This window comes from Antechinus flavipes, chromosome 1 (genome assembly GCF_016432865.1).
Source record: "Antechinus flavipes isolate AdamAnt ecotype Samford, QLD, Australia chromosome 1, AdamAnt_v2, whole genome shotgun sequence".
NCBI classification, from domain to species: Eukaryota; Metazoa; Chordata; class Mammalia; order Dasyuromorphia; family Dasyuridae; genus Antechinus; species Antechinus flavipes.
In genome coordinates this window covers 118,299,268-118,525,590 of record NC_067398.1, presented here as the reverse complement: position 1 = coordinate 118,525,590, position 226,323 = coordinate 118,299,268, and the positions used below count along the sequence as shown (strand labels likewise).

The following is a 226,323-nucleotide window of genomic DNA, read 5'->3' as shown; positions in this document are numbered from 1 at the left end:
AGGTCAGATTTGAACTCAGGTCCTCCTGACTTCAGGGCTGGAACCGTTCACTTTTATAAGACTTTTCCCTCTTTGCCTCTCCTCCCTCTTGCTGAGACAGCAAAAAAAAAAAAAGGAAAAAATCTGATATAAGTTATACATGTACAATCAAATTAAACATATTTATACATTAGTCACGTTGTAAAAGAAGAATCAGAACAAAAGGGAAAAGGCATGAGAGAAAAAAAAAAAACATTTAAACAGTGAAAGTAGTATGCTTCAGTCTGCATTCAAACTCCAGTTCTTTCTCTGGATATAGCACTTTCCATCATGAGTCTTGGAATGGTCTTAGATCATTGTATTATTGAGAAGAGCTAAGTCTATCAAAGCTAATCATCAATGTTTCTGTTACTGTGTACAATGTTCTCTTGGTTCTGCTCATTTCACTCAGCACCAGTTCATTTAAATTTTTCCGGGTTTTTATGAAATCCTCCTGCTCATCATTTCTTATAACATTATAGTATTCCATTACATCCATATACCACAATTTTTTCATCCTTTCCCCAATTGATGGGCAGCCCCTCAATTTCCAATTCTTTGCCATCACAAAAAAAGGTGCTATATTTTTGGACATGTAGGTTTTCCTCTTTTATTTCTTTGGGATACAGACCTAATAGTGATATTGTTGGGTCAAAGAATATACAGAGTTTTATAGCACTTTGAGTATAATCCTCATTTGCTCCAGGAGTGATTTTTGTATAACTGATTATGTAACCCTTTAAATAAAACTTAATTCCAATAACTTGAGTTAAATTAGGGTCTTCACAGAACCATGCAAAAGTTTTTCAAGAGTCCATTTCCTTGACTTTTTTCAACTCAACAATGAATATAAAATCTAAATCTTAGTATCTTACAGGTCATTTGGACAGTGTTTAATGGTTAGGTGTTATGGAAGGCAGCTATCCAGGCAGGGCTGAATCCTTTTCTCCAACTCTATTTTTCCTTAAACTTCAAAAATCCAAGTAATCTGCACATATTAGAAATAGTGTCGGGTTTGTTATTTAGAGGTGATGCTTTTCCAGGAAAGGACGGGAATTTTAAAAATGTCTGTAGTGTTTGGAAGAATGGGGAAAGAAATTATCTTTTGTTACGTGGTTTATGGTTATGCAGATTTTGTGATATAGCAAAAGGATTGAGAAGTGAGGTGTGGTGGTAAGAGGAAAGATAAATCATCTCAGTTCCCCAAGAACCAGAGTGCTAGGTCATTGATATAAGGATGTTGGCAGTAAGATGAAAAGTGCTTATCTGTGCCAGCTAGTGCTAAAAAGATTTGCATCTATAATAGATGCTTCAGATTGCCTGGATTTAAAAATGCATTGGGGTGGGGCAGAGTTATTCCATTGTGGACATGGTCCTGGCTCTTTTTGTTGTTCAGTTCTGACTTTTCATTACCCCATTTGGAGTTTTCTTGGCAGACACTGAACTGGTTTGCCATTTCCTTCTTCAACTCATTTTACAGATGAAGAAACTGAGGCAGAATCAAGTGACTTGCCCAGGGTCGCACAACTAAAAGTATCTGAGGTCAGGTTTGAATTCAGGAAGATGGATGCAAGTGGACTACAAGTTTGAGATGAATAGTGCACTGAGGCATCTTCGCCCCGGTGGGTAGGTAGACAATGACACGAGTAAGACATTCCACACACCCCTTCTTTTGTTTCGAATTTGTGAGACAAAGTGTCAGATGTAAGCAATCAAGAAAGGCAATCAAATCACATACCATTAACATTATCATTTCCCCAGAGCTCATTTGTCTTCCAAACTTTCCCCCTTACTATTTTAAGGAATTTTTTAGTCACTCAGATTCACAACTTTGGTGGCACCCTTGATTCTCTACATGCCCCAAATATCCAATCATCAGTTGGCAGATCTTGCCCAGAGCATCTCTTTTCCCTCATTCTACTCATGAAGCCATCCCTACATTTCAGGCCTTTTTATCACTTCAATTGGAATTCTGCAATGGCCTCCCAAATGGCCCCTGATTCCTCTCTTTTCTCTAAACTAACCTCTCTTGGGCACTCAGCATTTTCATATTTGTGTGAATAGTGTAGATATCTGAATGACTTTAGTAATACTTCAGCTCAAAACTCCTGAGCTCAAATGATCCAATAGCCCCAACTTCCCTAGTAGCAGAGACTATAGGTGGGAGCCGCTATACTGGCTGATAAGTATTTTTGATTTGATTACTCTTTCTAATGAATATAGCTAAAATATGAGTTTTTCCCTGAAACATTATAAATAGCTAAACACAATATTTCTTCTCCCCAAACTACCTAAGTGGAGAATAAGGAAATTAAAAACTGGACAGAAGTGAAAACAATGGAACCAAAGTTTATTTTCTCCATAAACTCCTGTAAATTACAAAGACAAAAATGCTAGACTATAGTGTATAACTTTTCAATATTTAACCAGAATACTTGTAATAAATACGCATAATGAAACAAAGTTAAAAGACTAAAATTGTCAGGAAACCTATAAAATGTCTCAAGTTTTAGATTCTGCAGCATTTGTGTGCTGAATTTTTCTCTGTGTGTGTGTGTGTGTGTGGTGTTTTCTTAAGTGCTAACCCTCCCCCCTAACCCCCCCCCCAAAAAAAAAAAAAAGTCCTTTCACATTTCTTTGGGGCCTTTTCAAAATTATCAAATTATCATTAAACAACTTAACACCAAGACCTATTATTTGATGGGAAGTTTTAAAGCCATTTTGCTTTACCATTGTTTAGAGAGCATATACTCTAGACAGCAGAGTCCGATAAGCCTTGAGCTACTTTCTACTCAGTCAAAGCAGACACAGGTTTCTGGGAACATCTTAAGAGACTGATTTTTATTTATATTTGTATACCCCATTAAGAATAAAGCCCTAAGTGAAGTTACAAGCAAGTTTTAAATTCTAAGTATGGCATGGGAATAGGAAAGTATTTCTTCCCTACATCTTTGCTATGCACTATGATTTTACCAATTTTTAATGACTGGGCATTAGTCATGCTCCCAATGTCTGGAAAAGTAAGCACAGTTATGATATCCTGACAGTCAGCCAAAAGAACAAGGCCCTGTTCACCAGGAATGCTTGATAGCTACAAGAGCACACAGACACATGACCAAACCTCCTACTATCTGCTGGTGTTTTGTGATGAGCTGAGATACTTCTAGTACATATTGCTACAGCTGAAAACTTTTACCCAAAGACATTTTAAGTCTAAAGCATAGTTATCTAAAATATTTTGTTAACATAGTGTAATGCAAATTTTATGAAATAAATGGCTTAGGTACCAAAAATCTGTAATAGCCAATAAAAATATAATGGAAAAAAAAAAAACCATCTTTACAAAAGTGAGGTTAGGAACTATGAAGAATTTCTTTTGGTTGTAAACGCATTGTTTACTGTAATCCCTTGTTGAAAAGCATGTACTTGGATTTCCTGAGCTTCATGGACAACAGCAGTAGACAAGCTTGCATAGGTTGTTTGCAATGTGTTGTTTAAAGGATTTTTTTTTTGTTTTGTTTTTTTGAAATCTTAAAGTCAACTCATTCATGTTTTTAACCTATATATTTTAGTTAATCCTATTCATCCAATTGCTGGTTTAAATAGCATAGTTCTAAGAATGAAAGGCAGATTGGGAATTGGGTATGCACTCCATCCAGAAGACATGATGAGGGGTTTTGTATTGTACCTTGTAACCAATCCTAGGGTTAATTTGATTAGAAATTAAATCATGTTAAGGGTTAATTCCAGCCTGAAATCTTGGGTGCTTCTAACTAAAAGTTGGTGTGGATGGGCAGCCATGGGAAAAAGGAATTCCAACAGCATTCACCACATTATTTGCAACAACTAGAACTGACCAGCAAAAAATTCTGTGGGAAATTTGCAGGTCTCACCGTCCAACAGACCACTTCAGTCAAGTCCCTTAGCCTCACAGATCCAAACCAAGTGTGGCATTAGCCACCACCAAGATCTGGAATTAACAGTTTCAGCTCATCACAAGGCTGGTAACTTTAGGTCTTAAAAGTCAACAAACAATTCTGAAGAATGGAAGGTCTTCTCTTGGGGACAATCTTCAGAAGTCCTTGTGTAAGGAAGAAGCTGAGAGGGCAGCTATGTGAACTCACAGTGCATACAACAAACTAGAAAAATGGCAGTGGCTGCCAACCCTAACTCCTGTTTTAAGGCAAATATGGCAAATATGAGGGGTTGGCGCTGAGTCCCAGAGAATCTATCTCACTTCTTTTGTGACTGGTTTTTACACATGGTGAGAATTTGCTTCAGTACTTTTTGGACATCTTCATCCATCTGGCCCTAGGAAATTTAGATAAAAATACAATTAAAATAATAGACAATACATCTGAACAGACAGACCATAATATCTCAGTTACTTATAATGAATAATGATAATAATAATTATAATGATAATCATGAGATACTTTAGCCAGAACTCTTATCCCCTTTAGTAAGGAAAGGATCAGCTTTACTGTACAGGTCTGGATATTTCTCTTTCAAGGGAAACTAAAGCAGAAGTCAAGTGACTTTTCTCTCAGAGATTCAATGAACTCTAGCCAATGTTCTTAAGTCTAATTACTACATTGAATGGCTAGGAAGCCATTAGTCAATGATGATGACAACAAGGATAGAGCTCAGTAGAAAAAATTTAACACCACCAACGGAAACACTGAAAACCACATGGTCTGTTGGTGATGTATCAACAGTACCATCTGAATATACTAAAGAGCTAAGTATTACAATACTTCCAGGGAATTCTACCTCTCAATTTCCTACTTAGCCTTTGTTCAAAAGAGTCAAGAGAGAAAGACACAAATTTCCTCAAATAGACAAAAGTAAATGAAAAGGGACCTTCAATATTTTAAGTTAAAGAAGCCCTCACTTTTGCCCTCCTGAATGTCTGTGCTCATATTTTCCTTGGTGTTTGTCAAGTCTGCTTCTTTACATAATTTACCTATGGGAACAACTTTTTTAAAAATTTATTTTTTTGGTAAAGGGAGGAAGAGAAGTATCTCTGTAGATTGTGACTGTACCTGTACAGCATACAGAAGATGCATTCTGTAAACTGAGACAATCTCCTGATGTTGTTTCTTGGATTCCTGGAATTTAAGAAGATTAAAATGAAAAAGAGCTCTCAATCATTAAGAAAACCTAAGGAGAAAAAGTGGGTCACAGTGACGTCAGCCCATGGGGTTCCCCTCAGATAAAGGATGCCAGGCTAATGTCTGAGGCTTTTGGATAGTGTCTTTTGAAGAACTCTGGCAAAAAAAGGTCTCTACAAGGCTGTAGGATCATCGCATGTTATAGTTCCAGACACATAGTTAATTTTAGGTAAGCTTTACCATTTAATATTCTTATACTCAGAAAATTATGGGCTTGGGAGGGGTGAGGCCTGCCAGTGCTGTAACAACCCATCTATGACTCAGTAGATAAGTCCGAGTGAACTGCCTGAGACAAAAAGAGGGGCTACACGCCTAGCTCGGTAGCTTCTGTATCTTCTTCTTAGTATTATATTAACCATAACAATAACTGATGCTTACATATCACTTTATAGTTTATATATGCATGTATATGTATGTACATGTGCAGAAGCATGCGCACACACACGCGCGTGCTAGGTGGTACAGTAGACTGAGGGCTGGGCCTGGACTCAGAAGACCTGAATTGAAATCTAGTTTCAAAGCAGCTACACCCAAAGAAAGAACACTGGGAAATGAATATAAACTGCTTGCATTCTTGTTTTTCTTCCCGGGTTACTTATACCTTCTGAATCCAATTCTCCCTGTGCAACAAGAGAACTGTTTAGTTCTGCACACATATATTGTATCTAGGATATACTGTAACCTATTTAACGTATAAAGGACTGCTTGCCATCTGGGGGAAGGGGTGGAGGCAGGGAGGGAAAAAATCTGAACAGAAGTGAATGCAAGGGATAATGCTGTAAAAAATTACCCTGGCATGGACTCTGTCAATAAAAAGTTATTAAAAAAAAAAAAAAGAAAAAAAAAGAAATCTAGTTTCAGATATTTACTACCTTAGTAAATCTGGAATAGTCACTTAACACCTATTTGCCTCAGTTCCTCCTCTGTAAAATGGGGATACACTGGAGAAGAAAATGGCAAACCCCTCCAGTATCTTTACCAAGAAAACCCCATGGATAATGTCCATGGGTTCATGTAGAATCAGACATAACTAAACAACAACAAATTGTGTGTGTGTGTATGTTGTAATAGGATTTTTATGAGGAGAAAGACACAGAACTATAAGCAACAGCAAGCATCCTTTCTCCCTAATTATTACTACATGGTTTGTATTTTTGCTCTGAGGACAGGGCAATCAAAACGGGAGAGCATCCACATTGACTTTTGCATCTAGCACAATGAATTACTCAGACCCTGAGGGTTCAAACTCTACATTTACTAAAAATGTTTTTAAACATGCCCCAGGTAAACAGTGGTTAAAAAATAATTCAGGAAGATAAAAGCTAACAGCAAGGAGATGTCCTGGGGTTTCAGGAATTCCCTGCTAAGGTCTATAAGGTCCAATTTTTTTTTTTATTCCACTAGTCCACAGCTAAGTCCCAGATCAAACCCTTAGGAACAAAGCTATCCCAGACTGTCCCAAGTGTGAACTAAAGCTTCTTTGTTCAAAACATTATTGGTTAATGTTATAGGAGTATGGAGGTGGGAGGGATTAACTCATGCCTCCCCAGTCCTATCAGCACTGTCCACAATATCAAGACACCAAAAGGATAGATGTATCCAATCTCAGGGACATTAAGGACCAATGTCAATTCTGTGCTGAAGACATCACTGTTTTCTGAAACCAGAAAAAAATTGGGGAGACAAAGTAATCCTCATTTTCATTACGTAACTATAATTTAGATGCTTGCTAACCAAGAGCTAGATTTGTGGGGGAAGAGAAGATATTTTACATGGTGGATCCAGTAGAGCATCCAGGAATAAGGTGAAATCTATAATAATAATAAGAACATTCTTATGCAACTTATATTAGTTAGTATAGGAAATTTCTGGGAAATTCCTCACACTTATGAAATCACAGATATATCTCCTCCTCCTATATAACTGTTAGGGAGGTTTTTTAATTTAAAAAACCTGAAATACAATCTTAAAACACAACTTAGCCAGAGAAAGCCAATGACTTCATGATGGGGGAGGGCAGGGGAGAACAAGGAGAGGGGATAAATAAGAGAAGTATGGAGGCAAGGGAATTAGCATTTAAATAATGCTAATAATTCTGGTTCAGGTAGGTACTCAGTGCTTTATAAATACTTGCTAAGTAAGTGATGTTATCAGCTTCATCTTACAGTTGGGCTAGTACTATCTGAAAATGGATTTGAACTCAGATCTTCCTGATTTCAGGCCTAGTTTCTATCCACTATTGGAAGAAAGAGAAAAAGAGAAAGAGACAAAAAGAGAAAGAAAGAGGAGAGGTAGAGGAAGGGAGGTGGGAGTGGGGGGAGGGAATAAGATAGGGAAAAGGGACAGAGTGTGTGTGTATACTTTCTCCCAATCCTCCCAATTCATTTTGTTTCACCTTTTTATCTTCACCTCCAAATAAAGCAAATCATTCAGGTTACTCCCCTCAGTAGATAATTTTTTAGGTTCCTTCAGCTGAAGTGACGTGTACTATTTCACTCAACCTGTCAAAAGAAATAAATTCAAACTTACCGTCAGTTGATTCTGTAACTGCTTCACTTGCTGCTGTAGAGCCTCCAGCTGCTGACTTTGCCTCTTGGATGCACTGGTAGAGTAGGAAAGCTGAGAAAGGCTGTTCAAAGCTTCCTTTAATTTGATGACTTCTTTGGACATCTCATTTATCTAGTGAAATGAGAGATACATGTAGATGCTTGTACAACAAAATGTCAAAGGCATGCCTCTTAACAGCTTTTACTATTTCTTCTACAATGTTACTATACAAGATCACTGAAAGAGCAAAACAAACTTATATCCAATTTAAAGCATTTGAATTAAATACTTAAAACTCTGGCATAGCTTTCCTATGTACTATAAAATCAGCCAGCAACATCTGGAACACCAATATGCTTAAAGAAAAAAGCCATCATGCCCAAAGTTAACCAGTTGCCAGGTGGGGTAAGTCTTAGAAGTCCTAACTTTTCTGGATAGGTTACTCTAAAACAAGTGATCCCCTTTAGATTTTTTCAATTCTCAGGTAATTTATTGTATTTCAGAGAGCACTACTACCAAGTTCATATTCTTAAAAAATACAAAAACAAACAAACAAAAAACCCCAGACCACTAAAACCTCAGAAACACCATGATGTTTCTGCCAATGACATTAGAAGCATGTGACAGAGTGGTAGATTATTCGGAAAACCTAAGCAGATTCAGACAATTAACAATTGTTCAGGAAAAGGCTACTTTTGGTGTTCTTTGTCTCTTAGGGGCAACTCTGGCTACTCAGTGAAAACATTCCTTCTTTTTCCTCTGCAATCTTCCTTTGAAAATGAAGTCCAGGGAGTATTTCCATTGGCTTTGGTTATCAAGTCTGGTTATTGATTATTTAGAAACTCTTAAGCTTTTTGGTCTTGGACCAATTTGCTCTCTTAAAAATTACTGAGGCCTTCCAAAGAGGCCCTTTTGTTTATCTTATTAATATTTAATATAGTAAGTATAGTAATTAAAATGTCTTACTATTATTATGAAAATACCCTGGAAGGATATCCAGACACACTTTTGAGAATATCTCCTTTAAAGAATAGAACTAATGTTGAGGATTATTCAATTTTTCAGTGAGAAAAAAACAGAATTTTTATTCAAGAACAAGGTTTGAAATTGATAGTTTACCTTTAGTAGTAGACATTGACTTAGGTTTCTGCATGATTATTTTTATAGATGTATGAATTCCAAGCATTGAGCAATGAAAATGCTTTATGAACTTTTATTTTAAACATTATATGCTTTTAATGAATGAATCAAAGTATATTCTATTAAGCTGCTCTGAAGACAAGTGAATTCACAAAGAAAATAAAAGTCATGGAAGTTAGTGATAAAGAACACTTTTATGTACTGTGATATCCTTATGCCAAGTAGCCTAAGGATGACTGAGTGAAGAGCTTTTTGGGGGAGATGGGGGCTGGGGGGGTAGGCTAAGAAGCTTCCAGGAAATTCCTAAAGGATAGCATTACAGGAAAAAAAAAAGTTTCACCAACCTTCTTATCTTTGTCCTCTTCTAATTTTGAAGAGCTCTCAGAATATCTTCTCATTTCTGTAAGTTCTTCTTGAGCTTGCTGGCACTTTTGATGAAGTTCATTTACCTCCTGTTCCTTAGTTTTCAGGAGATTTTGAATACTGTCCTTTTCTCTTCTTATCTGTGAGACTTCATTTCTCACCTGTGCCAACTCTAAGGATGCCTTCTCTCGCTCCTTCACTGAATCTTTCAATTTAGATGTCAATGCATTCACTTCACTTTCCAAAGACGACTGGAGCTTTTCATAGGAGGCTCTAGGTACCATAGCATCATTCATTGCTGCTTTTTCTTCCAAAAGATGTTTCTCAAGATTGACCACTTCAGTTTCCTTGCCTGCAAGCTGCTCTTTGAGACTGTTTATTTTCTCCTCCATTTCTTTTGCAGTGCTCCGGAGAGTGGTTATCACTTGCAAATGTTCTGTGATGGACACGGAATTTTGCTTCTGAGTATCAACTAGCTGCTTGAGCTGTGTTACTTCATTCAATACCTTTGAATACTGGGATTTCATTTCAGATAGCTCATCTTCAGCTTTCACCCTGGACACATTTGTCACCTGAATAAGCTTCTCATGCTCATCTTTATGGATATATTCAGAAGTGACATCCTCCAGTGACTTCCTCTTCCTGTAGTCCTCAAGCTCAGCCTGGGCTTCCTTGTATAATTGGGAGAGCTCAGTTACCTGCTTATTGAGTTCATCGATCATTCTGTTCATTGCTTCTTTCATGTCTCCAGCATCATCACTGGATTCTTGTGGTGTCTGACTTTTCAACGTCTCTTGTAATTTTTTTATTTCTTCTTGAGCGTCTTTATATTTCTCAATTAAAAAGGCTTTCTCTTGGTTCATATTCTCAATCACAGAGCAATATGAGTTTCTTATTTTTTCATACTCTTCCATAGATGGCTTAACAGCCAGACTTTTCTCCTTTTCTTCAAGTTTCCCTTCTAACTCTCTCACTCTCTCTTTATTTCTTTCACTTTCTTCTAATGCCTTCTGTAGATCTTGCTTGAGTTTTTCAATAGCTTCATCTGTGGACCTCAGCTCTTGGAGATTAGAGAAACTGTTATCTTTATTTTCTGGAGCAACAAGGCCCAATTTCATTTGCTTCTGCACATTCAAGACCTCTTTCATAGCCTCTTCATACTTGCTCTGGGTTTCCTTAAGCTTTTGGCTGAGATCAGAGCCATTTTCTGAAATCTCAGAGCTGTTTAGACAAATTGATTCTGAAACTCGAGATTGGAGCTGGGCTTGTAACTCCCTCCTTTCCGCTTCCGAGCTATCCAGTTTCATCTGCATATCCTGTAAAATTTCCTGTAGCTGTTGAATTTTTATGTCACTGCTGCTAGTAGCTTTACTTAAAGTATGGGTTAAAACAAAGGCAGAGGTTTCACTTGATTTATCTTCTAATGGGACCAAGTCAGTCTGGGTAGAATGGTAAGAGTCAGTACTTAAGTCTGCCTCAACCTCCTTGGATGTTCTGGTCTGTTAAATAAATTAAAAAAAAAAAAAAAGAAGAAAAAGAAGAAGAATTAAACATTTCCAGTGTGATAAGGAGTTGACCAATTGGGAAAAATCATCTATACTTGAGTGGAACGTAGTTTCCATTTCCTAGGCCCTGCATCCTTAGAGAGAAATGTCATTCAGGACATGGGAGACATCTCCCTGGATATTGTTCTGTTACCCAGACTAAAACTGCTGAGATTCCTCTGGAATATCTTGAAAATACCACAAAATATGAGTTCTCTTTGAAGCGGTCAAAGCCCTTTTTCCAGGGAAGAATGTGGAAGGATTCTCCTTTTTTTTTGCACCTGGGAGAATATTATAACTAATGATAATAAGAGCTAACATTCATATAGTGCTTATGCCAGGCACTGTGCTAAGTGCTTTTTAATTGTTTTCTCATTTGATCTTCACAACCCTGGGAGCTAGGAGCTACTGTCTTCATTTTTACAAATGAGGAAACTGAGACAAACAAAGCTTGAGTGACTAGGTTAGAGTCATACATCTAGTCAGTGTCTCAGGCTGGATTTGAACTCAGGTCTTAACTCCAGGTCACTTCCATGTGCCCATCTTGCATCTAATTCCATTGGTTTTGTGGAGTCATTTTTCAGTTGTGTCTAATTCTCAATGACCCCATTTGGGTTTTTCTTGGCAAAGGATACTGGTATATGTACCATTTTCTTCTTCCGCTCACAACTGAGGCAAATTGGGTTAAGTAATTTCCCTAGGGTTAAACAGTAAGTGTCAAAGGTCAGATTTGATCTTTGAAGATCTGACTCTAGGCCCAGAACTATCTAGCTGCCCATACATAGTTGTTGTCAAATCTGTTGAATTACCAAATGAATTTCTAAATAAATGACTGGTGTTTGTAATTTGCAAAACTATTAACTGCATTTGCAAAAAAAAAAAAAAGAGAATGCTCCCTCCTCAAATCAAGTAACCTCACATTATAAAATATATAGAAAATTCCCAGCCTACTTACCTTCAACCTGTCTTGTAATTCTTTATTATGCAAGGTAAGAGAAGCGACTTTTGCTTGCAAGAGTGTGAGAAGATCTTGCTGGTCCACTTCAGAACTCACATCCAATAAACTATCAGCACCTTTAAAAAAAAAAAAAAAAAAAAAAAAGAGTTCATTTTCATTCCTCTCGAACTCAGTAGGTCTAAAACAGAACTCACTGTTGCTTCTGTTGTTTAATCGTGTCCAACTCTGTGACACCATTTGAGGTTTTTGGCAACAATACTATAGTGTCATTTCCTGCTCCAGCTGATTTTACAGATGAGAAATCTGAGCCAAACAGGGATAAGTGACTTGCCCAGGGCCTCACAGTTAGTGTCTGAGGCTGGATGTGAACTTAGGAAGAGGAGTGTTCCTGACTGCAGTCTGGGTACTCTTATCCTATGTGCCACCTAACTGCCCTGAAATGAACTCTGAATCTGATTCAAAAGATAGCTTTTCCTCCTAATTTTCCTATAATAGAGTGGTAACACACCATTCTCCCAAACTCAAAATCCCCCAGCTACCACTTTGGTTCTTCTTTCTACTTCCTTTGCATTTTTTTACATCTGCTCTTTTCCTGGCTCAATTTCCTATTGCTACACTCCAATAAAGTATAACAATAACTTGATTGCTGGATCAAAAGACTGAAGTGATCTTAAGTCATTTAAACCCTTCCTTAGACAAAGAAGGAAAGTAAAAATCCGAAGGGTTAGAAGTACTTTGTCCATAGTAACACAAATAGGAAGTAGCAAAGCCAGGAATCCTACACCCCTCAGTTGCACTATACCACTATAGATAGTATCTTTCCCTCCAATTCATCTGTCACACTCCTAGGATTCTTAAAGCACTCATTCAACCATATGTTTCCTTGCTCAAAAGCTGTCAGTGTCTCCCTACTGCTTACAGGAAAAAGGTTAAAGCTCCCATAAAAAGATACCAAACACTCTGACATTAGCACTGGAAGCATACACAATTAAAAGTTGATTTTATCTCTATCACGGCATCAGATCACATTTTACAAACTTCATTTAAGTCTTACAGGGTGTAAGATAAAAATTCTTCATGGGCAAATTTTCTTTTGCAGTGAAAGGGCTTTCTCTATTAGCAATCTTGCCACCTGGCAACTTCCAACTTCAGTGAAGGGTATGTTGTCACATCAAGTTTCTGATTTCTACTGACAATGTCATGGCACTTTGAAAGGGTCTAGGGGGTGAATATAATTTTAAATGAGGTAATTTTTGCCAAAGAAATACTGCTGTATTTTAAACCTAGTATCTAAATCTAATACTTAAAAGTCAGTAATATCATTCTTCTTTAGGAAATGGAAAGCTTAACATTGCTACTTTTTTTTTTGTTTTGTTTTGTTTTGTTGAGGCAGTAGGGGTTAAGTGACTTGCCCAGGGTCACACAGCCAGGAAGTATTAAGTGTCTGAGGTAACATTTGAACTCAAGTCCTCCTGACTTCAGGGCTGGTGCTCTATCCACTGCACCATCGCCCCCATTGCTACAATTTAAAGTGCCATAGGCCAACACAAGACACATAATAATCTGTCTCTCTAAAAGTGTCCCCACGAGGCTGCTTTAGAATCTATCATACACGAAGCACTATTGGAACAAAAAAGGGATCAGGGCTAGCTTCTGGAACAAGGATAACCATCCCTCTTCCATTCCTCCCCCCTGCTGTCAGCAAGCCCAGCCTCTATACCTTCTTACCTGCAGTACTATCACTCAGTCGGTCTTTGTTATCCCGTAGAGAGCTAACCTCTTCCTGCTGAAATATAAAGTGACTTGATTAACTTTTGGAACTTTCATTTAAAAACAAAACAAACAAAAAAAGACATGGCTATATATCATTGTGAAGTCAGGTAAAATTATAAAATGAGAATTTTTTTTTTGAAAGAACAACAGATTTCAAAATGGTAATCTCTGAAAATTCCCATTTATAATTAAAATCGGTAGAAAAAGAATATTCTTTAAAATGTATCCTTATTAAAAAAACCAAAATCCAAAAAATTTTGCTGAACAAATATAACATTATTAATGCTTAAAACCTGCTGTAACTTTCATAATAACTTAAAACAACAACAACAGACTTGGTCTTCCTAAATTGCCCAAGACAGAATTACAGGGGGCACTTAGGGTCTGATCCTACTCTGATCAGCATGGGAGCTCTGACCCACTGTTTCTGATTTGGGCACATGTATTCCTTCTGGGGCAACCTGGTGGTGGACCCTCTACCCCTGAAGGCTACCCATCCAGCCTAGCGCACTCCAGAAGCTCAGAATTCCCAAGCATGGGATAGTTACCAGCCTAGGAATGCAGATCTGAACTCCCATGCCTAACCTAATAGCTTTTTAAATGAGCTATATATATCCCAAGATCAGAAATGACAAGTCTCTTACGAGTCTTGTAAAGAGTGTAGTCTGGAATACTGAATAGCTAATTCACTTGCCTACTATCACACAGCTATCTATTAATTCATTTGCCAAGTTTGTTTGTTTGTTTTTTAATTGAAGAATACTGTGTTTTTTAGTCTTTTCATTCTCCGAGAATGGGAGCTGGAAATCAATTTTAGAAATCAGCCAGTATGATTCATTTTACAAATAAGGACTAGAAAGGTTAATGACTTGCCCAAAGTCACATGAGTAATAAGTAACAGAGCTGGGATTCAAACATGGGCCTTTGGATCCCAAATTAAATTCTCTTTTCGTTGCTCTACACTACTTCCTACCTCCAATCTTCTCTGAATAGGTTATAATATTGATATTAACAATTTCTTACTAACCTTTATTTAAAATATTACAATAAGGGCAGCTAGGTGGTGCAGTGAAGAGAGCACCAGCCCTGAAGTCAGGAGGACCTGAGTTCAAATCTGATCTCAGACACTTAACACTTCCTAGCTATGTGACCCTGGGCAAGTCACTTAATTCCCCTCCCCCCCCCCAAAAAAAAATAAAATAAAATTACAATAAAGACTACATAAAAAAACTAAATGTAATCATGAATAGTAAGATTATCTCATTTTGAATGTTTTGATTTTTAAAATGTTTATATGCTCTGATATGGGAGTCCTAAATGATTTCCTTTCCTTCATCCTTGAAAATTTCAAAGGGAGGGCCCTTTGAAAATAAATAAAATACTTCACTTGGATGAGTAGCAGATAAAGACCTAGACAGAATTTTTCACAAGTTAAAAGCTTAAGCAGTCAGATTTTTTGCAGAGGAAGAAGGTGCAAGAATGAGGAAACTTCTTGTTTTTAAAACAGTCTCACTTCTAATACTTTCCCCACCCCCAGGAAATGAATTCTTTTACTTTCCTCTTTCCCAAATCGCTTGACTGGTGACAGAATTCCTCTCTGGAATGTGTGATTTCTTTTTGACTCATTGCCACATTAGAAGAGACAAAGATACTGAATTACAGTAGTGTGACTTTTTCCCCCCTGATTTAAGGGTCTAGAACTTCTTGGGCATGTGAATATAATAGCCAGGCACTGTCATCTAAAGTTTCTTAACAAAAAGATGGACCTAAAATGAAACATCTTGCTGGAAAAGCCCCAAGATAAGGGGAAGCAGATATTGTTTTATTTTCATCACTGAAGGTTTTATTCTCCCTCCTAAGTTAGTTGTTAAGCAAAGACATGTTTAATTGAAATATTTGTATGATTATTTGGTTTTTCTATTAAGTTATATGACTTCTGAACATAGAGACTTACTCTTGTGATATATCTATTCATTTTCAATCTCTCTCTTCCCCTACTCCACCCCCCTCCAAAAAATAGAATACCTTGAAAGATTGCTCAGGGAAAAAAACTGGTTCTTTTCCTGACAATGGAGTTGAAGTTATTGAACGTGGCGTAGACAGGTCACTCAGCTGAAAAAACAAAAAATGAAATCACTAATAGAGAATGTTTCTTCAAATTGTTTTTTACTTGTGTGCCACTTGATAATTCATTGCTAAGTGACCTAATATTCCAGATGAGTAGCAGTCAAATCAAGTTTTAAAAGGAAGAGTTTATCTATTTTCAACTTAGTTCAAACCCAAATTCAAACAATCCATAAACCATAAGAAGCTTTACTGGAATTGGAGAAAATGATGGATAAGTAAACTAAAATGCTTTAAAACAAACTCCATGGAAGATATTTAATTTTCTTATTATTATATCTTTGGATAGATTTCTTCTTTGTGCAAGATCTGCATAAAATCTTTACTGCTAGGATGCTTTGTTTTATTTGCTATTCCACAAATTTCTGGACTCTTGCCTACACACACACATACACACAGAATGAGACATTGGGGACTTAGAGAATACACATTAATTTTATATTTCCTCAATTTCAACCAATTAGTATGGTACATTTTTGGGGGATGATCTAATAAAACTTTTTTCCCCTTATCAGTACCACTGTTCTAGTCCTATTTGTGCAGATAATTAAGAACTGATCATAAACTGAAAATAAATCACCTTCTAATAAGTTTCACCCATAACTATTTAGCTATATCCCTCCTTTCAGAACCTGGTACATTTCTCCCAGTTTTGTGATAAAACAAAACAAACTTGTTTTCATGACTGGTAATGACATCCTTTTACTGTACTATGCAAAGTAATATTAAGAAACAGATAATGCTAAAGTTCAAATATATCATTCAATTGCTGTACTATCACTTCTTTCTTTTAGTACTAAAGTTAAAAAAATGTTGATTTTGCTATATTATTTCTTTTTATTTTATTTTATTTTACCTGGGAAGGACTGATAGGTGGTGGTGGAGCTCTGCGTTTTTTTGGAGTTCCACTTCTTTCTGAGCTTATTTTAGAGACTTGATCATGCTGGAAGTTTCACAGGCCAGAGAAGGGAGGCGGGTTAGTCTGGTTAGTAAAGTTTGAGCAAGTAGTTTTTCAAAATAAACAAAAATCTCAGTAGCACATGCAGTTGTTCTCTCTCTATATATATGTATATGTAATTTTATGTAAATACCTGGGTCTGAAACATATGAACAAAAAAATATAGTATTTAGGCATGCTAAGTTTCCTTTTGGCATCCCATGCTTCAATGGGAGAGGGGGAGAAGCATAAAAATATCAAACAAGGTGATGAAAGACTGGGAGAAAGAATCATTTATTGTAGTTATTGACTCAGCAAATATGTATAACATGCCCATTGTGTAAAGAGCAGTGCAGATATATGACAGTATATAGTGCTTATAATTTCCTCCCTTTTAACATGATTCTTTTCTCCTTTCCTTGGAATACCTGGAATCTTTTTCCAACAAGTTAAAAAAAAAATCCATTTTTTGGCATTGTAGCCATTAAAAAAAAAAAAAAATCTCATGAACAGGATATTATTCTTCCCCTTTTCCCCCAAAATTAACTTTTGTAAACATAGAACTCAGCATTTAATAAAGTATTCTGTAATTCTGGGAAATACAAATGATACTCAATGAGAAATAGATATCTATAAGTAACAGCCAAGTGCATGCTTCCTTACAGATAAGGCAAACAAACAGTTAAAAAGTTTTCAGCAGAAAACCCAAACAAGCAGATGAAACAGACTACAAAGGGGTCTAAAACTAGTTCATAATTTATAAAGTACATACTTTTTTTTCTCTTTTTAAAATTAAGTAAACTTAAATCTTCCAAAATTGTATAGTTCTGTAGTACATATAAAGTTTACAGTACTAAGTTTTATTCCATGACTATGATTTAAGGATTATTCTACAGCTAAGTCCCAGGGTTGGGTTTTCCTAAGTTAATTTTTAATGAAGCTTCTAAGTTTAAAGTTACATGCTCTTCAAATTTTTTTTTGAAGTACCGGCTCCAAACATTACATACATTCTATATTTCAACAGAAAAAATAAAAAAAAGGCTGGGTTTGGAATAAGAAGTGTTAACATATCAACTCTCATTTACTATGCATGCCAACCTGGGTAAGTCATCTCACCACTGTGCCTTGATTTCATTTCTTTATCTATAAAATGAGGGGATTGGACTAAATGGCCTCTTAGGTTGTATACAGCTCTAAATGTGTTTCTATGAAATATATATTACACCACCTCCCTCAAAACATTAGATTAAGACCCAAAGAATGACATTCCAATCCTGTCAAAATTTTTTTTAAGTCTGTATTACTGTAGCAACAGAGCACAAACTTGTTTCAAGTCAAACATTTTTAAAGTTCCTACTATTGAAAAAAGGCAACATTGCCACCCCCACCCTCTATACCACCAGCTCCAATAAATACCTGCTTTGGTTTTGTCGGAGTCTTTACATCTGTAGAGAAAGGGGGGAAATGAACTTTTTAAATCTTAAAAGATGGAAATCCATTTGGGGGGAGGAGGGAAATAGACTAGGTAAAAATACTAATACTTCAGGTTTTATCAAGATACTTTTAAGTAGAAAAAGTCTAACATTTAAATTATTTTATCCTTTGGGGAAAATATAGTGGGAAACCTTAAAACAACACTGGTTATTTTCTTTCACATACCAGTGTCCTGAGAGATTTTTGATAATAGAAGGCTTTGAATTCCTGTATTTTCTGAGAGTTTGGAATAATGTAAGGCATTGTGTCCAAGAGAATCCACAAGGTTTAAGTCTGCACCCTTTTTAATTAAGGCTTCCACCATGTTAGAGTTGCCAGTTTCACAAGCCAGAATAAGAGCAGTTCTGGAGAAAAAAAAGGAGATACTAGATTAGTCCCAAGAAAATAGGAACAAATGCTCTCTGGGGAAATCGCTTCCTTCTCTCTCTCTCCCCCCCCCCCCCTTAAAAAACAGAGAGAACATGGGGCAAGGAAAAAGAATAAATAAAGAGCTATTGGTTGGGGGGGAAGAAAGGGATAAAGAAAGAGGGAGGGAGAGAGAGAGAGAGAGACAGAGAAGACAGACAGAGACAGAGAGAGAGAGAAAGAAAGAGAAAGAGAAAGAGAGCCAAAGGAAGGAGAGCACGGCTGCTGAAGAGACTGATTTAGTCTGCTCCTCCTTCTCTCCCTCCCCCCAATCTCTTGTAATTTATGCTGATGGCACAGTACAAATATGAAATTAAATGTGCACACAATACATTTAAAAATAACGACTACGTTGTGATAACAAAGTATATAATTCTACCTATGTTCCAGACTTCTCACTATGATATATTTCTTAATTCAAATGTAACTCTTGTACTAAAATTTTAAAATGCTTTTTACCAATTAAAAAAAAAGCCCACAGAGAGCTAAGTAAAGGTCCATGCTGCCAAAGCCATACGGTTAACAAGACAATTCTGTGATACCTTCCATTTTTGTCTCTGGAATTGACATCTGCTCCGTGATCCAAGAGATAGCGGCACACCTCAGTATGGCCATTTTGTACTGCAAGAAGCAGAGGTATATTCCCATCCTAGGAGACACATTCAGAGCGAGGTCAGCCAGAATCACAAAGTGCCCTGTTCCCTCCAGGACAATTCTTGTCTAGAATTGGTGGTTTCACATTTGGTTCACTATGATATGGTTTGTCACTGGGGAATTGCTGTGAACTTTTGCAACATAATCACTTACTGTGTGGTTTGAAAATCAAGCTCTCCCAGATACTTAAGCCTTGGAGAAGAAATCCCCCTAAGTCCAGGTAGGTAAAGCAGGCATTTCTAATTAACCAGAGAGAGAGGCTTGGGGCGGAGGGGAAAGTGGTGGGGTGGTTTAGAAACCATTAGGCCTCAGGGCCATTACCCATTACCATCAGTTGGGGGAAAAGACCTTTCTTCAGGGAAGGGTAGTAGTGAGAAAGAAGACAGTTTGCTCTCACATTCTCAAGTTCTCCCAACATGTGTGAGATGTATTTCAATAATCAGCTCCTTATAAGTGTTAGCGACCCTCTGCCAAAGGAGCTACAAAAAGCAAAATTAATCTCTCTCACATGACTGGGTCCCCTCTAAGCAATTTCGATCAATCAATCCCAATGTGTCGACCCTCAATTTGTCTTGTTAATTCCTTGTCTTTATGATTATCATCTCAAGAATCTATGGTCTGAGATAATTTGCCTACAAAATAAGTAAGGCAAATAAATAGTGATCAGGAGAGAAACAATAAATTTTTTCTTCAAAATCCATGATGTTTCTAGACATTCAATCTAACTTTGGAAGGTCCTCTAATTTCTCATGAATTTTTTTTTTTTTTACTGGTAAAATAAAATTGCATCTGTACATGTGGTGAGCTTTTTCTTCTCAAAACGCAGCCAGGTGATAAAAATTCAGATCTTTTATTATCTCCAATATAGCCCGGTTAGCTTAGAGGCCTATCTCTCTGCTTGGTTCCAAGAGCTCTCTCCGAATGTCGCCAAATCCAAAGGTCTGGTCCTTCAGCCTCTGCCTCTGCTTTCTTCAGCCTCCAGCCAGCTCCACTCTTCATGTCATTCCGGTGAAATCTGACCGAGAGCCTCTGTCTGTTTCTTTTATCCAAGAGGGAGGAATTGTGGGATACGAGAGAGAGGGATTATGGGTTTTCTCCCATAGTGCTCTCTGGCCCAAAGAGCTTCAAGGGAGGTGTGAACTCATTGAACTCCAATGAGTAAAGGTGTGAACACAAGCCTTGTATTAATTAGTTCTACTTAGTACCTTATTTCAGGTTCTGCCCAAAACATCTTCTTGTAAGATTAGATCAACTCTAATTAGTTAGCAGTTTGTAAGGATTCCAACATATACATACACCAAAAAAACCTTATATACATACACTATGTAGGGCCAATGATAAACCACTTAGCCTAATTACTTCAGAATTCAGCCTAGATAAGTTAGAAGTTTATCACCAGAAGGTTGGCCCCCAGGAGATAATTCCTTTTTGCTTAAGAAAATCACTAGTCTACACTAAATGATGAAGAGGTTGCCATATGCATGAATGCGGGGAGTACCCGGTATACATGGAAATCATGGAAGTAAAGCGTAATGGAGAGAGTTTTGGACTTCTCAACTGAAAAAGTGTCCAACTGTGGGATGCTGTTATGTTATAATAAATAACAATAAATATAATTTATAATATAATAATAAATATAAAAATAAATAAACATAATAAATAAGAAACACTGGGAGAGTTATATGAACTGATACAGACTGAAGCAAACAAAGCCAGGAAAACTATGTACACAAGGACGTCAATCTAAGGAGAACTGTTCTCTCTGTAAAATAACAAAATAATCTAAATGCTGCTTAATTATGTCATTATGTCCAAGCCTTTCCTAATAAGGCGTGAAAGAGGGAGGGGAAGGAAAAGGACTATGGGTGCGGAATTCTGCATAACTGTCAAATATGATTGATGTGTTGATAAATTTTGCTGAATTTTATCTGGGTAGGGTAGAGGTGAAGAGAAATGAGAAATGAAACAGACAAACAAAGGCTATCAATAAAAACATGATTTTTCTTTTTTAAAGAAAGAACATTTGAGGGGCAGTGGATAAAGCACTAGGTTTGAGTTGAAATCTGAACCTGGACACTTGACTGTACTAGTTGTGTGACCTGGGCAATTCACTTCACTCCATCTGCCTCATCACTGTGGCTCCCGGCCCTCCTACCCATCAAAGTAAGAATATTTAATCAGTCAGAATTCCCATTCTGGTACTTAACACTTGTGTGACTTTGGTTCAAGTTACTTAACTTTTCTGAGCCTCAATTTCCTTATGATGAAATCCTTATACTAGTTGATTTCCAAAGTCACTACTATCTCTAAATCTATGATCCTACAATATCCCTTTAAGTAATGAAGTATACACTCAAAATGTCAAATGTTCTAACATCCCTGAGAAAATACTATATTACACTAGAGATTTATATAAAGTTCTTTCTAGCATATACTATATAGACATTTAGAAATTAGTCCACTTAGAAATTAAGTGCATTTCCACAAGGTTAGAAGAGTAAGATTGTATTATTTCAGTTTTTCTGAAGATCTAAGGGAGTAGTTTAACAAAACCCAGTGGCTCCATTAAATGTATTGTGGTCACAATGGCCCTTAGGAGCCACCAAGGTAACCCATAATGCTTTGCAAATTAATTTCCTTCTTTACCTCTAGTGACTTCCTGCTTGAATGGTACTCACCAAATCCTTGAGGTTAATAGGGCTTTTGTGCTCACAGAGAATCTGAGCCGCTTGAAGGCATCCATGTGCCGCTGAAGGAAAAATACAAAACCCCCAACAAATCACATGACTTTCTTTCTTCCCCCAAATCTTATTTCATTAAAAAGCAACATGTAATAGAATGCAAAATCACCAACTTGGATGCTTCTGTAATTGTACAAAAATGAACTGTCATAAGTTTTATTACTCAGTTTCTTAAGAAAATAGATTGTTTTGTGTTTGTCTTTTGAGTTCATGACCTCTACTACAGTGCCCAGTGTACAAAAGACACCCACTCAATCAACATATATTTATAGTGTGTTCATTTTTATACAATTACAATAAAAATCAAAAACTGATGGGAAAATAAAGGTTTAACTAAAAAAAATTTATCTTGGGTTTTCTATCATCGCTGCTTAAAACTCCAAAATCTCTGAAAAGAAAAACTTTCCTCTCCAGGCTGTACTCTGGACTATGTTCTACCTCCTTCCCCTCCTCTACTCCCTCCTTTGTCTCTTTTTGTTGTTTTCTCCTATTAGAAACTAAACTCTGTGAGGCGCCATCTTTCAAACTGTAACATATCCCAATATAGTGTATTCCCAGACTGGCACATACTTAGCTTTAAGTGCTTGTTCACTGACCCAACTACATAAAAGCCTTAACAGTCACTTATTTGGGCAGTAGTCATTTCTCTGTATTGAATACTATAATTACATGGTAGTTGTCTTTCAGAATGGCTCTCTGGCTTCATAAATGTTCCATCTAAAATCTTACCTCCTAAAGGAAGCCTTCCCCAACCCTTCTGATTCCAATGCTTTCCCTCTATATTTTACTTAAATTGTTTTTAAATGTTTACATGTCAATAAACTTGCAATAACAATAATAAACTTGAGGGCACTCAAGTGCCTATCTTTTGCCTCTTTTGTATCCCTAGCTCTTAGCACAGTGTCTGGCAAATAGTAGGCACTTAATAAATGTTTACTAAATGGAACTGAATAAAAATGAGAACTTTCTGCTGGAGGGCTATAAAGAAGTGTACCTTCAGTATCAAAAGTTAAATGAGGGGAGGGAATAGGAAAAATAAGCTTGAATCTCTTTCAAGAGATCAGAGAGAAGAAGAAAAAAGTTACAAGATAACTATTATATATCTTAAAGGAATAACAATTTGTACATAATAGAGATCTGTTCATGTGGAATCTTTTTCCATTTTATGTTATAGAAATAATTTTTTATTACTTAAGTTCAGAATAATGTAAATAAAACTTAAAAGAGTGATAAAGGTATAGTAAAAGAAGGGAAAGGTCACCTGCATAGTGTAAAGCTGTTTTTCCAGAATTGTCAGTGTTCTCTGCTGGACATTTAAACTGAAAGAGAAAAAACAATCACTATATTCTGAATAATTTATTTTACTTCAACGTGGCCCCAGTCAATAAAGCCTTCAAAAATAGGGTTCCCAATATGAGACATGAGGTCTTCACAATGACTCTAAAATGAAAATAAAATTATAATAGTCTTTTGGAAGTTGGGGGTAACATGAAGAGGGAGCATCAGGAATGAGGAGGGTCTTTTAGCACTGGAAAAATATGAAGATATACTTACAATTTACTACATTTGGGTTTAACTTTATTAAAATATAACTCTAAACTTCAGAACTTTAACAACATCGGAGAAAAAATTCTATGCACATGCATTTCTATGAATTACACTAGAAACTTGACTCTGGTGAAGCAGCATGGTATAGGTCTAAGAAGCACTGGAGTCAGAAGAATTAGATTCAAATTCTATTGCTTAAGGATCTCTGTGACCTTGGACAAGCCACTTAACTTCCTTTGGTCTCAGTTTGCTCATCTGTAAAATTAAGGGGTTGAATTTGATATTTCTAAGGTCTCTTCTAGCTCAGGATCTATAACCCTATGTGGTTCTGGCCCATCAGAATCTCTAGTTTATTAATATCATTTTTAGCTTAAAGACAAAGCCAAAGCCATAAGGTAATTAAGTGGACAGAGACAAGAATTTTAGGACTGGAGGTAACTAAGCAGAACTGAAGTAGGATAGCTAATGAAGAACTATCTAAATTCTGAAGCAGGGGTGGCTGAGGTCTGTGAACCTTTTAAAATTTTTTTGATTAACTGTAATCTAAAAATACATATACCACATGCTCTACATTGGGAATGAAGTGAAAAATAAAAGTTTTTGCTCTCAAGGAGTTTACATTCTCTTAAATTGCACCTGGCTTCAAATAGCAACAGTGTGGAAACTTCTATTTTGACTGCATTCAGAACACCCCCCCCCCACACACACACACAAAAATCAAAGATATAAATCTGCTGTTCTTGAACTTAGCTTCAAAGACCTACTAAATTTAAGTATTCCTGGAACCAAGAGGGCAGTTTGCTTCATGTAATGCACAACGAGAAGCTGTATAACCACCAGATCCTGACAAGTTTAAGAATGTGACCATACTTTTGCATGAGAAATACAAAACTAAATTATTCCAAGATACCTCATCCCAAATGGTGTCTGCGAAGTGAGACAACAAATGAGCAATCACTCCAAATAAATATTTTATTGGTTTTCATGGAGCCAAAATCTTTCTTGTATTGGCAGAAATGTCTAGGATGCAATATGACCAACAACAGCTGGATGTCACTATCTGTATTGCCATTTGGTCTCATTAAAGACCAAGTTTTAAACTCAGTCCTTAGCTTTCAGGTAACACTATTAAAACCAGAGCTATATTATCTTTTTTTCCCTCCCCCCTAAAAAAAGAACATTATATTCTTAGTCATAAACAAAACTGAAAACACTAGAAGCTATTCCTATAATATTTAAAAAATTAATATTTGACAGTTAAAGAGTTAAGGACAGGGAGCTACAAAAGTAATTTACAAACTGTTCTGGCTATTTTGGATAGAGACTATTTCTGAATTTGTTCTTTCCTTAGGATAAGGAGGGAGAGGGGGAAGGACTAAGCAAAGAGAGTTGTGGAACTAATCTAGGTCCCAGGAAGGTGCACCAGATTTGGATTGGGGCTTATTCTTGCTCATAAAGTTGCTATGGGGATAGCATTCCAAGCTGGGTTTTTTCCCAGAGGATACCATTCCCATGGTGAAGCTTCTCAGGAAACACACTATTATTTATTTTTCACTAAAAAGGATTATAGAAAAAAGGTAACATAGTTACCTACAATGTGTCTTCAAGGAAAAAATAAGATGTCAAAAAAAAAAAAGAAAGAAAGAAAGAAAGAAAAGAAAAGAAAAGAAAAAGACAAGACACAAGGAAGACTTAATGTTTTACCACTTTACCTGAAGAAGCTTCTTAATGCACTCAGGGTGACTGTTCTTGGCTGCCAGGTGTAAAGCACTGTGTCCTGAATAAATAAAAAAACAAAACACAAAACATTGCACACACCTTTCCAATCCCTAGCTTATTTCCCAATGAAGAAATCTATGAGGAAATGAGATTTTCAGCAACAAAGGCAGAATTGTTCATCTTCAGATAAAGGACATAGTTACCTCTTAGTAACCTGGAGTGATAAGGGAAAAAGAAAAGTATGTAGTGGGGAGAAGTCGATGAGTATGGGAGGGAAATGGAATATAGATCATCCTGACTGTTCATTAGGAGTCACTTACAAGCACTGGTTTAGGAACACGCCATGAATTAGTAACCTGCTGTTGAAAAGCTTTGCTTGTATACTTTCTGTCTTACTAATGACGCACCACTAGAATACTGCTGGGACCCAGGGCTGCACAGAAATATCCTGGTCCAAAGTCAGCTTCAGACACTGATTGGCTGTGTGACCCTGAGAAAGTCACTCCATCTGCCTCAATTCCCTCAGTGGAGATAATAATAGCAACTCTTAATAGGTGGGTGCAAGAACCAAACGAGGGCTCTGAAATCACCTTGGAAGCCTTAAAGCATTCTACAAATGCCATTTATTGTTGTTTTAAAATCTATGTCAACTCAAATGACTGAGCATACCTGGTCTCAAAATAGAAGGCAGTACCCGACTAAGAAATTACAAGCAACAATCTCTGCCTTACCGCTTCAGTCAGAGACTCCCAAGCCTGCTAAAAACGAACAAACTTGAAAGCTACAACACATGGAAACAACCCCTGAAAAACAGGGATATCTTGGGGACAGAGGAAGAAGGAAAGAGGAGGGGAGGGAAGACAGGGGGAAGAGGAACAGGGAGAGAGGAAGGAGAGAGGGGGGAAGGGGAAGAAGGAGAAGGAAGGAGGGAGGTAGGAAGGGAAAGAGACAGTGGCAGAGACACAGAGACAGAGAGAAAAAGAGGGGCAGAGGGAGAGAGAGAGACAGAGAGAGACAGAGAAGCAGAGACAGAGAGGCAGAGCGAGAGACAGACAGACAGACAGAGAGGCAGAACGAGTGAGAGACAGAGAGAGAGAGAGAGAGAGAGAGAGAGACAGAGGAGTGTGACAGAGACAGAGTGACTAATAGAAGGTTCAGGTTAGAGGTCATTTATCTATTAACTTCCACCAAATCTTTCCTCTACTGTATCTGAAAAATTTCCAGAGTTTCTTACTTTGTAATTCTGCAAATTTGTATTTGCCTCTTGGATTACAAGAATCTGGCCTTTGGGGGAAAAATCTTTTTTTGAACCAAAGTGTTGGTAACCTACCCAGGGTCAAAAAGCTAATCATCGTCTGAGGATGGATTTGGACTCATTTCTTCCTGATTCCTGGGCTACTTGCTTTATCCACTGCACCATCTAGCTGCCCCTACCCCTACCCCCATTAAGATAAAACTGCTTTATTGTTTGAAGTTAGTACTAGTTCAAAAATATAAATCAACAAAATGATAAATAGTTGTCACAGCTTGTTCCCTGGAAAGCTTAATGAAGTTGTATCAATTTATTTCTATATAAGTAAATTTGAGTCATTTTTGTTTCTTAGGAAATTTAAGATTTAAGAGCCTATTAGTCATTTCCAAGTTAGTAGGAATGAGTTTGTTCATAAGATTTTCTTCCCAACATCAAGATGACACATTGAGGCAATGAAATTTTCTGCTGTGGGAGGGAACAGAGACAATTTTGGAACAAGGTACCCTCTGGGGGAAAAAGCTAGTTTCTACAAAATGCTGATAAAAGGGGTTTAAATAGAACATGAGGAAGAACAGGATGCCTGGGGACTTCAAGATCAGGGCATTTGAAATTCACTTTTTTTTTTTTATTTTTGGCTTGCAAGGGCAAAAGTCTCCGTCTCTTCCTATCTAACAAATACTACATAACTCCCTGCTCTCAGGGCATAGAACTCCAAGATGTTGTGGATTGGCCAAAGAACCTGGTCACCACCCATAATACTGTTTCTATGAGAAACTGTGTTCTAAATCCCTTACAAAGTCTGATTTAAAAATCTGGGAAGAAAGGAATGAAAGAAAAGAAAGGAAGGAGAGAGAAAAGGAAGGGAGAGAAAAATGAAGGAAGAGACAGAGACAGAGAAAGAAGAGATGGAAGACAGAAAGGAAGAAAGAGAAAGATAGAACTTGTAAAGTTGGCATCTGCTGAGAGGGTATATGAAATGGATTAGCTTTTCTCTGAGTTAAGGACAAAAGCTTTTCCAAAAACTACAACCATCTTCTGCCTCTTTTAAAAACAAAAACAAAAACAAAAGCAAACTTCTTCAAACACATAAGTATAAGGTAGAAAAAAGAAAAGTTAACATAAAATAAAATTGAAAAGGCTTTCTTATAAAACAAGATTCACTTATCACCATGTCTAGATAGCAATGTTATATGTCTCTGAGCTTGGAAACCATCTTCCACTTTTCAGTGACAGAATATCTTTTCCCTTATAGACAAGACAAATGCCACCCCTGCCTCTAGTTTTCCCCATTTAGTTAAAACTAGAGTTAAAATCAGAACCACATTCCATTCCCTGTACGGCATTATTCTGGAAAAGGATGTCTCTTAGTCCTAATGTACCCAGATCTTTCAGAATATAAAATTCTGCAAAGGGAATATACTGTTTTATTGATGAACTCTCCTGATAAGACAATGAATGCATGTGTCTGACTCCTAGACAACTGCAGACTGCCCCATGAGGAAGTAATTTTATTAGAAACAACCCACTTTAATTGCATTCTAGCAGAAGTTCCTCCAATACTGGAGAATCACCAAGTCTATTTATGACTGTAGGATTTGCCTGTTACTACATGCCAGAATCACAATCTGAGAAGCAGAAAGGACCCTAAAAAGAAGGAAGGCGTTCTAATCCTTTAATTCCAGGCACAGATTTATTAAAATCACAATTATATAAGATCCTGAAGGAAACTGAGGTAGAATTAATTCTTATGGAGAGAAAGCAAAGGTAGGAAAAGAGAAGCCGTTTCATTTTTAGGAGTAAATAGGTCATTTAAAAATCAGCCCACAAATATATGATTAGTAAAATCATTAAAAAAAAAAAAAAAGAAGAAGAAAGAAAAGAAAAGCAGGCAGAAATACTATTTATTCTATGAGGGAGGAAAAGTATGAAGTAAATCCAGCTAGGTGGTACAGTGGATAGAATGCTGGGCCTGAAGTCAGGAAGATCCAAGTTAAAATCCAGTCTTGAACACGTACTAGTTGTATGACCCTGGGCAAGTCACTAAACCTTGTTTGTCTGAAGTTTCCTCATTTGTAAAATGAACTGGAAAAGGAAATGGCAAATGATTCAAGTATCTTTGCCAAGAAAATTCCAAATGGGATCATGAAAATTACTGAACACACATGAAGCAAATTCAAAGTAATATAATATAGGGTTAGGTTGAAGACCAATGTAATAACTGCATCTGACTGCAAGGATGCTGGCCAACAAGTAGATATTTAACAAGTGCTCCTCCCTGTTCAGAGGAAATTAGGTAAAAATGAAGATTAACTGTAGCAATAGGGACAACTTCACAGGTTGGCCATTTACTACACGGACCAGAAGCAATTAAACTATAAAGAAAAAAGCTCTCAAGAATATCTACCCTAAGGGTACTAAATAATACATTATTAAATAATGTCCAGATTAGAAAGGAAATTCAGAAGACAATAACAGAATAGTTTAAAAACATAAATGTACTTTAAACTTTATGGGATATTTCAAAAAAAGCACTTAGAAGATCTGCAGGGAGAGAAATTTCACAGTCTTCTCTGGATACTTTTATTCTCATATTTCTTTCTTTTTTGTTTGTTGATATTTTTTTATTTTATTTCCATGTATGAGTTATGGGGAGGCAGGAAACAGAGGAGGGGAGGGGAGACGGATGTGGACAGACAGAGAGGCAGAGAAAGACAGACAGAAGCAGAGGCAGAGACAGACAGAAGCAGAGGTGGAGACAGTGTGAGCTAAGGTCAACTCAGAAGAGCTCTACTCCACAATCTATCTTCTGGGTCTCATTCTATGCATCATTTTCAAATGAAATCATAGAAATCATTCTTATGAAATCAACTAGAAGCTGAGAGGTGCAGAGCATACGTGAAAACTCCAAAAATATTCCAAAGATTTAGTGTCATAGGCTGAATGAAATAAATTCCCTACTAAATAAATAACATCTTAGCAGAGAAAAATGTAAAGCTGGGTAGCTGGATTTTAAAAGTATAAATGGAAGGCATGAGAAACAGTTCATTTGAAAAAGTTCTTAGCATTTTAGTGAATTGTTCTCTTAATATAACATGACTTTAATCTTGTAGTTCAAAAAGTTAATATGGTCTTAGGAAATATTAATGGAGTCAGTGAATAAGCATTATTAAGCACCTATTATGTGTTGGGCACTCTGCCAAGTAATGGGAAGTCAAAGAAAGGCAGTCCCTACCTTCAGAAAGATTACAATTTAATGGGGGTAAAATCCCACACAACTAGGGGGAAATGATGAAGCACTTAAATAGTGCCTGCTATATGCCTAGCTCTGTGGAAGGACTTGGCAAATGTTATTTTATGTTTGTAACAATTAGCTATATTCAGGATAAAATGGACATGGATGAGAGTGCTCTACTCTGCTCAAGCCATTTTTAGTGAGTCCAGGAGAAGTTGAGTAGGAAGGCAGGCTAGAAACTATGCCCTGTAGTAAAGATCTGCTGTAACAAAGATTAATCTGGGGAAGCTATCACTTGAGGGTAGGGTGAGGATTATAACTATCATTAAATATTTGAAAGGGATGTCGTGTGCAAGAAGAACCAGACTTGTTTCCCTTTGTCCCAGAAGACAGAACCAAGAGCAAGATGCAGAAATTGCCAAGAGACAAACACTTCCCTCTCTGACAGAACACTGTTAGAGAATGAACTAAGCTGGAAACTAAGCTGCCTCAGGAAGAGCTGAGCTCCCCATCTTGGTGGGTTTTCAAATGGAAGTTGAGTGATTACTTGCTGGGAATGTTGCAGAGGGCTGCAGGTGAAGGCATGGATTTGATTAGCCTACCTCAGATCCTTTTTTTTTTTTTTTTGGACAATTAAGGTTAGAATTACCCATCACATGGAAATTCTGGAAACTCGGTGCATGATGTTCACAGTAGACTCTGGCCAATCCAGCTCAAGAGATTAAAATTTTGAAAAGCACAGACATATAATCAGTCTATGCTGTGTTAGCACAGGATTCTGCCAGTTAAGCAACACGCAGTGAATACCAGAGACAGAATACTGGGCTCAGCTGGAGTATGGATCTCATCCACTATGGCAATTAGATTTTGCTAATATTAAAAACAAGACTACTTCCTTCCTTTTATTTGTATATACAATCACAAGTTGACTACTTATCTAGCAATCTATTTACATTACAGTAAACATTTGATAATTCTGCAGATAGGCTATGGAAAATAGAAATAGTATTATATATGAAATAGGGAACTTTTAAGAATGCTTTTTAAAACTAAAAATAAATTTACCCACTCTCTTTTTATTTCTCCAATAAAAACTTTCAAAGCCTAATAACTTCAGTTTAATAACTAGATACAAAATGAAAACAGATATAACTAAGAATATAGTTGCTATGGAAAGAGAAAAAAAGTGCTAAAAGAATCTAGGCAACTAAAAAACAACTATTTCATTTCATTGGAACTTAATGATGGAGATAATGTACCTGCAGTATCTTGCGCTGTCACATCCGCTCCGTGTGTAACCATGGCCCTGAGGCACTCCACCTGTCCTCTTGATGCAGCCAGGTGGAAACTAAAGAAGAAAGCACCAAGATCTTGGTTAGTTACAGGTTTCACTGGAAAAAAAAATCCCATCCCCCACAAGACATGCTCTTCTTCCCAACCTCCCCTGCACTACTGACAAGATGAATACAACATGGTTTCTGCCCTTAGGAAGCAACAATGATGATGGTGGTGATAATGACAATGGTGGCTCGCTGCTACTATTACTAGCTTACATTTATACAGCACTTCAAAAGTCTGGGCAGCATTGCTGCAAATACTGACTTTTAGCCTTTCCATAACCCTGGGAGATAGATGCTATTATTATCTCCATTTTCAGATGAAGAACTGAGACAAATGTTAAGTGTTTGCCATCCAGCCACTAAGCATCTGAGGTTTTCTATCTCCAGCCTACCATTCTATTCTTTTTGCTATCTAGCTGCTTCTAAATGTATAATTCTAATGTGAGTTAATTTTTATTTTTTCAGTCCATAAAGCTTTTTTTTTTTTTTTTTTTGGGCTGAGGAAATTGGGGCTGAGTGACTTGCCCAAGGTCACACAGCTAGGAAGTATTAAGTGTCTGAAGCCACATTTGAACTCGGGTCCTCCTGACTTCAGAGCTGGTGCTCTGTCCACTGCACCACCTAGCTGCCCCAGCCCATAAAGCTTTATTAAATGGTAGGCATTCTGTTATAATAGCTAGGTGAGGAACACTGAGTCTGGAATCAGGAAGACCAGAGTTCAAATCTAGCTTCAGATACTTTCCAGCTAGGTGATCCTAGCTGGATTTTTAAAGATAATAAAATTAAAGTAGTAAAAATTTCTGGCCTGCCCATGGGCTAAATTTTGATCTCCCAAATTAAAGTCTAGCCGTACTTGCTAAGTCATGCTGCTACCTAATTCTTTTGCCCTTCATATTTAGAGGAGGACAGTGGCAGGATGCTCCAGGACCAAATCCACAGTTATCTCAGCTGTCCTGCCAATTCCCAGTTCAACACTGTGGCAAAGACTTCAAGGGTTAAAGGAAGGACTAGGAGGAAAAACGGCTAGCTCTTTACTTCTAACCTGCCTTTCAGTCTGATTTTTCTTGCACTCATCCTCAGTGACAGAGAAAAGGCTCTAAGGGGTTCAAAGACATTTCCTAGCCAACGTTCTCTCAAATTACCATCATAAAGATCATAAGCACCACAAGCACCATAAGCAGATGATTAATATTCTGAATACATGAGGCATAATTCCTTTTACTTTATAAGAATACAAACCAAATTTCTTACTTTAAACTGGCTATTAAAAGGATGCCATCATGGATCCAAAACAATCATCTTGGCAAACAAAAAATGCAGTTGTATTTGGGGCAGACTGAAATAAAAAGGTCTAAGAACAATTCCAAGGCTATTCCAGACTATCAGTAGCAGGGTGTAGGTGGAAAGAAGTCTGGGAAAAACTCTGAAAGAATATTGGTTCAGATTTTTTTGGATCCAATTACTGCTCGTGTCTTCAAAGGTTTACAATAAAGTGCCTCAGAAATGGCTTTCCAGAAAAGCACATGGTTTCTTGGGACCTGCAAGAATTAGTATATTACTATAATCACTGCAAAACTAATTTATAGCTAGGGCACATTTCCTTAAAGGAGAGGAGAGAGAAAATAGTATGAAAGTACCAAGTTATCATTCTCTAGCCTGAAGGATAGGGATGGCTCCCTGAAAGCAAAGCAGTATTCTGATGTCCCTTTCTCCAATAAATCATTAATTTTATAAAATGTAACAAAAAGAAAATATATATATAAAACTATTTTACAAAAGTTTTTATAAATAAGCTTCAGAATTTATTAAGGCTGCCAAGGTTCTGTGGTTCACAAAGGGTTTTCTATAAATTTAGTGTTCAGGAAAATCTAATGAAATAAGTAAAAGCTTATTTCCATTCCTTAAGTTGTAATTTTTCTCTCTGGGTTAAAAAAAAAACAAAAACTTAAAGATTGGAAACAGAGCTAATCCATTATATTGTTTTATGTAAGTTTTATATACAGAGTAAATCTTGTCCTTTCCCCAAATTACAAAGCGTGTGTGTGTGTGTGTGTGTGTGTGTGTGTATAAAAATCAAAGGTAACATCCACTTAATTACTTAAGTCAAATCCAATCTCCAGTCAAAATAACTGTCATTTCTCAAGTCTCAAAATTTAGTAGAATCAGTTAGAATAATGGCCTCCCAACTTTTTCCCACCCAGTTATACATTCATTCATAACAAATAAATAGATTTCAGCATGGGATAACAGGTTTATTTAGTTGTTCTTAAATCAAACATATACTATTATCCTATTATACTATAAAATTTATTCAGCAACAGAAATTTCACTTATTTATTTGCTTATTTAGAGGCAATTGGGGTTAAGTGAGTTGCCCAGGGTCATACAGCTAAGAAGTATTAAGTGTCGGAAGCTAGATTTGAACTCAGATCCTCCCAACTTCAAGATCAGCACCACCTAGCTGCCTCCAGTAACAAATTTTAAAAGGATGAGATTAAAATGAAATTATATTTGGGTCTAGAGTCAACTGAGATTCACTGTTATCTAACTGAGACCTGTTTAAAGATCTTAGTGTAAAAAGGCCAAGGTGTCCCCACTGCATGGGGGGCCATTTTCAGTTGTCTTGACCCATATCTTGCCACTAGACCCAGAAGGCTCTGGAGGAGTAAGTGAGCCTGTGATTACATAGTCCACTCTCACTTAAATGCAATTCACTTGTATGTCATGGCATCTCCTTTCTGATGTCATGGTTCTCTTTGAAAAAAGGATTAAAAAGCCAACTTGAGTAAGAGAATCACATGTCAGGTATAAACTTTAAATACTCTTTTGCAGTTTTGTCTTTGAATCCTTAAGCAGAGACCCCTACACTTAAATGCTAGATAAATGCTTTTTGACTGATTTAAGGGGAGAAATCATTTTTTTGCATCTTTGAAGAGGATTATGATTGGAGAGGAAAGAAATCTGAAGTATAAAGTCCATTCAGGTATCTACTGCAATAATCTATGATGAAGAAGGGACCAAAGGAGACTATATGAAAAGAGATGGGAGAGACATTGAGCAGATAGCAAGATTTAGCAACTAACTATATGTACAGTGTGAATGAACAGGAGAGAGTTGAGGATCCTGAAACTGAGAACCTTGATAACTGCAAGAATGATGGTGCCTTAGGCAGAAATGGGCAGTATGGAAGAGGAATGAATTAAGGGGAAAACATAATGAGATTTCAACTGCATTAAAACTTTTTTATCCTGTCTTTCTCACTCTGTCTCTAAGGAAAGGAGCTCAGAGACCACTGAGATGAGGAATTAATTTTCCCAATAACACATAAGTAGTTGCTGATTCTGGTGCCCATATTGATATTAGATGATAATTATCCCGAGGCACTGATTCCTGGTGCAGAAGAGGAGACCATGGGAGCTTGCTGCAGTGTCACAGAAAGTTAGCTTCTAGAAGAACGAGGGAATATTGAGTAATAATGGAAGAAGAGGGTATAGGGCTGTGCTAGAGAGAAGCCCCATAATGGACTATAGTAGGATGGAGACATATGTCCCATTTTCTTGCCTTCTAACTTGATGAATACACACTTACTGGGGTAATGTCATGGCCCTAACTCCAAACAGGTTCTTTTTTTTTTTTTTTTTTTTTGGACAGACATATAGATAAGAAGAACCAAGTATGTGGCTAGATCTATGTTGTTGTCCTTCGTTTTCAGAGGATCAGTGACATCACAGGTAATGTCTTGAGTAAGAACTGGATTTAAGTGAGCCAGAGGCGAGAAAAGTTGTTAGCCTCATTCTCTCTTGCAGAGTCATCAGTGTATAGTGGCAAGACAAAAGTCAAGATGGCCTAGGATGGAGTAGATGACCTCGGTATCTTTGATGCACCTTTAAAAAATTTTTTACTTATTTTTATTTTAAATTTCTTCAACATTAATCCTTGCAAAACCTTGTGTTCCAATTTACCCCATCCCCACCCCTCCCCTAGATGGCAAGTAGTCCAATATATGTTAAACATGTTAAATCCAATATATGTATATTTATCCAATTATCATGTTGCACAAGAAAATCAAATCAAACCAGAAAAAAATGAGAGAAAAAAATGCAAGCAAACAACAAAAAGAGTGATAATGCTATGTTGTGGTCCACCCTCAGTTCCCACTGTCCTCTCTCTGGGTGCAGATGGCTCTCCTCATCACAAGGTCATTTGAACTGGGCTGAATCACTCTGATACACCTTGATGGCTACTGGAACAGATTGTTCTCATCCACCCATTCCACCTGAGGAAAGTCTACACAGTTGGGGTGGACATCCTCCTAAATCACCAACAGTGACTGTCAGGGAGGCTCAGCGTGGTTCATCTGCCAAGAAGATTTACAGCTTCTCGGAGCTGTAGGTAAGAGTGGAGTGAACTAGATGGACACCAAAGGCGGATGAGAGCTCCAAAAGGGGCTCAGAAAGCCCTCACACCAGAGGTGCTAGTTCTCCTGAACATCCCATGTATCTATGTAAATCTATAATCACTTGTGGGGGAAAAAAAAAAGCCCAATATTCATGTGAAGGGAAACACTTTACACACCAACATATGAGCACACACATAAAGAGGCATGAATGTGTGTATAGTACCATCTGCAATGTTTATTTCACAGGAATGGTTTCTAGGACACATCTCACAACTGGCAGGAAGTTACAAACATATTTCTTTCCTTAACCAGTTGCTCCAAAACAGAAGAGTGGATCCACTGCCAAGGTAGACAAAATTTTATGAGACATTAAAAAGCATCCTTTTAACCAACTCAGATTATAATGTTTAAGGGATTTGTTTTGCTTCCACTAAAGAAAAAGAATAGGTAAACTTGCAAACACTTTTCTTTATCCTTTATCTCCTTTCTTTCCACGAGCAGAAGAGGTAGAAAATTTAGGGGATAAACACTGGCCTATTTTTTACAGTTCTAAAACACATCTAAAAGTCTAAGCTTTCATTTAAAATCTAAATTTGTAAAATAAGTATTACCAAGGAAAACAGATTATCCTGTGAAAGGAGATACTGGACAATCAAAGTCTTTAACATAAACAGTATTTTTATCCATTAGCATACCCAATTTGCATAGAACCTGATACATTTCACTACTGACCTCCCCACTGGAAGTAAGTTCAGTATTTATAATTTCAAATGTGTCTATACCCCAAAAGAACACAGATTTCACTCCTTGAGAGATGAAGATCACAGACCCTCATATGTGAATAGGCAGTTTTATGAGTTTTGGTGGGCTGAAGCAACTTAAAAGAATTCTCCAAGATACATTGTACTGAAGATTGAGTCAGGATCAGTTTATTGAGATAGAATTGGTTAAAAAAATACAAGCTTAGAGTTTTAGGAACTATTAGCCACATTTTTCTAGTGGAATACAATTAAGTAAACTGAGTGTCCAGGTTACAAACTAGCAAGTGTCTGACTCAGGATTTGACCCAAAGAGTTTGGTACTCCTTTCATTTTGCATTAGACATGCATATGCTGTTAGTTAAGAAAAGACACTCCCCATGCTTAGCCCCTTTCACGTTCAGTTTTGTAGGTAAAATATAAAAGTGCCTACTTCAAACTGAGGAAACTGATTGATCTTTGACTAGTTTTCACTCAGACTGATTTTTGGGAGCTATTCTTTTGGACGAAATTTTAGTGCTCAAGGAAAGATTCTAATATATACCTAGTTCTGCAGAACCTAGAGAAATATACCTGTTCTCAGATTGTTTAAAGTTTAATTTAGGAATTCAAATTAACATATGTGAAGAAATTATGTGTAAAGGACACATACACATCTAGATTTATGTCAACATCTTTCCTTTCTATTAACAGAGCCTCATTCAGGCAAGAAGTAGAAAGAAATGAGTTTCTTACCATTTCCAACATAGCTCCATTCATCATTACTCTGCATCATTTTGGTATTAATATGGACAAGATGCATTTGTGTCATTCTTAACTTATTGATTTTTTCATTAGATTGTCATTATTCATGTTTTGATTAAACACTGCAAAAAAGTAGGAACTATGTCTTATTTTTCAGTTATCAATATTAATGTATAGCCAGTAGGATTCTCAATAAATAATGAAAAAGTATTTATTGAGCATTTAGTATCCACTATTATTCCTGAAGCACTATTCCTGAGTACCAGTTACAAAGAAAAGTAAAATCAATCCTTGTCTTTCAGAAGCTCAAATTCTAATCAGTTGTTAGCTAAGAAGTGGAATAAGAGACATTATTAAGAAAGGACTATATGAAGAAAATATATTTCATATGTTTCATTTGGATTGACATTTTCAATTATCAGAAACCTGAGAGCTATCATTAATACCAATGATTTGTAAAATTAAACATGATTTCAAATAGCAACCTAAAAGAGGTTAAAGGTAGAAATGTGATGTCACACAAGAAAAAACTTCAAGATTCTGGGAAAACCATTTACTAGAGTAAAATCAGAAATGATTGTGTCAATCAATTATCAGTAAAGAAAGGAAAAAATGTCAATAAAAGATGAATGGATTTCCAAGAAATCAAAAGACAAAGTTGAACTCTCATTCTAAGGAGACCTGTGCTTTGATATATAATATAAGTTTAAATCATGGCTCTGCTATATAGCCTGTGTAATACTGGGCAAATAACTTTACCTCCCTGGTCTCAGTTTTGTCATATTATTTTAAGACAGGTGATTTGTATTAGATGATTTCTAAAATTCCTCCATGCTCTAAGTTTATGATCCAGAAAGTTATTTCAAATCAGTTATTTTCAGAGCTTATAGTTGAGCTCTTAACATTTTGACAGCTTCATTAGAATGATAACACTCAAGCATGGTTTGGCAAAAGCAATGACATTATAACTGACCTTCAAACTGAACCAGAACAGTACCAATTTTTCATGATATGCTTACGTGAAAATCTGGCTGTGTGTGTTATGGAGAACCGCAATTAGGCAGTAAGAAAAGATGGATGGGCAAATGACAGAAAGTAGGGTTTCCTTATATTGTGCTAGCCAGTCTTCCTATCCACAAAAAATATTATTAATCAATAAAGAGGTGCATTTTAAAAAATTTTCAATAGTAATTTTCCCAAATATTTCCAAATGTAAAGATAGTTTTCAACATTCACTAAATTTTTCTCCCTCCTTCTTTTACCTCTTCCCTTCCCAAGACAGCAAGCAATCTGATATTAAAAATGTGCAATCCTTTTAAACATATTTCCATATTTGTCATGTTGTGCTGGAAAAATCAGGTCAAAAGAAAAAAAAAAGGGGGGGGGAGGAAACATTTTGCTCCACATTCACAGTAAAGAGGTGCAATTTTAATCCCATAAAGACCAGAGGTAGTTGTTACTGTTTGTCCTTCCTTGTCTAAGAGGACCACAACATCAAGGAGGTGATGCCATAACATGCAGGTGAATTGGATTTAAATGAGGGAAAACTGTGGAAGGTTACCTGCCTCATTTTCTCCTCCAGAGCCATCTGGGTCCAGTGGCCAAGACAGATCAAGACAACTAGAGATGGTTCTGGATGAAGAGGGGAAACCTGGGGTCTTTTTAAACTAAGATCGTCAACAGGTCACAATTTGACTGAGTGTGCACCCATTCAGTGATTAAGGCTAGGTGGTAATTGAGGCAAAGAATCTCCTCTTTCACTAGTTGAAAAACAATCCACCAAAAACTAAATAAATGAATCTGGGAGGGGGAGTTTCTGGCCAAAGCAAAAATGACTGACTTACATTCAATCTGAAGACCCAAACAACGACCAACTGAGGCTTCACCTAGGACCTATTGTTGGCCAATGAGAATCAGATTGGTCTTGATTTAAGGCCTGGTTTTTAATTAAGAAATCTAGCCAGTAAACCTCAAGATCTTGGGAGGATTCAGAAGTAAAAGAGAAAAAAAAAAAATGAGGTGCAATTTAAATTCCATTAAAGACCACAAAAATGCAAGTGAAAGCTACTCTGTGGCCCAACTTCATACTTAATGAATTTTAAAAATATATCTAAAATTGACTAAAATCAACATTAACTGGTTATAAAAAATCAGAGACACTAATACACTGCTAATAGAATTTTAAGTTGGGAACCTCTTTGGAGATCATTCTGGTATTACATAACAAAAATAATCACTTTTTTTATTCAGTAATTTCTGGGAATATATATAAAGAATACTGAATTTTTTATATAACAACTATTCAAAGATAGATTAATATAGTTGTCTTTTGTGTGTATAGTTAGCTATTGTTATTGAGACCTGGCATGACCCCATTTAGGATTTTCTTGGCAAAGATACCAGAACGGTCTGCCACTTCCTTCTCTAGGTCATTTAACAGGTAAGGAAATTGAGGCAAAGGGGATTAAATGACTTACCATGTAACTTGGAAATTCAGAACTGACAGTGAACAGGTCAAGGTCAGAGGCAGAAATCTGCCAATTATCTGCAGAATGCTTGATAATTGAAAGAGTAGCTAAGAATTGACATCTTTTAGGGAGAAATTCCTAACTTGGGAATCAATTAATTAATTGTAAATTATTTTATAAAGTCTTTGATGGTCTTCATTTGTCAGTAGACCAATAATTCAGTGAAAATAACATCTCTTTCAATGACAGAAAGGTTCCTGGGGCAGCTAAGGGGTGAAATGATTACCAGGGTACCGAATATGCAGCTAACCAGCTGGGGAAAACACCTTGAACTCCCCAATACCTTTGGTTTCATAGATGATTTTCAAAGCAAAAGCCCCGTCAGAGTCAATTTCATAGAAATATTTCAAGAAAAAAAAAAAAAAGCCAGTCTGTTTTGGATTTAATTGTTAAACAGAGTATTTAGCTTTATACTTATAAAAACTCAGCTGGAACTCTTCAAGAGAACCAACACAGTTAAAAAGCCCAAACAGAACAGCTTGCAGATTTACATAAAACTACTTTGATCCCTTTTGCCCCTTTAATGATATTTGGAATTTCCATGCTGTGACCCAGTCCCTTAAGCAGTTCCCAAGGTTTTCTCTTGGTGATTTCCCAAAAAAATATATCATTCTATTGATCCTACTGGGCCAAAACAAGAGAAAAAGGACCAGACTGAGCATGAGGGGGGCAGTGGCAGGTGGGGTTTTAGCAATGTCTCCTTTTCTTCCCCCCACCCTTTTTATTTAACAGTAGTTAGAAGCTTCTGGAAAATTGCAAGCACTCCTGACTTTCTGTAAGTACTTCTAGAGTTCTCAAATCAGGGAATGTAATTCAAGTGTCAAACAAACATAGCCTGCAGAAGAGATTTCATTTCCTACAAACCACTTCCCTACAAGCTGTGCAAACTTTCCCTAAACAAACACCTCAACACAATGTGGGATTGCTCCAGTCCTAGAGTCATAAAGGGATTTGAACTTTCACTATGCAAGAGCCTAAAGAATTATGATCTAAGCAATTTCCTTTTATTTTTCATACAGTAACTCATTCTGGTTTCCTGATTCCTGATATTCAAACAGACACTCAGAGAGGGGAATTTAAAAAAAAAAAAAAAAACTTCCTTTTTCTAAACGCTCAGTCTCTCAAAGAACATTTTCATTCATATCAAATCCTACCAGAGTAGCTCATCTACTTCCTCTTTATAGGTAAACACTGATGTAGAACTAGACACAACCTCAGAAATCCATTCAGTTCAATTCCTTCACTGTACAGTCGAGGAAACTGAGGCAGGTTTTGACACCCCCACCCCCAAGTCCTCTGATGCCAGAACCAAATGCAGTTAAAACAGAACAAACAGGAAAAACCATGAGAAAAAAAAAACAAAAAACAGAAAAAGAAAAAAAAAATGAAACCAAGCATACTTTTCATGAGTAATACCATGCTGTCTACCTTAAGACAGCAGTAGAGACTAGGCTGGAAGAGACGTCGGAGGTCACTCAGCAAAACTGACTCTACAATATACTTTGCAGATTTACAAAGCAATTTTCTTGGGCTAAGTATGGAAGGATCATATAAATGTGAATTGAAGCTACCACCTATCTAAAAGAAGCAGGTTGGTGAAGCTGAAATGCGGATTCCTGGGACCTGCCTTTGAATTCTGGGTCTGCCACTTATCACTCCTAAATTTTGGGCCAGTCAATCTCTTGGGATCTTCAGTCATTTTATCTATAAAATAATGAAGTTGAATTATATGTGTTTAAAGGTCTCTTTTGGCTCTACATCTATAATTCCACTCATCCTGGTAGCACCTAAATACCAGGGTATCAAGTGAGAAACAGTTATTGCTGTTTAGTCGTGTCAGTCTAATCTGGCGCTTTCTGACTCCCTTTGGAATTTTCTTGGCAAAGATTATTAGAGTGCTTTGCCATTTCCTTTTCGAGAGCCTTTTACAGATAAAGAAACTGAGGTAAACAGGTTATCCAGCGTCACACAGCTAGTATCTGATGAGTCTTGACTCCCAATTCAGTGCTCCATCCATTGTGCCATTCAGCTGCCCTATGTGACTGCATAGATATTTATATCCACATATTCCTATCTCTTTAGCTAAAGGTGTTTTTCATGTTCTATTTTTTAAGATAGACATTGGCCCGAATAAGATTTTGAAAAGGATCCAACTTCCCATTCAAATTCTGATCTAATTATCTAAAGATGTTAAGTCTAATAGCTTCTAGCTATCAAAGGCCTTAGAAAACTAAATTCTATTCTACACTTTGGTATATGGCTCTGTAGACAAATTACCGAACAGAGCTGGCTCAGAAACAAATCCCCTGGAGGGACCAAAGTGCTGCCCTGGATGGTACATGACAAGCTGCTGTCAATGTTTTTCCAAAGCAGCAGTAGCAGCAACTTTAATCTCTTCACCTATTGGAAACCAATCTGGTGGAAAACTGGGAGACAGAAACATTTGTTAGCTTTCCAATTTGAACCACTGCTGCTAAGAGAACCTGACATTTATAATAAATGATGGCTTTTTTTTTTTTTAAAGGAGAATTAGAGGTCTTAAAAGCACCAGCAAAGGGATTAATTCAAAGTTATTCATGTTGATAGAGTGATAGGGTCAGCATCTCCTTGTTCAATAACTGGCTCTGGGAACTTAGTGGATTAACAGAAGCAGAGACAGAGAGGCCTTAAAAATCATCTAGTCTTATAAACCAATAAATCTAGCACTGACACTTTTCCTTTTCCTTAGGTGTATAAATATGGCCAAAATTACTTATTAATCAGACACAAACCAGAGAGCAACCACTTTACAATCTTTACAATCACTGCTGCTCAGATTTGTCCTTGGAGTTTGAAACATGGATCCCTTTACATCCTTTAGTTAGAAGGTCTGAAAACTCTGATCCTATACTGAATTCTGACCCATAACAAAATGCTTGAGACACAAAAGGGTTTTTGATAAATACTATCCACCTCAAATAGGTAAGTAGTCTGAAAAATTCTTTCTAATAACAGACTGCAAGCTCTCCAAATTTGTCCACTCAATCTGCTGGAGGTACTTCTTCAATTCCCCCTACTGTGTCATCCAACCAAGGATATATTCCCCTCCTCCTTACATTAAACCTAAAAGTTCCCTGAAAGGCAATCGGGCAAAGAGGCCTGAGCTCTGGACTTGGAGACCCAAGAGCCTAGCTTTGAATTCCTCAGACACTTATTAGCTAGTTATGTAACTGCACAAATCACCCCCATTCCCTGGTCCTGAGCTTCTTCATCTTTAAAATGAGAATAACTATAGGTATATTTCACAGGCTAGCTAAGAAGATCAAATCAGATAGTTAACATACAGAAAGTTCTTCCTAAAACCTCAAAGCCTTGGATTAATGTGAATAATTATTATTAGTAGAATCAGAAGTGGTTACATTTAATGGTACCACTAGATTGAAAAAGGTTACTACAGATGAACTCTAGGAAATAACAGAGGTTTGTAACTTCTTATGTGTCATAGATCCCTTCATAGAGGAGTGTTTTGATATGAATACATTAAAATCTAGAGGATTACAAAGGAAATAATTTATACTGAGATAATTATTAAAAATATGTATATCTGTCCATCTGTTTATTTATTTACCTACTTGTCTGCCTAAGTTCACAGACAATGAGTTCAGCAGAACCAACTGATATTTTAGCTTAGTGGAATCCTTTTTTTCGAAGTAGAAAGGGTTCCTGTTTTTCCCCTATGGCTACCCTCAAACCTTACTCAAGTGAACCTGTAGAGATGTTTCCTTCCTACTTGGTATACTTTAATTTTGCTCTACCTGATCACCTGCCATTGTTAAATGGTGGTGGATGCCCTGAACGATTTTGATTGGGAAAAACACTAAGAAAAAATGAGAATGGCATTGGTGTTGAAATATTTATTCAAGTGGAAAAAGCTATACAAATTTTTATTTTATTTTATTTTATTTTATTTTTTTTATGCTGAGGCAATGGCCACAGACACTTAACATTTACTAGCTGTGTGATCCTGGACAAGTTAATATCTTGCAAAAAAAAAAAAAACAAACAAACAAAAAAAAAAAACTAATATTAGAGGTGTGACCCATGTTGAGGAGAGTAGCCAATAAATATTCAGAGCAATGGAAACTAGAATTTAATTAATTATACTATCTCATGATTCTGTAATCTTATTCTCAGTTATCCAAAGAATGTATTTCCACTCATAAATTTTGAAAGACCAAATAAAAAAGGTGCCACAGAACTGGGAAAGGACAAATGCTGTTTATTTTTTATTTTTTAAAGGGAAAAAGGTAGAGTCAGTAAACTATAGCTTAGGGAAGGTTCCATTTCTGGCAAAATTTTAGAACACAGTATTTTAAAAGATATTCTGTGAACATTCTGAAAGGGAATCAGATATCATTAAGTGTCAGAAGTGCTTAATCTAGAAAGGGTCAAGCCAGATTACTTTCCTCTTTAACAGAAAAATTAGATCAGGTCAGGAAGAAGCTGCGGACACTGCCTAATTAGATTTCTGATAAGTAATAGACAAGAGTCTCTTATGCCAGCCTTCTGAAGAGAATGGTTAAGTTGTGCACTGATCACATTGTTAAGAAGTAGGCGACTGGACCATTAATGGGTCAATGCCAACTTGGAGGGAGACCTTCAATGGAATGTCCCAGAAATTTTGTGCTTCATCTTAGGCTCCTTAACATTTTAACCAGTTACTTGAATAATGGCATATTAGGCAAGTTTGTCATACTGCAGATAACAAAACAGGAAGAGAAAGTTTACATGCTAAAAACAAGAATCAAAGTTCAACATGATCTAGACAACTATCCAAAATGACAGCTCTGGGAAGTAGTGAACTCATCCCTTAATGAAGATCTTCAAACATAATAAGGTAGATGATCATTTGTCAGAGATTTTTGAGGGAGATTTCTCAATCAGGTGTGAGTTGGATTAGATGGTCTCTGAATTTCCAACTCATAGCATTCTAAGACTCTGTGAGTGGGTGGAAGTTCCTTTTTTATATCAGAGCTATATAATCTTCATCAAAACTAAAAATGAATCAAATGTAAATTGCAGGAAAGTTGCAGAGGATCCCTAGTTTCTGGATGGCTAAATGAAAAGAACATTGGAATTAAGAGTCTGAGAATCTGGGCTCCCTGCATTCAAATCCTGACACTTTTATTTATCTGGTTTAGCTTGGGAAGTTACTGGTTTCATTTGTAAAATGAAGGAGTTCTCTAGGGTTCTTTTCATTTATGATCTATGATCCTATGAGAGAAATCTAACAATTCAAGACATGGAATCAGTGACCAAAAAAGTGGTTCATGAATTAACTTGAATACCACAGAGAAACCCTTAGCTAGCACTAAATGAACTCTAAGGGACCATCCAACTCTAATATTCTATATTTCTAGACTATTACTACAATCAAATCAAATAAATTGATGAGTTTTACTTACTATACTTTCTACTGATCTTGACATATAGTAGAAAAATTAAAAGTTGGGAAAAAAGGAAAAAGGGCTGTGGGCAGGGCCTGAGGGGGGAAAAATACTTTCAGTAAACAGCTACATACGAAAATACATTTTGAAGCATGAGTGAGACTCCGTTTCCATGACCTGATTCGTCTCTGCTGGAGAGGTACTGAAAGAGAAAGGTACTGCTATCCTTTAGTAAACTCTCAGCATTAAGAGAATCTAGATTTACAAAAACCTCCAGTCACAATGATTTCTCATTTCTCCATCTTGATTATGATAAACAAAAAACCAAAAAACATTAGCTGGAAAAGAAATTCCTATGTTATTTACCTTTATCAAACTATAAAGTTGGGGAAGATTTATTAAATGTCACCTAGGCAGACTAATTTACACGAAGTTTAGTACAATTGTAATCTCAAATGAATCTATGAGTTAATCCAGGAGTTCCCTCCATTGCTATAGATTGCAAGCCATCCATACCTGTCTAGCCCATGGGACTCTTGACCATGTTGACTACAAAGCTGACCACAGCGAAACTGTAAGGAGCATTTCCCAAATGCTGGAGACCTTTCATTTCTTCCAATTGAATAAGCACATAGCAGGGCACTGACTTGTCCACCTGTCACTCCACTTTACCACACGACCAATTTATTTTTTATTTGATTCCTTGAAAACATTCTTTAACTCTTCTCCTAATAGTGTGAGAGATTTCCAGTTCTGTATTCTAAGGGCCTTTCAGGAGAGTCTAAATTAAGCTGTTAAGATAGCAATATGGCCCCCTCCTCAGATGACCAGGCTCAAGAGTCATAGGACAACTATTCCCTTGTAAAATTTGGTGACATCCGTATCAAGAACTAGTCATTACAGGTAATGGGAATTTATTAATATACCCATTACTTGGGTATATTGACACACCCTCCCTATCAATTTCATTCTAATATGTATACCCATCTATCAATTTCACTTTAAAAGAGTACCTTTGTAGCCAATAAAATGTTTCCTTGGTTCACATCATCATGCTCACAAAGTACAAGAGAGTGTTGGTTGGTCCTCCCTGCTTCAATCTCTCCTCATTCCAATGAGTTCATCATTCATCTGACCACGTCATCCTTACCCAATAAAATCCTGTGACTTCCTATTACCTCTAGAATCTATATAAAATGCTCTATTTGGATTTTAGAGATTTTCACAATCTAGTTTTTCCAGATTTCCTATGCTTTACTCCTTTTCATGAATTCTATGATCCAGCCAGTTTAACACCAGTCTCCTTGACATTCTCACACACCTCCACCTCCCAATTTTGATTCTTTATCCCCACATTCCCCATGCCCAGTTCTCCTTCTGCAACCTTTTCCTAGTCCCTACTCTCACTCTATCTTCTGTCTGTGATTACTGCTGATTTCCACTTTATATATTTTGGATATTTTCATTAGATAAGAATTCCATGAGAAATGGGGATCATATTTTTGCCTCTTTGCACCCCCAAATCTTAGCATAGCATACATCACATAGTAAGCACTTAATAAAGATTTGTTGACAGATTTCAGAATTCCTCATGGGTTACAAAAATTTCAATATGCTCACACTCACTATGCTTTTCCATTTCTTATCTTTCGCATAAAAGTCATTATTTCTTTGGAACAGCAATATTCCATATATTTCTGCCATGTAGGAACACTAGGAGAATGTTAATATTGTAAAATATGTGCCTTTGCTTAACTGAAAACCAAGATCATTAAAAGAGCTGTGCCATGCCCGCAAAAGCATTCATCCAGTTCTCTTCCCTCCTGCTGTACATCAACACCAGTAATGGTTTGCTGGGAAAGTGAAGGAGGAAAAAAGATGAAGCATTAATAGTGATTATTTTTCAGGACTAGAGAATAATATGGTTTCACTTCAGTGATTTTGAAGAGTTCTGATTTCTCTATGTACAAAGAGAACAACTCTTTCTAAGTATGACTGGTTCATGAGTAGTTACAATCTGTTGGCCAGTTTCTGGCAATGAGCCTCTCTGAACTTATCTAGGTGGGTCCTTGAAGGACAGAGTCTTTACTAGACTTGATTTCAAAATCATTTTGGGTTGGCTTATACTCTCATATACTTTCATATAAGATGATGAGATCATAAGTCTAGAGTGAGAGGGACCATTTAGTCCAACTCATTTTACAGCTGAGGAAACCGAAGTTGAAGGAAGTTAAGTAACTTGTTTGAGATTATACATATATCCTCATCAAAGGTAGGATTTGAATCCATGTCCTCTGACTCCAAAGCCACTCTTCTTCCTCACTATCTTTTCAAGAACCCCAGTCACCTCCACATCATGCTGAAGAGTGAGGATTAAAGAAAAAAATCCCTTTTCTTTTCTGCAGCTTCATCAAAGACCAGACAAAAATCCTCAGCATCATGGGCAATGTTATATTGGAGTCTTTCTCTAATAGGAAGAAAGTAGTTCTTGTAAATTAAATTGAGGGAGTGGACTGGAAGAAAAAAGGGAAAAAAAAAAAACAGAATTTCCACTTCTAAGAAGAAAGTTATATATGAAAATATGTGTTGCATGACTGTATAAGTATCATCTATAACCTATATCAAATTGGTTGCTTTTTCATTGGAGGGAAGGAGAAGGAAGGAGGGAAAGAATTTGGAACTGAAAAATTTGAAAAAATGAAATGTTAAAAATTGTTTTTGCATGTAATTGGGGAAAAAAATAAGACGTTACATTTAAAAAAGAAGAAAGTTGTAAGACATCTGAATATATAAGGAGATTTTGATATAATTTATTTATATAATCCAAATGCAACCGTGATAACTACTTATCATCTACTACTCACAATACAGTCTCTGCTGACATTCTAATAAGGGAATGAAACCAACAAAGACAACTATAATATACGATATAAAGTGATAAGTATACCAGAGCATTAAAAAAAGTGTTTTGTGAGTATTCCAAGTCAGATAAGAATTGGAGAACTAATTAGCATCTAAGTTAGGGCTGAAATAAGCAAAAAGGAAGAGAGGACATTCCAGAGAACAGTGTGAGCCCACATTAAGAACTATTATGGAAATAAGTTTATAAAGAGTTTAGGGGAGCCATTATTACAAAAAAGGACTCAAGTCAGTGACATTCACGTGATTTTCATCCCCCTCACTTCTGGAACAAAAAAAATTACTATGGACTACTTATTCTAGCCATTCATTTTTACCAACATACACAAAGACATATAGTCAGGCAAAAATAATCACCCAATGATATTCTTATTGAAAGGCAGAATTCTATCTGAAGGGGGGAGAGAGAAAGTCTCAAGGTAAGAGAAGAGCTGGTTCAAATTCACTAATGTATATTAACTGTGTGATTCTGGGCAAACCCCTTAGTCTTTCAAAGTCTCCCACAAATCCTCTAAGATGGTAAATGGCAAAGTACCGATCTGTATTGTAAAGGCATTCTCCCCGCCCCCACCAGGAGTTCCCAATACCCCTGCAACCACAGGTCCAGTCCAAACAAACATAAACCAGAATAGCCCTTTAGGGACCATAGATCTTGTCAGTCCAAATGCTTATAATACTTCCTCAGTATTTAGCACATACTATAGGCACTTAGTAAGTGTTTACTGACTGACTTAATAACTGTCCCCTGTTTTCCTCCTTACTCTTTACAGCCTTTCATCAAAGTAGAGTCTTTGCTCTGACATCATTTGGGTGCTACCTAAATGGATGAAGTATTTGGTGTATTAAAACAGGAAAAGCCTTCTTCAAAAGTCCAGTTCTATGCACTATAAACTGTTTACCTAAACAAATGTCAAAACCAGAGATCTCTCAGTTGACAGAAAGTTAAATACAGAAAGTCCATGTACCACAGAAACGACTACGCTGGCGTGTCAACATTTGGTAATGGTAGTCAATGATCCATCTTGGCAGTCCAGGGTCCTGCTCCCCTTATTATGTGCACATATTGGCCACTTCCTCAGCACAGTCCAAGACCACTCCAGGATCAGGTTAAAGTTAATTTGAGGATCTGCATTTGGGTTGGAATGCAGCAGCTATGTAAAATGATCTTTTCAGACAGCTGGCTGGACAGAGGTTTACCTCTATGGCACCCTAAGGAACTTACTGGAGACCTAAATAAGACCACAGTGCACAGAACATAATACGCTGACATAATTATCTGCTCAAGCAGCATTAGTATGCCAGAGGCCATAGTTTCCCTGAGATTTCACAAGGTTACACACTCTAGAAGACAAATGCCCGCCAGTCTTACTAATGCCTATAGACAGACAACCCTTCCCTCTATTTCTTTGACAACCATCTCCCCCTACAACAAATGAAAATCTTTGTCTTCAAATTCCTCCAAAATTTCCTTCAGTAATACAAACTTCTAGTGTTGAAAATATATACCTGGGGTTTAAAAACAGTTAAAAAATAAAATTAATCTACAAACCTCTCTCATCAATAGTTTTGCTACTGGATGAAATCCTTCAGTTAAAGCAACCCATAAAATGTGGAAGGATCTTGATCAGCATCTTTGAAGGGAGTGCCCCCACGAACAAAAAACATGGATCTTTCAAAGTATCAAATCAACCTCTGAACCAACAAAACCTTTTCCAACACCCGCCCAGTCTCTACTTCCTGCTATGCATTCTACCACTTTGTTATGTTACCTCTAATCACAGGGCACAAATGACTATTCTGTAGCGAAATATATTTCATCTCTGATTTTTTTGTGCAGCAAGATAACTGTATTTTGGATTTAATGTATTTTTTTTTTTATATGTTTAACATATAATGGATTACATGCCATCTAGGGGAGGGAATGGAGAGAAAAATTGAACACAAAGTTTTTCAAGGGTCAATGCTGAAAAAACTATCCTTACAGATAGTAACCTTAATAAAAATAACTTTAATAAATAAATTAATTAAAAATGTAAAAAAAAAGTATCCTTCATCAACTTACCACTTGCATGAAAAAAATTTAAGTGGTAATAGGAATATCTGGGCAACAAATAATAAACCTGATGAAATCTTGTATTCTACAACTTTTCAGTCAATTGTATGATAATGAAATGTGATTTATTTTGGAATATCATTTGCAAAAGCCTTCTAGAACTCTGAGGATATCTATATGTGATTGCTGCAAAAATTTTATATACAGATAAAAGTATTTGTAGTTGGCATTCTCAGTTTCCTTAAAAATATATTAATATGTAACATTAATAATGTTAATAATCTTTCCTACACATATCTTCTCCCCTAGAAAATACTTGTAAAATGATCCCTCATTGCCCTCAATACTATTTCACTCCCAGCTTGTCTTCTACATAGACTTGCTCTAATCCAGCTGCTTTTTCTATTTTTGCCTTCTTTAATGACATTTCTACTTCTTCTATAGAACATCTAAGAATATAATGTTAGGGTTCAAGTAGCTCTAGTATTCTTGATATTGAAAAATATGTTCAAGTCTTTTCAAAATTTTTTTTTCCTGTTTTGAGCCTTTTTTCCACTTTTAATTCTTAAGTGCTCTTAAGATGACTGCTTAATCACTACTTACATTGTTCCAAAATTTTTTATAATAAGTTTTTACAAATAAGTTTAAATTCTAAACCAATGCTGCCACCTCTTTCAACTTGGCAAATAAGTTGTGCCTTAACACCTTTTTGGAGGCATCTTGGCGATTCTTTGGATCTCCTTGTTATGGCTATCAATTTATATCAGTTACATTTTTGCATGAAATTATTATAGTTTGTAACTATATCCTTTCTTCCATCTATTATTAAATTTCATTATGAATGACTTTTTGAAGCTGTGGAATGATTATAATAGATGATCATTTTTGAGAAATGACAAACAAGATGATTTCAGAAAGACAAATGAACTGATGCATAGTAAAGTGAACAGAACAAGATCATATGTAGTAACAGCAATGTTGTTCAATAAAAAAGTATGAGTTGGCTATTCCCAGTAATACAATGTCCCAAAACAATCCCAAAGGACTAATAACAAAGCATACAATTCTCATCAGAGGGAAAACTGATATCATTTGAACAGACTTAAAGCATTATATTTTTCACATTCTTTCCTTCTTTTTTTTTCTTTTATTGGAGCCTTTCTATATGAAATGACTAATATGGAAATGTTTTACATAGTTGCACATGTGTAACCTATATCATCTCAAGAGGAGAGGAAGGAAGAAAGTAGAGATAGAATCTGGAACTCCAAACTTCAAATAAAAATGTTAATACCAAAAAAAAAAAAAAAAGACCGGCTTGTTTGAAGAAGTCAGTGTTGAATTGTTTTAACTATAGGCCATAGCTCTGTCTCATGTTAATTTATTCTTTCTTCTAGTTTAAGAATTTTTTTTTTTTGTTCCAATAAAGGTCATGGACTGAGCTGTACACAAATAATTGGAATCAGGAATGACTTCCACATAATTTATGTGCTATTTCTTATTTTTAAAATATAACCAATTTCAGTTTTAATGAAATTATTAGAAATAACCATTCCTATCATCTACCAATTCTTCCATTAGCTGAGACCATATTCAAAGCTTATCCAGCATGGGAGAACCTGAATGTGCTTTTCAAGAATTCATGGTCAGTTCCATACTACTCTGAGCATTTCAGTAATACTTTATAAACTTTATTTAATCCAGTATTTAATTTTATATAAAATGTCAGCCTGAAACATATCAAAGTACTTGGTTTTCAGGACAACAGATACAGTTAAGACTTTTTCAAAAATTTATTAGTTCTATCATTTATAGAAAAGTCCACTATTTGGCTATAACACTTCCAAGTATCCTCCACCCTCTACAAGTGAAATCATTTTGCAAAAATGCTTTTTACCCAGAGATCTAAGGCAAAAGTCCTACAGAAAGGATTCATAAGTTCAAAGACCTAGGGTTTATTTCCGCTTCATGAAGTCACTTAAAATATTTAATAATTAAGTGATGAGGGAAAGCAAACTGATGTAATAAAGCAAAAGTTTTTCACCTCTTAAGATCTGGAGCCCTTTTGGCCATCTGGTGAGACCTATGGACCCCTTCTTAGAATAACATTTCTAAATCCATAAAATAAAACAAACAGGATTGCAAAGGAAACAAAGCATACAGAAATATAGTTATCAAAATTTAAAAGAAAAAAGTTCATAGATCCCGGGCTAAGAACCCTTGTATATAGTCATGCTTTCAAACAGCAGAAAGGGCAACCATCCCATATACCATTTAAGTACATGCATGTTTTGGGTGTGCTGTGAAATATTATTCACATATTGCCATTTCAAACATTGGAGCTGGACCTGCTATGTTACTTAGTCTGCCTGTTCCTAAGACAAACACACACAACTTTAATTAAGTTCAAAACGAAATGTGGAGGAAAATTCTATTGAAGTAATTATAACCCTCTAGGGTAAGAGGTTTCAAGGTTCTGATATCCTCCCACTTCCTCCCATCCACCATGGAAACAACACAGATGCAGCAGAGTGTGGCCAAGTGGAACGGCTACAGCCTTGAGGAAGCCCCTTCCTACACCAAGGCCTCCATCCTATTGCATCCCCACCACACCTCCTTCTCAGTCTGAGGAAAACAAAACTGCTCGTCTCCAGAAGACAGTTACTCCAAGAACTTCTCCAAAGAAATGGCAAAGAGAAGTCCCCATCTGGTTACTGACCCTGGGTGAGCAGAAACGGAGGTCCCTGGTGAATGTCTGGGGAGGCAGCTGGAATCGCCACCACATTCCTGCAGTTTCTGGGCCAATGGGTGGCAGTGGATCTAAGAATTTCTTCCCTGAAGTTCTATAGTAAATTTGGGGACTAAAATGCCAGGATGCACATCTGAAAAGCGGGGGCCTTGGAGAAACGCCCACTTCCCAAGTTAAACTAAGTCCTTAGTAACATACACATGAGAATTGGAGAATTAATAAGTATTGGAATGTCTCCTCTCCTTCCCTTCAATATAAGGAAGTATCCATAAATAAAAGGCTGGCTGAGAGCCAGAAAAAGCTAGGTTCAAATCTTTACCTTCCTGTATACTGGCAAATCACTCAAATGCCTAATGATTTAGGAAACTTTCTTGGATTATGAGCTAGAGAGAAGACTGATCTATGTTAATAGAGAAGACTGTCTTACCAGAAGCTCTCTCTTTAGGAGTGATGTTCTCAAAATCTCTGGTGTTCTCTCTAGCACACTCACCATACCTGGAGTGCTCTTCCTCCTCCAGTGGCCTACAGGCACCCCAAGCTTCCAAAAAGCTCCTTCCTTTATTGGAAACCTACTCCAACCCCATTCAATTTTAATGGCTTCTCATTGTTAATTACTTCCTGTTTAGCCAATTATAAGTCTACCTTTATTTGCATGCAGTCCACCCCATTAGATTACAAGCGTGAATAAGGGAGGGACTACTTTTTGCCTACTTTTGTATTTCCAAGGTTAAGCACATCTGGCACATAGTAGGAACTTAATATAAGTTGACTGATTGATGGAATCAAAGGTCCAGAGTTTATTTATCCCTAACCTTATCGCCCCCCAGATATGAACTAAATAAGAGGTTCTTCTAAAAGAAGCTCAAATTTCTGCTATGAGGCTAGTGTTTGCCAGTTTCTACGAGGGATATAAAAGTAGAGCATACGTGGTGCAGCAACTTTTCTTAAGGACTTCAGTTGTGTTGGGGAGTCAGGATTATAGGAGCCCAGGTTTGGTTTGGAGGGGGCGGTGAAGGTCCAGTCCCTTCATTTTACAGAAAATGAATCCAAGATCCAGAGAGAGTAAATAATCTGCCCCAGGTCTTACAGGTCCACAGACTTTAAATTGATGCATATCTCTTTTGATAGAATGCAAATTCCTGAGAGCAGGGACTCTCTTTTTTGTCTTCACATTCTCAGGTCCCAGGCACTACAAGAATAGTAATTTAACAAATGTTAACTGATCTTTACATTGGTAAGATTTGGATTTATAAAGAAGAAGTTAAGAAAGCATTTCAGGAAAGAACAGCATAATTAAAGACTCTGGTACTTATGTCAGGGACCTACACAGGTATGTTTTATAGCTGGCTGGGAAGGATGGCCTGAGGTAAATTATTTAACTACAAGAGATAACCAAAGTGCTCAGTATTATGGAGCTCTAGAAAGTGAAAACAATAGAACCTTTGCAGGCCCTAAGTAGTTTGCTTTGGATAAACTGAAGGGAGAGGTGAGGAAGTGGCCTGGGGCCATAGAGACACTCCCTGAGACTACAGTCCCAAGGGCAAGACTCAACACCAGTATGTCGGCCTCTGAACCACGAATTCTTTGGCCAAGACCACCCAGGAAACAAAGAGAGATGCCAAACAAACCTCAGTTCTACGCAGTTCTCTGCTCCTTCAAATATGGCGGCATAATGATAGAAAAGGAAGCAGAGGGTGTTAAGAGTCAAATAGTATTTCAACTTTCCTTAAATTTAATTTTACTTCCTGCTTCCAAAGCGAGATTCCTGGGAGTGGAAATATAGCTAGAGGAATTAAATGTGTATCAATCTAGACATCCTTGCATATTTTTAACCCCTCCCCAGGAGGGGGTGTAGTCCGAGTAGTGGTAGAAAGCAAAACATTTTATTCACGTTAGAAATGTGATGCTATCTTAACACGGCTAACTTCTGGGCTCAAACATTGGCTCCACTATCAGGGATAGGCTGCTTTGATTGGTTATGGTTTCAGAAACGCTGCTAGCAAGTTTCCAGTTCAAGTAATTTGGTATTAAACCAATTCAGTCTGCATTTTTAATAAGTGGACCCACATGAAAAATACAAGGTAGAAGCAAAAATCTCTAAAGGTTAAGAATCAAAATCTTCTACAAATGTGAGACTTGAGACTTAACATAGGAATATTAAAATTAGACTAAGCACAAATAGAGAAGTGTAGATTTTCAAATACTTGTCTCAGTAACTAACGACCCAAATGACTTGGGATCAAAGAATTAACAAGAAATTGTTAGTAACAAAGAATTTTTAGTTAACTTCTGCTTTTTATGATATGGACAGGGCAGAGTTATCTCATTCTGTACTCTTCAAAAATGAGCCTTTTTGATAACTTGAGGATACTGGATTTGAATAATAGGATAGGGACAAGAACTTTATAATGGTACCCTGGGAGAAAAATCCAGAGGTTAGAGACCAGAAGTCTGGCACTGTTACTAATTTAAGCTTAGGAAAGTTTACATTAATTCTCAGCGTCCTCAGTTTCTTAATCTGTAAACTAAGAGAGCTGGACCAGATAATCTCCAAGGATTCCGGTCTTCACTGGATCTAAATTACCTGTTATCCTGGTTAGAAAACTGGAAACAAGGTCCATTCATCATCTACTGAAATGCCTCGTTTCATCTTCAGTGAACAAGATGCCCCTCTCAGGATAAGCTCCTCACCAGGAGGTTAACACAAGCCTTGATGGACACCACTTCCCTCAATCTCCTTCTTCTCCCCTAGGACTGAAGGGCTGGAGAATGGAATCCCGAATCCCTCTTAATGCCTTCCTTTATAGAGGGGCAGAATCTGGACTTTTCAACCTGCTCCATTCATTATCTGTTTCTTTGCCTGGTTTCTAGATGCTCCTGTACTGAACTCCTTCAGGGCAAGACTTCTCTCTCTCTTTCTTTCGTATCTCCTTTGCTCAATACAATGCCTGGCACATATTACATGTTTAAAATGCTTACTGGATTCTTTTCACTGAATAACAGATAAAAGATTTGAGAAGAACAAAATTCCATGAAGGAAAAAGAGGTTCAGATTTGAAAGATATGGCTTTTCCTGGAGGGCAAGAAACTAGAAAAACAGTATTCCTTCTCTTCCTTCATTATTTTGCTCTAATAACTTCCCACATTAACAATATTATCTAGTGAAAAAAATGTTAAGATTTAGAACTCAAAAATGCAAGTGTTGATGCTGATTTTATGATTAACTCAATATTTACTGAGTGCCTGAGCACAAAATTCTATCAAACAATAAATCAGCTTTCAAGCACTTAAACCCATATTATGGGCCAGGCATTTGTGCTTGATACTAGGGAGGTAAAAACAAATAGGAAACAGTCCCTGACCTTAAAGAGCTTACATTCTATCAGAAAGAACAATAAATATCTATTAAATGTTTACAAGGTAATAGGTGGTAACACTCAAAGCTAGAGATAATCAGGGACGTCCTGTATCATGTGGCATCTGAGCTGGTTGGAAGGAAACTATGGATTCTTAAGAGGCAAAGGGCATGCTGGGGGATGAGGGCTAGCCTGTACAAAAGCAAGATGAGGGAAGAATTATCCTGTGCAAAAAACAGCAAGTAATCCACTCGGCTAAACTGTGTAGTGCATGAAAATGTGGAGAATAAAAGTACTGGAGCCAGGTTGGGAAGGATCTTAAATACGAATCCTAAAGGTAAAAAGAAAGTCACTGAAATTTATTGGTCAGGAGAGTTAACATGGTCATATCAGTACTTCAGGAAAAGTACTACAAATGATGTCTCTCCAAGACAAGTCACAACCTTTACTACTCAGTTTCCTTATCAGCAAAATGGGAATTAGAAGAACTGTGATTGTGTCAGAGTAGGAGTTCTCACATAGGAACTTTTACCAATAGAATATCATCACCTTCCCTACAACTGTAGAGTCTCAGGGCAGACATTCTTAACCTGGGGCCCTGGAATTGTCTTTTTTTTTTTTTTGCTGAGGCAATTGAGATTACGTGACTTGCCCAGGGTCACACAGCTAGAAAGTGTTCAGTGTCTGAGGCCAGTTTTGAAGTCAGGTCCTCTTGACTTCAGGGCTGATGCTCTGTCCACTGCGCTACCTGGCTACCCCTAGAATTGGGTTTTTAAAAAAATATTCGAGTAACTGCTTTTCAGTACAATTGGTTTCCTCTGTAATCCTATGTATTTTATGAATTGAAAAACATTAAGAAGGGTTCCATAGTTGTTAGATGCTCAAAGAACATGAAACAAAAAAGATTAATGTCTGTCTTTGGATCACTGGAAAATTAAATGACTTGCCTACAATCAATAATCAGTATGTGACAGAGGCAAAATGGAGATTAAAACATTTGAAAATCCAAGTACATGCATGTGCACTCACAGACACAGACACACAGATTTTATTCAGTAGGCATTCTCCAAGTTAGAGAAACAAGAGGAACATTCCAAACTCCTCCATACAATTACTGATTTGTTTTGAGAAACAATAAAATACAGTGGAAAGACTCTTAGAATTATGATAGCAGACTGACCTCACTAACAAGCTATGTGACCACAGGCAAATCAGTTATACTCCCAGAACCCTAATTTCTCTACAGGTAAAATGAAGAAAATCACTAAATTTGTACTTCAAAAGAAAGTCTCTATCAGCCTTAATCTCCTCTATTAAGCTTAAATCATTACCACCATCACCAAATCTTCATCATTCCTCTACATAACAGGTAGTTAAAGAATAATTAAGTGCTCTCACAATGTCCAAATCTGTGAGATTGTCTTACTATACTGCTGGTCTAAAATCGTATTTCATCTCTGAATCTGTGGAGATGATTATGAACATACCTTCCTTTTCTCTGAGGTGTGCACTGTCACCTTATGCAACGAATCGCAAAATCACTTTGGGGGAAATCTGGCAAGATAATCAGGAAAATGGTGCGGGAACCAAAGCCCTCAGACCTATTTTATACTGCTAAATACTCTCAGGAGAGGCTTGGTGTAGTCACTGTTGCTTGGGGCAGACCTGACATCTAAATGTGAATAGCTGTTAAAAGGACTATTAAAGTCTTAGTCCAAGACCAGGGCTACTCTTCTACCTGAAGGACTAGCTTCCAACCAACAGAATTCTCAACTAAGCAAAGGTTAGAGGAGTGACCCCAAAAATGGCATAAAGGGAATGCGGAAAGTGTGAGGGTCAAAAGCAGAGGTCACAGACCCTTGCCTTTCCTTTCCTCCCTTTCTTGCTCCTCTAGGACTTGGTTTTTCCCTCTGTCCCAGGCTGATACTACAGAGCTTAGGACACAGATGTGGGTCCAGTGCTTCCATGGAGCCCACAGTTATTGGTCACCATAGTTAACTCATAGTAACCGATGAGATGCAATAGAGTGTAGTGAACAGGGAGCTGACTTTGGGAATCTGGAAGACCTGGATTCAAGTACTGCATTTGACACATACTGACTATATACCCTGATCTAAGGCACTAAGTGTCAGAGCAGGGATTGATGACTGGAGTTAGCAGAAAGCAATTTTTTCTTTGAAGTTCCCTACAAATAAACCCACAGCTGCTGTCAAAAATAACACACACAAAAAAACACTTAATCCATATTATCAATTTATGTTCTACTCCTGAATTTCCCCCAACTACTTTTCCCAGGATTTAGAGTTGAGAAGGATCTTAGAAATTGTCTTGTTCAATTCATTCACTTTACAGGTTGAGAAATTAAACAGAACAAACTCTCTAAGGACATAGCAAAGCAGATGATCTCATCCTCTGGTGTAAAACTATTTGTTTTCCTTGCATAAGACACTTGTAGCTTTGGCTGCTACCTCAAAGTTGCTATCAAATAGTTTTTTTTTTTTTTAAACAGATTCTAAAATTTGGTCACTAGTTTTTTTCTGACCTTTAAGAAGGAATGTTTTCTCATTCCCATAACCAACTCTGCCAGAATGGTACACATTCCCCTAGGAATGACCCCTTCTCTTGGTTGATTTACCATTTCTCTATCCCACCTCCTATGAAAGGTTATCACTTCTCTATCCTAAGTTATAGCATTATGCTGCTGATTGGTTGAATGCTCTAAGCCGACCTGAAAAATTTCAAGAACCATATCTATACCTTAGGAAGCAGAAGCAGAAGCAGAAAGTAAGTTGTCTTTCTTAGTGTGCTTAAAACTCTTGGCCATTTAAATTATTTGGTTCCCAGTCAGATCCAGCTCGTCAGTAAGATTCAACCTGAGCTCTTCAGGAACTCAAGCTGAGAAATTCTCTTACAAAGATGGGGAATCTGAGGCTCAGGGAGAAGGTCAAGACTGATGAGGTATGGATCGTGGCAGGAAAATGGGTTGGTCTCCTAGTTCTCCATAACACCAAGTTAGGGTGGGTTCGCAGGGAGAAACGCTACACAAAAGGCTGTGATAAGAAAAGGCTTTTATTAAAGAGAGAGATACCAAAATGTTCTCTTGGGGGACAATGTCAAAGAATTGCCAAAAGACATTTTCTCAGGGCTTACTCTTATACAGAAACAAAACAATTCGGGTTTTACATCCGAAAGGAACATACTAGAGATTGGGTATGGGAAAGGAGTCTTTCTCAGGGAATGTAGGTTTTGCATCCAAAAGGTGTATAATGTGGGAACAGAGTCTTTCCCAGGGAATGTAGGTTTTGCATCCAAAAGGTGCATAATGTGTGGGAACAGAGTCTTTCTCAGGGAATGCAAATACTCTTCTGGGTGAGGTTGCATTATCCTCATCAAAGACTTGTCCTTTGATTTTAAATCCATGTCTATTTTCATTATACCAAGTTGCCTCCTCAGTTTGCATCTTCCTATTCTTTATTTTGACAACCAGAAGAAAGCTTTTCAAACTTTTCAACTTTATTATTAGCAAGGAGGGACAGCTATAGAATCTTCAAGACATATTTTTAGTGAGGAATTAGATTATAGTCACCCTGCTCATGATTCCCCAACAAATACATCATAACCAAATCTTGGTAGTCAAGTCATTAAACTCTACTGTTAACAGCAATAAGCTAATCATCTGTCTAAAACACTGTTCTTATGAAATTATTATCCCCTGGAATGTTATTTCTCCTAATATTGTATCTTTGTAAAACCAATTACCATTAGGGAAGGAATGCTTCTATGCAGCAGGGCTTGTTAAACTTTTTGTACCCTTTTCACCAGAGAAATTTTACATGACCCTGGGTATACAGGTATATAAAACAGGTATACAAATCAAACATTTACTAATAATAAATTATAATTTTGCAATCTCTACATTCAGTTACATGATCCCTTATGGGGTCATGACCCACAATATAAGAAGCTTTGATATAGAAGATGTTCCCAAAGTCTCATTGTGGCATTAAGCTTAAAAAAAATTAATTCAAACTGTACTGACTTTTATACAACTGACAATGAAAAGGCAATAAAATCTATGAGTTATGCAGAATAAATAATAACAGTATTAACATTAGTTACAAATATCAGAGAAGCAGGGTGACATTCTGGAAGGAACAGACTTTGTTTAGAGACATGAATTAAAATGCAGGTTCTGTCAAGACCTCTTAAAGCCACAATTTTCTTATCTCTAAAATGGAGATGATAATCCTTGCATTCCCTGCTGCAGACGCCATTCTAAGAAAATCCCTCAGGAAATCTTAAAACACAAAGTAGAATGAGCTAGTGTTATTGAGACTGTGGTGAGCATAATTAAAGCCCATTCCTTGCCTTTTACATATATAATGTGTATCATTCAGGTCAAAGGAACAATATTTTTCCCTTACCTAAGAGTCAGCTCTTATACCATCTGATTACACTTGAGAAGAAATCATTGCTACAAGATGATGGAGAGATGGGGGTACCAGGTGGAGCAGTGAACAAAATACTGGACTTGGAGTCAGGGAAAATCTGATTTTTAAATCCTGACTCAGACACTTTACTAACCTAACCGTATGATCCTGGGCAAGTCACTTATCCTTTTTTTTTTTTTTTTTGCCTGTTTCTTCATCTATAAAATAGGACTAATAATGGAAATTACCTACCTCAAGGTCATTGTGAAAATCAAATGAGATAACATGCAAAGTGCTTTCCAAACTTTAAAGCACTCCATAAATGATAGCTTTTATTTTTGTTGTTTTTCAAAATAATAATTTGGAAGCAGAACAGAAAGGAATGCGATTTAGCAATAAGAATCCCACACAAACTTATGGGAAGTTCACAAAGATACTTGAAACCATTTGTAAAATAAATGTCACATGGAATCCTAACAAACTTCCCAGGATCCTCGCATTCCAGGGCGTGAAAATCTTAACTAACCAGGGCAAAGAGCAACAAAATACTCACGCGGATTTGCCCTCGCTGTCATGCTTGGTGGCACAGGCACCCTTCTTGCCCAGCAGGGAGGCCACCTTCTCCACATCTCCATTCTCCACGGCCTGCAACAGCCGATCATCATTCTTATTCCACTCGTTTGTCTGGAAAGCAAGGAAAAGAGAATGGAATGAACCAATAAGCAAGACCACTGGAACAGGCAAGACCACTGGGCACCCTGATTTGGATAAGTTCTTCCTGCCTCTTCCCATCAGCTCCCCAAAGCCCAGATAAAAATACATCAACTTTAAAAATACCTTCCCTTTTCCCATTCAGAAAAAGAGAGCTGTGTCCTAAACAAATAGCACACATGTGACTTGAACAGTCACCACAAACTCTACATTAAAGCCACTTCTTTAAACTTGAGCCCGCTCTCCAGATGCCAGTTTACATATTAGCTTAACTCTAGCCAATCTTTAGGGCTGCCCCTAGAGGATGAGTCTTTGTCCTCGAGTCCAAAGTTCGCCCTGTGTGACCATACTACAGAAGCAATTCTATCTAACCTCCCTAAGCTTCTGAGGTTTCAGAGACACAGCCTCTTCTGCTTCCATCCAGTCACTTTCTGGCCTTTGTTTACCAGCCCACTGGTTGATTCTAGGAGGCTGAGCCCACAGAGTCCTCCTGCAGGCAGATGCAACTCAGAGCAGCCCCCCAACTACCCCTAATCAAAGGCAAAGCAATTCTTTCCTCCCAAGTCACGACTACATATTCCCACGTAAGAGACAGTATTTACTCCCTCCCCTTCCCCCAATTTCAAGTATTAGAGTCACTTCTCAAGGGCCAACTCACCAGAGACAATCCCAGTAAACGCTGAAGGTACGGCATGGTTGGCAATCTACACATTCAGGTTTCTGAACCTGCAGCAAATAACCAGACGTGGGAGGGACTTCAGCCCAACCACCAATAGGATAAGAGAGGGTGGATCAGCGCTTGATTTATATGGGGTTCCCACTTGTCTTTGTTTTCGGACACAGCAGCTGATAATGAAAGCATGGAAAGTAGCTGCAGCTGCCCAAAATAGGCCAGTCCCCAAAGAGGCAAGGTCTCCAGATGTCCAAGAACTTGGCTGAGAAGAGACATCCTAAATGAAACCTTTCCAGTTTGGGGGGAGTTACTGGCTTCTGCTACATTTGGAAAATGCCAGGTTTTTCTAGGTCTGCACAATGAAATCACAAGCAGTAAATTTCTATCCTTCTAGACACTATTCATGTGCCTCAAACCTGCTGTCACAGCAAAGAGTTCTGGTCAATAAAAGTCTCGTTTGTTTTCATCTAAAGGTTATCATTTACATGCAGTGTTAGGCTGCATTCCCAGATAACTTATCCAGATATATAATAAATGGATGAAAAAAGTTAATACTCATATTTTGTGTCAGGCAGTGAGATAAAGACTGAGGATTCCAATAAAAAAACAGGACAGTTCCTGCCTTCAAGGAGCTTGTGGGGGAAACAAAACAAAAAGGAAACTTGGTGGGTAAGGAAGGGAGTTATGGTTTGGATGGAGAATGGAACAAAAGGTGTGTCGATTGATATGGCCTTTCTTGAAGTAATGGCGGTGTTGACCAAAAGCCATTTCTCTCAATAGCGAAAGGTTAAAGGCTATGAGCAATAACCTCACAAGAGGATCTAGACTCAGAGCCCAAGCAGATTTAATAGATTTTTTTGACCTTAGAAAGTCTAATAAATGAGACTTTCCATATATTAACTCCCTTGGCATAATTTTAATAGATGAAAAAAAGAAATTGGTTATCAGGTGACCTTGTACAAGGTCAAACAAAATCTCCCGATTTGGTCTAGTGTTCCGATTCTGCTCCTGATATTCACTATAATTAAACTTTACTCCCTTTTCCTACTTACTGAATGAAATTCTTACCCAATCTTTAAAGCCCAAATGCCACCTCCTCCATAAAGTCATTCCTGATGGTAAAAATGTTGCATCTTTGCTTTGAATGAATGTACTAATGTGCATCATATTTATATTTATCAGTGCCACTTTCCCCCAACTGCAAACACCATGAGAGCAAGAAACTACCACATGTTATATAAACTTGGTATTCCTCCCTATCAACCCTTCAACTCCCAGCCACCTAGTACAGTACAGCACATAGTAGGTCTATATTAAAGTCCTTTGGATGTGAAAGTTATTTAGGAGTATTTCCTCATCTAAGACAACCAAGCTGAATTAGTTTGGAAAGAGCAAAAGAAAAATAAGAAGAAAAAACATGGGTTCCTTATACCCATTTAGGAATAGCCTCTGGAGCGATTCTTCTTTGCACCAGACTTCAATCACTGGAAGCTGAATGCCTCCAACTTATGCTGAGGATAACAGCATTTTCAGGCTATCACCAGTCAAAACCATTACAAGTCTCTCTCGAAAGTTCTTGAGCCCGCCAACTCTAAGTCATGCAAGGTGAACATACCAGTTGCTTACTATACATAGCTGCAGCCTTGGTTTCCCTGTGAATACTACTTTTCTAGGGTGTGGAAGCTTTGGGCTGGGCCAGGCCTTTTATTTCTTCAAGTGGAAGGTACACAGAGTTTAGGAGCTTCCAGGATGAATTCCTTTTCAGAAAAGCCACTGACTACTCAGGTTAAGGGTACCTATCCTATTCATACAGAACTCCATTTATCTGCAAATAGGACAGCAGCAGCATCTCATCTCTCCTAAATGATCAATAGTCTTCCTCCTGGCCAGCAGCACAGCAAACATTACAGCCTGCAGCACCAGAAGGTATTCATGGAAAAAGAAAAGCTCGCATTCCCTCTGGTTATAGATGAGTAGCAATAACATGTTGCTGTACTTGACCTAGACTAAATTTCACAGTAAATGTCCTATAAACAAAAATTTCTATCAAGGCGTTTTAAACCAGTTCCTACTGACTCTGGCTCATAGGTAAAATTATATAGTGTCTTTTAGGATCTTCCTGACTAAAAACAACTAGTATGAGGAAACCAAAATGGCAGATGAGCTACAGAAAACATGAGTTACTTATACTCATTTAGGAAATAGCTTTTGGTGTCATATTTTCATTCAATAAGCATTTATTTTACCTATATCCATTTAGGAAGCAGCCTGCAGAGATTCTACAAATTTTTATTCAACAAGAATTTATTTTAATACTAATGATGTTGCTGGCCCATAGGTAGATACAGTGGATAGAAAATGAAATTGTTCCTGTTCTCAAGATAACTTGTATTACATTTGGGGGCAGTGGTGAAGAGAGACAATGTATGTACACATATAAATACTAAATATATACAAAGTAATTGGGGGGTGGGGGGAGGGAATGAAATACTAGCAACCAGAGAAATCAGGAAAGTCCTTGTGTATTATTAAGGCCAGTACAATAAAAATCTGTGATAAAGAGCAATCAAGGTACAGAATTCCAAATACGATCATTTTATTAGCAAGGCTAGCAACTGCTAATAAAAGAGATCCAAGACTAAGTGGGATGGAGGGTCTTGGTAATAAGTCTAATGTAGGAAACCTGATTGTGAATAGCTAGCTTTCCAAGATGTGGTAGTTACCCAGACAGACACTGTTAGGTCTAAGGGTAAGCTGATGCTTACATAGCACTATTCTCTGGTCATGGGCCAGGGAGTTGTTTATACTAATAATAAGCTTTGGAATTTACAATTGGTCATTTCCTATTCCTTTAAAAACTACAGTTGTGAGGGTCCCATCTTCCTCATTCCCTGATGCAGACCATTGAGATTTACTGCCTCTTTCATTCTTATCAGTCAATATACTTTACTAAGTATGTCAGGCATGAAGTCAAGGAATGCAAATATGAAAAAAAGCCAGTCCCTACCTTCTAGCTTCTTACATTTTAATGGAGGAAGTCAACACAAAAGGAAATTGAAAGCAGGAAGAAAAGGAAAGGGAAAGGGAACCAGGGGCAAGATAGAGAGAAGCTTGGAGGAGTGTTGCTAAATGGGAAAGGAAGATCACTGAACTTGAGAATCAGACCAGAAATCTGGTCATCTGGTGAAGTGGTCCTTCCTTAGCCAAAATCAGTCATAAATACCTAAAGGGATTTTCATACCAACTTATTTTGTCCATTCTTCTACCATTAGGTAGACACTATATAATTTTACCTATGAGCCAGAGTCTACCATTACCATTCTACTAATACTGTCTAGTTCAGAACAGTATTTAAATTAAATAAGATCTCTACAAAACATTTTAAAATAACCACTTTCCTGTCTAAAGACCATGCACCTTCCTAATATTCTCACTTGCTATTCAGGAAGGCAAATTCTCTGTCCCCATGGGTTCAATAAATGCAAACGATAAACATTTCTGAACTTCTCCTATGTACCCTATGCTAGGCTCTATGCTAGGTACTGAAGATTCAAACACAAAAAAATGAAAAAAATCTCTTGAATTCTACTGGAAACAAATCTGAGGCAATGATTTGGACTCAAAGGACCCAGGTTACAATTCTGACTTTGCCACTTATTAATTCAACAATTTTATTTGTGCTATTTCCAATTCCTAGAGGCTTACTTCTTTCTTCCTTATCTATCCACTGAAAACCTACCCACACATCCTTCAAGACCCAGTACAAAGTACTGGAGTAGTAACCTGCTCCTCAATGTCTTATCTGATTCTCTCAGCACACATTAAAATCTCTATTCTCACAAACACTATGACATTAGTCACCTATCTATACCATATAACCCATCATTTATTTGTTTGTGCAGTCCCATTCTGCTCTCCAATTCTTTCACATGAGTTCATTCTGTGTCTTAAGCTAGTCTATTGGCAATACAGGGGCAGGGATTTCTTTGATCATGAGAGTGATCTTGGATACCTCTCTCCCCGCACTACAAAATAAAGTTGTTAAATTAAGATTCTTCTAACTTTCACATTCAAAATGGTCATGGAAGCCTGCAATAGAAGACTAAAAATTTAGAGCTAGGTGGTCTTCTCTCATTCAAATCCCTCATTCTATAGATGACAAACTAAAACTTAAGAAACTGATTTTTCCCAAGGTCATAGAGAGACAAAGTTAGGATTAAAACTCATGTCCTCTAATTCTAAATTCAGTGTTCTTTTGAACAATTTGCTTTTTGAATAAATAAGTACTTAATGAACATGTTCCTTTCTGGCATTAAGATCAAAGAAGGTACTGAATTGCTGTTCAGTTGCTAAATAGCTATATATAAATGTTTGTTAGCTATAGTGCTGGTGCCCAAGTGGTATAGTGGATGGAGCACTGGGCTTGAAGTCAGGAAGTTGTGAATTCAAATCTAGCCTCAGACACTAGCTGTGTGATCCTGGGTAAATCACTCAACCCTGTTTACCTCAGTTTCCTAATCTGTAAAATAAGTTGGAGAAGGAAATAGCAAAACAGTCCAATATCTTTCCCAAGAAAACCCCAAATGGGGTCAAAATAATTGGCTATGACTGAAATGAACAAGCAACAACAGTACGATAGTGCTAGAAGGAATGTTCTTTGCCCACAAAAAAAATTTACAATCCAACCTGTATTTAGGTTCACATGGAAGACAGGCAAGTATCTTTTCTATCTACTCTCACTGACAAGAGTGGTCAAAAGGAAAGGAACTTGGAACTGATATTCAAGAAACCTGAATCCTAACATTAGGTTTACCATCCACAGTGTTTCTACTCTGAGTCTCATTTTCCTCAGATGTTTAAAAAAAAAAAAAAGAAAGAAAAGAAAAAAGGAAATTGGACTGGATAATCTCTCAGACCTCTTCTAACCCTCAAGATTTTAGGACTTTAATTTTCAGTGACTGGGAATTCCTTAAACATAGCTACAGTAGTTACTCTTGCAAGCTAACAATCTATGATTGGAAATTCATTATCCTTTAAGAAGAAAGTAATACCAGAACCCAAAATTCAAATTACTCATTTTCCCCTCCACTACCTGGTAAAAAAAAACAAACAAACAAAAACAAACAAACAAAAGCCTTACAAGCATTTAAAGGGTCTCAACAGAAATAAACCTTAAAACAATTACTTTACTACCATGACCCCCTTTTTCAGGGAACTGGTTAAGAGCATTCAATTTCAGCTCAATACGTAAAATTGCACTTGCAAATTTAGGAGGCCATATGCTATGTCCCAAAACTGTGTGTAATGCCTTAGCTATGAAGAGGAAAGTAACATGTGAACCTCATGGGCCTTTTCCTGAAATATGACCCTGAAGCATTCTGAACAAGAGACCAAAAGTGAGGCTTTCCATAGCTCCTCCCAGGCTAACATTGTTGTAGTCTTCTAGCTGTTAACTGTTACCACCTAGCATCCTTCCTTGATGCTAGTTACCCCAGTATAATTTTAACCACAATCCTTCTTGGTCTCTGTAGCTTTCTTCCTTAGGCTTCATTTTATTCTGAATTTTAGCACTTCCTATTGTTATTCTTGCCATGTTGTAATCATTTCTCTTACCTGTCCTGATATCCATTATCAGGATATGACAGACACTTGCCATCTTAATGGTCTCTTGTACTGAAAGCCTTCTCAAGAGATTTATCTTCCCAATGTCTGGAATAACAGACCAAAAAAAAAACCTTTATAATGATCCCTGGGACACTGAGACACTATGCAGGCAACCTTTCCAACAGGCAGAGCAATAATTACCTTCTGTGACTAAGTTTGGTCACTTGGGCACAGAAAAACAAGCTTTTTCTTTCCTCTTCTTGGAAACAAACTTGTTAACATGTCTGTGTTTTAAAACTATAAACCTAATCTATCAGACTGCAGAAAATATATTGTTAAGGGAAAGTACTATTTTAGACTTCCTTTTCCTTATGAAAGCTTTCATCTTTAATTGAAGTGGCCCAGTTCTGCTGATTCCAACTCAAAGAACAGCTAAGGTACTACTTGTTGGAATACAGGAGCTGTTGGAATACACGGGAACTACCTGACAGTGGCTGCTGGAGATCCAACCCAGACCTGCAGAATGGATCTCCTCGTGTGAGAGTATGATACAAGGAGACTGAGAGGCAGTTGCCTTCTCTGACCTCTCTCCTCTTCCCTTTACCTGAAATTTATCTCATTCTCAATCCGCAACACCTATGTCAGCAAAGGCTGCCTTGCAACTCCTTCAGACGCTATGATCCACAGCTGTAGAGGCTCTCAGACAGCAAGGTTATCCCTTAACAACTACTAAAGCATCTTAACTCTTGAGAAAGAGTCTTTCCCTTTCCCAAGATACTGTTACTTCCTACATAATAATCAGTACTGGACCCATGGAGTCCAAAATAATAAGGGAGAATGTTTGAATTTAAAGAAAAAACATAAAAGTGACTTTCTGAACCAGAAAGAATGACATATCAAAATTCATACTTTTGGGGCATCTACATACAAAAAAGAGAGGACTCAATTCCTGCCCTCAAAGAGTTTACAATGCACTTGGAAAGTACTGTACTAGAAAAGACAGCCAACAATACAAAGCGGCACATGTCAGAACTAAATGAAAATAGGGACATGCTATATAAGAGAGTCCGGAGAAGAAAAAGATTCAGATATGGGATAAAAATGGATAAATAAAAAGATCTATACCAGGGGCCTGAGATAGTTAAGAATCCTCACTTTTTAGGGTGTGTGTGTCATGGACCTATTTGACAGGATAGTGAAACATATAGACTCCTAAGAATGTTTATTGCTTACATTCAAATTCGAAGGGAATACTAAATTCCAGCAAGATACCAGGGAAAATAAATATATAAGGATATATATATATATATTTATCTCTTCAAGTTCATGTAGTCTGTCTCCCTCTTTAGATTGAAAGTTCCCTGAAATCAGAGATGATGACATTTTTGTCTTTGTCTCCCCAGTGCCTAGCAGCGTCCAGCACCCAAGAAGCATTTAATTTATGCTTGCTGATTATTATAATAGTCCAAACAAAACTGGTGTGGTGGTATAAGCTTAGAGTCTGTAATCCATCTTGCCTGATGGATCATTTGAGCTCAGGAGTTCTAAGATGTAGTGATCTAAGCCCATTGTATGTTTCTGCAAAAGTCCAAAACCTATATAGTGAATTCTCCCTGCCTCATTTAATTAGTGGGGATTCTTCCAGGCTGCCTAAGGAAGGATGAACTGGTGCAGGTTGGAAAAATAGAGCCAGTCAAAGTTCCCATGCTGATCAGAACAGACTCCATGAATAGAACCACTTCACCTCCAACCTAGGTGACAAAACAACAAACCAACACAATGAAATATTCCAGGCAAAAGGTAATGAAGACCTCAGCTAGAGAAGATGACTGATATGACAGAAAGAAGGTGTAAGTGTCTGTGGAGGTGGAACTGGCAGAATTTGGCCATGGACTAGAAGACGACGAAGGAATGGGAAGGGTCAAAGGCGATTTGAGGTTATAAACTAGGATGACTAGGAAACTGTTGGTGGTATCATTACAAACAGGAGCAGTGGGTTTAGGGAAGAGTTTCATTTAAGGTTTGTTTACAATAAGATTTAGTTACTACTTAAGACTTATTCTTGATAATTTCCTCTAAAGTGACAGTCTCATATTCCACCCACACATTATTACAAACAGATTACCCAAACATGCCATGTTATAACATCCTAGTTATTCACTCCACATAATGCCCTCCTTGTTCACAGAAAAACTAGATTGATGTTTCTGATGTGTAAATAAACCTTCACACCAGCTTCCCTTCCCCTCAATATTCCAGACCATGCCTGCCTGATAGAATTCAGTTTGATCTAGTTAAACCCTCTCTTCTGCATTATGTCCATGGGACAGGAACACACGGAACCCGATCCAGATACCAAAACTCAGTTGTTCTTTTCTATCTTCTTGCTTTGAAAGACACTGTTAATTAAGTAATGAAATTACATCTTTATTAAGGAAATCAACTCTGTGTTCCCAAAAGCACTTTATCTTAAGTCCACACTAATGCACAAGGGCATTTGACAGGAGGTAGTTCTTAGTGCTATATAAATATAAGACAGAGAACAATCCTCTTAGAAAAGGCCACCAGGAAAAACAAACCAAACCAAAAAAAACTACCTTCCTCCAACACAGCAAGCCAGACAGAGAGGGGCGCTCTGAAATTTGGAGTCAGAGGAGGTGGAGGAGTGGACTACAGAGTCTGGAGTCATCTGAAAGATTTATCTTCAAGAATTCAAATCTGGCCTCAGATATACTAGCAGTGTGATCCTGGGCAAGTCACCTAACCTTATTGGTTTCAAATTTCCTCATCTGTCAAATGATATGGAGAAGGAAGGGGAAACCACTCCAGTATCTCTGCCAAGAAAACCCCAAATGGGGTCATGAAAAGTTAGACATGACTGAAAATACAACTGAACAGCAATAACAATAATACACTTTTTAAAAGGAATTCAGCATTTGCATTTTCTGAATAACCCATTAATCTAGTACATCTGAAGTTGGACTTAAGTTAAGGAAAGTGAGCTACCAATCTGAAAGAAATCTACGTAGAGTATAAAGTGAAGTACACTTGTGACCTAAGCATGTTTATGTCTGAAACATGGATTTATTGGCCAAGTTCTCATCACATACAGATAGAACATTCCGAGACATGTCATTTTATAATTCAAGCACATGTCAAAAGTATTCTAGGCATGCATTTGAGCATAACATCCAATCCCGATTCCTACATTTTTCTCAGACTCAAAGTGGTATAATATAGATTTCATATGGAGTAGGTGGCTGGGTACAGTTAAAAATAACTATTTCTTACACAAGTTCTGCCTAAATAGAAAATAAAGCCAACTAAATGTTCAGAGAGTGTGGCAGGATTTCAAGCACAGAGGCCTTGAGGGAATAAAGCAGCCTCGGCAACATGTTGGAACTTTAGGGTTGGAGGCTGGCCCCTTAGAAATCAACTAATCCAACCCTTTTAGTTTTATAGGGAATGAAAATGAAGCTCAACATGGAAGCGTGACTTGGCTAGACTCATACAAACAGTAAATGACATGCTTTAACTGGGCCTGGTATTCAAGTCTTCCAAATGCAAATCTAATGATCTTTCCAAAATCCAGTGCCTTTAAAGCATAGAATCTGTTTAAGATTTGTTACACATTTCCTATCTTTTGATGTGGACTCCATTGGCTCAGGAGGTGAGGGCTCAGTGTTAATGAGCAAGGATTCCTTTCCTTGATAGAATAAGAAACTTCCCCCAAATGCAGACTCTGCTATAGATTTCCCACACCTAGCCCGCAGCGGCTTCTCTAGGTACAGATGAAAGCCTAGAAGGAAGAGGGGTCATAGATCAGCAAAAGCTGCCATGGTGGTTGGAAGAGTTGACAGACTGTATGTTTATCAGTAACATCTTCTGCATGGATGCAGGTCTCATTTCCCATTCATTAACATAAAATTCAGTGTCAAGTTTGTAGTTTGAAGACCAAATTATCATTTCTGCTTTAAGAAACTACTTAATCGGTGGTGCAATGGACAGAACATCAGCCCTCAAGTCAGGAGGACCTGAGTTCAAATCTGATCTCAGAAGCTGAACATTTCCTGGCTGTGTGACCCTGGGCAAGTCACTTAACCCCAAATGCCTCAAGGAAAAAAACAAATAAACTACTTGCTGCATGTTTAACATATATCTCATTGCTTGCCGTCTTAGGGCATGGGGTGAGAGAAAGAAAAATTTGGAACACAAGGTTTTGCAAAGGTGAATGCTGAAAACCATCTTTGCATGTATTTGGAAAAATAAAATGCTGTTTAAAAAAAAAAAAACAGAAACCATTTGTTGCATGATTTTCCTTTGCCATTCAATGAAGACAAAATCCTTGGCACTAAAATTGACCAACTACTCCATCACCACCACTACCACCACTGCCCATCATCCTACTAAAACAGGAAAAATGCCAACTTTGTGACCTTTCATATCTTCAAAACACACCCAAATTAATGTGCAACATTACTTTGGCTTGATTATGGATATTGGTTACAAGGGTTTTGTTTCTGTTTCCAATGACAGGGAAGAAAATAAATATTTGTTAACTGAGAAAAGGGCAGCTAGGTGATGTAGGTATCCAGAAAACTCTTCCTGCAAATCCAGTTAGAGACACTCACTAGCTGTGTTTCTCTGGACAAATCCCTTAACTGTTTGCCTCACTGAAGAGGTGGGTACCCTATAAAAAAGGAATGCTTGAAATCAATACTTATCTTTTTTATATCAAAACATAAATCCTTTCCCTGATGCCCCATTGGCTGGAGGTCACAACCTATCAGGAGTGAGTAATCCCTACCTTGAGTATGAATCTTCACTCCTGATTACATTATTATTTCTCCTTTGGCACTTACCTTATTTGAATATAGTTCTTCTCCTGATTCCCTACTGGCTGAGTACTGTCCTCTCTGAAGAGTCTAACTTCCATGAGTCTAAGTTTCCTCACTAAGGCTCCCTTCCAAAATCCCACCTCAAATTATGTATATATATTTCCCCTTTAATTATATTTTACAATGTGTTTCTTATTCTAAATCCTCACCTCTGATTACATCTACACGTCTGAGTCTCCATCCTTAATTACATTTTCCTTTAATTAGTTTTCCTTGTTCCACCTCCATTTGTTAGGTTTTAATTTTATTTTTCTAATTTAAGTTTCATTTCTCTAATTCAATTTTTGTAATTGTGGAAACTAAACCCTCATCCAATTCTCACAAGATCACTCCAATGTCTTTCCCAAGAAAACTGAACAACAAATTTAAAAAATATAAAATTTAAAAATTTATATTCTATTCTTAATAGCTGACTGCTAATGCCTCAAACTCACCATGTCTAGAAATGAAATCATATTTTTCCCCATTTACTTGTTTCCTACCAAATTAGCTCCCTTCCCCTGATTTTTCTACACATAGTACCTACCATCTTTTCTGCTATCCAGGTTTAAAATATAAGCTGATATTCCAAAAATACAGATCTGGCTATGTCAGTTTCTCAATCCCAATTTTCAATGGTTCTCACTCTATTGCTTCTAGGATAAAAATATGAACCCTTTAGAATAGCATTTAATGCTCTCAATAATCTGTCACAAACTAGCTTTCCGTTCTTTTTTCATATTGTTCCCCTTCTATGCTCTTCATTCTTGTTAAACTGACCAGTCAGTTTTTACCCATAAAATGATATACTATCTCCTATTTTCAAGCCTTCTGTCAAGTGATCTCCCATATGTAGAATGCCATTATTCTTCATTTCCACCACTTAGAATCCCTACTTCCTTTAAAATACAGTTTGAGTACTACATACTACACCTACCTGCTTCTAAGTAATCTTGATATATTTCATGTTTATTTGTGTAGTCGACATAAGCCCCAAACAGAATTTAAGTTTCTTGAGGGCAATTTTATTTTCTTCATATCTTCAGGTTAAGATAAACTGCAATGTACCTGTCTTTCTATAACTTGTGCTGGCTATTTTGTGTAATGATTATTTAACAAGGACCCTGAAAATTCTTGCAATATTGAACTGAGCTGAATGTGGGGATGAGGGCTAGGGAGTTAACCTGTTAGCATTCTTCCACAGTCTTTCTCACATCCATGCTACTCCTTCACACCCTTCCAGTGCTGCTTGTCCTGGTACTTGTTTTACCACTTAACTTGGATCCTAACTGGTCTTTCTGTTTCCCGTCTCTCCTGTTTCAAGTCTTCCATACATTACCTCAAGTGGTCTTTCAAAAAGCACAGATAAATCTGTCATATCAATCTTCAAAAACTTTCAAATGGAAGTCAGGTGCCTACTAACTAAATTTAAAATCCATAAGCCTAGTCAGTATTTAAAGCTTTCCACATACTGTCTCCAAACTTTGGCTTCCATCATTCCCCTATGAACCAGTCAAACTGGACTACTTGCCTAACCCAGACTTACAATGTATTTTACTATATCTGCTCCTGAGCTCATGAGATTTTAACCGGAATACAACTTTTCCCAAGGAACTCTTTTAAATATGAACTCAAATGCCATCTTTCCATGAAGTTCCTGATTACCAACCAACCAACTGCAGCCAGAATGTCAGACTCAGAGACAGAATTACCCGAAGCTGGAATCCTACTTCAGGTACTTACTAAGTATGTAAACCTAGGAAAATAACATAATCTCTCTTAGATTCGATTTTCCCATCTACAAAATGGAAATAATGACAGTCCCTAACTCACAGAGTTATTTAAAAGGAGCAAATGAGATAGAATATGTAAAATGCTTTGCAAATCTTAAAGTATTATACAAACGGCAGCTCATCATCATCATCATCTTCGCCAATAGTATTTTATTTTTCCAAACACACACATAAAGATATTTTCAACATTCATTTTAATAAGATTTTGTATTCTAAATTTTTCTCCTTCCCTCTTATCTCCCTTCCCAATACAGCAATTTGATATAGATTATATGTGTGATTCTTTTAAAACATATTTCCATATTTATCAAGTTGTGCAAGAAAAATCAGATCAAAAAGGAAAAAAACCATAAGAAAGAAAAAGCAAACAAACAAAACAGATGAAAATACTATGCTTTGATCTACATTTAACCTCCACAGTTGTCTCTCTGGATGCAGACGGCATTTTCCATCCCAAATCTATTGAAGTTGTCTTGAATCCCTCATTATTGAAAAGTGCCAAGTCCATCACAGTTGATCATCACATAATTTTGCTTTTACTGTGTACAATATTCTCTTGGTTCTGCTCACTTCACTCAGCCTCAGCTCATGTAAGTCTTTGCAGGTTTTTCTAAAATCAGCCTCCTGATTATTTCTTATTGAATAATAATATTCTACTATATTCATATACCGCAACTTATTCATCAGCTTATTCAATCATTCCCTGACTAATGGGCACCCACTCAATTTTCACTTCTTTGCTACTATAAAAAGAGCTGCTACAAACAGTTTTGCACACATGAATACTTTTTGCTCTTTTATGATCTCTTTGGGCTACAGAGCCAGTAGGGAGATTGCTGGATCAAAGGGTATGCACAATTTTATAGCCCATTGGGCATAGTTCCAAACTGCGCTCCAGAATGCTCTCCACTTACAATACATTAGTATCCCAGTTTTCCCACATCCCCTCCAACATTTATCATTATTTTTTCCTATCATCTTAGTCAATTTGAGAGGTGTCAAGTGGTACCTCAGAACTGTCTTAATTTGTATCATAATCTATCATGTTTTATATCATAACTTTTTACTTCTTTGAACTCTCAACCTTTTCTCTTGTCAATTATCAATGTCAAATTCAACCTTGGAAAACAGTTATTTATGAATGTCTCATTTCGCCAAATAAATTTTAAGTTTCTTGAGGGCAGACACTACATATTTTTAAATTTCTGCATTTCCTCTAAATACAGTACTTTGAAATTAGCTTAGGAAATAGTGAATGATCAGTCAAGTTTGACTTTATTGTTGACTAAATGAATACTGTTAAAAAAAAAAAAAATAAAACCTACAAGAAGACTTAAACAGAGAACCAGGATCCATACGTTTAAAAACTTAAGTTCTGGGATTAAAATTATAGTAATATCTTTAATATGCAGCCGATCACATCTGCCCTATGCAAATTACCTTTATTCTATGCTTCTCCCTTCCAAAAACTTCATATCAAAAGACAGAAACATATTAAAATCATCTTTTCCATGATCATCAATAATTCTTAGAAGCCAGTTAAAAACAGCTAGAAACTGGATCACTTCTTTTAGTTTGATGAGATCTCACTGAATAATGTTTCCTAATGAGTTTTAAGGAACTCTGTCAAAAAATTTAAAAATTACAATGTACAATTTGGCGGGCAGGCCAGAGTTATTGCTAAATGATGTAAATCGGGATATGATAGTCACATGAAAATTTCTTTAAAATACTAAAGGCACCCACACATTTGGCTCATATGAACTATGAAGGGTTGGCACTTAACTAATAAATTTTTCCAATCTTATGGCTCTATGCCTATTTCTTTCAAGCTTTTGCCATTTGTTCAGTCCTAATTGTAACCTACCACACATTTGTAAAAACAAGCAAACAAAAATCAAAAAACAAGGCAAAGGATAATGTTCATTCTCCCTAGCCTAGAATTTAAGACTATCAGAATACTGTGCCCGTGAGCTTAGAAAGTTTCAGAACAGGGGGCAGTTAGGTGGTGCAGTGGATAGAGCATCAGTCCTGAAGTCAGAAGGACCTGAGTTCAAATCTGATCTCAGACACTTAACACTGCCTAGCTGTGTGACCCTGAGCAAGTCACTTATCCCAACTGCCTCAGGAAAAAGAAAAAGGAAAAGAAAAAAGAAAAAAGAAAGTTTCATACTCTATGAAAATGCATTGTTCAACCAGACTATCTCCACTGACTGGGTAACTTGGTAATTGACTTTCTTTCCCCCTTTTTCATAACCTATTTTATATTCCACCTCCTCTATTGAGACCCTCTAACCATTTATTTCCATCTCTCTTCTAAATACACAACTGTCACTGTCCATAAATGTTTACTGACAAGTCATTGAATTTCTGATTTGGTACTTATCCATTTATTGCCCTGTTGATAAAGTTACAAAGGAGACTTTGTCTCCTGTAACAAAGTTAGAAAAAATTAACTCTTAATGTGATTATATCATTTCCCCAGCTAGATTTTAAGTTTTTTGGGAGCAGGAACCACATCTTATATTTATTTCTATGACTCATAATAACAAGCACAGTGACATGCATATAACACATACTCAAAATTGAAGTCTCCTGACTTTTTGAGTGGAGCTTTTAGCATTTCAGCTCATCATTCCTATGTAGAAGATATTTAAGTTATGTCAGACTTCTAGTATTATGTGATAAACATGACAAGTACCTCTTGTATGATTTTTTAAAAATCATTTTGGGCAAACTATTTTGGGCAAGAAAAATCATTTATCTATTTATAACATAATTCTTGTAATTCTCAGAATGGGCATATTTGTTATGGCCTTTCTACCCTCCAATAATAACAGAACCAAAAAAAACTCCAACATCCACCCAAGGGAAAAAAAATTCTTTCTTCCAAGAAATTATTTTTGTCTGATGTCTAAAGGCACAAAACAATATTTTTAAGAGCATAAGACGAGAGACTATGTGTTTCATTATCAGTTTGATCTTTCCAAGCCATCAGATGCACACATGTCCCAACATCTGTAGCACAGACTGACCTCTGGCTCTAGAATACTTGTCAGTCCATGGAAGATATATAGCAACCTAACAAAACCCAAGAGGGCTTAACTCTGCAATTGAGAATTTCTTAATGAGAGTCATGGAGAAGCCAAAATGCAAGGCAAACGTCTAGATAGCCTGATATGGAAAACTGTTGGAAAAGTCATTGACATTTCCATATGTAAAACCTCATTCATTACCCTTTTAGAGCACACTTGGGATTTCTACAAATGTTCTGTTTTAGAGTTTTATGATGCAGGCAGACACTGAAGTGAACAAACAACCACCAGAAGAGGGAAAAAAAAGTCTAATTAAATGGTACTTGCATTGCAATATGCAGCCTTGAACAAACTAGTTTTGACTCTCATCTAACAGAATGGTTAGAATCTGTTTCCTTAATATACATTAAGGTTTATGATTCCATTTGTTGAAAAAGTAATTACTATTTTAAAGGTGCTGTTTTATCTGAACAAAATCCTGTAACTCCATTTTCCCATATAACCAATGACTATGAAGAAACATCCATTTAAGTTCAACAAAGAGAAAGGTTCTTAGTTCCTTTGACAAATTTAAGAGAGAGTAAATTCTGATCTTGAATTCCAATTTAAACTTAATATCGAACTTCCAGGGGTGAGACACGATGTGAAAGTCAACCTATAATAACAACATGATAGGGCACTTGACAGTGCCATTACTGGAAGATATGAATTCACATCCTACCCAGAATAATTCATTTAACTTCTCTGTTTCTGTTTTTTTTAATCTGTAAAATGAGTTGGCTATCTTGATGGTCTCTCTAAGTAAGGTCCTTTATAGCTCTCATCTATTCCCCTATAATATCCATTTCTTATTTCACTTCCATACAATATTAACTGCTCCAATAATCTCTACTTTTTGATTTTGCTCTCCCAAATCTTTCCTAAATGCTCTCCAGAGCATTCAGAGACTTTTTAACTAAACCCTTCAGTCTAGTATTAAAAGTCTTTCATGAATTAGCCTCACCTACATTTTCTCAATCTCAGTCCTAATTATTTTCCAATTCATTCCTTTTATATAGTTTATGAGCAACTGAATCTATCTGGCATCAAGAAAATTCATAAAAATCCTTAAGCATTTCATTTCCTAGTCTGTCTCTCACAATAAAATGAGATAATACCTACCCTATATCATTAGCATATATTCAGACTGGTTTTGTTCAATGCATAATATGATTTCAAATTCCATTTCTGAGGTTTTCAACTTGCAAATCTCATCTCCTTAGACCTCAGTTTCTTCAGTTAGCTGGTGCCATAGTGCATGGAGTACTGGGTCTGGAATCAGGAAGACTCATCTTCCTGAATGCAAATCTGGCCTCAGACATTTATTGGTTGTGTGACCATGAAATCACTTAACCCTGTGTGCCTCATATATCAAATAATGGCATTTCAATATCTCTGCCAAGAAAACCCTAAATGAGATCATGAAGAGTCAGATATAAGTAAAATGATTGATCAACAACAAAAATAAGGTGGTAACAAAAAATCCCCAACTTTTGGGGATACGAATTCACTATTTAACAAAAACTGCTGGGAAAGTTGGAAAATAGTATGGCAGAAACTAGGCATGGACCCACACTGAACACCATATACCAAGATAAAAGCAAAATGGGTTCATGATTTAGGCATAAAAAATGAGATTATAAATAAATTAGAAGAACATAGAATAGTTTACCTCTCAGACTTGTGAAGGAGGAAGGAATTTGTGACCAAGGAAAAACTACAGATCATTATTGATCACAAAATAGAAAATTTTGATTATATCAAGTTTAAAAGCTTTTGACAAACAAAACTAATGCAGACAAGATTAGAAGGGAAGCAATAAATTGGGAAGGCATTTTTACAGTTAAAGTTTCTGATAATGGTTTCATTTCCAAAATATAGAGAATTGACTCCAATTTATAAGAAATCAAGCCATTCTCCAATTGATAAATGATCAAAGGATATGAACAGACAATTCTCAAATGAAGAAATGGAAACTATTTCTACTCATATGAAAATGTGCTCCAAATCATTATTGATCAAAGAAACGCAAATTAAAATAACTTTGAGATACCACTACACACCTGTCAGATTGGCTAAGATGACAGGAAAAGAAAATGATGAATGCTGGAGGAGATGGCGGAAAACTGGGACACTGATACATTGCTGGTGGAGTTGTGAATGGATCCAACCATTCTGGAGAGCAATCTGGAATTATGCCCAAAAAGTTATCAATATGTGCATGCCCTTTGATCCAGCAATGTTTCTATTGGGCTTGTATCTCAAAGAGATCTTAAAGAAGGGAAAGGGACCTGTATGTGCAAAAAATGTTTGTGGCAGCTCTTTTTGTAGTGGCCAGAAATTGGAAAATGAATGGATACCCATCAATTGGAGAATGGCTAAATAAGTTATAGTGTATGAATGTTATGGAATATTATTGTTCTGTAAGAAATCACTAGCAGGATGAATACAGAGAGGCCTGGAGAGACTTACATGAACTGATGCTAAGTGAAATGAGCAGAACCAGGAGATCATTATGTACGGCAACACCACCACTATGTGAGGATCAATTCTGATGGAAGTGGCTATCTTTGGCAATGAGAGGATCCAATTCACTTCCAATTAATCAGTGATGAACAGAACCAGCTACACCTAGCATAAGAACACTGGGAAATGAGTGTGGACCACAACACAGCATTTGCACTCTTTCTGTTGTTTTTTGCTTGCATTTTTGTTTTTCTTCCCAGGTTATTTTTACCTTCTTTCTATATCCGATTTTTCTTGTGCAACAAGATAATTATATAAATATGCACACATATATTGTATTTAAGATATACTTTAACATGTTAGTATGGACTACCTGCCATTTAGGGGAGAGGGTGGAGGAAAGGAGGGGAAAAGTTGGAACAGAAAGTTTTGCAAGGGTCAATGTTCAAAAATTACCCTTGCATATGTTGTCAATAAAAAGCTATAATAATTTTAAAAAATTAAGGTGGTGAGACTATAAAGGCTTCTGAGGTTCCTCACAGATCTAAATCTACTATGATTCCCCAGATAACAGTGAACTAGATCAAGATATACAATTTATTTATAAGATTAAAAAATCTATGTTACTAAAGACTTTCAAGAAACCAAAGACAACTTGGAAACTTGTGACGAGCACTGGTGATTAGAATTCATGTCCTACTATCCAACTTTTACACAAGCAGATTCTTTAGATATTGAAGGTATAAAAGTTCTTGACAGCTGATTGCCTACACATTGAAAGAGTCTGAAAGACTGCAAAAAAAAGACAATGATTCAGATGTACTTAAGGATCATAACAAGTCTACAAAGCATTGTAAACAACTCACTGGCGCCCACAGGAGAGATGTGCTCCAGATCATAAAGGATTTAAAATACATCAGTAAGGATGTCGTGATACTTCCTGTTACTCTCTTATCTTTTATGTTGTAGTTTCAGTCATCAAAATATAGCTATTTCTTAAGTACTTCTTTTAATTAGGTAAAATTTTAAATACACCTGATATTATGCAGCCACTAGGTGGCAATAGGTGCCCTGGCCTATTTCATAAAATCTGAATTACAAGGCAAGTTCAATCACAGACCTGTTTCTGATCACCACTTTTATTCATAAATATCAGATGGAACTTATTCCAACAGATTAATAAAGAAAATGTTAGATGGTAAAAGTAGATAATTATCATAAAGAAGTGCCTAAAAGAGCCATATGAAAGAATAATTTGGTACCTTTCTCACTAATCCTTAACTATCCAATCCAATTATATATGAAACACCTTAACAGACTGTTCTTTAACTCATCTTAAATTTGTGGTCCCAGTACTTCTGATCTAGATTGTCTTACATACTGCTGCTTCAAAAATCAAGTAAATCTCCCTCTGGCTAAATAGCTACACCAAGTTCATTCAATTACAAAATTCTTTAAACCTTACTTCCTGACACAAGCTCTTCCATCTAACTGACCTTCTAGGGCTGTTTTTATTTCTTGGCTCCAGGCAACTTCTCTGTCTTCCAAACCCCAAACCTTCTTTCCCTTCTCTGCTCTACTTTTCCTGGTTTCTTTAAGTTCTAACTAAAATCTCATCTTTTACTGGAAGCTTTCCTCCCATTTCTTTTAATTCTAGTGCTTTCCCTGTTAATTATTTCCTATTTATCCTGTATGTAGCTTGCTTTGAGCATATGTTTGCAAACTGTCTTCCCCATTTGATTGTAAGCTCCTTGAAGGCAAGAATTATCTTTTCCTTTTGTTCTGTATCCCCAGAGTGCACACAGAAGGCACTTAATGTTTGATTGATTGATTTCTGTCTTGATACTTTTATACAAGCTAACTCCCCTATCTGATATCTTTCCTCTTTCATCTATCTATATTCCTATCCTGAATCAAAGAAATCAGAAAGCCTTGGACCTTGGAAATCATCTAACTGAACCATTTTATATCATAGATAGTCAAACTGAGGCCCCGCCCCAAAATTCAATTCAATTCTAATCAACATTAATTATTGAGCACTTCCTATGGGACAGGTTTACAGGGACAACAAAAAAATTAAACAATTTCAGCACTGAAGGAGTTTGCATTTTCTCAGGGCAAAACCAATTCATACCTACACCAATAAAAATAAACCGAATATATGTAGCATAAATTCAAAATGACTTCAGACATAAAAGAAATCATCAGCAACTGGAAAGATTAGGAAAATCTTCCTAATTGAAGGTGCTTATTTGGCATCTGAGGTCTCCTTTGTAGAAAACAAGGGAGTTTTAGGAAGCATGAATGTGGAGGCAGAGCTTTCCAAGTTTTAGTAGCAGAAATAGATCCTGATTCCAGTTTAGTGATCGTTCCCCTATTTCATTGCCTCAAAGAGCTATTTCTTCCATAAATTTTTTTTGTTATGGGTTGTAGGCAATTGATATTAAGTGACTTACCAAGGGTCACATAGCCAACTAAATGTTAAGTGTCTGAAGCCATATTTGAACTTGGGTTCTCCCGACTCTAGGAGAATTATATTTGAGGGTCTCTTTTATCTTCTTTTTAATTTTTTTTTTTTGGCTGAGGCATTTGGGGTTAAGTGACTTGCCCAGGATCACACAGCGAGGAAGTGTTAAGTGTCCGAGGCCAAATTTGAACTCAGGTCCTCTTGACTTTAGGGCTGGTGCTCTATCCACTGCACCACCTACTTGCCCTGTCTTTTATCTTTTGAACTATGATCCTTTAGTCCTAAAGTATCATTTAAAAAGAAATTGTACAAATCCTGTTCACTCACCAACATATAATACCGTGATGCTCTAGCTATCATAAGTATCCACTTTGTTTGAACTATACTTCTCATAGTGCTTCTTGCTTTTATACATCAAAATAAGCATGTCTTAGAAGGGAAGCAGGATAAAGATATCCTAATTCTATTAGAAACTGAAACTCATATGACTAAACAATCTGTTCTATGGAATCATCCTTTAAAATCTATTTCTCCCTGAAGAATGTTTTGCTTGACATGAATATATATATTTCTCTTTTTTTCCTACTTTAATGTCTTTTAAAAATTTTTCATGTTTATTTTTCTCAATATTTTATTTTTCTAAATACATGTAAAGATAGTTTTCAACATTCATTTGTAGATTCTGTGTTCCAATTTTTTTTCCCAACCTCCCCCAAGTCCTCCCATCCAAGACAGCAAGTAATCCAATACAGGTTAAACATTCACAATCTTTCTAAACATTTCTGTATTTGTCATGTTGTGTAAAAAAAATCAGACCAAAAGAGGAAAAAAAATGAGAAAGAAAAAATAAACAAACATAAAAGGTGGAAAATACTATAGAACATACATTCCTGACAAGGGTTTTTTTTTTTTTTTTTTTTTACTCTTTCTCATAGGAAGGGGAGACATGCGAATTACAGAAAATAAATATGTATTAATTTAAAAAATAACTTTAAAATATTCTTAAACTTCTCTAGAAAACTTTTCTAGAAAGCAGAGTATGTTCATGCTATCATCCTTGTGACAGATGGATGGTTTGTCACACAGAGGATCAATCAATCAATAAGCATTTCTTAATTATTTGTGCCAGGTACTGACTGCATCTGGTACTCTTATCTACCATGCCTTCTAGCTGACCAAAGCCCCAACCACCACTTTTTCCACTGTATTATTTTTTGACAGAGACACACTGCAGTGAGTTTTTAGCAGTAGTTCAGGAGGGATTTCTCCAGTTGACAAAAATTAAAAATTAAAAGTACTTCAATTGTTAAGAGGCCAGAAGTTCAATGTAGAATGGGAGCATATAATATAATTGTATGGGATCTCATCCCTATGTTTTGTTGAAGGACTTCTGTCCACATGGGTGGCAACCGTTGTGGACTTCTGTTTGTGAGAAGAAGAATCAACTGCAAGAAACAATGAGAGAGATCTGGATCTTCCCAAATTATTTTCCATATTCCATTTCAGGGGAAAGACAAGATTTCATCTTAAATAAAATGATTACAGTATTTCTTCCTGGGTTATCAAAATGAGGTAGGACATATAACAAATAGAACAACAGTATTTACAATGATTGCAGCAGCATGGAAATAACAGCCTCTTTCTTCTAAAAGCAGCAAAGTTATGCAAAATAGGACAATAAGGACCACTATGGCATTGTAATACTCAAAAAACAGAACCAACACATTGAGGAAAGCTCTTAGGAAGCAGCAGATTATCAAAAAATTTCAAAAATAAAAACTATATGAAAAAAAATACCTCCTTTTGCAAAGAAAAAGAAAGGAATCTGTCATACTGAAGGCTCAGTTTCTCACAATGAACAGTTCAGAGGTGGGGTATAACAATTTAATTTTAACTTGGCACTATTATGACATTTCCCTCCCTCTTACCACTCCCAACCAATAAATTCAGAGAAGAGAGAAGAGGCATGACACTTGAAACCAACAAACTCAATAGATTATAACTATATTTTGCTTCTCATCTTGATTTTTCAAACAATTAAACTGAATCTGCCTGTGTTTCAGAAATGGAAATAAGATCCAGTCAGGCGTATACAGTCTCCTAAACACAGCAATCCTCCTCCTCTCCCACACAATTTCCCTGTATACCCCACTAGAGACACAGAAAAAACACAGCTAGGGAAATCTATTCTGGGGTAAATTTCTCTCTACTCTGAAGCCATTAATTGTTTGTTTCATGAGGTAATTATCTTTGATATCCTCACAATTATTTCTAGATTTTAAAATAAATTGAACTTACTCCTGAATATATCAAGTAGTATGCCATTTTACAAATAAGTTACAGTATCAGTTAATTCTTTGGAAGATCCTTCTTTGAAAATTAACTTTTAATCTGGCACATCTACTTCCACCATTTTTATATGAATGCAAAATTATGCAAACTAGAGGCAACAGCCTTTTTATTACCTACTCATCACCAAGATGCAAAAGCATCCTCCTAGGCAATAGTCCACTAACAGTTTTTCGTGACTGTACAGTGAAAAGAACATCATCTCTAGGTCAAAAAATTCAACTTTCCTTGTAATAAAAGTAGTCTTTATTCTTTGGAGTTCTAGTCCACAAGCATCCTCAGCTTGTCCTTTTGGCCCATTCTATCTTGAAGGGAGAATAAGAGGGTGTTGAGTAGGGAGGCATTATTCTTGTGTCTCTCCTCCATGTCACTTCCTTTGGGGCCTCTATGCATCTTCTGCTAGGGTCCCAGGAGAAAAAGTAATGGCAGCAGCATTAAGACTCCACAGGCTTAGGAAAGGCTTTTCACAGGAAAAGCCATCACATGGAAGGTCAGATTAGTATAAACAAGCTACTCTTGCTCTGTCTGGCCTTCTAGAGGGTCATGAGAGGTTTAAGAACTAGGTTCCATTTACTCATTTATTTTTAATTTGGCCATTCATTGAGCCAGTTAAGCTTCCATTCTGGAAGTGAAAACTTCAAAAGTCAAACAGGGTACCTAATATTTTCAATCCTGTTCTCGCAAAATGATAGTCAAAGAAGAGTTACGGTTATATAGTTTGAAAAGAAATAAAAGCTTTTATGGCTATTAAATAGCTACTGGGTAATTCTAAATAAATGCAATCTTTCTTGATTCTTGAATTTTTTACTGTAAAGATGCAGGCAAGTATTCCTATACTGAAAGCTGAAGAAAAAAATGGATGGAAGCCAGTCTAACTGAGCTTTATCAATCCATTCCATACATCCTCAAGCAATATACTCTAAACCTCCTCCCTAAACTCTTCCAAGAATTGGAAGTAGCAGGGTCATTTTTTCAGACAATGTTTGTGGAATTAATTTGAATAAAGTGATCTTTAAAACACATTTACACAAATACAATTATTAAATATCTACTTATGTACATAGTAGAGAATTCACCACAGTGAATGCAAAGAAGAAAAATAATTAATCTTGCCCTCAGACAGCTTTTAATCCATGGAAAGAAGAAGGTGCTTATAAAATCAAAGTTTCATGTTTATTTAGAATATAAAATAAAACTTTAGGGGCATTGTGTTACTGAGTATAGGATATTGTTTTATATATAAATGAATATATTTAATCATTCAGCTTTTATTGATGGTGGTTTGCTACCTTACTGATAAATCACAACAATGATCTCTGAACTTATGAAGTTAATTTAGAACCTGAATATCCCACAATTCATTTTCAGCTCTTAACTCATACAGGCACAAAATAAATGGAAGGATCTAATATGATTTTGATTATGAGTTTTTAAAAATTGTTTAATTTTAATCCTTTTGCAAAAGACTTGACTAGCTGTGTGATCCTGGGCAAGTCACTTTATCCAAATGCCAAAGGAAGGTAGGTAGAAAGGAAGTAGGGAAGGAAGGAACAGGGGGAAGAAGGAAAAAAGGAAGTAGGGAAAGAAGAGAGGGAGGAAGGGAGAAAAGAAAGAAAGAAGAGAGGGAGGGAGAGAAGAAAAAGAAAAGAAAGGGAAGAAAGCTTAAGTCCTTTTGTCACAGGTGATCTTTAGGCTTGAGCCCATTTTCCCCTAAAACACATATACAATGGTGAAAAAAGTATGTGACAGATTTTAGGAGTAGAGATGAAAATGAGGGGTATTTTGTTTCAGATATATCAGTAATGCTGCTAAGATGTCAATGGAAAGTCTTTCAGATTGCCAAAATTCACAAAGTCAATGATAAGGAAAGAGGGGGGAAGAAAAGATTAAGGCTGAAGTTAAAGTACACATTTCTCTTTCTCAAGAGACTTCTTGGGAAAATTAGCCTCCATCCTTTAACCAGAATCTCTGTCAGAATTCCAACAGAATTCCAATGTTGAATTCTAAACTGATCTTCTACTTTATAAAGCAATCACAAGGAATGACTGTTTCCTCTGCCAATCTACTTCATCCAGTGCTTTTAGCACTAAATTAACTGAGATTTTTAAATTACCTCATTAAGGTACTGATAATCTTATTCCTTACTTTAAGGAGTGTGGGACCTGGTGACTTGATATTTACTCAGCCAATCCCAACAGTACACACACACACACACACACACACACACACACACACACTCTCATTAACAATTTTTACTCAATGAATGAGAGCTAACTAGATTCAGAATACAACTAAGACACCCATTAGGCTCTGAGCTCCTTAAGAGTAGTGAGCAGTGAATCCCAGTGAGTTAGGAATCTTAAATAAGTCTCAGCCTTATCTTTTGTGTAACTTCTTTTTCCTGAGAAAATGAAAATGTACTTGCAGTTATCTCATGGAATGTCAGGAAAGCATAAAGAAAGCAAGTTCATCCTTTCTTGTGCATTAATCAATGAGTATTCTTTATTATATCCTTGTGTTTTACCCCAGAAAACCTGGTCAGTTCTTTGAATAAATAGTCTTCCTAAAGGAATGAACAAATATTCTCCTTGGTGGGAATCTTGTGATGGAGCGTCCTATACCTGGGAGGCTGCTACATCTCAAGAGTCATGTATCAAATGAAAATATTTAGGGTAGTGCCTTCTTTGTGCTCAGCCTATAAAAACCCTTTAGTGGAAAGGAACTTTGAGGATTTGGGCTAGGAAGTCCTGGTATAGCTTGCCTAGCAATGGCTCCCACTAGAGACTCTGAATAGTGGTGACCATCCTTCCAGCCAAGGAATTCAGATGTTGATACTTCCTTGTAGTGACACGATGTATATTGAATGCTATTTGTTTGTTATAGTGGCTATTATGTTTGTTAATTGTGTATTACTTTTATGCTATGAGTTTCCTCTTTCCTCATGTCTTATTAAAATCAAGGTTCTGAGCAGTAATAAACTTGTACCCAGCCTCTTTAAGACTATGCCTACTGCAATGCAAATTCTGAACCTAGATTAATTTTACATTAAGTTGAATTTAATGTAGTATATAGAGAAGAATTACAAGAGATAAGAAAGTGTACGTGGCTTGGGATAGAAGAAATTATCAGTAAAATCAATTTATAAATAGTTTTAAAAGGTGCAAAAATTACTAAATTTGTAATCCATCAATCAAAAAAAATTGTTTCTTATATACCAGGCACTAGACAAAGACAGAGAAATAAATAATTTCTCCTCTCAAAGAGCTTACATTCTATGGGCCATTTAAAAATAAGCTACATAGATGAAAAATGAATATGTATATATATACATACATATATATGTATAAATGTATGTATTTATTCACAGACTCACATACTTTGACACATGATTGCAGACAATGTAGTCCATAGTCCATAATTCCCATGAGGCATACATTATTAGAGGAAGTTAATTTTTTTAGGTACTTAAACTGATCATTCAGGTAAAGTAAACCCAATACTTGACTAGGAATCTAAATTCTTTTCAATTTAATCACTTACATGTGGTTGTAGTCTTGCCTATATCCCCTGGCTGGTTTGTAATCTGGAAGAAATCACCTCAACTCTTCTGAAAACCGAGATTGAACTGTGTGATCTCTAAGGTACCTAAGAATCCATGAGATAGCTGACCTATTCTGTGCCTGTATTCTCACCCATTTCTCTACTTTTTTGTTGTTCCATTAAGCAAACAAGCCAGGAGCTCCAAGTGCCTGTAAGGCTGAAAAGTTCTATAATGCATCAACATTCATTCCCAGAAAGAGAATATTGTTACAGGAGGCATACTTATGTTTGCATCTGTTCTGGTCAAGTCAATTAAACAAATACTTACTACATGTTTACAAATAAAACTCTGAGGGTACAAAAATGGTACAGAAATTTTGGCCCTCAAGAAGTTAATATATAACTTAAGATACATAAGCAAGTAACTACCAAGTAATTCTTAGTCCCAGTTCTAGTCCCAGCTGTGCCACCAAACAGCTACGTGACCTTGGCCACGCCACATCTTCTCTGAGCCTTACTGCATTCCCTCTTCTATAAAACAAGAAATGACAATACTTCTGCTGCTTACCTTAGAGGGAGTTTCAGGAAAAGCCCATGGTAAAACTACAAAACCTAGTTATTAAAACTATTATGAACATAGAGGAAGAGATCACTCATTTTTAGGTCCCATGGGACCAGTACACCATGGTTATGTAGCATTAAATAAAACAAATTAAAACCCACAAGCATTCCACAATCCTGGCAACTTAGCTAAGAATCTATGACAAATTTGGCTTTGAAAGAATAAATATCAAAAAATTACTTTTCCCATGAAAAAAATTCAAGAAAACGAAATTACGCCTGCAACATCCCCTAAATTTTTCGTGCTGATGAGGAATTCATATATGAAGCACGGGGCTCAATGTGCATGAAGTTATAGGGCCAGAGACTCAATTTTCTTCCTCAGAATCCTTCTTTGATCCATCTGACCTAGTCTTTTCAGCCTATCTCTCAGTTGATAAGGTGAACAAGAAACAGAAGGGTACTATATTTGTGATTACACTGATACTGGGAATCCCCACACCAGGAAATTCCCTTTATCAATGCCAAGTCAGCAGTTTCTCTTCAACTTAATAGTTTTAAAGAGTTGCCTAGAACCAGGAGAACATTGTACACAGTAACAGCAAGATTAGGTAACAAGCAACTATGATAGACTTAGCTTTTTTCAGCAATATAGTAATTCACGACAATTCCAATAGATTTGGGATGAAAAACGCCATCTGTATCCAGAGAGAGAACTATGGAGGCTGAATACATATCAAAGCATACTGTTTTCACCTTTTTTTGTTTTCTTTTTTCTTTCTCACAGTTTTTCCTTTTGTTCTGATTTTTCTTTCACAAAATGACTAATATGAAATACGTTTAAAATGACTGCATATGTATAACATATCAGATTGCATGCTGTCTTGAGGAAGGGCAAGAGAGGAAAGAGAGAAAAAAATTTAGAACTCAAAATCTTACAAAAATGATTGTTGAAAACTATCTTTATATGTAATTGGAAAAATAAATACTACTGAGATTCTTTTTTTTTTTTAAAGTTGTTTATACCAACAGGTTAAGGGACTTGCCAATAGTATGTATCAAAGATAAGATTTGAACTTGGGTCTTCCTGACATAAAGCATGATCCCTTAAATAAAGAGTTTTGTTTTTTTTTTTAGTTGCGCTTGTATTCTGCAAATACTTACAAATCTAGTTCAGTTATACCATATTTTAGAAATCACAGTGATGAGAGGAAAAGTACTCAAGAGTAATGCATTCAGGATAGGGAAGGGATTGGAAATCATACTGATTGAAGAGACTGGAAATGTAAAATCAGGAGAAGAAAAAATGGGTAGTGGAGTAGAAAGGGAAGTAGAAAGAATCTCTTCAGTTTACAATTGAGACAACTGAGATTAAGCCCTTAGCTTGTGGTCCAAAAGCTGTAAGTATTTTTACTTTACTGGCTTTTTAGCCAGTATTCAACACAGTTGTTCCAACTACATACATCCCCAAGGCTCTTTTCACCATCTAGAGATCTCTCATATTTTAGGTAGTCTTAGAAATAGAGGGGATTGAACAAAATAACCTATGAAACTGTATTCAGCTATAGGTTGAAGGTCCTATCATCCTGTGCCGGAGGGCCCGAGTATAAAAGTTATTTCTAAGATACTGCGTAGTGACTAGAAAGACAGTAATGATAAAGGGCCTTGCTAAACCTCGCCATTCAACATTTGAACAGTTGACAAATAGTATATCACAAAGTTAAGATGGCTGATGATCAGAATCAGAACTATTGAACAATTAATTTTGTTTTTGTTTGCATTTCAAGTTTAGATGGTAAATGCCTTGTTGATCACATGCTGCTTACAGGATAACACCTGAGAAAGTTAACTCAACCAAAATGCAAGACTTGTAAAATTCAAACATGCCATATAAATCAGCTTTCCTTTGTTAAGGGCAAATACCAAGGAGCAACTCTTAAATAATTTCAATTGTGAGAACCAGAGAAAAAGTTGGATTTCTATCCACTACCTGTGTGACAGGGCAGGTAGGTAGCAAAGTAGATAGAGCAATGGGCTTAAGACCTCTTCCTGAGTTCACATCTAGCCCCAGACATTTAATGAGTGTGTGATCCTAGGCATGTCATTTAATGCTGTTTGCCTCAGTTTCCTCATCTGTAAAGTGAGCTGGAGAAGGAAATGGTTTTGCCAAGAAAACCCCAAAAAAGAAGGACATGATTGAAAATGGCAGAACAACATCAACAATAAACCTGTGGACCTCAGTCAAAGCATTTAATCTTTTTAGCTTGAGTGTTCTCATCTATAAAACTGGAATACATGGCAGTTCATTTTTTTGCATCTTTATCTATGATACCCTGAGGCAAAAACATCCAGCAGAAAGAGTCCATAGCTCTTTTTAACTTCTTTTTTTAGTCATTTACATGGTTTAGAGACACATCACTGGATCTGATATCATGAGATTTGGTCTTGTCACTTCTTAGTCATCTAACTTTAGGGAAGCCACTTCACTTCATCTAGGAAACTGAGGATGGTTAACTTCCAGCACCTACTTCAGTGTCTTGGTGTGCAGTTCAAATTAATTGAAAATACTCAAAACTTTACAGTAAACTTTAGCCATGATATCTATTGTTGTTCAGTCTTTTCAGTCACGTCCAATTCTTCATAATCCCATTTGGAGTTGTCTCGGCAGAGATATTAGAGCAGTTTGCCATCATTTCCTTTTCTAGTTCATTTTACAGATAAGGAAACTGAGGGCAACAGGGTTAAGTGACTTTCCCAGAGTCATACAGCTAGTAATTATTTGAAGCTAGATTTGAACTCAACGAGATGACATACAGCTGTGACATATCTCACAACAAACTTTAAATATTACATAAATGTGGAAGATATTGCATAAAATGTTTTACAAAACACTAAAGTGTTCTTTCAAATATCCAACTCATTACCACTATTTATTCCTAACAAGTAAAGTACTCATTCAAAATTTTTAAGCACAAGTATAAATGTGACGAAGAAAAGGAAGGAGAATTAGTAGTCTTTCTACTCTTTCTCCACTGTAACTTCCCCCATGACCATTTCCACCTCTAAGAACTCAAGTATTTTAAAAAGTGACAGGGAGGGGGGATGTTTGATTGTTGTTGTTCAGCCTTCAGCCCATCTCAAGAAAACATTTTCCCCTACTGGGAGAAGAAGAATGAGGTGGGGGGAGGGTGGGGTTGGGAGAGGGGGTGGTACTGAATTTGGGAACAACTTCATTACAGGTCAGGAATGTAAAGTACAGTCCAGAGCGGTTACAAAATGGGAACCAGGGCTCATTATTACAAGCTCTGTTCACATCTATACTAATTAGGAAGGAGTCTTGGTGTATAATGCTAAGGAAAGCTTTCCTCACACAAAGGCTTGACATCTTCAGTGGGGCCCCTCGTTCCTTCCTTGGCACATAGGAGGCGTAACAAAATGAACACAGAAACCAAAGGAGGGCTGCTTAAGGAGGGTGGCAAGCTCAGTGGGATTCTACAGCTCACTTGTCTTAAGGCTCTGCTTCCTATTGACAAGTCAAGTTCCTTGTTTCAAACCATGCAAGTCTCACAAAGTGTTCTTTACAGCTTCCTCCCTCCAAGAGGGAAAAGGGTGAGTGGGGAGGAGAAAATGGTACATTCAAAATGTAGTCTAGCTGGCTTTCATCAAAACTGAAAATTCCATTTCCCCAAAGACATGCAAAAATACTTAAATGAACACATGTTCTCAAAGACACACACACACACACACAAGTCCATGCAACACCTCATCATGCTAATTTCTTTGGTGACCATAGCAGTGATGTTATTTCTCTATGGAAATAGCAATCTCAGTTGGGAGGGTGGGGGTAGAAATGAAAATAATGTCTTCCAGGTCCTCAAAGCAAATAAATCTCATTTACTCCAGGGTATACATAAGTAAAATAAAATAAAAATCCATTACACTGTTCACATGTAAGCGCATAAAAGAAATAAAAAATAAAAAATAAAAAACCAACCAGTCCTTTAAAGTAACATTCTCTTCCCTCCATCACTCCCTTAGACACAGAGTAATTCTCAACAACAGAAATTTATAAATATCTTTCACCTTATTAATTTCAGCACTGGAATATATCACTTTTCTAGACAAAGTTTGCTGAGTATATAAGCAAACTGAATACAAATTAAGATTATGCATATTTGTTGCAGGCAAATAAAAGGACACTTCTCCTGGGAGAAGACCCTAGAACCCTGCCAAAGCAATTCCAGCTATTATTCCTCCAAAAATAGCTTTGATTAGTGGATAGAATGTTGGGCTTGGGGGAGAGTTGGGTTCAGGTCCTGGCACTTAACTAGTGTCTTCACAACTGTAAGCAAATCATTTAGTATCTCAATCTCCTGTTAAAAGAGAGCAATAACACTCACACTTACCTATCTCAGAGGGGTGATGTGAACAGTGTTTAACCAACAATGTCACTGAAATATAAATCATCATCATCATCATCATCAAAATATACTCACTCCCAAGAGTAAAGGAGATCATGGAGCAGAGAGGCCATCAAAGACCACTTGGTCCAATCTATTCCTGAACAAGACACAATCTACCACACACTACAAAAGAGGTCATCCACACTCCTGAGAGACTTCCAATGAGGGAGACACTAATATACATCCCAAGATAGTCCTATTGGGAAATTTCTTCCTGACCTCAAGCTAAAGTCTCCTTGCTATGAAGAAAAAGAAGACTTAAGTCTAATCCTTTCCCACATAAGAGTCTTTCAAATACCTGATAAATGAATGGATTAAAAAAGCATTTATTCCTTACCTACTAAGAGAAGCAGGTTCAATAACAGGTGCCCCAGGATACAAAGGCAGTCCCTGCTCTCAAGGAGCTTGTATTCTAATAGGAAAGACAAAGTTGTAGTTGTTCTTCATTTTCAATGATAACACAGAGTCATGTCTTGATCCGTATGTGATTTGGATTTAAGTGAGGCAGAATTATACAAAGTCATCAGCCTCACTCTCCCATCTAAAATTATCAAAAGTCCAGTGGCAGAAGAAAAGTCAGGATGACTGGCAAGGATCCAAGATGCAATGGATGACTTTAGCATCTCTGATCCCTGATTGAGCTCTAAGCTCCCCATAGCACTTGCACTAGCTATCTTCGAGGCTTTTGGAACAAACTGTTCTTATCTGCCCATTCTACTAGGGAGAGCCTCCGCGTGTTGGGATAGACATCCCTCTAATTCATCAACAGGTATTAGCCAGTAGATTTCTCTCAACCTGGTTTAGCCCATCTGCTGAGATGGTTTTACTAGGGGGTTGGCTCCTGCACGAAGCAACAGCTTGGTGGTGTCCAAAGGGAGATGAGCAGCCCTATAAAGTGTTCCACAAGGCCTCACACTGTTAGGCCTCCCTGAACATGCCATACATTCCAAGGAAGAGTGTGTACGTGTGTGTATACATAGATATGTATATGTGTGTGGGGGTATAAACATATACAAAGATTATACCAAGATACACACACAAAAATTGTACTAGTGTTGAAGAAGGGCTTTTCTCTGAGAGCTTAAGTCCTCCTTCTCTCCCACCTAATCCTACTCCCCTCCCTATAAGGGCATAATAAACTCTTGATGTTTATTATTACACTCAAGGACTGTGGAGAGGATTTAAATTTTTGGTTGTTGTTTTATTCAAAAGATACACAAGTAGTAGGAAGTAAGATTTCCTCTTTCCACACTATTTCCTCTAGTTTCTTCTACTCCTCAAATTTAATTAATGTGGTGGCTATAGAATCATAGGAGTTACAGCAAGAAGTTTTTCAAGAATAAAGTTAAAATTCAGGTCTATCCTCTATAGGTCATCCAAACCAGCCTTCTTTCAGTTCCTCACATCCAATATTCCACATCCATCCCTATACCTGGAATACAGTTCCCCTCACCTTCATCTTTAAGATTCCCTAGTTTCCTTGAAAAACCAGCTCAGAAATCACATCTTCAATGGGGGCCTTCCCCAATTACTTATCTTCTAATTTTTTTTTTGTACAAACAACATACACAATATGTAGACATGTTTTCCCCAAACATATATACGCTCCCCAGGACAAGAGACTGTCATTTTTGTCTGTGTATTTATTCTCAGTACCCAACATGAATGTTGCCTGGTAAAAAGTAAGGTGCTTAATAAATGCTTGTTAAATGATGGGTTTTGTTTTGTTTTTAAGTTCTCTTTGGGCATGGAAAAAAGTATTTCCTGCCCTCACAAAGAGAAACAGACAAGAACTAAAAATTCCATGTTCTTCATCTTTTCCTTCAAGCAAATCAGAAACTCTGAAATCTAATTCAAACTTTGCTTAAGAAAAACAGCAGCAGCAGCAGCACAAAACCAATTAGGGATCCAAATTAAAGAGGTGCCTCAGTTATCTCCAGTACCCTCACCAGTTTTTCAGAGAGATATAAGAATGGACCAGAGATGCACAGATGTGTGTGTATAAGAAGCAGGAAGAAGTCAGGGAAGAAAATGAGAGTCAGAAGCCACAATCTCAGGAAAAACAGGGGCAAAAAATGCAGAAAAAGAAGAAAGAAGATTGAAAGCAATGGTGGACCATATAACACAGCCATACAGAGCCTTCGATGGTCCTCAATTTTCACATATATTTAATTACTCTTTATCCCACCAGATTTGGATCTACAAGATTTCCTTCCTGCCAATAGAGCAACTCAAACATATTTACAGAAATAACTTCATCATATCATCATCAAAAAACAGGAGTTGCAGATATTAAACTTCTTTCAGTTCTCAAGCTTCCTCAAAAGTACAATTTTCTACTATCCCTTTCAGAGCAGTAATGGCTATTTTACTTGCTCTGTACTGAAGCTAGCCCAACACTATATGTAAATGCAACTTGAAAAATGAAATTTTTTTAAAAAAAATAACAATCCATTTTCTTAAGAAAGCTAATTCAATTAAATATTTCTATACAAAGCACAATATATAGCATCTTCCACATCAATTAAGAAACTTGGAGCACCAGTCTATGAGTTCAAATCCCACCCAACTCTGCCACTTACTACTACTGGCATAATCTTATTCAAGTCATTTAATTGCTTCATGTGCAAAATAAGGAATGGAACCAGATAGTCTCCAAGAACCCTTCCCAAAGAACTTAAGGCTTTACTTTTGGGAGAAAGAACTTCCTTTCCTGATCTCTTGGGTAATCTAGTCAAGATCCACCAAGAACTTTCCTAACAAAATGTTATCTTGGTGGACAGGTAGTGATAGCTTAATTCTAGCCTAATTCTCAAGTAAATGGGGTTAATTATTGTTATAAATATTAGTTTTCAAAGCTGGGGCTTTTTGCCTGGCCTGGTCCCCAATTATTACTGTTAGGCAACTGTTTTTTACTTCTATAAACATGGTTACACCATATCACTGTGAGTCAAGCAGTGAGCGAAACCACTTAACTGAAAACCATATAGAGTAATCACTGTTCAGGTTTCTCAGCCAGATACACTCACCATGAGGCCCACAATCCATTTAACAATTGCTATTCACAAATAAGACCTAATGCTTCATTTACGCAGTTTCCTCATACTCTAAAAATCTGGGGTTAATATCCAAGTCTAACTAGTGTCTGTTCTGACTATTTAAGGATATTCTGAGAACTATTGGGCTGGTTTAGGAATACAAACTGTCAAGAGAATCTCTAAAACGATTCATTAAATGGATAGTTTGAGAAAAATACTAAGAAACTTGATCATAGAAACTTAATGGTTTAGATGTAATAATATATTGGGTGAACTTAAATCCCATTGTAATAAAACTCTATCCCATTACATGAAGAGAAATTGAGAGAATTTTTTTTAAAAAATAAAGCAAAACTATGGCCTAGAACAGAAATATTTTCCCATGAAAGTATACCCCAAACAGATAAATCCATAGGAGAGCACTTCTCTAAATCACCAACTATTTGCTGTGTTGAATTAAGCCCAAGTCTCCAAATAACCCACTCCAATCCCCTTTTTGGTTGCCTAGCTCATTTAAAAAATGTTAGTTGATTGATTAGAGGATCTTTTATCTACCTCTCCACTCTGACACAGATAGGGCATTCACAAAATTCTATACAGATATTGTATCATTGTTTGCTTATTTACACTTGTTAATATGTTACTTTTAAAGTGTCTGCAATAAAATTCTTGCAGTGAAAAGACCTGGAATCATAGGGCCCAGCTTTCAATCTCGGGTCTGAAATGTAAATTATTTCTCTTTTCTGAGACTCAGTTTCTTCAACTGTAACAAGAAAGTAGGAGTTACATTTTATGTTATTTCAGTCTTTTTTTTCCAGCTCTTAATCTATGATCTTGTGAATGACTTTTGTGTCTCAAACTTCAGTGTAAACTTCTTGAGGAGAGAAACTATTTCATTCCCTGTGAAATCTTTCCAGAACACCTAGGCCACAGGAAACCCTCTCTTCCTCCCCTGAATTTCTCTTAGAATGTTGTCTTAAAGCTTTTATCTGCGATACTCTTTTGGTACTATGCACATTATAATAACTTATATTATAAACTCCTTGATGAGGAGGGGCATAGTTTATATATCTTTAAAATCCTTACAATATCTCCAAATACCAAGTACAAGGCCTTGCACAGAGACACTCAAACAAAACACACTTAATGTTTTGTGGATTTCTCCTAAAGCACCATGATAGGCTTCTATAAGTTAGTGTTCAATAACAGATTCCCATTATCTTCTATTTTTAACATCCCCCTCCTATCACTCTTCAGGTTATTATAGCTGTTCAGTCATTTCTCAGTTGTATTTGACTCTTTGTGACCCTACTTGGGGTTTTCTTGGCAAAGACACTGGAGCAGTTTGTCATTTCCTTTGCTAACTTATTTAACAGATAAGGAAACGGAGGGAAATAGGGCTAAGTAACTTGTCTAGGTCACACAGCTAGTGCCTGAAGCTGGATCTGAAGTCAGAAGATGACTCTTACTCCAAGTCTGTCACTCTATGCATTATGGTGTCCCCTAGTTGCTCAGTACATAAACTTAATTGGAAATTGTACCTTTACAATCCAGACATTTGGAAATTTTAGTAGATGATTTCTTTAATATGATAACCTACTGTCTGGAAAGATGAAAGAAAGCTAGTTTTCATCTTAAGGAAGCTACCAAAAAATATGAAACAAACATATCAACAAAACTATTAATAACCTTTAAAGGACAAAGAAAAGAACTGGTCTAGTGCATCTAACACCTTGATTTAAAAGTAAGGAAACTGAGACACTAAGAGATGAAGTGGTTTGACCAAAGTAGCCCAATCAGGATTCATTTCCAGACCTTCTAACTCTTAAATTAATATTCATTCCATTACACTGTAGTATCTTTCATAAAAGAGAGAAATGAGACATGATGATTTCCATTCCTTTATTTAACACATTGCTTACAAGTGTTTTCTCTAACTTTGAAAAGGAATGCTTAATCAAGAAAGGAAAGGCTCTGAATGGGGAACCTAGAAACAAGATTGCTAACATTAAGTATTTTACTAAAGCTACATAAAAGAGATCAAACAAAAATTTCAGCTCAATATAAGGAGGTCATTTCTAAAAATGGGAGCTGTCCAAAATTTAAAGAGCATTCTAATACACATTATGTAGACCCTATCTCCTCTCCATATACTCCTTTCCCAAATATCTGACCTATCCATCCCCCATATTTCTGATGATGGTATTAGTTACCTAGGCTTGAAATTCAATCACCTTTGCCTTTTTTTCCTCTGCTTTACATCCAATAAGTTGCCAGATCCTGCCACCAATTCTACATAATCTCTTTTTTTTTTCTATTTGTTCACTTTTTGAAGATTTGCAGATAGTCTAGGAATTTTCCTTTTGTTCCTCCAAAGTATGTGTGACAACACATAATATCCTCACCTATTTGAGGCATGGGTATGAAATTAAACAAACATTTTTATTAAGTGCCCTTTTTAGGAAGGGTAGAAAAAGTCCTAGGAGATGGAGAAATAAGTACTCATGTAAGACACTGTCCCTACCACATAAAGTTAGCTCATTATTCTAGTGGATGAAGGATAGCATAAATGAGTCATCGAGATAGAAGAGGAAGAACATAGAATTTGTAAGACCTGTGGTCTTGGGAACCCTTTCAGGGAGGCCAAGAGATCAAAACTTTTCATAATAATACTAAAATATTTAGATTACTAATATATTACTAATATTTGATTGTTAATATGAATAATAATCAAATTAATATTTTATTAATAATAACCCTAATAATTAATAATTAAAAACTGATAAAGAGCACCTATTTAAACAAAAGCTGTTTGGGATTCTTTAATAATTTTAAAGGATGTAAATGGATCTTGAGAGCAAAAAGTTTGAGAACTACAAGAGTAGATGATCTCTAAAGGCCTGCTAGTTCTAAATCTCATAAACCTTTGAGACAAAAACAAAACAGAAAGTACTTGTTTTTAAGGAGTTTACAAAGTATGTCAAGATCAGACATCTATTTAGTAGGGAAGCAACAAACTGGGAAAACATCTTTACAATTAAAGGTTCTGATAAAGGCCTCATTTCCAAAATATATAGAGAACTGACTCAAATTTATAAAAAATCAAGCCATTCTCCAATTGATAAATGGTCAAAGGATATGAATTTTCAGATGATGAAATTGAAACTATTACCACTAACATGAAAGAGTGTTCCACATCACTATTGATCAGAGAAATGCAAATTAAGACAACTCTGAGACATCACTACACACCTGTCAGATTGGCTAAGATGACAGGAAAAAATAATGATGAATGTTGGAGGAGATGTGGGAAAACGGGGACACTGATGCATTGTTGGTGGAGTTGTGAACGAATCCAGTCATTCTGGAGAGCAATCTGGAATTATGCCCAAAAAGTTATCAAACTGTGCATACCCTTTGATCCAGCAGTGTTTCTATTGGGCTTATACCCCAAAGAGATACTAAAAAAAGGAAAGGGACCTGTATGTGCCAAATGTTTGTAGCAGCCCTGTTTGTAGTGGCTAGAAACTGGAAAATGAATGGATGCCCATCAACTGGAGAATGGCTGGGTAAATTGTGGTATATGAATGTTATGGAATATTATTGTTCTGTAAGAAATGACCAACAGGATGAATACAGAGAGGGTTGGAGAGACCTACATGGACTGATGCTAAGTGAGATGAGCAGAACCAGGAGATCATTATACACTTCAACAACAATATTGTATGAGGATGTATTCTGATGGAAGTGGATTTCTATGACAAAGAGACCTAACTGAGTTTCAATGGATAAATGATAGACAGAAACAGCTACACCCAAAGAAGGAACACTGGGAAACGAATGTGAACTATTTGCATTTTTGATTTTCTTCCCGAGTTATTTTTACCTTCTGAATCCAATTCTCCCTGTGCAACAAGAGAACTGTTTGGTTCTGCAAATATGTATTATATCTAGGATATACTGCAATATATTTAACATATATAGGACTGCTTGCCATCTTGGTGGGGGGGGTGGAGGGAGGGAGGGGAAAAAAACGAAACATAAGCGAGTGCAAGGGATAATGTTGTAAAAAATTACCCTGGCATGGATTCTGTCAATACAAAGTTATTATTAAATAAAATTAAATTAAAAAAAAGATCAGACAGCTATGCAAATATGAAAGCTAAACACTTATTTCTTCATCACTTCAAGAAGCCATGATTTGATTGCTATGGATGAAACCATTGTCCTATAAAATGGTAATTAAATTCTCTCTTTGAAAGCTTGCAGTGGTTGGAACAATCCTCTGCCTCCTTCAATGTAGTGAAAGGCTCCTCTGAATTTAAAAACTGTCATAATTAAAAGTCCTTCCAGTATGGGAGAACTTTGCCAGAGTGTTTATACCATGCTGGCCTGGTCCTTGAGAACAAGGATCCCTGCTATGCCACAATGAAGTATCAGAGTATAGTAAAGACAAACATGGTCACCAGGGTCTGAAAATAAAAAGAATACAAAAGAACAAACAGGACAGCTTATGCCACATTTCACATGACTGGTCACTCTGACCTACTGTGGCAGTTTGGGAAAGGCAAGATCCAAGCTCTAAAGATTGAAAGGACCTGGAAGGCAACTAAATCACCCACTTCATTTTACAGATAAGGAAATGCCAGTTTAGGATAGATAAGTGACTTACTTGTCCAAGGTTACACAGAGTTATAAGCATCTGAGGTGTCATCTGAACCCATGTCCTGGGACTTCGGAAATTTGTACTCTATTGTACCACCACTAAGGGAAGTTATCACAAAAGAATCAGCCCAGGAAAAGTAGCCTTTGTTATGATGCCTTTTAACTCATTCAGGAGAAGGTTTAGAGTAAATTCTGTTCCCCTCCATGCTAGGTCACTAAGCCCACCAGCACATTCAAACCAGGGTAGAGTGAGAGATATACAAAAGCACTTGACAGATCTTCAGATTGTATCAGGAAGAGTGGAGCAGTCAATGTACAATAAAGTATCTCTAAAATCTCTTCAACTCCCAGGCTCCTTTGCTTCCCTTTCCTCCTCACCCCATGCTTAAATAAAACTTACCTATCTTGGATCTCTCCATTCCTTTACATGTTGGTGCTTGAATATTTGTTCCTAGTACTTTACAATACAACAGTGTTATGCTGTTCATTGTCTTATGTAAGTCTTCCCCAACCAGGCTGGTTGGTTGTAATCCTTCATTCTCAAAGAGGAACAAAATGACATCACAATGTTAGAGTCAAGTTATAGTGTGTCCGACTGTGGCTGATCAGACCACTATGATCCCGGAATGCTCTATGAAGAGTCAGGCATAAATAATCTAAATGAACATTTGGGATGGATTCTCTTAACTCTGTTCATCTCACATTTATTTTGAGCTATTACATTTCTGCTTTGCTTATAATGCCCAACATCTTCCGATGAGGGCACACCATGCTGGGCAGTTCTGTGCTAATGTCTCCCATGTCACAATCAATTCCAAAGTTCTTTAGAGAAACCTTCAGAGTGTCCTTGAATTACTTTTTCTAACTATCATGTGTTTGCTCTGTGTGAGTTCTCTATAAAATAATCTTTTTTTTTTTTTTTTGCAAGCATATCTTTGGCATTCAAAGAACATGGCCAGCCCAACAGAGTTGCACTCTCTTCAGTAAAACTCGAATGCTTGGAGGTTTAGTTTGAGAAAAGACCTCAGTGTCTGGTGTCTTGTCTTGCCAGATGATCTTCAGAATCTTCCTAAGACAATTCAAATGGAAGCAATTCCATTTCCTGACATGGTGCTAATATATTGTCCAGGTTTCACAGGCGTACAGCTCTGCACACCTTCATTCTGGCATCTCATCCACACTTTTCTTTGGAGTCTCCCAAACAATGAACTAGCTCTGGCAATGCATGTGTCAACCATTCATTATAAGTGTGTACATCCCTAGAAAATATACTGTCAAGATAAATGATTATTCACAAAATTCAAAACTTCTCCATTTGTGATAATCGATGATTCCACATACGGATGATGAGATGCTGGCTAATTTATTGGTGTTGACTGTTAGGCCAAATTTAGCACAAGCAGCAGAGAACTGATACATACTTTGTTGAATCTCAGCTTCCGAGGCTGCATTGAGTGCACAAACATCTGCAAACAAACAAAAACCCATGCACCAATATTCTTTCTACTTTAGTCTTGGCCTGAAGTCTTTTAAAGTTGAAGAATTTACCATCAGTGTGGTAGCTGACCTTGATGCTGTGTTTGTCCTTATTGAAGGCCTTTGACAACATGGCTGAAAACATCACTCTAAAAAACATGGGAGCAAGCACACAGCCTTGTTTCACTCCACTGTGCCTGGGAAAGCACAAGAACATCATCTATTATTCAGAACCCAGACAAACCTGCTGTTACGAGACTAATGTGCAATACAGAAAATTTCAGTCAACGTTTATATGAACAATAGATTCCCTCTCTCACACCTTGTAAATCTCAGCTGGAATGTAATCAACACCAGGTGTTCAAAACCTGGCATTCAAAACCTCTTCTTCAGTTGGAACATCAGCTAAGAAGAGAATGACTTCAACTTGAGGTAAATAGTTACTGGCTTCAACACTGATTAGTGGTTATCTGTTGAGAATCCTATGGAAATGTTCAGTAAAAATCTCTAGGATCATGTCCTGATCACCAATTAATGTGACTCCATCAGCACTGAGTATTTGAGATGCATCATAGGTTTTTGGCTCATAAACAGCCTTCAGGACATTGTAAAAGAGCTTCAGATTGTTACTTTTTGTGTAAAAAAATGAATTTCACTTGCCTTCTTACTGAGCCAAGAATCCTGTATCTAAGATCCACTTGTCTTATACTTTTGATGGAGTTAAATGCTGCCTTCTTAGAGATGGATGAACTATTCTGCTGGTACATCCCGTGAAATTCTCGTTTTTCATTTAGCAGCTTTTGAATTTCTCCATCATTTTCATCAAAGCACTCTTGATGTTTGCAAGTATTCTGACTCAGATGAGCAAATGGAGTGCTGTATGTCAAACTTCTAAAAGCTGCTCATTTGAGTTCCCCATGGATATTCAATAAATACTCCATGAAATGAATCAACTTAAAACACATTAATGATCATCTAATTAGCTGCCTTATCTAACAGTCCTCAGAAAACTCTTTTAAGTGGACTTGGCCATTAGTCAGTGGGTAAGACTGGCTTAGGAACCTTCAAAGCCACAAATGAAACAAATAATTGATTTTAGAAATTTGGAGTAGGTGAAAAATTTGTGACCAGTGGCAGTGTAAATACTTTTGTGATGGAAGCCCTTAGTTCTTTTATATAGGCCACTGTCTACACGACTATTGCCAGTCCTACTAACTTCTTCAACATAAAAAAACAAATTCTGACTGCTACATGAATCTAACATGTGATATAGTATATTGAATAAAGAACTCAAGAGCTAGGAAGATGAGCTCTTTTCATTCTTTTGACATATACTGGCTCTTTGACCTTATGCAGGTCACTTAAGGGCTCCTGAGTTGTTGCCTGTTAGATTTTAAGACTATCGGTTGCAGAGAAAGTGCTGACATGCACTGGCAGAGTGAGTTTCCTTATTCATAAGCTTCTTATCTCAATCCAATCTTTATCTCTATCCCTACATAAGCATTCACTTTTTTCTTCATGAGATAAGAACTGCCCATGTCTGTGAAGTGAAAGCTTCTGTGCAGTGACCAGACATATGCTCAAATGGAGTTTCTGTTACCCAGATGTCTGTTTGGGGGAGAGGAAGGGGAGACAAGAAGGGAGATGCCTTTCCTCACCAAAGAGCACAGAGGTCAAGTTGTATTTTCCTCAGGAAGCCATCCACCTACAGCATTAAGTCATTCATTAGCACAGCAGGGAATCACAGAACATCTCCTTTAATATGTAGAGTACATAAATCACCATCTGTTTCTCCCCTTGATGAACAAAAACCCAGAATATTAACTGCCTATCCACCAGATCTGATTACCATCAAGAGAAAAAAACAAGAATCCAATGCTGCTACTTTAATTACCATTTAAATGCTAGTCAAACCACATTATTCTACATTAAAAGCATGTTCTACAAATAGGGGAGTTTTCAAAGATCAATTTTTAAAAAACAGAAAAATATCTTTGAAGGACTTTATAAACACTGGTTTAGCAAAAGGTAGTTGAACTTACTCAATAGTTTGGTGGAAACAGCAATAGTTTTTAAATTGAAAGATTTCTTAGCTTATTCATTTATTAGATTTCTCGCAAATGAGGAACTTCAGTTTCTTCATCCACAAAATGGAGATTTATACATATAATCAGTCACCCTCAATTGTGAAGCAATTACATGACAAACCTTAAAGCTCAACATAAAAACAAAATATCACAATCAAAATGATCAGTGGTTTCATTTCAATAACCTCTCTATTAATACAGATGGCTATAGTTCTGTAATTTATATCCTTAAGGGAGTTACTTGGGGCATTGAACAGTCAAATAAGTTGCTGAAAGTCATAGAGTGATCAAAATATGCCAGAGGCAGGACTTAACTAAGATCTTTCTGACTCAGTTGTGGTTCAATCATTTTTCATTCTCATCCAACTGTGGGTTCTATTTGGATTTATTTTTATTTTTTTGACAAAGATATAGGACAGGTTTGTCATTTCCTTCTCTAGTTCATTTGAAGATGAGAAAACCAAGGCAAAGAGGATTAAGTGACTTGTCCAGAGTCCTATAGCTAAGTAAGTCTGACTCCAGGCCCAGTACTCTATACTTTGTGTCACCTAGATGCCCCTTTCTGACCTTGAGGCTAGCTCTATTCACTATGCCAAATCATACCTTAATAGATTTGTTAACCATAAATCAGTAACATTTTTAACCAAGAGGATCTAATCTGATCCAATATGAAAGACCAAGCTCCTCTAATTTCATTCATAGCTAAATATACCTTGTTCTTTTTTCAATCTTTTTCTCCTCATTTGCATTTTTTAAAATTGCCTTAATTGAAACTTGATATAAAGTTTGGTACAATAAAACCATGGTAACATGTTCAAAAATAAAATTCCAAGGCATTTGCTAATGACAACACATGCTTTCTAAAGAAACAGTTATGTGTCAGGAAACTAGTTATACACAGTTGTTTTGTTCTGTCATTTTTTAAGAGGGTGCTCAGCAGAAGTGGGCAGATTGCCTATTTTAGTATCATAATTCTTGCATTGGATTATCCTTTTACAGTACTACAAAATACTGAAAACTTGATTTCTTCCAGTTTCAATGTTTTATTATTTTCAAAATATGGTTCAATTAGATAGAATGAGATTTGGATTAGCACCTTCTTATAGCAAAGCTTTTTAAACTGTGGGTTAAGACCTCATATAGGGTCATGTAACTGAATGTGTTTATAATTTATTATCAACAAATGCTTAATTTCTATACCTATTTTATATACCTATATACCTGGGTCATGTAAAAATTTCTCAGGTGAAAAGAGATTGCAAATAAAAGAAATCCTGCTCTATAGTACTGCAGAATTGCTTAGAGTAAGGGGTGTCAAATTTAAACTGAAAGCAGGAGCCAATGAATCGTATAAAAGAATCCATATTGGCTGCACATTACTTGAAAAATAACATATTAATTGTTTTAATATTGTATACTATTGCATTTTTATATATTTTATTAAATATTTCTTAATTACATTTAATATGATTCAAGGTGTTCCTGGGGAGTGCTGCACACCTGTTATTTATTCTACACGTCTAGCTAAAGCACTGAGAGTTTAAGTAACTTGACCAGATTCTCCCAGCCAGCATGTATTAGAAAAGACTTGAATCCAGGTCTTCCAGGTGGTGATTTAAATAAATATTTACAAATTTATATTTTGACATACTGAAAAGCAATTTGGCATACTAGATGCTCTAATTTCTTTTTCAAAATAGAAACACTCTTACATGTAAACCTGTACACAAGTTTTACATGTAGGATTTTTTTTAAAAATGTATTTCTCCACTATACCTCTGACCCCTATTCTCTTGAAAAGCTTTTGATTTTTTTTTTTCTTGGAGACAAATTCATAGACTAGAGTATTTCCTGTCTGCATTGTGGCTTTCAGCTCAAACAAACACGACAAAAGACTGATTTATTTCCTAAGAGGGAGTCATTATAATCACTTCAGAGACCCAGATGACATTCTTTTCGCCTTCCTTGGCCTTAATCAGAAGAGATTACCAAAAAAAAAAAAAAAAAAAAAAAAAACAGAACAAGATGAAGAGGAGGAAACATTTCAGCTGAGTACTGTGAGAAGAGCTGAATGAAAAAGATATGACCTGACTTTTTCTTTTTGGTGGCCCTTGGATTCCCAACAACCTGTATTTTATTTGTATGTTTGTATATGTATATAGAGACACTTCCTTTTTCATGCCTACAACAACAATAGGCATCATTATATAGTATATGATTTGAACCTTGCTTTGAGGATGACAGTATGATATAGGACAAGAAGTTTTAGAGTGCCAAATTCTAAAAGTACATTTGGGATTAACTTCCTCATTTTGTAGATAATCAGTGAGATAAAGTGGCCTATCCAAGGTCACACAGCTATTCAGTAACAGTACCTAGGAAAACTAACCCAATTTTCTTGCCATTACATTAGAGCTACACATTATTATCTCTGAGGTTTTCAGTTTCAGTTCCAGCTCTGCCTCTAACTACATAAAGGAGGCAGCTAGATGGTACAGTGGAGAGAGCTCCAGGTCTGGAGTTAGAAAGAACCAGTTCAAAACTATCCTTAGACACTTACTAGCTTTGTCACATTGAGTAAATCACTTGTGCAACAGTTACCAGATTTGTAAAAATGGGAAATCATCCCCATTCATCTACCATCAAGTATCATCTGTGAGGCTCAAATAAGATCTATAAAATGGTTTGCAAGCCTTAGAGCACTATATAAACGATAAATATTATTAGTAATAAAATAAAGGTGATGGGTGGTACTTCTACAAAGAGTTAGTTACTTCTTTCTCCATCTGAGTGAGAGAAAATACTACATATCCGCTATGGCTATGTAGACTGCTATAAATTATCCTGTAAAAAGTAACATAGTACTTTTAACAGTGCAACCCTCAGCAAGTTTAGCTGTATAATCCTTGGCAAGTCTCCCCATCTGTAGAATGATGGAGAAGGCAATGGCAAATCACTCCAGTATTTTTGCCAAGAAAACGCAACCTAAATGAGGTCATTAAAAGATGGACCCAAGTGAAAATAACTGAATATCAGTTAAAAAATCAATTTTGTCATTTTGTTGTTGTTAATGGGAAGGGCATAATTACATGTAGTCTTTGAATAAGAAAGGTTACAAGAGGGCAGCTAAGTGGCACAGTGGATAGAGCACCAGTCCTGAAGTCAGGAGGACCAGAGTTCAAATCTGGCCTCAAACACGTAACACTTCCTAGCTGTGTGACACTGGGCAAGTCATTGACCCCAAATGCCTCAGGTGAGGGGAAAAAAAGAAAGAAAGAAAGAAAGGTTACAAGGGTTAATGAAAAGATAGTTGGCCTACAAGTTCTGGGAACCCGGATTCAAGGACTGCTTTAGCCTCAAATCCTAGCTGAGGGTGTTACTTGGACATAACCCTTCATCTCTATGGATTAGTTTTAATTAATTAAATGTAAATAGTTACAAAGCAAGTTATATTTTTTTGATATTTGATTTTATTGATTTATACTGGTTTTATTGATGCTCAATAATAAACTTTTTAAGTCATTTAACTTTTTAAAAAATCTAGAAAACTAGAAAAATATTTCTAAGGGCAGAAAGTTAATTCCAAGAAACAACCTAATGGTATAAAAACTTAAGTTTACATCAAATATAATAAAATTATATCTTTCTGTTACAAGCTGAGGACTCAAGGTTTAGGAACTGTCTTCAAAATGTAAACTTATTTAAATCTATTTCTTCAAATCATTAGTACATTAATCCAGTAATTGGTTAACTATGCCAAAAGAAGGCAAAAGGGCAAAAAAAGCAAAAATATCCAGTCCTGTAAGTGACATGTCATATTTGTTTGTCTAAAAAAGATCTCCTTTTAGCTTAATGAATAATTTTTACCATTGGAAGATTCACACATTCCTCTGATTCACAGTTAGTGCCAGCGGAAGTGGTCAATTTTAACATTTTGAGAAAAAATTATGAATTATGTCAAGGTCAAATTACTTTTTTTTAAGTGTATTAGGATGCCTTACAAAAACAAGGAAAGGATTATAAATCTAAATTCCAGGCATGGAAACTCCCTTGTATGGACAGGGAAAAAAAACACGATGGCAGAACAATTACATTCCGATGCTACCACAACACTTAAAAAAAAAGTTTTTTGTTTTTTTTTTTAAAGACACATGCCAAGCCCAAGTGTAGAGAGCATATTTTCGGCAAGATGGGGTAGTCTTAAAATCAGTAGCACTGAAGCAGCTTCAGCTCAAATTTCCTTCCAGGTCAGAAAACAATTGGAAGGATCTTTTACTCAACTGCAGGGACCGCTTGCACACAGAAGGAGAACAACTGCATGACTGGCCCTGGAAGCTAGGGGCTGAAGGTGAGCCAGGAGAATTTCAGATGAAAATGAAGACAGAAAACGTACTCCAGAAAATACTTGACTTCTGGAAGCACCTTTGTGCGCCCAGTTAACATGAATAATTTCTAAAAGCTATGTAGTTTTCTCTACAGGAGAATTTCAGATGAAAATGAAGACAGAAAATGTACTCCAGAAAATACTTGACTTCTGGAAGCACCTTTGTGCGCCCAGTTAACATGAATAATTTCTAAAAGCTATGTAGTTTTCTCTTTGCGTCTAATAGCTAAAAATTAAGGAAGCCAAAATAAACAAAAAGCAAAGGGAAAATTTCATTTCCAAAAAATTTTCTCCTTTTCCTATTGAATGATTTCCTATCTTGTACCAAATATTTTTTTTAAAGGGGAAAAAAACCATGTCAGCAAAATTAAAGAACTCATCAACTAAACATTAATATAGACAATGTGGCACACCAGTAGATCTCTCAATCCTAAAGACAAAGAGGTATATTTTTTTTCTTCTTTGGGCCAAGCTTGATTATGATAATTAGAGAATGTTTTTATTATTTTGTGGTTGCTCTTTCCATTTACATTGTTATAGTTGTATATATTTTTCTTTGTTCTGTTAACTTTGCATCATTTCATGTAGCACTTCATATTCACTGTTTCTTAGGATATTTCATGGCCTTTTGTTTAGTCATTCTCAAAGTAATGAGCATCAACTTTGTTTACAATTCTTTGCTTCCACAAAAAAAAGCGATACTATGAGTATTTTGTCATATATGAGACTTATAATTTGCCCTCCTTGGGATATATGTCTAGCAGATGAATATTGAGGACAAAGGCATGGATATTTTAAATCATTTTTTTCTTTAGCATTATTCCAAAAGACAGCTTTAACAGTGTTATAAGTGTGCCTTTCTTTCCACATTACTTCCAACACTGGCTATTCTGAGGCATCTCTGGTCTTCTTTGCCAATTACATAGATTAAAGAAAATAAATAATGACATAGGTATCATCAAGATGGAAGGTGGAACTCATGTCTTCACTAAGGCAATGGGAGGATATGTCTCATTCAAAATAAAAAGCCCTAAAAGAAAGGACTGAGGAGTAGCACTGTGTGAAGAAAAGATGTACAAAAGGGAAATAAAAATGTTAATGATATTATCATGGGATCTGAACTAAAGACTGTCAAGCCAGATAGAGAAAAGAAATATATCTTCCTCAAAACGAAACGTGTTAGAGTTGTCATGAAATAATAATCGGGAAAATAAGCCACCCTCTTATGTTCCTATAGTGTCTGACTGCTAAAATTTCTCTATCACTAGCCTTGACTAGAGGAAGGAAAACACAAAGTATTAGCCAAGGATTCAGCTTTTGTTGATCCTGGATTCTTTATCTAATTATGTGTGTGTGTGTGTGTGTGTGTGTGTACATATATTTATATGTGTGTATATACATATGTCTTAATATAAGGTATAATTAGTATATTAATGTCATTAAACTGACATGATTATATGATTATTTGTTATAGTCATTTATTGTGTTATTTTGTGTTGTGTTTTTAAATGCATGTGTATGTGTGTGTTTGAAATCCCGCACTCCCTCCCTTTTCCCACCCCATCATAGCCTCTCTTCAAAGATGTCCAAATGACTTAATTTCTTGGGCAATGAGCAGAATTGGTACCAACACCAAAATTTTCTTTATCACTTTTCTCTAGAATATACCAATACACAATAAAGAGACATAACTGAAGCTCCCAAGCTCCCTCTTCCACACTATCCCTAAGTCTCATTCATTTCATTCTAGTCTCAAAAATCTATTTCTGAATACCAGAGAAGTGGGGTGGTTGTTTTGTCCAAAAGACGTTTTAAGCAGCCTTAGTCAAGAGACTGTTTTTTTGTTACCCTTACATACTCTGACTAGTGAAAACCCAAGCACCTATGATATTTGCCAGCCTTGCTGCCACTAAGAGACATACTTCAATGGAAGCCACAAATATATAGAAAATTGACTCTAATGTATAAGAAATCAAGCCATTCTCCAATTGATAAATGGTCAAAGGATATGAACAGACAAATTTCAGATGATGAAATTGAAACTATTTCTAATCATATGAAAGGCTGTTCCAAATCACTATTGATCAGAGAAATGCAAATTAAAACAACTCTGAGATACTGCTACACACCTGTCAGATTAGCTAAGATGGCAGGAAAACATCATGATGAATATTGGAGGGGATACGGGAAAACTGGGACACTGATACATTGTTGGTGGATTCTGAATGGTCTCCAACCATTCTAGAGAGCAATTTGGAACTATGCTCAAAGTTATCAATCTGTGCATACCTTTGATCCAGTAGTGTTTCTACTGGGATTATATCCCAAATCTTAAAGGAGGGAAAGGGACCTGTATGTGCAAAAATGTTTGTGGCAGCCCTCTTTGTAGTGGCTAGGAACTGGAAACTGAGTGATGCCCATCAGTTGGAGAATGGCTGAATAAGTTATGGTATATGAATGTTATGGAATATTATTGTTCTGTCAGAAATGACCAGCAGGATGATTTCAGAGAGGCCTGGAGAAACTTACATGAACTGATGCTGAGTGAGATGAGCAGAACCAGGAGATCATTATACACTTCAACAACGATACTATATGAGGATCAATTCTGATGAATGTGGCTCTCTTCAATATTGAAATGATTCAAACAAGTTCCACTTGTTCAGTGACGAAGAGAGCCATCTACACCCAGAGAGAGGATTGTGGGAACTGAGTGTAGAACACAACATAGCATTCTCACTCACTCTGTTGTTATTTGCTTGTATTTTATTTTCTTTCTCAGTTTTTCTTTTTCTTCCTTCTTGATCTGATTTTTCTTGTGCAACAAGGTAACTGTATAAATATATATACATGTATTGGATCTAACATGTATTTTAACATGTTTTGGACTACCTGCCAACTAGGGGAGAGAATGGGGGAAAGGGAAAATATGGAACAAAAGGTTATGCAAGAGTCAAGTGTTGGAAAAATTACCCATGCATATGTTTTGTAAATAAAAAGCTTTAATTAAAAAAAGAAAGAAAGCTGGCCTTGGAATCAGGAAAATCTGATTTCAAGATCCTGTTCTGAAAAATCCCAACTTTGGGAATTTTGAAAAATATTGGCAAGATACTTCTAAGTGCAAGATCTTCACCAGTAAAGGCACTTTGTTCACCAGAAATTCCTTATTAATAATGAAGATTAGATCTCATTTTAAAAACACTGACTTTTAGAGTCATATTTGGAAGATTCATTCTCTAAAAGCATACCCAATAAATTCCTTTCTTGCTTTGGTGAGCATTTCATCTCTCAGTAGGTAGAAAAAACAAAGATGATAAAGAAATGGAATGAGGCGATACTTGAAGTGACAAACTTAGGAGAAGGCAACAGTGCTTTCGGAATTTATAATAATGAAAGAGGAAAGCTCCAACAGACACATGTCATAGGATTTAGGAAAACAAGATTATACTGTATGAGGATGTACTCTGATGGAAGTGGATTTCTTCGACAAAGAGAAGATCTAATTCAGTTTCAATCGATCAATGATGGACAGAAGCAGCTACCCCAAAGAAAGAACACTGGGAAATGAATGTAAACTGCTTGCATTTTTATTTTTCTTCCCGGGTTATTTTTACCTTCTGAATCCAATTCTCCCTGTGCAACAAGAGAACTGTTTGGTTCTGCACACATATATTGTATCTAGGGTATACTATGACATATTTAACATGTATAGGACTGCTTGCCATCTGGAGGAGGGGGTGGAGAGAGGGAAGGGAAAAATCAGAACAGAAGTGAGTGCAAGGGATAATGTTGTAAAAAATTATCCTGGCATGGGTTCTGTCAATAAAAAGTTATTTTAAAAAAAAAAAAAAAGGATAGACTCAGAATTAAGCATGGACACTCAGTACACCATTTCACCTGCACCATGGGACAGTCAAAAACTGAATCCATTCTATACAACATTCCAACTTAATAGAAAATGAGATAAAAAAAGATTATTTCTAAATAGAAAACTCGTTAGCCTTCTTCTTATAGGAAATGTAAGACAGGCAATGAGAGATGAGGGATGAAGATAAAGAACAGCAGATACTCTTAAGGGACAAATGAAGTTCACTGCATTAATCCACAATGCCAGGTGTCGTTCATTCTTTGTTTTGAAAGAGGACTAATGACATTACAGGGTCAAATCTGAATTTGTTTGTGAATTAGCTTTAAGTGAGGCAGAGCTGCACAAAGTTGTCAGCTTCATTCTCTCTTCCATAATCACTGAAGTCCAGGGGTGAGACCAAAGTTGGGATGAAGGGTGATAGTCTGGGATTCACTGGATAATTTTGGCCTTTTTGATGTCTCACCAAACTCTAAGCACTCCACAGCATCTGCTTCAGTTACCTTCATGGCCACTGGAATAAACTGCTCTCATCTGCCCATTCCAACAGGGAAAGAATTTCACCCCTAACTCATGGATGGATTGGATACCCTCAACCGGATTTAGCCCACCTGTGAAGATGGTTTTACTAGGGTGTGGCCACAGCACCCGCTACAGAATTTTGGAGTCACAGGTGTCCAAGAAGACACTGAAGGGTTGCTGGATAAGCAGCCCTGAAAAGAATTTGGCAGCCCTCACATCTGAGGTGCTAGTCCTCCCTGAACACCCACTATACCTCACAATACTAGCATTAACCAAGGTAAACCTTGTTTATCTGGCTTGGATGTTTCTCAATACCTGCCTGAAAAACTATCCTCACCTTCTAATTTATCTTTTTCAAATTAATGTTCTAAACAGGTCAAAGTGAGATAGAGTTTGAAAGAAGGGGAGACAATTGCCCTCAATTTTTTTTTAAATTAAACTGTGCAATGTATTTTTTTAAAAACCCTGCTGGTTACTAAAGTGGTTTAGAAGAAGCATATGATTTTAATGTAAACCTTTAAACATTCTTGTCTGCTTTGTATTGAGTCTGGGAAAAGGACTGCAAAAGAGACATACTGACCCAACCCCTGAATGTTTATTAATGCTTATATATGCAAGAATCATGGTGATCAAAAGAACATTGTACGCAGTAACAATAAGATTATGTGATGATCAGCTGTGATGGACTTAACTCTTCAGCAATGAGGTAATTCAAGACAATTCCAGTAGGCTTGGGATGGAAAATGCCAGTCACATCCAGAGAGAGTACCATGGAAACTCAATGTGGAACAAGCATATTTTTACCTTTTCGATGTTGTTGCTTGATTTTTTTTTCTTTGTATTTTCCCCCTGTTGATCTGATTTTTTTCTTGTGCAGCATGACAAATATGGAAATATGTTTAGAATTGCATGTGTTTAACTTATATCAGATTTCTTGTTGTCTTGGGTAGGGAGAGGATAGAGGGAAATTATCTTTGCATATATTTGGAAAAATAAAATACCACCAAAAATTAATTAAAGAGTCACAGTGTTCTTGAACAAAAATTAACCTAGAACAGGAATTGTTATCCTGGGATGCAACGACACCATCCCCCACTTCCCACCCCTTAGTCTTCACACAGATTTCAGAGTGTCTTTGAACTTCCATAGAGAAAAAAATTATACATTAAAAAAAATTAAGCTTTTTTTCCTTTGTAATTCTATAGGTTTTGTGCATTTAAAAATATTATCCTGAGTAGTCCATAGGCTTCTTAATTCTGACAAAGTGATCTGTGATACAAAAAGAAATTAACAACCCCTACTATTTTATAAAGATGGTGTCCTCGCTTTCTTTTATGATATGAAAAAAGAACAGCATTGATCAAATGATCTTGATTCTTGGGGCCAGAGAACAAAAAAGTCAAGTACTGTGAGGCTAGAGGCTTCCTATCCCAAATGGAAAATCTGGAGTCATAAGTTTTATATTCAGGTATGAGGCTTAACTTCGGAGAAACCTATCTCACAGTCCCTATCCACTACTCAAGATTATTACTAAATTATTAAACATTTAATTTTAAGCTTTTGTCATCTTAGACCTGTTGTCTGAATTCCTCAGGCCCTAGGCTCTTTCTACTTTTATTAAGGCAGCTTTAGAAACACAGTCCAATAGCTCATCACCCCTACTAATATCAGGATTGTGTAGAAATGTGGAGATGATTTAAATATTAAGATGGTTCACATTATCATGGAAAAGCAGTCTATTGTTGCACTCCTTCAAAAATGGCCTGAACTGTTCATTCTAATAACTGAGTGGCCCAAGAGTCAAGGGTAGATTCTGTATTGTCCTAATCCAATGAAAATAAGGGCAAACCCAATGCTATTTCAACAGTATCAATTACTCAGGCTAATGAGAGGAGAAGTGGTATGGTGTAATTACAATAATATTTGTTATAATAGTATATATGATATTGTAATAATATTTGTGGAGCACTTTTCAAGGTTCTCAAAGTTCTTCTTACTTAATATTATCTTATTTGATTCTCACAACCATTCTGGAGAGTAGGTAATATTGTTCTCATTTTACAGATAGGGAAACTGAGGTAGACAACAGTTAAAGACTTTCCCAGGATCACAGGACTGACTAGTGAATGTAGGAGTTGAAACAGAATTTGAACTTCTCACTTCAAGGTCAGTACATCAGTCAGTATATTCCATTCATGAGAAAGGAGAAAAAGACACTTCTCTTTCTTAGAAAATAATAACCAAACTGCACAACAATCCTGAGGCTGTATTATCAGGGTTCAAGAATGCTTACCTCAATTCTTCTCAAGGTAATAGGTAAAAGCTGATCATAAATTACAATTTCCCTATTCTTCAGTTTCTCTGATAAAATGGGGATAGCACCACCAACTTATTTTCTAAGTCTGTGCTTAAAGATCAGGTAGGTTGGAAACAGATGAAACCATATATTGAAAGATTTATATAAACATAAGTTATCAATTTATGACCAAAACAACTTGAATCAATGGACTGCATATTTTTCCCATGGCATCTAGCCAAAACACCATACAGTTTGTGAATTAAAATTTGTGATTTTTTTTTCCCTTCCCACTTCACGCACCTAAGAAAAATCTTTGGAAAGCTCCAATGTAGTACATACATGGACAGCAGGCTAAGAGTAAACTGAGAATTAAAGAAACCTCCACTTTTCATGAAAATTTCATTCACAAACCACCATTTTTAAACCATGCTACCCACACTTCTGTCATCATCCTCATCTCTACTCCCACTCTTACCCTTCCCTTCAATCTTTTGACTTTGCCCCCTGGAGTCAGCCCAACCACTATTTCCAAACTATGGGAGCCTATTCCCACCATCAGCCTTTTTCAATTCTTCTTCTCCTATATGTTGTCTTCTCTCTATGAGAATGTAAACTCATTAAGAGGAGAGACTATCTTGAGATCACAGCACAGTATTCAGTACCAAGCAAGTGTTCAATAACATGTATCTAAATAATCAATAAGTTAAAGAAAATAATATGTAAATTACAGGAATGCAGTTCTCATATAACAAGAGATAATGGTAGGGATTAAAATATATATTTTTAAATAATACTCTTTATTTTCAAAATATATGCAAAGATAGTTTTCAACATTTAAACCTTGCAAAACCTTGGGTTTCAAATTTTTCTCCCCCCCTTTCTCCCATGTTCTCTCCTAGACAGCAAATAAGATTAATAATATTTATTATAACATCTAGATGAAAATTAGAGGAAAATATATAGGTCTAGAACTAGAAGGTACCTCAGAAACCATATATTTCAATTTGCTCATTTTACAAAAAAAGGAAATTGAAACTTAGAGGCATCAAATAATTTCCCCAAGGTCACAAAGAAAGCATTATTTACAGAAGCCAGTGTTAGGAAATGGAGAAGAGAGAAAGCTTAGATAAGGCACAGTCTTTGCCTCAGGAAGTTAAGTCAATCTAGTAAGGTGCGTACCATTTCAGAGCCTTGTAATGAAGGAATACATACATATGTGTGTGTGTGTGTGTGTGTGTGTGTATGTATATACACATACACATATATATATACACATATTATGATATAATACAAGTAAAGCATCAGATAAATGTCAATTATTATTGCATACATTAATATTCCATATTTTAAAAATAAATAATAGTGGTATAGTCAATTGAAGTATTAGATGTCCTCCTGTCAATATGATTTTTCCCCCTTTTTTTCCTTCAGATTCACCTGAAGATTTACACACATCCTCTTCTTCCCCCCTCCCCCCCAAAAAATTGGTTAAATTGGTTACAAGAGGAGAGCTTGCTCAGTCCAAAGTAGGAACAGAAAATGGAGTAGCAGATCACAGGGAACAAAGCCCAGTCCAAAATAAGGATGGAGGGAATAGTTAATTGTCCCTGGTGGCTTTCACATTATGGGGGAAAAAGGAGATGCTAGCTAGGGGAAGCTCCAATTGTGAATCCCAGCTTCAACTGAGCAGGGGGACTAAGTGAAAAGGCTAGAAGGGTCCCCTATCCTTTCTTCACCCCCTGCCCTTCCCATTCTTTCCTTCTCCCTTCTTGGAGGTTATAATCCATAGCAGAGGGAAGCTTCCTCCCTAAAAAGGGGGAAGTTATTTCTAATTATCACCAGAAGGATCCTATCTAAATGCTTTTGAACATTTATCCATCTTCAGGTTTATAAATTTTCATACGAGTACAGATTTTAGAAAGATAGAGCCTTCATCAAAGGTTATAAATCTTTTTCTTCCCTTAAGACTGAGTTTCCCTATCTCTCTCAGGGGGGAAGGACAGAAACTACTCACAAGCCTAATCACACAGAAACTTTAACCTGCTACATTTCAAACCGCAACTAGTTCACCTTCCCTTAGGCATATTACTGACTACTCCCAGCTATCAGGGGCTCATCATAGTAATACCAAATTTAATGCAGATACCCAAACAACTTAGCCCACTGCAGTTCAGAACTTCTAAGCTCAAAAGAGTTAACCAGCCTCAGCCTCCCTAGAACTGGCTTTTCAAACAGAAATGGGTTTCTGGATTGCATACTAACTTAGAAAGCCTCAAACTAACATTATCTATGCTGCACTATACATTTAACTATTTCCCAATTTTATCTAGTTTGCTGTCTATGAGTAAGATATTTGTGCTATGAATTAATCTTAGATCTGTTGTGACCCAAATACCTCAGGCTCCAGGCTTTTTTTAATTGTACCCTAGTAGTTTAGAAACAAACAACAGTTTATCAATTTAAAAAATTTTAAAAGACGCAATTTATCACTAAAAATATTTTAAAAACACAGTCCAAAGTATATTCTATTTCTTCTGTTGTATCTTTCTAAGCAAAGCATATACTTCTACGTCCATAATCTGATTAAAAACCCCTTCTACCAAATCCAACCCATTCTATAAGATCATTGACCTGCTCATATAATTTTTAAAAAAATAAATTTATTAATATATTGTTTGTCACCTATATTTCTCATCATTATTTTTTTTACCTCATCCCCTTTTAGGTAACTATCCTTTATAATCAAGTATGAAGCATGAAAGAAAATAATTCTGAAAAACCAAACAATATAAAATAAAAATTCTGAGTTATATACAGTATCCCATACCCCTTGTCCCCCACTTTCAAAGGATAAGCCTTCTCAGATCCCTAGGGCATTACAATCACACACATTGCGGGGCTTTTCAATTTCATAACATTCAGTTTTTAACTATTCTGCTGTTTTACTTTCTATTCATATTTTTGTATTCATTGCATATATTTATGCTTTCTTCATTGTGAATCAGTACAATCAAGTATTTCCATACTTCTCTATGCTCAATGAGTCTAGCATTTCTTACAGCCCCCTACTATTCCATTATTTCTGTGCACCACATCTTATTTGGACAGCTAGTGATGCAATGGATTCTAGGGCAACGGATTTGTTCAGAAAGATATTTACTAGTTGTATGACCCTGAACAAGTCTCAGTTTAACCCTGTTTGTTTCAGTTTCCTGATCTGCAAAATGGCCAACACCATCATAACTGCCAAGAAAACCCCAAACAAGGTCACAGAGAGTCAGCCATGAGTGAAACCATTGAACACCAACAGCACTACAGCTTTGAACAATGTTTTGGACAGAATTTTCAGAAAAAAAAATTCTTTCCAAAATAGTCCTTTATGGGTAAAATGCTCGTGTCTTCCCCCTCTCCCCCTTGATTTCTCGGGGCTCTAACTTCTTCCTACATAAGAATAGTAACAATATATGGAATATTATGAGTATAATAATATCAACTTCACAGGATTTTCATAAGAATTATATAAGGGAACAAGTGCTTTGCAAACTTTAAAAAGCTTTGTACCTGTGAGCTATTATTATTATTATTAACAACCTACTTTTCATGTACTTTGGACAAGTACAGACAAAATCATAAAAGACAAATGAATGGATGTGATCATGCAGGGGAAAAGCGTACTTTAAACCTTCCAAGGGAATACTGACATTTGACTAAGTCATGTATGCTTTTTTTGCAAGGAAAAAAAAAACCCAACCCTAAGATCCCTTAAGCCTCTGACCCCAATTTGCATTTTGGGTCTCACTCCTCCGCACCCTTAAAAAAACAAGTCTGACAACTTCTATCTGTGGGCTTTCCAATCTTCTTATCTCACTAAGCCAAACTACTCTTAAACAACTAATTAAGAATCTATTTAGGGAAGCTCACCAGAATTAGAATTGGTTATGGTCAGAGTTTTCCCATGATATTTAAGTTGTTATCTGTCAATCATCCAAGGAAAGATGGCAAAGAAATTTAAATTCCAAAGTATAGGCATTTGCTTGATTAGGCAAATATTACACCATCCTTGAAGAAAGGGAAAAAAGACACGGGCACTTCAAAATGTTTGTGCAGCCCTGTTTGTAGTGGCTAGAAATTGGAAAATGAATGGATGCCCATCAATTGGAGAATGGTTAGTAAATTGTGGTATATGAACATTATGGAATATTATTGTTCTGTAAGGAATGACCAGCAGGATGAATACAGAGAGGACTGGCGAGACTTACATGAACTGATGCTAAGTGAAATGAGCAGAGTCAGGAGATCATTATATACCTCAACAACGATACTGTCTGAGGATGTATTCTGATGGAAGTGGATCTCTTCGATAAAGAGAGCTAATTCAGTTTCAATTGATCAATGATGGACAGAAGCAGCTACACCCAAAGAAAGAACACTGGGAAATTAATATAAACTATTTGCATTTTTGTTTTTCTTCCCGGGTTATTTCTACTTTCTGAATCCAAGTCCCAGCTACCAACAAATTTCTCAGATGATCAGGGTAGACTTGGCTAGGGGAACTCAGGTCAGAATGAAAGAGAAAATAATGGTGAAAGCACTTTCCAAGGTTCCTGTTTGAATATCAAGTTGAATATAAACACTGGAGTTATCATCAACTCTACATCTTCTTCACCCTTTTAATCAATCACCAAGGCCTGTCAATTCACATACCTGGTCTCTGTCCCTTCCTTCAAGGGGGACACCTTTATCCTTCAAGTCTAGGTCCCTGACACCTTGTGCTTTCTGTTATTGCAATGATCTCTACCTAGTCTCATTGATTCTGGCTTCTCCACCTTCTAAAGCAATGGTTCTCAAACTTTTGGTCTCACTTTCTTTATACTACTAAAATTATTGAGGATATGTCCAAAGAGTTTTTGTTTATGTGTATTATATTTATAGATATTTGCCATATTAGTAATAAAAACTAATTTTTAATTTGTAGTCCATCTGAAAGGGTTTCAAGGACTCCAAGATTTCTTTGGACCACACTGTGAGAACCACTGTTCCAAAGCATCTTATACCATTACCAATAAACTCATTTTCCTTATTCACTACATTCATCAAGTCAGTTTCCTCCTCAAATTCCTACAACGATATCCCACTGACCACCACATTAAATTTCAACTCTCTTGTCTAGTTTTCTGAGTTTTACAGGGTCTGGCCCCACCCCTACTTGTCAAACCCTATTTCCTGCCATTCCCCAACAGGAACCATCTGCTTCTATTACACTGGCTATCCTCTCTCTTGCCAATTTCTCTCTCTGACCCACACAATGCTCAGTTCCCTGATCATTTTGTTCCCTTCATCTCTGGAGTTCTTAAGCTGGGCTCCATGAACTTTGTAAAAAATATCTTGATAATGGTTATTTCAATGTGAATGATTTCCTTGGAAGTGCTATGTATTTTATTTTATTCATTTAAAGACATTATTTGAAAAATGGGTCTATAGACTTCATCAGACTGTCAATGAGGTCCACCAAAAAAGGTTAATTTCCTCTTCAGTGACATACCTTTCCTGTCCATCTGAGTCCTACACATCCCTCAGAGTCTAATATCAAGAAGACCTTCCTTGATTATTCAGGTGACTATGGAATGAAGGGGCACAGGATAGAAGCCAGGCCCTTCAGTTCCACTGTGTCAGGGCCCCAGAATCTCAACCTGAACTTCCTTACCAGGCATATGCTAGAAGCATAGGACATATGGCCAATCAAGAACATACAACTGATAGAGAACAAGATTCCCAAAAATCATCCTAAACCATTCCATCCTCCTGGAGGCTCCAAGCAAAATGGCCCAACATCTGCAGTACAACCATGATTATGGCCTGCTCAATTTGTTTTATAATGGGGGCCACCTCCCTAAGAGAAACTAATCCTTCATGGAGGTTATTTGGACTGGGCCAAACTGTCCTTAGAAAATATCTGTCCAAATTAGGCAAGGACCCACACTTAACACCACATACCAAGATAAGATCAAAATGGGTCCATGACCTAGGCATAAAGAATGAGATTATAAATAAATTAGAGGAACATAGGATAGTTTATCTCTCAGACTTGTGGAGGAGAAAGAAATTTGTGACCAAAGATGAACTAGAGACCATTACTGATCACAAAATAGAAAATTTTGATTATATCAAATTAAAAAGCCTTTGTACAAACAGAACAAATGCAAACAAGATTAGTAGGGAAGCAATAAACTGGGAAAACATCTTTACAATTAAAGGTTCTGATAAAGGCCTCATTTCCAAAATATATAGAGAACTGACTCAAATTTATAAAAAAATCAAGCCATTCTCCAATTGATAAATGGTCAAGGGATATGAACAGACAATTTTCAGATGAAGAAATTGAAACTATTACCACTCACATGAAAGAGTGTTCCAAATCACTATTGATCAGAGAAATGCAAATTAAGACAACTCTGAGATATCACTACACACCTGTCAGATTGGCTAAGATGACAGGAAAAAATAATGATGAATGTTGGAGGGGATGTGGAAAACGGGGACACTGATGCATTGTTGGTGGAGTTGTGAATGAATCCAGCCATTCTGGAGAGCAATCTGGAATTATGCCCAAAAAGTTATCAAACTGTGCATACCCTTTGATCCAGCAGTGTTTCTATTGGGCTTATATCCCAAAGAGATACTAAAGAAAGGAAAGGGACCTGTATGTGCCAAAATGTTTGTGGCAGCCCTGTTTGTAGTGGCTAGAAACTGGAAAATGAATGGATGCCCATCAATTGGAGAATGGCTGGGTAAATTGTGGTATATGAATGTTATGGAATATTATTGCTCTGTAAGGAATGACCAGCAGGATGAATACAGAGAGGCTTGGAGAGACCTACATGGACTGATGCTGAGTGAGATGAGCAGAACCAGGAGATCATTATACACTTCGACAACGATATTGTATGAGGATGTATTCTGATGGAAGTGGATTTCTATGACAAAGAGACTTAACTGAGTTTCAATGGATAAATGATGGACAGAAACAGCTACACCCAAAGAAGTAACACTGGGAAATGAATGTGAACTATTTGCATTTTTGATTTTCTTCCCGAGTTATTTTTACCTTCTGAATCTAATTCTCCCTGTGCAGCGGGAGAACTGTTCGGTTCTGCAAATATGTATTGTATCTAGGATATACTGCAACATATTTAACATATATAGGACTGCTTGCCATCTTGGGGGGGGTGGAGAGAGGGAGGGGAAAAAAACGAAACATAAGCGAGTGCAAGGGATAATGTTGTAAAAAAATTATCCTGGCATGGATTCTGTCAATACAAAGTTATTATTAAATAAAATAAAATTTAAATTAAAAAAAAAAGAAAATATCTGTCCAATATTGCTGATCCATAAGATTCAGTACCCCAAAATTCTCTCCCTCATCTGAACACTTATGAGCATGCTAGCATCTACTCCATATATGGTTTCTCCAATAAATGCAAAGGACACTATAGCATTGAACAGTGGAAAATATTTACTGACTACTTTAACTGCCTCTTCATCCCAGTCACTATAAATGAAGAATGAATTAAACCATAATTTTAAAATACCTTAGAGGCTTAAACTTTGTCAATGAAAACTCTTATTTATTTTTATTATATTATTTATTAACATTGTTTAAACCTGTAAGGCAATGAAAATAGAACAGGTAGAATGAAAATGTTTATTTCAAAATAAATTATAACATCGGTTTTAATTACTTCTATTAAAAGCACATTTACATAAATAGGAAAAATTATAGTAAAATTATAAAGAATTATTTAAAATTCTTCTATCATTTTATACAATTGGTCTTTATATTTAATAAAGGATTTAATTAGACCTACTCCTTTCCTGGGCAAAAGACCTTAATTAAAATCTACTCTCAGACACTTTCAAGCTATGTGATCCTGAGCAAGTTACTTCTATTTGTCTCAGTTTCCTGATCTGTAAAATAAGCTGGAGAAGGAAACAGCAAATCAGTCCACTATCTTTGCCAAGAAAAATCTCAAATGGGATCATGAAGAATCAGACATGACTAAAAGGATTGAATAAACTACAACTCTTTTTCTTCCAGTACTTATGAAGAAATATAAAATAAACCAAAAATCTCTAATTTCAATTCAAAAAAATCATTTATTAGGAATCTACTATTGGGATATAAATGTGAAGAGAAATAGTTATCACAGTGCAGCAGAAGAACAATGTTTGATTTAGAAATCAGAAAAGTTAACTTCAAATCTAAACTTTCTACCTGTGAGACTTTGGGCTTTCAGGTTTCAATTCTTCAACTGATGGACTCTGAAAAGTAAACTCAAGTCCCTTCTATCTCTAAATCTGTGGAGCTACAAATCTCTAGTTCTTAACATTTGATGTAAATTATGTAAAGTGTAAAAAAAAAAAACTGTAAAGAAAAATTCAAGACCAGAAAGTTCTGAAAAGCAGAATATTTAAAACAGGTCTCTGCTAAATACATAGCATATCACACACAGACTACACAATATATTATGAATTTTAACAGGAAGAGTCTGATAATGCAGTTGGCTGGCATCCCTGAGTGACTCTACTTTCCCAACCAATGCTTTAGCAAGAAACTTAACATTTAGGTTAATGTAATTCAGCATGCTATAACATGCTCACCAACCCATATGTTTAGGAATTGGGTTGGGAGCCAAAAAGAAAAATAAAATTATTAGAAAGGGGAAAAAAAATCAAAGTTTCCAAAGCTCAGCATAGGAAAATTTTTTAAAATACCCTCCCTAACTCTCCCTCACCCCCACCCCCGCAGGGGATTGCTTTTTCTAACTCCTCCTTTTTCTTAGTATCTTTAGTGCATAGCACACAAATAGAAAAGTAAAAATGTTTGCTGATAAATTGATTTTTACAGTGAAACATTTCCAAGAATAGACAGGTATGCAAAATAGATACCAAAATCCTTTCTAAATATATGGCCAGGATATGAAATAATCATCAGCAAAACACTCTCAGCATTGGGGAATGTCTATCCAAACAAACACTAAAGGGAACACCTGGTTCTATAACTTTTTTTTTTCTGTTCTCACATTATAAAAATCCTCAATGTTTCCCAACCAACCAGAAACTTAGGCAATCCAAGATGAATGAAGGAATTGGAAACTGAGATCTTTTACAACCTCTTATCCAAAGAAAATCTGGAGAAAGCATCTTTTTGAAACTGAAAACATTTTCATTAAAACAATAACTATTTTAGTGTCTACAAGCCTGGCATGCCAAGGAAAAAAATCAATTTATCATTAAATGAAAGTAGGGAAGGAAGACATGGGGAAATTCTACCAGGGCTTGTGACTGACTGTATGCTTATTTATTCTCTTTTCCTCAAACTCCTAAGTGAATCCTTAATTGAAAAGGAGATTGGATCTATCCAATGTGAGCTCCCTGGATTCACAATTATTCACCAAAAGTTATGTCATGTCATTTCTTTTCTCTCTCCTTTCCTCTTCTCTTCCTCCCTTCAACTTTTCCCCATGTTTTAGAGAACCAATGATGGAGAATGCTACCCTTCTCATATCTACATAGTATTTATAAAGTTTACAAAATGTATTTCCTACAAAAATGCTGTGAGGTTAAGCATGACCAAAATCACTATACTCATTTTATTATGTACTTGTTTTCTTTGGGCATTTATAGAAATGATAAAACAATGATCACTTGAAGGATGCCAAAGGAAGATATAAAAAAGGACACCATAAAGGTCAGCAAATTTGGATTATGGCAGCAGAATCTCCCTGGCTCATTAAGATTCTTATTAAGTATTAAATTCCTTAACCAAAAGGTTTCAGTACTATCCTGCTTAAAAAAATAATAATCAGCTTGGGTTCCCTAGAAATGTGTACCTGCTGATATTTTAATGAAATAAGAACTGTTTTTAGTTTCATGAAAGGGTTCATAATTCAGAAATTCCACCTTCCATAATAAAATTATAAACATACCAAGTAAACTCTGAAGCACTCTATCACCTCAATTGAGTTTGAGTCAGATTTTCAAGATTTATTGCAAAGCTCTCTCTCTGAACCCCATTTTTCATCTCCAACCTCCACCCTTTTCATTCAAGGCACAAAAATTGGCATTTACAGAGAAATACCAGAAGTCTGAGCATTTTATTAGCAAAGGGAAATCCCAACCTTCTTGGCTCTATTTCTGATGATGACAGCTAGTTTTCCATGTTGAATCATACACTAACTGCTGCAAATATTTAAAGGGGAGGCCTGGGAAGAAAGGCACACTTTCAAATTAGAATCATAAAATGTATAAAAATAATGATTTAGAGCTTTCTGCTCTTTTTTATAAGGCCAAAACTAAAACAGTCATTTAAAATATTGCAATGAAAATACAGTGCTTCTCTTAAAATACTTTCAAGGCCATGCCAAGGGTAATCTCCAGGGTTTTCTCCAGTATCACCTTTTTATTTCAGGTACAGTTTATATGAAAGTCTACCTATTTTAGAAATGAACATGACCATCTTTCTCTCTTGTCTCATCCACAAGTCCTACCTCAAATCTCACATCCTTCATGAACAGACCATAATGGCTCCCCTCCTAGCAAACAGACTTCATTTGATTATAAATGCTTTAATAGCTCCTTCTGAATTTGAACATTCTATGCTACTCCATTTTCTGCAAATGTTTTTGTCTAGGTTAATCTTGTTTTTCTTCTACATCCCTTGCAGGACCTGAGTTATACGATCAATAAATAATAAACTGAATGAAAGATTCAGGGATTTTAACAATTTCATCATGTTTTGTTTCTATTTTTAAAGAAAATGAGAACTTGACAAATGAAGTTCAATTTATCTGTTATTATTGTATTTCTTTACTTAACACTTAAGGATTTCTCATACCCCAAAGAAGCCCAGCATTAAAAGCCTAAAAGTCCAACTTTAATTTCCCCCAAACAAATTTAAATGTATTACAAACTCTTTGTATGATTGGAGTTTTAGAAGTGGATAAATGAATTCAAAGGCAAAATTAAAGTCCTAGTAATGTTCCTCATCACCATTCTCATTTTTTAGAAGAAAATTTCTACTGCAAGTGAATTTGTGCTTAACTAAATAAGGGTGTATATATATGCCCTTTCTGCAAGATATATGAACCAGAAAAGTTCTTAGGTGAAGCACAAGAAAAGGAGCTGGCTAGATAACTAAGATCCATTACTTTGTTCTAATGAAAAGAAATACAGTATAATAGGCACAACACTTCAAATCAGGACCCTTGAATTCCAACCCTGACTCTACAAAAACTTGCTGTGAAACCTTGAGCAAATAACCTAGTCTATATGGGGGATAAATTTCCTCATCTGTAAAACAAGTTAACAAGCTCAGTATGGCCTATAAGGAAGCAGCTAGATGGCACAATAGATAGGATGCTGGGCCTGGAATCAAGAAGATCCAGTTCAAATCAGAACTCAAGACACTTACTAAATCACTGAGCCTCTGTGTGCCTCAGTTTCCTCAACAATAAGTGGAGATAATCTGGGGAAGGAAATGACAAACCACTTTTGATATCTTTGCCAAGAATACTCCAAATGGGGTCAAAGAGTCAGACATGACTGAAAAATAAATGAACCAAAAAAAGGGGATAATAATATATCTCACATGATTATTTTGAGGAGCAAATGATTTTTGTAATTCACTTAATCTATGCATGTAGTCGGTATTAAATAATTGTTTATTCAGTGCCTCCTCTCCCAAGCCTTTAAAAAACAAAAAGCATAGATTAATATAACTTGCACAGAAAAAGTGCTTAATAAATGTTTACTGGTTTGGATTGGATTACTTAAAGAATAATAGTAAAAGGGACTACAAAAGCACTCAGACAAATGTTGAGTACCATTCAAATATCAGATATTAATATGCAATATCTCCTAAAAATAGCAGAATGGTAATACTCAGGAGATGGAAAATTTAAAAATATATTATGTTTGGAATAATTATACTCTACTTCAGAAGGAAGGATACTCTAACATAAATTTGAATTTTTTGTTTGTTAATCCAGAGCCCCAAAGTTCTTAATTTTGAATAAGAGGTCATAATAGCTTGGCCATGGCCTCTCTTTATCAGATCCCAAATTCTAACAATATTCATTCCACACCACAGAGCCCAAAGTTCACTTCATTCCATTACAACATAACATGTCTACAAAACAATATATACAAGGGCCTGAGAAAACTAGACTAACAAAATGACCTTAAGGTATACACGTGTGGTTTTCTTATGAATATCTTTATACTTTATAGCAGAAGTTCTTAACCTGAGATTTGTGAAATAGGTTTTTAAATTAAAATTCTGATAACCGTATTTCCATAGAATTGATTTCTTCGTAATCCTGTGAATTTTATTTTATAAACTTACAAACACTCCACAAAAGGATCCAAAGTTTCATTAGACTATCCAAAGGGGGCCTGATACAGAAAGGTTAAAAGTCTCTCATTTATTTCTAGGTGATCATTAACAATCTGGCCACAGGCTGATAGAAATGGTATCAGAGCAAACGATAACTCTTTTCTCTTCACAAATACATAGACATGAGCTGCTGTCCCTTTCTTTTTTTACCTTCCAGGAACACAAAAAAACTATTTTAAAAAACATTTTTCAATTGCCTTACACAAACATAGATAAGAAAATTCTCCAGTAGTAATCCAGGTTAGTTTCCTGAGAGTAATCATTACACAGGGCAAAAAAGTAAACACTTGGCTATTCACTTAAATGAATTCTTTTTCATCTTATTTTCTGCCTTGCATTATTATCCCTATTACCCTGCTTTCCTGTTTCATATATCCAAATCCAATCCCAGAAACTCATATTAGGGTTCCACAGTACTATTTGGCTGGCATTTACCCAACTAACAAATTGGCAGGTGACAATGAAAGCTTTCGTAACGACTTCTATGTTTATGTTTAGTAGTTTGGCTTTGGGCAATAATTTGCGGGCAGAAATACCAGATCAGGTTCTAACATTTAATTATGTCATTTTTTCTGTCCTCTTTCACTATAAATCTCCACTTAAATTTCTCTTTTTAATTTAAATTATTGAACACTATAGTGTCTTTTGCCACCAGTTTCAGAAGCTTCTACTTAACAAATTACATTCTTAAGACATTCTGTGGGGCCTCTTATTGTATTCCAATATCAGATTCATGACTTGCCACCCTTCAAAAAATTTGTAATGAAGAAATGCTTCTGCAACCCAGCCTACCAATCAGATGATCTCCTGCTCTAGTAGGTTTTACTTTAATGGAATATGGATTTTCTTTGACTATAGAGAGAAAGTTGACGGGGTCGATTTTTGTTTCTGTAGTTGTTGGACTGGGCAAGGTTTTCCCTTTAAGTAATCAGAATAATTAAGGCAGGGGTATATGATCATATGCTCACAGAAGATCCATCATTTTTGAATTTGAAAATGAGGTCTAGAGTTCAATTGATTTGCTCAAGACTATCAGACAGTGAGTTGAGTTTCAAGTCTTGGTCCTTAGATTCCAAATCCATTGTTTTTTCCACTGCAACATGAGATCCTCAATGTCACATAAAATACTTCAAGTATCCTTGACTTCACTGTGCATACCTATCACAACCCCTTTAGATGGTCACGGTTATGAAGACCAAACAATTCAAGACAAAACTCTCAATATATTTAAATTAGTTCTTGAATGAAAGACATACAGTCCATTATTAAGTCTCTTCTCAAAAGTCTTTTCAATCTGGTAAAGATGTCTGGAAAATGACTTTCCAAGGCCAAAGCCTTTAAAAGCCTAGGGTTATATAGGACTACCAAGTATTAGATTAGGGTTATTGCAGAGATTATATGGCCTAGAGATGAGATAAAGTGCAGTGGAGGACAGAGCATACATAATGGGCACTTTATAAGCTTGTTGACTTACTGAAACACCTAAAAATCACATCATCTGGAGAACTAAAATGATACTTTGAGGTTCTCAGCAAACAGAGACTCTTTCAGGGTTGTAAACTACATGTCATGATGTAGCCTCAGGGGATAGGCTACTGCCAAAGAAGGGTGTGCGTGTGACACATCAGCCACAAAAGCCCACAGTCTCCCCCACTGCATCAATGCAATTGTGCCAAGCTGTCAAATATAATTCATGGTAAAGCAATGAAACCCAGGTTCACAAACACCTTAATTACATAAAAAGACTGCTGAGCAAGCTTCTTGTTCTAAATTCCCTTCCATTCATCCCTCCTGGCCAAATACTCTGCTCAAGACTTTTAGAATGTAATTTGCAAGAGAGATACAAAGGGTGCCAGATGGGATTCCCAACAGAGACTTCTGAGTCAGATTTCTAAAGTGACTTTTAGCAAAAATGTTATTGATTTTAATTCCTCTGAGAATGCTCATTTCCTATTTTTTGCACTGGGACTCATATCAGCAGGATGACCAATTCACTACTTCTTTTTTGTTTTTTCCTAAGAACAATGGGGAAAGGGTTGAGATAAGCTAGGCAAAAATCAAAGCAGTAATTAGTATCTTTAATTATGGTCAATTATAACAAATTGATGGAATTAAATCAACTTCAGTTTCCTGATTAAGGCCAAAAGTAGACCATAGATTTTTGACATTCCAGTAATCAGTCTATTCCATGAAAACTTTCTCTTTAAAAAGGGCCCCCCCTTCATAAGCCAACCTTAATAGTTTGCCAATTTCCCTCCCTCCTTTAATAGCGGCACTTCTCTTATAAGGGACAGACCCGATGCCGAAGAAAACTTAGGAGAGTCACATTCTCAAAGAAAAAGAACTCAACATGCCATTCACAAACTTTGTACTGAAAGGGTTGGGGGATGGCGGTGGGAGCTGTTCTCTGTAGTTACTAATGTAAAGCCTTATCAAGGTGGGAGTGAAATACTGTCTTGTAGTACAAGCTACCAAGGCTGAACAACCAGACTGTGAGTCATAGAGTACTTACATCATTCTTCCTGAATTTTGCTTTCAAGCTCTTCATGTTTAGCCCATTCAGCCTTCCAAACCAAGAAGAGATTTTTCAACACCTAAGTAAAAGGAGAAAGGAAAAAGTAAGATTCCAAATAAACATCATCTGACTTTCTCTGAGTCAGACTCTCTTCTCTCCCTCTCTGTCTCTTTCCCATGCTTGGAAATTCTACTTTTATATTATCAGATGGCGCTAACTCTTATAGATCCTAAAATCTACCAAAATTTTAAAGATCGCTCGTTTCCCAAAGTCATGTATACATTAATTTAAGTAAAATTCTTTGCCTACAGTGCAGTTAGACTAACAATTAGAATTTATATAGTATTTTTAAGTAAAAAAAAAAATTTACATGTTATCTGATTTGATTATGACAACAGCCCTGTGAGGTAGGTTCTATTATCTCTATTTTTACAGATGAGGAAACTGAAGCTAAAAAATGACTAAAAAATGAAGCTAAAAGTGACTTGCTTAGCAACACACAGCTTAAATAAAGTTTAATAAATTAATAAATTCTTGTTGACTTACTGAAACACCTGATAATCGCATCATCTAGAGAATTCTAGATGGTCAGGGTTGTAATGACCAAACAATTCAAGACAAAACCCTCAATATATTTAAATCAGTTCTTAAATACAAGACATACGTCCAATGCTAAGTCTCTTCTCAAAAGTTTTTTCAACCTGATAATGACCTCTGGAAAATCTTGTCTGAGATATATCTGAGATAAGACTTGACTTTAGGTCATCCTGATTCCAGACCCACACTCTATGCCAACATCCACCTAGCTGCTTCCTGATCTAAGGCACAATGCTACCTAAAAGTATGACTTTTGAGAGATCTCCATGGACAACACATTCACAGATCAACATGTGCAAAGCTTCAGTGAATCTTAAGGTCAGACTCTAACCTAGTAAATAGATTTACCTGTTTTCTAAAAGAGAAACAAGAAAAAGTATTATGTTATTATGTTAACACACAAAAATTGGAAATAAAATTTCAAGAACAGTGTCTGCAAATTATTATTCCCATTCATATAATTAGTTACCTCCTTCAGATTCTTAATGCTAGAATTAAGCTGTTTACTTTAAAGGAGTAAAGAACAGTATTCTGTCCTAATCTGATCCTGTTGGAATTCTTAGTCTTTTTAAGTCTTTTACTATATACTACAATTAGGAGGGAGGAAAAAGTAATATATAATGAATGAACAAAGTAAGTAGCACATTTCACCTCAAACTCCCTCCCCAGGTCCAACTGTGCCATACTGTTTTCAAGTAAAATCAACAAGTATTTTATTAATCACTCACTATGAATCAAATAAGCACTAGACTAAAGGGGAAACAAAACAAAACAAAACAAAATGCTCCAGTCAAAGGACAGGAAGAAAACAACTAGGTTTAAACAGGATGTATACAGGACAAATTGAAAGTAATCTCAAAAGGAAGATAGTAGGAGTAAGGAGGGCTGGGAAAACATTCTTGTAGAAGGTGGAATTTTAAAGAGGAATTGAAGGAAGCTAGGAAAGCCCGGTGATAAAGATGAGGAGGAAGAAAATTCCACACATGGGAAAATAGCCTGCGAAAATGCCCAGAGTCAACAGCATAATGTTTGAGGAACAGCTGGAAAGGCAGTATGAGTGAACTGCAGAGTGCATGAAGGGGAGTAAGGTCTAAGAAGTCAGGTTATGAAGGACTTTTAAAAACAAATAGAATTTTGTATTTGAAACTGGAAATACTAAGGAACCCTTGAGGTCTCCTGGATGGACATGTTGACATGATCAGACTTGTATTTTAGGAAGATCAACTTGAAATGTGACTGAAAATGAAATGGAAAGAGGAAAGGATTGAAGAAGGGAGAGAATTCAACTGGATATTTCAACAGTTCAGATATGAGGAAATAAGGACTCACCAGAGTGGTGGAAGGTTTCAAGGAGAGAAGAGTGCTAATTCAAAAGTTGTGGCTAATATAGAAATGACAGGACCTGGCAGCTAATTGGATATATGAGAAAGGGTAAGAGAAAGTATAAGTCAAGAATGACATCTAATTTTGGAGCTCATTCAAAAGATATGGCAAACTCTCAATTCATTTCCTAACAGAACTATAAAAGTTTGAATGGTGATAAATTAATTGCAATACAAAGTTACTTGGAGAGTATACAAGTTTTTCTAAATAGGAAAAATCTATTTAAAAGTAATTATTAATAAGTAATAATTAAATAATTAATGATGGAATTAATTATTCCAATAGTGGAATTATAATGATACAAGTGGAATAATAATAAATGGAAATAGACAAGGTTCAACATTCAGCATTCACCACTCTAGAGGGAGAAGACAAGGATTCAAGTGGAGCTTTTGGTACTTTCTGCCTGTGTCACACAAGCAGCAAACTGTTTTCACCTCTCTGAGCCTCAGTTTGCTCCTCTGTGAAATAAGGGAATTAAACTCAATAACTCTCACATTTTCCTCCAGCTCGATATCTTTGCTCCTAGGATTCCAGTTCAGAATTGATATCAATGAAATGTTTACTCTGGCTAATAAGTGACTACTTTAAATTGACTTTTAAGGTCAAAGTAAAGTCTTCTTTCCACCACCCACAAACCTGAGCAATGATGATCTGGGATATAGAAGTGATTAAGCTGCTTTAGAGCTGTGATCCCAGTGGGGAAGTCAAAAGATGATCCCCGCATTAGAACTTAATTTCATTATATACCCTGTGTTTTCATTATAGCAAGCACCTTCCTTATTATAAGATCTTCATTTAACAAATAATATGGAGGGGAAGAAACAAGCATTTGGGAGGCAAAACCAATATGTCAAGTGTTAGAAAAGCAGTGAGTATGACGAGTTCTCTTCCACAAATTTTTTTTCAAAAGAGATCAAGAAAATGCACTAACCCAAATCCTGAAATTCACTGTGAATCTTTTGTCTAGTCTTATTCAGCTTAAAAGAGAAAGAAAAGAGTCTATGGATAGCAGGGACAGGATTAGACCAGCAGCAGGGTCAGACCTGGACATTTCAATGTCCAGAAGAGGCTGTGCACTAGAGCAAGAAGAGGTCCTCATCCGTACTAAGACACTGCCATGGAGACTGATGTAAACTGGCAGCTTTGTGAAGAACTATCCCATTTCTGGTGACAGATCCAAGGCAGATGGATAAAAGGATCTAAGCAGGGAGGCTGTGGGCTGCATAGAGAAGGAGAAAGTTCAAAAGCCAAAAGCAGCAGTGGTGTGGGGCTCAGACACTGCCTAGGCTCAGAGCAGAAGCTTGCTTCCAGCATCTAGTTCAGTCTGCTAATGAATAACCAGGGCAAGAACACAAGACCAAAGAGGAGCTCTGAAACAACAGAGCTTTGCAGTCGGCTATAAGGGCTGAATCCAGCATCTACTTTTGCACAGACCCAAAACCAGGTCCTGGAACTTAAGTGAGTTCAAATCAGGGGGACAACAATCAGATTTTGCCCTAGATCAGACTTCTTTGGGGGGCACGAAAAGGTTCCCAGTCTGTCTCAGATCCTAGAATAATATGACACTTAATATCCCAAGAAAGCAGCAGCACAACTAAGCTAGATCTTCCCATCAGAAGAGTGGCAAAGCCCAGTCCTAACATTTAGTTCAAAGTCAGGAAGTAGGTTGGAAGAATGAGCAGATAATAACTTATTCTAGTGGTGAGACACTCAAGACACAAAGAAGAAAAATATGACTCCAGAATAGCTATAGGTGAAAAACAAAGCCTGAACAGAAATTCAATTAAAAATATTAGAAGAGCAGAAGCAAGAGTTAAAAGACATTTTAAAATGTTTTCTATAAATGGAATGAATATTTGATGAAAAAATTTGAAAAATAAATGAATTATGGAAGAAAGAATTGTAATGGGTAATGATCTGGCATAAGAGACAGAAAAACCTTGCCAAGCAATAAACTCCTTGAAAATTAGAATGGACCGAATAAAAGCTAACTTCCATGAAGCAACAAGAAATATTTTTTAAAAGAGTCAAAAGGCTGAAAAAATTTTTTCATAGAATAAACAGTTAACCTGGAAAACAGATCCCCCCAAAAAAGTCCTGACAACATAGGTCAAGAAGTCTTAAAAAAAAAAAAAAAACTATCTAAAGCCATTAGGACCAGAGGACAAAGTAGAAATAAAGAACCTAATGGTCATCTCCTAAAAGAAACTTCAAAATGAATACTTCAAGGAACATTACAGCCAAAATCCAGAGTTTGCAGATCAGAAAAAAATACTGTAAGCAGTCATAAATAATTTAAGTACTGAAGAGCCACAGTCAGGACCCATATGGGTTACCAGTCACTACTTTAAAGGAATGAAGATTGTACCTTCAGTACTCTACAATGTTTTCAATAGGCTGTGAAATGTCTTACTTCCCAAGATCCTGTCTTGCCACTCTACCAGTAAGAAAGAGGGAATAGAATATTCTAAAGCACCAATTTTTGTATTCTATTTAAAAAAAAAAACACAACTTTTAGGAATACTGCATGAGAGTTTGTTGCTTTCTAGCAAGTAAAATAAAACTCCATTATTTCCTGTTGTGTTTAAAAAAAAAAAAAAAGCATCCACTATGTGCCAAAAACTGTTAAGTACTTAATTATTATTACATCATTTGAGCCTCATGACAACTCTGGGAGGTAAGTGCTTTTGTTATTCTCGTTTTACAAATGAGGAAACTGAGGCAAGACAGATTTTAGGGTCATACATCTTAGTAAATGTCTGAGGTCAAAACTGAAGTCAAATCTTCCTGATTCCAGGCTAAGCCCTCTATCTACTATGCCACAGAGCTGCTTTTTCGTAGATAAAATCTTCCTTTATCATCTCAAACAATTTAAAGGTATTAATCCTCTAAGTACTTTATTCCTTCCATTCCCTGGAATCCCTTTCTATCCACTGATAGGTATCATTTATATTTGGGGATAAGATACACATCTGTGCTTTCATTGATGAACATTCTTATCTTAAATTCAAGGTATAGAAAGAGACTAGACCTGCAAAATCACTAACATAGGGGCTCTCAAAGAGAAAATGCCCATTACCAGTGCAGGACAACACTGTTAATTCTCAAAAGAAGTCTCAAGTACTGAAGCTAATTGACCTTTCCAGAATGACACAATCAGTGCCAAGCAAAGGCTTCAACTCCAGTCTTCCTGACTCTTGGGTCAGTTCTCTGGCCAGTGCAGCAAACACAGGTGCAGGTGAGAACACTCTCACCCTAAAACACACATTTTTCATATATCTCCCACCCTCATCTTTAGGTGCTGGCAAAGAATGATGAGAATAATCTGCCTATTTCAGGGAACAAGTTCAAGCTGAGCTACTTTACAGGATGGTCATTTTCTACACTCATGCAGATAACATTAAGGTATATGGAAGAACAGAAGGAAGAAGACATCTATAACTTTATTATATTTTAACCTTTTCCCTGAGCTAATATGTAGAAAGCTTCCTTATGTTAAATTTCATCTTTTCCCCATGGGCACCCTCTAGTCAAAGAACATGCCCAAAGGGGACTGCCAAAATTCAAGCAATTGAAATTGGGGTAGGAAGAAAAAGAAGGTAAGTTTGAAATAAACAACCAGTTTGTAATTGTTTCCTGAATAACCAAGAGTTAGGGTTACCTTCTTAATGGCCCTAGTTATAACTGTAATTTATCACCTAAATCCTCATAATCTTATTGGAAAAAAATCAAACATAATGTGAACATACTTTTCCATTGTGAAAGCACACTCTATATGTAAGGCAAATTTATCACTGCCATCATCATCATCATCATCATTTCTTATGCCATTTTGGGGGGTTTGATAGCTTGGGGAAAGTTATGCCTGTTGGGTTTTAGTTGATTGAGAATTGGCACTATTCTGAAAATGGGATTAGAGCGGACAAATTCTTATCTTAATGTGATATGTAAATATCAGTGATTCCAAAAAGTTCTCAAGGGAATTAAGTTAATGTAGTCAGACAGATGATTACCCTTAATGGCAAGATGAGTATCACTCTGGAACACAGTGGTTCACCTCACCTTTTAAAACATAACTTCTTGGTCATTCCATATTTTAAATTTCAAGATAATAAATACAGAGCTCTTGTACAAGTAGATGACTTAGAAGAGACTTAAGATTTTTAGCTTTCTAAATCAAGAAATGGTTTGAGGAATTTTTTTGTAAGTTTGGAATTCCATTTGGTATTTAGTAGATCAAAATGCCCCAAGATACATCCTTTATAAAATGCCTCACAATAAGACATTAATGATTAATCTGACTGCCAATAAAATGAAAAGCAGGTTTCCCAGGATCCCTGGTCTAGTCTTTCCCCTCTCTCCTACAACCCTCTCCAGCCTCCTGTGTACTGTCCCCAACCCTTCCCTTTTTTTCCTGTACACATAAAAAGCTGAACCCCTAGGGACTATGATAACTACTTGAACTAATTTCTTGATGATTAACTAGGATCCTTCACCAAACTTGTGATTCTGAAACCCAGGCACTGTCCAAAGACTATATTTCATCCCCAAGTCCCCACTCACTAAATTCCTTTATTCCTCCCCCAAAGCAACATTCCCCAACACTCTACTTTTCCACTTTGTTCTGCCTGATCTACAGGTAACAAATTTATTTTCATATTAAACCATTTCCTTTCTCGTTCCCTTCATCTTTTTGCCTCAATCAATTAAGAAGATGAAGGAAATGAGAAAGGAAATGGTTTAATATGATTCCAATGACTAAGATACTGAGGAGAGGGAAAAGGAGGGGAGGGAAGAAGAGAAGGAGAGAGAAAGAAAAAAAGAAAAAAAAATCCTCCAGTGACTTATATTAGGATTAAAGGATCAAGGAAAATCATTGCTCCATAGCTAATGCTCCCATTATATTTCATCAGTAATTAGTTAAGGCCTCCTCAGCTACATCAAAATATTAATGTACATAAGACCTTTAGGGAATTAAGTTTACAGAGGTTAAAAAAAAAAAAAGTACTGGTGCTAACATCCATGGGCCCAAATGGAGGAAAAGACCACAGATTTACTATAATCTCCCTATTATTCCTCAACTGTCCTACATTCACCAAACAATAATCTCTGCAGTAGAGATAAGGGTTTTGTTTTTTTTTAAGATATATAAAAGGGGCAGTGAGGTGGGGCAGTGGGTCAACTCTGGAGTCAAGAAGACCTGAATTCAAATGGACTTCAGACATCTGGCAATATTTGTGTAACCCTGGGCAAGTCACTAATGGTCCCTGGAACAAATTCCTACTTGGATATCACTGAATTAAAAAAATTTGTCCTAGAAAGTCACCTGATTATCTACCTGAATAACTGCCTGATTCTCTGCTTCCCTGGTTGAAGACTCACCTTGCCTGAGTTATTTCATTCTCTTTGTAATATAGAGAAGGCTTCTTAATTTTTTTCCACTCATAATCCCTTTTTTGCCCAAGAAATTTTTACTCAACTCCAGACATATAGATATATAAAATAAGTATACAAATCAAATATTTACTGATAATAAATCATAAAGAAATTTATTTTAAAACAATTCTTTGGCATACATGTAATTTTACCATTAAAGATGAAATTACATACCAATAAGATGGATGTGCTGTTTATTTTTTATATAAAGAATTAAATCTTGGCAGAATATTAGATTCTTTTTACTGATGCCAAATTTTTTTGTGATTCATTCAGTTCTGTGATCCCAAGAAGCTTTGATATAGAAGACTCAGAAGAAAAAACTAAAGTTAACTTACCTAAAGTTTATATCATTTATTGCAGCTCTGCACTTAAGAGAAACTGTGAAAATTGTTACTGAATCAACAAATGGACAAATACTCGAGGCTACAGTATATTCAAGATTCGGTGATGGGAGCCAACTAAACAAAAATACTGGTTGGCCCTGCTCCCCAAGGAGCTAACCATCTAGTTGTAGAGTTAAAAAGTGGCACTTAATTCAAAACCAAGAAAAGGAGTTTATCTGCTTACCTCCCCATTGTAGAATCCTTTACTTCCTCCAAAGTTAAGTTCAATTACTATTTTCTGCCTGAAACCTTTCCTAATCTCCCTGGACTTCTGCTATTCCCCCTTCCCGAATTACATTGTATTTCTTTTACATGTATTTTTATGTACACATTTGGTCTTCCATAGAATATAAATTCCTTGAGAATAAGAACAATTTAATTCTTGTCTTTGTTATCTCCAGCACCTCACAAAAAGCATATGATAAAAATTAATAAAAGTTTATTGAAAGCTTGTCCTTGAGGAAGAATCACCTCCCTTGTCTTTGCAGAAGGGAGAGAAGGTAGAGTACTGGCTGTGGAATACTGCTCATATTGTCAGACTCTTGTCAATGTCTTTTAGAATTTTTTATTTCTTGTATTTATTTACTGATAACAAATCATAATTTCACAACCCACCCCCATTCAGTTACATGACCTCACAGTTTAGGAAGCTTTGGAAGAGGTAACCTGCTGGAGGTTAAGGTATACTAGGACGCTTGAGACTGGGGGATTTGATACTAGTTTTTTTTTTTTTTTTTTGCCACTTAGTGACAATCATAAATTTCTTTATAGTTAGAAAAAACTTGATGCGTTTTTTCTCACTTAATTCTTACTATCCATTTTGTTAAATATAGGAATTATTTTTCTCATGAAGCTTTGAAAGGTTCAAATCATTTGCCCAAAGTCACCATTACCAACCCTGCTTTCTCAAATTAAAGTTTGATACTTTCTCCATTAGACCACACTGCTCCCAAAACGTTCAGTAAATTGAATCTCACTACTCTTATTTAATTGAATGCTACTTTTTAAATAAAGGGGTTTAGACTGTATGATCTCCTGGAAGTTCCAAAATTTGGGCTTTTGCAGGGTTCATCTAAGGACTGGAAGCTCAAGAACGGTATCATGGAAGAGTGGGCCCAAGTAAGATTAGGATTGAACTCTGAGAAGAGTGGGATAGGACTGAAAGTAAGGGATACCTGTGTGACCCTATGTGGCCATCTGTCTTAGCTCTTTTCCAGATCTCACATAACCCTCTGGTTTTAGTCACAAGAGGAATCTGACATGAGTTTGTAAACAGGTCAGGGACCAATTATAGAAAGGGAAATATCTCTTTATAGAAAGGACAGCAAGAATATTAGGTTTTATGTCCTGGGATGATACCATTTAGAAATGTCTCACAAATGTTAATGAATAATTTTCTTACAATGTAGATAGGTTGCATTAATAACCTGTAAGGTCCTGGTAAAACTTATTAGCAAGAAGTGATGTGTGTTCATAGGTACTAGGTGGTTCAAGGGATAGAGCATCAGGCAGGAGTCAGGAAGATTCATCTTCCTGAATATAAATTTGGCCTCAGATACTTCCTAGCTGTGTGATCCAAGGCAAGTCATTTAACCCTGCTTGCCTCAGTTTCTTCATCGGCACATGATTCCTGTATCTGTCAAAAAAGTCCCAAATAGGGATCACAAAGAGTCAGGCAGGATTGAAAAATGACTGAACATACCCACTGGGGGATGCTCAAGCGAAACTGCTTCACTCTCACAGCTGATACTATATCTCTTGGTCAGCAACTTAGATCAATCTCTCATAGGAAATTCCATACATACAACTTAAAGTTGCTTTAGGCCAAAGGTTGAGATATAGGGAACATGCTTTAGTCCTTTGAGATGTAAATCCCCAAGAGAAGAAATTTTGTTTTCCTGTGGCTGCCTGTAGAAAGTATTCTAGAAGACAGGCAGCTGGTCTCAAGTCAGAAATCAAACCCCCAGTTTAACATCTATTGGTTATGTGACTTATTTCCCAAGGCAATTAATTCCCTATGTAAGTTTAAGTGGCAAGTACTGATCTGCTTGGATGGAGTGAGTTCTACATGCCAATGAAATCATGGGTTCAATTTTAAAAATTTAACAAAATGATATCAATGGACTCGTCTCTAGATAAGCACAGAAAGAAAAAGGCTACATCTTTGGGACTCAACACAGAACTTCTGCTATAATAGGCAATTAGTAAAATGTTTATGGTGAAGAGCAAGTTAATTTTTAAAAGAATTCCATTTTGATAATCTCCTATCTAGCAAAGCACCTCAATTTAAACAGCTGCAAACAAATGACTACAGTCTGTAAATCAAGTGTCCCAGAGATGCTGCATAAAAATATTAATAATGATCTAGTTTCATTTTTCTGAGAACATTAATAATTCCTATTTATTATCTTCCTTCACCTTTAAAAGAATAAACACTGCCCCCAGGTTAGACACCAATAAGCCAAGATCAGAGGCCCTAACAAGGAAGTCTGGCTATCCTTCAAGTAGCAAGACTCAGTGCCAACCTAGTCTGCTATTCATAAACTCCAGGGACTCTAGTAAGCAAGACCCTGGAGGTAATTTCATGTCCTGGATCCTTCCACTTCAGTAGTCACTGGATTTGCCAAAGCCAGCTGCCTTATTCTGTTTCATCAACTAAAAATAGAAAGCCCTCCAGTATCAAGAAACTAAATGTAATCATAGTATTTTTCTAAAATCTTTCAACATCCTCTTCAATATCATTCAATTCGAGCAAACATTTATTACTGGCCTAAAGAACATGTACACATTCACAAAAAAGAGAAAGTCCCTGCCCCCCGGGGCTTAAAGGATACTCAAGAACACAGATAAGTCAAACAAGATTATCTGAGGAGACAGAAAGTACAAACATCTGCCAAGGGGATGGGTGGGATGGAGAAAGGCATCACCTGTTTTAACCTTCAAGGTTTCATCTAGAAGAAAGAAGGCTTTTGCAGAAGTAAATCAGGGCTACATTCTAGGTATGAGGCACAGCAAATACAAAGGTATGGAGCCAGAATGGGCAGCTAGGTGATTTTGAGTATACAGCACTGGGCTTGGAATCTGATATACTCATTTTCATGAGTTCAAATCCAGCCTCAAACATTTACTAGTTTTGTTAGACTGAGCAAGTCACATAACCCTGCATGTCTCAGTTTTCCCATCTGTAAAATATCCTGGAGAAGGAAATGTCAAATCATTCCAGGATCAATGCCAAGAAAATCCCAAATGAAGAAAGTCACAGACAGTGAAACACAACTAAAAAAAATATTTTTAACAAGGAACCAGAAATAGCAGGTAGAATGTCGTGTGTGAGGGACAGCTTATTCAGTCTGATTTGAAATGTAATGTAAAAGTAAATAAAAGGAAATCAGATTGGAAAGGTATGTTGGAGCTAGGCTATAGAAATGCTAAACTAATTATTTTCTATTTTACCATAGATGTAAAAGGAGCCCATAAATGTTTACACCAACACTATTACAATATGTTTCTTACCAATATGATAAAAATGACATACTAGTAAGATTCAATTCCAGGTATAATGCTTCATCAATCAAATTGCCACAGGGATACATTACAAAACTAGACAAAATAATTTAACAAAATTTATCTGAAGAAACATAAAATCTAAAATATCATGGGAAATCACATAAAAAGGTAGCAATAAAGGAAGAAAAAGCATTATAACAACTAAAACTATAGTTTAAAGCAACAATCATCAAAACAGGTACTGGTTTAAAAAAAAAAAGAAAAGAAGAAAAATGGAATACACTAGAAAAGTAAATGACAGAAATAATAGAATTCCATAAATCAATCTTCAATAACCCCCAAACATAAATTTCTAGGAAAGAACTTCATTTTTAATAATAAAGAGAAAATTGGAAAGCAGTCTTGCAGAAATTAAGTCTAAAATCATACTTTATACCATAATAAGTACAAAATGGACATTTCAAAGATCATATTATCAAAAAATTAAGAAAAACATTATACATTCACTGATGTGGGGAAAGAGTGGCTTCTTAATGAAACACAAAGATATTACATAAAATAGAGGAAATAAATGATTACATAATCAAAAAACTTGTACATAAACAAAATTAGTACAACTAAGATAAAGGAAAGGTATCAAGTGGGGGAAAAAAAAAACCTTTTCATCAACTTTCTTGATAAGAGTCTGATTTCCAGCATATATAAAAATATATGTAGACAAACAGATAAAAGAAAATTTCAAAAATCACTTCCTGATAGACAAATAATTAAAAGATATGTATGAGGAAACATTTCTTAAAAGAATTGTGAACTATTTAAAATGATTAACAAATGTTCCAATTCGTGAATAAAAGAAATGCTAATAAAAACTCTTCAAATTTAATCTAACATTCAGCAAACTGGCAAAGATGACAAAAAATGAGAATGCTCCATTTTGGAGATGTAAGATGAGCATATTAATGTATTGTTGGTGAAGGTATAAATTAGTGCAGCCATTATGAAAAGCAATCTGAAATTATTCAAAGTGATTAAAGTATACAAAGTTTAAAAAATGAAACACACAAAGTACATGAACAAAATATTATGTTGTAAAAAACAATGAAAATCAATCAATAAACATGCATTAAGTGCATATTGTGTGCCAAGCCCTTTGCTAATGGCACAGTGAAACATGGAAAGACTTAAATGAAGTGATAGAAAGTGAACTTAGCTGAACTAAGAAAGCAATATAAAAAGTGATTATATCCTATAACGGGGGGGGGGGGGGATCAATCTGAACTGAGAAAGCTTAAACTCAAAGAAGTGATATGACAAGATACTTTTCCCCATTCCTCTCTAGAAGTGATGAATCGTGGATGTGGAATATTGCATGCATGGAACACTGGTGCATTCCACCAGACTTTTAAATATTTAATTTGTAGAACTTTTTGACAATTTGGAAAAGTTTAGGAGAAAGAATTCATTTTGGATATGTTTTAGTTTAAAGTTTAAGTTTAAAACAGGGGTTAGAAAGCCAAGAGAACATGGTTGGTAGCATAGTAATTTAATCAGAAATTAAGGCATAATTGAATTAGAGATTATAATTCTTTTTTTTAAATGAAAACTATTTCCCATACCCAGAGGAAAAAAAATCCCTATTATATTTCCTACAAATACAAAAATGTATACCTATTCATAAACAAGAAAGGCCATGAGATTTTTCCTGTACTACAACTTCCCCAAAATCTTCAATTACTTTTGCTGAAAGCCCATTTCTTGGATTTGCAACCCATCTAAAATTCAATAAAAATCAAAAGAATTTCAAAAGGAAGTCCACATATACAGTGTTGATTGTGGAAAACATCTTGAGAGATGCTATGTAATGTAAGTAGACACCATTTACAGTAATAGCTAATCCAGGCTTTTGTTCTAGAAAGATCCAAGTTGCCAGAAGTTGATTTGTAGTATGTTTCACCAGCAATCAATATGACTTTCTAACTGAGAAAAGCTTGGATGTTCTACTTTCTGGAATGCTGGAAATTTCATTTGTAACAATCACAATGGTATTGTTTGGAGGCAGCGAGATAGAAGTAATGATGTTAAATATAAAATCTGATGCCTTATGGGAAGAGAATTAGTTTAATCAACTAACTTGTTCTTCCTCTTAAGACTCTTTAGTTATCTTATATGTGAAAATATCCTAATTTCTACTCCAGATTAATGCTGGGTTGCATAAAACTCCCAATTATACAGAGGAGGGAAAAAAGCTGATCAGACAACCTTATACTTTGTCATGATAATGGTTCATCACCAAAAGACCAGTCACAAGTGCTATTTTTTTTTTGTCCCGACAACCCACAAAGACCTTTTTACTAAACAATGTTAGGGTTATGATCTGCATTAAAAGGTAAACTCACAGTCATAAAATCCCAGAAAATGTATGGTCACCCACCGAGAAAAGGGGAGAAACAAAGTAAGCAGGCTACAACATCTAACAAATATGGAATTTAAAAAGAAGATATGAAATAAATTATATCCCCAGGGAAATGTATGAGTGAAGATAGGGTACTCCCATATCTAGAATGAAGGATAAGAAAAACATTCTAGGGATAACAGGAGAAAGTGAGATAGACCTCTAGTGTGTCCCTAGTGGTGAATGGATAAAAGTCACATAGGCTGGGCTTGGTGATGTATCTTTGTGGGGACATCCGCAGCAATGAGATCACAACTCAACAAGCATTTGTTATTATTTACCTACTATGTGTCGGAATCGTGAGAGGCACTGGTATACAATGACAAAAAAAATGAAACAGCATCTGCTCTAATGTAGTTACATTATATTGGAAGAGACACATATGTATTAAGTGTGTACAGGATAAATACAAAACAAATATGTGGTAGTTTAATAAAAAGTAAATACAAAGGTGGGGGAAGGGGGCTTCTGGAAAGGTATCCTGTAGATTTGAGGTGCTTGGGTCTGTGAACTTGGCCAGGGGAAAAAAAACACTTTTGCTTCAACATACTTGTCTTCCTTTGAAAGCCTATGTATTTTATTTTATGCATTTAAAATCATTTTAAGAGAGATCCAGTCTGCCAAAACTGTCCAGGACACACAAAAAAGGTTAAGATGTAGAAGGTAGTGATTGATCTGCGTCTTGAAAGAAGTTAAGGATTTTGTGAGGTGGCAAAGGAATGTGTTCCAGGCTTTTGAAAAAGGAGATAAGAATGTTATGGCTGAGGAAGAGAAAGAAAGGCTTTGGCTGGGATGTCAGTATTAAAAATGTAATAATATATAAAGTTGGAAAAAGAGGTTAAGGCCAAGTTGTGAAGGGCTTTAAAAAAAAACATAGGAAGCCACAGGAGTTTATTGAGTAGGGGAAGAACATGATCAGAACTGTGCTTAAGGAGAATCACTTCAGTAATTATATGGAGGATGTTACTTCTGCATAGTATCTGAATGTTTTAGATGCTTTTATGTTATGTTATATATGTATATCTATATCTATCTATCTAGCTATAGCTATATCTATCTATATATATTTGTTTGTTTTATATGTTATTCCATCAAGGTAACACTTGGAAAGGATAGAAAAGGGATCAAAAGTCATTCCTCTGGACCTACAGGCCTCTTCCTAGGGCCAAGTAATTAAATTCATTATAGTCAAAGGGACAGTCCTAATATACATAATATACACTTTGAAATATCCAAATTAATCATGGAATCCAATGATTCAAATAATTCAAAAAAGATAATAGAGATAGATTCCCCTCAGGAATCATTCAAACTTCTTTCTAGTCAGTTTCCATCTATCCATATGTGTTCTATTCTTCCTAAGCCCATACTATCATGATTATTAAAAATATTATTTCCAACACTCCCAAATATGAAAAGTTCTAGTTATTTCTATTAGGAGAAGGAAGAGAAATGCTTTCCCATTTATTAACTCTCTTTTCTTGTTTTCTGCCAATCACAGTTTATTCATAATTGATTAGAGTTGAAACAGTTTAAAACTTCTTCATCTCTGACCTCAAATCTGAAAAACTTTTACAATGTTCAGCAGAAGGGTACTGACTGGAAGGATTACTGCTTACTCTTCCTATATACTGTTTGTCTATAGCAAGGAAGCTTTTTTGGTTGGGCTCCTTTTCCTCTATTCTCCATTAACCTAGCAGTCCATCCAGATGGCCTGAGATCAATTCTCTGGGCTGCCAGGAGTGGGAGGGGGAAAAGAGAAAAGGAGGAAAGAGGCTGTTCCAGCAGCTGAGGATGAGAGAAAGTAGGGAGTGCCTTAAGCAATGGGAGGAGAGAAGGCAGCCAGCAGGAAAGGGGAGGAGGGATAAGGGAGAACTCTACGGGAGGAGGGGAAGGGTTCCTGGGACCCAGCTGGAAGGAATGGACTGAAGGTCTCAGACATAATCCTCAAAGCAGTTAATCCTTAAATAACATAGAATATATTATGTATCCAGAGGCTGTCATTAACTCTAATTTATTCTAATGAATATATTCCCCAGAGTCTAAGACATCCCTAATTTGAGCACTATCCCTAATATGGAAGCCCTATTTTGTCAAAGGAGTGATTGCAAAAGTTCGAGTCTTGACTCTAGGAGGGTTTTCAGAAGTTCTAAGTCTGTTATCTGGGGGTCTAGAACCACTTGCCTGGGGAAAGCCAGACTTCAGTGTTACTAGATCTGATAACCAGTTACTGCCTAAGCATCCCATCCCTCAGAAATACCCAGTGTTTAAAACCTTCAGCAAAAAGTTACCTAACAAGATGCTCTGAACCGAAGTGGAAGAAGGGGGACTCACATAGGATCTGTAAAGCAAAGAAAATGAGCCCTCTCTAAATGCTTAAATACGGGATGCCCTTATAAATCTTATTGCAATTTTCAGCTCTTAAAGAATTAAAACTGCACTAAGGCTTTTGAGACATCCAGCATAAAGCTATGGATAACATACTCACATAAACAGAGATGAAATACTTAGGATACTTGCAAATTCTGAATATTGTTGTATGTATTTCATAATTTAGGGGCAGCTAAGCAGCTCAGTGGATAAAGAACACAGGCCTGGAGTTAGGAAGAACTGAGTTCAAATGTGATCTCAGACACTTACTAGTGTGATTCTGGACAAGTCATTTAACTTCTGTTTGCCTCAATCTACAGGAGAAGGAAATTACAAGCCAATCTAATATCTTTGTCAAGAAAACTACATGGACAATATTGGAGTGCTATGGCCCATGGGGTCATGAAGAGTTTGAAATAATAGAACAGTGCTTCATGATTTAAGTATACATAAATACAGGTAACAGTGTGATGGAGTTAAGAAAGCTAATGAGGTTCTAGATATTAAAGGCAAAGTTTGGTTTGAGGCTAAGGGACAAGATTTCAAACTACTGGAGTAACAAGAGAGAATTTAATCAAATACTTACTGAGTATTTCAGTACAGGACATTTTGTGTTGAATGATAAGGGTGATATAAAAAAGACATGGTCTCTTAAAAATTTAACTCAAAACACACTAGCAATAATGCACACGCATTGTGAATGTGCCTCTCATCCCCACCTATGATTTCATTGTGTCTGTAAATCAAAATAAAGGAAACTTCCTTAATCACTAGCAGATAGCCACCCAGTCTCTTATATCAAGAATTTTAGTGGATAGCTAAGGGGTTAAATGACTTGCCCAGGATCACATGATCAATATATGAAAAAGACAGGACCTGAATATTACAGGTTCTCCTGATACCTACAATAATAATAATACATATGTGTATGTGTGTATAAATGTGGGCTTTTAATAAAGTTTGTAGAATGCTTTCCCCACAAAAACCTTGAGAGGTAAGTAATTTAAGTATTTTAATGCTTATTTTATAAATGAGGAACTAGGCATTAAGTGACTGGCTGGTCATCCCAGTATCAAACCCAGGTTCCAGACTACAATGCTTCACTGCTTCCTCACAAGCACTACAGTGATACTAGCTCAGTAGCCAAAGTAATCATACAGGCAACAATACACATTATGGTTCCACAGAATTATCTATACAGAACTAGAAGGTGTTGCATATGCCAGAAGATTAATGATAAAATGTTAACTAAATGAGGTATGAAATACATATTTCATGAGATTAAGTTAACCAATGATTTATATTACTTTGCAAGGCTGACTATCTTTATCTACCCCACCTGCTCCTAGGCAGAGTATCTTACATACAGTAGACACTTAGTAAATGTTGGCTTATTTCAATTCTACATCAGGATTATCAAGGATATGATCTTTAAAAAAAAAAAGTCTATGCACCTCGCATATAAGGGTAGGATAGCAGAATTTCTGTTAAGGAAAAGTAATATCAGAAAATGAAGAAATCTTCTTGGCTGATACATTCCTCTTATGTCTACCAGGATGATCTCACAGTTAAAGTTATGTCTAAGTCAGAGTTCTCAAAGTGTGACCTGGAAACCAAGAGTTCCCCCTACCCCAAGACCCTTTCAGGGATCAAAAACTATTTTCATGATATGTATTAAAACATTTTAATTTCTAATATTATAAACATTAATAGGTATAATGCACATAAACAAAAGCTCTTTGAAGGAGGTACTCTAATTATTAAAAGGGTAAAGGAGTTCTTTACTGTTCTAATTGTTGCTGGATGGACAGAAAGATAAAGCATTAATTAAGATCTTATCACGTACTGTGCTAAGTGCTAAAGATACAAACACAAGGAAGAATCTTATCTTATAATGGGGAATGAAAAGGGGCACAGGTGTGGATGTGGATAAGGTAGGTGGCTGAGGTTATATACCAAAGCTGGAGAGGAAACTAAACATGAAATGAAGTGAGTATGGCTGGAAGCCCTTCCTGAAATGCAGGGTAAAAATAGGCAGTCACCAGTCAAGAGAATAAATTAAGCAAGAGAGATTCTTGAATAAACTGCAGATTTATTAGGTCAGTTTCAGATAGCTGGATCTGGACACCATAGACATGCTATACACTGCTGTCCTACCTTTACACAGGCTACTTCCCTGTGTCTGGAATGATAACACTCCTCTCTCACCCTTGAAATCCTCAGTTTTCAATTTCTCCTAGACTCAGCCTTTACTGATAAAACCCAGATTAGAACTATTCTTTCTATGCTATAGAAAAAACAAACAAACAAAGCAATCTATCTTTTATTTACAAATCTTTCTGTGGCATATATACATGTGTATGTTGTATTCCTAAAATAGAAATAAGTTCCTTAAAGTCAAGGACTACTTCTTTTGCTAACTTTGAAATCCCACAGATAGCTAAGTAAAGAATAGCTTTTTCATTAAAACAATGCTTTTTTACTTGATTGAAAATCTGTTCGGTTCTGCAAACATATATTGTATCTAGGATATACTGCAACATATCCAACATATAAAGGACTGCTTGCCATCTAGGGGAGGGGGTGGAGGGAGGGAGGGAAAAAAAAATCGGAACAGAAACGAGTGTCAATATAAAGTAATTATTAAATAAAAATTAAAAAAAAAAAGAAAATCTACATTTTAGCAATGCAACTAAAAAAGTCCCTCATGAGATACTTGGGGTAAATGCCCAGTATATGTAGATTCCACTTAGATGGAGGCTAAATGATAATATTAATACTCATACCTAATTTAATGCTATAGGTCTGAACCTGTAATTTCATTAATATCAAGAACTCTCAAGTTAAGGAGTCCCTCTACCAATGCAAGATGACACCTTCTCTACAACTTAAAGAGTTTTACATTACTTTGCAAGGCAGTCAAATTCAGAGATATAGATCTCTCAGGGCTGAACAATGATTTAAAAAGCCACAAATTAACATTATCTGTGTTATGTTGTATTTTTTATTTTAAAAAACAATTCCCAATCACATTTTAATCTGATTAAGGCCTGACTAAAGAGTTATTATATAGGCCACTAGCAGCCAGTTTACACTTCTGGTTTTAGAGAATTGCTTAAAGTAGTGATAAGTTAATTAGCTTAACTCAGTGATTACACAGACAGAAGGGTCTATCTGACTTAATGGCCAGTTTTCTATCCACTGTGAAATAATCCTAATAGTATTATTCAGACCCTGTTGAATGATTAAACCTAAAGAATAGTGACTAATGGATTAAGGATTTGAAGTCACAAAGCTGATAGGGATGGATGAGGCACTGGACAATAGAAACAGGATATAAAAACTTCTTCAGGCTATTATGGATATAAATTTAATAAGATGAAATTTAATAGAGTAAATGTGAATAATTACATTTGGCCAAATGTGGAAGCTATGGCTACCAAAGAAAAAACTGTCAGATTTGAAGGCCTGGAAACTCCAGGGGGCCTTATGACAGTGTGACATTAAGTATTCACAAAATCTAAGCTATAAACAAAACAGTATACAAAATGAAAGAGGGGATGGTCCTGCCACATTCTGGCTAGGTGTCGCCTTTATTATTATTATTTTTAGGGCAGGGTTTCTTAAACTTTTTCTACTCACAAATCCTTTTCACCTCAAGAAATTTTTGCATGACCCCCTCTTGAATCTGAGTCAAGGTATTTCTGGCAATGTTCATGCATGTGCAATACAAAGTGTGCATACTGCGTGTTTTGAATTAAGACTTCGGTGAAATCCCACAATACAACATAGGCCAAGTGTGGCCAGAAACACCTTGATTCATCACACATTTGAGTCTGAATTAATTTTGGTCACAGCATTCAAGAAATCTTTTACTGTTGACTAATTTTTGTGACCCCCCCCCACATTCCAATACATGACGCCACATGGGTTTGCAACCCACAGTTTAAGAATCTCTCACTTTCTTTAGGGAACCACATTTTAGAAAGGTCAATGATACACATCCAAAGGAACGCATCTAAAAGGAAGAGATTGGAACCTTGATGCCATAAGGCACCTGTCATTTTCCAAATGACAGAGGGTAGAGATCGGCAATGACCAAAATGATTTGATACTTTCAATTAATAACTCCTATATTAATACATCCACTTTAATTTAAATCAAAGTCAACCATAACAAGAACAGTAGTGACTTTTCTCCAACTCTCAGTGACATAAGCGCACTAATCCAGTATGCATAAATGAAGTTAAATTTAAGTTAGCCTGTGTTGAATCTTGAAACCAGCATGATCTACCACCATCAATCAGAATAGGCATATGACATAAATGAGAAATACTATGTTTCTTGTGGCATTTTGTATTGTAAGAGCATAGATTTATAGCTAGAAGGAACTCCCAAAGCCATCTAGCCCAAACTCTTCATTGTACAATGAGGTAACTGAGGCTTAGGAAGATGAAAGAACTGGTCCAATATCATGCGTAATGAACATTACAAATGTGATTTGAACCAAAGTTATCCTTCAATCCAAACTTGGTGCTTGTTCTACATGAATAGGAAGTGTATCCAATGTAATCTTATCTGTATAAAAGTTAGAGGTGCCAAAATTCTCTATTTCACAACATTATTCATTTTGGTTTAACATAATAAGCTGATCTTTTTTTTTTTAATTTGCAACTTTAAAAATAAAATAACAGGTACTGGTATAATCATGCAAAATTGTCAATAATTAAATTTAATTATCTTTTTTGCAGAGTTTTTACAAGCAAAAAATCAGCTTGTACAATATTTTTATCTTAAAATTTGTTACAAAATTATTAATTTTTAATTTTATTTACATAAAATATGAACTAAGAAAATTATTTAAAGAAATTATTTTATAAAAAAGGGGGGGCAAAAATTTAGATGAGGAAATTGATCTTACAGTTTCCAAATTTTATTAGACTTTGCATTAAGTTTGGAAACCAATGACCTAAGAAAATAGGTGAAAGGAAATGGAATGCTTAGCCTACAGAAAACAGGAATTGGAGGGCTATGATAGTAAATGGTTTTCAAATACAAAAAATATTTGTTAATTATATTTTATTTATTCTGTGAAAGAGGGATTACTTTTGTTTCCTCAAAACTACCAACAACTCAAATACCACAGAGACTTTGATTTAACATAAGGCTTAATAGGAATCCAAAAGCCAGAATGGGCTACCTCAGTAAGTAGAGAACTTTTCATTACTGGAGGTCTCCAGATTGGTTAGAGTTGAAATCCTGCATACTATCAGAAGACTCTGCCAATCTCCTTTAATGTCTGTGCCTTCTTTCTGTTGATAATCTTCAATTTATTTTGTCTATAGATTATTTGTAGATGGTTCTTTGCATGTAGTCTGCCCCATTAGACTGTTAGTTTCTTGAGAGAAGACTCTCTCAGGTCTTCTTTGAATCCCTAGCACTTTGCATGGTACCTAGTATACAGTAGATACTTAATACATGTCTATTGACTGACTGCAGGCAAAGGATGTCCATTCAGGTGCAGATTACAGTAGTAGGCATCTGATCCTTTTAAAATTAAAGGTTCTGCTCACAACCACCAATGTTAGTGATCACATGTCAATTTTTTAAAAGGAACATCAATTCACCAACAGTTACAGAAAACATTAAACAACAAGCGAAACTGCAGAAGGAGAAAGTAAGTTTGGGTGACTGGGTATGAAAATGTTGCCCCCAAATGAATGTCCTTCCCAGCTCTGACTCTTACAATTGTATGATTCTAATCTGTCCCACTTGGTAAAATTACCATTTTAATCCCGAAGCACACAGGTTTATGAAGAGGACAAAAATTCCATAAAACCCCTAGGATCAAACAACAGCTGCTCCACTTGAAGTACCTGATCTCAATTCACCTTTCCAACATCATTTTATGTTGCTCTTCTTCCCAAACTCCACACTCTAACCTAGCAAGTCCTTCTTGCTATTCTTCCCATATGTCATTCCATCTCTTGTTTGGGAGTCTTTGCAATGACTGCCTCCCGTTCCTGACTCACCTCATCTGCATCCCTCAGAATATTATTTCCTTTAAAACTCAGCTCAAGCAACACTTTCTATCCAAGAATTTCCCAATACACCTCCAACTACTGCATATTTATTTGGCATATTTGTATATGTATACATGTTGTTTCACCAGACCGAATTTAAGTTCCTTCAGAGCAGGTGATACTTACTTCCCCTTTGGGTAAGCCTGGAATCGGCTCTTCAGAAATGCTTGTCTGGGATCATTCCCCCATTCCAAAATTCACCATTACTATTTTAGACCATCACTATCTTCCTAGTTACTCTGGTTCAATTTCTCTCATTCTCTCAAATCTAGTCAGTTGCCAGTTCTCTCTCTTCTACAATCCTCATACATACCTCCTTTAGTTAAATGACTTGCCTGGGATTACATAATTAATATCTAAGGCCATATTTGAACTCAGATTCTTCTAGCTCCAGGGCTGGTGCTCCATCCACTGTGCCACCCAGCTACCCCTTCTTCTTTGCTCTGACCTTGCCATCACCTTGGTGCAATAGCCACCTTCCTCAAGTCTCTACTTCAATCCATCATCCATTCAGCTGTCAAACTGATTTTTCTAAAGTCTGTATCTCCTCTTCCTGCCTCACTCATTCAATCAAATGCAATGGTTTCACATTGCCTCAATATGAATCAAATACAAAATCCTCTGGATTTTAAAGCCTTACACAACTTAGCTCCTCCCTATATTTCCAGTCTTATGCCACTTTATTTTCCAAAACTACACCATGCAATCCATTATCTCTGCCACCCTTGCTATTTATTAGATAAAACATTTCTTTTTTTTAAAATAGCACTTTTAGTTTGTAGAGTGGTTGCTTTTTGTTTTGTTTTGTTTTAAGCTTTTTTTGGACCTGTTTTGTTCTGTGAATTTTCACTTCTAGATCCTCTGCCCTCCTCATCTTTACCTTCTGGTTTCACTTAAGTCTGAACTCAAGTGCCATCTTCCAGAAGCCTTTCTCTCAGGGCTTCTTAATCTTCCTGCCTTCCCTTTGAAATTATCTCCAACTTGCACCTGTAGATCTAATTTGTACATGGTTGTTTGCATATTATCTCCACTTTTAAAGTATAAAATCCTCAAGAGCAAGGGCTGTATTTTACCTTTCTTTCCCCCTGCAGAATTTTGCCAAGTGTCTGGCACATAAAGCTTGTTGATTTGACTTGATTTTTTTCAATTCAAATAAATACTTTTTAATGATCTACTATGTGTTCTAGAGACATAAAGACACTCTCCCACCTCCCAAAAGGAGAGGACAGAGAGAGAACAACTCTTGTCTTCAAAGAGTTTATCTTCTACTGGCAAGATATCCTAGCTATTAAGTACATCTTACACTCAGTAAGCACCTGTTGACTGACAGAATGCCACAGGAAACAAAGCTAATGTGGGCACTAAGAAATACTGAAGTAAAGGATAAGAACTGGGCAGTTCTTGAACACATCTGCCATAATCACCAAGACAATTCTATCCCCACAAGATGAATTATCCTAATGTTCTTGGCAAAGGCCCATTTGCCAGTTTCACTTACAGTGTGAAAATAAAAAGCTATCTTTTTCATAATTAACACTGCAACCAATGTTAAAGGGAAAAGGGGGAGAAAAACCTTTTTTAGCAATGCCAAACAATGAGGCATAAGTGGAAAAGAATCAAGGATATGTACATATCCTCATTTTTGGGGGGAGGAGAAGGTTCCAAAAACACTTAAGGCCCATCAATCTGTCACCAAATTCTGGCAACGACATCAGTTTGGATAAAATCTTAATTCTGTTTCTTTTACTAGAGTAGATGTAAATATGGGCTTCCAAAATAATAGGAGTCAAAACACCCTTTGTTACAAAGGGTCTGCACTTAAAATAATCAGGAAAAAGTTGACTACTTAAGATATGGTATAAGCAAATGGTTAATGCCCAAACAAGAAACAATAGGAAATCTCTGTGTTTTTATTTTATTTTAAAGTACTATTTTAGAGAAACTAAGTTTCTTTCCTGTCTACCTCAGTTTCCTCAATTGTAAAATGGGGGTAATAATAAAATCCTCCCAGAATTGATGTGAGGGTCAAATGAGATAATATTTTTAAAGCATTTAGCACAGTGCTTGGAATATAATAAATACTTAGCACATACCTATTCCCTTCTCTTCCCTTCCCCTTTGTATATGGAGGAGAAAAAGAAAATAACTAGAATCACAAGATAGAAACTCTAAACTTTTATAGAAGGGTTTAAGAAAGGACAAATTTGCCTGGAGCAGTTAGTCAGTACCAAAACTCTCAGGACATGTCAAAAGAAAAGGTACAGATTATGGCTGACAATGAACATTCCTTCTAAAAATTCTTAGAAAAGGAAGTTCTGTGAAAAAGAACAATAGTATTAACCTTTTCTTTTAACAGAAAAAATAAAATACTAAGAAAATTTTAGTTAATCAATTCATATCCCTAATAATAATAAATCCAAATAAAATTCAATATAAGATACTTTTGGGGGGTTCTCATGCTGCACAGAGGTCCTGGGTAAACCTTTATGGATGAGACATTTTGGTAAAAAAATTTTTATATGTTTTAAAGATAAGGCTTCCAATGCCTTTTGGTTTCCTAATGCTTCACTATGAAACCAAGGCTGAGAAAGAAATCCATTTCTACACCCATTTTAATATCCAAAATATCCATCATCCCCAGGAATCTTACTCCTTGTCCAATGTAAGCTTTTGACTTGTTTTACTTCATAAAATAAGACTGTTCATCTGAATAGTTTGTGATCATTAGAGCAAAACAGATTTTCAAAGCAATTTCTGTGTCAGAAAAAGTTAACTGAATGTTATCATCACCTGGATGACCAAGCATGGGATTTAAACATCTGAACATGTTGACAAAGCTTGGCAGATCATTACATATTTCTCCTCCAAAGAGTGTTCTACATGATAATGATGATAATTAATTCATTTATATAAAAATATGAATTAATTATCATCATTATCATGTAGAACACTCTTTGGAGGAGTGTTCCAAAATTATATAATATTTTGATTCTTAGAGCACTGTAAAACATTAATATAAATATTCTACTTTAATAGATGAAGAAACTAAAGTTCTCAAGGTTAAGTGACTTGCTTAAAGTCAAAACCCTAAGTATTAAGAGCGCAAACTGAAATTCTGATCTTTCCACTCCAAGCAGTGTGTTTTCCAAAAAAACCATCCTGTGCTTCATAGATCATATTTTGTCCCTTTCTCCTTTTTCTCTTAAAGGAAAAAGAAGTTCTGATATCACCAAGGATCTATGGGGTTTGATAAAATGTCCCAATATGGACAAAACTAGAGCTCCCATACCACTCTACCATGCCAAAGAACAGAAGTTATCAAGTATAGCTGGTGTCCTTAATTCATTAATTAGAGGAAGACAAGTACCCTAGTTGTGAAAAGTATACTGGCCTTCCCTACAATCCTACAGACACACACAAATAAATTTTACTGATGCTGATATTGAATGTGCATAGTTTTGTGTGTAGCAAGAGAACTCATCAAATGGCATTGTTTTGGAGAAGAGATGAAAGGGGAAAAGTTATCATTAGTTTCCTATCTTGCCTTCATAGATACATGTGTAGGCTTCCCCATTCTGATTTGAAGCTATAAAGACCTTCCAAGATTTGAAGAGTTAAGGATGCCTAGGATACATAGAGCTTATTGTTTCTTCTTGTACTACTTCTTAGCCAGCACTTTCTAGAGGTTGATTCTATTCTATATGCTGACCTGGCCCTGGAGTATTTAAACACTGATGTCCAGAATGAATCTATTGTTTTATTTCAAGCAACCCAGTATTTATAACAATAGCACTTAACTCGAAATCACTATTGATCAGGGAAATGCAAATTAAGACAACTCTGAGATACCACTACACACCTGTCAGATTGGCTAAGACGACAGAAAAAGATAATGATGAATGTTAATGTTGGAGGGGATGTGGGAAAACTGGGACAGTGATGCACTGTTGGTGGAACTGTGAATGGATCCAACCATTCTAAGGAGTAATTTAGAATATGCTCAAAAAGTTATCAATCTGTGCATCCCCTTTGATCCAGCAGTGTTTCTATGGGCTTATATCCCAAAGAGATACTAAAGAAGGGAAAGGGACCTGTATGTGCACAAATGTTTGTGGCAGATCTCTTTGTAGTGGCCAGAAACTGGAAACTGAGAGTATGCCCATCATTTGGAGAATGGCTGAATAAATTGTGATATATGAATATTATGGAATATTATTGTTCTGTAAGAAACGACCAACAGGATGATTTCAGAAAGGCCTGGAGAGATTTACATAAACTGATACTAAATGAAATGAGCAGAACCAGGAGATCATTGTACACAGCAAGACTACACGATGATCAATTCTGATGGACATGGCTCTCTTCAATAATGAGATGATGCAAACCAGTTCCAATTGTTCAGTGGTGAAGAGAATCAGCTACACCCAGAGAGAGAACTGTGGGAACTGAGTGTGGACCACAATAAAGCATTTTCACTCTTTTTGTTGTTGTTTACTTGCAATTTTTTTTTTTTGCTTCTCTTTTTCTTGTTCAGGACAATAATTGTATAAATATGTATACATATGCTGGATTCAACACATATTTCTACCATATTTAACATATATTGGACTACTTGCCATCCAGGGGAAGGCAAAGGGGAAGAGGAAAAAATTGGAACACAGGTTTTTGCAAGGGCTAATGTTGAAGAATTGTCTATGCATATATTTTGAAAAACAAAAAGCATAAAAAAGTATAAAAGAAAATAACAATATCAAAAATACAGTGCCATTCTTATTCAAATATAGGGATGGCAGTTACATTAAATGGTCAAGTTTTTTATTTTGTTTTTTTGCTGAGGCAATTAGGCTTAAGTGACTTGCCCAGAGCCACACAGCTAAGATGTGTTAAGTGTCTGAGGCCAGATTTGAACTCAGGTTTTCCTGACTTCAGGGCTGGTGTTGTATTCACTGCTCCACCTAGCTGCCCCAAATGGTCAAGTTCTGAATGCTGTGGATAAGTTCTTTTACTTAGGCAGTGTATTTTCCAGGGATGTTCATTCACATTGATAATGAAGTTGACACATGTTTTGCCAGAGCTAGCTCAGTGTTTGGGAAGCTCCAAATGAAACTGTAGGAGTGAGAGGTATTACACTCACTACTAAATTCAAAGTTTACAGAGCCTTTGTGCTAATCTCAGCACCATGTAAGGAAACTGAAATGCTTCCATTTGAATTGCCTTAGGAAAATTCTGAAGATCACCTGGCAGGATAAGAGACCAGACACTGAGGTGCTTTCTTGAACTAAACTGCCAAGTATTCCAACTCTACTGCAGAGCACACAACTACATTGGTCTGGCCACATTGTTGGAATGCCAAATGTACATTTGCCAAAAAATTATTTTATGGAGAACTCACACAGAGCAAATACACACAAGATGGTCAGAAAGAGTAATACAAGGACACTCTCAAGATCTCTCTTAAGAACTTTAGAATCGATTATATGGCATGGGAGATACTGGCATAGGACTGCCCAGCATGGTATGCTCTCATCAGAGAAGGTGTGATACTCTATGAGCAAAGAAGAATTGAATTAGCTCAGAAGAAATGCAAGATGTGTAAAATTAGAGAAACTACCCCAAATGTTCATATGGATTATTTGTGTCCGACCTATGGCAGAGAACTCTGAACCCATATTGGTTAATCAGCCACTGTCCCAACACACCGTAATTCCACTGCAATATGGGGTAATGGGTAAGAAACCTGGGGAGTCAGGAAGTTCTAAGTTAAAATTCCACTTTTTACAAGTACTGTATGGATAGCCAATGGCAAAATCATTTTACTTTTAATAGCCACAAGCAACACTAAGACAAAGATGCAGAGGATTTCTTATTAAAATATAAACTTTTTAAGGGCAAGAAGTTATTTTGTATTTCTACCATTTAGGGTCACAGAAGTAGTGCTGAATAAATGCTTATTAACTAAACATTTAATATATATTGAAGAAGCAATAATTTGAGTAAAAAAATAAAATTACTTGAATTAGACTGAGGATATATGACTTAGATGGGTTTAACAAGATGTGAAAAGGGAGGGGTCAGGGAGGAAGAATAGAGAAATCATCCATTCTTTTACTTAGAACAAATAAATTTCCTTCACAAATTAATTATGCAGTTACTTAAGAGATACGAATAAGCAAAAACCCTTTAAAAAAAAATCAAGACAACCTTTAGTCTAGCTCAGGAATGACCAATAATTATGGAACTGTGGAGATACAATATCAGGATCACAGATTTAAAGCTAGAATGAGGTTAACTAACTCAAAGCTTCTTAAACTGTAAGTTTTGTATATAGATATAGTATATATAACTGAATATGGAGGTCATGAAATAATAAAAGGTATCAAATATTCCACCAAGATTTAATTTTTTATGTAAAAATAAATTAGCACATCCATCTCATTAGTATGAAAATTTGCTTTTGTCTTTAATAAATGATTAAAACTTTATGTATGAGGATGATTTCAGAAAGGCCTGGAGAGACTTTCACGAACTGATGCTGAGTGAAACGAGCAGGACCAGGAGATCATTATATACTTCAACAACAATACTATATGATGATCAATTCTGATGGACCTGGCCATCTTCAGCAATGAGATGAACCAAATCAGTTCCAATGGAGCAGTAATGAACTGAACCAGCTACGCCCAGTGAAAGAACTCTGAGAGATGACTAAGAACCATTACATTGAATTCCCAATCCCTATATTTTTGCCTGCCTGCATTTGGATTTCCTTCACAGGATAATTGTACAATATTTCAGAGCCTGATTCTTTTTGTACAGCAAAATAACGGTTTGGTCATGTATATTTATTGTGTATCTAATTTATACTTTAATATATTTAACATCTACTGGTCAATCTGCCATCTAGGGGAGGGGTTGGGGGGAAGGAGGGGAAAAATTGGAACAAAAGGTTTGGCAATTGTCAATGCTGTAAAATTACCCATACATATAACTTGTAAATAAAAAGCTATTTAAAAAAAAAAAAAAGAATTACTGTGCTCTGCAGAGGGAAAAGAAAAAAAATTAAAATTATGAAATGATTTTAATGATTAAAAAAACTTTATGTATGCCAAAGAATTGTTTTGATTTCTTTATGATTTATTGTCAGTTAAGTGTTAGATTTGTATACCTACTTTACATATCTATATATCCAGGGTCATGTAAGTTTCTTGAGCAAAAAGGAGTCACAAGTAGAAAAAGTTTAAAAAACCCAGATTTAGCTCAATCCTCTCATTTAAAGATGAAGAAACTGAGGGTCAATGTGGTTTCAAAAGACATAACCAAGTTCACACAAGTAGAAAGCTACAGAGCTGGATCTTGCACTTTAGTCCTCTTAATTCCCAAACCAGCATTTTCTAATACATGACATTGTGAATCTCTTTGGATGCCTCTTATCACAGAAGGAATGGGCATACAAGACTGGCAGACTGTGTTTGAGTTCAGTTTTCATAAGTAACAAACCCCACACAGGAAGGAGCATAGTATTTAGAGGAAGAAGGAACCTAAAAGATGATTTAATCCAACTCCCTTATAATAAAGGTGAGGAAAATGAGGTTCAGAAAGATGAAGTGATTAGTCCTACTAAGACATACAAACAGCAAGTGATCATCTGGATCCATTCAAACCCAATCTTCTAACTACAAAAGCATTGCTTCTCACATCATACCACAATGCTTCCATTACATACTACTTTGCCAGTATAGGAAGGTTTCAATAAATATGCTGCCAACTTTGACACTCTTTATTAATGTCAGCACTCTAGATACACATTACCAAAAAAAAAAAAAAGAAAAAAAAAAAAGAAACCAACTATTCAGTCATTTAAAAAAGTATGAACTGGCCAAATTTTTGGTTTAATCTGCCTATTCTCACTAAGAATTTAGGGTTTAATGTCAGTAAGCATAAATAGGTAAAGAATAACCATAATAATGCTTTATATATGTGCTCCATCTTGTCCTGGTTAAAACACTTTCAATTTAAATTATTTCTTTTAATATATAGCACATAAACAAACCTCCAAGAGAATTTCCTCTTTTCTTGTCCAGTTGCCTCCCCCTTTTCATATAAGATGATGAGACTCAGATTGAGTGACTTGTCCAATTTCACCATTAGCCAGATGACCAAAAACCAGAGCCAAAGTCAGGTATTCTGATTCCTAAGTTTAGTCTTAAATTCCTAACTCTTCCTCTCTGGGCCAACCCTAATTTATATGAGCATCTTAAATGCATAAACTCAAAATGTTTGTAACTAAATACAAAAAAATGTTTCCTTTGAAATATTTAAGATTTACTAATTCTTAATTATTTAATAATTTATTCTCTCTTGATAGTCTTGGCAGTGAAGTTATTTGTTAAGTCTGCGACTGAATTTACTCCCACAATCAGATCTGTTGTTAAAGGAGATTGTCACTTCATTGTAGATAAAAGGGAAAAATATAATACTATTCAGTGGACAATTTTCTCGTGATAATTTAAATTTTTGAGAGGCAACTGGGGCTAAATTACTTGCCCAGGGTCACTAGTAAGTGTTAAGTGTTTAAGGCTGTATTTGAACTCAGGACCTCCAGACTTCAGGGCTGGTACTCTATCCACTGAACCATCTATCCATCTCTTTTCCCATGATTCCATGATTAAAAAAAAAACTAAAACTAAAACCTGTTCCATTCAGAGTGTTTTTTGGGGAGGGACAGAATAGCAGAGGAAAACTTGTTTTTTAAAGAATACTCTCATCTTATAGATTCTGAATTATTCAGCTTTCCCAATCTTCACAAATAAAATGCCTTGATCATGGGATTCTAGCTCATGACTTGATGTTTCCATAATTAACACTAACTGATGAGTAATTTTCTGTAATCATTGTTAACCGATTTCTTTCAACAACCTTTTTTTTTTTCTGGAGATTAAAACAATCATCCATTCTCTAGTAAGCTCATGAACATATCAAAATGGTTTATGGAAAATCTTAGAATTTTATTCTTATCACACTCTTAAAATAACACACTAAGGCTTTCAGATTTTTAGCTCTGGAGTGCTTTTTTTTTTATAGCAGAACAAGAAAAATGCCACTGGTTTTCATTAGAAAAGCCCACATTATGATTTAGAGTCTATAGTAATAAAGTCTATTGGTAACAAAGGCAAATTGAGGAATCATAGATGACAGTTCTCAGGACTACATGTGTTAAGGACTACTAGATATTTGTTTGCCGAATTTTCCTCTTCCATAATGAAATACATAGTTGGAAGACAGAAGAAGGGAACTACAGGAGCATGGGAGATAAATGTACAATAGTTGAAACAATCAGGATGGTTGTATCTGCAAGAATACAAAGGTATACGGCTCTTTGTTCTTAAAAGCTGCCACAAAACTAAAGTTGTTTGAGATCAGTGTTTTGCTGTTTTGACAGATGCCTTTGTGGAATGGAGAAGTGGGCGAGACATGTTTATGCGGCTCCCATAAGTGAACCTTCTGAAAGATAGGTTACTAAGTAAAGGAAGAGTGGGCGTCCACAGAGTAAAGCATAAGTTTGCTTTTTGGTTAGGAATTATCAAGTGCTGTATGAACTAAATGGAACAATTTGTGAGATGATCGTATGGAGGAAAACTCGGTGTGACCATTTCTAGATATGTTGGTACTACCAGGATGAATCTACATATTTGTTTTCTATATTGAAAAAAACATTTATGAAACAAAACACTGACTTCAAATACAGCCCATATATGTTCTTAAAAACTTTTTTCAAATTCTTCTCTGCTATACAAGGTCACAATTTCTTCATCTGTCAACCAAAGGTTGAACTAATGATTTCTATGCTTCCTTCCATAGCTAATCTATCTAATAATTCTATGATTTCATGGAAAATAAAAGACAGTTAGCATTGATCTCCAGCATAAAACTATGACATGGGGGTATAGGAATGGGATCAGATTTATAGTACATTTAAGACAACAGAAAATGAGAAGAGAGAACTCTAAGATAGAAATGGCAAGGAAACATTTCAATTCCTTTAGACCTATTACAGTCACATCATGATAATCTGCAAACTTTTGTCACTGTTACAACCACATTTTCTTTTGCTGTACACAGTAGCTTTATCAGCGATCTCATAGAATGTCAGAACTGGAAGGGATTCCACTAGAATCATTTAGTCCAGATCCTTCACTTTTATAGATGAGAAAACTAAGGCTTAGAATCACATATTTTATTGGCAATATCAAGACTAAAACCTCAACTCCACCTTGTAATCCAGTAGTCTCTTCTTTTTACCAATGTCATCTTGTAATCCAGTGATGTCAAATTCAAATAGAAACAGATCTCCAAATATTGGTTTAAAAAACCACAAATTAGCATTATCTATATTGCACTGTATATTTATTATATAAACCATTTTCCAATTACATTTTAACTTGATTCTGACCCAGTTTTGGAGTTTGTTGGGAATTTGACATCTCTATTTCCAAGTTTTAAGTGTTGGCACTTTGATAGGTCAAACCTAGTAAAACTCAAAATTATAGTGACTAACAATTAAACTTATAGTAAAGTAGACTAAAAATGTATAAATTGATAAAGGAGACTGTAGTTATCCTGTATATGATATTAGGTAAATAATTGAACTTCTCTGAGTTTCAATTTTTTTTCATCTTTAAAATAAGGGTTGAAGCATTTGATAGTCTATTGAACCAGTCTGAAGGAACTGCTTCCAAAGAAACACAAATCTAAATCAAATTAAAGTCAACAATTTCTGATTTATTATATTGACCTTATTCCCAAATTAAAAAGGAAAGCAAACCCATAATTCACTAATGTTGATCAAATTCAATTGGACACTTTTGCAACAAAACTATCCGCATTAAAAAACTAAACTCTGAACTAAGCTGAGATTTGATTCGTTTTCAAACTGTATCATTAACAAGCTATGCAGCTTCAAATCATTTCTTTTTTCACTTGAAGCTTCAGTTTCCTCATCTGTGAAATGGAGATAATGCTTGTCCTAGCTACTTCACAGTTGCTTATGAGGACAAAGTGAGATGTTAAATTATAATTTCACTGAGGCTAGTATGGCATGTCAAAGAGAGAAAGTGGCTTTGCTTTGAACAAGTAAGACCTGTGTTCAGTCCCACCTTTGACACATACTGATCACATGCCCCTGGTCAAATACCTAACTGATCTCTCATTGCTCTGAGACTATAAAATTGGAAAGTAGGAGATGGTTTTGTATTCACTGAGACAGTCTCTTCATCCAGGGAATTCTGTAGAGCAATGAAACTGAGGATTTTCCCTCCTAGACTGACTCTTTTGCGAAGGCAAATTAGGCCTATCTTTTGCCTCAAATCTTACCTAGCCCTTGATTACTGAATGGGTGTTGCCTCAGACAAACTGGGACCTGGGAAAGACCTTAGCTTAAAAAGATCAAGGTCTCTCATTGCATCCGGGACATCTCCAGTCTTCCTGAACTATGTCTTGCCAGATCCGGATGGTTCTAAAGAAAAAAGTAGGACTGGTGACCTTGCACAGCTGTGTCTCACTTAAATCTAATCCACTTGCAAGTCAAGACATTACCCTCTGGATGTCATTGGACCTCTTTGAGAACGAAGGATGAACAACAAGAGAGCAATGAAATCCCAGACCAGTACTAAAATCTTTGCGACTAAGGGCAGAGAATATATTTTGTTTCTTTTTAAGCAAAATCTGTAGCATTCATTCATTCAATACATAGGAATATAGATTTCAAGTTAGAAGAGACTCTGGAAGTCTCCCCTCCCTCATTTTGCTAATGGGAAAAGTCAGGCACAGTTGAGGTTAAATGCAAAAAATGAGGCTTGAATCAAGTTTTCTGATTCCAAATCCAACCCCAGTCTATGTGCCGAAAACTTATTGTGAAAATACTATGTGAAAACAAAGTGACAAATCTGAGCATCAGGATAATATAGAAACATGGAACACAAATAACTTGAAAAGGCAAATAGGGGACAACAAAAGTTCATTAATGAAATCTCTGCAAACAGATTAAAAACTTGTAGCAGTCACTTACTGAACAGGAAGCTTTTTAACTGTGACAGAAATCCTGTCTGGTAGTCCTTAGTTACACAAGTGCTGGGTAAGATTATGAGAGTAGGATAAAATTCCACAAATCAAGTTTATTACTTCATTACTCAGGAAAATATTTTGGTTGATATCATGAAGAATAAATCATTAGATTACATGTCAATAATAATATACACAACTTAACATAATACAGACTAAAGAATGAATATATGAAATAACCTTCTTTTTGGGCTACTTAGTCCACATCAAGTTTGGTACTTAAATTATTCACTCTCTTACACAGCTGGAACAATCTACTCCAGTTTCTTAATTCCCTTCTGCCATTACTACTGATCTAAGTAACCATTTCCTTCCCTGGTTCTAACAGACCCACCCAATCCCCCAATTTTCCTCTAAGAATCTGAAGAAATTTCCACAAACCAAAGCAGTTTTTCATTCTCTCATACAAATGAAATCAGAAACACTGCTAAGTCATCTGTCAGTATACAATGTTTTGAAGTCACCAAATTCAAGACCCCAGAATACAGTTTACCTAAGATGCTATGGAAAAATGAGTTTCACTGGACTCACCAGTGGACTCCACTGGTGTTTGAAAGCAAAAAAACAAACTTAGATTTCCCCCATTCACATGCCCCTGGAAGCAACCTATGAGTGCCATTCTTTCAACTTGGCTAAATAGAGTCATTATTCTCCCATCAGCTGCATCCCTCTAGAATCATTCATACTATCTTCCCCTCTATTCTCCACCCCAAAAGGGAAAAAAAGGCATTTAAGAGTCACCGGTGAATCAGTGTTACTCGATCTGGCCTCCTGCATAACCAGACAACTCCGGACTGAAACAAACTTCATACAAAAGCAGCATAAGTCAGCAGCAGTCGAAGGACACCAGTCTGCTGACCGAGCACCCCTCCCGCCCCCAGTAAACTGTAAACCAAGTCTTGGCTTCCTAAGAAGTCTACTAATATCCCTCCAACCCTGAGAAGCAACTTTTTCACCTCTTTAAAAGCTTCAAGGAGGAAAAGAAAGGGAAGAAGGAAGAAAAGAAAGGGAGGAGGGAGAAAAAGTAAGCAAAGAGAGAAGACAGCTCACCACACCACGGGTCTGGAAATCAAGCCATTCTTCTTGGAAAAGCAAAGGGATGATTTGAAACCGACGGAGAACAATAGCCAAGGCTGAGCCGCAGAAGCCCCTTTGGGGGTAGCAGGCGGGCTACTACTGCTCCCTCTCACGAACTCCCTACTCAATCTCTGCAAACTTCAGCAGTCTGAAAGAGATGTGAGCCAAGGGGAGCGGAGGGAATCTTGGCATCGGAGTCTCCCGCCCCGTCAGGAGCTGGGTGCAGAGAAAGGCAGTTCATCAGCCCTACAGTTTGAGAGCAGGTGGGGAAGGGGTCGTCTACATCCTTTTCCCCCCTCTCCGTTTTATAATTCATTCCCATTTCAACCCCCCACCCCGGATGAGCTCTTGCAAACCCTTCGCAGCGGGAGGACTACTGGGGGCTGGGAGATTAAGGCTTTGGATGAAGATCCTTTTCCAAACTTTGCCCAGCTCCCTTTCTCCATCCCTAAACTAAGCCACCTTTCCCCCTTCCTTCTCAAATCAAACCGCGACCCAGACAGTTTGCAAGGAGGAGTGAGCTCCCTCTCTTCCCTTCCCTTTCCCATCCCCAAGCCGCCCGCCAAGGAGGAAGGAGGGAGAATTGGTACCTCTGTGGCCCCAAGTCTCTCTCTACCCCCAACGAAGCGTAGCTATCGCATTCTGCCTCCGTTTCCTTCTGCCCCGCTGTCCCGCAGCTCCATTCGCTCCCGCTCCAGACACAAAGAGAGGGAGAGACACTATAGGGCGCCGGCACTGCCCCCTGGGAGGGGGGAGGGGGAGGAAAGGCGGGGGTGAAGGCGGACCTAGGATGGGGGCGCCCGGGCAAGTCCCAAAGTCTCGGTGTTAGACACTCACCCCATAGAAGCAGCTCCCGGCCCGCCGGCAATGCAAGCCAGCCGGGCAAAAGGGGCGAGCAATGCGAATGCCCGCCAGGCGCTTCCTTAAGGAAGCTGCTGCAGCTGCGCCTGCTTCCTCCTCCTCCTCCTCTTTTTCTTCTTCCTCCTCCTCCTTTTTTTCTTCCTCCTCCTCCTCTTCGATGTTGTCCTCCTCCTCCTCCTCCGCTTTCTCCACCTCCCTCCCGCGGCTGCGGGTGGTCAGTGGGCGCCTCGGCTCCCGGGGCTGGGCGGGGGCAGCGGTAGTACCACCACGTGGCCGCCAGGCGCCGGCCCCCGTCGACCTGGAGCAGGAGAGCGAGGGGAGGTGCTAGCCATTCCCCACCCCTTCCCCCCCGGCCGCCCAGCCGGGCCAAAAATTCCTGGAGTCAGGTGACCCGGAGCTGGGCACTAGGGTCCGGACCTGGCGAAGGTACTCCCTATCTACTCAGTTTTGCCGCCAGTTCGCCTGTTCCTCAAGTTTACTTCGTGGGGGATTGTTTCTTGCTCCACTACTCTTTTCTTCTTTCTTTGTTGAAGCTAGGAAAAGCTAAGATTGCCTTTGACCTCCGGGTTTTAGAATCAATCAATCAAAAAACATTTATTAAACACCTGTGGTGGGCCTGGCTCTGAACTAAAGCAGCGGCTTGAACCAAACTGAATTATAAGCAAAAGATCAAAATGAAGTAACTACTTTTAGTAGCTAAGATTCTGAACTGGCACGCGGGGGGCACGGGGGCACTCCAACTATTTTCTTTTTTAAACAGAACCTCAAGAAAAAAGTGAATAACTGGTTGAAAAAGTTTGAATCAGAATCAGTGATGTTAACACATTATCTAAAATGAACTGAAGCAAAACTGGAATATTCTCTTATCTTAGGCAGTATTTCATATAATTGCAATACCGGTCGGGATAATACAAAATCAGAGACATTTTAAAGTAGGAAGAGGAAATATTTGAAATGGAAATTCTTTAGTATTTATTTCTTCTTCCTCTCTCATCCATGATGGTAGAGTAGGCTTGGGCTGGATTTTAGGAAGAGGCATTAGCCTCCAGGCTTTCTCTTCCTGATTGTGCTGCACGATCTTTTGCCAAGAAATCTCCCCAGCCTCCCTTTTTATACACACATGTAACCCATTTGCTCCTAAACAGACTAGGTTCTATCTTGAGGACTTCCCTTTAGATTAGGGGTTCTTAACTTTTTGTGTTATAGACACCCCTTTGGCAATCTGATAAATGCTAAGAACCCCTTTACAGAATTACTTTTTTTTTAAATAACTGAAGGAAATTCTAAATTTCAGTTATAGACTTCCTTTAGAATGTAAGCTCTTAGAATGTGAGCTCTGAGAACTGTTTTTCTTTTTTCCCCCTTTTTCTTTTTTTTTCTTTTTTTTTGGGGGGGGGGTATCCCTATTACTTTGCACAATACTTGGCACATAGCAAACATTCTATATTCACTTCTCCAGAAATAACCCAGATTAGTAAGTTAGAACAGGGCTTCTTAAACTTTTTTCACTTTCCACATCTTTTCACCACAGAAATTTTTTGCCATTCCAGTTCTATAGGTAATTAAATTAGATACACAAATCAAACATTTACTGATAATAAATCATAATTTTGCAATCCCCACCTTCAGTTACACAATCCCATATGGGGTCATAACCCACAATTTAAGAAATTTTGAGATAGAGCATAAAATAGATTTTGTTAAAATGCAACAATTACAGAAATTTTCACAGGATGATAGAATTTAAATGTGGAACATTTAACTTTTAGGGGGCATTTAATGTAAACTATTACCCAAATGAAGATTTGTGCTAGAACACATAGGTAATCAAAAAAAACTCTCACTTGCCCCCAGAGATTATACACTTATAGCACTATTTTGGTTTTAAGGCTCACCTTAGTGGAGAAATAATTCTTTGTTCTTAACAAGTCAAGCAACACTCCACCACCTGAGTTATCCCCTACCTTACCCAGAAATCTACTGTGCAATGAATCCAGATTTACCCTCTACTCTGGGTTGAGATTTTTACCTAAAGTTACTAGAATATTTACCCCCTTACTAGAACCTGTAAAGCTCACCATATTCCCAGTACCAATGAAGGACATAGTCCAGGCTTGTTATTCCTAATTGCAACTTCAAGCCTCACTATTTCTAGATTCTGGCTTGTGCTGTGGATCTTGTTATTCCTTGCCAAAACAGTCTCTCTTCTTCCTTTGGTATTCCGCTCCCACAAAAAAACTTCAAGATTGAAATAGCTTTCAACAATCAGCCTAATTCAACTCATACCTGAAAAAGAATCTCCATTACAATATAGCAAATAGCAATATAGCAATCTAGTTTTTGCTTGGAAGACCTTTAATGAGGGTAAACATATTTCCCAAAGCAGCTCATTTCACTTTTGGATAGCTCTTATTTTTTAGAAAAAAAAAAAAATTCCTGAAGTTAAGTCTAAATTTGCCTCTGTAATTTCTATCCATTTCTTCTACTTCTGCCTTCTAGAACTAAATTTAGCAAGTCTAACCAGGAGGCACTATGGAAAGAACACTGAAAGAACTTTGGTATCAGAAAATATAATTGAAGTTAACTACTTGGGTGACCTTGGATGAATTACATAAACTTACTGACCTCAATTTCCTCACCTATTAAATAAAGGTCTCCCAGATCCATTTCAGCTCTATAATTCTTGACTAATTTCCCTTCCATGTGACAAACTTTAAATACATGAAGGAAACTATCATGTTTTCCTTAAGCCTTTTCTTTGGGTTAAAAATTCCAGTACTTTAACTTGTGGAGTGAATTTCCTCATTGTGGCTGCCTTCATCTGAACATTTAGCAATGTCATTCTTAAAATGACTTAGATGCTCAAGACTTCACATGATACTAAAGATGTGTCCTTGTTTCTGGAAGCTAGGCCTCTCTTAATGACATCAAAGAGTGTATAAAGGTTTTTACCCCCTTCCATATCACATTGTTGATTCATATTGATCTTCTAGTCCACTAAAACCTTTAAATCTTTTTCTGTTCCTCTATTCCTGTATCTAGATCTTCATTATTCCCTAACATGCACTCTTCGATCCAGTGACATCAGTCTCTTGGCTATTTTACAAACAAGACATTCCATCATTCACCTCTGAGGCATTTTTTTTTCTGGCTTTCCTCCATGCCTGGAATGCTGTCCCTAATGTTGGCCAGCTACTCACCTCCCTGACTTCCTTTAAGTCCAAACAAAAATTCCATCTTTTACTGAAAGCCTTCCCCAAAAGATTTTAGTTCTAATATCTTCCATCTGGTAATTATTTCCTATTTGTCCTAAATACAACTTGGTTTTTATTTATTTGTTTACATATTTTCTCCCTCGTTACATTGTAAGCTTCTTGAGGGCAGGGACTGTGTGTGTGTGTGTGTGTGTGTGTGTGTGCTTGGCACAGAGCCTGGCACATAGTAAATATTCAATAAATGTTCATTTATTGGTTAATTGCCTAGTATCAATCCCTCTCCAGTCATGTGCAGTTCTGTGTTCCTCACAATCTTCCCCATCGAGGCTTAAAGATTTGCAGATTAGCCATTCTGCTACTGTTGCTGTCACTGTTTCCATTTCTACTCTTGTAAACTACTTCTCCTTTATTAGGAGATATTATTGCTCCTAAAATGTTAGTTATATCCAAGAGAGTAACATTTCCAGCTGTTCTTTTCAGGTCCCAAAGCCCACCTGACTGACACAATAAAGGTCATTTTGTTGTGAAGACTTTTACATCTCAACTGATGTGACCTATAAAGTAGCCCTCATTCCTAGCCAAATTAAGGAAACTGAATTCCATTTAACCTTCCTTCCCTTAGTTGCAAGAGAAACCTGCCCCTTTTCTGATTCTGCATGAAGTTGGACTTAACACTCGTTTCTATTTTACTTTTCTCTCTTATCTTCTCCTTCCTCATGCCTAGATTAGTGTCAGGCTTTGGAGACTACCATAAGGCATGAAAAAGCTTCAAGAAACCCCTAGGAAGGAACCCTAAAAGCTGAAGCCTCTTCAGACACAATAGTGAAGGCTTCTATCCCCATTGCATACACATTCACACACAGCCATACCTGGCACTTTGGTGCCTGGGGCAAGTAGCACATAATGCCATCTCAAATTAATTGTTTTAAAAGACAGATTCAATTAGGGAGAGGAGGAGCAAAGAGATTTTGCACACCAATTCCCTTGATGGAGAGATAAGACTCTGGGATACCTGGAGGATGCTGCTAGGGAGGCCACAGCCCAGGTAGGGCAGGCTAGACTGGCTAAGTTGTTCACCCAGGGTGTGGCTGCTGCTGGGTGAGGACACATGCCATTTCTTAGCTTCTTATTTGGATTAATTATGTAGTTAACTAGGTGCTAAATTCAATTATTTCTTTATTATTGAGGTCTGTTATTAAAGCTGTTCCTTGAATTTGTGGTCTGACATAAAGCATCAGTCATCTCTCTCGCCTCACACACATTTCCCATTCCCTTGTTTTTCTTAGTCAATATAATATGCTACAGGATTGTCTTCTTTGCCAATTTTTTGGTTATATTATTTTCCTCCTACTATCTCTCTTCTTGAATTATAAAGCATACTGCCCCTGTTAGTATTATCACATTATCTTCTTTGCCTGTCTTCTTTTCTTCTTTCTGTTCTCAAATTCATTAAGAGTTCTTTAGTCATTTTTCAAATATAGCCAACTCTTTGTTGGCCCTTTTGGGGATTTTCTTGGAAAGATAGTAGGGTAATTTGCCATTTCTTTCTCCAGAAGATTAAGGCATACAGAGAGTGAGTAATTTGCTAAAGATCACACAACTAGTAAGTGTCTGAAGCTGAATTTGAACTCAGGCAGGCTGAGTTGGTGAGAGGATTGGAGCTTCAATTTCCAGCCAGTCCTACCCTGAGGACTCTTAAGTGGGAATACCTCTTAAGGACTCTCCAAATGAAAGTCTTTTTCTCCCTATGTAGTTTTGGAAGTGAAGATGGAAGAGGCTAACCCCATTTCACATTGCTGAAAGAAAAAACTCTGGGAAACATGAGAGGATTGTTTGGTCTTTCATGTCGTTATGACCAGCTTGCTATTCTAAAGACTTCAAGGAGTTTCCCTTTGGGTGAGATCCAGGCGTCTCTCTTGGTTGATCTGAGTTGCCTTCCTCCCAATGGGAGAACTGCTTTACACTGTATTATATGGCAAATTTTCTCTTATGTATACCTTCTCTGATTTCTGTTTGCTATGATTTGGATAAGTGGATTTTGTTTTTTGCTATTTGCTATGTGTATTCATTATGGAATCGGTATTAAATATTTGATAAGAGCTGTAAATATAAAGCTTTGAGTTCCCTTGTCTCCTCCAAATGAGAAAATGATCAAAAGTTAGATGGAACCTAATTATATCCCCTAGATCAAGGTTAAACTTTTTTCCCCTCATGAACCCTTTTTAACCAAGAAATGTTTACATGATCCCGAATATACAGGTCTATTAAATAGATATGTAATAAAACATTTACTGATTTTTTAATTTTAATTTTAATTTTTTTATTATAGCTTTTTATTGACAAAACATATGCGTGGGTAATTTTTCAGCATTGACCCTTGCAAAAACTTCTGTTTCAGCTTTTCCCTTCCTTCCCTCCACCCCCTCCTCTTGATGGCAGATAGTCCCATATATATTGAATAAACCTTTTACTGATAATAAATCATAATATTGCAATCTCCACATTCAGTTTCAAAACCTCAAATGGGGTCATTACCACAATTTAAGAAGCTTTGCCCTAAACCAATATTTATTCTTTTTCTTTCTTTCTTTTTTTGCTGTGGCAATTGAGGTTAAGTGACTTGTGCAGGGTCACACAGCTAGGAGGTGTTAAATGTTTGAGCTCATAATTTGAATCCAGGTCCTCCTGACTTAAGGGCTGGTGCTCTATCCACTGCGCCACCTAGCTGCCCCGACAAATAATATTTAAAATAAATATGCTTCTAGTGGAAAGTAAAGTGGTTGCTTTCAACCCCAATCTCCCTCAATCCTCCTAGTCTGAATGAAAGTCTCTCTTGGACAAAGGTGGAGGGAAAGTCTGGCTAAAATACTATGATTCCATATACAAGATGTCCTCCTGTCCTATAATCCTATAACCATCAAGGCCTTTCCCACTTCTTATAAAGCTTTTTTCTCATATTTAACCTTCTACAGGATATTTTTCTAGCCTAAAATGGTAGACTCAGGATATGTCAAAGCTTTAAGTGCTATCAGAAGTTGTCAGTGGAAGAATTGTAGAATAGAAGGGATCTTCTAATCCAATCCTCTCATTTTATAGATGTAGCAAATGAGATAAACTTGGAACTAGGCCCTAAGTCTCCTGACAGCTTGTGCAGTGCTTTCCCCAGGCAACTTTTCTTCTTTCTCATACCTTTCCCAGTTTTTTTTTTTTTAATAGCTTTTTATTTACAAAACAAAAGCATGGATAATTTTTCAACACTGACCCTTGCAAAACCTTCTGTTCCAACTTTTCCCCTCCTTCCCACCACCCCCTCCCCTAGATGGCAGGTAGTCTAATACATGTTGAATATGTTAAAGTATATATTAAATCATATAAATACAGTATTTTGCTGCATAAGAAAAATCGGATTTAAAAAGAAAGAAAAAAACCTGAGAAGGAAAACAAAAATGCTAGCAAACAATAACAGAAAGAGTGGAAATCCAGCCTTTTCTTATCTCCAAAAATAATGTTCAAAGTGAATTCCAGGTAAAATCAACATAGTAATTGACTGATATTCTTTAATATTTTAAAAATGTGGTCACTCTATTTCCCTTCCTTTTCATTTCTTCCACTTCCCTGTGTAAGCCCTTCCTGGAACAAGGAAAGGAGGGTATTTCAGTAGATATAGCAGTAAATATGGCATCAGAAGGTCTGAACTGAATCCTGTTTATGCCACCACCTCTGTAACATTGTGCAAGTCCATTTTACTTCTCTGGGTCTCAATTTCCATGTCTGTGAAATGATGGGAATGGACTAGATGATCTTTAGAAGCTCCTTAGCCCTAAATCCATATATTGCAAAGAGCAGCTTGTTCCTAAAGAAGCAAAGCAAAGTCTTGATGGAGTGGCACAAAACTGTCACGGAAAAAGGAAGTAGAGATGGATGCCACATTGGAGCCAAAAAATAATCTTTCCACTTTATTTGGCATAGAGTCAGACCCTTAACTGCAGCTCTGTGTCTACTTAGAGGCTACATGATTGAAGAGGAATGTGGAGAAATTGGAAAGAATCCACAGAAAAGTAACAAAAACACAATCAAAGGGCAGGGGTTGGGGGGGGGGGGAGTTCTATAAAGAAAGTTTTGAGTACTTATAGTAAAAATTCTTTTATGCTTTCTTGGAGATTATGGGGGAATATTGCAAATAATTAAAAAGCTCAGACTAATGAAAATTAAGAAAGATGCTAAAATGATAGCAGTTGTCATCTTACTATGCCATTCAGCAATTAAAAACAGCAATAATCTAGATCTAGAAAGGGCCTGGTAAAACTATTTAGTTCAATGTCCATATTTTGTACATGAGGAAATTAAGTTCTGAAGAGAACAGGATTTCTGAATCCAAATCTGATGTTCTATGTACTACACCAAACTGAACACTTTCTCATCTCAAATAATAGAAAATGCTTTTTCTAAGGACAGATTCTTAGTTATTTTATATTAGATTAAATTAGAATCCTTTTTATAAAGAAGTTAGATTCTCAAGCAATTTAATTTTTAGAAATTTATCCCATAGTTCTTTTATTTTTATTTTATTGATATATTTTTATTATTATGTTTAATGTTGTCATATGGTTTTAAACACTAGCTCTTCCCTTATGTACTCTTACCCTCACCTCTATATCACTATTATAAGGGGGGGGGGAATCAGTTAAACCTAACCAACTAAAATTTTAAAAATGGTGTTTGATGAGTTATACTAGCTTCCATTTCTGTAGTCCCACATATCTACTAAGAAGAGGAAAACAGAGTTCCTCATCTGTCCTCCAGGACTTAAATTAATAACTGCAATAAATATGAGTTCAGCTACTGTTGAATTTCATTTTTGTTTACATTATTGTGGGGCATTGCGTGTGTATGTATGAAATTTTCGTGATTCTGCTGATTTTGCTCTCTAATAATTCATACAAACCTGCCCAAACTTTTTAAAATTCCTCCTATTTGCCATTTCTTATTGTATTCCATTTTTATAGTGTTCCATGGATTCATATTCTACGTGTTGAACACTTCCCCAATCTATGAGTTTTCAGTTTATTTTTAATGTATTTAAAAAAAATTTCCCCAAAAAGGACTGCCATGAATTATGGAGTCTGAAATTGTCCCAATATGCAAGAAAAATCACTGAGCCATGGCTCTGAGCCAATAGCATTTTATTAAAGAATCCATAGTTCCCTCTAGTGAAGTGGATCTCAGATCTTCCTCATGATTTCCCCAGGGTCTTACTTTTATAGAACTTGATACTCAGTCATTCTGAGTAAAATAAAGTATGGGATCTCATTGGTTAATAGATTTTGATTTTGACTCTTCAGGAGGGCCAGAAATGATGCATCATCATGAGTAGTCAGTCACAAGATGGGCAAAACTATAGTCATCTCCAGTGACTAAGTGATCATAAGATGGTTACCAACTCATGTTGGAGAAGAGAGGGTGGTCCACAGGTACACAAATTTGGGAACTTTCTGTGTCTGCCAAAGTTTCCCACCCCCACTAGGCTTGGTCAAGAGCATTCTTGTGGTTAGACAAGTGAACTTCATAATTGATAATTCAGAGTTCTAGGGCCCAATATACATTACTTATCACTTCCTTATGGAATGATATCAAGCTATTAATACTGATTGAAATAAAATAGGAATCTAATTGATCATCTACCACAGAATATTTGGGCACATATTCTTTCTGTCTCTAATTCCATAGAATCATAGCTGTAGAGGTTAGCCATCTAATCCAATCCTTTCATTTGACAGATGAGAAAACTCAAGCCTGAGATCAAATGCTTTGACTCAAGTATATAGGTAGTATCAGAAGTGGGATTAGACCAACATCCTTTTACCATACTATACTGCCTCATGCTTAGGGTATGGATCCAGTAGTGGTACTTAGATAACTATCTCATTCTGTCATTGAGGAAACTGAGGCTTAGGCAAGCTATGGCTTACCCAGAATTGTATCATTATTTAGATCAGGATTAGATTGGCTAGCCCAGTGTTCTTTCTACTACCCCAAGATATTGAGTTTTAAGTTGAGCACAGGAGCTAAATTTGTCAATCCACTAAATATTTCTAAAAAGTCAGGAGAATTGGAAGCAAATACAGGGCCAGATATACAACCATAGCATGGAATATTCAATCGACCTCAGTAATAAAGATGTCATTGAGAGAACACGTGATAACAGGTAGTGTGACTCTTAAGGAAATAAAGCCAATTTCCAAAGTTAGAAGCAAAGCATCTTGAAATTGAAAATGAAATCTTTTAGTCTAATCCCTTCCCTATAAGAATCCCTCCTACAACCTTTCTTAGGGATGACCTTTTCTGCTTCAACACTTTTGGCAATCAAAAGTCATCAATTTATTTCATTGTTTTAACAATCCTTATTTTATTTTTTTTTTAGATTATATATGTACTTTTTCATACTTCTATACAAGTCATTTTGGAAGAGAAAAATCAGAACAAAAGGGAACAGCCATGGGGAAGAAAAAAAAAAAGAACAATGAAAATAGTATACTTCAATCTGTATTCAGTCTCTATAATTCACTCTCTGGATGTATTTGGCATTCTCCATTCAAAGTTTATTGGAATTGCTAGTATTTTCCTAGTTCTGCTCACTTCACTCAGCAGAAGTTCATTAATATTCATTTAAAAAATTTTTGAGTTCCAAATCTTTCCCCCTGCACTAGCCCTTACCCAACCCACTGAGAAAGCATGAAATAAAATACCTTGTGTTCATGTGATGTCATGCAAAATATACTTCTATATGGACCATGTTGCAAAAAAGCAAGAAAAAAAAGAAATATCATTGAATAGTATTTTCACCTTTTTTTGTTATTTGCTTTCTTTTTCTTTTCTTTATCTTTTTTTCTCTTTTTGATCTAATTTTTTTTTTTGATGCTGCACAATAAATGTGGGAATATGTTTAGAAGAACTACATATGTTTAACCTATATTGGATTACTTGCTGTATAGGGGAGAGAGTGGGAGGAAAGAAAGGAGAAAAAATTTGGAGCTCAAAGTTTTGCAAGGGGGAATGTTGAAAACTATCTTTGCATGTATTTTGAAAAGAAAAAAAGCTATTATTTAAAAAAAAAAAAGAAAAATGCTCTAAATTACTACTGATTGGAGATATGCAAATTTAAAAACTCTGAGGTACTACTTCACACATATCAAATTGCCTAATATGAAAGAAAAAGAAAATGATAAATATTGGAGAGGATTGTGTTTAGCTCCAATCTGCTTTTTCCCCTGAACTGTAAACATATATCTCAAATTGCTTATATGACTTCTACACCTGGATATATCCCAACAACCCTCTTTTATCTCTTGGCTCTCTGGGGCAACAATCACTATCTGGTCTGTCATGTTTCTTGTCTCTTCTTCCTCTCATATCTCGCTATTACAAACAAACTCTTGTAATTGATATCTTTGCCCAAAGCTGTTATTATTGTTGTTTATCTTTTGTTTTCTAAGAAGACCAGTAACATGGAGAAAGGGGGGAGGGCCAAGTAATGTCTTGACTTGTGCATAAATGGCTTAGTCAATAGAGTACTTTGGAGTCAGGAGACCGGGATGTGAATTCTGTCTCAGACATTTACAAGCTGTATGATCATGGTCAAGTTCCTGAAGCTTTCCCAACCTCAGTTTCACATTTATAAGATGGAGATAATAATATTTGCTCTGCCTCTGACAGGATTTTTGTGAGAAAAGTGCTTTGCAAAGCTTTAAATGCTATGTGGATACTAATTAATATGATCTCTAAAATCTGTCCTCCTCCTTGCTATTTTCAGTGTCATCACTCTAATACAGACCTTCTTTACAGCTTACCTAGACCATTGCCATAGATATTCAACAAGTATTCAGCTTATTCCTTCTCCCAAACCATTTTTCCTATGGCTGCTAAATAGCATCATACAGATATAACCTTACCACTCCTGTATTCAGAACCCTTCAATAATTATTTATTGTCTTCAAAATAAAGTTCAAGCTCCTTAATCTGGTATTCAAGTGCTTCTACAATGTAATATCATCTTACTGACTCTTCTTATTATACTATAATCAATCTACACTACATATTATCTACTCTACATATAGCAAATGATCTTCCCTTCAGTCATTTGCTCAAGCAATTCAATGTCATTGTCTCCTATTTCTCCCTTATATAATCTTACCTGTTTCCTAAGGGCCGACTTAAATGTTACTTTCTTCATGAAGTTTTCCCTGATCCCTTCAGTTTGTGGTGAAAGATCCACTTTCCCCTGGACCTTGCTCAATGGTAAATTTGCTTCTTTCTTATGCACTTATACAAGGATCATTTTGTAATGTAGTTATTTGTATATTATCTACCTTAGGATTCTTATGAGGATGTTTTATAGACTTTAAGATGCTAAAAGAAGAGGAGTTATTATTATTGCTTATCTCAATTCTTCAAGGATCCATCATTTACTATTGGCATTCCCTCTCCAATGCTGATTTTTGCTTCATTCTTTGTACTTGTATACTCAGAACCTAGCACAATACCTGGCACATAAAGGGTACTTAAGAAATAATTTTTAATTCAGTTTGCTAGTAAGCCTAAAGGGCTATAAAACTGCATACCTCTTGCTCCAGAAGTATCACTATTAGGACTGTATCCCAAAGAGATTTTTTTCAAAAAGGAAAAGGACCTATAAGTCAAAAATATTTAGAACAGTTTTTATAGTGGCAAAGAATTGGAAATTAAGGGAATGCCCATCAATTAGGGAATGGCTAAAGAAATTGTAATATATGATTGTAATGGGATACTGCTGTGCTTTAAGAAATGACAGGGGAAATAGTTTCAGAAAAATCATAGGAGGTTTATATGGTTTTCTCCTCTTTCCCCTCTTTCTTTTTAAAAATGTATTTATTAGTTTTTGACACTTTTCTCACTTTTATAAGATCTTGATTTCCATTTTTCTCTCTTCTTTTCTTCCTTCTCGCCTCCCCAAGATGGCAAGTAATACAATTGAAAGCAATCTAATTACTTAAGTTATAAATGTACCATTAAACATATAACCACATTACTCATTTTGTGAAAAAAGAATCAGAACAACAGAGAAAACCACAAGAAAGAAAAAACAATGAAAATAGTATGCTTCAATCTGCATTAAGATTCCATAATTCTTTTTTCTGGATATGGATAGCATTTTCCATCACGAATCTTTTAAATCATTATATGACTAAGAAGAATAAAGTCTTATGAAAGTTGATCATTTCACAATGCTGCTATTACTCTGTATAATGTTCTCCTGGTTGTGTTCAACTCACTCAGCATCAGTTCATGTAAGTCTTCCTTGAGCTTGAAATCTTCCTGCACATCATTTCTTATAGAATAATAGTATTTCTGGGCAGCTAGGTAATGCAATGGATAGAACACCAGATCTGAAGTCAGAAGGACCTGAGTTCAAGTCTAATCTCAGACACTTAATACTGCCTAGCTGTGTGACCCTGGGTAAGCCACTTAACCCCAATTGTCTCAGGAAAAAAAAAATAATATTCCATTACATTCATACATGACAATTTGTTCAGCCATTACCCAACTGCTGGGTATTACCTTGATTTCCAAATCTTTGCCATCACAAAGAAAGCTGCCATAAACATAAACATATGGGTGTTTTTCCATTTTTTATGATCTCTTTGGGATACAGGCCTAGTAGTGGTGTTGCTGGATCAAAAGATATACACAGTTTTATAATCCTTTGGATCTAGTTTCAAAATGCTCTCCAGAATGGTTAGACTAGTTCACAATTCCACCAGTAAGAAGAAGAGACAAGAAACATGACAACCCAGATAATGATTGCTGCCCCAGAGAGCTGAGGGATAAAAGGGGGTTGTTGGGATATATCCAGGTGCAGAAGTCATATAAACAATTTGAGATATATGTCTATAGCTCAAGGTAAAAAGCAGATTGGAACTAAAAATATGTAAACTATCTGTATTAGCGATAGGGAGCTGAAACTATGAATGTGAATGAGGTTATTAAGAGTAACGGTGTAGAAAGGGAAGAGGAGCAAGGGGAAGAAACTTGAGGAGTCAAGAAAAAAATGGATTGGGGGAAGAAAAAGAAAAAAGAAAATGAGGAAGAAAAGGAACAATTAGAAGATAGGAGGAGAACAAAGAGAAAGTAATTTTTGGAAAGCTGTGGAGGAAAGTGTACTGAAAATGAGTGGGTGGCCATCAATCTCAAAAGCTGCCAATGACCAAGATGAGGACTGAGAAAATGCTCCTGGATTTGTGGAGAGGAAGATCTCTGGCAACTGTTAAGACAGGTAGTTTCAGTAAAACTTTGTTGAAAGAAGCTGGATTGCAAGGATTTAAGGTGTTTGGGTCACAAATCATAGAACTGGAATTGTCATATAGAGGTCATTAGAGGTCATTTAGTCTGTTCTAGATGGGCAGCGAGGTAGTGTAGTGGATAGAGAGTCAGGCCTGAAGTCAGGAAGACTCATGTTCCTGATTTCAAATCTGGTCTCAGAGAATTCCTAGCTGTGCAATCCTGGACAAGTCCCTAAACTCTGCTTACTTCAGTTTCCTCATGTGATCCTATGTGAGGAAGAACAGGTTAACCAATTTGGAATAATTATAGACTACTTGAGTAGAAGGCAACAATGTTGAAAAAGACTACAAAGATAGGGAATGAGCAGGATGTGGGAAATATGGGTTGTCAAACAAAGGACTTTACATTTAATCTTAGAGGGAATAATAATAATTATAATAATAAATTAGAGTTCATTAAATAAGAGGGTGACATAGTCTGACCTGTGGCCATGTAGATCATGGATTAGGGTGGGGACAATTTGATGCAGGGATACCAATTATGAGGCTCTCTCAGTAGTCTCAGAGAGAACTGATAAAGTGGCTGTGGGAGTGAAGGAAAGGAGAAAGATTTGAGAGATATTGTAGATATAGAAATTATAAAAATTGGCAATGCTTTGGATATAAGAGATGAGTGATGGGAAAATAGGAAGCTCAGGAGAGGGATAAGTTGGGAGAAAAAATAATGCATTCTGTTTGAGATATCGTGTGGGTTCAAGATGCCTATTGGTCAGCTACGTAGATATCTTGACTAGAGAGAGCAGTTTCAATTGAATAACGAACCACATTGCAGATGGGTAGACACAGAGGAAGAAGAGATATTGATGACTTTTTAAAGGATATTAACTGAAAATGCAGCATTTTGTAGTTATTATATGTCACTTTTCTTTGCCATTTATACCTCACCAGGAGAATTATAATTTTTCTATTATAGTGTCAAACCTGAGTATTTACATTTTGCTTTGGGGTTAAACAAACAACACTACAAAAGAGTTTTCAAAAGAAATATTTTAATTGTTTTTAATCATGCCAAATCTCATTTTTATAATTATTTTTCATAGTGCTAAAGAGGTATATGATATAGTATAAAGGTTTGGGATGAATCCTGATTCTGTCACATTTCTTTTATATCCTCAGCCTTGGTGTCCTCTTCTGCAAAATGAACTAATTAGTTTCTAGTATTATTTCCATTTAAAATCCATGATTCTATGATACTGCTGCTGAGTTCTTTTCTTGGATCCCTGTAGCTGGCTTCTTGTTTGTATTGTTCAAAGTATCACACATGGTTGGCTTCTATAGCTTATTTTTATTTCTTCCTATACACTATTCTCTCTGTCTCTGTCTCTGTCTGTCTGTCTGTCTCTCTCTTTCTCTGTCTCTCTCTCTCTCTCTGTCTCTTGAGGCAATTGAGATTAAATGACTTTCTCAGGGTAAAACAGAAGTGTTAAGTGTCTGAAGTTGGATTTGAACTTCTAATTCCAGGGCCAGTGCTCTCTATCCACTGAGTCATCTAGTTGTCCCGATCTATCTCTTCTTTCTCTCTCTTTTTTTTCCCCTGAAGCAATTGGGGTTAAGTGACTTGCCCAGGGTCACAAAGCCAGGAAGTATTAAGTATCTAAGGTCAAATTGGAACTCAAGTCCTCCTGACTTCAGGGCTGGTGCTCTATTCACTGTGTCACCTAGCTGCCCCTACCTTTCTCTTTTTAAAAAGTTCTGTTTTTGCTCTTTTTGTTTTGTTTTGCAAAACTGACTTTTCTAATTTGAACTCAAACTCATTTTAAAGAGATTTTTGAATAGTAGACAAGAACTTAAAATGTATTTTTTTCTATTGTAGCACTACTTTTAAATGATCCTTGAGTCACTTGGCTTTATTATCTTTTAGCTTTTTAAATTTAAAAATGTTTCCTTTAACATTTTTTCCTATACTATTGAATTTAAACTAACCCTTACTTCTCATTATTTCATTATCTCTGCCTTGCACTTTGTATTTAGATATACACTGTGAGAAGTTCTTATATTCTGGTTGAATATTCTAATGTGAATTTTTCATATTCTAATATGAACTTTTTCCTTGGTTATTCATAGGCCCTCATTTTCAAAGAGGGTCTATTCTGCTCAAATCTTATGTAGTAGTAAGCATATCTTACATGGTGTGTGCATGCTAGCTAACTCTATTAAGACCAGGTAGGCTACCTGTCCTCTCCATGGCTTTTTTCTCTACTGATGTTGGTTTCAGCCCTCAATGGCTTTATTTTCCTGATTACTAACAATAGGTATTCTAATTAAGATCCATCTGATTTTGCAAAAAAAAAAAATTCTTCAAAGACAGTCCATATAAATATATAAACATCTTGCCTACTATCTCTGCACCATACTTGCCTGAACACCACTTTTAGTTTCTCCACAGGTTTACCCTATTTCAGTTCCTACATAATATTGGTTCTACCAAATTTACATCTTATGACATTTCTGCTAGATGAATTTTCGTCTTAGCTGTATGTGGAACTCAAGATCCTCTTTGGGATCATCTTACTCTTTGGGACATCACTGCTGCAACATTTGACCTTAACTCTAATTCCCAGATTCCTGTGGCTTGCCTTTCTGACATTTGGAATTTTCAACACTAGAGATTTCTCTCCCTTCACCAGATGCTATGGAGAATAGCAGTTATTGAGATCTCCCATAAGGGAATGATGCAAATAAAAATTAAATAAACTAATAGGCCATTATGAATACCTCAGAAGCCAATAAAAGAGCCTCCTCTTCAACACATGATTAGACTCCTGGAACCAGTTATGGAACGTCTACACGTGTTCCACAGTCTGTCTCTCCAGGGTACTTCCTTTACATGTCATCATGATTCTCCTCCCAGAAGGAGGTCTACTTATCAAGTTCTTCTTGTGGAAGGATGCTGCCCCAGGTGCTCTGGACACACACCAGAGTTCCATTATATTTATTTCAAACTTCCTCCCATCAGCAATATTTCATGATAAAATGGATTATTATGGGAATGGTTTGGGTTGCATTTACTGTGACAATGAAAAAGAGGTTTCAGGAATCCAAACAAATAACACACAATTGAGGAAATCAGAGGAATTAATATGAAGATATTTTTTAAACCTGACAGAGATGTTGGGGGGAGGGGTGTGGTGGTGGTGAGGAAAAGAAGTACATAGGTAGTTAAGGTGTGTAGGAAGAGATGACATTATGGACTCTGTCAGAGGAGAAGGAAGCATGGTAGTGAAAAGAGCTCTGAAGTCAGAACATCTGAGTTCAAATTTCTCATCTGATGTTTACTGCATATATGACTTTTGGCAGGTCACTTAGATTCCCTGGCCTTAGGCTCTTTATCTGTCAAATGAGGAGATTAGACTATATGGCCATTGAAGATGCTTCCAGCTCTAGCATCATAAATATTTCCTGGAAACAGAATTCAGATTCAGAGATGCCTTCGTAGGGGAGAAACAGATGTCCAGGAGAGCAGCAGCTGGGTAATTATTCCTTTACTTTTATAATTTCAAAAAGGATATTAGGCTAGAATTATATCTCTACTGCACATTAGGTATTTTTAAATTAGAAGTACAGTGTTTTTTAAAAGGCTTGGAATAAAAATTGCTTTTCTTTGTCATTCCCAAAGAGGAGGGAATAGCCTACTCTAATTATTTTATTTCTAGTCTATCAAACACTGGTTACTGTTACTGGTTACATACTACACATATACATTGGGACCAAGCCACAGATGAATATTAGAGGTTAAATAATGTTTATAATAAACTTTTTAATGAAAGCTTCCTCTAATAATTGAGGATGAAGCAGATTGGCATAGTGACTAGAACCCTGGACTAAAAAAAAGAAGTGAATTCCAAATCCTTTGCAGACGTAGACCAGCTATGTGTGTGATCCTGGGCTGATCATCAATCAGCCTTAGTTTCTTCACATGGAGATGACCATACCATCCCCTGCCCAGATCACCTCTTTCCTTTTTTGTGAGGAGAAAATAAAATATGCAAAGCACTTTACAATTTTAAAGTACTCAATAAATATTATCTATTATAATGACTTCTAAAAATAAGCCACCTTGGACTTGGTCAACCTTATATTGAATGCCACAATAAACCAATAAGCATTTTTTTTTCTGGTGAGACATTTGAGGTTAGGCGAGTTTCCTAGGATTACACAGTTAGGAAGTGTTAAGTATCTGAAGTTGGATTTGAAATTAGGTCTTCCTGACCTCAGGACCAGTGCTCCATCCACTGCATCATCTAGCTACCCCTCAATAAGCATTTATTAAATTCTTAGTGTGAACAAGATACTATGTAACCCCCCCAAAATGAGATAGTTTCTGTTGTTAAAAACTTAGCTTATTAAGGACTCTTTACTTAGTGAATCATGTCATAGGAAGACTCCAGTGTAATTTTTCCTTTTAACAAGCCTTATTTTTCTCTCCTTTTTTCCTCATTCAAAAAAAAAAAAAAAAAAAAAAAAAAAAGGAAAAAAAATCTTTAAGCATTTATAATCAAATTAAACAAATTCTCCTGTTGACTTTGGCTGGGCCAAAACAATATATGTCTTATTATACATTTTTGAGCCTATTAATCTCTGTCTTTAAGTAAGCAATATGTATCATTGGTCTTCAATTGTGGTTTGTCATTGCATGGACCAGCATTCTTAATGAGATCAGAAGCCTCTGCACAGAGTTATCAATTCATTAGTCGATCAACAAGTACACATTAAACACCTACTATGTACCAAGGATAGGGGTAAGTTTTGGGGATACAAAGGAAGATAAAAGAGCATTCTTGTCCTCTGTAAATTCACAATCTAAATGGGGAGACAATGAGTCAACAAGTGTATACTAGCAAACTATGTGTAGAATAAATCTTGTTGTTGACTTATTTTTAGTTGTATCTGACTCTTCATGACCCCATTTGGGGTTTTCTTGGCAAAGACACTGGAGTGGTTTGCCATTTCTTTCTCCAACTCATTTTATAATAAAGAACTGAGGCAAACAGGGTGAAGTAATTGCCCAGGGTCACACAACTAATAAAATTCTAAGGCTGGATTTGAATTTAAGAAGCTGTGCCTTTCTGATTCCAGTCCTGGCATTCTATCTATTGTGCCACCTAACTATCCCAGGATAAATAGAAAGTAATGAATGGAGGGATAGCATTATAAGAGATTACAAAAGGTTTTCTATAGAAAATGGAATTTTAGTTGGGACTTGAAGGAAGCCAGGGAAGCCAGAAGACAGAAGAGGAAGGTAAGAAATCCAGGTTTAGGAGATTGTCAGAGAAAATGCCTGGAGTCAAGAGATGAAGCAGCACTGGAAAGAAGCATAAGTACCAGGGACAATAAATACCTAGTGTATATGACCTTTTTGAGGGATTTAGCTACAAAGAGCACAAGAGATATAGGACAACAATAGGGATGGAAGGATCAAGTGAGAGTTTTTTTCAAGAGGGGGAAGACTTGGATATATTTATAGGCAGGAGGTGATGAGCCACCAGAGAGGAAGAGATTGAAGTTAAGTCAATTATCTTTAATTATCAAATCTGGTGATAAATATGAGGTATTCACATTAGACTAGTACCTCTGATGTGAGAGCTGCCAAGCCTTTTTCAGGGCTGCTTTCCACCTTTGGTGTCCATCTGATTCATTTGACTCTCACTTGTATTCTTGATACATATCTATTTGGAGTTGGTTCTTGGAAAAGATATTAGGTATTATTCTAAATCTAATTTCTTTCATACAGCTGTTCAACTTTTCCAGAAATATTTATCAAACAGTCCTTACCCTAATAGGGCATTTGTGTATGTGTATATGTTTTAACAGTAGGCTACTAAGTTTGTTTGCTTGCGTAACTTGTACTTAATCTTTTCCACTGATCAATTTATCTGTTTTTTAACCAATACTAAATTGTTTTGAAAATTACTTCTTTGTGAGGGAGTTTGAAATGTAATAATAACACTAGGCTCTCTTTATTCTCCCCTCCCCCACATTGTTTTCTTTGAGATTAACTTTTTTTTTAACCTTACTATGAATTTTGTCTTTTTTAAAATTAATTTTAAGTACACAAGTAATATTAATTAAAAGTAAAATTAAATATTAACATAAAAATAAATAAATAAGTGATTTAATTAATATTGTCATTTTTATTATTTTGACACACCCTACCTCTGAGCAATTATTTTTCTAGAATTATTTTGGTCTGCCTTTATTTCTGTGAACAGTGATTTATAGTTGTATTTAGGAAGTTTTTGTATATCTTGGTAGGAAGGCTTGCAAGTATTTTTTGCATTTTGTAGTTACTTTACATGGAATTTCTTTTTCTATCTCTTCCTGTGGGTTTTATTACTATCTTATACAAATGTTAATTATGTGTATACATTTATTTTCTACATATAATTGCATTGAACTTAAAATTTTCAATTAATTTAAATTGACAGCAGTGTATGTATGTATGTAAGTACACTATCATTTCACCTACAAAAATGATAATTTTGTTTCTTCATTATCTCTGCTTATAAGTACAATTTCGTTTTTTCCCCACTTATTGCTATAGTCAGAATATCTACTATCATGTCAAATAAAAGTGGTCATAATATATATTATTGTTTTACTCCTGATTTTGTTAGAAACAATTTTAGTGTATTTCAACTCTACATAATGCTAATTCGTAGTTTTAGATACATAAGGTGTTTTTCCTTTCAACTTTAAAAATAGAGCAATTTATTCCTATGTTTTCTAGTATTTTTTAAAAAACAGAAATAATTTCCATAGTTTATCAAAGGCTTTTTTAGCATCTTAGCACAATCATGACTTTTGTTGTTTTTGGTATTGACATGGCTTACTAAATTTTTAGTTTTTGAAATATTAAACCAACCCCATATTACTGATATAAATACAACCTGATTGTACTATATAATCTTTGTGAAATATAATTTCAGATTATTCCATTACCTTTTTTGTAATATTTAACATAATTTTTTTTGTGTGTGTGCTTGATAGAACTTATTATTGAATGCATCTCGTCATTTTTTTTCTTTTAAAGTTTACTTATTATTTGCTCATTTTTTTTAGATTGTTTTAAATAAATTCTTTATTTTGTCCTATTAATTTGGATATCATATTTTAGTAGAGATTTATTTATTTCATTTAATTGTCAGTTTTATTTGCACATAATTATGCCAAATAATTTCTAATATTATCCTTTATTTCTTTTTCCTTTATTGTGAATGCTCTGTTCTCATTTTTTTGATGTTGGTAATTGGTTTTCTTCTTTTTAAAATCAAACTAGCAAATAAGTTACCTATTTTATTATTTTTCTTAAAATGTATTGTGTTACTTATTAATTTGATGAATTTTTTTGTTTTTAATTTTGTTAATCTCTTGATTTTTAGTGTTAGTTTTAGGAGTTTGAATTAAAAATTTTTTTGCTTTTGTGATTATTTTTAGTTGTTTGTCAAAGTTATTTATCTTTTTTCTTTTTTGGTAATGAAAGTGTTTACACATATACAAGTTCTCCTAAGAACTATTTTGGCTACATTTCAAAAATTTTAATAGCTATCTCATTATTCGTTCTAATGAAATTACTAGTTATTTCAATAATTTCTTCTTTGATTCACCAATTCTTTAGGAATAAGTTATTTACTCTTTCAGTAAATTTTAATATTTTTTCATTTATCCTTTATTTAACGGAATTGTATTTCATTATGGTCAGCAAAGGATGTGTATAATATTCTTCTGCATTTGTTATGAGATTTTTATAATCCAATATATGATTTATTTTTGTAAGCTGTACTGTTGTAGAGGGCCAGAACTCTGGAGAAGTATACTTGAAACAAGGATATTTATAACAAGGTGTTAACTCAATGGAATTGATGAGATGATGGTTCTCTAGTTCATATATACTTAGTACTTAGTATGGTGATCTAATGGTTCTCTAGTTCACACATACATAGTGTGCTATAATGATGTTATCATACCAAAGTATTTAAGGGCTGAGAGGACTGGAAACGAGACATTCCATTTTTGACTATCCTCTTCGTGCCTTTCCTGCCTCATGCAATCCTCCACTAAGATCAAGACTGGGTCAGACTGTGACAGACACAGACTGTGAAGGAGACAGACTGTGAAGGAGACAATAAAGACTTTAGACTCTATTCCTGACTATTCTTGTGGTGTCTATCTTGTTGAGACCAAGGCTGGGCCAGAGGACCTCCAGAAAGCTAGCTGAAACATTACACACTGTGGAACTCACACACACACACACACACAAATATACATACATACCTTAAGAGAGGTAGATAGGGAAAATTTTTTTGCCATTAATGAATGGGAGCTAAAAGTTATATACACATTATAGCACACTATGTATGTGTGAACTAAAGAACCATTATATCACCATACTAAGTACAAAGTCCATATATACATGTATATAACTTTTAGCTCCCATTCATTAATGGCAAAAAAAATCTTCCCTATCTACCTTTCTTAAAATTCAACTCAGTCCTTAACTGCTTTCTTGTTTATTTTTTGGTTAGATATTAGTAAGGTTAAAAGGCTAAAATTTTGAGTATATCAAAATATCTCATTGTTATATTTTTACTGTCTACTTCCACTCCTAAATACTTTGTTTTTCTTTGAAGTATTTAGAGATGATGTGCATATATGTTAAATATTGAAAGTTATTGTGTGGCTTATGTTTTAATAAAATATAGTTCTTCTATTTATCTTTTTAAAATTAAGTATATTTTTGCTGCTGCCTTATCTGAAATCAAACTGCTATCTTTGTTCTTTGTTTTTGCTCAGCTAAAATATAATGGATTTTACTCTAAGCCATTATTTTATAATATATTTTTTATATATATAAAATTGGATTTTTCTTTCTAATTCATTTTGCCATCCTCTTCCATTTTATGAGTGAGTGTATAGCATTCACAATGAGGTAAAATAGTTAATTGTATATTTTTCTCCACCCCAGCATTTTATACTTTGTTCTTTGTACTCCTAGATCCTACTTTATTCTTATTCTTCCTTTTCTTTTAGCCCTTAAATAGTTAATTGTATATTTTTCTCCACCCCAGCATTTTATACTTTGTTCTTTGTACTCCTAGATCCTACTTTATTCTTATTCTTCCTTTTCTTTTAGCCCTTTTTTCACTATTCCCTAAGATTATCAAAAAGGTATAAAAATATCTATGGAAAAAAAAAAAACCATTGCTAACTTTTTGTTGCTTTTATAGAGGAAAAAAAGAGTATGGGGGGAAAGGGGGAGAGTGTTTAGCCATTGTGGAAGAAAATATCAATTTTGAAAGATAGATAAAAATGAAAAGTATGAGAAATGGATGGGCATTTATTTGTTTTTCACAGTTACGAAAATTAAATTGGAGAAATAAAACAATTTAGAAAACTAAAACCCACAAGAACATCAAAGAATAATCAAGGATGGAGATTATCTTCCTTCAAAAGAGTGTAAACTCCTTAGGGACTGGGATTAATTTTTGTAATCAGGAGTGGTAATCTGAGATTTGGTAAGAACCTTTTGTTCTTGATTCTTAGAACTCCTCTGTTACTTTCCCTCTTCTAGAATATAAACTCCTTTGGGGCAGGGACTAGCTTTGAAATGAGGGGTGGAGATTCATGTCCTGTAGCTTCTGTAACATTCCATTGGTCTTCAGGATTGGAAATGAAATGCTTGCTTTGGAGTTTCAAAGGTGTGTCCACTAACCTAGGTACCCATTCTTGCAATGATGTAAAATAAATCTTTCCTGAATTCATCAGTGAATCAGTGAAGTTCTTGATAAGATATTTTGTTTCTTGGAAAAGTATACTTACCTTCCTTCTTCTACATAAGCGAAAGGCCTCAACTAAGTCTATTCTTCCTAAAAAGGAACAGCCTCCACAATAAATATGGATTTAAAAAAAAAAAAAAAAAGCCTTTCCTCCTTCTCAGTCCACTTTTCCAAAAAAGGGTCTCAACTCAATCTGATTATAGAAGGAGGGAAGAACTTTGGTGTCTGTAGTAAAAGAAAAGACATGCATCAAAAGAAAAGGCTCAACTTAACCTGACATCTAAAGAAAGAATTGCTAAAGAAAAGTCACTAGGGCAAGTTGATTTGATCTCCAGAGCATGGGAGACTGGAAACCTATTCCTAAGGCCTCAGCAGCAAAAATGAATAAACAAAAACAAAAACAAAAACAACAATAAAAATTTTTTAATGATGTCAGGGATGACTATAATACAAACTCAGAAAAGGAGAATAACTCAAAAACACCTAGAAACAAAATCTCAAAGAAAAAAAAAAACCTGTTGCTCACAAAAAAATTAGAATTCCTAGAATAAATGATTCAAAAATTGAAAAAAAAATTAAATATTAGAAAAGAGTGCTGTACCTCATCAAAAGCATCAACAGCTTAACATAAAAGATCCAAAATCTGGTAACAAACTCCCTAAAAATTAGAATGGACTCAATTAAGAGCTAATGATTCCAGAAGATAATAAGAATTATTAAAGTAAAAAAGTCAAAAGACTGAGAAAATAGAGGAAAATATAAGATATAACATATAAAAATAAATAAATTAAAAAACAGATATGTTAGGAATATTTGCATTCAATCCTGTACCCCAAACTACAGCCACCACAAGCAACACCACAGACTACAGGTTAAAATCAATTTAGAGTGATTAGTTTTAAATCAATCCATTTCACTTTCCATACTCCTTTAGGGATCATGTAAATGAATGGCTAGAGAGAAAACTATTCATTGCTCATTCAAAGTTCATTGTCTTGCTTCTTCATATGCAATTCAAGACATTTAAGCAAATCTGACTTTCCTCTTTACACTTCAATGGTTGTATCTCCTGCTGAAATTTCATTGGGGCTCCCCCTCACTATTGGTTTCACTGGGGCTCTCCCTCACTATTGGTTTCACTGGGCCCTCACTATTGGTTTTTAAGCTTTGGTGTTTTTTGTTCGTTTGTTTTTGTTTTTTTGAACCAGTATAATCTCTATAAATAGAATATTTTTCTCCTCTTTTTTCTATTGCCCAATGCTTTAACTTATTACAACTTATTAACTATTTACAAAAGTCCTCCTCTAATGCCTCCTTTTGTCTTGGACGTGGCCTCAGGTTCTTGAAGATCGTGACAGAAAACAAACTCTAACTCATAGAAAGAAAAGAAGCTAGACGAAAGAAAGTTATAGTGGAAAAAAGAACTGCCTTTTTGGTACACTGCTGTTTACCAGCGATGGAATTTTTAGTAAGTCAATTCATCTTTTTAAGCTTTGATTTTCTTATCTGTAACATTAGTTTGAACTATATGACCTTTAACATGCCTTCTAAATCTAAATCCTATGAAAGACATCTCAAAAAAAAAAAAAAAAAAAAAAAAAAAAAAAAAAGCAGTCTACACCCATTATTTTCACTTCATCTGTTACTCATTTTTTAAACCCCTTGTAATGTGATCTGGGTTTTAATCTTTACAACCCACCTGAAATTGCTCTTGCCAAGGTTACTAAGGATCTCTTGACTAGTAAAGCCAAAGGAATTTTCTCAGCTCTCCTCTAAGATTTCTCTTCAGCTTTGATACCGTTGATATGGTCTTCCAACTGGACACTCTCCTCTCCCTTGACTTTTGGATCATTCCTCTCTCCTGGTTCTCTTCCTATCTGTCTGACCACTCCTTTTCTGATCATTATCCTTTTTCTGCTCCCCTTATACTTTATTCCTGATGTTTCTATCCTTATACCTTATTCCTTGACGATCTCTTCAAATATCACAAGCTCAATAATCATCTCTATGCAGATGACTCCTATATCTATTTTTATTTCTAACTAGAATATATATCTATATGACTATGATATGTATATGTATATTCTATATCAATCTATCTATATCTATCTATCTATCTATCTATCTATCTATCTATCTATCTATCTATCTATCTATCTATATTTCTGCTGAATTCCAGTTCTCTACCATGAGCTACTTCTTTGCTTACGTAGATATACCATTGGCATTCTAAATACTAAGTGGACATTTTCCTTCCTAAACTTGCCTCTCCTTTTCACTTCTCTATTTTTTCCGTAGTCTGTGCTACAGTAGTTTGTAGTAGTAATTGTAAGCCTGTAGTCACCTAGTTTTGAAACATCTGAATCGTTAATAAGTATTTATTAAGCATCTTCTATGAGACAAAAACAGGGCAAAATGATACAGATCTAAAGACAAAAATAAAACAGTTCTTCATGGAGTTTACATTCTACAAAAGGAAATGGCATGAATATAAATGAGGATATGAAAAATATATTCAAAATATGTATAGAATAATTTTGGGAGGGAAAGCAATAGAAGTTTGTGGGAGGTAGACAGGATTCTGGAAAACAATACTCTAAGCTGAGCTTTGAAAGAAACTTGAGTCAGAGGTGAGTATGGAGTATATTCCAGGCATAAGAGAGGCAACCTGTGTAAGAGTACAGCGCTAAGAAATAGAATGTAGTCTATGAGGAGCAACTGGAAACACATTTTAACTAGACAATAGAATACGTAAATTGGAGAGATAAAAGCTAGACTTGGAGTGATAAAGCTAAAAAGGAAGGTTGGAGCTAGATTGTAAAAAGCTTTAAATGTTAAACAGAGGAGTTTGCTTTTGACACTAGAAATAATGTGGAGCCACTGGAATTAAATCAGCAGTATAGTGACATGATAAGACCTGAGCTTTAGGCATATGATTTGAAAGATTGAAGAGAGGACAGACCTGAGCCAGAGAGCAATTTAATAATATTACAATAGTTCAAATGTGAAGTGATGAAAATCTGAACTAGGGGTAGTAGCCATGTGAGTAAAAAGAAAAGAATGTATATGAGAGATGCTACAGAGGTAGGAATGACAAGAATTAGCAACAAATTGACTATGGGGGATAAAGGAGATTGAGGAGTCAAGGACAATACTGGAGTTTTGAACCCTGGAATGTCCTTTACAAGAATGGGAAAGTTCAGAGGAGAGATAGGTTTGGAGAGAAACAGTGAATTCTGTCTTGGACATGTTGAGTTTGAAATACATCTGTCTTCTGAATATCCATTCTGAAATGTGCATTAGGCAATTGATAATTCCAGATTAGAACTGCATATATACTTCTGTGGTCAATTGCAAATTGTTAAGGGAACTTTTTTTTTTAAATGAAAGTGGCTGTGAAAAGGGGAATAAACAGATTAATAACTTCAGGCGGTGGTAAAATCTAGGAAGGATTTTCACAGGATAATTTTTTTTTTTTTCTGCTGAGGCAATTGTGGTTAAACTTGCCCAGGATCACACAGCTAGGATGTGTTAAGTGTCTGAGGGCAGATTTGAACTCAGGTTCTTCTGATTTCTGGACTGGTACTCTATCCACTGCACCACCTAGCTGCCCCCAAAGGATAAACTTAAGAGGAACAAGACACTAGGAAAGATGAATTGACGGGAGATTATGACTGGACAAAGAAATTTCCGAATTATTTTTTTCTTTTTTATCCGTATCAAAGCTTTTTATTTTTCAAAACATATGCATGGATAATTCTTCAACATTAATCCTTGCAGAACCTTGTGTTCCAGTTCCCCCCCTTTTCATCCTCTCTCAGATGATAAGTAGTCCAACACATGTTAAACATGGTAGAAATATATATTAAATCCAATATATACATATTTATACAATTATCTTGCTGCACAAGAAAAATCAAATCAAATCAGAAAAAAATGAGAAAGAAAACAAAATGTAAGCAAAACAAACAAAAAAAGCAAGCAAGAGGGAATGTTGGTAAATATTTTGATATTCCTTAACAAAATGGACATCCTCAACTCTTCCTTATTTACTCATCTCTTTCTAGACCTGATCGTTGCCAAATATTGTCTACTTGATCTCCATAATATCTCTTGTATCCATCTCCTTTTCTTTCTCTTTTTTTGTTCTCTTTTTATTGTTCTCTTACTTATTTCAATATTCACCTTTCTCCATTGAGAAGACAAGAAATATGATGCTTATTATTTTAATATCCTCCTAATTGGCTTCCAAGTTTCTAGTTTTTCTCCCTCTCCAATCCATTTCCTTCACAGATACCAAAATAATCTTCCTCATGCACAGGCTTCATGTCTCTGGCTCAAGAATTTTCACTGGATCCCTAGTGACTCTGCATTAAGAGAGTATGAGAAAGTGATAAAAGAGGAGGTAATGAAGTAAAACTTAGCTAGGAAAACTTTGCACAGGAAATAGTGTCCCAAGAGATCCAGTCACTAATCAGGCTGGGAGGAGCCCCAAAGTGGGAATTTGGTCTGTGGAGACCCCCCTTTCCAGTCATTGTCTTTTTGTGGCTATGACTATGACAATCCTGTCTCCTTTTTCCCTGATGATTTGTCATTCTTTTTAAACTGACTTTCCACTGAGTTTGAAGATACACATCCCATTTAGTTCCCTAGGATCTTTTTCTCTTTTCAGCAATCAAGAGTTTTGTATACTTTAAGTTGATCTATCTTCTTCTTTCCTAAAAAGGACAATTCACTTCTCTTCTACATTAATTATTAGGTATGATAGGTATGACCTTGAAATCTAGGTTAAGATAACTCTTTGACCTGAATATGAATCTTTGTCAGAGAAACTATTTCTTATAGAACATTTTGTTATTGTTTAGTCATTTTTAGTTGTGTCTGACTCTTTGTGACCCTATTTGGGCTTTTCTTGTCAAAGATACTGGAGTAGCTTCCATTTCCTTCTCCAGTTCATTTTACAGACGAGGAGCTAAGGTAAATAGGGTGAAATGACTTGTCCAGGATCATAAGACTTACAGTATCGGAGGCCAGATTTGAATTTAGGAAGATGAGTCTCCCTAACTCCAGGACCTGTTTTCTGATTCCTGTGCCACCAACCTGTTCTTTCTCTCTTTGTTGTTATTCAGTCCTTTCAGTCTGTTTGACTCTTTGTGAGCCCAATTTTAGGGTCTTCTTGGCAAAATTAGAATCAAACAGGTATATTGTTTGATTTCTTATCTCATGTGGAATGGCCTTTGGTCATGTACTGGATATGTGTTAACACTTTTGGGACATCCATATATCTATGCTAGGTCCATATACATATGTATGTGTGTGTGTGTGTGTGTATACATGTTTGCATACACATGCAGATATATATATACACACACATATATCAGATCGAAATTGGGGATATTTCACTCTAATATTTTTCCCAATATACTTGGAATTGTTTTTTAATACCAAAAGAGTTCTTAAATGGTAAGATGATAACTTTTTTATACACTTATAAAATTTTATAGCTGAAAGAATACTTAGAAAATGCCTAATCTAGGAGAACATAGCATACACTAACAATATTGTTTTAAGAACAACTTTGAGTGACTAAGTCATTTTGACTATTATAAATACTCAAATTAATTACAAAGAACATATGAAGGAAGATGCTATCTGCATCCAGAGAAAGAACTGATAAATAGAAGCATGTAAAGAGTGGTTTTACATATGTATATACACACACACATATATTGTTTACAAATATATACACATATTATTTATTTATTCATGTTTATATATTTCATATCTATGTGTATGTATTTGTATTTAATGGTAACCATCTCTAGGGTGAGGATGAATGAAAGAGAGGGAAGAAGAAAAGGGAAAAATTATATGATTACTTTATTATATATTTAAGAGAAATAGCAAGTTGTACAGAATAGACTTGTAGTTTCATGTACAAACTTCTTTTTTCCTATCCTACGATGTTATGGAAATGTTTATTTTATTTTATTCAGAACAGAATAAATAACTTTGAAAATGAGTAATCTAACACAGAGGTCCAGAGAGAGGTTAGGTGCTTTGCCCAAGGCTAAAAAGCTAATAATAGAGCAAGAAGCAGGTACCCTCATCCCTTGACTCCTAGCTCATAATTTTTCCACTTCTCCAAACTGTCTCTTCCACAAAACATTTGCAGACTTCCATAATACAATAATTCACAGCTGGTGTTAAATGTAAAACAAAGTAGAATAAAACAAACAAACATAAACTCCTCTGTCTTTTTTGGTTCCAGTTTAGGTGGGTTGGAGAGTGGGGAACAAGCCTTAAACAAAGGGGCTTTGATTAGAACACAACTATGATAGTCTTAGGAGCAATGCAATGACTAACAATGACTCCAGAAGCCAGATGATGAAGCATGCTGCCCACATCTTGGCAGAGAGGTGATTAAGGGGAAGGGCAGAAACAGACATACAGTTTCAGACACTGACAATCTGTGAAGTTGTTTTATTTAGCTCTACTTATTGGTTAAACTGAGAAGGACTTCTAGTGGAGCAGGGGAAAGGAAGTTTTCCTTAGGGAAGGGTTTTGGGGGATAGTGACAGAGATGCAAAAAGAAAAAGAGAAAGAAAAATATCAATGAAACATTAACACAGGAAGCCCAAGTTTCTCTGAGCATGCTTAGTCTTAATCTAGGGATAGCCTTGAAGGACCTTTGAATATGTCCAGTTGGTCTAACCGGAAGCCTGCTCAAAGGTCCCTTAAGTCAGGCTCCATGTTGAGATTAGACATGCTTAGAGAAATCTGGCATAGTACCTGGCACAGAGTGAGCACTTAATAAATATCCGTCTATTGTTTAATTGTTTACAAATACACCAAAGAGAGCAGGAAAAAATGCAAAAGGAGACACAAACAGGGCAGTTTTGTTACTATTATTTTAAATTTAATGTTTGAATGGGACAGGACCTGTGACTTCACTAATATAGGAAGCTGACAATGAGACTCCTCTAGCAGTATCAACCAGCACCTACTCTGCCACTTCATCTTAGAAAGTTATCTAGAGTCCTAGGTCAAGTGATTTGCCAAAAGTCACATAGTCAGAATGTGTCCTAGATTATACCTGAACTCAGGCCCTGAGGCAACTTCATGTTTACAACGTGGTTTCTGATGTTCTGATCATGGAATTCTGTGAATTCCTTTTAACAACAACAACAACAACAGAAAATATGCTGTGAATCCCCAGAGTCATTTAATATACTACGCATAATATTGTTTTAAATGTTTTATTTTCAATTCCAAATTCTCCTCCCCTACCCATTAAGAAGTCAAGAAAAATAAAACATGTTTTACATACACACACACAGAGACAAGCAAAACACATTTCTTCGTTAACCATGTGGAAAGGAAGAAAGGAAGGAAGGAAGGCAGGAAGAAAAAAAGAAAGGAAGGAAGGCAGGAAGAAAAAAAGAAAGGAAGGAAGGCAGGAAGAAAAAAAGAAAGGAAGGAAGGAAGGAAGGAAGAAAGGAAAGAAAGATGGAAGAAAAGGAAGGAAGGAAGGGAAGAAAGGAAGGAAGGAAGGGAAGAAAGGAAGGAAGGAAGGGAAGAAAGGAAGGAAGGAAAGGAAGGAAGGAAGGAAGGAAAGGAAGGAAGGAAGGAAGGAAGGAAGGAAGGAAGAGAGGGAGGGAGGGAGGAAGGAAGGAAGGAAGAGAGGGAGGGAGGAAGGAAGGAAGGAAGGGAGGGAGGGAGGAAGGAAGGAAGGAAGGAAAGAAGGAAGGAAGAAATGCACTTTAATCTGTAATCTAAGTCCATCAGTTTTCCATTTGGAAACTCATGTTTCATTATGAGTCTTTCGGAATTGCTGCTAGTCATTTTGTTGAGCAGAGCTCCCTAGTCTTTCAGCATTATCTTTACAATATTGCTGTTGGTTGGTTGGTTGTTGTCTTTCATTCTTTTGGAACCAAAATGACATCACTATGTTGTAGTCAAGGTATACTATGTCTGACCTGTGACTGGTCAGAATGATATGAGGTCAAAAGGCTCTACCATGGATTGGGCCCAAATAATCCACATGAACATTTGGAGTGGAAAGTTTTGAAATTTATTTATCTCAATTTATAATTCCCCAGGTTCAGCTTACTTCATTCTATGCCAGTTTATATAAGTCTTCCCTTTTCTTTATCATTTCTTACAGCATAATAGTATTCTATCACCTTCATAGACCATAATTTATTCAACCAATCCCTAATAGATGAGCACCTCCTCAATTCCCAATTATTTTCCATCATTAAAAGAGCTGCTATAAATATTTTTGCACATATGGGTCCTAATATTTTTGTACATATAACTCCTTTTAAGTTTTTTAGATTTATTCATTAAATACTTAAAATACATATAATAATAACTTTGCACCCTCAAAACTCCAAACCTATAAGGTTCAAATTGCACATAGCTTATTGTCACAGAGATGCACACACACACGCATGCACATTTGTGTTTGTGTATGTGTATATAATATGCATTATATATATTCTTTAATTGGACAATTATTTACTACTTGAGGTACCATTAAATAATTTTTAGTGTGAACCCCTTGGACCACTGTCATGAGTGAACCATTAAACTGGACCTCCTGCATTACAATATGCTACCTCTTAAATTTCATTTGTACTTTAAGAAACACTATCACATACTGTGTGATAATACACACTGTATAAATAGAGATTCATGGATTCAAATACAATCCTCTTTTTCTGTTCACCTTTGAATGTTAAGTTATTGTTAATATATACTGTTTATATGTGTCAAGCTCATAGTAAAAATATTTTTGTTGAAAATAAAAGACATTTGATTTAGAACTGCCCCTAGAAATGCCTGCCAAGATGGCCTATTTCTATGAAGTGATTCCCAGGCATTTTCTTGAAAGGTCCTTTAAGGATAATTGACTCAGGAAACTCGTGCCTCTCCACTCTCCTCTTCTTCATTTCTACTCAGTCCCCAACTTTTGCTTTGGCTTTATCATCTTAAAGCTGGTATTTTTAGATTTGTTTTGATTTCCCTCAGGTTCTTGGGTAGTTCATGTCATTGTAGTTTGATTATGACGAAGGCAGTGACATAGAGTGGATTCATTTGTGTCCTAGGGAATATTAGAGTGTTCCAGTCACAGTATGCATTCAGCTAAACTTGTGCAAAGGTTTGCAATTAGTCAAAGGGCAGAAGTTTAGCTTGGGATTTTTTCATCTGGGGCAAAAAGAGATGAACAATGGTGGTGTCTTCAAAGACGTTCAGATTGTGGATGATGTCATCCCAGTTCTATACTCCCCCAAGTGATAATATCTCAATCAATAATCAATAAACACTTATTAAGTGTCTACTATGCTAATATCTTTAAGTTTTTGCTTTTTTTCCTTTAAGCTTTTATCTGTAAGTACTATTCTTCACTCTTTCCCCTAAAAGTATCTTACCAGGGATTCCTTATCTCAGTGGATATTGCAAGATATTGACAGTACTCTTTTAAAGGAAAAACAATAAAAAAAAATTGCATGGTTAGATATAGTACAGCTCTCCATTCCTTTCTAATCAAGATATACTCTTAGGTTGTGTCAGATCTCACTCACTCAGACCTTTTTTCATTGGCATCTCTTCATCTTGATTTGGGAATAAAATCTAGTTTAAATTCCATTCATCTTTCATAACTCACATCAGATCTTGCCTCATTCATGAAGCCCTCTTTCTGGCTATTCCGGTCCATGTTCATTCTTTTCTAAGTTTCGTTATCCATTATAATCTGCATCAATCTATTTAATTGATCTCTTGCTATCTTAATTTTTCTCTAATTGCTTAATTAATGTTAGCCTCATTGCCTCAATTCTTTTGTAAATTCCTTTAGAGTAAGAAACAAGCCTTAAGTTGTGATATCTCTCCTCACGTCATCACGTCCTTTTCTTGGCCATAAATTTCACAACAGAATGACAAATGATATAGGAAGCATAGGGGTATGTTCTAGTAATCAGAGAATGAAATTATGGCACAAAAGAGTCACTAAATATTAAATAAAATAATATCTGATTTGCTAAAAAAAAAAATCCAGAAATATGTATTTGTGAGTTTGGGGATAAAGGAGCTCCAACCTATGTTTGTGTGTGAGCAGAATTATAGAGAGAGGGAATGTGAGAAGGCAGATCTGATGCCTGGGGCAGGATGTTGCTAGGAACAGGAAGAAGCCAAAGATGAAGGAATACAGACTCTTTCATTCTCACTAACTCCCAGAACTAGGGCTCCAGTAGACTCAGCAGCCTACTCAGGAGAGCAGGGAACTATCTCAAGATTTTCCTAAAGCATAATTTCAACCACATCATACCCTTACTCAATAAATTCCAGGGGCTTCCTTTTATTCTTAAGACCAAGTATAAATTCCTCTGACATTTAAAGCTTTTCTCAAATTAATTCCAACTTACCTTTCTGTTTTTTTTAAAACCCTTTTATTTTCAAAATATATGCATAGTTTCAACACTCACCCTTGCAAAAACTTTATGTTCCAAAATTTCCCCCTCCCCTCCCTTAGATGGCAAGTAATTCAATATATGTTAAACATGTGCAATTCTTCTATACATATTTCCTAAATTATCGTGCTATACAAGAAAAATCAGATCCAAAATTTAAAAAAAAGAGAGAAAGAAAACAAAAAGCAAGCAAACAACAACAAAAAGTGAAAATACTATGTTGTGATTCACATTCAGTCCCCACAGTCCTCTCCCTAGGTGCAGATGGATCCCTCTATCACAAGTCTTTTGGAATTGTCCTGTTGAAGAGAGTCACAGCCATCAGAATTGATCATCATATAACATTGCTGTTACCGTGCATAATGATCTCCAGGTTCTTTCTGCTCATTTCACTCAGCAGCAGTTCTCATAAGTCTCTCCAGGCCTTTCTGAAATCCTCCTGCTGGTCATTTCTTACAGAACAATAATATTCAATAACATTCATATACCACAATTTATTCAGCCATTCTCCAATTGATGGGCATCCATTCAGTTTCCAGTTCCTGACCACTACAAACAGGGCTGCCACAAACATTCTTGCACGTTTGAGTTCCTTTCCCTCCTTTAAGATCTCTTTGGGATATAAGCCCAGTAGAAATACTGCTGGGTCAAAAGATATGCACAGTTTGATAATTTTTTGAGCAAAGTTCCAAATTGCTCTCCAGAATGGTTGGATTCGTTCACAACTCCACCAACAACGTATCAGTGGCCCAGTTTCCCCACATCCCCTCCAACATTTGTCATTATCTTTTTCTGCCATCTTAGCCAGTCTGACAGGTGTGTAGTGGTATCTTAGATCCAATCCAGCTTTCCGGTCTTATACTTTGCTCCCTTTTATGAGCCGTCTGGTCCAGCCAGACTGGGTCTTCTTCCTGTTCCTCATAGAAAATGCTTCATCTTTCATCTCTCTGCTTTGGCAATGCCTACTCCCCAAGCTCTCCCCTCCTACTTTTTGTCTTTGACTTAGGAAAAATGACTGCTTATGTCACTGTTCCCAAGAACAATTCTGTCCAGACAGAGCCTGCCTACTGGATGGCCTCCAGCTGTGAGGGGATGTCAGGGAAGAAGGAGGAGTAGTCTTGTGCTGATGTTGCAAATTAGTGTGGACCCCACATGGGCAGAGAGGTCTACCTTTGTTAGCTCCTAGCTCCTAGCCCTTCTCCAAGGGAAACTTTCATTACTGCCAGGAGAGGAAGCAGGAGCTTGGGGCCAGAGCCCACTGCTCTACTTTTTCCAGAGAGAAGGTGTGCTAGGCTAGAAGTATGTTTCTTTGTTCCCTCAAATATTGTTCTTCCAGTGGATATGACGGGATTCCATCTAACTTTTGATCATTTTATCATCCTGTTGGGGAGAGGTTCCCCAGGCTTTATATCCAAGGCTTGACTCCTTTCTTGGGTTACTGAATTGTTCAGTCATGTTTGACTCTTTGTATGGAGTTTTCTCAGAAAAGATACTGGAATGGTTTCTCACTTCCTTCTCTAGTGGATTAAGGTAAACAGAGGTTAAGTCACTTGCCTAGAATCACAGCCAGTTAAGTACCTGAGGCCAGATTCAAATCAGACATTCCTGACGCCAGACCCAATGCCCTAATCCACCGAACCACTTAGCTGCCTCACATCTATTTATTTGATCACATCTACTTATTACTATTATAATAGCACAACAATAACTGATTTTTACATATTCTTTGACTCTTTTCTACCTAATACTTATTCCACAAGTTCTATACATTGCAAATAGCAACATTTATCCAAGTCATAACAAAACAGAAATTAGAAAAGGCAATGCATAGGAAAATATGTGCAATATAGAGTGAAGTTTTCCTATTGGGGATGAGGTAACTGAGCTTTACCAAGAGAGAATGTCCTGGATCTCACCCTAGGTCTTTAGAGTAGCAAACTAGAAATAGGGATATGATAACAACTACCTGATCTTCTCATGTCTTCCCAGAGTATTTTCCTTCAGCAATTGAGAATTTGGATCCCTAAAGGAGATTTGAAGGATGTTGTCAAATGCTTGAGCTCTTTTTCTTCTCACCAACTCCCCTTGCCCTGCCCTTCACACAGGGTAAGGTCTTCATTTTCACCAATAAAGAAAAGAGTCCTAATATCCATGGGTTTTGAGATGAGGAATACACTGAAGTTGATGAAAAGAATAGGAGCCTCTCATAAGTCCATCAATTAATTATGAATAAGTCAACTAAAGCCAACCATAGGGGTTAGTAGAATTTCTTTGGAGACAAGGAGCTGCAAGGGTGAATGTTGAAATGTTGAAAACTATCTTTGCATATATTTTGAAAATAAAAAAGCTATTATTAAAAATAAAATAATAAATAAAATAATAAAATAAAATAAAATATTCAACAACAAAAAATAGACAAAAGGCACCATAGACGATGAAAAATTTACATCATTACAACCTGGGGGATAGGTGATATTATTATTCCCTTTTTACAGATGAGGAAACTGAAGCAGACAGAGGTCAAATGATTTAAATCCCAGCTAGTATATGTCTGAGGTCAGATTTGAATTCAGGTTTTCCTGGTTCTGTGTAGTAGGAAAGAAAGAAAAGAAACTAAAGATGGAACAACACTGAATTGCCACCAGGGAGGACTTCCAACCACCAATTGCAGATAAACATCATAGGGTATTAAAAGAATGAACAGATATAATTGTTCTTGCACAACTCACCTTATTTTGGATATGAGTTCCTTGAAAACATGAGTTGTGTTTTGTCTTTCCATGAAGTGTAGAAACCCACTATTTATGAGTATTTACATTTTCAAAATAATTGCAGGAATAAGCTGAGGATGGTACAATGGAAAGAATGTTAGTGAAGTCACAGAGGACCTGGGTTTCAATCACATGGGACCATATGAAAATCATTTAGTCTTTGGGGGTGGGGTTGGGGGGGGGAGACTCAATTTCCTCCTTTGTAAAATGGGAGAATTAAACTAGCTGATCTCTAATCCTAAAGGCCTAAATTGATGATTCTGAAGGTTTCTTTAATCATAGAAATACTTTTCTCTTTCTGTTGGAGTTGCCAATCACTCAGATCATCTGTTGGTGTGGAAAAGTTATTTTAAAAGGCTACAGCCTAGTTATACACTGCAAGTGTTTTGAAGGCACATATTTTGGTAACTGGAAGTTTCTATTTATTCTTTTGCTTCTGTAAAACACCACAAATTTACTGAACATTAAAAAAAAAAACCAATGTAGATGAAGGGTAACTTGGGACTGGAAAATTTCTCAATTTCTTTATAGTAAAACCTCCAAGTTTTATGCACATTTTTCTGCAACCACTGTTAAATCATTTGGTATTTTGGTTGTGGCTTCATATTTGATACTGTGAGAAGCTGAGCAGCTCCCCAGTGCAGGATTCCATTACATATTTATATGTAAGGCAGGGAAAGATACTCTGTTCTTTTTTTAGGTTTTCAATTCCATTCCTGATTTGTAAGTCAATTTTCCTTTCCTATTCAAACCCAAACAGTTCACATTCCTGTATATTTCTTGTAGTTGTTATTGGTGTTACCAAACACCTAATAAATGGTCTTTTTTTTTTTTTAACCAAAAGAGCACCATATTGGGAGGCACATTAATACAGGGAGAAAGGCGGTGGTCTTGGTCTTGGAGGAGCGTGCTTCTTCACTTCCTATCTGTATAATGTTGAGCAGATCATTTAACCTCTCTGAACTTCAGATGCCTTTCTTATAAAAATGAGGAGGACAGAAGAGATGCCTCTAAGTCTAGATTTTGATCTTGCTTATGTTTACTAAGGAATTTGGTTAATTCATTTGGTTCCTTTACTTAAAAACTGCAGCATCTTCCTGAGATAGTGGTTGTGACTAAATACAGATTATGATTATTATTGTTATTATTATTATGGGTAGCTAGTTGGAATCAGGCAGCTAGGCTTGGAATTAGGGAGACTCATCTTTATGAGTTCAAATCCAATCTCAGCCATTTACTGTCTGGGTGATTCTGGGCAAGCCATTTAATTATGTTTTCCTCAGTTTCTTCATTTGTAAAATGAGTTTGGAAAAGGAAATAGCAAATCACTCCAGATTTTTTGCCAAGAAAATTCCAAATGGGGTCACAGAGAGTTGGACATGACTAAAATACTAAACAAGAACAAAATCATCAGCAGCAGCAGCATTGATTGTAATAACTTACTTGGGTTACTGTAATGCTTTGTTATTTACAAACTGCTTCCTTAACCAGAATTCTAATCAGGCATTTTAATTTCTGGGGCAATAATTATTCTCAAGGTCAAACCTAAAGCAAAAATTATGAACTATCTAGCAACTGAATGCACTTATTAAATATTTACCATAGACTAGATACTATATTAGGTATTGTGGCTACCGAGACAAAGGCAAAACAGTTCTTATTCTCAAGGAACTTAGATTCTGACAAGAGACAACCCTCATCCCATCCTCCCCTCCCCCAAACATGCACCCCTCATTCCCACCCAATAGCACAAATCCTGGTGGTTGGAGGGAAGAGACTAAAGCCACCAAACACTGAACTTTTCAATAGTTCCCCACCAAAATTACTTGATCTTATGTTTTTCATTCCTTCAGAATCCCAATGGTTCCTAAATGGATGTTCTTGTATGGTGGGTGACAACAGATTAACATGTGATTCTCTACTGAGAAACATTCACATTTTCCCAGTGTCCCTCAATATTTTAAGCAAAGAAATGAAATGTCCAGGAAATTTCAATTGGATAGGTAGCCTGCTAGGGGAGTTTTCTAATGGAGGGCAATTTTTCAGGGTCTTGCAAATCTTGTCAGCTAAATAGTTAAGATTGGCTCCACTTATCTCAATGCTATAAAAATGAGGGTAGAAGCAGATTGAGTTGTCTTGATTCCTTATATATGCCTTTCTTCTTTGTAATGATGTCCTTTTTTTCTTCTTATCTTCCTAAATGACTACTTCTTTCCTACTCTTTCCCCAATTCCTATAACCAAAACTTCCTCTTTGAAAAGCATTCAATAAATTCATTATTGTCAAACCATCTCTAGTTTGATAGATAAGTCTTCCTAATGATGTGACATAGCTCCTAGGAAGGATGTAGCAATAACCCTAAGGCTACCTGGTCTTAACCCTAAGGCCACCTGGCTTGAGAGTGCTATAGTTCCACAAGCATTGCTGGCTATCAGATAACAATCTGTTGGTCAGTGAGAACAAAGTTTCTGAGACAATAATAAGGTGCATACCAAATTGCTCCTCAACTTCACCTCTAAGCCATAAAATAACCATATTAGTGACATAAAACACATGGTCTCTAACTTTTTCCTATAAATTTATCTTCTTGCTCCTGGTTCTTGGCTAGTTTCTTTTGGAGCTTTGCCTGCTTTAATTGGTGTTACAATTATAGTAAACTTTGCCCAGATGGATCTGAGCCTGCAAATTCTTTTAAGACACCTTGTGACACTGGTCTGGAACTCCAACATTGTTGGGTTCCCCCTTGAACACCAACATTTAGTGGCCTGTATGGAGAAAGTATGCTCTCCTGTGGCTTCACCCCTTCCTTGTCAAGCTAAGCCCTCCCCATTCTTTTCTTCCTCTTTTCTGTAGCTGGGCATCCCAAGTACCTAGGAAGGTTCATTGAGTTGTCAGGAAATCCATGCTCAGAAAATTTCCCTTGACTGGGAATACCTAATCTTCAATTCTCCTGATGAGGGAACCTTTGCTTCTTTATACCCTCCTTGAGATGCTGGAGGAGGCAAAGAAATGGAAATTTTATGGCTTTGGCAAAAATGAGACAATCTTCTTCCATGTCATTTTTATCTGTGTCTGTGACTCTGTGAAGAAAGACTGTGTCATGGTTGTTCTGCGAGTTAAGTTTTGTTACCTGGAAAAATTTAAAATTCAGCCAACAAGAAAAACTTTGATTAGAACATTGGGAAAGATTTCTTAACATTCTTGACTCTCACTTTAGAAAGGGTAAAATTTTACTTTTTTCCTGTGGACTCCAGTCAGGTCAAGCTGGGGGCTACAGACGAAAATAACGTCTTAGTATATTCTCAAAGTTTTGTGAGTAATGGTTAACAAGTTTGACAATTAATTATTTTAAGATTGCAAGAAAAATTCCTGAGACATTGGGGATAATTCCAGGAATTTGCTCCATTCTGAATCATCTTAGTATGTTTTGAGGTACCATTTTTTAGAATTTATTTTGGGAAAAATAAGGATTAAATCTTATAAAAAGTTTTTAAAAGCAACTGACAAGACTAACAGTTTTGTTGGACAGTAAAGAAAAGTTAGTTGGCAGAATGCCCAGAAATAAAAAGTGAAAACAAAAAGGTAAACAGCAACTTTCTTCTAACCCTTCCTTGCCTCCTATCTTATCTGGAGCTTCCTTTTGCTCTTTGGTTAAAGAAAATATGGTTCACTTTACATAAAAACTAAGGTAGATGCTGAAAAGGGAAAGCATCTCAGAAGGTATTAAGGGACGTTCCACTTCCCAGATTGCTAGCAAGATCGATATAGTCCATGTCTCTCTATTAGCCCCTCTATTTCAGATCAGATTAAGAAAAGAGAATGCTGAAGAACTGTAGGGAAATTTAAATTCTGCCCCATCTGTAGCAATAAGAGAAACAGCAACAGCAATGGGAACCCCACACACCTTGCCCAAGGACCTCTACAACCTAGCTTGAGGGAGTGGGGATAGATTGGGAGCAAGGTCCAATGGTCAGCATTCCTTGAGCCCTGGCCCCTGAACCTACCATCAGAGAGAGATCCTGGAACCAGCCATCCCGGGTTTCAATAGGTATTGTCCAGCAACTGCCTGAGAAGAATCCAGGTGCCCTTGGCAGCACAAGCATGGCAGTGTGAGTGGGAAAACCTGTCAACCTTTGCATTTGGTAAACCCATCATTCTCTGTTTCAATTGCAGAAATGTATTAGCTATGTAATTTATGGCAAATTATTTTATCTTTGCCCAGTTTTCTGATTTGTAAAGAGAAATAATAATGGTTGTTGTAAAGATCACATGATTGCAAAAGTTCTTAACATAAAGTAACTGCTATATGAATGTTAACTGTTTTATTGGCTATAGTTGCTTCATATTTGATAACTTTATATGAGTGTTTAGACGTGACCAACATACAATGCCACTGTTGGGGACAAATGATTTTTTTTTGTGTATATGTAAGTAATCTGAAATCAAATTCAACTAAATTATGATCATCAGCCTGGGTTTCCCAGGAATAGGATAGTGTGTAGTGGAAAGAGAGTCTCTTTCTCTTTCTTCCCCCTTCCCTCCTTTCTTGACCACAGCAGGGATACATAGATGGAGGGGTGAGAAAGAGAGAGAGAGAGAGAAAGAGAGAGAGAGAGAGAGAGAGAGAGAGAGAGAGAGAGAGAGAGAGAGAGACATACAGACACAGAGAGAAAGAAATGGGAGAAAGAGAAGAGAGAGAAAATATACTAAAGTTCAGTGAAATTTATCTTAGATATGATAGTAAAAGAAGTTTTAAAGGTACTTTAATCAAAGCCCACAAAAGGAATATTTAAGTTGTAATTTATTTGTACTGACAGTATTAACAGAAGATTTAAGAGTTTGAGAACTTTAGGAAAACAGAAAAGCAGTTCACTGCTACTTTAAAAACTCTGGCAGCAAACAGCCTGCTTTTGCATTATCAGGAGTCAGACTTCTAGGGGCCCTATCAGTAAAAAAATGGCACTTAACCCTTGCCTGGCTCACAAAAGAGAAATGGTTTGGAATTGGCATTGAAATATGTGTGAATTGGAAAGTAATCAAATAGTAATTCAATTTGACTGGGACACAATTAGAATTTAGGGAATCTCATAAACTAAAGTTATAAATCTTAAAATAACTTTTTAAAGTGGTGTGTATGTTAAAATTGGAAACTTGCTTGTAAATTATATGAGATGTCTATTCATTTTTGTAATAGATTCTGTTCTATCTCAATTTTAAGAATTGTCTTGTTTTCTCCTCAAAACAAAAGGAAAGTTTATTTAAGGAAACAGAAGATGAAACCAGAACTCTTTCTGAGAACTTCCAAAGCTGCAACAGTTTGGGACAAAATAAACTGAACAACTAAAAGAAGATGGAAAATTTATTTATTTCATCAGCCTTGCTTACTCTGTTTTATAATGTTTTATAAATGTAATTTAGGAATTAGGTATTTCTATCTTTGCTAGAAAATTAAGAAGAAATTATAGTTAAGATTCTTTTGTTATTCTTAAAATTCTGAGGTTGTTAACTAAGTTATTTGGCTTTATCCTCATCATGTTTAACCTGAAATTGGTAAATACTGAGTGTGGAACAAGAGGGATGAGGTGAAACCCTTATCAATTTGCCTTCAAGTATGAGGGTTGCAGCACTCTTTTCCCCTTTTGCAGAGTGGAAAGGCATCAAAGGCCATAACACATGAAAACACTAAGAATAGTTAGGGTGGGCAACAGCAAGCGCAGCTTCTTCTAAGGGGTCTCTTAGACTCTCCTTAATTTGTAAGCTTGCAGATTTTTTTTAAACCATTGGTGTAGGCAAGTCATCATCCCTGAGAAATGAGCTTCTTTGGGATGTATAGTTCCCAAACAAGAAATGTGTTTACTAAGAATCTTGTTTATTGTTTATTATATAGAAATTATTTCTAATGATTGGTCTTTGTACCAGGATGAGCTTAAACTCAAGAAGAAAAAAAACCATAAAAGATATTAAACAAAATCTCCTATGTGTGTGAATCCTGGTAAATTTTAATTTATTTAAATTTAATTTAATTATTGCAACTTCATGAGAGTAAAAATAATGTATCTATCTCTAAGCCATGATTAGTAGAATTTGAGATATTTGAGATATCTCTTGGAACTGTAACTGATATTCTTTTTTTTTTTAGTTATGATAGTTTTATTTTTTTTTTATTATAGCTTTTTTATTTACAAGTTATATGTGGGGGTGATTTTACAACATTGACAATTGCCAAACCTTTTGTTCCAATTTTTCCCCTCCTTCCGCCAGATGGCAGGTTGACCAATACATGTTAAATATGTTAAAGTATAAATTAAATACAAAATAAGTATACATGTCCAAACATATAACTGATATTCTTTTGAGTTTTGAATTTGGATATGATTATATATGGATATGGATGATATGAATTTGGATGGATCATTAAGTCAGTAACCTGCCATTACTCAGAGGGATGCCAACCTGGGAGAACAAGCATGGCCTCTGCTCAAGATTGGATCCTTCTGATAGTTTCCCAGTTCTGTTTCTTTGTTTGTTTCCCAGCTGATTATTTTTGAGTCTGACTATGAGGTAGAATTGTTACTGTATGATTGGTTGTAAACTGTGATATTACCGGAAATCAAACAAAGCTAAGGATACTGTATCCTGTTGTGTATGTGTTCTTAGGCTGAAGCTTGTTTTGATGCTATCATAATCATGTCTTTGCTTTTTCCTCTTATAGTAAATTTCTATAACCAGAGCAAGTGGTCAGTAGATGCCATGAGCACAATACAAGATCTTTCTGTTTTCTGTCTGAAAATATAAAGTCATTTTATCATAAATAATTAGACAAATGAATGTTTGGTCTAATCATCTGCCTGTTACTAGATAAATACTCGTATGAAATTAGGTCCCTAAACTGCTACACTGTCTATGGGACCTAATTATTATTCCATTCATTATTGAAACAAAATCTCAAACATCTTCAGTATGGTTTAGAGAAGAGAATTTTAATACAATTAGTTTTCTTTGAGAGATGTAACTTAATGGGATATTTTGTGTTACATCAATGAAAAAGTTAATTTTATTCAAGTTTGTTACAAGTGTGGAAATAACATGTTTGTACTATGTGTCCTGTGGTACAGATATGTGTTCTTATAAATGCCTTATTTGATATGTATTGTTCTGGAATCGAGTATTTAGGTACCCTCCCAAATCTTTTACTCTAGGAGTAGAAAGTCTCTACTTGCAAAGGTATTGTTATTCATGTTTCCATACCAACTGTTATTCAACCTTTTTGTGAGCTTTGTCTCTTCTAGGCTCCAGAACCCCTCCAGATGCCGCTGCCACCATCTTCAAATAGTGTGTCTCCCCTCCTCAGTCTGGACTCTGCTAAGCAGGGACAGCTCTCCACCCTTATCAGCCTGAAGCAGCTCCAGAAGATGAGACCTTCATCTCTTTGCCCCAAATAAATTTGTTTGCCATCTGCTTGAGAGGTAAATGATGTGGTGTTGCTCCTAGGGAGGACATAGCAATAACCCTAAGACCACCTGGCCTTTAGAGTGCTGTAGTTCCACAAACATTCCTGGCTGTCAAATGATAGCAAGGTTTCTGAGACAATAATGGGGGGGCAAGCAGACCACTCCTCAACTTCACTTCTAAGTCATAAAATTACCATATCAGTGACATGAAACACCTGGTCCTCTAACTTCTCCCTATAAATTTATCTTCTTGCTCCTTGTTCTTTGCTAACTTCTTTTGGAATTTATCCCGCTTTAATTGGTATTACAATTATAATGAACTTGGAGATGGGTCTGAGCCTGCAAATTGTTTTAAGATACATCACAACATCCATCTGGAACCCCAACATTCCCCTTGAACCCCAAAAATGAGACTCATCTCTAAAATCAATAGTAAATGTAGAGCAAGACTCAAACTCACATGTTTCTGAATCTAAACTAATACTTTTTCTATCTGGTCAGGCTTCCTGAACTGAAGTGCAAATAATCCAAAAGGCTCACTGTATTATCTCTCAGAAAGGTAATATGCATTTAGCAGATGACAAATCTTTGCTTTCTTAAACCGATTATTAGCTTAAGAAAGGAATAGATTGGCAATGTCAACCATCAAGAGATCTTTAAGAAAAAACCTTTTTAGAGGGAGGTATTCTGCAAATTTCAGGATCTGTCTAGTATGCCCCAAATCTCTTCTTCTACTCTGAAGATCTCTAAAGCAGCCTAGGAGTGGATGAGACTAGTGGTATGGCCTAACTGTTAAAGACTAATTTAACCATAATTTACAACCCCACATTCAGCTTATTATGGTCATAAAGATACAGTCTGTGTCAGAGAAATTAATTGTTCTCAATGAGAGAACATTTAATATTCTAGGATTTCAATTATCTTTCTGTTTTACAAATGGAATTGATTTCCCTACACAGAAATTTTTTAAATTATTAGGCCTTTCATGTCACAGAGAGATTCAATAAATGCATCCTGAACTGAATGGAAATCCATTGACTCTTCAATAGCCACCTCCCCCTTCCATGAAAGTTAGGGTTCCCATTCATTTTTTTCAGTATTCTTCCCTCCTCCACATATATGATTTACCTTTCATAGATTGACACAAAACAGAAGAGGAACTCTAAACTTACAAAGAAGAAAGCTCTAAAAACTAATTCTTTCACTATCAATTAAGTAAACAATAAATAAATATTCATTTTAAAAAAAGTCTTTATGATTTTCATATCTTAGGAACTTGCCTTTTGGAGAAAATATCAAAGGTTTGGAAAGTGGGGCATGATCCAAGCTCCTGGTGTCTGTGATTTAATGTCAGAACTGGGGGACCTCTTTTCTCTTAGCAAGGGCAGATATAAACCTCATGTAATCTTTCTCTTAGAGTGAGACACTGTGGATAAGAAACCTCAAGAATGAAGCTCATAATTACAACCAAACATGTAGCAAACAAAGGAACAAGGGCAGAGCTGGGATGTTTTATTTGAATCTTGCCCACAAATGGAGGCAGCCCCATCCAAATTCTGCTAAAGATCAACGACAACCTGGAATGTCTCATTTCTCTGGTGAAAATTTCAATTTAAAGAACTATGCCAATTTATGTCATGAAAAATCAAAAGAACAGAAAGAAGAGAAAGAGTCTAGACTCACCACCATGCAGAATTTGGAAGTTTCTGAGTCTCCTTTGTGGTTTTATATTGACAGAATTTCCTGATTTGGAAAAAAAAAAGTTTTTCTCTTAGTTTTTTCTCTAATAGTTTCCATCCATTCATCTTATTTAGCAACCCATTATAAATATGTATTATATGCAGAACACTTACGCACTAGGGAAAAATAAAGAATTTAGATAATACAGTTTGCAGTTCCTTCCTCTATGAAGTTTACAGTCTAGTAAGAGAATAAGATATACTCAAATAACTATGATACAGACAATACATGATGTGTGCATAGTGATAGATTAAAATTGTTATTTTTACAACTAACTAGTTAAAAGTAATTGCTTTGGGAGGGATAATGCTTGAGCTCAATATTTACTATTGATATTAGAGATGGAGTCTCGGAAAGTTCTCTTAGACTTTTCCACTAAACTAGAGATGGTCTGATGGTTTTCTAAAGAAAGTGTCATTTGAAGTGGGTTTTAAATAGAGGCAAAGGTGGGTAGAAAAGGGTAGCTGCTATTTCAAACCGAGCAAAGGCACAGAGGTGGTAAAGCACTAGATACATAAAGGAGATAGTTTGTCTGGAGTGTAGATGTGGGTGGGAGTAAGAAGAAATAATCTTACCTGTAACTTATTCCTTGTATGACTATGGGCAAATTACTTAACTTTTCTGATCTTTGTTTTTTGATGGGTAAAATGAATGTGGTTAAAACAGATGCTCCCTAAGGTTCTTCCAGCACTAAATTTATTATTAGATGATCCTATGATCAGGTCTGGGCATAAAGAAGATGTAATAGTGTTGTGAAATATTGTTTAGATTACAGAAGAGGATAGAGGTATGTAGATCTTTTGGGAAGCTATTGCATTAATTTAACTGGATATTAATCAATGCTTGTATTAGGGTCATGGTGCTAGAATTAGAGAGATGAATAAGAAGTATATTAGAGAAGAGAAATCAGCAGACTTGAAAACTGATGGGAGTTGAGGGAAAGGGAAAAGTTGAAGGTTAATACCAAGGTGTCCAAAACCAGAGACTGAATAATTAAAAACACTACCAGTAGAAATAGGGAAGTTAAAAGGAGATATAATTGTATAAGGTGAGCAGAGCATTTTTCCAGAAATTTAGGAAGGAAGGGGAGGAGAGAATGGTGGAACAATAGCTAACTTGGGTCAGAAGGATGGATTCTGAATTTTTCTGGATGAGGAAATCTTTATATGTTTGTTGGCTGGTATCAGGCAGCTAGGTGGTAAAGTGGATAGAGTACCCATCCTGGAATCAGGAAAACTCATCTTCCTCGATTCAAATTTGACTTCAAACACTTGTTGCTATATGATCCTGGGCAAAGCACTTAATCCTGTTTGCCTCTTCTTTAAAATGAGTTGGAGAAGGAAATGGCAGACAATTCCTGTATGTTTCCCAAGAAAACTCTAAATGGGGTCATAAAAAGTGACTGATCACCAGGAATAACAACAGGTTGATATGAAGACAATGGGGGAAAAAAGAAATTAAAGAGATGTAGAAAAATAAAAGAGGTGATTGCTAGAACTAGGTCTCTGAAGGAAGTGGAAATGAATGGAACATGGCACAAGCAGCATATTTAGTCTTAATAAGTCAGAGATGCATCTTCCACTGAAATATGAAAGAAGTAAGAGACATTGGAAGATGATACTGAGAAGTTTTGAGGAAGGGAAGAGGGCTGTTAACAAATTGTTCCATTAAGAAGGCAGGAGGAGATAAAGGAAAAAGTATTCATTAAGCATCCACTATGTTCCTGAGACTGTGTTGAGCAGTTTACAAATATTATCTCATATGATCCTTACAATACTTGGGAGGGAGGTGCTATTATTGTACTAATTATACAGTTGAGGAAACTGAGGAAAAACTGGGGAAAGTGATTTATCCCAGATTACACAGCTACTAAATATCTGAGGTAAGATTTTAATTCATATTTTCTTGACTCCAGGTCCAGCACTCTCTTCATTGATTTACTTAGATATCTTGCTAAAGGTAGAATAATGAAAAAGTCCAATTCAAATCAGTAAATATGTTGAAAACATTACTATTGAATGTGCTAGTAAAAATGTTTTGATTTGCTCTAGTACTGGGATAGATTTGCACTGAACCATCCTTAATTTCTTGTCTGGTCTTTAGTAAGTGTGTGTGTGTGTGTGTGTGTGTGTGTGTGTGTGTGTGTGTATGAGAGAGAGACACAGAGAGAGAGAGACAGACAGAGACAGAGAGACAGAGAGATGAGAGAGACGAGAGAGAGAGACAGACAGAGAAAGAGAGAGAGAGAGAAAGAAAGAGCGAGAGAGAGACAGAGAGAGAGACAGAGCAAGAGAGAGAAAGAGAGAGAGAGAGAGAGAGGGGAGGGGGAACAGAAGTGTTGTTGCTTTTACTGAATGCATGATAATTGCTTGGCAACATTAGATAGTAAAGTGCTGCAATTGGGGTCAGGAAGAGATGGATTCGAAACTCATCTCTGACATTAGGTAGCTTTGTGACATTGAGTAAGTAACAGAACCTTTCTTACTTTCAATTTCCTATTTTTAAACTGAGGAAGTTGAACTAGATGGCCTTTTAAATTCCTCTCCAGTCTCAAACGTATGTAATCTTACGAGAAATTATTTGTTTTTTCTGTGAACTGAGCTGACTGTTCCATATCAAGATAAAATAAATAATTTGGGTCATAGTAACCTCACCAACTAAGGATATCATATGAAAATAGAATTTTGGCAAAGCATGTTTGAAATAAATTAGAAACTGCCAGTTATGCCTTAGAATATATTACTACAGGTTTCCAAGAAAGAAGTTGTAAACATCCAAACTTAAGTTATGAATTAACACTAAAATATCACTTAGTATATAGACTCAAGTATCTATCCACAGCCTGATTAATAGTGCCTTGGTAAACAGGCAGTACCCATGGTGTTTGGGTAGTGCCCAAAGTCTTCAAAGATTGAATATGTGTTCATTTTGTTTTTTAATCTATGTTATATAATCTCTAAGACCTACCTAGCTCTAGGTATGATGGTACTTTATAAGTCATAGAATTCAATCTCTTCATTTTATAAATTGAGAAAGTTAGAATGCCATTCCAAAGGTCATACAGATAGTAAATGTAAGAGGTGGGATTTGGCATAGTAGATAAAATATTGGATGGAAATTAAGGAAGACGTCAGTTGAAATCCAGTTTCAGACACTTACTTGTTATGTGATCCTGCAAAATTTACTTAAAGCTATATGCCTCAGTTTCCTCATTTGCAAAAACTGAGGATAATAGATCCTATCTCCCAGAGTTATTGTAAGGACCAAGTGAAATAATATTTGTAAAGTACTCTGCAAACCTTAAAGTGCCATATAAACACTTGCTATTACTGTTATTAGAATAGAATAGAATAGAATCTCTGATCCTAGAACTAGAGTTCCTTTCTATGGAAGCATCACATTACTTTCCTTTCTCTGCCATCCTGCTTTGTACAATTTGTGAGATTTCCAACAGACCATTCTCCAGTTAGTAATCTGTACTCTGAGTAATTCTTCAAGTACCATGTCCAAATTGTAAGTCCTGCTTTGAAATTATATTACTTTAGAGAAACCAACAGTATATCCCCAATGAGAAAAAAACCTGAGCATATAATGTCTATAGGTTATAAGTTGTGTAGCTGGCATAGAGAACATGTCTATTAACTGTCTTGGAAATAAAAAAATGTTTCTGTCTATCTGTCTGTGTCTCGATGTCTGTCAGTGTGTGTGTGTGTGTGTGTGTGTGTGTGTGTGTGTGTGTTTGGGTGCGAGTGTGGGTATGGGTGTGGGTATGGGTGTGAGAGAGAGAGGGAGAAAAAGAGAGAGAGAGAGAGGAAACAGAGACAGAGACAGAGAGAGGCAGAGAGACACAGAGACAGAAAGACAGAGAGAGAGACAAAGAGGAGACAGAGAAACAGAGAGAGAGAGAGAGACAGAGACAGAAAGAGAAAAGCAGAGAGAGACAGAGATAGAGTCAGAGACAGAGACAGAGAAGGAGGGAAGGAGGAAAGAAGAGAGAGGGAGGAAGCGAGAAAGAAGGAATCTCATTTTGGAATAGTCATCTGTTACAAAGTGTCATCTAAATCTTCTTATATCATATGAGTCTTTATTTTCCACTATATTGGAAAGCCTACCACTTCTCTTCTGCCAATTCCACTGGTCCTTTAAGACTTGTCTCAACTTTCATTCCTTTTTGAAAGCCTTTAACTCTGTTAGTCAAACTCTCTTGTGTAAATCTTTCTTGAGCTCCAGTGAAAGTAAGGATAATAACTATGTGTTATTTGGAAGATGAAAACCACTATGGAAAATTTTAAAATATGTTGTTGTGTTGTTGATGAAAAATTATAATATGAACAACAATTGATTCTTTTCAAAGTGCAGTTGTAGCTTTTATCTATTACTGTTCAGTCAGGTACTATTAACAGCTAATATTCTGGGTCTTTTTCACAGTTATTTTTTTGCTAACTAACTCCAAGTGCAGCTGAAAATTCGCCACTATTTTTTTGGCTCCTGCTTAATATCTGAGGCAGCTTAAGACAAGATGTTACATAAACTCAGAATTCCAAAATAACTCTTTGATTTTTATTACTAGTAGCATTTAAGTTCCAGTGAGGCAGGATATTTTACAGGCATATCCCACATAAGACTGTTCTGACTTTGTTTTGCAATAACATCATTAATATATTATTAACCAAACTCCATTGTGAAGTCACAGAACCCTTTGAAATATTATTTATTCCCTTGCTTAGTTATGGCATTTAAAATATTTTTCCTATGGAACTATCTTTTCCCTATAATGCTTTTATGAACAACAACTAGCCAATTTCTAGCCAATTATGATTAGGCAGAGACATATCTTTTTCATTAAGTCATATTACAAATTCTTGACACTTTGATACTGTGAATATTATTAGGAATATTTGGTTATAATAGCATTAGGGAAATATAATTTTAGAGCTAGAAGAGCATCCATTTCAACTCTTTTACTTATTTTTAATAATAGTTTTTTATTTTCAAAATATATGCAAAGATAGTTTTTAACTTTCATCTGTGCAAAACCTTTTGTCCAAATTTTTCTCCCTCCTTTCCCCTCGCCTCTCCCCTAAACAACAATTAATCCAATATATGTTAAACATGTACAATTTTTTTATACATGTTTCCAAATTTATTGTGCTGAATAAGAAAAATGAAGTTAAAAAGGGAAAAAATGAGAAAGAAAAGAAATCAAGCAAACAATAACAAAAAAGGTGAAAATATTATGCTTTGCTATATATTCAATCGCTATAGTCCTCTCTCTGGATGCAGACGTCTCTTTTCATCAGAAGTGTATTGGAATTGTCCTGATTGTTGAAAAGAGCCACATCCATCAGAGTTGATCATCACATAATCTTGTTGCTGTGTACAATATTTTTTCTTGGTTCTACTCATTTCACTCAGCATCAATTCGTGTAAGTCTCCTGAGGCCTCTCTGAAATCATCCTGCTGATTGTTTCTTATAGAACAATAATATTCCATAACATTCATATACCATAACTTACTCAGCCATTCTTCAGTTGATGAGCATCCACTCAGTTTCTAGTTCCTTGCCATTATAAAAAGGGCTGCCACAAATATTTTAGCTCATATCGGTCCTTTTCCCTTTTTTATTATCTCTTTGCAATGCTTTTTTTTTTATAGAGGGAAAAATTAAGGCTCAGAGATGTTAAGTGATTTATCTAGTACAGTACCCATTAACAAACAGAACTGGAAATATAACCCAGGTATCTTGAAGATTCTGTGCTCTTTCTATCATGATATATGACTTCCAAAATATAATCTTCTGAATTCCACAGATGCCTCATGAAAAGACTGTCACTTATGGAGGCAACTGTATTCTTTCATTGAGGGTGTCTGTGTAGTTCAAAGCCAACTGGACTTGTAACCCTACATAGCTTTGTGAATGTATAAAAGAGACAACCAACCCAATAATTCAAGTAAAAGAAACAGAATTTGAGGTTTGGTCTTATTTGCCAGATAAATGCCAAAGCCCTCCTATCTGTGGTGCATACATCTCCTCAGAGACTGGCCAGTTCCTGTCTCTTTAAATTAACAATGATATTTGAAACAATCCAGATTATATGGATCTTGCATGTATCATCACAGATGTTTCTCCCTTTTGTTTACCTTTGAGTGATTAACCCATTTCTTGGTCTATGCATTGCAGATGTGTGCCTTGTTTTTCAGAAAACCTAATATTAAAGTATGCAAACATGAAAATGTTTAAATCAAGAACAGGGGCCCATGAGGAAGGAGTTGTTTGTTCTGCAGAAATAGTATATGACTCTGGAAAAGTATACAAATTCAAATGCAACAGAATAGATAGGGGGCAGGGAAAAAGGCACAGAGAGACACCATATATTTAAAAGATAGATGAGAAAAATCCAATAATTCAAGGTAGGAAGCAATGTAGAAGGAATTTGGGTGAGAATCAATAGAGGGGGAAAATAGGAATGACATTACTGTGACATTTTAGACTACCTCAGAAGAAAGAAATAGGCAAAAAGCTTAAGAAACAGAATACAAACTGGAAGCAGAGACATAACTGAGAGGCATAAGATAGAGAGTAGTGATGGAAGATTACCTTTATCTGGCTATCATTCAGAATTCTTTCTCTCTGGCAAACGAAAACAACTAATAAGTCAATTTTTATCCTACACTACTTGAAAATACATTTTTAGTTTTTTAGAATGCTAGAATTTCTTGCAACATCTCTCTCTCTCTCTTTACTCCCAGAGGATTGTTCCATATACCCAAGAATATTGAAGGAGAAAGAAGAAGAGAAGGAAGAAAGAAGAAAAGGAAAAATAAAAAATCCACTAGCAAAACTGATCTATATATCTAAAAATTTGAAAATATATTCAATGTGTCACATCTGTGGACTTTATATCTCTGCAAAGGAGTGAGGGAAAGGATCTTCTCATATTTCTCCTTTGCTTGGTCTTTGTAATTTTTCAATATTCCACTTTTGATTATTTTGTAGTTCTTTCCATTTACATTGTTGTAGTCGTGTGTATTATTTTCTTGGCTCTACTCAACTTCATTCTTCAATGGACTGATAGCTCTTGATGATAATTTCGTTCTTTAAAATGTAGAGGATGGGACAAAAAGAATTGCTAATTTATACCTGATTGTCATGTATATATATATCACAATGATAATCAACATATGATACAATATATTCTATATCATTATATAATGAATACAATAAATAACAATAAACCATATATTATATTTTTAGATTGTTGCGATTTCTCCTTATATTACTCTTGGAGAGACATTCTTATAACAAAGACTTTTTTTTAAAAAGATATTTAAAAATTGTTGATCCATGCCTGTAATCTCAATTAGTGGGAAGGCTGAGGCTAGCAGCTCTCTTGAGTATAGTTTTGAGTTATGATTAACTATGTCTATATGAACTAAATTCAGAATTGATATGGTAAATCTCTGGGAGCAGGAGACCAGCAGTTTGCCTGAGGAAGGGTGGTTTGGACTAGGCTGAAAATGAAAGTTTAAAGCCCCTGAGCTTGATCAATAGTTGGGGTCAGGCTGTAAGGAGTTCCTGCATTTCCAGTCTGGGAGAGATGTGGAGTCTCAGACTCTTCATGAAAAAATAATGACTAAATGAATTAAAATAATATAATAAATAACAAAATCAAAACTAAAAAGAAAGTGGAAGAAAAAGTCATTAAAATGTATCAACACATTACAAAAATTATATGTAATTTATAATGTTAGAAAAATTCTGCCTATATCTCCACCTATGCAGAGAAGGAGGGGGAAAAAGATAGAGGTGAAATAACTTATTTGTTCAAAGTTGTTCTTAAAACAATATTATTACTATATAAAATGTTCTCTTGGTTCTGATCATTTCGCTCTTCATTATTTTGTACAAGTCTTTCCATGTTTTTTTAATATCATTGTGCTCATCATTTCTTATGGTATAGTAGTATTCCATCATAATTGTCTACCACAACTTGTTCAACCATTCCCCAATTGATAGGCATTTTTGCAGTTTCCAGTTATTTGACACCACAAAGACATTTGCTATAAGATTTTTAGAATGTATAGGTTATTTTTCTTTTTCCCAAATTACTTTTGGAAATGGATCAAATAGTGGTATTTTGGGGTCAAAAAGTATAAGTAGTTTAATAACTTTTTGGGCTTAATTCCAGATTGCTCTCCAAAATGATTGGATCAGTTCACACAACAATGAATTAATGTCCCAATTTTTCCATATCCCCTCCAACATTTGTCACTTTTCCCTTCTATTATTTTAGCCAGTGTAGTCGGTATACAATTATATAGGTTTTGATTTCTGCATTGGAAAACTGCCTGTTCATATTTTCTGACCCATTTATCATTTGAGGAGAAACATTCTTATAGATTTGATGAAGTTCTTTATATTTTAATATATTTATATTATATTAGTAATATATACAGATAAATGATATATGTTTTATATATTTGCTTTTATATATTTTAGATAAGAGACTTTTATTTGATAAACTCTTTACAAACATTTTTGTCCCCAGTTTTCTGCTTTCATTTTGATCTTGATTATATTTGTTTTATTTGTACAAACCCTTTAAATTCATTAGTTTTTATTAATTTAATTAATTGATTTATCTGTAATTGAAATATTTCAATTTCCACTTTATAGATGTGGAAACTGAGGCTTAGGAGAGCCTAAGTAACCAGTTTATGATCACAGCTATTAGGCATTGGAGTTGGGATTTAGACTCAAGTTACTTAGTTCTAAGTTTACTGCTCAACTCACTATATTAGTCTAACAAAACTTGAAAGTTTACTTTAAAAAGACAAACAAATTTAAAAACACTTCTTTAGTTGACAAGTCAAACATTTATTAAGTGTTTACTATATACCGGGCAAAATAAAAGACAATGTCTTCCCTGAATCAGCTTACCGTCTAATGTAGACAACATGCAAAGAACATCACATAAATTGGATATACAGGAAACACTGGAGATGATCTCAGAAGGAAGGCATGAAGATTTAGGAGCACTCAGAAAGGGTTTTTGCAGGGATTTTTCTCAGAGACTTAAAGGAAGCCAGGAAGCAGAAATGGGAAGGGGTAGAATTCCAGGAATGACCAGTGAAAATGTGGAGAGGTTGGGAATGTCTTGTTCTAGGAATGCTGGCGTCACTGGACTGTAGAATAGGTGGAAGATTCAAAAAGAATGGCAAGGGAGGGAGAGGAGAGGTTACAAAGAGTTTCAAAAGCTAAACCAAGGATTTTATATGTGATTTTGAAGGCAATAGGGAGTGACTGATGTTTATTGAATAGAGGAATGACTTGTCAGCCTGGACTTCTGGAAGATCACTTGGATGGTTGAGTGGAGAATGGACTGGAATGGGGAGAGCATCTGCCAAACAGTAGGCTACTGCAATAATCAGGTATATGGTCATAATGAGGTACTCAGTATAGAATATAGCCAGTGTCATGTATGACAGCAGCAAGGAGACCAAGGTCACTGGATTGCAGAGTATGTGTGGTGGAGCCAGGTAGAAAAAGATTGAAAAGATAGGAATGGGGTTAGGTTGTGGTAGGCTTTAAAAACCAAACAGATATTTGGACCCACAGACGGTTGGGGAGCCATCGACAGCGTGGTAGGGACTGATCCATCAGATTTGTTGTTCTTTAGAAGACCAGTTTGACATCTTTCTGAATGGGAATAAAGTGGGGTGTCAGACAGATACCAGGAAGCTATTAAAATACTCTGAGTGTGAAGAGATGAGGTCTGTTCCAGGACAATGGCAGTGTCAGAAGAGAAAAAGGGGTGCTGTGAATTGACAGAAACATGATCAGATATGGGTGGGGGTGAGAGAGTGGGGAGTGGAGGAAGATACATAAGTTTCCAGCCTGGAGGATGGGATTTAGTGCCCACTGAGATTTAGCACCATTCACACAGTACTGTTGTTTATTACAGTAAATACTGTAGCTTAACAAATAATAATTAATTAATTAACAGTTGGGATTTAACCCACAGCCACTCTGACTAGCATTGTTTCTTTATTGGAGATTTTAATGAATTTTCCTTCTAAAACGGAGGAACAGGGAATGCATGAACACTGAAATTTCCAGACCTCACTCGTATAGCGCAAATGAACTCTACTCACCACTCTTTGTATCTCACATTGAATAATAATGTGCTTTCCCCACAGCAACCCTCTGAGTTATGTATGAGCAGGGATATTATACCCTTTTTTACAGATGAGAAAACTGAAGCACAGAGAGGTCCAGTGACTTGCCCAGTTACACAGCTAGTACTTGCTGATTTAACTCAATAGTCCACTCCCAACTCCAAGCCCAGTGTTCTTTTTATCACCTCACACCAGCCAATATCAACATGCTTTGACAATGTGGCCATTGTTAATAAGTTTAATAGCTACTGACAATTTTTATAATGCTTATAATAATTTATAATATTTTTATTTTTATTTAAAATTAAATTATTTAATTTATAATAAATCTATATAATATAATAAATAAATGCAGTATAGTACAGATAAAATGACTGCCAATGCAGTATTTTCCCCTTCCTTTCTCTGCTTCCTGCTTTCCTCCCAGTTTAAGTTGCATGTCATTCTATATAGACCTTTTCAGTCTCCATGAGGACTCTGACCAGACTGACTCATACATCACTTCCTTATAGCTAAGGGGCAGTGATAAGAGCTAAAGAAGTTTTAGAGGCTGTTTCATCAGCCTGGGGCAGTGGCCGGTGCAGGTCAGAAAGGACACTTGTGGGTACTGTCTTGCTTTAGAAATCTGGAGATAGGCAAACTCAATCAGCTTCAGATTTAGGATCCATCTTCCCACTACCTATTGAACCTAATATCTAAAATGGGCTTGCCATATGGATAGTAGGTCTAATAACTGTCTATTGGGCTACTTTCAAATTGCATCCTTGGTTCCAGACTGTCAAAAATGGCTGCTGCTCGCTACAGATCCCCCTTTTAAAGTTTTTTTTTTTTTAAATATTTGATTTCCACCTCCCCCCCCCCCCCAAAAAAATTAAGTATAAAAACAATTTCGGAGTTTCCTTTCTTTGGAAACCATCCAGATAGCCAGTAACTGTGACTCACTTGAGTGTGTGTCTGATAACAAAAAGAGGTCCTTTCCTTCCTTTGGATCTGTGTAAGACTGATAGGACCAAAGCGAGCTATCTGGATGGGGTCAGGATGGCCTTAGGGGGATTCTTATAGCCTTGTAGTCTAGGCAACCAGCATAGTCAGAAATATTATCCTAAGCACAGAGCAGCCAAGATGTCAACCAAATATTTGATTCAGCTCTAATTGCCACAAATCTCCACACCCAACAGTAGGAGCATAATGTGCTGAATCTGAGATTTCAGGAAATGGAGCTGATTAAAGTGTGCACTAGTAAGAATACAAAAGGAAGCTTCCTTTCTGCTCCACATCCCAACAGCTAGTAATTATTGGTTTGTTTGATTTTTTTTTTCCAACTGTAATTTTGTCTCCATTTTTCCTGCTGCTTGCCATTCCCTTAAATGACAGGGTGTCACTACACAGAATGACAGGATGGATTGCCAAATCTGGTCAATCAGAATGGTGCTCCAAACGATGACTTCCTTGGGAAAGGAAATTTTCAGACCAAGTTGATGTTCCTTTTGCAAACATCAACCCCAGGAACCACAAATCTATCCCTGAATCAGATTTCTCTCCAGGGAGCCCTTCCTTATATGCCTGTTCCATTAAAGTCTAGGCTTTGGATAAAGAAAAAAATCAATAAAAGGGAGAACACATAAATTATTTCAAGACACAAAGCGGGGATTGTCTTAGTTCAACCAATCACAGGAATCTTCTGCTGCAATTGTGCCTTTTTTTAAAAAAATGAAAAAACCTCTAAGATTTTGTTATTACATAATAGGTTTGATTTTTAAAAAGGAATGATAATCTCAGTGTGAAACCTACTATTATCAATCACAATTTCTAATAAATATACTTGTGATGTAGGTCTGAACCACTCCTCTGGAGATGGTCTGTCTCTTGAGGGTTATAAAAGGGGCACTCAGGGGACACAAGCATATATATCAGGCAGACACATTAAATTCTATTATGCTGTTATCTTCTCTCCTTCCTCCCACCCCATATCCAGAAGTTTGGGCCTTTGGTTTATGTTCATACACAGACTTGCCACAGGCTGTAACCTTTAGAAAGCTGCAGTTTTAGAATTCCCATGCACAAAGGCTCATTCTTTAAAATATGTGCTAAATATCTGTCAATCATTTATTATTAGCTATGTGACACATCATTCTCTTCCTTTTCTCTTGAATTTCTGTCTTCCATCTGTCCCCATGTTCTTGGTTCCTCTCTCATCTCATGTTAATTTTCTCTGCTTGTTAAGATTTCTTTTGGAAAGTTCTCCTTCACCATTGTAATAATATTTCTACTTTTGCTGCCAACTTTGTAGAATTCTTTTGGTGTCTTTATTTCATTCCACTTCATTCTCTTTTAAAAAAAAAACAACACATCCATGGTCAAAGCTTTTGGAGTTAAGTGACTTGTTCAGGGTCATACAGCTAGTAAGTGTCAAGTACCTAACAATGTATTTGAACTCAGGTCCTCCTAACTTTGAGGAAGGTGCTTGATCTACTGCTCCACTTAGTTGCCCTCCACGTCACTCTTTATGCTCATATTGGCCTTTTTCTCTGAGATTTTTCTTCCTTTATTCTTGTAATACCTAGTCAAGGTATTACTGAAAAGCTGTGCTGATGAAAGGCTACTCCTAAACAATAAGAAGGAAAACTCCCTACCACATACTTTAGGTTTATTTTTAGATGACAGACATTCTCAAATGATATCACTTTTTAAAATATATGTATATGTACATATATATGAAGAGAGAGAGAGAAAGAGTGACAGAGAGAGAATTAATTGTTTTTTAAATGATTTTTATTTATTATAATCATAGCTTCTTATTTTTCAAAATACATGCAGAGATAGACTTTGATCTCTGCAAAACCCTGTATTCCAATTTTTTCTCCTTTCTTCCCTACCTCTCCTCTTCCCTAGACAGCGAGTAATCCAATAGAGATTAATCATGTGCAATTCCTCCAAATGTATTTCCACATTTATCATGGTACACAAGAAAAATCAGATCAAGAAGGGGGAAAATGAGAAAGAAAAAATAAGCAAGTAAACAATAACAACAAAGATGAAAATATTATGTTTTGATCCACATTCAGTCCCCATAGTGCTCTTTCTAGATGTAGATGGCTCTCTCCATCACAAATACATTGGAAGTGGCCTGAATCACCTCATTTTTGAATAGAGCCATGTCCATCACAGTTGATCATCACATAATTGTTTTGTTGACACCCTTTCACTCTAAAGTTTTCACCACCTAGTAGCTCTCCCTGGCTAGGCTTCCTTCCTATTGCTATGAATATAAGTGTCCCAACTTAACCTCTTTAGGGAAGTCATTTGAAATGACAGAGACTTTAGAGAACATTTAATCCAAATTATTCATTTTGTAGATAGTTTGAGTCCCCCAGAAAGAAGCAATGAGTGGGAAGACAGGGCTAATTCATGCTACATCATACTCTTGGTTCAGAGTTCTTCCCATTATACTCTGCAGTCTTAGTTAAAGAGGATGTTGTCATCACTCCTTTGTTGCAAGCCATTGAAGTCTAGAAAGTGTTAAAGAGAGAATAACACCTAGGAGAAGCTTTCTTCCTGATATAACTAGAAAATTAATTGTCCAATTTTTTAAATAAAAAATTATGCTAGGAACAAATTCCTTTTAGCTCATGTTTAGGATTTAAAGTTTGAGGGAAGTATTTAATATAGATTTATTTTACAGATGAGGAAACTGAGGCTTAGAGAGGAGTGAATTGTCTAAGGTCATGTAGTGGCAGATGTAAGATTTAAACTCAGGTCTTCCAAATTCAATGATCTTTTCTACTTCCAAACAAAACAGAGAGAATTTTTTTTGAGAGCTTGAGAGCATGCTTCTATAAATAGGAAAGGAATCATAAAATCAT

General features: G+C 36.1%; 1 protein-coding gene across 4 annotated transcripts; it reads right to left on the bottom strand.

The window, feature by feature from the left end:
- Positions 1 to 2,347: 2,347 nt before the first annotated feature.
- RAI14 (retinoic acid induced 14) lies at positions 2,348 to 166,580 on the bottom strand. Of its 4 annotated transcripts, none has more exons than XM_051989563.1 (18): positions 166,457 to 166,580; positions 130,206 to 130,287; positions 60,879 to 61,009; positions 30,883 to 30,971; positions 25,133 to 25,197; positions 23,134 to 23,191; positions 21,810 to 21,880; positions 19,020 to 19,126; positions 18,238 to 18,416; positions 17,995 to 18,023; positions 16,498 to 16,584; positions 15,543 to 15,629; positions 13,473 to 13,530; positions 11,742 to 11,860; positions 9,224 to 10,741; positions 7,722 to 7,871; positions 5,064 to 5,129; positions 2,348 to 4,329 (listed from the first exon to the last, which is right to left on the bottom strand). In XM_051989563.1, the coding sequence occupies exons 2-18, from the start codon at positions 130,239 to 130,241 to the stop codon at positions 4,252 to 4,254; spliced, it is 2,928 nt and encodes a 975-aa protein (XP_051845523.1). In that variant the 5' UTR covers positions 130,242 to 130,287; positions 166,457 to 166,580; the 3' UTR covers positions 2,348 to 4,251. The 4 variants fall into 4 exon arrangements, with proteins under 4 accessions (XP_051845523.1, XP_051845532.1, XP_051845541.1 ...); XM_051989572.1 differs by lacking the exon at positions 166,457 to 166,580 and adding an exon at positions 166,210 to 166,309; XM_051989581.1 differs by lacking the exon at positions 16,498 to 16,584 and having other exon boundaries at positions 166,457 to 166,579.
- Between the last annotated feature and the right edge of the window lie 59,743 nt (positions 166,581 to 226,323).

Bases quoted from the DNA above. Each gene is read 5' to 3' on its own strand.
- RAI14 (XM_051989563.1), bottom strand. From the start codon at position 130,241: ATGAAGAGCTTGAAAGCAAAATTCAGGAAGAATGAT. The intron at 30,972-60,878 runs GTGAGTATTTTG...TTTCTTCTTTAG, and splicing joins GACAGCGAGGGCAAATCCGC to TTTCCACCTGGCTGCATCAA. The intron at 10,742-11,741 runs GTAAGTAGGCTG...TTTATTTAACAG, and splicing joins AATTACAAGACAGGTTGAAG to ACCAGAACATCCAAGGAGGT.